The sequence below is a fragment of the Poecilia reticulata genome, chromosome 6, assembly GCF_904066995.2.
Source record: "Poecilia reticulata chromosome 6, P_reticulata-male-v2, whole genome shotgun sequence".
Classification (NCBI taxonomy): Eukaryota; Metazoa; Chordata; class Actinopteri; order Cyprinodontiformes; family Poeciliidae; genus Poecilia; species Poecilia reticulata.
Window position 1 is genome coordinate 11530353 of NC_088835.1, and position 243778 is coordinate 11774130.

Genomic DNA, 243778 nt, shown 5'->3' on the forward strand with positions numbered 1-243778 from the left:
TTTGTGTATATTTTATTCAAATTTTGTGCTTTATCCATAGGACCTGTTTTGTCCCTATTCTCAAGAATCACTGATTTACCGTGTTTGATGTTTGTTGTGAATGACGTGGTATAGACGCAGACTAACGAGGTAATTAGTCCACGTTTGTCGTTTATTGAACGTTCTGAAATTACAGCCGCTGTAATGGTAAAATACTGGCGCAAGGTAAAATAACCCTTTTACCAGGGGTGAAACACACCTGTTGCCATGGCAACCGCCACGAGCTGAGCAGGGATCACATTAAAAATATAACACTCAGTCCGTTACGATATCAGGTTTTCAGGCTTGATATTTATTTTTACGATTATTAATAAGTGCTCCCTGAACACAGCGGTGGTTGATTAGTTATTTTTAAACTTCTGCTCTGCTAGTTATTTTGGTTATGGAACCGAAACGCACAGAATCGCGCAACTCCTTGTTGAAACAATAATTACTGAGACTATTAAGGCGTTTTCGCACTGCCGTGTTTCCATTAGAACTTGCGACCGGTTCCACCCGGCCCCTTGGAATAGCTGGCTCTCACTAAACTGTATTTTATTGTGCTCTTTTCAATATTTTTATTAGAGGTGTGCCGATCGATTGGTCACTGATCATATTCGGGCCGATTTTCGTGAAAAAGTGCACGATCGGTGATCGGCGATCATTGGCTCTTGTTGTTGTTGATACCGATCACCTGCATCTCATTTCGCAGCCTGCCTGTGCAGCTGGTCTCCTCTATCCTTCACACTGCGCAAACGCGCAGCAACAAATCCTAAGCGATGTGGAACTATAACGCACTGAGTGAATGGAGAAGTTTGCATGTTGCGGCGGAAAATTGAAGCACGTCAAAATGCATCAACACAACGAAGCTAATACGACATAAAAACAATGCCATATTTGATGGAGTTTGGCTACATTGAGGCTCACTGCAGCAAAAAAGACATATGGAGGATCAGATAGCAGGTAAAGCAGCGCACAGCTACAAACACTCAGCCGGATTAGCATGACGGTCAGAAAGCTAAACAAATAACCCGCAAAATTATTTAAGTCTTCGAGCTGCGATGTAAGACGCTGGTTCTGCTCTTGCTGTTGAACCGCTGCTACGCGCTACAGGTAGTAATATTTCACAGACGGAGCCATTTCTGCTCCACCTGGTAGTGAACTCCGAACCTCTGTTTAAAGCTGCAGCATCTAACCTAAAAAACTACATTTTACATACGTATTAAAACTTTCGCTGTCCTAACATGAGACAGATAATCTCAGAAAAATAATCGATCTCCTCCCTGCTCTGCATAATTACTCCGCTCAGTCAGAAACAGCCAATCAGAACTAGCAGTAATCAGCTAGCCGCCATGCTGTCAGGAAGTTTTCATTCAGTAACTCAGGATTGTTTATTGTAATGGATCCTGTATTTGCCTTTGAATGTTAAGTTTTATACTTGAATTTTTTTGGAAATGTTGAGAAGTTTTATTTTGGCTCTTTGCATTATTTAGCCTCTTCATATGTTATCAGTCTGTTAAAGATAGTATTACCGATAGCAGTACAATTTGGACAATGCCTGTTTTGTTTAGTTTTCTTCTTGGAAAAAATTGTTTTTGTCTAAATTAAGGTGAATTCATGGTTCCTTTTTCCACATAATGTAACCGGTAGTGTTTATGATTTAAAAAAAAAAAAAAATTATGTGATCGGTATCGGTGATCGGTATCGGTGATCAGCCCTCATGGGTGATCGGTATCAGCAGGAAAAAACCTGATCGGCACATCTCTAATTTTTATTATTAGTTTTAATTAGCAATGGATTCGTCTCAATATAGTGCAATCACCTGGTCTAATGATGAGGTAATTTTTTTCCTCCGCTTACTTGCTGATGAACGAGTACAGAATGAAAGTTTTCCGCCACATCTCTGAGGAAAAGGCTTCGGCCACTACATCGAAACCATAAAGATTTTGTGGTATTCTCGTTTAGTGACGTAATTATATTAGTTGTGCTACCACCCCCACGCCACTAGAGGCAGTGGCAGGCCCGAAAAGATGCGACTAAGAAGCAGATTTAGAAGTACACAGAAAGCTACGGTATTTGTTAAAAGCTGCAGCGAGGTGTACTTGATTTGACCAGCGTCTGTTATCTTCCCTGCGTTCAAGTTTGTGGCGTTTTTAAAATAAATTAAAGTGTGCAATACCGCCACCATCTGGTCTTGAGTGTGAACTGGAGCTAATGCCGTTGATTATAAGGTTTTACATCACATCTGAAAATTGATTGGGTACTTTCTTAAAAATTACATTATGATTATCCTTTTTTTATTGTATGCAATTTTAATAAATAGTAAAAGATTATTAAGGCACTTAAAATGCATACATATTCATTCATATTTTGTTCACTTAAAGTATACTTTTATTTAATATATTAAAAGTGTATTTTGGTACAATTATGTTTAAGTGTGTTTAAAGTACTAATTTTGAAATTGGTACAAGTGTATTTTTAGTATACTCCAGATATACTTATAGGTAGTACACTTAATAATTAGTATACTTAAAGTGTACTTTCACAAATTTAAGTATGTTTGAAGTATACTAAAGTATACTTTTTTTTCACCTGGGCTACTGTTGCGACATTATGAGACATGACTGTAAAGTTAATCAAACCATTAGATTTTTGGCCAATTTGATTTGCTGTGTCCATTTGTGTTGTTTTGTGGCCAAATAAATAAATAACGGAGGAAAAAAAGAAGTGCAGCTCAAGAAATAAAATGGCGGTTCCAAGCTTACCAGCCACGTGTTTAGTGACTCATAAGTGTGTTTCATATGTCCCTTCTTGGTCACATGTCCAATAGAGTGGAAAAAAACCCTCTCTAAATGACTAAAAGTAGATGTATGTGCTATATCTATGATGCTTTGATACATCAAACACACCACTAGCGCAGGTTACTGATTTATCAACTTCTGACTAAGCTCTCTGACTAATATCTGTTTTTTTAACTCTTGCTACTCTGCTGGTCTGCAGTTGAAGAAATGCTAACTTACCCGTCCTGTCATCTCAAATGAGTCACGCTGACAGGGAAGATTATTCACAGCAAACCACAAAATAACCGATCAGAGAGATGATAATCAGCATCAAACAGAATAAGAGATCATCGTTCTGCAGAATAACTGCTTCCAACTTTTGGCTCATTATGATGATGCTGAAACACTGTTTTGGATGAAAGTCACTGTCTTGAATACCGAAAAGCACACACCAGCTGAAATGGTAAATTCACAACGACCAGATAATAAGCCGGGAAACTGAAACTCAGACTGCGGGATCAGAATGAAACCGGTCTGATTTCCTCTAAAATGCCTCACAATGAAATGAGTGGGATGCGTCAAAGGCAGGATTTTAAAATGCCCGCCTCAGTCATTGTTGTGAAACGCTGATTGTCATTTTTGTCAAGCTGCTGAGTTGCTGTTGGTGTTGGTGAATGTGTGAGTTTCAGCGTCACATGATTATAGATAACACTTTGTCCTGCCTCATTTAAGGAAGCAGTGGGTGACTGCATGTTTAGTGAAACATGTTTTGGACCAAAATTCAAGGCTCTTAAGAGTGTTTTCTTATGTCAAACCTTACATTTTAGGATGATTTACCTCTTTAACTTCCAGTTATTTGTAGTTTGTTACAGCTTCTCGTTATTCTCATCAACATTTTTCAGATTACGCAATCACTTCGTACTTATTCGCTCAAACTGAACCTCCCCTCAGCTCTCTACGTGTCTCGTTGCAGAGAAAGAGTTTCTCTCCTCCTCGGGCAATACTCGGATAACAAAAACCAGAAAAGACTAAACCAGAAATGAAGCTGTGGTCTCCGTACCAGAACTGACGTCTGGGTCGGCCACAGAGGAAGCAGCGCTCACCTCATCGCAATCTATTTAGAACTTAATGTTTGTCTGAGCAAAAGGTTTGCTGAATCAGATGACTCGGGAAGGTTTGAAGAAATATTTGTCTGTATCTGTGCTTGTCTTCATGTTGGTCTTCATCTCCTAGAGTTAACTGCACTTTAAACTTCTGCTGTTAAACCTTTAAGTACACTGATGAAATAAAAACACATATTGTTTCCAACGTCCCTCAAAATGTCTGACCGTTTCACTGGAAAAGTATGTACCTGTTCAGGAACGAGATGCCAAATCAACCTGCTTTCTTTATGAAATTTTTAGGAAAAAAGTAGGGTGTTACATGAGCTTTTCACATCTCATTCCAAATTGTCGCTGGATAATATAAAGTGGGGATATTATGTAAAATTGATCATTTTGAGCTCTGTCTTATGTCAAAAATATAAAGGGAGTTGCTTTGATTGTTTTTTGCATGCTTGATAAATTTTTGAATCTCCCGTGGCAACCATTTGGGGTGCCTAAACACTCCCATAAAGTGCTGCTTATTTCCACACTCAGCTCCTAAAGACTAGTGGTAGCAGATTAGCAAACATCTGGTGGAACTGCAAGTCTGCTGAGACTGTTAACTACGTCTCAGTCCAGCACTCCAAAGAACGACTGTAAGCAGCGTAATGGAAAGGTGTTGTTGGAAAGAGTTGGAGTATCAATTTTTAAGAAAATATTATTGTCTGTTTTATTTACAATTTAAGATACAAAATTGTATGTTGAAACTCCTTCATGTTCTTCTCAATTATAATCGGAAAAATACATATATTTTGTCATTACAGCAATCAGAGCTTTCTTCTAATTGCTGATGAGGTTTTTTGCATATTTTCACAGATTCTTCCCAAATGTTTCTTTGGTGGTGAGATTGGAAGGCCTTCTTGCCATCAACCATTTCTAAAATCTCCACAGCAGATTCAAGTTGGGACACTTGAAATAAGTTGGTAAAAGTTAAAGATCACTTTAAACCTCCAGGGTGTGAGGATCAGTAGGTCTGATGTTAAAATTAGTTTGGTGATCTGAAATATTTAGCAAATGGAAGAAGAAATCTGTAGGGGAAAATACTTTTTCACTGAACTGGACAAAGAGCCACAATCTAAACTTGGCAATAAATGAGTCGCAAAGTCACTGAGTTTGTTGTCATGCCAGCCATAGCACCATTTCTGCAATGGTGCCATGGTGACCATTACTAAGGATGGTACTTCAATGAGATTGTTGCATAATGTAGCTGTTTTATGTATATGTGTTTTCCCTTTATGTTTTATTCAGTGTAGCCAATAAAACATAAAGCTGGAATTCCCAGGGCCACTCAGATTTGCTTTTGCTGCCGATCGTCCAGCTCACGTTCATCTCCAAATCTTCCTTCCGTGATATTAATGAAAAACCAACTAATAAACTGAGGGAAAAAGACCTTATTTAAGAAGTGCCTATTGATGTGGATTGTTGTTTAGCATAGAACATATTTTGTTCTATGTTACACCAACAATAAAAGCTGGGCATATGGGTGCAAGAAAGTTTTTTATAGACTGATGGAGAGGTCAGTAAGCAGTTGGCTCTGTATTGTATTAATGGTAATGGTAACATCAATGGTCAACAGACAGCATGTAACACTAGTTTGAATATCAGATGTGCAGGTTGGGGTTGGTTTCTTGCACTTCACTTCCAATAAAAATAACACATAAGATTGACTTTTTGTGCTACATTTACCTTATTTGAAAGTGCAAACATTTGTAATTCTTTCCAGTCTTCTTTTTAGAAAAAAATACATCTAATTTGAGTTTAGACTTTATCTAAACAAAATAGTTGTGGTATTTCTAAAGCAATTTCCCAAGCACCTTCCAGCACTCCCAACACCTGGAATACAACAAAAGAAAATAGCAATCCCTCCTAGGTATCGTTCCATTTTTAATAACCCGTAGTATTTATTAGGCTGGACTCGCCACATATCAGAGAGATCTCGCATAAAATATTTTTTATCAAACAGCTCTCAGCTAACTTCAAACAGAACAAGGTCAATGTTTCCATTCCTTTCATAATAAGCAATGAGGCTTCTCCTAAAGCTATTATGAGCAGCATTTCATCTGAAATAAAAAAATGGCGGAGCTGTTTTTCAGTCTTCTCAGAGCTGACTGAATAGTTAAATGGCTTTTATGTTTTCCATTTATATCACGTTTCAAACATGAAATACATTTGCTGTTCACCAGGCTTATGTATTTAAAAATGTCGCATAAAGACATAATGTCACTTTGTGTCTCCACATGTGAACACTGCCGTCTATTTCACAAATTTATGTGAAATAATAGCATAATGTCACTCGGTCGTTTTCTGAAAAAAATATGTGGCTCAGCTAAAATGAGTCAAACATACATTAAGTAGGATTCTGGCAAAAAATGAAATATCACACTTTTTTTTTTTTTGTACAAATACCCACTTCTCAGAGAAACCACCACCTGGTGCTTATAATTCAGCAGGCGAGGTGTTGGAAGAATTCAGATTACCGATCGTCATAAAACAAATTCCCCTCTGTTGCATTTTCGTTTCAGGCCTAAACATTTTACAGAAAAAGCCACAAAATAATCCTTAGAATGTGTTGAAGGTTTTTGGTAAAGGTTGGCAGCTCTGCGTTCCATGACCAGTACAAAAAAAAGGTTTATACATATATAATCATACATATTGTTTCTGGTTTCTGCTCTGTTATAGTAGTAAATAGTAAATCCAATTTCCTATGTTTATTAGCTGGTGTCCCACATGACTCTATGTTTGGTCTAATTCTGTTTTGTGTGATTATCAATGAATTACCCTCTTTACGTGGATGTAATGAGTTATGGATATGATAGTACTACGCCAAAAACACAGAAGAGTTGCATGCTGGGTAATGGCAAAGATTAACTCGGCAGATATTGTTAAAAACGTCACAAATCAAATTTACTTTGTGGGAGAAAACGACAAGTGTATATCACAATCCTGCATTTTTTTTTTGTTTCATGAGAGTTGCCTCACAATGTAAGAATAAAAAAAATACAGGAATAGTTGCTGATAGATAGGATTCTGCATGAATTTACCATTCCGAAATGTGTGCTGCTCAAACACGTTTGCAGAGAATAGAGGTAATTGAGAGGACAGGAAGGTGTGAACTGGGTATTAGACCAGGTCATTCTTAACTTGGCCACTTAAAACTTGGCTTGCAGATGTCAACAGAACCACATCATCTGCAAAAAGATGATGAACTAAAACCAGACACCTTCCTCTCCATGACTACACCCAGAGATCCACAAAGATGATTGGTGATGGAGGAAGTCAAAAGGCTTATACATACAAGCAAACAAAAATAAATAAATAAATAAACCCTACATCTGCAGTACATTGCTGCACAAGTGTCAAGTGACTGGTCAACCAAACTCTGCTGGCCCTCTTAGCAACTCTGTGAAAGTGAAGGTTTGACTCATTGTTTCACAGTAAGAGGAAAATCCCCACTGTACCTCATCAAGTCGAGGTTCGGCTGGTTGGAACCTCTTTTTTTTTTTTTTTACATCGCTGGAAAGAAGAGTTCCTGTTGATATTCCTGTTGTAATTAACTGCACGCGCTGGATGCCCTCAACTTGAGACGCATGAGCTAAAGATGAAACCGATCCTCTTGACTCAATTTGCAATTATCTTCTTTCTATGTTTAAATGAAACAATTTACCACTAGCTAGTTGACAAGCGGATAAATCAGCACTCTGAAGACGGAGGGCGGCTCTTTGCTTTCTAATACACTGAGAGAAGGAGGCAGGGAGAGGAGCACATGTTGTGTCTGAATGACAAGTGAAGGAATACGTTTGGTCTCTCCTTTCCTCACATCAAATGAGTTAAAATGAGCTGAACCAGATAGAATCCATACATCAAAAGAGAATAGAAACTGGAGTTTCTGTTAGATGCATTGAGGTCTGTTCCATGAAATGAAGCTGGGGAAGAGGAGGGGCTCTGCAAAGCAATCAGGATGAGAAGCTGACATGACTCAGCCTTCTTCCTCTTCAGCGTTGGAGAGATGAAAAGAGGAGTCATCGTTTGGTCAGCCGACTTACCGGATTTCTGGGGGGGGGAAACACGTGGTTTTGATGCCGTGGAAGCGGAGAGCGCGGGGAGGGGGCTTGCGCATGCCTCCTTTACAATTGTACACGACGCCTCTCAGCAGAGAGGTGCAATTATTCAGTTCCCCGTCACTCTGCAGGAATGCAGGCTGGGATTCCTGTGCTGTGACTCGTGACCTTTCACCTGCCATCCCCATATGGATACTATTTCATCCTTCCTTTCTCTCTTGGCCAGGGAATTTCCCAGATTGTGTGGTTTGGCTCTCCTGGAGGAAGTTATACTGCATAGCATTGTTACTTCATGCTGAGTTTAGTTTAATACAAAAAAAAGAAAAGAAAAGAAAATTCCCAGTTTTATTAAAGCTCCTTAAAAAAAAAAAAAGTACTTATCAGAGCACGCAAAGCAATCATGGTCCAAACAAATCATATGTGTGTGGCGTTAACGAAGCAGCTCCCTGTGTGCATTTGCGAGCTCAAAGTTGCCGTGTCATGCTGGGTGTGTGCAACGTGTGTGAGAAACGACGGGCAACGGTAAATCTGGGTGTTTCACTTGTGAGAGAGCGCATTAGCGAAACCTCGCATGTTGACTGTCGACATCTCCCAAACTGACACGGGTACGAACACGGCGCTCGGCGACTCCGTGTGTGTTTACTTCAGCCCACGGTGACTCAGAGTTACGATAATGACTGTGGCAGAGCGGCAGATGAAAGGCTCGCCCTGACTGTGGACGGCAGAGAGAAACAGGAGTGAGGGCTGAGCACCTCAGAACCTCCCCGCTGCTCGTTGGGTCGAAACGCATCCTGGTCTGAGGCACAAGCTGTAAAGTCCATTACAGGATCTTCCGGCGCGTGGAGCAGGACTCGGCTCCAGGTCCGACCGGAAGCATCACGAGGGAGAGAACTGCGCATCGTCTGTCTGGCAGGGGATGGTTCACTTGCAACAGGTTCGTATTTTATAGTCGTTCATCTGTTTCGTTTTTCCCCATGATTCAATTTACGTTCTTTAAATGTCACAGTCTGACCTTAGATCATTTTTGAACAGTCGCTTTGTAACGTAATGAATCAAAAAGCTCTGGATGGTCAGAGAGAATTTTAACTATGTTTAAATGCGTTGAGCCCGACTATGTTTCTGATCCCTACAAGAATTTTGATATTAATAACTCTATCAGTAATTAGTCTAATCTGCTCTAAAGATGGTAGGAAATACATTACAACTGAAATTAGAAGGGTTCCTACTATTATAATATATATATTATAATAGTAGGAATATATATATATATATATATATATATATATATATATAGAATATATAATTTTTTTTAATGATGACTTTTGTGTTTCACTCAACACACCCGGAGGCCGTCCAGTGCCACTGCATGCAGCATGCATAAGTAACTTGAAAAAGTCCATTATGTCATTTAAGCCCATGTTAGATAAAATCTTTCACTTTGCCTCACTGCTGATTTCAGACAAGGTGATAAGGCTCCAGACTATTAAATGACTTACTGGCACTTGAAATCCCCTTTTACTCATAGCATCAAATTAAGTGACATTTCTACTTCCTGGTATAACTAATCCCATTACTTTGTCTCTGTTTGCACAACGACTTGTGATTCTGAGTCATTGTTCAAAAAACAAACAAAAAAACAACTCATTGTCAAGGAATAAGAGCTGTTTTGTTGGTAAATGACACTTGTTCTAATTAACACTGTATCAAGTACATGTCAATGTTTTGTTACTGACGAGGTGTGTAATCCCTGTGGTGCAAAGGTTGACTTGGACCAAAACCAGACATTCCTGACATTTAGGAGCCCTGAGATATTTGTAGACTTGTTAAAATAACCAGGCACCTCGGGTTGGAGCAAAGAGATGTTGAGGCTGCCTTTCAAAAACTGGAATTATTTCTAGACCACACAGCTTCCTCCTGGAGGGTCTTTCAGCTTAATGGGCAGAGAAGTTCTTCAAAGCATCAGGCAACAATGGGTACTGAATACAGTCAGCACTTCTTGTTACTGTACTCCGTCGTGCTTCCAAGTCCCGTCTACATCCTTCACCAGAAACAAGTTGGCCAGATGTTTAACATGGAAAGCTGAATCTCCGTCCTTCAGAGAGACAATGCCTCTGATTAGACCCTCTTGAGCTGATGTGTTGTTTTTTAGAGCCTTGTGCTAGCCGATGCACGCAATCCAACACTGTAGAATCAAAGCCACATTTCTCAGATCGACTTTGGTCAGTTTATAAAGGTTCCGGTCTTGAGGTTAGCTGCCTCTCTCTCTATCTCTCTCTCATCCACACTTTACTCTAATGGAGTGCTGAGTAGAGGCGAACTCCTTTCAGGAAGAACTTCATATTCATCTCCATCTGCATGAGTGTGACCTCTGCTCTTTCTGACTCACTCCTGCCTTCAATTGTCAGGTGTCTGATGACACCAGGGGAAATTTACTGGAGAGAGAAAAGGCAAAGCTGACGTCCATCAGAGCTATGACTTCCATCTGGTCCCATGACTCTCGTTTACGGCTTTTTACTTTTTCTTTTTTTGAGCACTAATTAATTCCTAGGAGGTAAAATTCTATTTCATCCAGATGCTATATGATGTAGCACTCATACCAGTCCTTTCTTTGGATGAAAATGGAGATGATATGTGTGTCTCTGCTTTTTGATTGAATTATTCAGTAAGCAGTGAAAGGAGAGAATCAAAGGATGGTGATGATGGGATGACAAAGAGTTTGTCACAAGAGAAAAAAAACAAACAAAACCCTTCACCCATTTTCAATTCCCATTTAAGAAAAACCTTTCCGGAAATGACTAACTCTGAGTTTGAATTGTACTTTGATGTCTTAATTTCCAAGTTCCACATCTGAAAAATGAACTAACTTTACCCAAAGCTGTAATTCTGGCGGAAGTTCCTCGCCAACCTAATATGTCTTGTGTGTCTAAAACAGCTGCAATAAAGTTTTGATTGTCTTAAACAAACGTCTTCACACGTTTGTTGGGCTGTGACTCATATCAGTTGTAGCACAACTGCACGTGTAATATCTCTATTCCCCTTCACCATAACTGCCACCTCGGGTAGAATGTGCAAAAAGTCAAATAAATGCATTTAAATTGCAGTTTCATCCCCTCACAATAAAAATGTAAGAAAAATACAAATAGCCTCTAGTTTTAGTACATTTACGTTTTAGGAAAAAGAATATAAAAATACTAATAATTTAAATTATTGCTGAAATGATTAATCAAATTAAACTAATTGATTATTGAAATAATGTTCAATGTTCAAAGGCAATTTGCTGAAAGAACAACACAGAGCAGGAACTAAGCCAAAACTGTACAAGATATATATATAATATGCTTTACCCAGAACTCCTCAGCTGACATTTATTTTAAAATAAAATAAAAATCTACAATCAAGCACCTTTTCCCATCTATTTATTAATAAAAAAATCAGCAGATTAGTAGATACTATTATTTTAGCTGTTGATGCAACATTTCCAACAAATGAGCAAATGTTCATTAAAGGAACAGTACGTTACATTTTAGGCAACCAAATTTTAGTTTTCTTACTCAAAAAAGTAATTGATTTATTTGCGTCCAAACCTAAAAGATTCGGACTTCACCACCAAAACTAAATCAGCAGAAAATACCAGTGGGCATATCCAAAAAGCTGCATAAGCTAAGAAGTCCCACTGATGGTAATCAAAGCAAGATTTAAAAATTTTAAAAGTAAAATGAGTGATATGCTCTTTTTTAGGTGTAATTATTTTAAATACTTTCAGTAACAAGACATTACCGTCTTGATCTAAAATGAGAACACATTAACGATTCTAGATATGACTGCAAACATGATGCTGCTTGAGACATAATTTTTTTTTTGTTCATTTTGTGTTTTTGCAGACACGGGTTGATCCAGGGAAGTGGAACATCAGGACACACTTCGGACTTCCACCCAAGCTCTGCTGAGGCCAACAGTCCAACTTCTAATAGTCTTCAGACACTGACGATTGGCTCCGGTTTGATTGCTTGTTAATTTAGCACTCCCCCTGGTGTCCATCCGCAGAATGAGCCACTCGCAGAAAGAACAAGAGCCTTTCAGCTTTGCTGCGCATCTGGATCGACTCCTACAGTGTCAAGAATTTCCTTCTTTCTGTATAATTTTGTATGAAGCTAAAGATTTAAATCTTTTCGTCCAACAATCTGCTCTCAGGAGCTGATTTCATTTGGGAGCATAGATGTTTGTATCCAGTTTCTAGCACCACATGAAATCAGTGTTCTGGGAGGTGGACTGCCAGCATGTTGTACGTCACTATACGTCAGTCAGTTTCATATCAAGATCGTATGTACTCAAATGACTAGTTGTGGAAGAATGTATTGATTTTTACAAACTATTATTAAATAGCTGCAGGTGCATTCAATTAGTACTTCTTAAAATATTTAATATTTAAAATATTTAACATCTCACATTTCTGTAATTTGGTTCTATCTATATAGATTAAAACTGGTTTTGATTTAGTTGATGAACATTTCCATGTTGTTAATACTTGCCTTTTGAGTGTTTTTTTTTTTCATTTTTCTTTTCAACTACTATATGCCAAGTTTTCAACTCTGAAAAATCACCTTATTTGTGCAGAAAATAAATAAAGAAATGTATAATATAGACCCCTTGAGCTTGAGCTTAAGAGTCTAATGGTTCAACAATCGGTAAGGAAAAGCACCCAAAATAATTGTGGGACCTTCAAGAAATATAATATTTATTAGAACTACTTTAAAAGATTACAAGCAGCAAGGTTTGCCCCATAAAAGCGAAAATAAATTAGTAAATGACCAATTTTTGTTAGGACAATGTAATAATGATAACTAGAAAAATACCTCAAAACATCCACTCCATTTAATTGACACATATCAGAAATAATTTCGTGTTATGTAGGACAGACAGTTTCAGACATTTCTTATCGGTTTTTATTCATTATAGTCGTATCTGACTGATTCAATATCATCTCGCAACGTTCAATATTGGCTCCACCCCCTCAGTGGAAGATGGGAGGAGCAAAACTCTGAGCTTTCTCCTGATTGGTCCATTTCCAATAATCCGCCATATTCAAACTTCCGCCGTCCAGTGTGTGTGTTGTCATTGATTCCCTGTTTTCTTTGTATAGATAAAGCAACTTTCTATACACTCGGACTTAGTTTTTTATTATCTACTCATTAAGACACATTGGTATAGGATATTCTACAACTAATTGACTCGCAAAATGGAAGAAAACGAGGAAGTTCACGGAAGGACGGTGGGAAACCAGAAGCAGAAACTACGGAAGATTTCGTCGAGGACGTCTACTACGAGTGTCATCAGCGCTGCAGAGCCGTCGCCCCCGCAAAGACTGCGGAGAAACAACTCGAAGAAGTACGTAGCTGCAAAAACAAAACAAATAAATAAACAGCTCATCATTTGATAGCACTAAGTTGTAAAATGCGTAGGTAAAAATAGGTTTATTCCGAGATAACAGCCCCACTTCGTCGACGGAGACGGGCAGGGCTGGCATTAACTGGCAAATGATGCCTTCAGGTGCGCCTCGTAGATTCCTCTGATGTGCCACTTAATAACAATAAGTGTTTGTAGAAAATACTATTGAATAATAAAGCCTTAAAAATGATAATTCCTCGTTACAACTTAAATAATAAACGTAGAATCAATTTAATTCTCGAATGATTGTTTATTAAGTCATCTTATAAATTCTTAATTATGGGGTTTAGTTACAAGAAGTTGTTTTGGTCAGAAAATATTACAAAATTGCTTATTTTATTTTGAGCAATAGAATTTACTAATATTATTCAACCCAACTGACTATCAAATTGTAAAATATATCAAATCTGTGATTATTGAAGATTCTCCTGGTAATTGACAGGGAAAATAAAATAAAAAAAATCTCATTTATTATCTGCATCAAAACTAAAACCTATGTCATAAATATTTTTTGATGCACTTATTTGAGATGAATGAAATCAGATAAAGGTATGGAACATGCTTTGATGCATAAGTAGAAATAATTTGGTGATTAATCAATTTCTTGTTGAATATAAAATGTTTACCTGGGTTTTATATCTTATAGTCGGTAGGAAATAAAAACAGTTTGAATCAGTGAAAACAAACAGGTCAAAGAAAAATGTAATAAATATCAGCCTTGTTAGTGTGCCTTCAAATAACAGAGTACATTGGATATATTTTTTTAACTCTGATCAACAGTTTGATAATTTCTGCAGCTGAACTATTACACTGTAGTAAGTGATAAACTATGTCAAATTGTCTTTGTATTGCCAACTTTAATAAATGCAAATAGTATAAGGAGTTAGATAAGGAGTTGTCTTCAGCTGGATTACTGCATTCCAACATGTAGCAACTACAAATGTTCAGCAATGTGCCAAATATTATGTCAAGTCATCAAAAAGTGTTTCACAAAGTATGAACTAATTTCAAAATATGAACAACAATAAAATAGTTGGGGGTGGGGGGAATAAATAACTATCTAAAACACACACACACACACACACACACACATATATATATATATATATATATATATATATATATATATATATATATATATATATATATATATATATATATATATATAATAAGATACGAACTTAAAAGTTGCACAATAAAAGCAAACATAGTAGGCTGAACTAGAGAATATCTTTATAAAATGTGGTCATGCGATGAGCACAAGCATAAGACTGGGTCAGTTTGTACAGCTGGCTTTTGATGACTCCCTCTGAGAGTCATGACACTTTGTAGCTTCACTGTTTGGTCAATATAACGGACCGTTTTTTGTTTTTTTTTGTTTGTTTTTTTTAGAGAGAGAGACGGAGCTGAACGACTCCTTGTAAGGCTTTAAATATTAACACCAGTCAGTCACCTGACAGCATCTGTCACATTTCAGGCCAAACTTGACAAATCTCAATGCAAAATGTCCTGAAAGTGAGATCCTCTCTACTGTAGCTGCAGTAAAGCCCAGGAGAGTTCGAAAATAGGGTGTGTCCCTCTGTGTTTTTGAGATAAATTTGACTTGCCAAATTTATAAGACGGTTTACAAGCTTCACAATCGGCTGCGGATGGTGTTCACTTGTTTCCACTGTGAAATGTTTGCAGAACATTTGTGTCTTGTCCTGCAGACCGTCACTGCAGAGAGGCAGCTCGTTCACCTTCCTCACTCCAGGGACACCTTGGGACTTCAGTCTAGTGAGTTCATGTGACAGTTCTGCTGCTTTTATTTACTAATGCCTTATATGATGAGATTACCAGATAAATGTAAATAGTTATCTATCTATTACATCTTTTTTTTGTATCCTTTTAACCCAGAAGTTATTTAGTTGAACTGTTTACACCAACTCTTTCTATTTAGAGATGATGGATATATACTTTTGCAAGACGCCAAAGTTTTACATTAAATTTGTTCTGTTTATCTTTAATCGGGTGTCTGAAAATAAACGGTAACCTTTTGTTTTGCTCCTATAGAAAAGAAAACGCAAAGAAAAGGAGGATGACACCGTCAGTCTCTCCAGCTTTGACCTCAAAGTGAGCGATCGTCCTCTGTAATTGATGCAGATCTTCTACTGAAAGAATCCATATATCACATTATAATCAATCTGCGTGACTCAGATCTCGCATACAATGAGCTCAGACTTAACCTGCTAAAACTGTACATGAAAACCACTCTAAGGAAAATCTAAAGAGAAAACCTTAAACATGCCATTCCTAGTCGGTCTCTAAGGGCTGTTCTGCTCCGATATCGCTGCAATCCATACAGTTATTTAGTCTACACCACAAAAGACATTCATAGATGGACGCGTCTAAATGAGTGGTTAAACTTTTGAAGAGTCTGTATGACATGATGAGTATTGTTCTAACAGGAAAGCACTATCGAGTCTCTTTCCTGTTTTGTGGGGCTGCAGGAACTGCTAGACTTGTCCTGACCTGCATTTTGTTTTCTTTGAGCTGCAAATGGTCTAAAACCACATAAACGAATCTTATTACAAGCACCAAGTCTTTCAAAATCCTGACCCAGAATTTTACATAAAATTATATATATCACACATAATAACTAAACATGTAGATTCAACTGTTAAGTTGAATCTTTTCCTTACATTATGGGCAATAGGCATTTCCGCGCTCACTCGTTCTCAAAAATTTCAAATATCACCTTAATTTAATGATGTGGAATAAAACCTAAAGGTGAAATGAGTGACTGAAATAATTCTATAATTCTGACTGATTTTATATATTCATTCAGTGGAGCTAATGTGAGATGACATTTTCCAGGAGCCCAGTAATAAGCGAGTGCGATCTCTGGCTAAAGTTTCATCTCTCGTCAACCTGATATCTCCGTCGAAAAACGGAGCAGTGCGGCGCTTCGGCCAGTCCATTCAGGTAAGCGTCGACCCGGTCACACGTTTATTGCCAAGAAATAAGTAAGATGTAATTGTCTTTCCTACAAATGTGTAAATTTATTTTTTACCCCATTTTCTCCCCAGTCCATGTCGTTGCGTAACGATGGGAAGTCACCGGGAACGACTCTCAAAGCTGCCAGCAAGACCCCGGCTCCGACTCCCACCAAACGCAGGAACAGCACTCTGTGGTCAGAGACGCTGGACGTCCATCAGAAGAGCGCCTTCTCTGCTAAGGAAATCAAAAGACAAGAGGTAGTGCGAGTCAACATTTTTTTAGACGACACAAGGAAACAGGAAGGTTAATAGATCGTATTTATCCTGCAGGCCATTTATGAGCTTTTCAGGGGCGAGCAGGACCTCATTGAGGATCTGCAACTGGCACGAAAGGTTGGGAAAACTTCCTGAAAATTAAATTAAACATCTCGTATTAAATGTTTTCACAATCCCCTTGTGGCACTTCCCACATTCAGGCCTACCACGACCCCATGCTCAAGCTCTCCATCATGACCCAGGAGGAACTAGCTCACATTTTTGGTGACCTGGACGCATACATCCCCCTCCATGAGTGTGAGCTGCTGCTGACCAGCCTGTCCCTTAAAGCCCCATTAGTTCCTAGTCTATGCTCCTGACTGGGTGATCTTTGCTTTGTTTTTTTCCTGCAGACTTAACGGTGAAGCTCACAGAGGGAACGGGCCCTGATGGAACAGTAGATCAGATCGGCCAGATAGTGATAGATTGGGTAAGCATGCAAGCAGGAAGACATAATGTGACACATTACATTATTTCAGTGCACTAAACAGTAAAACGTCCTTTTAGCTGCCTGGCCTGAACGCTTACAAAAACTACTGTAGCAACCAGCTTGCAGCCAAGGCGCTGCTGGACCAGAAGAAACAGGACAAGCGTGTGCAGGACTTCCTGCAGCGCTGCCTGGAGTCGCCTTTCAGCAGGAAGTTGGATCTGTGGAGCTTCCTGGACATCCCGCGCTCACGTCTGGTGAAGTACCCTCTGCTGCTGAAGGAGATCCTCAGACACACCCCTCCTGACCACCCCGATGTAACCAGTCTGGAGAGGGCGGTAGGTTCAAAGACAGTTACAAAGTTAATCTTCTATTGTCTGAAGAACGTTTTCAGGATTAAAGGACTAATGTTCCTGCAAGATCTAGAGCAAGTCATCCATGCATTTATGTCTAGCCGCATGGATTACTGTAACAGTGTCTTCAATCAAATATCAATCATCCAGCTGCAGCTGATCCAGTACGCTGAAGATGGAGCACATCATGTTAAATTTGAGTTGGTGACACCTGCAGAAACCCTGGGACTGTGCTTAATTCAATTTGGTTCAATTCAACTCAACTCAAATCACATGAGAGACAAATAGACTCAAAAGTGGTAGCTCAGACAATATAACTCATAAAATTCACACATACCTACAGATATATTTAATAAAAAGCACATTTTTATGATTGTGTGCATTGTGAAGTAATTATGTAACCCAAGTGCAGCAGTGTAGCAAGAGTTCATTAAAAAAAGCTATAAGAGTTGTTAAAATTATGCCAGAAGCTTGATGTTGACTACATATAACGTGTAGCTTTTATGCAAGGTCTTGAAAGACATTTCTTCAATTATTGGATGCATGTAAATATCTGAGCCTTTATATCTGTTTTTGACATTGTGAGAATTATGTTCACCCAGTTCCTCTTTTTAGAGCTCATTAGAGTTGTATTATTACTCTACACACCAAAGACAATCCTTCAAATAACTCACTAAAAGCTCCAAATGACTGAAACATTCGTGTATGTAAAAATTTGACTGGAACTGTATTTTACTCGTTTCCGCTGTTCCAAATCGTTCTTCCATTTGTGATCCAGATCACAATAATTCAGGACATTTTGTCTGACATCAACGTGACAAAAGGGGAGTCGGAGTGCCAGTATTACATAGACAAACTGGAGTTCCTGGATGAAAAGCAGTGGGACCCTCTCATCCACGATTGTAAGACCCTGCTGTGTCACGGCGAGCTTCGGACCAAGAGCGGTTCGGTGAGAACGGCGCCACGTCACCTCACCTCTCTCTGAAACTGTAATCTGGACGATGTAATCTTATTTCTCCATTGTAACGGTGTTCCAGAGGCTACACGTGTTCCTGTTCTCCGAGCTGCTGGTTCTGACCCGACCGGTGACGCGTAACGACAGGAGCTGCTTCCAGGTGTACCGGCAGCCCATCCCAGTGAGAGACCTGGTTCTGGAGGACCTCCAGGACGGAGAGGTCCGCTTAGGCGGGTCGTTCAGGGGGGCGTTCACAAATGGAGAGAAAGGTAAGTAGAGCCGTGCTCCGCAGTGACTCTGCAGGGGGTTATGCTGCTTTCCAACTTACTCCTTCAGGTCTGCTGTTCATTCGTCCCACTTTGTACATGACGGTTTCCGCTAGGGGTGAAACGATTAATCGTGATTAATCGATTATTGAAATAATCAACTAATTTAGTAATCGATTTATCATTAATTACTCGAAATAGAACAACATACTCAGAGCAGTAACTAAGATAAAACTTTACCAAAAATATGTACATTTTGCAGTTAAGATATGAAAAAAAAACTTATTTGTCAACAAATACGTTCTATGCAAATCTCCTCATCGTTTTAGCTTCACCCAATTCAAATTCTGGAAGAAAAAAAAACTCCTATTAAACACCTGTTGATATCCAGCTGTTAATCAGTTAATCCAGAAATAATCAGCAGATCAGCCCTACACCGTCTTGATAAAGCAGTAAACTGAGCTTCTTCTCACATGTTGATGTTAGAAGTATCTTTTAGCCGCTGAATCCTTTGCTACTAATAACCAAGCGTTCACTAAAGGAATGTATTGTTATTGAATTTTAGACAATAAAATGTTTTCCTTACTATAGAAGAGATTACATTATTTGTTTATTTGCATCTTTTAATATATTTCTAATATTGCATGAAATAGTTTAAATGAAAAATTTGCAGAATAGGCCAATTATTTTATCCGATTAATCATCAGAATTATCGACAGATTAATCAATAACTAAAATAATCGTTAGTTGCAGGCCTGGTTCTTGTGTTCACATCCGTTCAAGTGTCATGTCAGCAGTTTAACATGAGCCATCTAGTAGAGGTTTAACTTGCATTGAAAGCTAATTAAATAACACTTTCTAGATAAATAAGATTGAACATTTATTTTTGGCCCATTGGAAGTTGAATTTCTTTTTCCGCCCAATTGACCTGAGATGTCGGGTTAATTGGGGAAATTTGTCATAATTTAAGAATATAATCAAAAATAAACCTTTTTTTTTTTTTAAACAAGTAATTGCACAATTTCACAAACCAGTTTGGCCTCCTTGAAACTGTCTGAACACATCTAAGCTGTGAGTGGGAGGAGAGATTAAGAGTCTGGCCTTCAAAAGTAAATTTTGGTTCAGTTTACATTGTCAGTAATAATCCTTGGATTTATTCCTTTTATTGTGTCTCTCTGGTTGCTTTGAATCTCTAAAATAATGATGTACCTTATGGTTTTTAAACACATTTCAGGATAGCACCCACACTGCCATGACCTGGTTAACAGTACTATTTGGATTGCACAATATCATGAAAATATATTTCTGATGAAAACTGTAATGGTATTGATTATGATTAAGCCAGGTTTTCCTGACTCTTTTCATCTTTACCATTACACACTGGAAATTTACTAAAATCACATCAGACAGACTAAAGGTCATCCAGCTGGGGAAATGTATCATCAATACGCAGAGTGTGAATTGCACAATGATAATATATAATAATCTATCAAGCAATACATCCATGCAGTTCTTTGTAATTGCAATACCGAACACACTGACATTGTAGTGACAGCTGCATTTTGATATACTGTACATATTAAAATCTTACCCAAATCCTAATTGATTGTTTTGGATTTGATTTCAATTTGTTCATTTTTGCTCATCCAGTCTCTATTTGAAAACTCACAGCAGGTACTCAGTTGGGTTATGATTTGTGAAAAATGTGTAATATTATATTGCACTTTAATGGGCTGTATCAGGGTTGCTTCGGTTTGGGCATGAGACTGAACTCATTGTAGCTCACAGCTTTTCTTCTCTGCACAGAGGATATCGAAAAAATGATTCATGAGACAAAATCACTTTTACACCAGCGTCTGGTGCCCACTCTTGAACTTCCAGTACGATTCAGTCTGGTCTTGATATTATTCTCGAACAAAAGCAGAAAAAATTGTAAAAATGTTGCTAAAACTCACCTTCACCTCAGGGTTCATGCAGATGCCAGTTCCAAAAAGACGATCCTGCAGACAACACTGAAGTTATTGATGCTCAAGAAGTATATGTTTTTATATAGAGTATGTAAATATTTATTTTTACATTTGGAAATAATGAAAATAAGCAACAAAAAAAATTATGAAAATAATCTAAAATAACATGAAGCTACGTAAACTGATTCTTTTACCTCTGGCCAAGGAATGGTGTGTGTGTTTTTGTTTTGTTTTTCTGACTTTTTCCCTCTCTTTGCTTCCTCTGCAGCTAAGAACGTTTTCCGAGTGAGCTCCACCGACCCGTCCCACGGCCAGTCGCACACGCTGCACGTCAGCGACGTTTACCACAAACAGCAGTGGCTCAACTGTCTGCGCACCGCAATCACCCAACAGCAGGGGGCTCCAGCCAGAGTCCAGCCCGTCCTCCCCTCTCCCGCCTGCGACGAAGAGACAGACGAGAACTGCCCGCCTCCTCCCGGCCCGAAGCTCCGGCGTCAGACGCTGTCCAGAAACAGGCTGGAGCAGAAGTTACAGGGATCACAAAGGAGGAAGGAAACCGGAGTGTAGACAGATCCAATCAGGGCGTCTCTCTCGAACAGACGCTTGCTCAGCATGTGTCCTGTCGGTCAAGTTTGTCTCATTGCTTTTATCATGCTTGTCTTTTTAGCTGCACTGAAACTCCCTTTCCTCTCCCCCCCATCCAAAATGTGTTTTTGTGTTTTTTAAAACATGTATTTAGTTTACAAGAAAAAAAAAAAGGAAAAGACGATCCATTTCACTTGACTGAGTTAAAAGTTTTACACCACTAGTTGCTCTCCGGTTTCATCCTGTGGTCGATGTGTTTAACGTTGAGTTATCTGGTCCGAGATAAAGTGATGAAGAAGCCAAGGTGACATCTGAACTTCACACAGGTCTGAAAGTGTTTGCTGCGAGATAGCAAGGGAGATATTGCTATGTTCAGTAAAAACTGAAAAAGATGTATATAAATGTAATCTGTGAAAACCTGTGAGCTAGATGGCAAAAATAAGTAAAACGTGTTTGCTTGTTACTCTTTGTACTGCGTTTTATTGGCTGGGAGGTGTTTTCACCGCATTCGCTTTTCAGTTACACTTTGACCCCTTTTAGCCACTTCCTGCTACTGATGGGTTTTCTAAAACACAATGTCACTGCATTTCTCTAAAAGATTTTCTTTTATAAAAAGAAACATTTTTACAATTTAGGGGCTCCTGAACTGAAATTTGGGCTTTTTTTTTCTGTTTTGTGTGGTCGACTGGCTAAAAAGAAAAAAGTCTGATGCAGGTTTAGTTCCTTTTTCTATGCTTCTGCAATGGCTGACAGCTTGTTGGCAATTAAATGGAGTCAGGAGTTTTTTTGCTTGAAAGAAGAAATCAGGATTTGCAAGGATAACGTCAACCTGACACACACAAAAAAAAAAAACATTTTCCTATACGTAAATAGTAGCCAAATTGATCAGTCATTAACTTGGCAGTGATCAGTTTTTGAAAATGATGTTATACTCAACCTTATTATTTGCATTAAAACAATAAGATAACCGCTTCTGACCACTGGCAAATATAGCCAACATGAAAGGAAAGCAGTCGACTGCCTAAATGAGAAACGGACAGAAAGTCGACTTCCCCCTTTGCTCCCCTTCACCTAAGAGGAAATGAGATTATTTATACAGATGGATTACTTCATCACTGTGACCAGATAATATCTCTAAACTTCAACAAACGTCTTCAGTAACATTCAGAACCTTCAGAAACCTTGAAGTCCTACATGTGCTGCCTATTTATTTTTTTAACTTTCTCAATAATCCCATTTCCTTCCGAACATTGATAAGACCTTCACTAAGTGACAAACTGCTCAACATGCAGATGGTGGCTTCAGCTATAAATGATCAATAGCAGTCTGACTAAAAACCCTCTTTCTCAAAACTCATTTGGCCGTAAATGGATGTGCTGCTTGCAGGTGACGGTCTGCTCAGTGTGTTTGGATCAACAGAGGAGGTGGTTTGCTCTTGGTTTTCTGTCAGCCTGTTCCTCTCTGCAGTTAAGAGCACCTGACCCTTCACCATCCCCCCATGTCATGAAACTTGGGTTTAAAGTAGCATCAAATGACCGACTGAGACTTCAGGAAGTGAAGTCAGACTTCTGAATAGCTTGACTTTCTGAATCATTTTACAGTCAGTTGAAATGCCCTTGATTATAAATTGGTGTCATTGATTTTTTTCTTTTTCTAATCGTACGTAGATAATGGATCATTGAAAACTGGGTGTAGCTCTTTAAAAGTATTCCCACATTGTGATATTTCTCCTAGTTTGGTTCTTTCTCTGAGATTTCTTCATCTAAATTCAGGATGGGGTTTTTTTTCTCTTTTTTTGCAGTTTGGAAAAGTTTGGAATTTAGCTGTAATCTGGATAAGAGCATTTTTGAATTTACACACTTTCTGTTATCCCACCCTCTACATGTATGCATCTACTGATTCGTCCATCCATTTGTTCTCTAATCAGTTTATTGATCATCCATCCTATCTGTCCATTCCTTAATCATTTTTCTATTTACCCATCCATTTGTCAACCTGTTTAGTTTGTCTATTTTTTCTATCATAAATGTATCAATCAGATTTTTTCCATCTATGTAGTTCCGTACCCGTAAAGCGTTGACCACAGTATAAATGTCGGCTTGAGAGCGTTGGAAATTTGATCTTGGAAAAGTGTGAAATTTTGATATAAAACAGGAACCCTGTTGAATTCATTGCATAACACCTCAACAGCTTTTTTCTGGGGAATGTGGGACATTAATTGACCAGTTCAGGACTGTGGTTAATGATTTATATTTTCAAAGCAGAGTCTGTTAGGGTGCGATTAGCTTCTCCTGTTATTTTTACCCAAACAATGACTCTCCTCGTTCCTAATCTACGTGCAGCCCCACAGTCAGGTAACACTTCCTGACTGTGTTACCTGACAGTCAGGTAACACAGTCAGGTAACCTGTCAGGTAACACTTCCGTAATGAATCCTGTTGAGATTCTTCCGGTCAAATCCTATGAATAAAATATGTGTTCAGGCTGGGTTAAGGGTGTGAGTTCTCTGGCTATTTCATTCACAATCAAGACAACCATTTAAATGTTTGCTACAGTCTGAGCTCAGTAATTGTTTTTCATGTTCAGTCGTGCTGTAGGGCGGCTCAGACAGAATGAATGCATAAATTATGGGAGTGCACCGTGGGCACGTTTTGTGGGGTCTGAAGTTCATTTCTGCCTGACTGCAGTTGCTTTTATCTAATCGTGAGCTTTTTTTTTTTTACTTCTAACAACCTGGACCTATTCATGCTTTTCGAAAAGAGCAGCATGGTTTATTATTGTTTTTCTACCAACAATATCTTCCATTACAGATTTACTTAGTGAGTAAAATAGTAAGCTGAAAATAACATTTAAGCTGGTATTAACGTTTCTTTGTGATTTTTTTTATTGATCTGATGTAATTCTAATCTGAAATTTCATGTTTTCTTCAGGTTTAAGTGGAAAATGATCATATTTAATAAAAATTAAAGGCTTTCAAACTTAGGGCTGCACAGTGGCGCAGTTGGTAGAGCTGTTGCCTTGCAGCAAGAAGGTTGTGGGTTCGATTCCCGGCCCCGGTCTTTCTGCATGGAGTTTGCATGTTCTCCCTGTGCATGCGTACCCGGTTTTCTCCGGGTACTCCGGTTTCCTCCCACAGTCCAAAAACATGACTGTTAGGTTAATTGGCCTTTCCAAATTGCCCCTTGGTGTGAGTGTGTGTGTGCATGGTTGTGTGTCCTGTGTGTCTCTGTGTTGCCCTGCGACAGACTGGCGACCTGTCCAGGGTGTACCCTGCCTCTCACCTGGCATGGCAGCTGGAGATGGGCACCAGCAACCCTCCCAACCCCACTGAGGGACAAGGGTGCAGGAAAATGGATGGATGGCTTTCAAACTTTGAGTTTAACATAGTGAAATAAGTTACTGAATAAATTTACTTTTCACTTTATATTAATTAGTGAGAGGTGGAGTTGAACACCAATTAATTTTCCTTTTAAAGTACATAGTTGATAGTTATTTTCCCTGAGATAATGAGATAATTGGATTAATGATGATGATGATGGATGTTGCATTCTAATGTAGTTTATTTTATTAATTTTTTTTTATAGAATGTACACAGTATTTATATTTCAGTGTTTCTAGCTGGCGTTAACGTTTTTTTTAAAAAAATTCCCACACTATTGTATTTGAATTTGTAGCAACATTCCCTCCCCTTTCTGCCTTGACGCAACATATTTAAAGAAAAATTAAAGACTGATTAGGTTTTGTATAGAATTCATATTTTCAAGATATTTTACATTTTCTCCAACTAAAATATATCGTCCCTTTCAGTTTAAAGATAGCTTGAATGTAAATCAAAGCCGAGCCTCCTGAGACTGACTGAACGAGAATCAAACGTACTTTCAGAGAGGCGCTGCTTCAAAATGATATTCCTCTGGCAAGATAATATTTAAGTAAAAAGTTTATAAATGTTTTGTGTTTACACACTTGTGTAGCGAACAAAAGATGTGAAGCAATTCTTAATATACCGATTTTGTTTTCTTTTTATTTCCATGAACTTCATAGAGGTATAACCATCTGTAATATTTACATATTTACATCAAAAATAAATATAGTTACAGAATATATACAAGTGCACACAATTGTACAGTGCTAATAACGGAACAATACATTTGTTTAGAGTCAGTTTATCATTAAAGACTTTAATAAAATTTCCAGAAATAAATAAATTTAAAAAAAAAAAAAGCTACATATGTATTCCACTGTATTGTCGTCTTTTTGTTGTTTGGGGACTGGAATATATGTTAAACAAAGTGGAATACAAACAATGTTTGCCTCTACATAAGACTCTATAGAGTTTCTTAGAAGTCAGCACAGTGCGCTACGATCCCCAAGATAATATATTTCTGATTTACCAGAGAAGCAGACAGATTTCACCCCACCTAAATGAGTAGCGGTGCTCCAAAGTCCATGCCGCTGTGATTCAAACTAATCGTTTCGGCGGAAAGCAGTTCCAAGAAACATGAAAAACCAGATTCCAGGTGACGGCAACAGCGCTAACACTGGAAGGACGGTGGCCTGTAGTAACAAGCGAACGAACTTCTGTAATTTCATACATATTTCTGAAGAAAAGAGCTGAACTGGCCAACACAATGGAAACCTTTGTTTCATACTGCTTTAATAAGGAGATGTACTTGTTTATTAGACAAGGTAATTGAGTGTTTAGCCTCTAGATTCAACCAGCCTGCCTGTTTTTAAAACATCTGGCTAGTTTCACAGTCCAGATTTTATTTTTTTTTTGCACCCTCAACAGCCTGCCACATTGCATTCTGAGAAAACCCCATCAGAAGCTCACGAAACGCCGCAGATTTATGCTTGAGTCTGTCAAATGTGGTCATATTTCAACGACAAGAGGCTTCATGTGCGAGAGGAAACTTCTGATGCTCTTGGGCAAGAGCAGCTCCGAAATGACTTTGCGCGCTCTTGCGCCGAGAGTCCTCCTCAAAGCCACTCTGCTGAGCTGCTGCAGGCTCAGGGGAGTATCTGGGGAGGGGAAAAAGCAAACACCAGATGTTTGATATTTGCCGAAGCTCTCGCCGTGTGAAAGGAACGGGCAGTTCAAGTGGGAACACGTACTTTCGTAGAACTCCAGGCAGAGGTAGGAGGGAGAGCCCACGCTGGTGTAGTGGATTGGCTTCTTGTTCAGGTTGTCTCGAGCGAAAACGCTCCCACCGAACTCCACAAGCAGCTCTATCAGATCGGTGTTGTTGGTTTTAGCGGCGTGGTGGAGGGCCGTCTCGTGGAGCTTGGAAGCGTTCACGTTTGCTCCTGGGAGAAATCAAATAAATCACATTGTTCCTGGATGTTCCTGTGCTGGTCGTACAGAGCTTAGCAGAAGTGGTCGGACCAGCTTAACTTTTCCACACTTTCTAGTAATTTGATGCATTTTGCTGGGATTTTGTGTGACGCACCAACACAAAGCAGCACAAGACTGTAGAACGGATTATTTCCAAATGTTTTACTGATAAAATTGTGCAAGGTGTGACATACATTTGTGTTTGTATTCGCAGTTAGAAGCTGCAAAAAGGTCAGGTCCCCCTTTTAGCTAGACACCAACTCCGCACATATCGTCAGAGGCGGTGGAGGTGCTACTTTTTATCGGTTGGATCTCGTAATATTCCAATAGTTTACACATTGTGATTGCAATGAAGCAAAATGGTAACCAGCCCGTTTGGAGGGGTCGGCTCAGTTACCTGCAATGAGCAGGACTTTGGCGCAGTCGAAGTGTTGCCTGGCACACGCTACGTGAAGCGGCGTTCCATAGTGACAGTCGTGAGCCTCCATGAAGGCGCCTCGATCGATCATCAGCTGAACGCAGTCTGAGTTACCTGATATGAAAGACAAGGTGACTTTATTAGAGATACAAGGTGTGTGTGTGTGTGTGTATATATATATATATATATATATATATATATATATATCAGTTGCACATGAGAAATATCTAAAACAGAGAATACAACGATGATTTCTTTTTTTTTAACAAAACCTAAAAGAGGAAAGAATTAGCTAAGAACTTTTCAACTTTTCGACAACACATCTGTGTAAATTAAAACACCTTAAAAAAGCTTAAGATGGCTTGTAGCTATCCACTATGAATAATAAAAAAAAACACATTATCCGGACTCAACTAAACGCCTTGAAAGCTCTGAGAGGATTTTCAAAAGAAGCCCCAGGAAATATGGGCATGATAGCCTATCTCGAGATTGTTTATCTTGCTGACTTGCAATGCCATCTGTGTGAGTCAGTTACCTCCCATGCACGCCTCGTGAAGAGGAGAGAAGGTGAAGAGTGGAGGATTGACAGTCGCTCCATACTCCAACAGCAGCTTGACGCAATCCAAGCTCCCGGCTGCGCAGGCATCACACAGCGGGGTGCTTCCATCGATGTTCCGAGCGTCCACCTGCAGAATGGCCCCATAGTCGTATGCAAACACATTAGAAGAGCCACTTTCACGGCTACAGCCACATCTGGATCACCTCACCTGTGCACCGGCGGCCAGCAGCAGCCTGACGCACTGGGTCTGACCCTGTATGCAGGCCTCGTGCAGCGGGGTGATGGAGTCCACTGCAACGATGTTCACGGCAGCGCCCGCCTCAATTAGCTGCTGCAGCTGCAGGGCTCGGCCCTGCGCGGCGGCCTCGTGCACCGCTGACCTGTCCGTCCAGAATCCAAGGCCATGAGCTGCAGACACAAAAAAAAGCAAAACAAGTCTGAGCACTCCTGCTCGTGTCTGAGGCGTGGGGCTGTGATCAGTCTTCAGCTGTCTAGCTTGATCTTTCAGATAGTTGCAAGCGTATGTTTTCCTCTGCGCCTATTTGTTCCTCTTATCGCAAATGTGCAAAAGTATTTAAGATAAATTCACCTTTTTTATGAAGTGCACAGGTATTGCAGAATTTTTATTTAATTAAATTACCACATTTCCATCCAGTCTCACAAGGTTCCCACGGCGTCACAGATCCTCAACTATGCTTAGTAGCAGGGATGGGAATTGATATCACTTATCGTTTTGATTCCTTGTTGATTCTCCTGTCGATTCTCATCGAGCTTTGAAATAAACTTTCTAACTCAAAAAAAACCACCACGTTGTATTTCATTCAAACTAAATTAAAGTCAGCTTAAAAAATAAGAATCCCTCTGTCAAATGAACATTTTAACATGAAATGCACAAGGAACAATCTTTCCAGACTCAGCTGTGGAAAACACCTGTTCAGATGTTATTTATTTTCGCCTCTGTCATTTTAGTCTTCCCTCCATCAATAAAATATGTAGCTAGAAGTGTACAAGAAGAGCTTACATAGGAGCGAGCATCACTCCGGCAGTCCTCGTCAACTACAGTCATATTGAACATATTGGAATATTAGTGACAAGTTCCTGTATTTCAGTAACTCAGCTCACAAGTTGAACACAATACATTGGTTAATTCCACTCAGACGGATGTTTTAAAGTTTTTCTTTCTATTAACAATGATGATTTCTTGCTTACAGCTAATGAAAACATGACATTTAAGATTAGAATATTTTACATCAGACCAATAAGAAAACTTTCTTAATGCAGAAATGTGAGACAAACGAACCTCGTCGCAGCCCATATTCTAATTTACCGAATATGACTGTAAATGTTAATATGAGACGGAGATTATTCATACAGGATGGCGTGAAACAACATTAGTACAATAACGTTACCTGGGACATTCATGGCATGGCTATCTCCCCCCCCCCCCCACCCCCCCACACACACACACACACACACACACACACACTCAAGGGGCACCGCAGTCGCTAAGCAACGTATCAAACACTTTACATTCGTATAAATCAGTATAAATCATGCTGTGTGGTGAACTGTTTCAGGATGATAATGTATTTTAGACTTTTATTGTGATTAAAGCTTCGCACATGTTGCAGCTGGCCGTAATATCTCATTCTTTTGAAATGTAACTACAGTTTGAAGCGATCCTGCCGCGACGCCATTTTGGATATTATCGTCACGCAAGTACGTCACCCGTTATTGGAACCGACGAGCGAAATCGCTTTTAGGCTTAATGCTCCTTTAGGGAGATTTCAGTGTTTTCCTAGTAGATTTCCATTCATATGTAAATACTTTAAAGTTAAATACAAATACGAAAGAACGCACATTGCTGCATTTTCAAAGCTTGTTTTTGATTGATCCTGATTGACAATAATCACATTATGCCTTTAATTACTAGAACATTGTTTATGTCCTTGCTGATGTCAGTTTTTGTGTTTTATTTTGTTTGTAGCTATGGAGTATTTCTAGTGATATGGGAGGAAAAAAAATCGTGGTCACAATGTTGTGGCCACGATTTAGTAACTCGTGGGAACAACTTGTTTACTTCATGGGCCTTGACTTAATGTCTCGTGGCCACAACTTAATTTTTATCATTGTTGATGATAATAATGGATAAATCCGATTTTATTTCAAAGTGGGTTTGCAGTTAGGCAGGAAGTATAGCTTGTAATTATCTTACAATGAAAAAACACAAAGACGACAGAGACTTTCATTCTCTGTCATTGCACCACTTTGCAGCGTCAAGGTCCCATTTTGAGCATTTTGCTTCTTCATCAAACAGTGGTGTCATACAGCAACCATCTTACAACTCCAGTGACAGTCATTTAGCCATGTAATGTTTGCAGGAAAGTTCCTATCAAAATCTATATTTACACTGCAGAGAGACAAGTGTTTGTGGTTTGCTAGATGGAGCACCCAAGACATTCTGATAAAGGTCAAGTAGCAGATAATTATATATATATATATATATATATATATATATATATATATATATATATATATATACTCAGTTTATTCTATATGAGTTGGTATGGTGACCAATAAGTGATGCCCTAATGACTTTCTTAAAAACAAATATTTGTCCCAGGGGCAACTCAATGGGCCTGGACTCACATAACCTAGTCTCAGCTGCAAGCATGAGGCACATACAGGGACACAGCTAAGTACTTTCTGAGGTGATTTTATATAATATAATATAACATAACATAACATAACATAATATAATATAATATTATATTATATTATATTATATTATATTATATTATATTATATTATATTATATTATATTATATTATATGCTCTTCTTGGGGGTTTTCAATACACAAACATCTGTCAGATGTAGAAGAGGCAGACTAGAAATATTTATTCCATCATATTAGGTGCCTGGTGCACCTAAAATGCACCACATATTGTGCACAGTCATGCTTTGTGCCACTGGACACACCCATTGAGTGCAAATGCTTAAAAGCAATAGAAAAATATTCAAGACAAATCTGACAAATAAGTGGTTCCTTTAAACTCTGGTGCCCCATGCTCTTTAATATCTCCCTGGGCGACCGCCCTTATGGACGATTTCAGCCACTTTTCTCCTTCCTAACGAGCTTAAAGCTTGCTGCCGTGCTCTCCATTTATCACTACTTTAAGAAACCACGCTGAGGTTCCCTTGTGGCTACATTTCAAAAGCTCACTCAAGCCAATAAATGAAAGCTAACATAAAACTGCATCTACCAAGCTGACATAACCATTGGCCAAATCTTTTTATAAACTGGTATCTCAGGTTAGTCACACACTGTAAGCTACTTACCGATTTCTCCATACAGCGACGGTCTGGCCCGGGATATCTCCATTTCATGTTCCCGTTCTGCTCCTTCCGCGGCTCTCAGCGTAGTTTCAGCCGAATGTGCACTTCATTTTGAAGTAAAGAATTAAGGACGCATGTAAGCAATGCATTATTACTGAATAACAGCCGGCAGCTGAGCAGTGTCCTGTTCAGAGAGAGCAGCCGGGGTGCAGGCTAAATAAACAATGTCTGGGGATTCTGGGATATGTAGGCGGAGGACCAAAGACGTTACATAAAACAACAGTGTTGTACAAAAATCATTATTTATATTTGTAGCGCTTGAAAATTAGCTCAGAAAATTTGAAATTAATAAATGTGAATTAATAAATGATACAATTTTTCTATGAAATCCATTATTTGTCATACTTTTGAAAAAATATTCTTCAACACAGACCAAACTCCATTTGGTCAAGTTTTGTGACTATATAAATTAGTGGGGAAAAAAAGTTTTTAAAAATGGTCTGGTTAATATGTTCTTGGTTGTAATAATACTTATTGACAATAAGTATTGTGCATCAAAGTCACAAGATTTTTGTTTAATGCCATGGCAATATCAGGAGGGATTAACACAAATTCCTAAACAGGCAGTTTTAACCTTGAAAGTACAGCCATGTTCAATAAATTAGAATGCTTTCCGATGAGGCTGGTTTCTCAGATAAAAAGTACTTTTTGAGACGAGCAAGGTATAAAACATACTTCTCATCAAGCCCATATTTAAAAGTGTTTTTATTGTCTTGTTGTAATATCTAATCTCAAATGTCAGGTTCTCATTAGCTATAATTGGAAAATAATCAGAAATAAAGAAAGGCTTCAGTCTGTGTGTAATTCATCTATACAATGTGTTTCACTTGGAGAATTAATAATAAATTAACCTTCTATTTTCTGATTAATTGAATATAATTGTATATAAATCAGTCTGACATGAATAAGCATTTATTCAATCGTTATGTAAGGTTAATTTCCACTCAGGCGTAGTCATGGTTGAGTTATTGATGGTAAAGGAAACCACAAAGACTTACACAGGAAGCTGAGGTTGGACTGAAGGGAGCCTTTTAAGCAAATCATCTGACATGGCATGAAAAAATTTACAATATGGCAAAGTCTTCATGGTAAGTTCATTAAATTTGCTCAAATTAAATTGAGTTTTAATATAAGCTACTGGAAGACTGAAAATGTCACTTGATACTTGACATTTTTGAATAATTTATGCTCCATGATTGGTAGGGAAGGAAATTTTTATATCAGCTTTGAGAAATTATAATTGAACCAAAAAATGCTTGTTTTTACATTCAGTCTCAGACTAAATATTGAGATAAAATTTTACGTAGAGGTTATGAACACTTTGGATGTTGATAGCAAGATATATTTTTGGTTTAAATGTAATTGTTTGCAAATACCCTTTTATATGATATCTAATATAAAACATCTTATTTCTGAGAAAATTCAATCTAAAACCCCAATTCACATCCACCAATAGGCAAAACTAAATGTCAGTAAGGATATGTCACTTCCTTCTTTAAAACCATCTCGTTGGTTGAAAAGAGGTGAGTGTGTTATGTTGTGGCATGGGAAGTTGGTGTGGCTTTCTTACAATTTGGTATCAAACTTCAGAGAAGGAATAAGGATATGTGACAGGGAAGTGGTGAGACCCAGGGTAATGTGACTGTAGTAGTGGTTTAGGGTTGAGTATAAGAATGCTGAATATCTTCTTGAGATAAAGGGCTAAAAACAAGTTCAGCTCAGAATTGACGTCCAGGTTTCCAAAACTTTGGTCCCTAAAGCATCTTACAAAATACTCTCGTAGCTTTTAAGCTACAACCAACAGATTCTGTCTTTGGAATCAATATGAGATGGAACATGTTTCATTAAAAGCTGATGTAGATAATCAATTCCTTTGCCATTCGGACCTTAGTCCATGAGTGTGAATACTCTAAAACGATTCTAAAGTTTCATGGGAACTTTAGTGTAATATTAATTTGGATTTTGTGAAAAGTCTTGGTGATAAACACTGACTATCCATCCATCCATCCATCCATCCATCCATCCATCCATCCATCCATCCATCCATCCATCCATCCATCCATCCATCCATCCATCCATCCATCCATCCATCCATCCATCCATCCATCCATCCATCCATCCATCCATCCATCCATCCATTTTCTTCCGCTTATCCGGGGTCGGGTTGCGGGGGCAGCAGCTTCAGAAGGGAGGCCCAGACTTCCCTCTCCCTAGCCACTTCTTCCAGCTCCTCTGGGGGAACCCCAAGGCGTTCCCAGGCCAGCCGAGAGACATGGTCCCTCCAGCGTGTCCTGAGTCTTCCCCGAGGCCTCCTCCCGGTGGAATGTGCCCGGAACACCTCACCAGGGAGGCGTCGAGGAGGCATCCTGACCAGATGCCCGAGCCACCTCAACTGGCTCCTCTCGACGTGGAGGAGCAGCGGCTCTACTCTGAGTCCCTCCCGGATGACCGAGCTTCTCACCCTATCTCTAAGGGAGAGCCCAGCCACCCTGCGAAGGAAACCCATTTCGGCCGGTTGTATCCAGGATCTCGTTCTTTCGGTCATGACCCAAAGCTCATGACCATAGATGAGGGTGGGAACGTAGATTGACCGGTAAATCGAGAGCTTCGCTTTTTGACTCAGCTCTCTCTTCACCACGATGGACCGGTACAACGCCCGCTTCACGGCAGACCCTGCCCCAATCCGCCTGTCGATCTCCCGCTCCCTTCTTCCCTCATTCATGAACAAGATCCCCAGATACTTAAACTCCTCCACTTGAGGCAGGACGACCCCCCTGACCCGGAGAAGGCACTCTAAACTTTTCCGGCTCAAGACCATGGCCTCGGATTTGGAGGCACTGAGCCTCATCCCGGCCGCTTCACACTCAGCCGCGAACCGCTCCAGTGAGAGCTGCAGATCACGATCTGATGAAGCCAACAGGACCACATCATCCGCAAAAAGCAGAGATGCGATCCTAAGACCACCAAAACGGATCCCTTCAACACCTCGGCTGCGCCTAGAAATTCTGTCCATGAAGGTAATGAACAGAATCGGCGACAAAGGTCAGCCTTGGCGAAGTCCAACTCCCACCGAAAACGAGCCCGACTTACTGCTGGCAATGCGGACCAGACTCTGACACCGGTCATACAGGGACCTGACAGCCGGTATCAAAGGGTCCGGTACCCCATACTCCCGGAGAACCCCCCAAAGGCCCCCCGAGGGACACGGTCGAACGCCTTCTCCAAGTCCACAAAGCACATATAGACTGGTTGGGCGAACTCCCATGTACCCTCCAGGACCCTGCTGAGAGTGTAGAGCTAGTCCAGTGTTCCACGACCAGGACGAAAACTACACTGCTCTTCCTGAATCCGAGGTTCGACTATCCGATGGACCCTTCTCTCCAGGACCCCTGAATAGACCTTACCAGGGAGGCTTAAGAGTGTGACCCCCCTGTAATTGGAGCACACCCTCCGGTCCCCCTTTTTAAACAGGGGGACCACCACCCCAGTCTGCCAATCCAGGGGAACTGCCCCCGATGTCCATGCAATATTACAGAGTCGCGTGAGCCAACACAACCCTACAACATCCAGAGCCTTAAGGAACTCCGGGCGGATCTCATCCACCCCCGGTGCCCTGCCACTGAGGAGCTTTTTGACTACCTCGGCGACCTTGTCCCCGGAGATTGGAGAGCCCAACCCAGAGTCCCCAGGCTCAGCTTCCTTAACAGAAGGCATGTTGGTGGGATTAAGGAGGTCTTCGAAGTATTCCGCCCACCACACCACAACGTCCCGAGTTGAGGTGAGCAGCACACCATCCCCACTATAAACAGTGTTGGTGCTGCACTGCTTCCCCCTCCTGAGACGCCGGATGGTGGACCAGAATAACCTCGAAGCCGTACGGAGGTCTTTCTCCATGGCCTCTCCAAACTCCTCCCACGCCCGAGTTTTTGCCTCAGCAACCACCCGAGACGCATGCCGCTTCGCCCGCCGGTACCCATCAGCTGCTTCTGGAGTCCCACAGGCCTAAAAGGCCAGATAGGACTCCTTCTTCAGCTTGACAGCATCCCTCACCGAAGGTGTCCACCAACGGGTTCAAGGGTTGCCGCCGCGACAGGTACCAACAACCTTGCGTTCGCAGCTCCGATAAGCCGCCTCGGCAATGGAGGCACAGAACATGGTCCACTCAGACTCAATGTCCCCAACCTCCCCCGGAACGTGTTCGAAGTTCTGCCGGAGATGGGAGTTAAAGCTCCGTCTCACAGGGGACTGCGCCAGATGTTCCCAGCAGACCCTCACTACACGTTTGGGCCTGCCAGGTCTGACCTGCTTCCTGCCCCACCACCGGAGCCAACTCACCACCAGGTAGTGGTCAGTGGACAGCGCCGCACCTCTCTTCACCCGAGTGTCCAAGACATACGGCCGCAGATCAGATGAAACGATGACAAAATCGATCATCGAAATGCGGCCTAGGGTGTCCTGGTGCCAAGTGCACATAAGGACACCCTTATGCTTGAACATGGTGTTTGTGATGGACAATCCGTGATGAGCACAGAAGTCCAACAACAGAACACCACTCGAGTTCAGATCTGGGGGGCCGTTCCTCCTAACCACGCCCCTCCGGGTCTCACTGTCATTGCCCATGTGAGCGTTGAAGTCCCCCAGTAGAACAAGGGAGTCCCCAGGAGGGACACTCTCCAGTACCCCCTCTAAGGACTCCAAAAAGGGTGGGTAATCTGAACTGCTGTTCGGCCTGTAAGCACAAACAGTCAGAACCCGTCCCCCCACTTGTAGGCGCAGGGAGGCTACCCTCTCGTTCACCGGGGTAAACCCCAACGTACAGGCACCGAGATGGGGGGCAACAAGTATGCCCACTCCTGCCCGGTGCCTCTCACCGTGGGCAACTCCAGAGTGGAAGTACGTCCAGCCCCTCTTAAGAAGACTGGTTCCAGAACCAGAGCCATGCGTCGAGGTGAGGCCAACTATTTCTAGCCGGAACCTCTCAGCCTCGCACACTAGCTCCGGTTCCTTCCCCACCAGAGAGGTGACGTTCCTCGTCCCAAAAGCCAGCTTCTGTAGCCGAGGATCAGACCACCAGGGTCCCCTCCCTCGGCTCCCGCCCGTTACACACTGCACCCGACCCCTTTGGCCCCTCCAACAGGTGGTGAGCCCATTGGAATGGGGACCCCCGTCTCCTCTTTGGGCTGAGCCTGGCCGGGCTCCATGGGTAAAAGCCCGGCCACCAGGTGCTCGCCATCGTGCCCCACCTCCAGGCCTGGCTCCAGAGTGGGGCCCCGGTGACAAGCGTCCGAGCGAGGGAACGCTAGATCCAAGGCTGTTGTGTATCATAAGGGGTCTTCGGGCTGCACTTTGTCTGGTTCCTCACCTAGGACCTGTCTGCCTTGGGTGACCCTACCAGGGGCATAAAGCCCCAGACAGCATAGCTGCTAGGATCATTGGGACACTCAAACCCCTCCACCACGATAAGGTGGTAGCCCGAGGAGAGGACTGAATAGCTAGAAGGTCTGAAATTTATAATTTGCCTTCAGTCATACTGGTGAAAAGGGTTTTACAGTAATTTAGACACAAGGATGATGCATGATTAAAAGACAAATTCAGCTGGATGCAATTCAAGTAGTGGTGGAAGGAAATTGCCAAATAAAAAATTATCCACACAGTGTGCCAGCCAATGAAAAAAAAAAAAGTTAGACCTAGAAGTAAACCATAAACACATGTTAATGAGGCAGAGCCAGGCTAGAACTTGCCTGTCCAGATGAAGAATTTCCAGTCCAACAAACGGTGAAAAAACAAGTCTAAGCAACGCTATAAAAAAACAGCCTGTAAAATAACATTTGTGAGAATCAAATGACTCACTGAGATCAAGTGCACAGATAATCAATAAGATAAAACAAGGCTTCAACAACAACATAAATGTCCTGTACTTTAATACGTTTTTAAATAATGTCTGATCACTATTTTTTATAATGTTACAATTACAAAAACTGTGCATCTGCTCCCTTATTTATTTAGGATGTGTTAATGTGTGTGTCAATCTTCTTAAACTCTTTGATTAAAAACAGAAGATGTACTTTTGTCCTGCATTCAATTACTTTGCAGCCAAAACTGGGCGCTTTTAAATCTGGAAATATTATTGTCAGCGTTATATACACAGACAGACTTGGACTCATTTTGTTTCATCATCTTACTTGTAAAACAACTGACATCTGTCAATTTTTAATTACTACTTAATTTTTCACAAAACTGGTCCATTTTTCTCATCCTCTTTTCTTTGGTTCTTTTGATCCCAAAAGCTACAGTTAGCTCTGTCACATTGGTGTTGGTAATGTTATGGTTTCATTGTGTTCTTCGGCAATTCAAGCCTGTAAGAGAAGACAAAAGCAACCACAGTTATATGTTCCTTTATGTACAGTGAAAATTGTCATTTTTTAAAGATGTTTTCTTTCTAACCAACGTGGAGCTTAATCTTTTTTCTGATAGATAAAATCAAACGTCAACAGAATGCCTTGTCAACAGATATTTGATCAAATTCTTACCAGGCAAGACGTTTATTTTCAAAAGCAATGACTACCTTCAGCTACTTTTTACCACAAATATGTTCTACTACTTTCAGTTTCAAATTGGCTTAATCTGATTTGAAACTGCTCCTGTAGGAAAATGCAATTTAAAAGGTGGACCCATCTTATCATTTTGTTTGTCTCAGTTCTGGTATCCTATTCAGCATTTATAAAGAACTTAGTTAAACGAACAGGAAACTGTCTTAGTTTTTATGCTGGTTATAATCTACTGCTCTAAGCAGGTATAACTCAGCTGAAACTTGGATTACAGTTTTGTTTGTTTGTTTTTTTTACTTTAAATATCACTTCCTGTTGGTAACCATGTTATTCCAAAGGCTCATATACTGCCATACCAACCAGTTTCAACGGTATTACTGTTTTTTCTCTTTTCCAAAAGGATGTGCTGCCGAAGTTAAGCCGGTTGCTTACTTAAAGATTGCATATTTTGAAAGTATGAATAAGAGAAATGCACAAACTGTTATAGAACAGATAGCCCACTTACTTCCTCATTCTACTAAGAATAGTTACAATAAGCCACATTAAACCGAGCTCTGTCCTCATACGTTTTCGAGAAAGCTCCAATACCTACGCTTCACATCGCCAGATTGGTTATGTCTTATATTTTACCTAAAGACAAGGCAGGAAAACCAGACGCACGAGACGTGAACCGCAGGCGCAAACTAGCTTCGCCATAGCTCGAGCAGCAGCAGCAGCAGCAGCCTCGGTAGTTTGGTCTACACTTTCAAGATGGACGCTTTAAGCTCGATAGGTTTCTGTTTCTTTTTCGTCGCGTAGAATCCATATTTTGGCTGCCCACACCAGGAACCTCGTGGGGGACCTATGTAGTATCGTAGCTAAGCGACTGTATCATTTGGAAAGCGGAAGAAGTGACTTTAATGTGGATATTTCTAATGTGACCGAGGGGTATTTTGTAACTTCCTGGTTGTCGCATGAACATGTCAGTTGGAAGTGAGGCGACAGCGCAAGGGACTCTGAAAGCTTCGGATATTTCGGGATTAATGGGATTTTATCGGTCGTTTGTGATGTTCAGAAACGGGGACAACTGTTTAAAACGACAAGCAAAGGGAGAAGAACAGATTTCATAAGCAATGGAAAGTCGAAATGGAGGAGCCTCAAGTGAAGGTGACGAGCTTCAGTATTTTTAGGACTTGTCTATTAATGGGTATTAATTGGAAATATCAATTTGTAATATTTTAACCACTTTGAAGCTTATTAAGGGAAATAGACACCTAAATGCTAGGTGTTGGCTCTCAGGTCAGCCTGTCCCAGGATTGTGAAATACCTTCTTTTTTTTTTTTTTTTTCCTCCTGCTCACTGACTGCAGTTTTCTGTAATTTTCCAGCTCTTTGTATATGTTTGGCTCATGGTCATATTTTCTGTTTACACCAGGTTTTTTAATACCTGTGTCGGAATCTTCGGACGTCTTTCAGAGCAATATACTGGCTCCACTTCAAAGTGCTTACTTGTACGAAGAATCAAAGCAGTTTTTCAGATACAAGTCTGCTGTGTTAGTCAAGAATCCTGATATTGAGAACAAGGTCAGCTCAGTCTTTTCCTCCTCACCACACAGCCTCTGTTCAACACTAATCACACCTCAAAGAAGTTCATATTACACTGTATTAACTAATTTAAATAACTTTTCCACTATTTTTCTGAAAAATATAATTACTTAAAGTGTGACTTTAATATTGACTATCTCGAACTAGAACATTCCTTCGTCTGTATGAGCTTTCAAATTGATTTCTAAATGTCCTCTTCATATTAGTACAACGCATTTCGAGCAAGGAAAACAAACGCAGGGTACTCAGAAGATGATCTCAAAGAAACATATGGCTTTTTGTTGTTTGACGACGGCAGCAAGGTATATTTCACCGTGACCTACACAGCTCAGAGAATACATATTTAATCAAATGTTGCTGATAGTCATATTTTTATAAACTATTTTAATGTTTTTAAAGGCTAATGCACTTGGACAAACTGGTGTAATCTCTGGAAACAGCACATGTACAACTTTGGGAGATCCAGCAAAAGGTAAACCTCTTATTTCCTATGTACGACATGCACACACCCTGAAGTCTGATGCAACCAGGCGAATAAGACTAGAACTGCAGTACTTAAGTTATGTGTATAAATATTTAAGATGAACTTACCGTTAAAAATTATTTTTAAAAAGTAAAGTGTCTTTCCCAGTGGAAAGACACTATTGTTTGTCCCGCTGTAGTCCCAATGAAAGTGAAAGCAAGTTTCAGAGCTCTATCAATGTATATAACTGAAAGTGGAAAAAAAAAACAATCCTAAGTTGAAAGTGAAACTGTAAATCACAGCATATGTACACTCTGAACTGTATTTACTTCAGAAGTAGAATCACTGCAGCAGTCTTGATTACTTTTCTTAGATTTTTCTGCATAAATATAAAGTTGAAGTGTTATCTGTTTTGATGTTTTGTTTCTTAGAAATCCTTTTTAGTGAACTGAGGAATAAAAGGCCAATGAAAGAGCACAAACAAATAAAAGCTTTATTGTTTCAGATGTAACTCTATATAGTTGTGCTGTAAGCTTCACTTCTTTGGTTGTTAAAATAATTTTTGATGCAGTTCTTGTGTGATACAGATTGTAAAGGTAGTTGCAGCAGATTGTCCATTTCTCTCTCATTCAGACCAGCTTTTATTTTCAGGACTCTGTTTCTCTAAACTGCTGACAAAACATAATGGAAAAAGAACCCACCTGACCGGTCTTTGCTGCTCATTTTTCCCACTAAAACCAGATTTGCGACTTGCTCTTTTTTGCAACCTACAAAACTTTCAGTGGCTTTAACCCTTTTTCTATTGATATTTTTCATATACCAAATAATATTTTTCAGTATACAGACAAATGGTCATTTTTATTACATTTGTTGTAGCAAAAAAACAAAAACAAATGATAGCTTTGTTGATTTGGGGCAAAGTTATGTCCGCTCTGAATTTCTATTGTTTTCTGCATGTTTTTGCAGCAGAGGTGCGAAGATAAATGTCGGGATTATGGCCACTTGTGAACTCAATGAGATCATTCACATTTTTTCTCCTGCATAAGGCGTGTCTCACACAATAATTGCACAGCCTTTCTGCAGGGTGTGGTTGTTCTGCTGAGGGTGTGTCAGGTTTCTGGGAACCTGTTTCACATTGAACATTAAAGCATTACTTTTGTGAGGTCCTGAAATAGTAAATGCCGCTGTTTTTACTTTGTTCTAAAAACATGTATTAAAGTGAAAGTTTGTTGGGTTTTTTTCTCTTAAAGGTGTTTACATCTCAATGTACTCTGATTGTTTGGATATAAACCGCTGGTATCATGGGAAATCTGGATACATTGCCATCATCAGGCTGACAAAGGTACTGAAAAACAAAACGGAGGAACATCCATTTGGAAGAATTACCGCTGATTATTAATTATTGTTTTGTTTTCTCGGTAAAGGGTAAAGTTAAAAAGGTCACAGAGAACTACACACAGCATTTCACAGAGCCCACTGTGGGCTGTGACTCTCATGTGTCGGACCAGTTGCCTTCTGTTTCTTCCAAAACCAGCTCCTTTCTTGCTTTTGAGAGAACTCAGGTAAAGATTTCAGTCTTTAAAGGCGCTTCTCTTGTCACAACCGTGTCACATACGCTGCTGTAGTTTGCTACAAACACCAGGTACCCACAGTTTATTTTATCTCTTTCAGTTTTACATTTATGAGCTGCTACATGATGGAAGCAGTGAAACATCCCAGTCTCCCAGCGCTGCATGTCCGTTTGCTATTGTGTCATTTTCGTATATGGATACAAAAGCACCACCTGTTACACTAGAGAAAAGGTATTCTTGAATACAGCATGTTTGTTTCAGTTACACATATTTAATATGAGTTTTAAACTCATTTTAATTCTGTCCCAATTTCTCTTTTTAGTGAGGTGCACAAACATGGTGAGTACAATTTAAACAGTAGCAAAAGCTTTTCTTTAAACATACTAATTTCCTGTAATCGCCTTTAGTAGTTTGTGCACATTTGCAAGTACTTCTAACATTATAAAGGAAGAAATAATGTCTGTGAGGAACAAATTAATTTATTTATAAATACTATATCTCCTTTACACTCCCCAATTTCCTTTTATTTCTACATATATGTGGCTTCTGAATGTAGAATCAGTCAACAGAGTGCATTCAGTCCAGTCTCAAATCACAATACCAAAACACACAATTACTAAATGAAAATGCTTCCCTGGGTAGTGCAATGGTTGGCACACCTTATTTGCTTGTTTGCTGTATTTTTTTATATATTTTTTTCAGTTCATAACTACTTATTATGGAGGGGTCAGCTTCAGATACAGAACCAGATTTACCATATTGACCTCAGATCCGCTGCTGTGGCCTTTATTCCTGTACAACTGTAAGTTAAAGCTGCATTTAAACGTCTCATCTGTAGTTTCTTCTTTAATTTTGTAAAATGTGTCCTAACATTTGTTTCGTCCATTCTATTAAAGACCATCAGTGATCAAGGTTGACCAAGCCATTCACATGTCAGTTCTGAGAAGCCTGTTGCCAAGAACTGTTTTTGAAACCAGCTACACAGAGGAAGGTGTGTTTTGATTGTGTTCGTAAAAGAAAGTTCAAGCATTTTTTATTTTATTTTTTTTACACATTCAATTCAGGACTTTTGGATGAGTTAATGCAGCCACACATTTCAGTATTTTTGTTTTCTGGTCTTTCAGTCTTTTTGGATGGCTTTTACTGCAACTTGTGTGAGTTTGTATCCTCTGAAGCAAACGAAGCCAGCTCATTTGGTCTGCTGCTCTCAGAGATCAAGGAGAAAGAATTTGTGAGTCTGCAGAGCCGAGTTACTGTTTTGTATAAAATGACTAACAAAATATGTTATTCATTTAAAGTGATGTAGATCAAATCCAAATCGCAGCACAAACTTTATGCACCAAAGTTGTAAAATAATTATTGGATTGTTGATTTACTTTTTAATATCTGTCTAAAGAATCGTCATAACATGCAATGGGAATTCCTACAATTTTCCATTTTGCATGAGGCACTAGATTGTTTTTGATTTTGTGGTTAAGTTTATTTTTATATCTATACGGTAAAAAAAAACATTGCTTGCATTTGCACAGGCTCTCATCATTCCTCTGATTGATAGAGGATTTCTTATCTTAATGCACTCATCGCACTTCCTCAGATATGATGGTAAGCTATGAAAATGAGATTGTGTACAGCTTGTCATTTGCACCTCTAATTCTATCTATGAGACAGACGGATCACTACACATTTTTGCTCTTCTAGATGCGGAGTCTGCTTCGGCAGGGGTCATGCAAGGCCTCTTTGTGTTTCCTGACTCCCGGTTTGTAAGGAGAGGTGATTAATGCATTTTTTTACATTTTGACATTTATGGGTTACCTGTTGCTTGTGTGACTTAATATGCAATTCTAGTTTTACCTGGATTTCCATTGCAAATGCAAATTAGATTGAACCACCTAAGGTTTTCAAACTTTTTGTCTTACAAATAAAAAAAATCTAAAATGCCTGGCATGCATTATTCAGTTCATTATCCTACGCCGATTCCTACGCTAAATTAAATCCAGTGCAACCAATTTCCCCAATAAATTGGTGAATAGTCAACATGTGAGTTATTTAAACTCAGGCCAGGAATGAAGTTGTGGAGAGGTTCAAATCAAAGTTTTGTTACTTTGGTTTGAAGAAACAAACTTTGATTTGTTGCTTCAACAAAGCATTGAAATGTTAAAACATCTGAATGCTTTAACATCTCAATGAGCACTGTTGAATCCTTCATCTGAAAATGAAGTGTGTGGCAATGCGTTCTGCAAACCGACCAAGAAATTAATATCACCCTATAGTTACCGGACTCATAATGCAAGAAAATCGTGAGTTAGAAAGCTGCTAAGAGGCTCATGGTTACTCTATAGAAGCTGTATGAATATTCAGGTGGGAGGTGAAACTATTGTCAGGACCATTTAACAAAACTGGCCTCTATGGTAGATTGACAAAAAGAAACTTGATGTTCCAGAAAAGCCATAACAATTCAAATCTACAGTTTGCCGCAAGCTATTGCAGACATGAAGAACAACCCGAGCCAAAAGTAGACAATTTTAACATAATGTGAAGTGCTGTGTAGCTGGACACTAATACTCCATATTATCTTCTACACACTATCCTCACCATGGAGCGTTGTGGTGCCAGCTGTGGGTACCATGCTTTTCCTTAGCAGGGAAACCTAGAGATAAATACAGGGGTATCCAATAAAGGAGGATGCAGAAAATTTTAGGCAAGACTGCAGGTTCAGAATCTTTTAGTCATTGTATGGCCTAGCTTGAACATTTCAGTAAAGAGAAATAGGCAAAGACTTTTGTCTCAGGCTCTGCAAACTACTCGACTAATTACAATTGTTTTTCTGTCATAAAAAGTTTACAAAGCTAAACACAAATCTGTGTTGTTGGGTTTTTTTTTCACAGACACAAAATTTCGAGAGAAAAACTGTGCCCTGTCATCTGAAATTCTGCGTATTCTACCAGTGCTAAGTTACGCCGAGGGCGAAGCTGAGAAAACGTCCATGGATCCAAAGAATGAACTTTGTGAAGTCTTGACCGAACACATGCAAAGCTATGCCACTTTAATAAATCCAGGATTTTCTTCTAGTCCTTCAAGACCTCCAAGGGAGCTAGGGATGTTTCCAGATCATTATGACGTGGCTGAAGCGCACAGACATCTCTATTCGTCTCCTGAGTGGAATAACAGAACATGGGAAACCTTTAAGTCGTACCTGAGTAAACCAAACTCCTTCGAACTTCCAGTCGCTAAGGTTTCAGAGATTTTGGCATCAGGACAGGAGGAGCGAAGAGAAGAGCTTGATGATGATGTCTACATCTGTCTGTCATCGCCTGAGGAGGCGCCAAGTAGCCCAGTTTGCATGGAAGCAGAAGACCAGTCATTGTCGGACAAGCAGCCGCTTGGTAATACTGAGGCATCTATGGATATTGGTTTTCCAAGTCCTGAATTTCAAATTGCTGCAATACCCATGTCTCAGAATGTTGTGCCAGACAATTTGCTGAGTGAAATTGTTACCAAAGGCGATCCAATATGCGCTCACCTCACTGAACAACCTAACAAAGCTGATGATCCAGGAGCTCAAGACCCACTAATTCCTCCAACTTCAGAGGATCTTTCTGCAGAGCTCATTGTCAGCATAACCTCAGCAGAGCGAAAAATCCCAGATGAAGTATCAACATCCAAGCACACCGACTTTCATTTTTCTGGTCTTTCAACCATGGCTAAGTTACAAACAGCAGACTTAAATTCTGCCATTGATGAGTCTGACAAAGCAAAAAAGTGTTTGGATTTCCCTAAGGTCGCCAAACACCAAAAGAGTACAAAGAGAAAGAAACGACGAAGAATATATTCTGTGGTGAAAAAGAAGGTTTCTAGAACTTCTGTCAAGACTCATAGTTCAACTGCAGTTAAGGTTGAACATTTAAACCGTGAGACACAGGAGCACAGTGAGGAATTTAATCTTCCTCAGTTGAGAAGTTCTTTAAAACCAAAGTGGAAAAAACTTCACAGACGGAAGTGCAGATTTGATAAACTACCATCAAAAAATAACAAACTTAGATCTGCTGTTGATTCAGCCAAAACTGAAGAGACAAAACCAGATGTTGGACTGGCAAGTTTCCATGGGGATAGTTTCTTAGAGATTTTACCTCTAAGAAAGAAAATGGAGCGCTGGGACCTGAAGCCCGTCGTGAGTGAATGTGGGAGGATATTGCTTCCTTTTGGCTCTGTAGACTTTGCTGATCAGGTTAAGTCTATGCAGTGTACAAAAAAAGATGAGTGCCCTGAAAAGGTCTTGCACAATGTTCCTGTGACACTTCCTGACAAAGTCACAATGGATAAGCAACTTTGTTCAGCTTCAGAGACAGCGGTTGCTGAAGCCACATCCACAAGCACTGTTGATGATAAAAACCATCAGCTTGATCATGAAGACATTTTAACACCGCCAGTTGATGATAGTGGCCGAGTACCATTGACTCCTAACTTTTGCTCTGTTTCTCCAAGAAATGATGACACAAATAGTTTATCAAAAACTATTGAAACCAAACAGCTTGAGATCTTTTCTCCAGTCAAACTTTCACCAAAAGGGGAACTCCTGCTTAACAAACTAAAGTCAGTTCTTTCGAGAAGAAAAAGAACATTAGATCTCCCGACAAAACCACAAAAAAGGGAACATGTTGACCAGGAAAGTGACTTTTGTTTTAAGAAACACAAAGTGAACTCTGACACTGAGACGGCCATGGGTAATAATGCAACTCCTCCAAGTGTCAATGTTTCAAAAATGGTATCGGTTGACCCTCTTTTCGCATATTGCTTAGGCTTGACTCCTAAAGAGAATCTAGAAAATTTTCAAAAAGCGAAAAAGGTGGACACTCTTCCGAGGAAAGACTCAACAGAGAAAGAGAAACATACCCCCTTAGACAAACAGCCACAAATAATTCAAAGGCCTCTGTCAATTTTCCCAAGGAGGAGTAGAATTAAGACTCTGAAAAGGCATCAGGGCATCTCTGCTGAAAACGTTAAAAAGAAATGTAAGTCATGTCTTTCAATTATTTAGAATCTAGATACTCTTGGGCTGTGATGCAAATGTCTGACATTGATACTAGCTTGCCCTTTCATTGGCTCTGTCAACTCTAACTATCCTGAGCATGCTGTTGCTACGCTTTGCTGTCTTTATGCACTTTAAAATGTCGTTTTTCTTTGCTAATGCAGCATTTTTTGCTTGTTATGTCAAAGCATGCCGTGATTGACTAAATAAACCTTACACCTCCCTTGTGAAGCAATGACAATATCTGTTGGTGACAAATTTCTTATTATAAAACAAAGGTGTATTTCATGTGCTTTCAATGTGCTACTTTTTATCTTCATGCATTTTCTCTTTTTCTCTTCTGTTTTGTCTTCACAGGGTGGTTGCATTTTCAAACTCCAGCTTGTTTTACAACTGAAAAAAAATACAATGACTGTACTAGTGATAAAACTGTCAGGAAGACTGTTAAGGAAAAAATGAAAAGTACTTGCACATCTACAGATGCTTTGAACTTACTTGCTGACTTGGCACTCAGTAATGACAAAGTCCCTCCGCAACCAAGTCAGGCACTTGAAAGAGCGCCTAAAGACAATGCAAAGAAATGTGACCTTTCAAAAAGTCTTTCCAGTGCTGATCAAGAGTCAGTTCTCCACGCTCTGCTTAGAAATCCTGCTGCTAGAGCCCTTCAGTCTCTCGAGTCCCCTTCAAAATGCTCCCCTGTGGCAGAAAATAATTTGGTTTCTTTGATATCTGAAGATCATGCTTACTCACTGCCCCCATCTTCTCTACTGTTGGATTTGTCAGGTACAACTTTCCAGGTACCACCTTTAAGTGGTTCAACAAGACTGCTGAACCATCACCAGTCAATGTATGGCGATGGAGCTAAATCTCTACACCCTTCTGTCAGTGCGGGAGTCATAAGTGAACACAGCAGGACTCCAGAAAACCTGCAGAAGCATAGGCGAAAGTTAAAACACTCTCGCACCTTTGTAATGAAGGAGAAATCCATTCAAGTCACAAGAAAATGGGAAGAAAACTACAACTTCAATCTAGACAGCAGGTTTACTAGTGATGCAAAGGACAAAGTCATCATCCGAGCTTTGCACGGGTATGTTTAGTTTCATACTTGGGTAATTAACGAATGATAATTTCGCGTTTTGCTAAACGTTTTCTGGTGATGTATAATATTTGTTACATTTTCAATAGGCCTTGGAATTTCTCCATGCAAGACACTGCTGAAGAAGTGCGACTCATCTTCCACATGTGGATAGGTTTGTTTTACAGCCGGTCAACATCCAGGTTCTTTCAAGTGGATCCAACTCTGATGCAGCAATGTTCAGAGGAGAGTGGATCTGTGGATACGGCTAGTGGAACGTTATCAGGTCGAACTAGGCGTGAGCCTGAGATCTGTTCAGCTGTGGATCTTTCAAGTCTAACAGAGAATCCAGACCTAGAGGCTTCAAAACTATTGGACCTCAGCAAAAAAGACAATGTTGTCTCAGAACCAGAATCTGGAATTTTGGATTTGTCAGTGAAAAACTTTGATGTTAAACAGGTTTCAGTGGAACAACAGCCCAACAAAGAAGTGACTCTTGTATCAAACAAGCCCTTAAAAGCATTGAGTGCTGTAAAGCCAGCACCAGGCCTACAGGAGAAAGAAACATTTCAGGTTTGGCTCTCATTATTATTATTATTATTATTATTATTATTATTTTAAAAATGTATTGAGTTTACCTTTTTGATGTAGACCTAGATGGTCAACTCTTGAGTCTGTTTGCCTGGGGTTGCAAACAATTACACAGTCTCCTAAGGAAAAAAATACTTATTGCTGTCGTTAAAGATGACTATCTTTGGTTTACATAAATTTGAAAACATTCTTATTATTCTGCTTATAAAAATAACATTATTTTAACTGTATTAAGTAGATTATATTTGCTGTTGAATTGAGCAATACAATTTTAAAATAAACTTTATAAACATCACAGGACATCCTAGGTTTAGGGATCTACAACCTGTCATACAGAGCAGCAAACCTGGGTCTGAATAGTCCAACACACACATCAAGCCGGTAAAGAACCACATTTAGAAGACCACACTAATTATTTACTGACTTGCACAAAACCTTTACTTGAATCCCATTGAAACTTGAGCTAAAGATGAAAGTCCGTGCCAAAAGGCCATCGAATCTGAACGAGCTCAAAGACCTGCCTAAAGAGAATGTGAGGGGGTGTAAGGCCTCAGGAGATGTCAGAGAGTCGTTGAACTAGAACGGGCAACTGCAAGTTGTTCAGAAATGCAAACAAATTATTAAAAGCATCTGGGGACTACTTAACAAAAATATACATTCTCAATCATTGGGTAGTTTGCATTCAGATGTTAGGCTGGCGTTTGGTGACATACAAGTAAAAATGAAATAAATGGCCAATATAGCCATTTGTGAAGGTGCAACCTTCAAATCTTGCCTAAGAGACTGTCCGTTTTGGGGTGACCCAATCAGTAAGACAGGATTGATGTTGATTGACCAATGTCATTTCTCTGAACAGTCATTCAGAGAAGCCAGGAGAGGTAACAACAGACATGAGTTAGCAAGAAAGTGTTAAGGATGTGAATTATTGTTAGCTTCAGTGACTATTTTATTACCATCAATCAGAATGACAGCCATTTTAAGTGATGACCTTTTTATTTGATCCACTTAAATAAATGTTCCCATTGTTGCTAATGGGGAACAACAGACTCCTTGACTCCTATGATTGTGATTCTGTCTTGTTAAAACAATAATGTTTCAACCACTTATGAGAGACTCATGTTAGTCCTAAGATTATTTAACAGGACATTTTCACATTAACTCATACATTTTCTTTAATAATGAACTGTACAATACACAGTACAGTAATTATCTAAAATAATTTCTGCGTTTCAACACACAAATTATACCCAGTTGTAATTGTGTTTTTATGAACTGTGTTGGTAATCTGTTGAACATATTATATTGTAAAACATTGGCATTTTTAAATGGTGACTTTTAAAATCAGAGAGGCACTACTAATTTTTAAATGTAATATTTTCTTTCTTTCCCACATTCTTTTACAGTTCAACAAAGAGATGGTGCATTTCAGAGATAGTTCCAATGAGGTCAAAGATGATACAAACATTGAGAGTAAAACAGCTGAAACTGAAAACAAACTATTACATTTTGGTCACAATGAAGCTCCTTCTTCTAAGAGTGACAGGATATTTTGTCAATCAGAGGTGACGAGGAATTTACCCGCTGAGCCTCAATCTGATGGAGCTACACTTGGAACTGAACCTGTGCTTCATGAATGCAGTAAAGACATCAGCTTCAAGAAAGTTGGCATTGAAAATGAAGAGGCTACAGTAAAGAACTTGCCACAGCAAGACGCATTGTGCTCACCCACAATTGTTGTGGATAAGGAGGTAAACAGTGGAGAAGAATGCAATGTGACTCAAACAGGCGTGGGACTACAGGAGAAGGAAATCTGCCAGGGTGGCAGTAGAGGTCCTTCGGATATGACAAACAGAAATGATGAATCTGTGAACAAAGAATCTGATATTGTTTGTAATGGAAATTATGTACATGAGAAGCTGCCAGGTGAGGAAAGTCTTGCCTCACCAGACAAGACTGACAATCAAGAAGGAAATATGGACTGTTGCACAACAGCTACAGTGAAAGATTTTAAAAATGAGGATGTTTGTGTGAAAAAAGAAGGTGATAAAAACAAAAGCTGGACTTCTACTGCTGACATAGATAGAGATTTGAGAAATGAGTCGTTACCCAAACTGTGTGGAGGTCTTGCACAGCAAGGTTACATTTCAGAGAACAGTCAAGTAGATGAACCGCTGCCATTGTCTGCCAGCATGGAAGATTCTTCGCTGTGTGTAAATCCCGATGTGTCTGAACATGAAAGTCCCTCCTTTGAAACTGTTAGCACTCCATCAGAAATTGCACTTGAACTTACAGACACTGCATCACAGGAAAATTTGGATATAAACAGTACAGACCGTCAGGAGCTAGTGTTGCCCATCTCGTGTGAGGATAGCCATGACTCTCCCATAGCTCCATGTTTACTTCAGGAAAAGGACAGTGTTGAATCCCCAAACAAAATGGAAACATCAGACCAAAGTTTGGAATCCAATTCTGAATGTGAAGAGGAAAATCTTGAGCAAACTCTACTAGAAGTACAGGAGTTCCCGTCCAAATGTGAAGCCAATAATGTGTGTGAGGTGGATGAACAGCTTACTGAAAAGACTGATTCAAAAACTGATGAAGCAAGTAGCAAGTTGAGCAAAAGTTTGAATTTGGTTCTAAGTCCAACTCACCCACCCAAAGATGTGGGTGAGGTATATGTTGTACCTCCTGAAGACAGGGTAGAAAATGTTGTTCGAGATCAGAAACCAATACCCTTTATTAGTGACACTACTAACCCTGTAGCTGCACTACCTGACCAAATATCTGTCGCATCAAATATTGGCACTGAGGCTGAACTATCCCCTTGCAAATCATCACTTCTTAATGAAACCTATACACCAGAAAGGTTTAGGGAAGAATTTGATAGCAGGTCCCCAACTCCTACTATAGACGAAAAGCCTCATGATTTAAACTTATGTCCAAGTCCCAGCAGAAGCACTGGAGATCTCACTGATTTTGAAGACGACCAAAATGTGACCGAAAAGTCAACACCTACAGATGATCTGCCTTTTAATAAAAAACTCCAAACTTCTACAGCTAACACTAATCCAAATCCCCCTGGTGGCCTTTGTCCTGATATCAAAATAAGAACGCTACGGGTTTTGCAAAGTTTAAACGAATTCATTGAGAATCCTAACCACCAGGAGACACTAGCAGACCCAGATTTTCCTCCCCACAAATCTTTTGTCTCAGAGGAAGTTTTGCAAAAGGAGGAAAAAACTAATTTAAGTAATGAGTGCTGTCCATATCCTCAGCGTCCAGTCATGGCAGTAAAACCATCTAAAAGCGAGGAAAGTCAGCCACATTGGCAGTCAAAAGACATAGACCCTAAAACTACCTCCCAGTGTAAAGAAGCTAGTGGCAGATACTTATCACAAAACTCCATGCTTTTGAAGGAGACAATGCAGTTTTTTAAAGAAAATTCTGATGGATTTGATAGTAATCACAGTGTCTGTGAGCCTTCTTCCAACACCCTTTGGATGGCAAACATCTCCAGTGAATCTGACACAGAGGAGGACACAGATTCCCTATCATGTTCTCCTCAGAACTACAGAAGAACCATGTCAAAGCTCAACCAAATTTCATCATCGCCTTCATCTTCTGTGCAGTGCCTTAAATCCGAAGAAAGTTTCCCTGAATTGGAGGATCAAGACCCCAGGTTTATGGAATATACTGTAAATGGGACGGCTGAGGATATAATCATACATGTTACTCAGAGAGACCGCTCAGACAAGTTACTAACTTGTCACAAATATGATACTGTAAGTGACGATGATTGCATTGCAGGTCATCAAAGTTCACTCAAGTGCACAGTCTTTAATTCTGGTCAGAAGAGGCCCTACTCTTTTCTGGAGCAGCTCTCTCAAAGGTGCCTTCAGAATGACCTCACCAGGGCATCAATGGAGCAGGAGTGCCTCATCTTTTCAGAACAGATGAAAAATCTTTTGAAAAAGGTTAAAAGGGAACCCCTCTCTCAACCGGATACTCATGACAGCTCAGCATCTTGTCCTCTGACTATCAGCTTTTCCAAACTTGAGGAGCAAGAGGATTCAATGGAGTTTTTGGACACCCCTCTTATTAGACAAAAAATACAGGTGGATATGTCTAACAGGAAGGACCAGACGGCTCTCACAGAGGAACGAAAGGTGATCCGTGCTCTGTCTCAGGAAAACGGCAAACCAATGGAGCATCCTGGGATTTCTGCAATGACTGCAGAATGTGCTAGACTTTACAATGCAAGGATGCATGATGTTTGCTCTGCCAAGAAGGTCCCACCCAGATCTAAAAGCAGAAAAGGTCATCAGAGCGACCCGAGAACTGACAAAAGTAACCATTTTGACTTCTGCGACCAGATGAAGAAAGAGCTAGATGAGACCTTCCGGAGTAACCTGAATGCAGTTGTGAAGAAATCCTGCAAAACAAAGTACAGATTCTTCATAATGGTGACATCTAATGACATCTTCTTCAAAGAAACGAAGGTAAAATGAATTTCAAAAAGCTTGGTTTTAATAATTTGTGTCGTGGCAATGTCTTGGAAAAAAGGTGTTACATTGTACAGATGGTGTATATTCTCAATCAGATAGCCGCCAAGTATCTTCCTGAGACTTAACAGGCTGAGTGGTGGTCCCTCTTTTGATAGGGGGTAACCAGAGCGTGTTTTCTATTCATAGGAGAATAACGTGTCTCTGTTTCACTGGTTAAGTAATCACTATGGCTCTGGAGACAACACTCCAGGTGACAGTCAAGCCTCATATTGAAGAGCAGTGATTTGGCTTTCTATCGGATCAAGGAACCATTGGACCAGCTCTTTCCTCGTACACGGATATATGAGAGTGCAGGATGTTTATCTAATCAATAATAAAGTTGTTGATTTGAAGAATTCTTTCTACATGCGAATAGTAGTAACAGAAGTAATCCTGTTTACTCAGTGACGGAATTATCTTCCACCAAATGAATAATAATGAGGAGTTTATTTATTTTTTCATTTATGTTTTTTGAAACCAAATTAGAAAAAAGACTAAATAAAATAAGACCACTTTTTTTTTTTTTTTTTTTTAGCAAAGCCACATTTTGTTGGTGCACAATTTCTGGCAGAACCTCAGAAATTATGGCCTGAACTTCTGGCACGCTTTGTTTTCACTCCGCATTATAGAAACTACCGAAGTCTGACCATCAACATCTGCAGATTCATTTTTGATATGAGATAGCCATGGAGCTGTTTGGTCACCTTGTATATTAGGCATGCATGCTCAGTTTTGCCGTATAGCAACGTTGGTGCGTAATTTTAGTCACATCATCAACTAACGGTCTTTCTTTTGAAAATGGAAATTATTTATGCAGTGAACTGTAGCACTCATGAGTAGGCTATGAAGGTGCTTTATTTCCACCAAGATGAGTAGATGGTATTTCTGTGTTTATCAGCCGAAAAGTGTATTATTAGAGAAATAAAAACCTTCTCTGTCTGTTCACTTGTCCCTGTCGCATCAGCTACTTTCCTATCTTAATTTCATACCAAGGTGAAGCAAAACCTGGGAGATTTAACACTACAACGGCCACATGGTGTCAATTTGACCGCCACATTTAAACCTTAATCCATTCATCTTATACATGTGCAAAGGGTGGGAAAATATATTTTATATATACAATATTGGGAGATCTTGGTTATCGGATATAGATCTGCCCAAATTTTCAAGTCTGTTCAGGCCTAAAGATGCACACATATCCTTTTAATGTTTATGCCAAACCAGTATAAGATTCACTTATGGCGACAGTTTATTTATAACTTGTCTTTTTTCATTTGTTTCTTACCTTTTTACAGGCTCAGCTGGAAACAGAGGGCCACACTGCTGTGCAGCCTTCTGAATTCTTCCTCGGCGAGGACGGTTCTTCATCGCTACTCATTATCCTCAAAAACGAAGATATTGCCGAGCACATTTGTAAGGTAAAGGAATCGGCGGGTTGAAACAAATCCTACATCTGATAGGAAGAAGTAGGGTCAGGGGTTAATGACAGCTCTCAACTTTTCAGATTCCACATTTGCTCAAGCTCAAGATGAGTCCAGGTGTGCTGTTTGCTGGAGTCGATGAACCAGATGATGTCATCAATCTCACCCACCAAGAGCTCTTCATCCGGGCTGGCTTTGTAATGTTTGACAGAGCAGTGCTGGAGCCCCTCAGCGTTGGTATGTTTACCTAACTGAATCCTTTTCAGTGCTTCTTAAACAACCTCCTTGTCCTGGTTTGACTCACTGTATCAACTTTGTGTGAATTTGCAGCCAACATGAAAAAAATCTCCAAAATCTTGCAAGAGCTCAACGGGATGGGGAAGTGGAAATGGATGCTGCACTACAGAGACAGCCGTCGCCTGAAAGAAAACGCAAGGTTGGTTTCATTTCTTTAAAAAAAAAAAGATCACTTTTGTTTCTCTTGGCACGTCACACTTGTTATACAAGCATTGATTTTTGCTTATTTTATTTAATTATTTTGACAGAAAAGTTTTCGTCAAGTGCAGAAACGTATCAGAAAAATGTAATATCTTGAAAAAGTTCAGTTTCATAAAGTGAAAACTGTATGTCATTTAGATTCATTACAGATAGTGAAATATTTAATCTATTATATCTTGTAATTTGATGACTACGGTTTACAGATCATCTGTCTCCATAATTTTGGAGTATTGTGAAAAAAGTTACATTTTGAAAACTCATGGTGTCACACCACGAACACCTGCTAAGGATCCCTGAGCCTTTAAATGGTTTCTCAATCCGGGTCAACGGGACGCACTGTCCTGGGGCGACTGCTGACCTGACAAATGTTCAGCAGTCATTGACATTCTCCAAAAGTAGGGCAAACCACCAAAGGTCAGTGCTAAAGAAGCTGATTGTTCACCAAGCGCTACATCCAAGCATAATTAGAGAGTTGAGTGGAAGGAAAAAGTGTGAAAAGTTGTATCAGTTACAGCGATAACTTGAGGCTTGAGACAAACAAGAAGCCAAATTCATTCAAGAATTTTGGGGAGCATCTCAAGGAGCAGACTGAGAGTGGAGTCACCTATCGATCCCTATTACCCTATTTGGGTAATCGGTGATAACATGTTAAACCGATCTTGCCAGCTGATAGTTTTTACACTTAATTATCCACGAAGCTGCTGCATTTTTGCACCATTTTCCTTTTGCACCACAAGGAAACTTGAAACTCAGGACACCTTTTTGGTTTTTTACATGTTTTGTCAGTTTGTCCTCATTTGACCTCAAACCTTGTGATTTTGTAAAGGCAAAATACTGTTGAGCACGTTATTTTGGCAAGAGGCTCACAACAGCTTTGCTGCCTAACCTGTTGTGCAAGTTTTGTTTGTTTTTTAAAATGTGAATAGTGAAAGGATAAAGAAACAGGTTTTTTTTTTTTAGTTCTTTTAGTAGCTTTGGACAATTCTCTAAATATTTCATTTACAGTGGTGTGAAAAAGTGTTTTCCCCCTTCCTCATTCCCTGTTTTTTTGCATGTTTGTCACACTTAAGTGTTTCGGAACATCAAACCAATTTAAACAATAGTCAAGAACAACACAAGTAAACACAAAATGCAATTTGTAATTGAAGGTGTTTATTATTATAGGAGAAAAAAAATCCAAACCATCATGGCCCTGTGTGAAAAAGTGATTGCCCCCCTGTTAAAATATACTATAACTGTGGTTTTTAACACCTGAGTTCAATTTCTCTAGCCACACCCAGGCCTGATTATTGCCACACCTATTTTCAATCAAGACATCACTTAAATAGGAGCTGCCTGACACAGTAAAGTCCACCAAAAGATCCTTAAAAGCTACACATCATGCCGAGATCCAAAGAAATTCAGGAACAATTGAGAAAGAAAGTAATTAAGATCTATCAGTCTGGAAAGGGTTATAAAGCCATTTCCAAAGCTTTGGAAATCCAGCGAACCACAGTGAGAGCCATTATCCACAAATGGCGAAGACATGGAACAGTGGTGAACCTTCCCAGGAGTGGCCGGCCGCCCAAAATTACCCCAAGAGCGCAGCGACGACTCATCCAAGAGGTCACAAAAGACCCCACAACAACGTCCAAAGAACTGCAGGCCTCACTTGCCTCAGTTAAGGTCAGCGTTCATGCCTCCACCATCAGAAAAAGACTGGGCAAAAATGGCCTGCATGGCAGAGTTCCAAGAAGAAAACCACTGCTGAGCAAAAAGAACATTAAAGCTCGTCTCAATTTTTCCAAAACACACCTTGATGATCCCCAAGACTTTTGGGAAAACATTCTGTGGACCGATGAGACAAAAGTGGAACTCTTTGGAAGGTGTGTGTCCCATTACATCTGGCGTAAAAGGAACACTGCATTTCAGAAAAAGAACATTATACCAACAGTAAAATATGGTGGTGGTAGTGTGATGGTCTGGGGCTGTTTTGCTGCGTCAGGACCTGGAAGACTTGCTGTGATAAATGGAACTATGAATTCTGCTGTCTACCAAAAGATCCTGAAGGAGAATGTCCGACCATCTGTTCGTGAACTCAAGCTGAAACGAACTTGGGTTCTGCAGCAGGACAATGATCCTAAACACACCAGCAAGTCCACCACTGAATGGCTGAAGAAAAACAAAATGAAGACTTTGGAGTGGCCTAGCCAAAGTCCTGACCTGAATCCTATTGAGATGTTGTGGTATGACCTTAAAAAGGCCGTTCATGCTCAAAAACCCTCTAATGTAACTGAATTAGAACAATTCTGCAAAGATGAGTGGGCCAAAATTCCTCCAGAACGCTGTAAAATACTCATTGCAAGTTATCGCAAACGCTTGGTTGCAGTTGTTGCTGCCAAGGGTGGCCCAACCAGTTATTAGGTTTAGGGGCAATCACTATTTCACACAGGGCTATGATGGTTTAAATTTTTTTTCTCCTTTAATAATAAACACCTTCATTTACAAATTGCATTTTGTGTTTACTTGTGTTGTCCTTGACTATTGTTTAAATTGGTTTTATGTTCTGAAACACTTAAGTGTGACAAACATGCATAAAAAACGGAAATGAGGAAGGGGGCAAAAACTTTTTCACGCCACTGTATATTTCAGAGCACTGCCGCATGAGGAGTTTAAACATGATTGCTCTGTTTCATGGGTAGTGCTCAATGTTTTTCAGTAAAATAAGATTCCTCGTGTTGAGCTAGTCCTGAACCAGAGACAGTTTGGGCTAAAGAGAAAAACAGCTTAATCTTTTCCATCTTTTCACATGAAAGTATGGTTTACTTTTAATTGGGAATTTAAGGTCCCAGAGTCTGAAGGAAGAGTGGAGAGAATCCATGTTGCTTCAGGTCCAGTCTGAAGTTTCCACAGTCAGTGATGGTTTGAGGTGCCTTGTCATCTGCTGGTGCTGGTTCACTGGGTTTTCTGAGGTCTGCAGTCAATGCAGCCGCCCACCAGGAAATTTTGGAGCACTTCGCTTTGCTAAAAGCTAAGTTTATTCGTGTAGGACATTTCAGCAACAAGGCAGTTCAAAGTGCTTCATATGATAAAAAACATTACATTTTGTCAAATGCCGTAATTAAAATGATCAAGAATAAAAATCATCAAATATATAAAGACAACAGGTGGGTTTTTACCCTTGACTTAAAGGAAGTCAGTGTTTCAGCGGCTTTTAAGTTTTCTGGAAGTTATCTTTTTCCAGAATTGTGGCGCAAATAAAGGCTTGAAGTAGATGCTGATTTCATTTTCCAGCAGGACTTGGCACCTGCCCAAACTGCTTAAAAACTGAGCCAAAAACTGGTGCAATGGCCAGGGTGTTCCTGTGCTTAATTGGCCAGCAAACTAAACTGGCCTCCACCTCCCAGAGAATCTAAGGTGTATTGTCAAGAGAAACTTTAAAATGACACAATTCAACTTTGTTTTTCTTTATGTTATGCAACGGTTATCTTTTTAAATGCTGTACAGAATGTCTTACCGATAGTCTTAAAGTTTCACCTTTCTGCACATTTAATCCAGGTTGAGCGAAGAAGCAAACGAGAAGAAGCTGTTGATGTACTGGTGCCAAGACGCCGGTATACTGGATGTCTTGCCTTACCACGAGTGTGACCAGATGACTAGAGAGCAACCAGATTATTTGGCATGTCTGCTCCGACTGCAAGTCCAACATGTATCGTCTCGTTTTCTTGTTTTTATAACTGGTGAGACACTGTGTTTGGACACTTTTTGTTGGTTTTAGATGTCTTGTAATTTAAACGAAGCCTGGGTTTGGCATCAACCCAAGCTAAGCTTTCCCTGTTTTAGGTTAGGTTGGATTGCCAAAGTTATGAGACCCGCACATCTTTTCAGTTTATTTTTATTTTCAATCATACTGAGATTGTAAGAGATGTTAGCTCAAAAATCTTGACTTTGTTGTCCTTAAGACACTTTGAAACCAGTTTTGCAGAATGCTTTGTCATAGTTAATTTGGAAAATCCATTTTTGCCGGAGTCGTAACTCCCATCACATGATGTCGACACTCCTCCACGTCATAGTCTGGAAGGTGTTTGCAGACTTCCAAGCTTTCCTCCAAGTATAAAGATGATTGTTAAAATCAACTCGACGATTTTAGTTTCGCCAGACGACGGGACCTGTCTCCAAAAATTAAACCTCTGGATTAAAATAAATAATTTTGGTCTTGCAAACTGACCTAAAATGATTTAAGGTCTTGAACTTGTTATTGAACCAGGCACTTTAGTGTATCCAGAAAGCAAGAAGCATTGAGAAAGGTTGCGTTAAAAATGGCATACTAAAGCATTTAGGATGCCACAGTCAATTTTACTTAAAACCCAGTAAATTATTAATTTTTTTCTTGAGGCCATGTTCTCTTACTACTCTCTGCAAAAGCTCTAATATGGTTTCCTTCTTTTTCCAGATGCAACAACAGACTGTGCCTTTGAGAAGAACGGGATTTTGACAATGACTCTGAACACTTTTCTGACAAAGTCTTCATCAGAAATATTCAGAATTTGACCGAAGAAGGTTGAACCGGTGATCAGGTTCACTCCCTGAAACATTAAAACAATCAAATGCTCTTTGTATGCGTGAATTAAAAAGCCACCAGTCATGGTTATTTAAAATGCCTGCTACACGAGTAGCTAATCTTTTACTAACTTAAATTTTTGAGTTTCTTTTGTAAGTAACAGTCATCGGTTTATCTTTCAACAGGGTGTTCCGGTCATGTTTCTGTATAGCCTCGGTAATGATTCAGTTATTGGATAGATTGGCTGTATTTGCCAAAACGCTGGCAGCTGTGCTGTTTGAACGCAGTTTGTATTATAACTTAATTCAACATTGTACATTGTAATGTAAATCCACTTACAAATGATTTTTATGTTGTTCATATTTGTCCTGACATACTGACTGTATAGTTTTTCCAACAAAGCAAGAAAGCTACATTTTGTCCTTTTTTTTATTAGCAATACATATTTAAAGCTTACACTTGTACAGTATTTCCTAACTTTATTTAGAACAATAACTAAGCATTACCTGCAAATATCAAAAGTTTTCTGTGTTTAAACCGGTTTAAAATCCTGTTTTTGTATCTAGGAGAATGACTTCTATTTTCTTAATGTTCGATAGCTATTTTTCTTCTAAATATAAATCTTTCTGAAACTTGGAAGAAACCCAATTTTATCAAGCTGACTCATTTAAAGTTCAGTTTTAGAGTTATGTGCCGGTCGCTGCACATGCGGAAAACTTGAAAGGCACCACACCAAAAGAATAATGTGGGGGTTCCTGTACAGTCTGGAAATGTATTTTTCAGCACTGGATAAGTTTATAAAAATATAAAGACGATTTTAAGAAAGAGCTTTCATTTCCAACTCGTGTCACTTTGCTTGATTAAAAATAATTTCTGAAATAAATTGCTCTAGTCGGTACACTTAATTTGTGCTTTATAATGCAACACTTGTGTAGCGCCTTGAGGAAGCATTGAAATACCCCATGTCATTACGACAGTGTTCTTTTTGTGATAGATCATCACTAAGTAGAGCACAATAGTGAAGAAGGAAAATGATAAATGGTTAAATGTTCTTTTACAAATATGAATACCATATAAAAAGCATTAGACAAAGGACAGGACAGGGGGGATGTTTTGAAGAAGCTTTATAACCCAAAAGTTGGCTCAGCAGGGACAGTAACGATTAAGGGAGTTGAGAACGCTACAGGCCTGGAAAAATAAGCCTTAATTTTACCTTTACCGGTCAAAGCTGCAAAAGATTCAAGATTAAAGAGGAACTCACCTTCCAGCAAGACTAAAACCTTAAACCTTCAACTAGAGCTACAGTGGTTTAATCAAAGTATATCTGCTTGTGAGAACTGCCTGGTCAAAATCCAAAACTAAGTCCAAAAGCCAGTCTGTGTCCGTTCTAGATGGCCGTCATTCATTTTGAGTGAGACCTGTTTAGTCAAGGAGAATGAGCAAAGAAAGTTGTCCCTGTGTGGAATACATCTCAAAGAGATGTATTCCAAAGACCTACAGAAATTGCGGCACAAGTTGTATTCAGGAGGGATGAAAACAAATCCACACCGTTGATCTTCATTCATAAAAACAAAAACTTGCATTTTTCTTCCATTTTACATTTATGCACTGCGTGTTGGTTCATCACATAAAATCCTAATAGAATACATTAAGTTTGAGGTTATAATCGGGCTAATTGCGTTAAAGGTTCAAGCGGTACTGAATATTGAAAATAATATTCAGAATATTGAAAATAATATTCAGTGCCGCTTGATGTACTGAAAAAAAGATGTCAGCTTTGCTTGCTTAATTTATCTCTTCAGGCCTTGTGGCTTTCATCTTAGACATGTATGTCTTGGTTTTATGGTGACTGATTGATAAACCGCAGACGCATTAATGCTAGAAACATTAAAAGTACTGGTGGCAACAGGGTTGAGCAATGTCTATCCAACGTTTAAACCCCTTTTCCATGCAAGGTTGCTATCAATCCATATAATGTGGTTTCCCCTTAACTACTTTTATTCTGTATGTATGTAATACTAATGTCACTTCAAATCACTGAGTCCTATTTTTCATAATAATCCAGCACCACCTTGTGTAGAGTATAGAAGGTGCAAAAAAAAAAAAACAAGCACAGACGAGCTGATATCGTTTGCGTTCACCTGAACTTTGAAACACAATGACAAGTCTGAATTTTCCTAGTTTGCTTGAAATGCGACAACCTCAACCGGGGAGGAACACACTGATCTTATTTGCTGCTCATTTGTTACAAGCTAGTAGCTACCAGTGCGCAGGAGATTTGACTCTGCCGTTAAGAGCTGAAACCTTAAAACTAACCCTTGGTATAACTTATATGTTAATATTTTCCAGCTAAAACTACTGCGAGTCTGTCTCGAGAGCTTCCTTTTCGACAATGACGGCGCTCAAACATCGACCATGTTGCCCCCTGACTGTTTCATCCAACGATCTGTTATCGACGGCGGGGCTTCCTGTATGTGCTCAAGCAGTTGGGGTGTGCTGTTCGGGACTGAGCCAAGTTGATTGGCCGGTTCGTGTCCGTGACCGATGACCACATTTTTTTGTACACGTGACATTAATATTTGTCACACACTAATGAAGGATAGTCAGTTGTCAATCTTCCTTAAGCTCGGTGTCTCACTCGCCCATCATACTGAGTTAAAGATCATTACAATAAATAGAGGAAGTGCAGCGTGACACTGTGTGATCATTGCATATTGTGACGGCAGAGGGAGCTATTGAGCAGCTCAAACACAGCCACACAGCCTCTGGTGTGTCAGTGTCAAGTAATGACAGATCAGAATCAGTGATAAAATCAATCAATCTGGGATAAAATATAGAGTAAGTTAGAAAATTACAGAAACCAGGATGAGGATCACCAGGATAAATAAAGGGGAGGGACAGTTTTAAAGACAGCATAGTTGATGGAAGGAGACATGCATTCTGAAGTGTACGGAATCTTTTCATGTATGCAACAGTCTACCTAAGCATTAAAGCTAAAGACTAATTAAATAAAATCAGACCTAATTATAAAATCCGAAAGATTAAGCATTCATCTCGCTTGGCTGAGCTTAGCCAAAATGTTCGAATCTCTTCAAATCTACCCAATTCCCACCACTGACTGACAATCACTTTTGCGCATGTGCAGACTAGACCTCCGGGATGGGTTTTACCGATGGAATCAAGATGGCGACTCTGGCGAAAGCGCCAATATATCTACTAAAGTAAATGTCCAAAACTAGCCGAAATAGTGGGTTTTCCCTGGTCCGTTGGGGGTTCGGTGAAACATGAAGACCGGGGGCATGTCTTTGAAGCGGAATTGAGTGGTATTTTTCACCGTAGCGAAGCCAGCGAGATGTGCGAGAACTATGCCCGCTCGCTGCTGCGTGTCTCGGTGGCGCAGATCTGCCAGGCTCTGGGCTGGGATGCGGTGCAGCTCACAGCCTGCGATCTGCTGTCCGATGTGCTGCACAGGTACATCCAGCAGCTGGCAAGGGTTTGCCATCGCTACTCTGACCTGTGTAAGTTCTCTGTTTCATACTCTGATTACTTTCTTTTGCTCCAATAAACTAGAAGTTGTCGATCACGTTGTTGTTGACTTGTTCCCTTCAGTGGCGCCCCCTAGCAAAGATTGATGTGTCAAAAAGTACAGTAGCTGAATACCTGACCGGCTTCCACACACCTCTGTGGTCGCTTATGCGTGCTTTACAGTTATTTTCACTAAGAACAAGCGTAACGCGCTTTCGTTTTGTGTAATTTACCTGAAGTGCTCGTTTAGTTCACTCTAAAACTTGTTGATCGTCTCCAGCTTCTGCTTTCAGTCAGATTGTCCAACCCTAAACTTACAGGTTCTTGTTTTGATCACGTGTTTGCAGACGGAAGAACAGATCCGGTTCTGGACGACCTCAGCCAGGCCTTCAGACTGATGGGGGTCAACCTGAGCGAACTGGAAGACTACGTCAACAACCTGGAGCCCGTGGCGTTCACCCATCAGACGCCGCTCTTTCCTGTCAACAAGAACAACGTCCTGCAGTTTCCTCAGCCTGGAGTCAGAGATGCAGAGGAGAGAAAGGATTACATCCCAGAGTACATGCCGCCTCTGGTCTCCTTACAAGAAGGTCAGCATGCTTGTCGACTGTGAAAAAGTATTATCCTCCCTTCTGGATTTCTTCTGTTTTAAATGTTTTCTGAACATAGTGCAAGTTTTGACATCGTGCAAGTTTTGACATCAACAATAACTTGACTAACTACAATATTGGTTTTCAAATGAGTTGTTTTCATTTATTAAAGGAAATAATCCGTCCAAACCAAGATGGGCTGTTGTTACAGTATATCCATCACCTAATAACCGGTTGCTTCACCTCTGACGGTGACAGCTGTCATCAAACATTTAAAATGAGCCTTATGCCTGACACAATTAATTATTTAATTAATTAATTGTGTGATAAATTAAAATGAGCTCAATAATTATTTTCAATTCTGCTGATTATTTTTTTGAAGGTGAACTTTGTTTATAGAAGCGTCATAATCCATTTTATGTATGGTTTCCGTTGTAAGTTGTTTTTATTTATTATTTTTGGTTGTCGTGTTTTACTTTGGATATTCAAAGTTCCCGTATTGAGGGTTTTTATCAAATTTGCACGTATTGGTCTTTGAGAGGACAAACTAACATTACTGTGTTATTAATAATATATTATTTGATATATAAAAAAAACAAACCAATATCATTTATTGCAATAATTACTGTGGATAAACTTTGGCTTCACTCTTCTGTAGAGGATTGTTTATTAATTCAAGGATTTTCAAGCATGTCTGTTTACACCACATAATCCTATTCAAACTTAGGACTGGACTTTGACTAGGCCACTCAAGAAAATGTTTTTTGAGTGGCCTATTCAAAGTCCATTCACTGCTTTTTGCCACTCTTCATTGTTGCACTACTCACAGCAAGTCGTCCTGAATGCAGATTGCACACCTTCTGAGTCTTGGGGAAACATCGGATTTTCTTTTTCTTCTGTTTGCTTAGCAGTGGTTTTGGGACTTGGAGCTCTCTCCTGGAGGCCGTGTTTTCCTGTTGAGTCATAGAAGGAGACCTTAACTGAGGCTCGTTGTAGTTTGCTGAAGCCCTTACATCTTCAGCCCGTCACTGTGTTGATTTATTAAATGCACTTTGTAATCTTTTAAGGAGCTGCATCAACCAACAGGGTTGCCAAACAGGTGAGGCTTGTTAAGGTCTGCAAGCACTATGCTCCAACTGCTGATCCATTTCTCCAAATTAAACTTGTGCTGGTATTTGTTTTAGGAATCTGATTTAAAGGGTGAGTCCGTCATTTTTCCTTTGGAGTAAATCTGACTGTCGTTGCTGCCTTCTGTGTTTCAGGGTTTTTATAACCGTGCAGTGAAAAATACTCTTTCACATACTGAAAGCTCATCTCGTACTGCTTTTTCAGGCCTGGTTAGTCTGATGGCGTTGATTCAGAAAATGTATTCTCTTTGCTGCATTTTGCACAACTCAAAGTGACCATAGATTGGGTTTTAAAATGAGTGAATGCGCCGATTACTTTCTTTAATGCTCTCAAAAGCCCTTTAGTCAACTTGTGCACTTTCTCATAAGACGTTCACAAACGTGTACACCAACCTTTTCAGGGTTGGAAATGGGTTTTAAGTTTGCTAGAGTTGCTTTATCTGGTTTGCTTTGTCTTTGCTCAGCAGAAGAGGAGGAGGAAGAGGTTCCTCCTGACATGGGCACCTCTGCTGAGGCCATGCAGGTGGCCCTGGAAGAAGACGAGGAAGAAATGGACGAAGACGAGATGGTCAACGACGAAAACCACCCGCTTAAGAGACACTTGGACAGTCCTGACGCGGCCCTGGGCATGATGCCCACCTCCAAGAGGCCGCGCATGTACCCTGGCCTCAGCCCAGAGTGGGGCGTGGAGCCCAGGGAGCCCCTTACCTCCCTCAACCCTCAGCGCGTCCCGCCTGGCATTTTGCCTTCCCACGACAGCCTCGACCCCCTGTCGCCCGAAACCCCGTCCGGACCCCTGCCTCCTTTCAGGCCTCTGCCGGTCCTACCCAAACTCTCGGACCAGAAGGCACTCGCCATCCCGGTTAGAAAGCCTAAGGTCTCGTCCCCCGGCAGGCAACGAACTAAGTCCCCGAAAGGGGTGCTCCCCGTCGCAGGCAGTCCCATACACTCTCCAAAACCTTTTAAGGAGCGGAAAAAGTCTCCGGGCAGGACCAAGAGTCCGAAAAGCCCGAAGAGCCCGAAGATGGGCTCGCTTAAAGTGCCCCCAGCTCAGATCAAAGTGGAAGCTCTGCACAAGCTGTCCGCTCTGAGCGAGAGGATGGGGAAGGAGATCGTCCACCAGCGCCCGGTCGACGACGACCCGCAGTTCCCCGAAGTCTCGTTCAAGAAGCTGGAGCCCGACAACACGGCCATCGATGACTCCATCGACGCCGTGATAGCCAGAGCGTGTGCCGAGCGCGAGCCCGACCCCTTCGCCTTCTCCTCCGGCTCAGACTCCGACAGCAACGGCTTCTCCAGCCCCAGGAGGCTGACCATCATGGAGCCGTCCACGCCCAAGATTCCCGCCGGCATCGGCGGTTTCATGAAGGACACTTCGACGCCGCTCCACCCACATGCTCACGTAGGCCTCGGGAACTGGACTTTGGACGACTCGATCAACGAAGTTGTCCGCAAAGCCAACCAGGGCGGTCCGTCGGCCCCGCCTCTTCCGCTTCCTCCCCCCATCCCAGCTGAGTACGTGTCGTCGGGATCGGCGTCTCCGCCCACCCCGGAGCCGCTGCTCAAGGTGTTCGAGGAGAAGAGCAAGATCGTGCTGCCGCCGCTGCAGCTGCCGCCGCCACCTGATGTGAAGAAGAAGATGAAGAAGGACCTCAAGACCAAGATGAAGAAGAAGGAGAAAGACAAGCCGAAGGACAAAGACCGAGAAAAGGACAAGAGCAAGGTGAAGGAAAAGAACAAGGAGAAAAACCGGGACAAAAACAAGGAGTTCTCCAAGGAGCTCAAGATGCCGTGGAAGGATGTCAAGGGTGACGACCTCTTCATGCCCCGAGAGTTCACCCTGCCGGAGGTCCCCATTAAAATAAAATCAAGAGACGGAGAGGGCACCAAGAAGGAGAGGGAGAAACATAAAGACAAGAAGAAGGACAAAGAGAAAAGCAAGAAGGACAAAGACAAAAAGGAGAAGAATAAAGACAGGAACAAGGAGGACAAGCAGAAACAGTCGACGCTGTCGACCTTTTCCCTCAGCGACCTCCCGCCGCTGTTCAGCCCCTCGACCTGCCTGCGGGTGCCCTCCATGCTGCCGTCGTTGGCGCCCATCCTGCATGACAAGGAGGTGAAGAGCAAGGAGAAGGAGAAGAAAAAAGACAAGAAAGAGAAGAAGAAGAAGAAAGACAAGGACAAGGAGCGAGAAAAGGCCAAGGAGAAGGAGAGGGAGAAGGAGGAAAAAAGGAAGGAAAAGGAGAGAGAAAAGGAGAAACGGGAGAAGGAGAAAGAGAAGGAGAAGATTCGTTTGGAGAAGGTAACCGTTGGCCTGTGTTTGTTTGTCGTTGTTGTTTGTGGGGCGGTTGCTAACGGTAACGCTGCTGATGCCATCTTAGGTGAAGATGGAGGCTCCAGTCGTCTTGCCGTCTCCAGTCATTCCCCGGCTGACCCTCAGGGTGGGAGCAGGTCAGGACAAAATGTAAGTCTGCCGACATTTCCCACAATCCCCGATTCCACCCAGAAACTCGTATTCTCCTCCACACTCCTGGACATAAACCGTTACAGGTGAATCTCAATAAATCAGAACATCATTGAATAGTTTAACTGAAGTCAGGTCATTCAATTCAAATGTGGAAATGAATTGTCGTGTCGATTCATTTCACAGGCTTACACATAAATTATATTTGCGCAGATACCTGTAGCCTGTGCTCTTTTTTTATTTTATACCACAGTTTTTTCCTCCACTTAACTTTCTATAAATGTAAACAGCATTGTGTGAACAGTTCTTTAGCAGTGACCTTCTGTGGTTTAATCTCTTGGTGGAGGATGTCAGTGAGCGTCTGATGTAGGCCAGAAACTATCACATTTCTGCAATATTTAGTATTATAACTTTAATGATGAAGAGAATTTTGGGTTTTCATGACGCAGATATTAGTGGTTAAAATATAATACTTTGTGTAAAGAATCTGTAAATATGAGCTTCACCTTTGGAATTGAAATACTGAAGTAAATTAACTTTTTAACAGATAAAATCATACAAATAAATTAAAGTTCTCATACCTACAATTTTTACAAACTCTTGTCTGAAATTTAAATATTTTCACCTTTTCTTTTCTTGAATTAAAATAGATTTTAGGATGTGTTTTGATATATTTACCAAAACTCATCTCCGGTAGTAGAGCTCAAGTTTTTAAAATGATCTTTGAGTCAAGAAACACTATAAAAACATAATACAGTAACCAATTATGAAATAGCAACAAACATTACATTTTGTCAAATGCCACCATCAAATGTGAAAAATATGGATCAATCTTCCAGTTTTTATCACGGGGGTTTTTGGCCTGGATTTAAAAGAGCTCAGTGTTTCAGCAGTTTTGCCGTTTTCCAGAAGTTTGTCCCACATCAGCGGAGCATAGAAACCAAATGCTGCTCCTCCACGTTTGGTTCTGGTTCAGCGGATGCAGAGCAGAACCAGAACCGTAACGCAAAGACGTCATGACGTTCACGCTAACCTGTGTTTGTGTCTCCAGCGTTATCAGCAAAGTGGTTCCGAACTCGGAGCCCAAGACTCCAGGAACCAAGGCTCCTGCTGCCAAGTCGGCCCCCGGGAACCGTCCCCGGACGCCGCCTCCTCCTCCGGTTCTCCCCCCGGTGGTTCCCATCCTGCCGCCTGCCTCCCCGCTGCAGCCCACTCCTCCCCCGCCGGCATCTCTGCTGCCTCTGCCCTCCATGCTGCCGTCTGCTGCCTCCGTCAAGCCACCTGTCCGCAGCGTCGTAACCGAGACCGTCAGTACTTACGTGGTAGGTTTCCGCAAGTGGAGCGCGTTGTTTTACTGCAATGTTGTTTGGAGGATTATGAATTATTTTACCTTAAAAATAATTAATCGTCTACGTGAATCTAATAAATCTGCATAATAGCTGTTAAGTTGACGTGGAAGCCCCCCCTTGGGGATCCTCTGTGGTGTCCGTTTGTGTCCCAGATCCGGGATGAGTGGGGAAATCAAATCTGGATTTGTCCTGGGTGTAACAAACCGGACGACGGCAGCCCCATGATTGGATGTGACGATTGTGACGACTGGTACCACTGGTAAGAGACGCGCTAATTAACCTGTTTAGTTTCAGCCGTGTGTATCGACTCAACACAGAACCGAATGTGACTCAACGCTAAATTAGGACTGAAGCGATTAATTGTGATTAGTCAATTATGGAAATAATCGCAATAGTAACCAATTAATCGTGAACTATTAATACAAACTCAAAAAGAGGCCATTTGCTAAACACATCAGCATATTTACAACATTAATTAAGACAAATTTGTAGAAAAAAATATATGGATAAAAACCCAAAACTCCTCAAGTGGCTTTTTTTTTAATACTCACCTGGTTCAAATTCACACACAAAAAAAATGCTATGTTGTTGCATTTTAGGCAATAAAATGTTTTTTTTTCTTATTTTAAAAAGGAAATCCATCATTTGTTTCTTTCTGTCTGTTAATGCATTTCTAATAATTTCATAGAAAAAGCTAATATTGTAGTTTAATTTTTTTTTTAAATCTGCACAATAGGCCAACTTTTCTTATCCAACTAGTTGATTAATCATCAGAATAATCGACAGATTAATAAAATAATTATTTGCAGAACTAACGCTAATGAGCACTAAATTGAACTAATTTCCTCTAGTAATTATATTCAAAATAATATTTTTTGTTTGGTTAGGATACTATGATCAAAGATGAACTTACTTTTACATTTTTGGACCTTTAGGGTCTTTTTACTGGTTCTTTAGGACCGCCAAAACGTTTCCACGTCACATCGACGCTAAAGGCAGACAAATCCTCACTGTGTGAACTCCTGTCTCCTCGTTTCCGCTCAGGCCTTGTGTCGGGATCCTCACGCCGCCCCCGGAGGACCAGCCGTGGTTCTGCGTAAAATGTTCCAGCAAGAAGAAGGACAAAAAACACAAGAAGAAGAAACACAAACCCCACTGAGACTATGCAAAGGAAAAAAAAAAACAAAAAAAAAAACGGACAGATTTGGGACTTTCTCAACTATAAAGCCATTATTGATCGCTGGTGGCACTGCTGTAAAAATAAAACAAAAGAATACCTAAAAATCTGTGGCTGACGATAACGTCTGGGGGTCGTTTCTTTTTTTTTAAAAGAGGTCAGCCGCTATGCATCGTGAGTCGGTGAGTGATTTTGGGGGGGAGAGGAATCGGCTTTAACCAGCACATACTTCAGCCTTATTCCTGCTGCGGGGCTGTTTTTCCTTTATCACCTGCAAAAAAGTTTGCCTGTTATTTTATTTTTTTTGTTTCCTCCCGTCTGTTTTGCTGGCTGTTTCCCGGCGATTTTTGTCCGCGAAGACCACATGAACTTTTAGAAGATTGGAGCTGAACCTCGGAGAGGTCCGCCAGCGTCGGTCTGCCGTGTTTCTGTTTGCTTCCCGTCTTCTGCAGGAAGGCCGGTCCTCACCGCCGGACCCTTCTGCAGCTTCCTGCATTGAAAATGTCATGTATATAAAGATGATTGCGTCAGGCATGTATAAATATGTAAATACCACCTTGGAAGCCAAGTGCGTTTTGTTCTTAGGATCGTCTCGTTTGAACCACTTTCACTCATCGGTTTTTAAAAATCCAACCGTTTCTTCTTGTAATTTCTGTACATTTTTTAAAAATTTGAACTTTGTATTTTTATTTTTATTGTTTTCTTTTTCTTCACATGGATTCTCGGAGTCATATACTGTAGCCGTGCTCGTAATGTAAATCACTTTTGCTGATATTTCAATATTAAAGGTGAACAGTCTGTGCGTCCGCAGACTCAAAAAGAAAGCGTCACGTCTGCATCACTTTTACATCCACGCCTGTTGGCCACCAACATTTTTTTTTTTAAAAGAAGAATTAGTTTGAGCTTACTTTGCAGAAACAAAATTAAAATTAGTAGAACATTGTGTGTGCATTAAATGCATTTTAAAAAATATGTCTCTTCTGCCATTTGTAGTTAAAATGCTCCCGTCTCTTCCACAAATTGACCACACGGTGTCACTCTTGAGGCGCATTACCGGCTTTTCCAGATATGAGGTACAAGACGTTCTTCTGTATTATTGTGAAACTGTTTAAAAAAACACATATGAGCTAAAAAAAATCCAAAACAAAAAACCCCGATTAGATCATTTCTTTATGCCATTATTATTATACTCATCTATTCACTGTTCATTTTGTTCAAAGAGCTGCAGCTGAACTCGCCTTTTGATTTGAGGGAAGATGTGATCAGATGGATTTTTAAAGCTTATAAAAATATTTATTTAATATACATCAGGTTTCAAAATGTCTTTTCAAAATCTCATTTTGTTAAATTAAACATTGGTTTGTTACCCTTATGTCACTATTTTTGCTAAAAACAGAGCAAAACCAAAACATTTAGCATGAAATTATAATGCTGTACTGAGAAATAAATTACATTAAGACTTTTTACTCATCTTCATGATTGAAGCAATGGCAATAACATCTCTTTTATTGTATATAAATAAATGGAGCACACATTTTGCAAAATGCACTGAAACAGAGAACGGAGCTCCAACTTGGAAAAAGTCGAATGAAAGTTTGTCAAACTTACTTTATTAACTTTTGCTTAACTTAACGACTTAATAAAAAAAACTCAGATAAACCTAATTTATCTGAGTGAACATTTAACTCGGTATATTAAATGCAGCGCAGCAGGGGAAGGGGTCAGAGGTCAGTGACGCTGAAGTTAATCAGAGGCCAAAACCAGCGAAAGAGAAATGTCTCCAGAAATGACGGCTCCAGAAACCGTTTGAGCGGCAGAAGAAGAGACGAGGTTCGCTGCTGCACCTGACGGATTCACAGCTCTGCTTCACGTCAGGCCGAGGGGCGGGAAACAAACTCCGTCTCCAAAAGGGAGTGTGGTTGGAACGTCTCTGGGGTCAAAGAGACACCGTTAAAGCGGGACGGCGCTCACACGAACGCACACGCTCTGCAGACTGAAGGCCTTGAAAGATACGTCTGAGGGGAAGACAGTGCTCCTCTTTCAGCAACTTTTGGGAGGCTCTGCTTGATCTATCCCGCCGATTGTGGGAAGGTTAGCGTAAATCACAAAGAATGATGGAAAAAATGTTGCTGTATCTCATTAGACACCTCCTGCTGTTTCTAATGTTTATACCTCTTCGAAACAATGAAAAGTTTTCTCTTTAGAAATGAATGGACAACCATTTTGAAATCCGGATGTTCTCTTTAACGGCTCACTGCTTCCTTTTACTTTCAGCAGGAAACCCCCTTCAGACGTCGTTAAATAAGTCACAAGATACGCGACTATTGCTCAATACACCAGTTGTTGAAAATGTCTTTTTATGAAAACCAAGCTTATGCCAGAAAAAGTGTTCCCTCCCTCATCGACAGATTTTCTCCTCCTTTTGAAATCCTAGTCGAACGTTTTAGATCATCAAACAAATTTTAAAAACAAAAGAGCCCGGATAATCACAAGAAGGAGTTTTCATTTTAGAGAATTTCATTTATTCTCAACACACTTGGGTGAGTGGCAGCAGAACAGCGATCGGAGGCGCACCGGCAGGTCCACCTCTGAACGGCTCAAAGAAAGCCAAATGAAGGTTCTGGAGTGGACCAGTCGATGTCTGCAGTTGAAGTCTTGTGGGTCCGTTCACGTTCTAAAACCCTCCAGCATTGTTCCTCAAGCTTCCTCCAGAGCGACGTGAGAGACTCCCCGCCGGCATCAGACTTGACGACTGATGTCGCTGCCAACCAGCTTGAGGGGTAATTGCTTTTCTCAAACAGGGTCTGGGGTGGTTTTCATTTTGTCATTTGAAAACTGCCTTTTCTTTTTGTTTTGTTTGGTTATCTGTCCCTGATATTGATCTGAAATAAGTAAGCGTGACAAGAGGGCCAACATCACACTGTACGCCTTTCGTCTTCGCCTGAGTGTGTAGTTTTTAGCTCTTTTTTTTCTTTCTTTCTTTCTTCTTTACTGCTTCACTTTCAACTTGACACTGGTCCATGCTAAGGCTGAGGGTTTGCCTTCTGGATGTCTGACGCAGCAGAAAGAACGCATTACATCTGCTTATAATCACACTCTTGCCTACTAGGAGTTTTCTAGTAAAACAAGTAAACATTTGTTTTCTAATATTCCATATTTGGCCTTAAATTCCTATTTTTCCAGCTAATTTGAGCTAATCCCGTCAGACGGCGCAGGGCTGCCGTTCCTTTCTGCAGAAAGCTCTGCACAGGTTTTTCGTGGCCGTGAGAAGATTCCCCCCACCACCACCAGCCAATGATTTTGCACAGAGTGTTGCTGTTTCCTGCACTCTGTGCAAAACAGCTACATATTTTACGATCCTTCGGCAGCCTTTTAACGGCAGGCCTTTAAAGGACAAAACAAAAAGGAAAAAAAGGCACTGTAAAACAGGATTCCCTGAGTTATCAGTCAACATTTAATGATGTGAGGCCTACATGTGTGATCTCACTTTTTCCATTCTTTGAAGCGAAGTGCAGAACTGAATCGCCTGCAGGAGAAAGAGAAGCCAGATCTTTCATGTGCAGCAGGAGCTTTCATTAGTAGTCATCGACTGACTCCTCTTCTACTTCTTCTTCTTCTTCTTCACTTTTCTGCAGCGTGAAACTCTGGAACCAGTCTGCAAATGAATGCTGGCTGAGTGGGGAAGTTTGCATGTTGAAATCGCATCTTAGAGGCAATTAAATATCATAAAATCAAGATAAATATCTTGCGGTCAACACAGCTAAGGTAAATGCGTAGGCTAGTTTTAATAAGGCTAATATTTAGTGCCAAGTTAAGCTCTTAGTACAGAATCACACTCACTTTGGCTGCTGTTTAGCACCAGGTGCTAATGTAACTTAAGCTAAATGTGCCACACCCAATGATCCAAGAAGCTGCTTCGAATTTTTTTTTTCCCAAGCATTCACTTTTAAAGTTTTGCTTAACAAAAAAAAAAAAAAAAACTCTTTTACTTATCCACTTCTCTGTCTCTCTTTGTGCAGATGGCCTCGGTGGAAATCCACTCGGTGTCATCTGATGAAAGAGAATCGAGGAGGAAGTGGAAAAATTGATGTGTGACCAAAAGAAAGAGGAAGTAAAAGGACTCGCCGGCCATGCAAAACATGCTGACATTTTGACGCGGCGCAGCAGCCTCAGTCAGTCAGTCAGTCATCACGGACAAGGGTTTGACACACACACGCAGCCATACACTCAGGAATGAGACGAATAAGCTTTGAAATTATTTGTAGCTATGTCCAGGATGAAACCTTCCTCTCTCTCTCTCTCTCTCTCTCTCTCTCTCTCTCTCTCTCTCTCTCTCTCTCTCTCTCTCTCTCTCTCCCTCACTCAAACTCCCGCTCACGGCTGAAAGTGTCAGCTTTCCCTCCCGGTCACACGACCCGGTGTCAGGTCTCATACAGTCAAAGCTTGTGGCTTACATCTGTTGGATCATAAATTTCACTGTACGTTGCCTAGGAAGATAGAGCTGAAAGACATCTGACAGAAAAGAAAAAAAAAACATCTTTATTTCCTCCTCTCCATCAAGATACATATTAAACACACGACTTTGACGTATATTGTTGTAATTTTTAGGTGGAAAGAGTTTTTTTTTTTTTTTTTTTTTAGTCTGACACTACAAAATCACATCCAACGCAACTATTTACAGAGGTTAGGCAATTAAAAAAATAAAAAATAAAATAAAATATCCCAAACCTTTAGACGTGTGTCACAGAGGACTGTTCAATCAATCAGGCAGAAAATAGAACAAGTACTTAAACTGACAGGCTGAGCAAGGAGAGCATTAATAGCTCAGCTCAGAAACAATGTGCTTACTCTGGAGGGGCTGCAAAGACTCACAGCTCGGGTGGGAGAATCTACCATAAGATTGGATTTTTAAAAAATCTAACTATTTGACCTAAAAATGCCAGAAATCAAACACTACAACCACTCTGAAAACACCATTTTGGGGGTGCATAAACCCAAGTGCTACAGTTTTAGTTTGACCGCCGGTTTGAGTTGTCCTGCAAAGGAAATGGACCAAATCTAATCAATGCAACGTAGATTTCCAGATGAAATCAGTCTGCTGTTTTGTTGTGTTGGTATATCAAGTAAAATCCCGATAAAAAAAAAAAAAGCGTGTCGCTGGAAAGAGCCAAAATTTCACAAAAAAAAAAAACAAACACACACGCACACACACACACACACACACACACACACACACACACACACACACACACACACACACACATACACAAAGTTTCAGAGGCACTTCAAGGCCCTCCTCCTGCAACACAATTGCCATGCCGATGCTGTACGAGATATACACACCCATTACGAACCCTGTGCTAATTAGTTTTAATTCTTTAACGCCGAAGCTCACAAAACCTTATTTGTCTTCTACACGCTCTGCAGAGCAGAATGCTCGCCGAGCTGAGACGGTTTCGGTTATAAACCGCAGCAACACAGACGGTGTTTGTCTGCTCGAACGGTCCCCAGAGGAGCCGAGGAGTGGTAAAAGGGAAAGCTTTCGCTCATCCCGAGGCCACCTGCAGCGCCCTAAACATGTTGTTGCAGTAATTTGACTTGTTACGCTGCAGACTTGAGTGCTTTTTGTTTTTCAGCCGCAGCAGCAGAAGCAGCACACACACACACACACACACACACACGCACACACACGCACACACACACACACACACACACACACGCACACACACACACTGGAGCCCCAACAACACTCCCTTTCACATTCGCAATGAATGCAAGCAGGATGTGGTCGCTTCTCGTGCGCACGCGCACACACACACACGCACACACACACAGATACACGCACGCGCGCACACACACACAAGCGCCTCAGATGCGTTCGGTTTTCACAAGTTTCTTGTGCCTCGGATGCTCTTTTTGTAAAGAAAATAAAAATAACAAAGAAGTAAAAAAATCACCCATTTCTTGTGCTATTATTTCATCTCTGCAGGGTGTTCTTAGCTGAGAAGGATTAGCAGCACACATGACATTAGGAAGGCTCTCATGTGCTGCTAGATCAGAGCCGCGGCAGAGTCTGTCAGTGTTTCTGTGTGCAGAGTGGTTGCCTGTGGGTCTGACAGTAATTCTTAGCAGCATCACATGAAGAAGAAGAAGGAGGGAAAGGAGAAGAAGAAAAAATAATAAAATAAAAGTGGATTTCAGCATCGCCGCCTGAAATATTCATGCTGGCAGAAAGACCAGAGTTAAAACGAAGAGGATTTCTGCGGCACGGCTAAAGAGGAACTAGATCCCCCTTCCTTCAAACTGGTTCTCTCAGTTGTGTGAAACCAAACGCATGCACACACACACACACACACACACACACACACACACACACACACACACACACACACACACACACACACACACACACACACACACACACACACACACACACACACACGCATACACGCATACACACACACACACACACACACACACACACACACACACACACACACACACACGCTGACCCTGTTTCAGATGACTTTACTGCTTAATGTCACATTACAAACAGTAGGGACCCAATACCTGTGGGAGACCGAGACCTACATTCAGCTCCTCTTGGGATTGTGTTTTTTTTTTTTTTTTTGTGATAGTAACGTTGTAATAAACAGCTTCCAGGTTTTTAATCTGAAGGCACACGCCTGCAGAGTCTTCACAGCGTTAGTCATGTGAGGAAAGTGCTTTTTTCTTCTTCTTTTTTTTTTTTTTTTTGCAGCTTCAAAGGCGGCTTTGTCTTCCTCGCACTCCTACCTACACGGCTCAGAACACAGTCAAATGAGCTTTGTCTAATGCAAATTAAGGCGTTGGGCTCTCTCTTTTGAGTCTTTCCAACGTGCTGCTGAATCCTGCCATCAGATAGCTCCAAGCCCCCCACCTCCTCCTGGTTTATATTCAGATGTAATAAAAATTCATCCTGCTGTAGAAATACATGCAGGCATGTGTAGGTCATGCTTTGGGACTAGTGGAGCTGCCTGCGACGGTTGTCTAAGCTATAAATGACCTTTTTTTTTTTTTTCCAACAGCACCAGACCGCATGCAGGCTGTGTGTAGGCCGGAGTGGCGAACATGTCTGCTGGTTTTCATCCTGTTCTGCCTGCAGCCTTTTCTGGGTTTCCAAAAGCTCTACTGTCATCGGTATTTACTGACGTGTGGCTGACAGGAATAGTCGGAAGGCTAAGTGTTCACACCCATTTAAGGTTTCCACAATTTTTCAAATTACACCCACAAATTTAGATGAACTGTAGAGCGATTTCATTTTTTAGTGGAACGACACAAAGTCGCTCACGAAGGTGAATGGAAATGATCGGCGGTTTTTAGAACGTCTCACAAATAAAAATGGGAAATGTGTACTTTGGTCTCCGTCTGTCCATCCATCCATCCAGATAATGAAGCTCATCCCCCCATCTGTGAAATATGCCACACTGTGGAGTAAAGTATATTTCACCTAGCTGCACCAGTGATCCTGTTCTTTCAGTCGTGATCTAAATCTCATAAGTAGTTGTTTTCACCTTCTACCTAATTGGAGTCGAATAGGTCCTCTTCTGTTTCCCGCTCCGCCCTGCAATCATTCCTCGAACAAGACATCAAGATACTTGAACTCTTGACCTCCAAGCTGAAGAGAGAGCAAGTCCACCGGTTTTTTCAGAGGATGTCTCAGTTTTGGTACAAAATGTTCTTTCTTGACTCCGACGCTTCTAAATCAAATCCATTGTAACCAGCTGCCTCCCTGTATGTCGCTGGCCAATCCGAGCAGAAGAAGAAGGCATGTGAGTGAATTTTGAAAGAACAATTATTGGTTCTGCATTTGCCGCGACATGCAGAGCATTTATGAAAGAAAGACGCAACAGAGCCTGCTTAAAGTTTGCTGCCGCGCTCTAGTCAGACGAGACCGCAGTGGGACTTTATGGTCTACATGCAAAATTTAACTCCGTTACAAGAATCGAACCCGCAGTTTTTAAAAACTTGCAACTTTGACTGTGCATGTTCATGGAAACGTGACAACTCTGAAAAATAACACCAAAGACGAGGTGAAGACATGCTTGTTTTCGATATGTTTTTACATACAAATCTTGTCTTGTTTCTTTAGGGGCCTCCTTGATATGACAGCCACACCCAGATTAGGCCCTGAGGAGATTCATCTGTTCTCCATGCTGAGTTCTTTATGTGTGAGGCTAAATAAGAGTCAGTAAGTTGAATTTATGAATTCCATTTATTAATACCAAAATACAGCTGGTCCATTATGACCTGCTACCTCTAAGAGCTGGCAGTCGGTTCCAGAATCCGAAAAATAGCTTAGTGTGATCCGCGTGCGACACAAGATCGACAACGGAGGACATGGAAGCCGTGCTGAACATGCTGGTCACTCTGTGGCTTTTTAAAAATCCAGCGTCGTGATCTTGTGCAAAACTATGCTATCAAATACTTCCAGGCAGTTCTGACACCAAAGAACTGAATGCAATCCCACACTTCTCAGATTTCTGGTCGGTTCATCGCATCACTGTGTGCCACCTTGTCTCCATCTTTTACATAAAATCCCAATGAAAAATACTTTGATATTTTTTGGTTGCAACATGACACAGCATATAAAGGCTGCTTACTGTCAGCTGACTAATGAGAAGCGTTGGACTCGAAGTCTGCTGTTGAATATTGTTGTGAATTGGCACTATGCAGACAAAGTGAGTTACACGTTCAGTCATTACATGCAAAGATCCGTGTTTACAAGCAGAACGATGGAATCGGCTGTAGCAAAAAAAGTTTGCAGGATACAGTTGATCTGCTTTGGGCCACCATTGGAAGCACCGTTTCAAATTCATGCCAGCATCCACAGGAATGTGTCACAGACCCAGGAACGGGCCCAGGATGAGATCTTCTGGCATCTCGGGTGACGTTTCCTCATATCCCCCATCTTCCCTGTTTCTCTCTCTCTCTCCCTCTTTCTCTCTTTCTCTCAGCTGACAGTGGGAATTCATCACCCGTTGTCAATGTTCTGAAGTTTTCCCAAATATGACTTTCTATTAGTACACGAGTGCTGCCATGGACACGGCTCCACAGCCTGCGAGCCGGGCTGCCGCGGGCGGCACAATGCATTAGCACACGATGAGCTGTCAGAGAGGATTATTTCAGCCACCACAGTCAGCGAAGGGGGTGGGAGCTGCTCTGCTGCACTGAAGCAAGGAGAAAGAGTGGGTGGGAGACAAATAAAGGAAAGAGGAATCACACAGATAGAGGATAGAGCGGAAAGAGTCAAACAACAAAAAAAAAAACAAAACAACAACAACAACAAAAAAAAGTGTCCGTTGCATCAGTTGGATTTTCTTTTCCAGAGCACCGATGTTGGAGCACTCCTCTGAGCTGGCTCTGGTGCAGAGTCTGTATGCCAACAGCATGCGCTGCCCCCCCTCTGCGGCCGGGATCTCTGTCAGGAATGAGGACCTGTCTATGAGGTACGTTTCTGGGGCTGGCCCCCTCATTCAGTTTTGGATAAGCTTTTGTGGAGCAGCCTGTATTTGGACTGCCTCTTTGTCTGGACTGGATTTTGTCACAGGATGTATTGTTTCCAGTTGAGCGTTCTCCCATGCTGCGCCTGTAGGCAGGATGGTCTCTCTGTGGTGTTTCCATAAGTGTGTGTGTGTGTGTGTGTGCGTGTGTGTCATCTCTCTGACTGGGTTTAGCTTTGTAAATCAACTAATTATCGCACGGGAGAAAGAGGGAGATGGAGACAAGTCTGTTTTGTTTTAACTTGGATCCCAACCTTAGAGCGTTTGGTTTAAAGTTCTTCAACAGTTTGAAGAAATGTGGATAAAAGAGGAGAGGATGATGGACACAAACTCAGAGATAAGACATCAACAAAAGACACCTCGATGTTCAGAGTCTGTCAAAAACAGCTAAAAATATCAATTGTCATGTAAATAAGAAGAAACCTTTCTGAGAAAATTTGCAGAAGTGAAGTGACGAGGCAGAACCGTGCGCAATCAGTCTTATCTGGACCGGGGCAGATTTCCTTCACACGGCTTGATAAGACCGTAGTTCACCCTCTCCATTTTGAGAACCCTTCAGCTGCTCCTCAAATAATTTTATTGCAAAAAAAATTTAAAAATCCAGAGTTGAGAAATAAAAGTGTGCTCTTAGGAGCTGATCTCATTTGAAGCTGACCTATTTTTACACCCTGCAGTTTGTGATGAAGTGGAGCGAATTTAAATGCACAGGGGATGTTGATGATGTTGATGATGTTGATGATGTTGATGATGATGATGATGATGATGATGATGATGATGATGATAGATGGGATGTGATTTATTTATTTATTTATTTATTTATTTATTTATTTATTTATTTATTTATTTAAGTTGTACTGCATGAGCAGGATGTGTTTGATGTAAACAACAAAAGCATGGCGGCATGGAGAAGATTAAAATGGGATTACAGTAGTAGTAATCTGAGATTAAGAATCAAGTATTAGAAGGTGCTGGCATCTCAACACCGGCGGCCTGTGGTATCAACTCAACACAGACATCTTATAGAAAAAGCAAGTGCATGCCAGAAATAATTTAAATATAAATGCTGAATGCATCCTTCACCTCCAAGAACTCATTAGATCTAAGGTAACGTGTGGACTCTTATTATGGTATTTAGCCTCCATCTTGATGAAACCTGATTCTCCAGAGAGGTTTTGCACAACCTTTTTATAGCAGGCCCCCCTCCCCCCCTTCCTCCTCAAGCTTAATGGTAGCTCACGCAGGATCGTGGGCTTCTCTGAACGTACCGCAGAATAGCTCGCATTATCACGTCACGCACACCACCCCTCTTCATAAACACTATTTATTTAATAGAGCGTGCTGAACGCCGGTGCCAGGTCGCCTTGAAATTGCTATGGATACGAGGATTAAGTCAGCTTTCATAAATGGGCTGTTTCTTAACGCTCGCTATGAATAATATTTCAGGACTGAGCAGCTGCTGGGGCCAATAATGAACGGTTCGATAATTAGGCTAAAAACCCTCCTGTCTCTCTGCCGAGCTGCGAGCTGCACTTGACAACGACCCCGCATCGACCCCCCTCTCCCCGTCGGCCCCACTCTCTTTTCCACTCGCCCCCTCGTGTGCGGAGGGCCTCGCCCTGCAAATCCGGCTCAACAAAGGAGGATAGGCTCCCCCTCCCCCAGAGAAACAACAGCTCAGCACCGGCACAAAGGGGGATATGACCTGTGACACTGGGGGGAACAAGAAAAACCGCATTTCAGCTATTTCACTTTTGGCTTTTCTGCAATGTAAACTATGGAACGAGCTGGAACATCAGGGTGACTAACCTACTGACCTTTTAAAATGAATAGTAAAAAAACAACAAAACAACAACAACAACAGCAGAAAAGATCAATGGAAGAGCAACTGATACAAAATGTAAACACTTTTAGTGCTCTGATAAAAATCTGCAGTACTCTTCTTTTAAGCCGTTTATTAAAAAAAAAAAAAAACCTATTCAAATTCAGTGGAGCTCAGTGCCTTCCACGTTTTGCCTTTCTAGTTTCCTAAATCTTGTTCCAACAAAGAGAAATATTCGGATAGGACATTTCAGGTCAGCACGAGATTCCTGGTCCAGTCTTACCCAGGCAGTAACGGCACTCAGGTTGTTCACACACTCTCGTACATCTTTGACTGAACACCTCCATTTTCAAGCTGTAGACCTGCAGTCACTCATTCCATTACGTCAGCATCTTTCACTCTCTGACCAATCGGAGGCGGCGGTTTCGTACATTTCCAAGTCTTTTTTACCATCTTTTTTTTTTTCAGTAAGAATATTTGAAAGCTATGACTGTAGGTTTTATTCCAAGGTGCCCAGCAAAAGCATCAATGAAGTCTTTTTACATCCTGTCACACAAGCACAAGCTTCCACTGGAATGAAACGACTCAATACTTCATCCGCAACGATAATCTAGAGATCAAAATGTCTTCTTTGCAAAACAGGTCAAGCTTGGTCGGATTGCGTAGAAAGTTCCTGTGAGTGGGAGTTTGCAAGTCTTGCAAGAATTCTCAACTGGAATAAGGTCTGGACTTTGACTGGGCCATTCCAACTCACAAATATGCTTTGGTTTAGACGATTTAATTCTGACAGATTTTCTGTCTTGCTTCCTTAATTCTATCTCGCCATCGACTCTAACCAGCTTCCGTCGCCCTGCTGAAGGAAACCCGACCCACGTGTTGTTGCCGAGATGATTTGAGATGCAGATGGTGCGTTCACTAGGATGCATGGTGTTTCTTCCACACATAGCGTTTTCTATGAATACCTAAACACCTTAGTTTTGGTCTTGTGTAACCAGAGACCCGTCCTCTTTCACATGTTTGCTATGCTCTGTGGATGATGTTTGGCTTTCTTCTTGCAACTCTGCCACGTAAAGGCAAGATTGGTGGTGTGCACCACTAGTAGTTGTCCTGTCGACAGATTTTCCCACCCGAGCTGTAAATCTTTGCAGTTGCCATGGCTTCTTTGGTTGATTCACTAAGTAATGCTTACCCATTTAGGTCTCCTTCAGTTTTTGGATGCTGTATTGAGCAGTGCTCTCTCTGTGAGATATTTAAAGCCTGGGTTATGGTTTTACAACAAACCCTGTTTTAAACTTCTACACAACTTCACTCCTGACCTGCCTGCTGTGTTCCTTGGTCTTCATGATAATGTTTATTCTGACCGTAATGATTTATGTTTCTAACAAACTGCCAGGCCTTTTCAGAACACTTCCTGTACTGTCCTGTACTTAAATAGGACAAAGGTGACTTCGCACTGGATTTTATCTTGGGGTGATTGTGCAAGTGGTGTTGAGTACAAATGAATGCCACACTTTTTAGGTTTTTTGTTTGTTTCATTTGCTTTCCTTCCTTCACGTTTGTGCCGGACTCAATGTCCATCAAATACATCAAAACCTACACGAGGGTTGACAAGACAAGAGGTGGAAATGTTCAAGGGGTATTCAAACTACAAAACGCTATTCGAGGAAAGAAACAAACAAAAAAAATTATCAAAAATAATTTTCCTCCACGTCTGTTATTTCTTTTCAAACTGCTGTTATCTTTCTAAAACCCCCTTCTCAAAAACAGCTTTGCCTCTTATCAGTGACTGTAATATCCGCACGAATATGAATCAAGCATGCCATTTCTAAATGGAACTGCAGAGAAGAGAGAATATTTCAATATAGAAGCACAGCAACCATTCTGCTGCCAGTAATAGATAATAAAGTCTCCACGGAGCACCAAGTGGGGCACAGATTAATTTTCTATGGGGGTCAGAGATGCTGCTGGCGGCGTGGTTTCAGACTTTTCTGGCTCTGGCCACGCCTCTGCTTTGCTGCAGTTCGGTGAGCAGAGACAGAAAGCAGCTTGCCTTGCCTGAGTTTATTTCATTCGGAAGACTAGGGAGAACCAAGGCGGACGCTGGTTGCCCCCCTCCTCTCTCTCTCTCGCTCGCTCCCATGCAGCTTTGAAGAAGAAGACGCCCCCTCCCTGCACCTGCTCCGCTTCGTCTTCTCGTCTCGCAGGAGTTCAGCCTCTCGCTCTGTGCGGGCGTCGCTTCTCTCATTGTTCGACGCTGTTTCTGAGCATGACTTCGACGTACAACCTAGATTTCCTGCCCCTCACCGAAAGTCGGTTAATGACTTCGAGCGACACAATGTAAGTAGCTCGGGAATCAATTTCTGTCGTGTTGCCATTTCGCTTCTTCAGGCTCGGAAAGCCCCGTGAGTGTTTTTTTTTTTTTTTGAGGGGGAGGGAAAAAAACAACACAGTTGAGGCTAGCGCTAGCTTCCTGATATGCTAACGTTGCTAACAGTGGTGACGGGATCCGCTCACCTGGAGTTCAACTTGGTTGTTTAAAGTTTGAAGACTGCAAACAGGGGAGCAGCTGTGTTTTAGTTGGGACAATTAACTCGTCTCGAAGAGAGAGGACGGGCGCTGTTTGGGAGTTAAAAATGTGTTTTGTCGAAGAATAAACGCAGTTAGCTATGCGGGGCGCAGCATAGTCGACTGACATGTGCTTCCGGAGATCACACGTTTCAGTATCAGTTCAGAAAAACAACCCTGGGCAGCTTGTCCAAACACTGTGTTCTTATCTATTTGTGCTTCTGTAACTGAACAAACGCAGCACCACCTTCATGTTTGGAGCCTTACGTTGTACAAGCAAACGGGTTCAGAGCGCTTAAGCAAAACGGAAGGTGTTTAATTTCACTTTAAAGCTAAGGTCCCTCTACCACTTCAACTCGTATTTGCTGAATATTGACAGGCTCCGTTGGCATTTATTTCCCCAGTAGTTACACAAGCGGAGGCTTGTTTGACGCCCCTTGAGTGTTGATAACAGACGCCGTTGTCAACGTCCATGTTGAAATGTGAGTGCTCGACGGCAGAAAACACGTGGTTTGCTACATTATTGAGCCATTAATGGAGGTCTTGTGACAGGGTATGTAAACAAGACAGAGGGCTGGGGGTGCTAACCAGCACTGCTGACCCGCTCGCATAGCGTTACCTAATTTTATTTGGGAAACAAGATGGAAGTTGAGCAACGTAGTGCAAAAAAAAAAAAAAAAAAAAAATGAGCAGGTCAGTGACACGTCAAACTTGGATGTTGTCTTATTCACCCTACGTTTGAATCTCTAAATATGCCTCTCCGGATACGTTAAAAAAAGGATCTAGTTTTAGTAAAAAAAAATAAATAAAAAAATTCAATTATTTTGCATAGCTCAATAATTTTAGGCTTTGGTTGGCTGGGTCCAAACTCCTGATTTAAATTAACAGACTTCTGCAGCACTCGATGTCATGAGGGGGAAATGCTAGTAGGCCTGTCACAATAATCAATAAATCAGTCGATCACATGACAAATTAAAACGGTCTCAATAATTTCCATTGGTATGACTGATCTTTTTTCTCTTTCTGTCAAAAACTGGGTGAGAAAAGTCTTCAACTAGCTCTTATTTAGGACATTTTTGTTTACAAAGACTTCAAAATTCATTTTATTTGTTGTTTTATTTATTTTGGATATTTAAAATGACTTCCAGCTCTAGTGTTAAATGTTCATGAGAATTTAAAGGTTATTGATATTCTAGAATGTGCTCTTGCATTAGTATTTTGCCATTACCATTAAATTCCTGGAAAATGGTCTCAAAACAACATTATTGTTTATCCTAATAACGTCTGGAACAACCAGCACAATTTGTTATCGTGACAGGCCTAAATGCTAGTACTGAATCAGGTGTGATGAAGCAAAGGAACAGCTAAAACATGTAGGACAGTGTACCGTGAGGACCAGGGTTAAAAACACTAACAGAGAACTGAGCCAAGTGACCCGAGTTTATGTAGTTCTTTTAGTCAGCTGGGTGAGGGAAGACGACGGCATTTTTCTCGTGTGCAATAGGGCCGTTTATAAATATTTCTAGTTTTAAGAATCAACCATAAACGTGGAAATTGGAGCAGTAACCTTCACTGGTGTTGAAGAAGCTGTTTTAGAATAGCTATAAATGGCATCTGTGTTGCAGGAAGAAGAAAAAAAGGATAATCTGTGCAATAAGCACAATATTTGCAAACCTTGTACATTTTGTGCTTATGCTTAAATCTATGTATAGGAATTAAATTGGAGATTAATAATTATCCACAGGATTATGACTGTAATAAGTGTGCAGGAGTGGAAATAATTGTTTCCTTTCTGTTTTACTATAAACTGTTTTTACAGAACATTATGAGAATATCATGCTAACCAATGCCAAGTGGGATTTATTGTTCATTCTCGGTTTCATTATAACGTCATAAGATGCTTTTTTTTCCCAGCCAAGAGAAGGTGTAAAACTGGAGAGACTGTTTTTAATTAAGAACCACTGATGGCGGCAACTTTTGGCTGAACTTGCATAACCTTAAAACATTTGCTTCTATTTGGAGCGCTGTGTTGAAATTTAAATAGGCATGGATTGGGATGAGATTAATGCTGTATAATGATGTATAATAATACCGTGGTGTAAAGGGTAATGGTATCTACAACAGCTTTAAAAATATTTTTAATTATGAAAAATATATGCAGAAAAAAATGCAACTGGAAATATTCCAAAGACAATTTTAGTAGCCTTTTGTAAATTTTTCATACTGCTGACTGGAGGAGCACAGCAACAAGTGGCAGAGGGACACAGAGGAAAACTGTGGTTACAGACTTTTGCAAAGGCGTTGGTGGGCTGATAACATGGGTCACGAGGGAGCCAGACTGAAGCTGACCATCAGAGCAGGAACCCGTAGGAACCTGCAGGAACTAACTCTTCTGCTGTGGTTGATCGCCAGCGAAGATATTATGAAAAAGGACCAGAAGGAGACAAACCGTACAGAGCTACTGGTGAATAAATTTTCATGGACAGGATTCGTACAATGTAAAAATGTTTTGTATGCACCAGAGCCAGTGTTTTAGCAACACTGTTTCAGTCTAGAATGATCCTGTATCGGTTCCTCTGTGTTATAATAATAATAATAATAATAATTTTTGTATTAAGACATTGATGGGCAAAAGGAAGCAATTATAGCAAAAATAAATAATTGCATAAGTTCAGTTAAAATATATTGGTAGACAACATGGTGTAGTATAATCGATTTCTTTTTCTTTCTTTTTTTTTTTGCAGGTTTGAACATTTAATCATGAAAATGTTCATATCCCTGGAATTTATTGCTATGTTAGTTTATCAGTTTTCCAAACTACTACAAATAACTTCATGCATTCTTCTTCTTCTTGTTCTCATTCTTCGTGTTCTTCTTCAGCTGAATATTGTTCATATTGCTGTACTAAACTTTAGCCTGTGTCAATCCCTCCCAATCAACTGTGACCCGTCAGTCTGTTCTTAGTCTGCCGAGAATGGAGTAAACTTTCTGGATTTTGTTTCAAGGTGTCTTCTATGAAACGGCTTCAAATATAATGCCTTCCTGGGCTTTTTCAGGTCTTGTAGCACCTTGGAAACGATCTGGTCAGGCTCACAGTCAGCTGCTTCGCTTTGAGGGATTCTTTACTTCTCTACAAAACCACAGGTTACATCTTTCTCCTGCAATAGCAGGACTCTCCCAGATGACTCGTGGGAAAATCTATACTATCCCTTTGAGAATGTAGCTTTTTTTCCTACAAAAACATCTTGTAAGTAAGCGTATAACGGCCATCATTGTGTTTTACAGGTTAAATCATCTGACATTGTTTTTAAGTCAGGTGTTTAGTGTTTGCAGCTAGTCAAAGTACGAGTTCCTTTTAATACAAATGTTATTCCACTACATAATGTTTGGTTCACGCTTTCGTTCCAGAGTGTCTTATTTACGGGACTTGTGGTGGCGATTACAAGTTGATGAAGTTGCATTTGATTGATTTATCTGCCTGGTTGTTGACAGTATGGGTGGATATCAGGGCTTAGATGTGATCCCTTGGCAGCTAGCAGAGTCATAATGCTATGCCAGTGAGCTAAGTGACACTGTAATCCTTTTTCTTGTGGTTGGTGAGCTGTTGATCAGTTTGAAGCGGGAGATCTTTGGCTCGGCAACAGGGAGCCGCTCGGGCTAGCTGATCCTTTTTCTTCTCCGTTTTGGGACTCTTATGGACAGCTGTTATCAAAGCGGACACGGAGAGTCGGAAAATAAGTAGTGCTCAGATCTGGCTCGTCACCTGTTTTTCTGCTTCTTCTGCTTCTGTTTTGAAGTTGTAATTACAAGACCGGAGCCACACGAACAGCTTTGAAACGCTCATAATCACGTCTGCCGTGTTCAGCAGGGGGGCATTTTGATCAAAGGTTGACCAAATTCTTCCGCAAGCAAAAAATATCGAGGAAAATGCTCTATTTTCACCGTTGCATAAACATCTAGATCAGAGGTTTTTTAAGGAAGCGTGTATTTGAAGTTTGTGTAAAACAAATAGCTGCAACTTATTAAAAGTTATGAAAAGGGTGGTGTGGCTGCGATTGAGAGGTGAGTATCTGTTGCTCGCATCAAGTTGGGCCAGCTGTCGAGGTTTTAAAGAGCGTCTTGAGTGAACAAGTCAAGTGGAGGCCCGACTGACTGGATATGGAGCATGTGACAAGAAGGGAAAAACGGCTCTCCCATTCATTTGTGGGGCAAAATCTTTGCTTTTGTTGAATTTGAATTGAATAATCATCACTGCATTCTTTGCATTGGTTTTTCCACAGATTGGAAAATGATGGTATTTGATTCTTGTGATTTTCTGCGCCCAGATTGATATGAAAAAATGTAAACTTGAGTTTTATACTAGGGTTAAAATTGCAAGAAATAAACTTAAGGCTGTACATGAACCAAGCAAAACAGTCTAATTTCTGCAGAAAAGCAATATGTAAAACGCCTAACAGTCAATACCCTGCATTTTTTTTGTATTGATCAAGTTTTTCTAGACAGAATGACTCAGTCTTGCTTTGTTTGATCAAGTTTAATAATTGGCCTCAGCCAAATGTACTTTTTTTTTTTTTTTTTTTTTTTTTTGTCAGTCACTTGATGTTTCTGGTTTTATTACTATTAAGGCAAAACGACACACAGTATAAATACAGTTGCACCTTATATTACATTTAAGATTATTAAACTTGTATTTTTAAAAAAAAAGTAATGCAAAGGAAAAAAATTGCACCCTAACATTTGAGACATAAAGGTGTGCAGTTGCATCACCTGCCTGAGCTGGCAAACCAAATTTAGGCCATTCCTGAGGTGTGATGGATGGCCTTGGAGAATAGTTCTGGGGGCCGCAAATGGCAGCACATTGGACACCCCAGATCTAAACAAACCATTGATGCGGCCATTTCTTTTCAGTATCTTGTGACATTGAGGCATATCTGCTCAAAACCAGATTATTTTGAAAAATGTGTTCAATTTCTAATCTAGATTTTCTAAGATTTTTCTATTTGAATTGACCTAAATTTACCCAGATGTCAAAGTGAAGCAGCCCCTTGCTACTCTCCCAGAAATTAGTCCAGAAAAATGTCAGAATTTGGAAATGGAAATCCTGTCATTGGGTTAACATATTTTAAATTGTTAAAGTTTTACAACTTACAAATATCTGTTAAAAGGTAGCTTTACTTTCAGGAGAAACTGGAGAATAAAGTAGGTTTGTCATGGACTAAAACCATCTTCAAATCAAATGCGGTTGCGTTTGTCTCCTTAGAGCTGCATTGCTGAAGTTCAGTTCCATCTGAAGACTTAAATAAATTTCTTGTCGTTCGTCTGCTTGACTATTGGCTAACAAAAGCTTTTTATTGGCCAACGTCATCGATAACCGCCAGGGACACTTAGTGCGATTATGTAGCTAATGGGCCTGGCCTTGTCATCAGATGCTGGCCGTCTGTTAACATGCAGTCTGTTCAGGGGCTGATTGAACACGTCTGTCTTCATCAGGGGAAATGCAACAATGGAATTGGGCCGTTTCGAGCTGAATTGGAGTTGATGCTGGAAGGGAAAACGTCTTAATTTCTCATCGGAACCACAAAGTGCTGATTAGCTCAAGCACTTGGTATGGAAATCAAATGACATTATCCCTCCTTTTGCTTTAGCGCCTGCAGCGACATCCATTCTTGTTGGTTTGTTTTGCAAAACATATGTCAGAGCAACTCTGCATCAAGGGATTTTCAAGTGCTTTGTAAATCCTGCCCCTGTTTTCCTATTGAGAAGTTGCATCTTCAAGTCTGTGGGAGTGATTATTTTTAATCACTCCATGACTATAAAACAAAATGTTGTCAAAGATCCTTTAACAATCTTCTCGTGTGACACAGAAAATTTGGACGGCTTTCAAGTAAAACCTGTTTTTTGTGCTATTGAATTAACTGATATGGACAATATTCTCTGAGAAAACAGTTTTTAAGATGTTGAGCTATTGGATTTTTAAAAATGTTTCCTGTCATGCTTGACTACTAAAACAACCACAGGCAAATAGGCTCCCTCAGCTTCAGTTTTTCTAAACAACAACAGCAAATGTTTGATCAATAATAATTAAAGCAGCACTATCAAATACTGTCACAGTTATAGATCCATAGTAATACTAGGTTAACAGTCTTGTAGTCTGAGATTTGAGTTGTACTTTCTTGGTAAGTCAGTGACACAAATATATCTTGGTGTATTAAAATAAAGTTTCCAAACTTTATTCCCTCTTTCCTTATCTAGAAGATGTCGTTATTTCCAGAGATGTGTTGGAAACTCGGTAATGAATAAAAAGTCAAACAACCTTTTCAGTACTTCTGTAGCCTTTTCCTGTTTAAGTCCTGCACAGATATAAAAAATCACAAACATAAATTTTATTCGTGTTGGACAACAAACTAGTAGAAACGGGCGATTGAAGGTTTAGATGCCAAGAAGTAGCAAATAAGGTTTTAACCTACTGACAAATTTGAATTAAACAATTATTATTTTGTGGTTTGTGTGACACAAAGATGAGACCCTACTACTAGACGAACATTTTCTTTTCGGGGGTTTACAGTCATAAAAAATGGTCAAAAATCAATACTTATGTTTAGAAATGGGAAATTTTCCCTGTTGCTGTCCAGAAATATTGCAACTTTTCTAAACTAGAACAGGAAGCTGTGAGATTGCTTTCCATCATTATCTGTGGAAACACCCCTGGTATTGTGACATTGTTCTTTACCCCTGATGGTTTAGCTATGAGTAATGTCCAAACACATGTGCTGAGCTTTTAAAATAATGTGCCGAATCAGGCAAAATGGCTCTTTGTGTGATGGACGCAGCAGAGGTGTCCATGGCATCAAAGCTCACATTCCCCAATACACACACACGGTCCAGATAAATCACCTGCAACAGTAGACATCCGGTGGTCCGGACTCTGGCTTTGGGTGACGGTTCAGCTGCCGTTGGCCGTCTCTGAGCTTGTCGAACTGTCGCTTGACAAGATTGTTGAAGGACGAGCCGCACAACGTCTCCATCGCTCTGTGACAGTTGAAGTTGAGCCATCTATATTTAAGTAAACCGTCTCGCTATGACCCCAGAATATTTTAGATTTTTTTTTACCTTCCTGAGTATTGGGTTGAATGAAGGATAAACTTTTATTAAGAAATCATTTTTGTAATAATAATCAGCTACACTTTTAATGATTAATAATGATTGCAGTTCAGGCTGCTGCAGCCTGAACTGCAAATAAGCAATCAGATGGTGAGTAGTATAAAAATTATTGAACGACATTCTTTGCCTGGAGCTGATTTATTGGTGAGTGAATAACTTAGTTGCGTGGCAAGGCAATTTCTTAATGACTTTACCAAAATCTATTAACACACTTTTGAAACATTTTCTATTACTTAAAACAACAAGCATACATTCTGGCCGTACAACGTATGACTGCTCTTTATTGATGTAATTAACTTTTTTTCCCTGTCCAATCAGTTCTTGCGCGCACACAGTTGACGATAAATTTGCAATATAGTCATACTTGCAGTTTGTAGATGTTCATCTAAAACCTACAGTTGGTTTTTTTACAGACAGGCTGACTCGGTTCTGGTGTAAATAAGCGGTTACCACATCACTGGTTTGAAACTATTTCTTCTGGATTTCATGTCTGGTTCATTTTTCTACGTCCAGCTGCAGAAAATGGCTTGCAGTGCTGACCTGTAGGCGAGAGGCAGCACCGATCCGAGTGAGTCATGAGTTTGAAGCTCAGGACTGACGCAACGCTGAATTTCGGTGGTTTGGAAACGTTACCTTTAAGACGGTGTTGTATCACAAAACTGCGAACCGACCTGTTGCTAAACGCTACAGAACAGAAAGTAGATTCTTCACACATAAATGCATAACAACATTTCTGTGTGAAATCTCTGGTTTCATTTTACACATTTTGTTCCCTTTAAGTTTAAAGGCTTTGAATTACTGTACTCTCTTGGACAACTTGCTCTTAACACACCATTGATGTGTTTCTCAAAAACAACTTTGAAGAGAATCTATATATATATGTGTGTACCATTGTCATTCCATTTCCTAGCAAAGCACTCCAGCTCATGGATTTTCTTCTATAGCTATTAGTTTTTTTTTTGCTTTAATCTTTTTTTTTTTTTTTTTTTTTTTTTTTTTTTTTTGCTGTGTTGGGAGGATTTACAGCAGATATAAATCACTTAGTTCAAAATGGTTTCAACATGTCAGAAAAACCTGTTTTGCAATACAAAGGCTGTCATTTTAATGATTAGTCTGGTGATTATGATCATATCTCGCTGTGGTAAAGCAGTAGTTGAATATTTACAGTTCAAATCAGTCTCAATGTGGTAACTGCTATCAGTAGCATAATGAGATTAAATCGTGTGGCTTTAAACATATTTTATAGACATCAAGTGAAGTTTTAGGACATTACTGGGCATTAAAGCCACTCTGTAGCAGAGGCAGTATTAATGCTTTAATACAGATGCAGTGTGAGATGTTTGCTCTCTGTACACGTAGGGTTTGATCAAAAGCCCCTCAGTAAAATGGTGTGAAAGACCTTTTTGCAACGCTGAATAGTGTTACACACCAGGGCTGCGGCCTGCACAGACGAAACCCTCGACGTGTTGCAAAGCATCCCTCTGACTCGGCCCATTGTGCTGCAGAGGAACGGCGAATAGTGTTCTCCAGCATGGGGTAACAATCACATATTGTTCGCCTGCTGTGGCGAAGAAGCTGTAGGTTACTCTGTACCATCGCCAGAGCGCCTGAAGAGAAGATGCACTGCAAAATCTCTGCTTGCTAACCAGCGATTTGTTGAGGTTCAGACCTCTGCAGTGCTGTTTTCTTGTAGCCGTTACTAGCTGCTGGAAGGAGGGGGGGGCGCTCACCCTTTTCTTCTTTTTTTTTTGGAGGAGAGTGGCTTTTGTTTCATCACAGCTTTGCTCTGTCATGATTTGAAAATATCGACAGGCTCCTGGAGAAAAAGAAGTCTTCGGAGGCAGGGATTGGGATTTGCAAACGGACAGGAACCAAACCGCGATTTGTTAGCATGTCGTTGAGGTCCCTCAAGGAGTTTGGCGTTTCAGCAGAGCGGCTGGGCTCGATTTATAAAAGATGGATGGCTCGCGTCCAGAGGTCTGTGTGTACCTGTGTTCTGGTTAAACATTTTTTTAAACCCTGTAGTAATTGATGTTGGGAGTTTCATGTCCTGGTTACCATTGTTTTTGAATGAACTCTTGTATCTCGTTTTCCTCAGAGGAGTTTTTACCTAATACCGATATTACTTGATATTTGTTTCTTTTTGGATAGTCGTTCACATTCAGATTATTTTGGCAAATGCGTTTAACACAATGGTGCTACAGGTTTTCTGATGGTGGAAATCCAGTAGAAAATGAAGAAATTACAACAGTGCCCATAACTGTTCCTCTCTTTTAAACGAGTCTGTAAAAGATTGATGCATGTGTTGTGCGAAAATGGTGGCATTTCATGGTCTTGACACTTTCATGAATAAGGATGAAATATTTTCCATCATAATAAAATGTCAAGGTTATTGTGTAAGTTAACTGCTTCTTGCAGCAGCGAAACAAACAAATGCAAAGATATTGTTTCCATTTAAATACAAATGTGATTAAGTAAAGGAACTTTTTTCCTAGTTTTTTATTCTGAACTGCTTCTAAACCTGTAAATGTTTCATATTTGTTTCAGATTTTTTTGGTGCAGTGTACCAGTTTGTTGAAAGTGGTCGTATTGTGCATCATCACTGGGACCATTACCATTGAAAAAGATGGACTAAAGTAACACTTTGAAGCAGATAATAGTCCTTGGGCTTCCTGAGAGGCAGGAAACTTTATGCTGGGAGGAAATGGATGCTCTTACGCAAACCCGAGATGAAGCTGTTGTCTGTGGCAACCCTTCCATGAAGTCACTGGAAATGCGTCGCGTTTCAGTTTCTACGTAGTAGTTGCCATCCAAAGCTGGACAGCAAAACAGTTTTGTGGCAACTAAAAATAGCAACTGAAACTTTGCGAGTTTTGCATGAAGCCCAGTCTGATATCGACACTTCTGTTTTTGTCATTCCTAGCAACGGCAACGGGAGCAAGATGAATGGGTCACTGGAGCACATGGACCAGCCCGACCCCGACGCAATCAAAATGTTTGTGGGACAGATTCCCCGGTCCTGGACGGAAACAGAACTAAAAGAACTTTTTGAGCCCTTTGGACCCGTGTACCAGATCAACATTCTGCGTGACCGGACTCAGAATCCTCCTCAGAGTAAAGGTATGACCACAAGCGTGTGTGTTTTGGGTTTTTTTATGCAAGAAGAAAAACATAGTTGTATAGTTAGCCAGTCACAGTAAGACGGTACAGTAAAATCTTGATAAATTAACTTGTAACATTAGGGCTTTTTTTTTTCTATATTCATCCAACTGACGGAGACCAATACCTAGAGCATCTAGGGATGTTCTTCAGGTTTTAAGCACCAAAGGAGGTTGCAGTATTTAAATGTGTGGTCTTCTAATACCGTCCTTTGTCAGTGTCTAATGTCTTCCTGCAAACGGTTGACCTTTGATCAAAAGATTACAACCAGTGGTGTCTGCCTGGAATCATTTGTTCAGCTTCATTTGAGGTTTTCGTTCCGCGTCTTTCTAAGCCATGACCTGCTGTCTAAAAGCTAAAGTCTAGAATCATTTTTTTCCCCCCCTTGTAACTTTTGATTATCCAGCTTAACTAATTATTGTCGGTGGACTTTGAGCTATAAAATGACACCAAATGTTGCAGGTGTAGCTCCAGAGGAACACGATCGTTTCTGCTGCGGTCGGATGTTTCCAAACTTCTCAAACCTCCAAACCTAATTTGCTTACACACATAATTTTCTACAAGTACGCAAACCTGAATAACCAATGCAAATTCCTTCAAAGGAACTTTCTTTTTTCTCAATTTTAAATCTTCATTTTATTTGTATTTTGTTTAAGTACTAATAAACAGTGTCCATATTTATCATACCTATAAGAAAACATAAATTTTTTTTGGTCATGCTTTCATTCTAGGTTTTTTTTGTGATTTCACTACAGTGACTCAATGGAACGATTCGTAGTGGTTGGTGCACTTTACACACAACCTTGGTGGAAAAAATGCAACAAATGGCCTTCAGCCGAAACCTGGTCACATAGACAGTAGTTGTCATTGCATCAGTTGTTCTGTACAAGTTTAACATCCCTTTATGGACCGTAATGATTTTTTATCTTTGATTTTAATTTTTTTACCAGCAGTCAGCAATGACTTTATTTTATATTACAATAAATAGAAATGCTCGTGGTCACCTGAATTCGATTGGTCGGCCAGTTGCTATGGATGAAGGCAAAAATGTATCATTTTAGTTTAAAGGGAGGGACGCTTGAGATTCGAGATTAACATTTCTGATTATGAACTACAATGTCCTGCAATTTCCTCCTTCTTAGATGACTAAGGTTTTTTTTATTTTATTTTTTTATACATATTGCATATCTTCCATGTCACTGCGGTTCATTTGCATGATCCAAATTTTTTACACCTTTCCAAATTTACTGGCGGTGCCTCTCCCCGAAAACCAGTGAAACCCCACGGAGCTCGTTTTTCTCCTTGAACGTGAAAACATAGACTCCTCAGTGCTGTTTGTCGGGAGAGTTCAAAGACCTCCTTTTAAAATCGGCCCCTCCCTTCCTCTGTCAGCTGTGATGGTCTATTGACATGATAATGACATGTAAATTTATTCTGATAGATAATCTGGCCTGATTATAGCTGCCTTTGGCTCACCAAAACTGTGAGATAAATTTCCTCCAGTGATAAAACTGAACACAAACACTCCTTGTACTCTTGTGTAAAGCCATAACAATTTGAACCAAATAATAATGGCTTAGTGTCATCTGCCATTATGTACGAAAAGCTTTAAACTCAACCACTCATTTTTCTACCTTGTCATATTTTTTTCTTATTAGGAAATTGATTGTGCCTTCACTAAAGTACTGCCCCTCGGACATTTTCTTGTCACGTTTAAACTACAAATTTTAGTGAATTTTATTCAAACCAGAGACCATCTAATGGAGCTGGAAACCCTTGGTTTAGATCAAATCATATCATATTAGATTAGCCTCATCAATGCCCCATTCTACATCCATTTGAGGAATCTGTGTCAATTTGTCTCTACAAAAAAACCTTCAAATTCATTACTTATCATTGGTCTATCACTTAAAATCCCAGTAAAACACCTTAGTTTGTTGCAGTGTGACTAAATCCGAACGGATCCTGCAGATGAACTACTTTAGCAGCCAGCGTAGATTCTGTTTGTTTACTGATCTATCGAGGGCCTTCATGTTGCCAATGGCTTTTAGGTCACATTGTGCACAGGTCATGAAAAATCATCTGACTCTCATGCCTTTCTGGGAGGTTTATTTGGCTCTGACAAATTGGAGTCCAGGCTAAGCAGAAGAGAAAGAGAGCTCTCAGCTGGTTGTGAAAGAGTGCAGCTTGATGCATATTAGAGTTCAACAGCCCTCCCCACAGCCTGGGAGCTCCAGTAACAGAATAATACACACTATGTAGGTCAGAGACGCTGCAGTGCTCCACTTCCCCAACCCAGTGAAACTGACGGGCTGGAACGCCACTGGCGGTCTACTGGGATGGAAGGATGAGAGGCTTTTTTTTCTTTTCTTATTTCTCACCCCGCTCTTCTTTTTTTATGCCCCTCCCCCATCATCTATCTTCTTACTTGTTCTCTTTTTGGGTTCTTTGTGCTCTTTTCATGCCTTGTGCACACTTCTTCTTGGATTTGATTCTTGCATAACGCTGAAATGCTCGGGACAAACGCGTTGGTTGTTCTGCTCCGGCTCGCCGGCGCTGTTTGGACCCACCAATTGTGAATCGGTGTCTCCTGACAGCTTTTCACCACTGGTCATCTCTCTGGACATGTCAGTCCTATCCAACTTGTTTTGCACGGTGTCACTGTTGTTGCCTACAACATCGCATCACATTATAAGCATGGGAGCCGTACCACCGATGGCATTTCCTGTTATTCCCGTTCTTGATTATATTTCAACCCACAACACTGAAGGCATTCATTTTGATTTGTGAGCCCTCGATCTCAATAATGAAGTTGATTATTTCCCCAACAACTGGCTGTATCCAATCCTGTTTTTGTTTACCCTCTGGTGGAGAATCCAGGTACTACAGATGACTCATTTCCAAGATGGCTGCAATACCTGCTAAGACATGGACCAAGTTATTTTGAATGAATAAATGAGGGGGAATTGCAAAACGTTTCCTTTAATAGTCACAAAATTTTAAAATAAGTCATTAAATGTTTTATTGGGAAAAACGGGTGAAAATGTATTGTTATAAAACTTCTGCCTACTTTTGCAGCCATATTTATTGGCTTAGTGGAGAAGTTAAGAGGAATAATTCATTTAATTTATGTCTGTCTTCTTTAGACCTGATCAAACTTGACAAAATCTAATTGAAAAGTTTGTGAAATCTGAGATTTCCAAAAGGCTATGTACTTCCACTCCCATATCCAATACTCAAAAATATAAAACTGTAACGTTACCTTCCTGTTGTCTGCTAAACGTTTTACTCTCACAGCCTAAATGAATCACTGACATGTCATGTAAACCTTAGTTTCTTTTCAAACAGCTTTTTAAATCTGTTTTCTTTTATTTTTATTTTTACATCTCACTGATTGTACATGGCTAACTCTGAGTTGTTCCACCACTCTGGTGATCTTACTGTAGCCTGCTTATGTTTGGGCGTGGTACCTTCACTGTTATGAGAAGATTTTTGAGTCCCAGCTATCCCACCCCAGGTCGGGGCTGATCTGAATGTTTGCTGATTTCTGTCACCATCCTTTTCTGCGTGCGTTATATTTTGCAGCATGCTTTGTTTCATTTAATATATTGTTTTTTTCCCCCTTGCGTTTTAATGTTGTTTCTATCTCCTTCTCCACTCCCATTGTTTGCCCCTCTTGTTTTTTTCCACTCTGCAGGATGCTGTTTTGTAACTTTTTATACAAGAAAAGCTGCACTGGAGGCCCAGAATGCACTGCACAACATAAAGACCTTAAGTGGGGTGAGTAAGCACAGCATGGGATGCTTTTAGCTGCTCCAGCCCCCACCCCACCCCCCATATCCCTGGTGCAGGCTGGGAGCTGCACACTGGCCAGTAATGAGCTCTCGGTTCACTGAAGGCCTGTCTGGCCCTGGAAAAATATCAAGCCCCTCTATCAGTAACATTGAAACGAGGACTGTCCTGAACTTCAATACACTTGAACCGATGAGTTAAACACAGACGCATTCAGGTGGGATTCAAAGAGCCTTTGGCTCAGCCAGAATCAAGCAAGTTCATGGTGTCTGGGCATCTTTTACAAAGTCTTAAATTCAATAAAATAATGTAAGTTGACCTTAAACACGTTAGGTTTTAATTTTTGTTGTGGCAGGATTATTCAACCTTATACGTGTATTTATATAAAATCTTTTGTCGGGTAAAATTTTTTTTGTTGTGCGCCGATATCTTCATTGCGTTCTGTGTTTTGAAGTTAGCTAATGCTAACCAGCAGCTATTATACCCTTGCTTGCTAACTAGCTATTTCTTTGTGTCAGTCGGTGGGTGATGGGCTTGATGCAGGGGGAATGATGGGGACAAGCAAAAGTCATGGCCACTCGGATTATGTCGCGTCACAAACTTGCGTGTGCACGTCTATGTGTAAGGGCTCAAAATTTCACAAGACATTAATGGAGAGGGAGTGATGTCGCCTCCTGTGTGTCGAGTCCTTTTTAAGTGCAAATGTATTTTTGTTTTCGCTGCTGGCTCACTTCTGCTGCCAACCCATATGAAGCTAGGTGCATTCTGTGCAAAATGTTTTTTGTTTTTTTTCTCTTAAATTTCATTCACGGTGCCATTGAAAATGTCTTTATAAAAGTCTTAAATTTGACTTGCGGAACCCTGCAGATACGCTGAAGTTATTAAAGGCTTGACTTTATGAATCATTGATGTCTGTGTACATTTTTAACTCCAAGTTGAAGCCTTAAAAGTATAAAGCAGCTAGGCTGAGTGGTGCCATATTTCATCCGATTTGTCCGGCGAGATTGCAGCGCGCTCAACTGGAGTAAGGGCTTGTTAAAGCTACAAATCTGTCACGGCTGCTGGTCGCTCTAAATGACGCCTTCCAGTCAATTAAATCCATACCAGACAAGTCCAGGTGTCAATTAAAACCGTAGCTCACCGAAAAGTGAGGGGAGCCACTTTTCAGCGAGCTCATAGCTGCGTATTGAACCGGGGTGATGAATGAGTGTCGAGGCCGAGTGTATAGCAGTGGCTCTCTTCGCTGGAAGACCATCCATCAGCTCGACATTTCAAATGGTGCGCTTCAAATGCCAATCCCTGGTCCTACTGTTACTGGCATTTCTGCAGGTGTGACTGAGTTAGCTTTGTGTTGCGGTGGAAAGGCTCGTATCAGCTTCTCTATTATCTCTCCCCTCCGCTGCTGCTCTCTGCTTGGTCGTCGGCGCTAGCTGGTCCCCACACTGAGCGGGCCATCTGTCGCGTTCCTCGTCAAAAACAGACCCGCTATTTCTCAAGTACGACGTGCTCGGGCGTCTCAAGCTTCTTTCATGATTTGTGGTTTGTAGACAATCTTGCTGGGTTAATGTACCCTGCCTCCGCTTCTTTTTATAACAAGATTGAGAAAGAGCGGCGTGTGCAGAGATGTCGTTCTGGCTAAAATTAGGTTGCTCACATCCAGGATTTGCCACTCCTTGTTCGACAGGATCAGATGGTGTGAAGGAAGTATTTTAAGATCTAAAAGTTCTTAAATGCATGCTAAAGTTAGCCAGGTTGTCAACGTCTCCAAATTGTTCTGAAGAAGAAGGAGGAAGAATCAATATATTCAGCCTGAACTGAAATTGCATACTGGAGATTTGATATCCACCAGCAGCTTTGACACCTGCCCAGCATCTCAAACTGGTATATTATGGTCTTAAAGTGACAGATGCTGGATTGAAGGTGTGTGAAGTTAAGAGACTGATGTGAATAGATGGCAACATGGTTTATGTTGACTGGCTGAGTCTTAATCATTTCTTTTTGTTTCCCACAGATGCATCATCCTATCCAGATGAAACCTGCTGACAGTGAGAAAACAAGTGGTAGGTGGCTGCTTTTGAAACAAAACCCAAAGGATTTGACAAAGGGGTATATTTTGACTTCAAAAAAAAAAGAGGAAAGGACTCATGGTTCAGTGGTTGGAGCGGGTGCAGCGTGTCAGTGTGCAGTGCCAGCTGTCCTGGGTGTGAATCGCTTCCCCCTCCTCGTTCCTGTCTGGAAACTGTAAAGTGAAACCCATTAGTGCCTACAGAATTAGAGGAAAAGATGCCACATTTTAAAGAAGGGGGGGGAAAAAAAAGCGAGAAATTTGACATTTTCAGTTTCAAAATGAACTCTGTGGCCACCTTATGGATATGTATTTTATGAAAGGAAAAATCACTTCATTCTACATTTAGTTTCTTCTAATTATGCCCACTACTGTTGTCAACACAGACACATAATGGAGGGGAAAAGGGACATCCAGTCATGCCTTGAATTTTGTCCCTTTAATATTATTTTTTAATTCATTTTCATTCATTTTTTTTTTATTTACTAGTTGCTGTGAATGAAAAAAAATTGTAAACTAAAAGCTAAAATTGAATTGTAAAATTGAAACTAAAAGCTGTTTTACAGAAAGCTGCAAATCAGATTAGAATGACTTCAGTCTGAGGTTGGGCTGTTTATGCATTGTGGTTGTGATTCTCATGTCAATCGTTGCCAACAAAGCGTTTAAACTGCCTGTTTGTTTTTCACACATGCAATAAAGCAAAGGTCTGCAACTCTAGTCCTCAATTTCCACAAAAAAAAAAAAAGTAGATGGTGGTTCTCGGGTGACGCCTCTCTGGAAACCAAAGAAGTGCTTTGATAAGACGAAAAAAAAAATCCTGATTTTTCAACAATTAAATCTTCAAAACCAGAAAATCCGATGAATTTATAAAATCAATTCATCGTCCAGCGCTATGTTGAAGATTTACCGCTCGACTTTCTAAAGAATGTTGATAAATTCAGACTGTACTTGGGTACCGGTCCAGGAGATATGATGTAGCTTTAGCTACTGGCTGCCACTGCACCCAAGTGATGACCTGTGTATAATTTCAAAGCAGTCTGAGCAAAATAAATGCAAACATCAGAAAGGTGATCCTGTCATAAAGCAATTTATTCAGTTTAAGAAGGGTGGATATCACCAGCTTTATGATGAACAAGCCATGTTTGTTTTTAAAATAGCTGCAGTGGCTTAAAGGCTTTGTGTAAATTATCCGTTTGCACTGAACCAAACGTCCCTGTGTCAAAAGCTTTGCCAAAAAAAATTTACTGTCACCTTATGATGCTGTTATTAATGGCATATTACTACCGAGTGCTGGTGGCGCTTATTATCAAAGCTCATTGATTCCTGTAACTGAATTAGTTAACTTTAGTCTTTGCTGAAAACATCCATATTTGGACAATGTGCATTTTCTGTTTGTTGCGAGGAAGAGCTTTGAAAAAGGATAAGTATAGATAATTGGCTTAAAACTCAAATAGAGGGAAAACAGAGCTGTGAAGTTGGCGCTTTGAGTGAAACGCTGAACGTGCTAGAAATGACTGCGAGTGGAGCTTCAGGCGGAGCGGCGTGACATTGACCGTTTCTCTTCACTGCTCCTTGGTTGTCCGGGAATAACCGCCTCTCCTTTATCCCATCCGCAGCAGTGGAAGACAGAAAACTGTTTGTGGGAATGGTTTCGAAGAAATACGGCGAGAACGAGGTCAGAATGATGTTCTCGTCTTTCGGACAGATCGAAGAATGCCGAATCCTCCGGGGACCGGACGGTCAGAGCAGAGGTAAGTGCGCTTTTAGCGTGCAGGCACTCAGCTCTGAGCATTACAGTCGCCACCCCTCTGAACAGCCAAGAAGATATCCTCATTAAGAATGCATGGCGCTCCTTCCGTATTTAATTTAAACCCCCACAATCAACGAATCGAGAGCTTTTTTGTTTAATATATATATATACCGTCAGTAGAGTCCTTCCTGTCCTCCCCGTCGCTGTGACTCCGAGCCTCCACATGTCACGGTGAAGGGCTGCTGCACTCTCCGCCCGGCACAATGGCCCGTCTCCTTGGCAACTGCTGGCGGCTGGTGTTCATTGGCTCAGCTGGCAGACACCTCAGCTCAGCTGCTCCTTTGCCACCTCCTTAATCATACACTGCAAGGGCTGGAATTACCTCGTATCTTCTGCATAGCTTTTCTGTTGCATAAGGACTCGGATTGCAGTGAAATCTAGGCTATATAAATATAAATAGGCCTCTATATAATGCAGTTAGCTTCAACTTCCAGCTTTTTCTAGCTATATATGCAGTGTAGATGGTTATAAATGAGCTTTATTAGTTGTTTTTTTTATTTTCTTTTTGTTTCCAGGCCTGAATTATTTCAGCCAATCACTGTGTGTATGTGTTCATTTGTTTTGATACAATCACGTCGACCGTCTTCCCCTTGACACCACATAGTCGAGCCTCTTGGTGGCAACTTAATCTGTCGATCATTGTGCTCATGTGACCAGTGTTTACTGTTCTCCTCGTTGTGTTCTTTCTCCGTGTGCTAACCAGTGAGGGTGGTTCTGTGTGCTTGGGAGTTGCCATTTTCTGTACTGTAATGTCTGTTTTTTGGGGTTCATAACGAGTTGTCCAAACCTTTTTTTGTCTTGTTTTTGTTTCTTCTTGTCCCTCCCTCCCCCCCCCTTCCTATTGTTATCCCCCCTACAGGCTGTGCGTTTGTCACATTTGCTACCAGGGCAATGGCACAGAATGCAATCAAAACCATGCATCACTCTCAAACTATGGAGGTACTGTACCCCTTAGCACCTATTTCTCATTTCCCCCCTTTTTTACCCCTCGTACATTTTTGCTGCCCCCTTGTGTTGGAAATATGAAGAGCTTGTTCTATCAGAAATGAATTCAGTAGGGCATGAGGTGCATCTAAAGCAGCTGCTTCTTACAGAATAATTTAATAAAAGTAAAAATATTATTAGTTATAGTTCATAAAAATGCCTGTCCTCTTCTATTTAGAGCTGAAATAAACACACCTCTGTTCTGATAGACATCTAATGGTGGTTTTTATTTTTGTCTTTTTTTTTCCCGTCACGGTGAAAATAACCCACTCCCTTCAAATTTAGGTGAAAATAGAGTTAGCCCACCCTTTCCCACATCTTGGAAAAACTGGGGCTGTGTTGTCGTATTAGCCGGTGGAGTCTTTGTGGAAGTAGAGCAGCAGTAATTTGACAGCTAGGTCAGAGGCTCCCCAGTGAAGTGTTGGACCCGGTCTAATTAGGAGCTAAACCAAACAGAACGCTCCTCCTACTAGATTAAATTTAAGCCCCATTGGGGGTCACCACTTCCTACCCTTCTCTCCCTTCCTCCCGATATCATTTCCTCCCCGATTTTCTTAGCTGCCATGGGAGGTGCTGCTGGTGCAGAAGCCATTTTCCCTATCCAGCCTGGTCCCTGTCTGGCTCTCAACTCTGGGGGAAAAAAGCAACAACTTTTGCACCGCATGCCTTGTCCATGCGTCTGTCTGAACAATATGTGACTGTATGTTTGCGAGGTTCTGTGTAATATAATGCATTTTTTCCGTTATGTCCGCTGACATCCATGTTTGAGTGTTTTTTTTTCTTTCTTCTTCTTCTTTTTTTGTTTTAAACGTTGTGTCCATATGTTGTGTGATATCTGGACTGAGTTTAGCTCTGCAGAGTGCTAAAATTATTCACTGTCTGCATCATCGTCCCATGCCCCCTTTTTTGGAATGTAGCCTGGCTCAGCAATGCATGGCAGATGTCCTCTCTGTTAGCTTTGATATGCATGTGTGCAATGCATATCGAGGCTAATTCCTTTGCCACCATGTGACTGTGCAATGGTAAATAAAAGGTTAATGTCTTTGTGTGTGTGTGTGTGTGTGTGTGTGTGCTCTTTGGAACCAGTTTGACATATCTTACCTTTTTTACTGCTTCAGGGTTGTTCTTCACCTTTGGTTGTAAAGTTTGCTGACACCCAGAGGGACAAGGAGCAGCGGCGCCTGCAGCAGCAGCTCGTGCAGCAAATTCAGCAGCTTAACAACGCCTCCACCTGGGGAAACCTGGCAGGGCTGGGAACCCTGACACCGCAGTATCTCGCGGTAAGCATCGACGAACAAACTGTCTACACCTCTACGGCAGAGTTATAACTTCCAGTAGTAGCTACACACCTTTAAGTTTTTCATGCTGCAATCGCAAATGGTTGCAACCATGTAGTTAACAAAACCTAAAAGGTGTGGCAGGCATTTGGGTTCAAATAAAATCTAATGCAACCTGATGGATTCGTAATTTAGAGTTATAGAGTAATATTTAAGCCACATGTCAAACCCAAGGCCCACTATTTATGTTTCCCTCTAGACTCTAGAACAGCAGTGTCGCATCCACTTTCATTTTGAGCCATATTAGGATGATTAATGTCCCAAAAGGGTCGGTTGTGGCATAACATGTTAATTAAAACCCATTAAAGAATTGCTACAGCATATTAATAAATGGCTGACTTCTCAAAATTAAATACTGAACATATTTCCACATTATAATTTGGCACTATAAAAATTGAATCTGCTTTTATTTGATAAAATATTTAAGTGCACAACTGTTACCATAAATTTTAGAGTGTAGTGGGCCACATATAAAGCTATGGCGGACCAGTTTTGGCCCTCTGGCCTCGATTTTGACACACATGCTCCGAAGGGACACATAGATAAAACTTCAAAATCACATCTTATCAGTCGATTCAAATCAGTTTTTATTTGTACAGTGACAGTTGAAAGGATGTTAAGTATTTAATTTTAATTGAATAATTTTTATTGAATCTAGAGAAAACTACAGTATTTTTTAAGCTTAATAGATATTTTTCTCAACACATTCAGCCAAAACCGAGCCTTTGAGAAAATGTAGGATCTTCATGTGACCAGAAATGTAAATAATTTTGACGACTTGGCCTTAAAACGTGCGTAACTACAGTTGATGCACCCAAAACTAACTTTCATGCAAGAACAAATGGTAAATAATTTTAGTTTGTAGATGTGCAGAGCCAAAATACATAGACATTCTTGACTTTGTGGTGTTTTTAAAAATATTAAATATGGTTCAATTTTTCTTCTTCTACACAATTACGCTCCATCATATATGATCCCAATAGAATCTGTGTTTGTGGTTTTAAAAAGAGAAAAGTGGTCAATTGCTTCATTTGATGAAACAAATGAAGCAGAAAGTGAAAAGGGCAACATCTCTGCTCCGATGCATTGTCTGCTGTGCTCACGGTTTGTTCTGCTGAGCCTCATAGATGCAGAAACTTGAAATTGTGCGACGATCAAGTCTGATCCGTCCGCCCATTTTCTTGGCTCAGACTAGAAAACATCTTCACTCCCAGTTTGTGTCCTGGCTAACGAGGAAAGACACGTGACTCGCATGAGTGTTCTGCAACTCTGAGCCAAACACCATGTGACTCGAACATGAACAGACGAGCCGTTTGGCTTCTGCCAAGAAAACGAGGACAAAAACCTGGCAGGCTGCTATTTCGTCAATCTGAAATATACATTTTAAATAGAACGGCGAAAATCCTCAGTAAATATTTTAAAACATGCAAAATTCATGCTGAAATGTGTCCACTGGTTTCTATTTATATAGATTTTAAATAATTTAGAGATTAAGAGAGTGCTCTGTTTGATCTGCGTCTGGTTTTTTATTTTTTTTTTTCTGCTTTCAGTTGCTGCAGCAGGCGACATCAACCAGTAATCAAAGCAGTTTCAACGGCATTCAGAGGCTAGGAGGTGAGTTTTACCATCAGATGTTAAAATCCGCTTATCTCATTATCCGGACTGTTAAAGGGAAGTTTCTATGTCACCAATCCGACCATGTGGTTCAAGTATAATAAATCACATTGCTGCTTTACATCAGGGGGATATTGCACATGGCCTGGAGCTACTGTAACACTGCAAGGCCTTTGTATTGACAGCACTTTTCCATTAGTCGAGTTAATATAGTGCAGCTGTTGGTATTAAAAAAGCGATTCGAAATCCAGTGTTATATCTAAGGCTGTGGGGATTTTTTTTCTGCTGGAGCAGTAATTTATCAATTAAAAATGTGCATTTGTGTGACGGTACATTTAACTGCTTAAAAGAATGTTTTCTTCTAATGATAAAATGGAAATGTGTTGAAGTAAAAGCTGTGTGGGTGATTCTGCGGTTTCTGTCCGTCAGAGTACTTGGAACCTTTTTTCTTTTAGTTAGAACATTGTTTGGAACGTGGAAAGAAATTGTCATATTCATAACGATGAAAACTGGCAGGTTCTGGTGGACGGGGGGGGGAAATCAGATTTTATTGTGGATCAGTAGCTCTCTGGGTTGTCCTGCTGCTTTTTCAATTTGGGTTTTACACCTTTAACTGTAGGCTATGACAATTTGGTTATCATGATTAGAGAAAGTTATAATCCTTAGATTTCATCTACATTTTAAGAATAGAACATCTTAAATGTGCCTCAATTTTCCTACATGAATATTGAATGTTCTTCTATTGGCTTTTTTTTCTAGTTATTTTTGTTGTATTGGAAGAATTATATTACTCTAAATCTTGTGTTTCATGCTTGTTGCCTGACCTCTTAACGTGTTCAAAAACTTTTAAAACTAGTTTGTTGTCGTTCATTGAAACAAAAAATGGCTGCCTTATTTGCCGCCTGCTCCTTCAGGATATCAAAGTTTTACCAGGTGTGAGCTACATGACAAACAAGGACTCCAGTAGTTGTCTAAAACCCTTCATGTATAACATGTGACGGTTCTCTACAGGTCACTCAGTGGGGAAAAAAACCCCTAAAAATCCAAAAATAAGTTGAGTTATTTAAGAACCCTCTGTGAAACTAAATTGACAGGTTGCACTACTGCACAAGTAAATTACAGAAATATTTGGTGCAAATACAAATTTTTATTTTTTTTATTTCCGCTAAAGTTCTACATCCATGTTGTCTGTATGTGCTGTCAGATTCCTTGTTTGCACATATTCTTGACTAATGGAGCTTGTTTGATGCTGAAGGTTCTAAGTAATTCATCAAGTTAGTTTTTCAGAACCCACGTAGCTCTTAAGTTTACAACCAAAAGGTCAACAAGTCGTGAATTTAACATACTGAAGCTCTCTGTCTGCAGACTGCTAAAACGACGTAGCTTAATGTTGGATTCATCAAAGGCAGCAGAGAGAATATATTGTTTTATGCTTGCATTCTGGGCAGAAAATTGCGCTGCAAGAGAATTTGAAAAGGCTCACGCCTGCAGGAACAGGAGCTTAAACATGGCCGTCATCCGTAATTACCTCTGCTGCTTTGTATTTTCAGCAGGTGTGAATCCTCTTCAGCTGCAAAACCTGGCCACGTTGGCTGCGGCCGCAGCTGCAGCCCAGAGCTCTGCCAGCCCGACTTCAACCAGCGCTCTGTCAACCAGCAGCGCAGCCCTGGGGGCTCTCGCCAGTCCTGGTGAGTTGAAGTCAAACATAAGCTCAGATCAGTCGCTTTTTAAAAAAATTTCATCTATCAATATGAGTTTACGGCAGTGAAGACGCAGTTCCAAGCCTTATTTGCAGGATTCAGATCAAAGTTAGGTGGTTTTACTTGACCAACCTGCGTATTTGTGGTTTTCAGTTTATATTGGTGGATTTGGTGAATTTATTCTCTCAACATCATTTCCCCTCAAATGTATTAATGTTTTCTGTTTAAGATTTCCAAAGCCAGTCCTGTGGAAGCTGCGTTTCCATTGTGCAAAGTGGAATTACAAAAAAAAACCTCCAGTTTTTTGATAAAGTATTTGCACAAGGATGAGTTTTTTTAGTTTTTTTTTTTAGCTGTAATTGAAGTATTTCACAGAACTGCAATGGAAAACAGACATGTGACCAACAGCCTGATGTTGCTGTCGAAAAGACGACATTGTAGCAGCCTGTTTTCTAAATGACACATGAACAAACTTATCCACGTGTGATTTTAATTGAGTTTATTTAATGAAAACATCGCAATGGTGAAATTGGTTTTCAACATTAGAGGAATACCGACAGTTTTCCCCATATTTCTAATTGAAACTCAGCTACTGTCTTTCAACTGTACTTAAATAATTGACCACTTTCCTCATGAAACTAATTATCTGTGTATATATTTTAAATCTGCCTACAGGCTCAACAGCAGGGTCCAGTGCTGGTGCTGCCATGAACACCCTGGCCTCTCTGGGTACACTGCAGGGTCTTACTGGCACCTCTGTGGGCCTCAACAACCTTAATGCTCTCACTAGCGGTGTCAGTGGTGAGTCTCCTATTCGAGCGCCTCAGAAAATGCTACCCGTTAAATAGGAAAGGTTTTTTTCGTGCGCAGCTCATCAGTTTGCTTTGCTGTTCCAGGTATGGGGGCCATGAACGGAGCCCTGGGAGCCTCCATGGCCAACGGCTCGGCTGCAAGTTCCATGGATGCACTGACACAGGCCTACTCAGGGATGCAGCAGTACACGGCCTCAGCCCTGCCCTCCCTCTACAGCCAGTCTCTGCTGCAGCAGAGCGTGGCTGGCAGTCAGAAGGAAGGTGAATACATCCTCAACGAACACACGACACTTTCCCACACTCGCAGCGCATGGACAATTTGCCGAACTAGACGTAAATGATTACTGTTGAACACTTCCAAGGTCGTATGTAACTTTAGTTCCTGGTTTCTTACAAAATGGAGTAGGGCCAGAGGGCGCCAACCTGTTCATCTACCACCTGCCGCAAGAGTTCGGGGACCAGGATCTTCTGCAGATGTTCATGCCTTTCGGAAACGTGGTCTCTGCCAAAGTCTTTATTGACAAACAGACCAATCTGAGCAAATGCTTTGGTAAGTGAATATAGATTTGTTGTGTAATTGGTGAATAGGTGTCAGGATCTGACTGAGGCACCTTATAAAGTGGTTGGTTTTGAAAGAATATTAATTATTTTGGTGTAAAGATCAAAGTTTTATTACTCTTGGTAGCTTATTAAATACTTTGAAATCATATTTTATATTCAAAAGGTTCCATTTCCTAAAGATGAGGGACTCGATATTGGTGCAGTTTTAGGTTAACTTCTAGATTTTGCACTTTAGCAGCTTGACTTAGATGTGATTCATTCATTAGGAACTTGAGTCGAACCCTGAGTAAATCAAATCGATGCAACCCTAAATAAAAACGGGATGTGATTTACTCAGTGGTAGTCGACCAAGAGGCAGACCCCTTCATGTTTTCATCATGTTGTTGATTCAACAGCTGGGAGTTTCTCCTCAGCGTGTTCAGGTTCTGCAGGAACCTATAAATTATCTATTAATTAGTTCTCGAGTGCTACAACTGGCCACCCGGGATCTATAACATTTTATTACATATTTATACCCGTGTGCATTTTAGTTTAAGTAAGATGCTTATTGTGCAGCATTTTAAAACAACAATTTTGTGAAATGCCGTTAAAGAACGACACACGTGAAACAAGTTATCAGTGGGTTAATTAGTTGTCGATTGCCACCCTATCAACAACTTAATTGTTATTTCATATTTCTTAGTCAGTTTACACCACACAAGCTAATCTTTTGTTAGTTTATGTGGTGTCATTTTTATATTTCCCCCCAAATATATGGACATTGTTGAGCTGGATTTCAGAAAGTATCCCAGGAAAGTAAAATCTTAAACTGAATCCAGGATGCATGTGAATTTTGATGAATTTGAAAATATTTTTTTAAGAATCACTTTCAGCCCAAATGTCCATCCTCTTTAAACTAATGCAGAAACTCTATCAATGCAGGAAAGTTCCGCAGTACCTTGTCATTTAACTGGCAAGACTGCCCCCCACTGGTGACTAAATGTTACAACAATTAAGTCTATAGTCTAAAGCAGTGGTGCCCAAAGTGGGTCCTCGAGGGCTGGCATCCTGCATGTTTTATTCTCTCCCTGGTGCTAGTAACAGCCTTCTCAGCATGTCAATGTTCTTCTTAGGCCTTCTAATGAGCCATTATTTGATCCAGGTGCGTTAAACCAGGGAGAGAACTAAACCCTGCAGCATGCCGGCCCTCTAGGACCCACTTTGGGCACCACTGGTCTAAAGTCTGCGTGCCGACTTGAGTAAATGGATCCAAGCATCCAGACTGTCTGATTTAAACAAGCAGAGTGTTTTGGGCTTTGCTGTAAAGCACAGAGGGTCCTTCATGCCGTTTGTGGTATTAGTGCATTACTCAAACAATTTTTAAGACTGGATGACAATAAGCTTGTGTTTTGACCCCTCACCTCCACTCTATTAATGCTTAAAAGCTGCATCTAAGGCCGGAAACCAGCCAGTTTAATCCTGCTCAGAATAATGTTATGGTTAACCACAGTACAGATGTAACTATCAATGCCAAACAGCACCGTGTTCAGTGATCACATGAGATTTTAACGCGCGTTTGTTGTCATTTGTTTTGTTTTTTTAGGGTTCGTCAGCTATGACAATCCTGTCTCCGCGCAGGCTGCCATTCAGGCCATGAACGGTTTCCAGATCGGCATGAAGAGGCTGAAGGTTCAGCTGAAGCGCTCCAAGAACGACAGCAAACCCTACTGATCCTTGCCTGGGGCCTCCCCCCCAGCCCCCTCCCCAGCTCAGTTCTAGCACTGCTAGGGTAAGTTCACCCTCCTGCCAAGGTCACCACAGCAGAGACTCAGGGGGGGGTCAAAGGGGACAGGAGCCCACCACGGGAGGAAGACTCACCCTTTTCCTTAAACAGAAAAACGAGAAAAAAAAGGTTGCTAAGATCTCTCCACGTTTTTGCTGTATTTCATTCCTGCGGTTTTTATTATGTACTTTTGAGTCTGAAATATTTTAATGTATATGATTATTTATGACTATCACTGGAGTCAGTGTTTGCTGGAGGTATTTTCTGTCACTGTATTTAGTGGAGAGCATCAGATGTTTCCATGCCACTTCATTGCCTTCAGGTCAAGTGAGCCAGGTTGACTAAGGATCAGTTGTTGTTGTTGAAGGGCTGAAGCGAGGCCACACAGACCCTGAGCCAGAGCTTCAACCTGCTTTTCACTTCTCATCTGTAGTCTGTCTCATGTCGTGTCGTCGTGAATATCTAGCAGTCTTTTCCGTTTCCCCTCTTCTGTTTTTTTTTGTCTGTTTACATTCATTGTCTAAGCCATTTTAAGCTAGGCTACCTCTATTTTTTCCCCCCCTCTATTAACAACCTCCTCCAGTCTTTCCATCCATCCTCCAAGTCTCCCACAAGGGACTGGGCTCTAGATGGATCTCTTTCGGTGCCAAGTATAAAAGTATGTGCATGTCAGAGTCTGCCATAAGTCCTAGTGGTGTCACTTCTGTAAATCGGTGTGTTGTGTTTTTGTGTGTCGGGAGAGAGGGTGGGGGACGTGTTTACCCTGCTGTCCTTGCTGTTATGTGGTGACTTGCATTATTTTTTTTGTTTATTGTGCCTCATGGCTTAAAAAAAAATTCTTGTGCTGTGCCCCTAACTTTCTCTTCTCTCCTCTTTGTCCTGTCTCTCCTCTCTCTCTCTCCCCCTCTCTCTTCGTGTTTTTGTTCCTTTTTTAGAACAAATCTCCATGCCTGTTTGCTCATCATTAGCCTAGCATGTCTTCATGATGTTGAAAGCCAAGCCAAACCCCCTCTCCCTGGCCTCATCATCCCACCATTGTCTGTGATGTCTCTCTAAGCTCGCCTGACCAATACCCGGCCACCCACTGACCCTGACCTTAGCTCAACCTGATTTTTCTGCATGTATGATCATGTTTTTTGTTTTGTTTTTTTTGTTTTTTTTCTGCTTTTTTTCTATAAGAAAATGTGATGGGCAGGAGAGAGGTCAAGCATATTAATGTGAAAACTTAGCTGCAATGATTTCATTGAAGAGATGTTTTTCTTTTTTCCTGTTAATATTTTAAAAACCTGTGGGATTTCTAAGTTTTAATTTAGCTATGTATTTTCTTTTTACCTCTCTCAGTAATAGTTCACTTGAAAGTTGAATACAGGGATTGGCACACATATGTGCTATTTGGTGCCATTAGCAATATTTTGGCTTCTTAAAGGAAAAAAAAAAACAAAACAAAAAAAAAAAGATCCTACAGACCACTTTTCCAACATTTTTTCAAAGTCTGACCAGTAAAAGTCGCTCTCGGCGATCCCGTTTCGATCTCTACATTATGTGGGCAGTGTGACGATTTACATCAAGGCTATTTAAAATATTTTCTTTTTTTTTTCCATTTACAAAAAAATGAGTGTATTTACCTTTTTATTAAACTATCAATGGCACAATAAAAGGTACATTTGCTCTGCTGAGAGAAATGACTACCTACATGAGTCAACTTTTTTAGAACTGATTCACAAATAGACAATCTGTGGTTTAAATGCACACTTAGATTACCTATATTTTGTACCATTGAATCTATAGAGGTTTAACTAACAACCCAGGCACAACTTTGGGTTTTTTTTGTAGATTTTTGTTGTATTGTCATCTATGTTGGGGAGTGGGAGGGGGGGGGGTATTTTCAGTTTATTAGTCTTTTTTTTTTTTTTTTTTCTTTAAAAAAAAAAAAAGGACTAAAATTTGAGTTTGGTGACCATTTGCGGGTCATTTGTAGTAAATTTAGTAAAATTCGGGTTTAATTAAAAATGACATCTGGTTTAAGAATTTTAAGGGTCAAATTTTGAGGCTAATTTTATTTTAATTTTTCTTTTCCTGTTATATAAAGTGTTCGACTTCAAAGGTACGTCTTGTTGACTCTGTGAATTTTTTTCTTTTCATTACTAACTTAATCAATGGATGTTTCACTTTGGTTTAGTTTGGATTGCCTCATGTTTGAAAAACGATTTACAATGTCTGTTAATCATCCATGGACAATGTTTTCATATTTCTTCTTCCTTTTTTTTTTGATTGTTGAAGTGCCCATGTGTCAAACTCTTTGTTTTTGAATACACAACTTTTTTGGGGGTTTATTTGCTGTAATATCTAGTTTTTCTTTACACACACACACACACACACACACACACGCAACACTTAATGTGGTTGCATCAGTGGGAGCCCCTGAAGAGGAGATCACTTGGACAAAAACAACCTGTGGGTCTCTGCACATTTTAGACACATTTTGCTTTTTATCTAACCTGTTTGCTGTTTTCTGATTTTTGTTTTTGTTTTTTTTGTTTTTCGCATGGCACATTTGAAAAGCTCCACCACTTTAGTGTTGGGATACAAATACATTCCATTATTCTGCACCAAGTTTACACTTTTTATCAGGGTGAAATTTTCTCTCTTGTGCTACACATTGTTAAAACAACCCTGCTAAAAAAAAAAACCAATAAAAAATAACCACTTCACCCACCCTCCACCCCTTAAAAACAAAAAAAGTAAAAAAAATAAAAATAAAAAAAATAAAAAGGGTTCCTAAACAAACTGCTTACCTGGTGGCGCTAAAGAGTTGTCAACTCAGGGGTTTTTATGTGTTTAAAACTTCAACACGCAGGATTATGACACAAAATGCACACTTTTCTCACCATTTTTTTGAATCTTTTTAAGTTGGGATTTTTTTTCTCCTTTTTTTTGGTTTTCCTTTTATTATAACCCAAAAATATATATATTAAAAAAAATAAAAAATACCAAATTTGCAACAGCGCTCAAGAAAAGTGTTCTAGTTTTGTAAGGAAATGTGAAGCACAATTGTGGGAGCTAAACACTTTGACAGAATGTGGTGAGTGTGTGTGATTTTGATCCAAAATTTTCAAGGTACCACTGATTTCTCTTTTAATATGGGCATGTGCTTTTTACAGTGTTTTTTCTATCCAAATGCAATACAATATTCAAAGTGCCATATATAAATATATGTCTAGAAACTGCCTACACATTGTTATTAGGCCTTGGTTTAGAGGTTGCTGCAGTTTGCCTTTTTTCCATTTAATTTGTTTTTTTGTTTTTTTTCTGGTCTGTTAATGCCAGTGTCATAAAGCCCTTTGTTACCTGCTAATGTCCCCACTTCCCCCACTTTCCCTCTCTCTCCCTCTCTCTCCCTCTTTCTCTGTGCTGCGTTATTGGTAAATGTGTTTTGTGATGTACTCGATTTGAACAGTTGGTTTTTAAAAAAAGATGTAGATAAACAATAAACTTCCCAATACATTTGAAGGTTAAGCGTCTCAGTGCGTATTGAAACACTTCGTGATGCCAACTCTGTTGTGATCATCTGTTTTTGTTTTTATTTTTTTCCCAGAGGGGGAGGTTAAAGTTGAAAAGCGAGCTGGGGGGTCACATGTTAAGACAATTAGATCGCAGGTGTTTTCCAAAGTAGTTCATGGTGTATTACATTTTTTAAAAATCTATAAAAACAATTAAAAAAAAAAAAAAAAAAAGCACAATGTCTAGTCAGAGCAGTCCCAACAGGAACTGGACTCACTTCAGGGGCTTCCATCTCAAATCTCCATCAGCTCTAACAATCACTTTGACTCTTGTCGTTTCTCATTTTGAAGTGCTTTTCTTTTTTTTCTTTTTGTGTGGGTAGCTTTGCATCTCTGTAGATGTGTTGATCTGGGGGGAAAAACAAGTTAAAGACAAAAAAAAAGCTTATTTTCTTGTCTACTAATCAGTAGGACTTTATTCATGTTCCACCAATAATTTAATCGATGTTTCGTCTCGTCTCGAGGAAAGCCAAAGTGAGTGCATCTTGATGTGAGCTGTATTATACACACAGTAGAGTTTATTTCTGTCCAAACTTTTGGAAAGAGGGTGGGATTAAAAAAAAAGACGTATACAGGCTGTCCCGATTTCTACAACTGGTTGTTCATATGTATTTTGTACCAGTGAAGCTTTTTATATTGGAAATTAAAGGAAAAGGAAAAAAAAACCACCTATATTGAAAAGAATAAAAAAACAAACATGTCTGGCCTCTCAATCTGGCCTTGCCTTGACCAGGTCTTGAGTTTGACCTTTGGCGATGTCTAGCTTTGATTTTTATTTTATTTTGTCCCGCTTTAGCCTCTAAAAAGATGCCTGAGTTTGATTATTACTCGGATCTCTACATGGTCCTCACTTCGTTAATCAGTTTCGGGGGAGGGTTGGGATCCTCTAAATCGTGGTAAGTTTGATGTTGGTGATTGTGCTTTCCACATAATTTAATGGTCAGGATTTTTTGACACCTTGTGTGGATAATTGTCTTAGTTTAAAAAAAAAAAGTTGCGTGTTTAGTTTAAAGCTTTGCTTTTTACTTGTGTAGTTTTTTTTGTTTTCCTTCCCACCATAGCGGAGTGTGTGGTTGGAAGATTGTTTTAATTTTTCTTTTTTGTTTTGATCAGTGTTCGTTTGTGTGGTGTGTTTCTTTGCCTCTGTCTCGAAATTAAACCATTTCCCCTAATATGGACTGTGTGTCTTTGTCTGTTTTGTGCTCGTCCGGTGTTGTACAGACATTTTATGGACCACCCTCCCCTCTCCCAGTGTGTCGTGTCTCTCTTGTGCTTCTCTTTGCTGTAGCCTTTTTCAAGTGAATCGAGCTTTTGCAGATCTGATGTCAAGGTTGTTGAGCTCCTTTGGAGCCAATAAAAATAAATGTCCACTCCCAATATGCGCTAGACATGAAATTAGAGCAGAAATCCATAAAAAAAAATTTTTTTCGGTTCTTCTTAATTTACTTTGGTCTTGACCTTAAACACACTTAAACCAGATTGACCAGAAATGGAGACGATGTTTCAACAGGATCACTTAGTTACACGTTTCATTTTCAATCTGGCCTTTGAAAGTGGAAGAAAGTTCACTACAACCCACTTAGAAGATATAAAAATCCACTGCTTGCTTCTGAGAAGTATCGTACTTCCTGAGCAAATTATTCAGCATTTTTGGGGATAACTGCATAACATGTAAGGAGATAAACGCTGGTTCTGTGGCATCACTGTCCCAAATGACAACCTAAGATGCCGAAGAGCCCCAATATTGATTACCGTTTCTTAATCCATGTGAGAATTGGCTGTTAAAAAGGTTTTGTAGGTATCCAGGTCTGCTGGGTGTTTAGAAAAGCAATATTCTGTTTTCAAACTGGGATCATGGGTTTTTAAATTTTTTTTATTTTATTAGACTGCTGTATTCTCCAGGTAAGGACACATGAACATTTTTACGTAGGAGTGTAGTATGAAAAGTGGGTCACTGATAGGTTTTCTCTTGGTTGCACAACACAAATAGGTTGTTCTTGGTGAACAACCCATTTGAGAAACGATGACCTGGATTGGTTGTATGTAGCGAAACCCACTCTGGTCCCATGGTAGCTCATTAAAATCAGGCCCATTTAGTTCCCATCCAACCTGAGCAAAACCTTGAGGCCTATATGCTGTTGAGTATTTTCTTATACCACTAACAATATTTAATTTGGATTTTAAATTGCCAACAAAAAGCAGTGCGCAATGTTTTTTTAGCTTAAAAGAAAAATAACATGAATTTTCAGTATCTTCTAAGATTAAATCTAAAAAGTTTGTACTGTATTCAGACTCCCTGGTCATTACAGATCTGCGTAAACTTATCTTGGCTCTGCAAAAGTAGGGCTTATGTTTTGGGGTTACAATAGTGATTCGTGGTTGTATGAGAAAACATGAATCCAGATTGGACTGACCAGGACAACGTGGCCTGCAAAGTAGTTTGTCTTTAAGAAATTTAAATATACAACCAAGAGCGGAACATAACATCTGACAAACTGAAAGTGGGGAGGGGAAAGAGAGCAGTACTAAAATTTCCAGGAGCACCTGAACGCATCAGATGCGACCACTTATTACGGTGGTCGCGTCAAATATATGCGTCTTTTAATAAGCAGAAACACGACAATGTAAGGTTGGTTTTTATATATAATCATATTTGACCTGATTAATAAAATTAAAAAAATATGGATTTAGAGACATGTTCAGTTGTGAAACGTGTCCGTGCCTTTTGGCCAATCGGTAGCCGGTGCGGCATCTCCTCCCAGTACGACGGCAGTATGGCCGCCGTCTTGTAGCCCTGCGGCTTGAGGAGAGCTTCTGTCACGCTGGGGGATTAAAGACTTACGACTCGAAACATGTCGGCCGTGTTTTTTCTGAAAAAGTCTCTGAGCAGACTCCCACCAAGTGCTGCTAGGCAGCTCTTCGCCTGCCGCTATCACACCGAGAGAGGAGTGTATGGATACCGACCAAAACGGCTCGCCGGAGAGCACAACCAGTCACAGAGGGACCGCATCGCTGCACTGAACCAAGGTCGGTACGGGTTAAATTTCAACACGGAGAGCTGATAAGGATGTGGAGGGGATACATGGAGGCTGCAGTGGTGAAATGTACGCTAATTATTTGTCTTTGTGTGATGTATTAATCTGAGCATCACCCACTTTTGCTAGCTCTTCATGTGCAGCTAGCTGAAGTGCACCTGTGTATCAGGAAGAGTCGAGTTTCTTCTTCAGAGCAGAGGCGACGCCAAGGGGGATTTAGAGGGGGCGACGACCATCTTCACTAGACGGAAGAGTTATTTAATTTTTATGCTCCAGAAATTCTGTTCAAATATAAAACCTGTATGGGTTCATTACACACAGACGGATGGGTGAAGAAAAAGAGGAATATTTATTTAGTAACGTGGTGAAAAAATGTGAGGTGGGCTTCTTTTCACATGGATTAATGATCCGTCTGTGGTTTTGCTCAGGTGTTAACACTTTGCACCTTCTTAAGCCTTCATCTAATCTTCCTCTGATGTTTATCATCTTCCTCTTTGCAATGCCTCAGATTGCTTATGGAGATTGTCGGTACAGTTTGCTCACCAGTCAGACACAGTGACATCGGCCATTAAACCAAGTATGAGCATAACATAAACACTTCTATTAAGATAGATTTTAGTGCAATCAGACTTTCAGGGAAAATTAATTTTGATTAATTCATGAATTCAAGCTTCATTGTGGCTGTCAAATTTAGGAGAAATAAATGCTTTAAATATTGTAGCTTTTTGAACTGAGTGACTGAAAAACTTTCTGAGAAGCATGCGTATGCGTATTTTTCTGCAATTAATGTAAGAGAGCAAATTACATTTATTTTATTCATGCTAGATTCAGTATTTGTTTTTTATTAATACAATTGACGTTCAGCGATAGCAACATACTTTATAAACATATTTACATTCTGGTATATCCTCCACCCTGTCCAAACCTTTCTGGCTTCACCCGTGCTTACTGGCAGCATGTTTTTTGTTCTCTGCTCAGATCACGGTCTCGCCCGCCTGGTGGAGGCGTACAGAACACATGGACACAAGGCCGCTAAAATTAACCCCCTACTGCCTCAGCAGCCCGTTGTGGACCGTGTCCCGGAGATAGATATGCTGGCCGGTGTCGTCACGGGAACGCTCAACACCTCAGGTAAGTTTCATAGAGGCCTACAGAAATCAGAGTCGTGTCGTACACACATTCAGGAATATGTTATTTCAGACTCCATAGCTGTTTGTGTCTTGCTTCACTTCTGAAAATCAAACGCTGGACTTTATGTAAATATTGAGGTAGGACCAGCTGTTGAATGACAGCGTTTGTCTTCACCGCCTGCATGAATGACAATCTTACTGTATTTACTCTCAGCCAGGAGTTTCAGGCAGGATTTGATGTCCTGTTGTCTGTTTTCCCTCTTTTTCTGTCTACTTTGTAGATTGAGGAAGTTTCAGTGTTATCTAAGTGCTTGTGTTGAAAAGGACGGGCAAACAAACACAAAAAGATTGAATCCCTGCACCTTAGGAAAGGATTAACTCAACAACCCGTTCCAGAAAGTACCAGCCCGGACTTGCTTCACTTTTTTTTTTATCTGCCACTTGTAGACAACAATTTCAGAAACGTTTAAAAAAAATACATTCTGAATTTTGTGTTAAGTTGATCAACTTAATACAAAAGTCTTAATTTATTTTCAAATAAAGGCTTTGAAATATCTATTGTTCTATTTAGGTACTATGTTTGACAAGGTCTTAGGTTCCTCTCTGACGTATTTGTTTAATCTTCAAGGCCTTCTTCGCTGCAATTTTACGTTGCACAATAACGCCACAAGAAAACCCAGCCATTAAGACTTTTTATTTTTTCCATCCCATCCCTTTGGGAGACGTATGTCTGGGTTGGGTGTGGTGGAGTTTTGTTGCTACAGATAAAAAAAATATATTTGAAACTTCTTTCCCAAAGAGCCTATATCTATGCTTTAAATTAAAGCATCAAACACAGAAAAAAAATCAAAATTTCCGTCTTAAACTCTTAGCTCTGACTTAAGTTACAACCAAATAAAAAAAAAATGCAATAAAAAATTTAGAAGACATTATTTTAGCATTGTAATTTATTTGTCATGTACAATGAGATTAAATGAGAAGCATGTGCATATGCAGTTATTTCAATATTTATCTATCATATTCAGCATATTGTGAAGTTATGATTAAATTCAGTGAGCAGAACAAACATCGCAGTATGACTTGGGGTGACTGTGGCTTAGTGGGTAGAGCAGTTGTCTTGTAATCGGAAGGTCGCTGGTTCAATTTAGCTTCCTGTCAACATGCCCTGGGGCACATCAACCCAAGCTGCCAACCCACGTTTATATCTGTATAAATCAATCTGTATAAATGATTGAATGTGGTCAAAATGGCTGGAAAACCATCTTGTAAATTTAGTCCATTTATAGAAACACACACTTGTGTGGTTGTAGTAAAGTATTTCAGGAACTAGTTGTTGGTTTCTAAGTGTAACCAAATAACTTGTGTAAACTTGTTGCAGAGCGAAGTGATTTAGAGTTAGGCTTAATTAACAAAGTTCTCAATAATAGTTTGAAATACCTGTTTATTCAAGTAATATTAGATTTTTTTTGTATATAGTCAAGTAAAAAAAAACAAGTAAATGAAATTAATATTTCCTGAAACTGAATTGATCTTGAAATAAATATGATTATATAATATGAACAGGTTGCTCTAGCTGTCTCTTGAATTGCATTTAGTTTTGAGAGAAATGTCTTAATTTTTAAACATTAAGTTAAAAAACAATTTCTTTCCTGAAACATTTTGCACCGCTAAGCCCAAAGTTCCATCTTACTAAAACCAATTGAAACGCTGTTTTAAGCTTTTCAATACTTAAGATTTTGTTTACCTGTTCTCTGTCTGTGCGCAGACCTAGCCTCCAGGTAAACGATGTGTGTTCTTCCTTGCTCAGGCCTGCGTCACTTTGGGAAGGCTCAGGCCTCGGCGGAGGAGGTCCAGACCTACCTGGAGCGGGTCTACTGCGGCCACCTGTCCGTGGAGACCGGCCAGCTGAGCAGTCTGGAGGAGAGGGAGTGGTTTGCCGACCGCTTCGAGGAGCTCAAGAGGGAAGGCTTCTCTCCAGAGGAGAAGAAGCACCTGGCTAAGCTAATGCTGGAGTCTCAGGTAGGTCTGAGAGGACGGGAGCAGGTATCACCCGCATCCAGTCTGGTGGGAAAATAAGGAAATGTTTGGGTTCCCGCCCCCCCCTCTCCCTCTGTGTGCAGGAGTTTGACCACTTCCTGGCCACTAAATTTGCTACTGTGAAGCGCTACGGAGGAGAGGGAGCAGAGAGCATGATGGGATTTTTCTATGAGCTCTTCCACCAGTCAGCCCACAGCGGCGTGACGGACGTCGTCATCGGGATGCCCCACAGAGGCCGCCTCAACCTCCTGACAGGCCTGCTGAAGTTCCCACCAGAGGTCAGAGAGTCGTGATTAAAGAAAATGTTGCTACCATGACAACGCTCAGATTGCTCAACTACAACAAAGTCGCAGTTTGCTTCCAAACTGGAAGCCGTCGTTGCGCTAACGCAGGTTGTTCTCGTTGCTGCCCCCCTGCAGCTCATGTTCCGTAAAATGCGTGGACTCAGCGAGTTCCCCGACAGCTCCCCCGCTATCGGCGACGTCCTCTCTCATCTCACCTCCTCTGTGGAGCTGGACATGGGAGCAGGGCGCCCTCTTCACGTCACGATGCTGCCCAACCCGTCTCACCTGGAGGCCATCAACCCGGTGGCCCAGGGCAAAACGAGAGCGAGGCAGCAACTGAGGAAAGAGGGAGACTATTCACCTGAGGAGGGCGCCTACCCTGGAGACCAGGTCATCTGTCTGCAGGTGCTTACAGTGTGCATTTAAGCACAGACAGCTGAATATCTGCTGCTGATTAGTCCGATCCAAGTAGGAAAGTTAAAAATTCGTAGCTGGTAAAATCCTACATCAAGATTTTAAGATGTTATTACAATTTGAAGAGGGTAACTTCTGTACTGTCTGGGAAAATTATTCTTCAGCTTGGTAAAAATCTTCAAAACATTTCAGAGCTCTTGAGAGAAATAAAAAAAACTTTTTTCAATACTTTGGTAAAGAGAATTTGAGTTTATTTTAAGACTTTTTGCATATCTTCACTATGGTGTTGTATGCTAAAATGACTAAAGTATTTAGTCACTTTAGCATCCAGAAAGTTACAAAGACGTCCTCTTTGTAACTTTCTGTACCGTTCAATCTTCCTGGGAGTTTTTTAAAAATATTTGTTCTATCTCCAGGTTCACGGCGACGGGTCATTCACTGGCCAGGGAATCGTTCCAGAAACGCTGACCCTTTCAAACCTGCCTCACTACCGAGTGGGCGGCAGCATTCACCTCATAGTGAACAACCAAGTGGGTTACACCACTCCGTCAGACAGAGGGAGATCCTCTCTGTACTGCAGCGACGTTGGTGAGTGAAACTCTCACAGAGCAATTAGATGGTTCAAAATTAGGCCTGCAGCTAACAGTTTGTTTTAGTTATTGATTATTCTGATGATTAGTTGAATAAAAAATAGCATTTTTTGTTTTTGTTTTTGAGACTTTAAAAAAAAAAAGAAAATATTACATTAATATATGCAAATAAATAAGTAATTTTAGTTATGTTTTCCATCCATCCTTTTTGAATAAGAAAATAAAAATGTCTTGCCTAGGATGCGATAACAGCATTCCTTCATTGAACGCTTGATCATCGAAGAGAAGGACGCTTCAGGTGGTAGAAAACTAGCTCAGCTCTTTCTGCTTGATTTAACGTCAATACAGTGCAGGGCGGCTCTGTTGGTTCTTTGGATTAATGGATTAATACCTTTTTTACTCTTTTTTTTTTTTTTTTACAAAATAGGTGAAGATAAAACCTCCACTGGAAGAGTTCTGGGTAGACAGATTTACAAAGTGTTTTTTTATTATCTTAAATTCAAAATGCTTATATTTTTTTGTAAAATTTTTCTTCTTGTAATCTTAATTACTGCTCTGAGCATGTGGGTTTTTTATTGAGTGTCTACTCAGTTAATGATTAATTGATTACTAAATTAGTTGATGATTATTTCCATAATAGTTTCGGCCTTAATCAAAATAAAGCACAAAAAATCCAGGTGTTTTTCTATTCCGAAGGTAAGATGGTGAACTGTGCCGTGATTCATGTGAACGGCGACGATGCAGAGGACGTTCTGCGAGCCGCCAGGCTGGCGGTGGACTACCAGCGGCAGTTCAGGCGGGACGTCATCCTGGACCTGATCTGCTACCGTCAGTGGGGCCACAACGAGCTGGACGAGCCGTTCTTCACCAACCCGGCCATGTACAAGATCATCAGGTTGGTCCATCTTTACCTCCTGGGTCAAAGGTTGAGTACGTCTGTCTGCCTCAATAAGACATAAATGAGTAATTTTTATTTTTCGACAATTTCCAGTTGGACCATCAGAGACGCTCTCTTTATTTATTATTATTTTTGTTGAAAAGCCACAACAAACAAAATGGTTTCCACTCAAGTTTTTATTTTTTAAACTATATCTGTCATTTTGCCTGTTTCCTCTTTCCAGGCTGAATGGTTAATATTTTCTGACACATTTAGACTTTATAACACATTATAATTACTGCTGTTTCAGTCGTTTTGTTTGTCTATTTTGGACATTTAACATGTTTTCCAGCCCCAACATTAAATATTCTTTAGAAATGAAAATGTTTTTTATCTTTGAAAGGGTGCACTTTTATTAACTCACCATTAATATTATTATATTAGTTGAAAGTGGCCTCGAAATTAAACGCAATACTTTCTGGGACGCTTTATCGTCCATTGAAACCTGACAGACCTACGACTGAGATGAGTTCTCTGTCTGGTAATCTCTTCGTCTTCTTCTTGTGTCTCTTTTCCTCCTCTCAGGTCGCGTCAGAGCGTCCCCGACTCCTACTCGGACCAGCTGATATCCGAGGGTCTGATGACGGAGGCAGAGCGAGCGGAGATCAAGTCCAGCTACTACGGCGCGTTCAACGACAAGCTGTCCGGCATGACCATGTACAGCCCCCCGCCCACCAACCTGCAGGGCCGCTGGGGGGACCTGGTGGAGCCCCAGCCCAGAGTCACCACCTGGGACACAGGCGTCCCCGCCCAGCTGCTGCAGTTCGTCGGAGCGAAGTCCGTCGACATCCCCGAACAGATCTGCTTGCACAACCACCTCCTAAAGACCCACGTACAGGTAGAGCAGTGGTCTCGGACGGAGGCTCTCGTTCCGCCATCGCAGGCTGAGCGCTGTCGTCTTGTTTCCTTTCTGGACTCAGGCTCGGCTGCAGAAGCTGGAGGAGGGCGCCAGGCTGGACTGGTCGACGGCTGAGGCCCTAGCGTTTGGCTCTCTGCTCTGCCAGGGTGTGTGTGCCTTTACAGCGTTTCCCTTCGAGTGTTTGTGTTTTGCTTACACTGCAAAAATCTAAATCTTACCAATTATTTTTGTCTAATTCCCATTAATTCTCAGTACAGGGGTCTGTGACCTGCAGCTCTGGAGCCACAAGTGACTCTGTGGACCTTCTGCAGTGGCTCTTAATACCTATGACTGAAAATGATGTACAGTGAATCCTCACTATGACGCGGTTATAAGCGAGGTTTTGTTTGTGCAGGTTGTTTTCACAGTGCATTGTGTTCTGCGTCCTGATTGGCTAAACAGTCTCTGAGCTTCTTCTCAACCTGAGTGGCAATAACCTTGCTGTATTTAAATATACGTAATCCACCTTGGCCATTCAGGAGATGGAAACTGAAACTTTGAACGCCTGCTGGAAATAACTGTGGCCAGAGGCAGCAAAACCCGACTGGAGGCTGGCTTGACGAGATCCATCACCGTAGATGCAGCTGTGAATCTCGCAAAGCAGCTCGGAGGAGACGCTGTAATGCCAAGACTCCGGATCACATTAAGGCCCAATTGATGCACACGCAGAACCGCTGACCTGAAAACAGGTTTTGTTCTTTGGTTTCAGTGTAAAGTATTTACAATAATTTATAATAATTGTAAAAAAATAGAGGTAACTACTTCACGGATTTCGGAACACAACCCCCACGAAAAACGAGAGTTCATACACACATATATGTGTTCATACATATATGTGTGTATGTGTAAGAACAAATTTTACTGTTTACTGAGTGAAATCCTCCAACCACTAAAATCTCCTTTTTTGTTTACATTTTGTGAAGAAGGAAGTTTACTCATTTTACTGTTTTTTCTTTTAATAATTAAATTTAATTTCCACAACAGAATGATGCTAAAATTATCAACAACATTTTTACATCTAATTTTATTGTCATTAGGTTGAAAACGATGTGCTTTTTAATTTTTTTACCAATATTACCATCGGTATCTCTTTTTGCAAAAAAATGTTTTTTTGTTTTTTTAGTATATTAAAACCAAAAAATAGAAATAAAATGGAGGTTCTTAAAAAATAACACATTTGCTAAAATAGATATGTATCAAAGATTAAAAATTGGTCTTTTATCAACTGTTCATGTAACACTTGTGGCTCTAGGTGAGTTTTATGCAGCTGGATTTGGGGCGAAAGTGGCTTTTTGAATGGTGAAGGTTGCAGACCCCTGCATTAGTACGATTGAAATAAGAGAAAACTAACTTTACAGCAACTTCTCACTTACAGGTCAATAATTCTTGAATGTAAATTTAAAAAGGTTTTTTTTCTCTCATACCAAGACATTTTTCTTGTTTTAATTGGAAAAACTCTGCCAGTGGAAATATTACTTTCTGTATCTATATTCAAGAATCATCAACTTAAAACACACTTACATATCTTGCTGAAAAGTTACATTTAAGTTACTTTTGCCTTAATTTAAGTGTGCTGATATATTTGAAGTAGGAACTAGACAAAACTACTATCTAATATTTTCTCTTCGGTGTAAAATATTGATTTGTAAATGCTGCAGGCTTTCACATCCGAATAAGCGGCCAGGACGTCGGACGAGGCACGTTCAGTCAGCGACACGCCATGCTGGTGTGTCAGGATACCAACGACACCTACGTTCCTCTGAACCACATCAGCCCGCAGCAGACAGGATTCCTCGAGGTAGAAAAAGGAATTATCTGCAGTTTGGAGGCGAGTCAGGACATGTCGGTGCTGTAGGAAAACGATCCTGTTTTCGTTCAGGTGTGCAACAGCCCGCTGTCGGAGGAGGCGGTGCTCGGGTTCGAGTACGGCATGAGCATCGCGCAGCCCAGACTGCTGCCCATCTGGGAGGCGCAGTTTGGGGATTTCTTCAACGGGGCTCAGATCATCTTCGATACTTTCATCTCAGCAGGTCGGTCTCGGTTAGATTCCTCCCGCTAAGGCAGAGCGAAGCTGGGCTGATGCAGCTGTTTGGTTTGCAGGTGAAGCCAAGTGGCTGCTCCAGTGCGGGATGGTGATCCTGCTGCCTCACGGCTACGACGGAGCCGGACCCGAACACTCGTCCTGCCGCATGGAGCGCTTCCTCCAGGTGCAGCTCCCCGTTTCCGTCATGCTTTTAAGCGCAGACATTTAAACCCACATTTTACAGATTTGTAGTTGGATTTTACGAAATTTGTGCTGAATTGAAATAATCAGAATCATAGAAGTGAATTGGTGCTACTATTAAGCGATAGATCAATGAATCGCATGATAAATTAAAATGAGCTCAATAATTTCAATTTCCAGTTATTTCTCTCTTTTCTCTCTTTCTTCATAAACTGGATGACTAAAGTTTTCAGTCTGGTGCTTTGGTCTCAACTGTCCCTTATTTTGAAGGACAGTTTTGCTTCATTAGACTTCATTATTAATTTTATTTGTGGTTTCTTTTGTTGATTTATTTTGGATAGAATTAGAATGTAATGTTACCATATGACTTGAAAATGGTCTGAAAACAACAATGTAATTTTTTATCGCCTTCCACTGTGTGCTAACTGCAGCTGCGTTTATAGCTTAGCATTAAATAAAAACAGATCATCGATGGTCCGCAGTTCTAACGGTAAATAAATTCAACAGCTTTGGACCAGCTGCAGCAAATGAACAGTCACCCCCCACTGTTTTTGGTAAATTGCAAAAAAATCTAAATAATGACAGCCATTCTTATGATCAATGTATTCAAATGTATCAGGGTAAAAGAGATGCAGCCAAGATATTTCGCTCGTCAGGGTTAATGTAAAAGATATCCTCCAGAGATTAGGTTGTGGTAGCTCAGATGTGGTTTCAGGTCGAAGATGAGTCTGTTTCCGCTTTACTCTGCGCCAGATTTTTAGAAATTCTGACTTAAAACATTTAAGCATCAGTGGCTTTTTCATTTCCTGTCAACTTTTGGAAGGAAATCAGGTTTGGCTCGTTTGCTTCCCTCCGTCAGATGTGTGACAGTAAAGAAGAGGGTGTGGACGGCGACACCGTCAACATGGCGGTGGTCAACCCCACCACTCCGGCCCAGTACTTCCACCTCCTCAGGAGGCAGATGATCCGTAACTTCCGCAAACCTCTCATTGTGGTCGGGCCCAAAACACTGCTGAGGTTTTCTGTAAGAGAAAGCTTTTCTTTTTTGAGTTGCTTCTTTTTTCCTTCAGTATTTCCATGAGAAGTAATCAAGCATGTTTGTGTATTCCAGGGAGCGGTGTCCAGTCTGAGCGAACTGGCACCGGGAACGTCCTTCAGGCCGGTGCTGGGGGATGCTTCTGTCTCCGTAGATAGGTGCACACCACCTGACCTTTATCTGAGATAACCAAGTATTTCATTTTGTGGCTAAGTTTGGATCTTAACTTTTAGGTTTTGTCAAGACTTAAGTCTCCTTAGATGCTTATCTCGGCTCTGAAATTTCTAAAAGATTGTCAACATCTCCAAATTCAGAGTATCAGATGACAGACGGATGTTGAAATCTCAAAAAGATGATGTAGAGAAACCTTCCAGTGTTCCTCTGAATGTCAGCGGCAAGTTTATTTATGTAGCACTTTGAAAACCAGATTGAAACGGCAACAAACTGCTGTGGAAAAATATAAAATCAGAATAGAATAAAATGATGAAAAGAAAAGAAAACTTTCATCAGAACTGCGAATGAGTCTCGCTGAAGTCTTGCTCTCTCTCGCTTTGTCACAGCCGGAATAATTCAGAAGAAACAAGCGTTTCATTAAAAAGCATCTTACATCTCTGTGCTTCCTCTGATTAAATTTTTCTCACTTCGGTGAAGCTGACATTGTGCCTCTTCCAGATGTAGGGAGAGTTTTTCGAACTAGCACTTATTGGTGATGCATTCACTGATGGAGAGAAATCCGATTTTTCAGTCATCAGTCAGAACAGAACAAGCTGAACTCTGATATCTGTATTTGTCAAGCATCTGGAAATTTTATCATATTTCCAGATGCTTTTAGTATATCGGAGATCGTAAACTGCCTTTTAAAGTTTAAAAAAAAAGTCTAAAAATTGCAAGTTGAGAATGAAATAATTTGAAATAATGAAATAATTTCCTTGTCTATCTGTGTAGAACAAAAAATGTTTTTATATTTCCCTTTTTCAAGAAACATACATACTTTTAATGTACCCAAGTTTGTCTACCGCAACTTAGACCAGCTGTAAAGTTGTTCATGCCTGATTCTGATTGTGGTTTTAAGGAATAAGTAACAGAAATATCAATATTGCATTGAAGAAATGTTGAAACTTAAAACATGAACTGTTTTTCCCAAGAGCTCTGTCTTTTCTGTCCTCTTTTGTTGCACTGAAAAATATCTGATTTATTCTCATTAGCGTCCAGAAGGTGGTGCTGTGCTCCGGAAAGCATTACTACGCCCTGCTGAAGCAGAGAGAGTCGTTAGCAGCCGGCCAGAACACAGCGCTGATCCGTGTGGAGGAGCTGTGTCCGTTTCCTGTCGAGCCCCTGCAGCAGGAGCTCAGAAAGTATCCAAACGCTAAAGGTAGCGAGAGCCACCGCATACACACACACACACACACACACACACTTGACTCGTAACAAGATGCAGTCACACCTGAGGTTTTTCTTTATCTTCACATGAGTGCGAGTCAAATTGGACCTTATTTTTTATTTACTGAGCAACTAAACACTGAACATTCACAAGTTCTTTTTTCCAAATCTCAGTCATATGGAGTAGTTTCCACTACTCTCTTCAGTTTTGTTTAGCATTTTTGATTCATTGTTTTGAAGCATTGTGTCGCGTATTTAACGGTACATTTTGTGAGTGTAGTTCTGCCTTGGAGAGCTTCCTGTTCAGCATCAGCTTACCTTTTTTTTTATTTTCCCCGAAGTCTCTTTGTGTTCGGAGTTCCTCTTTTGAAAAAGCACACCTGTCCCGTGTTTTGCATGCGCCGTTTTTATTTTTCTAGGAATTCCCCTTTGCAGCAGCAGAAAGTGCTACCCTGTCCACGACTACACAAGGGAGACTCGCTCTGTCAAGCGAAATAAATGAAAAGTCATTAACATTTTTAATCAAGGTAATAAAAAGCGTGTTTAATTTTCTATTTGCCGTGGAGCCTTTTCCAAACGAGAGCTTTTTAATTGACAGCGTGAGTGGAGTTGAGTACTCTACGAGAGACGACTTCCTCTTTAAGGAGGTGGCTGTGAGCGGTTTTGGGGAAGTGGAAAACAGAAATCAAAATCAGCCAATGCTTTTTCTAAACACTCTAATCAGAGTGATGATGTCTCGTTTTTGCTCCAGACCAGGCTGTTGGTGCAGGACACAGTTGGACTCATTTTCCTCTTAACTGGAGGATCACTGGGTGGCTTTTTCACACAGGTCTCAAAGTGTTTTGTAATATTCCTGAATTACACAAAGCCCTAATTTTACACCCTGTAGTCTGATGAGAAACATTTTCATGGCATGAAAGAGGAAATTTGAGCAACTCTTAACATGACAGGTCAGAGCATAATTTAAGAAAATTTTTCTTAAAACAGCATAAAGAAATAAAATTGACAATTGTTTAATGTCCTAAAATCTGATCCAGGTCAAAAAATAACATTTTTATTGGACAATCTTTTTTTTAAAATCTGAAACTCATCCATTTTTGATGTGGAAGAGCAGGTAAAGAACATAAAATGATCACTTGACCGTCAAGTTTATTCGTTCAGCTAAGCAGATAATTATAAAACGAGCAGTAAATGTGACACTTTATCAAATGCCGTCATCAAGGAGGAATATACATCAAATGTAATAATAAACTCTGACATGTAACACAGATATCAACTGTATCTATTAGCTGGGTGCATTATTTAGGAGTTTAAATGTTTGAGATGATAAAATCACATTTGACGTAACTAAACCAGGCAGGTGCACATTTGGTCTGGTCGGCTGCATAAACTCTGCACATTAACACGCGCAAGCAGAGCGTTAATCAATCAAGCGTGGGCCCAGGCTTTGACTTTTCTATCGTCTCATTAGCAGCATCCGATGCTCGAGCATCGCTCTGCGCTTCTGTGTCCGACCAGTAAATCTCCAAAGCGTTTGCTTATCGTCTCCTGGTGTGAAATACGGACAGAACTTGGACTCTCTCTGTGTCTTTAAAGGAGTTTTATCGTCCAGGTGAAACGGTTTTTGCTTCATGAATGTTTAAAGCGCAACACACACACACGCACACACACACACCAAGGAACACTCAGAGTGGAGGATTGAAAAACAATGGTGTCTTTGTTAAAAGCGTTAAAAAGTCAAAAAGACTAAATAATAAGAGAAAATGTTTATTGCTGTCTGCATTATTAAATATGATTAGAGTTCAGTTTACTTTTAAGAAAGTTTCAACATTTGTTTCTGATTAGTGCCTTTGAAGCTGGATGTCATTTTATGGCCACATGCTTAAAAAGAAAAAAAAACCCAATATATATATTTTTTTTGGAAAATTTTTTTCTGGTAAAATTAACACAGTTAAATAATTACTGTGCAGAAAGTGTTTCTCCAAGTTGAAGTTTTGCGAAGCATATAATAAAAAAAATACTCAGATTTGTCACTGAATCTGAACATGATTGAAATTATGTCAGAAACCGATTTAATATTGAGGAGTTGAGGAATTAATTTCAATTTGAAAAAAAATCCCAAAGACTGTAATTTCAAGGTAATCTGCCTCAAAACGGGCCGGGCCAGTTTCAATCGCAGTTCGAGAGTATTTTTCAAGCACCGTATTTCATCAATTAAGTCCAATAAGATCCCGTGAAAATTCAGTGAATTCACATGCAGATCCGGTTTGAACAGCATTACATGCTCTTACATCAGCAGAAGGAAGCGTTCCTGTTTCTCGTCTCACTCAAATTCACACTGTTGTCGGCTGTCGAGCTGCTGCTCTGACTCAAGACTCTGCAGTCGGGTTGTTGGATCTTCTGCTGCACACACACCACATCTGCGGCGCACCGTCACACCCGCCACGACAGCAAAGCAAAACTAGAACCTCTTCCTTCTCTCTGCGGCTGAACAGGTGCTTTAACTGGAAGCTCAGTAAGTTATGAGCAGCAGCCTTGACATTTCAAGGTAAAGTGTCCTCCAGTTTATCTCAGTCGGACTACGTTGCTGTAATTCATATCTCAGTAGTTTGGAATCGTGGTGTTAAACGGCACCAACCTGCTGAGAATGCTGCAGTTTTACTACGAAAACATCCGACGCTACAAATTACAGTTCAGTGTAACCCGCTGCCTTCAGAAGTCAGCATGTGGAAGAGTTAAGAGTTGGGGATTTTTTTTGTTTTTGCATATTCTGCTGCTTCTTTATGTGAAGACAGATAAAAAAAATTCTTGTAAAAAACACAGCAGTAAATACACATTTATACTTTGGAAAAAATAAATGCATTTCACATGTGTGTATTTCTAAAAAATAAATGTCCTAATATTTTCCAGTATGTCGCCATAAACATGAGGAAAATTTGATAAACCTTCTCAAGGGTGTCTGCATCCTTAACAAGTCTTAAAAAGTCTTAAATTGGAATATATGCCTTAAAACGTCTAATATTAACTTAATTTAATTTGACCTTATGTGCATTAATCACAGGTCTGTTGTGTTTAATCTTGTATCTGTAGTTTTTTTTATTTATTTATTTTTTTAATCGTATAACTTTTCTGTAAGGCAAACGTTTGAGTCGCACGCAGAGGTCTTTATCGCATTCTGTGATTAAGAACTCGATAAAGGCGATTGAGGCTATTGCTAACTAGCTGCTAAAGCGCCCTTGCTAGCTAGCTAGCTAGCTAGCTTTTTTTGACACTATCATGGCAAAATTATCACCAGTTGGCTGGAGAACATTTGTCTTTGCCACTGGCTCACTTCTGTTGCCAAAAAAAAAAAAAACTAAAGTATTTTTCAGTGTTAAATTTAAATTTAATCCAAGGCAGCATTAAAAAGGTCTTACATTTGACTCGCTGAAACCTGCAGACACCCTGTTTCAGCGCTGCATTCAGAGCTCTTCTTCTTTCTGCTGTCAAAGTGATTGTGAGCAAACATTTTCTTTTGAAACCAAACCTTGAAACTCCTGGTTTTGCTTCAGCTCTCTGAGGCATTGTTCCCAGAAAACGCCAAAGTCATGCAGCGTTATTTCAAAAAGAGAAAAGAGAAGCGGCAGCAGAAATTCACCGTGAGAAACTGAAATTGTTTCCTCTTCTCCTCCTCCTCCTCCCAGAGTTTATTTGGAGCCAGGAGGAACCTCAAAACATGGGCCCCTGGTCTTTCGTGGCGCCCCGCTTCGAGAAGCAGCTGGCCTGCAAGGTAAACTAGCGCAAAGCAGCTTTTAATGCCAACATCTCGCCGTTTTTCACAAACGACTCATTCTCGTCATCTCGGACTCTCTGCACATCAGCTCCGGTTGGCGAGTCGCCCCTCTCTTCCCGCCCCTGCCGTCGGCATCGGGACCCTTCATCACCAGCAGCAGGAGGCCATCCTCACAGCCACGTTTTCCTGAAGCGAAGCTCGAAACCAAACTAAGCAGAACCCGGGCAGCAGTTCTACACTACAGGGTCAGCGGTAATAACACAATCAACGAATGTCTTTAATAGAACAACGTTTAAAATTTGAGTTGTTGCCGTGTAGAGTGTTAATTTTAATGTTTTGAAAGCATTGTCTTAAATGTTCTCACATTTTACGCCAGTTTTTTTTTTTTGTGTCTGTTTGAAGTTAGATTTGTCTGAATCAAGGCCTTAGAGATCATGTTTACATGATGATTGTAGTCCACCTCACTCTTCTGTTTTTTATTTACAATTGGAGGGATGCATTTGCATAAATAAAACCTCTACAGGTTCCCTTCTTCAGGAATCCAAACCCCTCTGGTCATGTCACACACAAGCGCCTGCAGGAGGCGTCCATGTTTGTGCTGCTGAATGCAGAAAACATCAGTTTAAAGTTGTTAGATATACAGCATTAATCTTGAAGTGTGGCGTTGTGCAAAACGGACGTAGCTCAGAAAGAGATTAAGCATTTTCTGGTTAAATAATGAAAACTGTTGCAGTTGTAATTCTGTACGTAGAAGATGCTCAGAGATGATTTTATCCTTGTTTACATGAAGGCTGTAACTGAAAGAAAATACTGACATCATGAACAGCTAATGTAAATACAGCAAAACTTTTTAAATAAATCTATTTTCATGTTGTTTTTTTGGTCGTGTTTCTTTAAATTCAACTGACAGTCAAGAGTGAAAATGAGAGTTCACTTTGAATTTGTTTTCCCTTCGCAATAAAATACCTTGGAGATATATTCACACACACGCAGCATAACTCTGCCACCTCCATGTCTCACCATTGGCAAAGGAAATGTCAGTTTTCTACCGCTAATGTAGTTTTTTGCACATACTGCAAAGCCCAAAATTACTCATACTCCTTGCAAATTTCGATTTATATTTAATTCCTGTCTGATAGGATAAGAGTTGATCATTTTTACAAAGACAATAAAATGAAGCAGAAAGGAACATTTTACATTTTCTCAAAAAAATCTGCTTGTTGGCTATTGTTCCTATCCTTTCTCAATAATTCAGAAATCCTTTATTATTCCACCTGGTTGATGAGCTCCAGGTCTTTAATTCCCTCCACAGGATTCTCCTTTCAGATTCAATTCAGGACTCTGGCCACGATATTTTAGTAAGACAAAACATCTTGGTTGATAAAATTAGAAATATTACTTTAAATGTAATTCTGCCAGGAGCATGAATAATTTCAAGCTTACCTGTATATAAATATGTTTAATTTTGTCCAGAGCGCCTCCCGTCACATGTTTGTCCCTACATGGCTGCTCTGGTGTCTTGGTAGGTTTCTATTTTCAGAGGATGACCAACTCTCTACGACATGTCCAAAGCTTGGCTTATTGTTTTGTAGCTAATCTCTGTTTTAAACTTCCCCTTGTCTGTGTTTCTTGCTCTTCAGGACTCTGTTCTTGTTTTTCTCACTAATGCTCTTGAACTTTAATTCATATTAAAATAGGTGTCTTGGACTGCTTTCTTTAACTTCGGCAATTTTGCTAAAAATAAATATTTCCATCTGGACGTCCACCAAGTAGTAGAGAGCCGTGAATTTTGATTTAAAAAATAGTGAAAGGATTATACTTCCCCTATTTTAGCTTCTCTTTATTGGTTCCCTATTAGACACAGAACATAACTTAAAAGGGCATTATTATTTGATTTCCAGGCGCAATCGAGTAATTATGCTACCATCAGTTGTTATGAAATGCTTGTTTCTGACTTAAAATAAATTTGATGTTGTAATTGAACTATATTTTTATACATTATATTATTATTTATATTATTTTAAGAAATGAAAATCACATTTTCTTTTTGTTTTGCAATGATGCTCTGCTTTGTGTTGCTATTTAACACAGCAAAAACTAACCTTTTCAGGTTGTAAGGTGAAAAAGTTCAAAGTTGATTAATATTCTGTGTATGAACTGGAAATCTGTATGTGTCATTTTTGAAGAAACAATAAATCCACGGCTGCAGTGACATCGTTCAAACTCCTCTAGCTGCTCCTACTCATGCAGGATATTCTTAGTGTCGGTTTCAGACTTTGAGTGTTGATTTTTTCCGTTTCTTCTGGTGCTTGAAGAAATGAATCAGGTGAGTTCAGCACTACTTTGCTTTTTTAAATTCTTTTTGTATTTCCCTGATTGTCCAGACTGGTGTTTTATTTTTTTTATGCACAGGAAATAAAACGATGTTTGGTGGGGAACAAGCAAGTAGTGAAGGAGTGAGAATTAGGTTGTCAGAAAATATGTTACGTCTGATATTGATAAGCTGGGATCATAATGTCCCTCGTCCAGATTTTCAGGAAAATAAATGAAATTTGATTCCGTTTAGTCAAATATACTGTATGGAGCATGAATGTAACCCACTTCAAAATATTATAGTCTGCCCTTGAAAATGAACATTTTTATGTATTTCTGTAACAAACTGACATTGCTGCGGTTTTTAATAGTGGGAATATTCATATTTACGTCTTTAGTTGGTGCTGCTGCTCTTTCAATGCGCCAGCTTTACCTCATTGTTCACTATTTGCCTTGCATAACTTCAAAGTGGGCAATAATTCGTAATAACTAGAGATGATTTCCAGTCTCGTGATTTTTGTAAAGCTTTGATCTTATTCTAATTTGTCTTAAGGAACTTTTAACAATAATTCATTGATTATTTTTTCCAGCCCTCCTGCTGTGAGCTGCCATTATTTACATCGACTAAGAGCGAAGGTGATGTCAGAACGGTAAAAATAAAGACCCATTCATTAAAATACAACATTAGTATTTCAGTGGAACACATTGTACAGGCTAATCACACACAAATGGATGTTTGAAAGTCTTTATTTCTGTTGTCGAATTTACTCCGATACCTCCGACGCATCATATTTGTTTAGTCAAAAGTGACTTCTTACCGACTGGCATTTAATGACACAAAGACCATATTTGAATTGACGTCAGCATATGTTATAGAACCTGTTTGTGCTTTTAATGACCTGAAAATGTGTTGGAAAAGGATTGTTGCAGTGCCGGTGGTTTCTACCTGTACGGACACTGTGCCTTTCTGCCAACATCGGTTCAGTGCAGGAGGAAAATCGACCTCTGTCTGATATGCAAATGGCTCTGCCATAAACTAATCCCTCAGACAAACGGTGACCCAAACGCGTCCGTGTCCCTAAAACTTTTCTTGTGTCGTCGTCCTAAAACCAGCGTGTTTTACATCGACACGAAACAGGACGTAATATGCAGTGAAAGGTAAATTTAAATAATTTGGCATCAGTGTAAATCAAGCTGCTCTGCATCAGAGGTTTGTTGGAGATTATCATCAGTCAACAGGACAAATAGCGGCTGGCTGCATTTCCATTGACTGTATAAATACGCAATTTGATATTTTGAAAAGAAATTCACTTAGTGGAAACACATCAACTCCTAAAAAGCTCATGTTTTTCGATAAATATGCGTTTTTGCACCCATTTGTAATAGAAACACAGCTAGTAACTCCTTGCACAATGTGTGTAAATACTATCCGAGTACTCAGAGCTGGACCCTCGGCATTGTAATCCATAACTAGATGAATGTAATTACGATGTCACACACCTGAGCCGCACTGCAGCTTCACCCTGTCACAAGCGAGTCACTAAAAGGCTGTAAATGTGATTGTTGAGGCACCAAAGGTCAATAAAATGACAGAAATTCATAACGGGTGTCTGAGGGGGGTTTGGGGGGGTGCGCAATGGTGAATTGCTGCCCCCGGACCTCAGTATCTCCTTGTTACACCCCTGCTACTGAATCTGAAACTAAATTCAAATGAGGAGGAGCGTTTATTTTTGAGCATGGAGACAGCTCCTGAAACGCAGGGTGGACTTTCCACCTTGCTCGGCGGGGTTTGGTGCAATGCGAACCGTGTCGGATAGCAGATAGTTCGGCGGGAACCTCCCTCTCCTCCTATCGCGACTCGACGGCACAGCAGCGGCTCCAGCGCCGGCCGGCCGGGCTGCCGACCTCCCGCTCCCAGCATCGCCGCTCCGCACTGACTGGTCCCCGCCCCGGCAGCGGCAGAAAGAGGCGGAGGAGGAGGAGGGGGGGGAGAGCCTGCATGTGTTTCCCCGTTCGGTGATGTGATCAGCGGGGAGGCTCTGGCTCAGGATCCGCTACGTCAGACAGATTAGTCAAATAACCTCTCGGGGTAGGACATACCTCTTCCTTCTCCTCCCCCCCTAACCCACCCACCTCGGGCTTGCCTCGCTTGCTTGCTTGCATGCGTGAGACAGACAGCGCTGACGGATAGCCAGAAAGCTGGGAAAAATAACAAAAAGTGCACCACTTTTATTTTTCTTTCTTTCTTTTTTTTTTTTTGCTGGTTGAGACGAGTGCGGTTGATCCTCCGCCGGCAGCGTCTCCTCATCTCTCTCGTCTCCACCATCCTCCCTCCTCCTCTGATCCTCTGCTCTCCTCTCCTCTCCCACCAAGCCCGGTGCGAAATGGCGAAAGAAAACGGCGAGTCCAGCGACGGGTCTTGGAAAAAGCACGTAGATGACATCAAGAACATCTTTGACTTCAAGGAAGTCCTCGGAACGTGAGTACAGGCGACGATCACAAAAGTTTGCAGACAGGAGAAGAAGAAGAAGAAAAAAAAAACCTGCCACATTGTGGCGTTTGAACGGAAACGAGAGAGCAGAGTCGCTGCGCTGACTGACAGCACAGCTCAGCTGTTGAATATCGCCTTTTAAACTTCTCCTTGCTCTCGTACAGATCGTCTCCAAACGCCTCATCGGCTCGTTTCTCATTCATAAGACGTGCTGGGTTACGATGGGAAGGCGCCGCTTCATTGTGTCTTTTCATTCAGGAAAAATAATAATAATTATAATCAAACAAACAAACAAACTGCAGCAGCTTGTTGTTGGGGATCATCCACCCAAGACTGAATCCAGGGGCTTTTGTAGCTGGCAGCCATTTATTTAACTGTGCTCGCTTTTGCAGAGCGGTGCCTATTTGCATACACAAAGTAGCAAATGATAGCGACATGCATGCAGTCATCTGCAGGGACTTTAGTGCTCTGTCACTTTCTCTCCTCTTCAGGAAGGAGGGGTCGGTGGAGGGTGCAGGTCTGAGTTGAGAAGCGTTCATGTTTGGCTCCATGGTTTCCTGACCTTCTGACTGGCTCAGGGCCGTCAACTTTTCCTTATGTTGTCACATTCCTATCACGGACTAAAAAAAGCATTTTATTGGGAATATATGTGCATAGAGCAAAATATGTAAGTACAGCTCTGGAAAAAAAAAATATTAGTGAATCTGCAGTGAATCCCATTGAAAACCTCGTGGTTATTCCACCAAATGTTGATTTCTGAACTCTTCCTGAGTTAAAACAGTAGTGTTGTTGTTTCTAAATGATTGTGAGCTTATTTGAGGTCTGAAAGTGCTGCATCTTTTTCCTCATTTTGACCATTTCTCATTTTCTGCAGATAAATACTACATTTTTGCTTGGGATTTCAGAGACATGTTGTCAGCAGTTCATAGAATAAAAAAAACAATGTTCATTTTACTCAAACATGCACCGATAAAGAGTAAAATCAGAGAAACAGATAATGTTACGTGGTCTCTTAATTTTTTCTAAAGCTGTATATTCAGGTTTTTTTTACTTGAATACCCCTAAATAAATTTAAAAAAATGCAACCCCTCAGAGGTTCCCTAGTTAGCAGTAAGGCGTCCACCGGTATCCACTGGCTTCAAGAAGATCAAACGTGCAACTTTATACTTTCTGAGATTATAAAGTCTCACCAACAGCCTCATATGATGTATGCAGACACATGATAGAGGCGCCTCTGTTATAGATAACTTACAACATCATTTACACATGCACAAAGAGCCGTAAAATATAGAAAATGCTGACAAGATGTCATTGCACATTAACTACTCCTAATGGAGAAAGCCGGTGGTGGCGGTATCATCCTGAGGGGATGCTTTTCATTATCGGAAACAGAAAGCAGTGCAGAGCTGATGGAGCTACAGTGAAGCCAGAAATCATCCAACTTCCTGGTAGATTTGACCTTAAAGGAATCTCTTAATTTTTTTATTCTTCTGGCTAAAAGTGATATCAAGATTCCCGGTGGGAGTCCTGACTTTAATCTGTTGGATAATGTGTGACGGATGTAACGATGAAGGTGACGGCAAACAGGTCTTCCAACCTTAAAGACTTTGAGCTCATCACTAAAGTCAAATAGTGAAAGTAGCAGGGAACAAAGGAAAAAGCTATTCAGCAATTATAGGAACGGTTTGATTGTTGGAATGTCAGTATTTACAGTGATTATTGAGAAGAACATTTTTAAAATTCTGCTCTTATGTTGGTCTGTCACATTAACATTAAAATGAAATTCACTAAAGTCTGTGGTTGTGGTGTGACCAAAAGGGAACAAGTTCAATGGGTGTGAGTACTTTTCTGAGCAAGACACTGTACAGCTGTAAACAGTTATGAGAACCGAGGGCCCCTTCAGATCAAGTTTTTTTTTTCTTTTTCCTTTTTTTTTTGTCTCTCGAAGCACAGAGCAGTCAAATTCCAGAGTTTATTTTTGTCTGCAGCGAGCACAGCCTGGTTTTATCTTTTTAAAATCAGTAACGTAACACAGACCCTTCCAGAGTTCCTCTGAAGCCCAACTCAGACCGGCGATGGTTTAAGGTGCTAACACACATTTTATGTCGTATTTCTGTGACCCATTTTGTCCCTGAAGACACATCCGTCCAGCTCATGGCTCATGTCTGAGATTTATTGCAGAGGAAGAGAGCTCCCTATGGGAATTGGCCTGTTTTTTTTTTTTAAAGCATCACAGAAATGCCCTGCGTGCTTACAGCTGAACCGCTGTTAAGAAACGAGAAAATACACTCGTCCCTCTTAGTTTTCTGCCTCCTTTTGGCTTTTCTAAGCAACAGCACCGAGCATGTGCTGCAGTTTTTTTGTTTTTTTTTGTTTTTTAGGGAGCAACAGCAGCCGCATCGCAAAATCCTCATCCAGATGGCTGATTCACAAAGTCAGACTCCACACTCCAGCTGTCGAACGGAGCGGTCAGTCGCTCCTACCTACAGGGCGGCTCTGATTTCCCCCGGGCTTTCACCTAATGTGTGTGAGGAGTGTGTGACTAACGCAAGCCGAATCGCAGGCCAGGTGGAAAGAAACGCCCACGGAACACCCAGGTCACGTCTTCTCGTTTGTTTGGCGCCTGGCTCGCGCTGCGGCCCAGTTGTTCCCGGGTCTTAACCAGAGAGAGGCTTGTCGCCTCACAGCGGGGCTCACAACAGGACACCTGGGTTAGAAAAGCCCAGCAGGCCTGCAGCTTTGCCCGAGGATTAAAAACGGAAAAGAGGAAGGCCTGCTGGCCAAAAGGGGGGACAGATTATCTTCTTCCTCTGCTTGCTCCACTTAAGTTGGGGTAAATATGTAGGGCAAAGCGTGGTTAACGTTGTGCTCTTCGCTAAAGCCTGTGATGTAATTTAATTTAAAACATTTTTTTTTACATGAAATTAAGATGATGGTCAAACCTGACAATCATCTTCATGAGTCTGTCATAGTTTCCATTAAACTCTGCTAGAATTGCACAAATTGAAATTATGAGAATAAATTTGCTTAATGGAAACACTCGGATAAAAAAAAAAAGTAATATTTTTGGATTAAAAAAAGTTGTGCTGGGATAAAGTGTTACAGCCGGATGTTACTACTGGCGAAAACCACGAAGAAAGACAAGAGGAAGTAGTTTTCTTCCTGGTTCGTAGATCCACAATGGCTCTCTTAGCATCACACTCTTCATCAAAAGTTGTGTGTCATTTGAAAGTGTTGAGTCCATTGATCTTCTGTAAAATCCCAGATTACAATTTCCCCAAAACGCTGCATATAGAGCAGCCTTTGTCGCTCCAACGCCTGAACAGGGCACCTCCTCTGACGGCTGATAGATAATCAGCGCTAGCGCCACGAGTGTAAGTGTTTACATCAGATGCCGCCATATTTATTAGTGACTTATTGCGTGTAAGCACTTCTTCACATGTGATTTTAATTAATTTAATCTTATTATTTCATGGAAACACTGCAATTTACAAATTGTATTTTTTCAACATCAGTAGACTACACAGAAAGATTTGTGTGTATTTATTGGAAAACCGTGTCTTCAGTCGGAAGCCTCTTCAAATGCGTTGTAATACGGACCGCTACAGGAGATCTTTCAGCCGTTTACCGTCTCCAACAATTCTTTAAGTAAATGAGCTACATTTAATTTCCCTTTGGGATCAATAAAGTATTTTTGAGTTTGGAGGACTGCAAAATGAGCTGCTCGTTTCGCAAAAGGGGAGCTCGATCCCGATCAGCAGCTGGAGGCCGGGTGCTGATGCTGCATGTGCGTGTTTGAGCACCGATTAGATATTGATGGCGGTCGAACAGGAAGCCAGGGGGGGCCGTGCCATGAATGCTTTGGCTGCTCTTCACCCACGTGTGTCTTGCTGTAGCGTTAATGAGATCTCCGTCACTGAATCTAGGCCCTGTCTTGCCTTGGAGCTAATTCCAGCCCCTTAAGCTGCTGATGCTCTGAGGAGGCAAGTTAAGTAAACCAACCGCGAGTACGTTCACAGATCCCCAGTGGGCAAAGTGTTGTGAAGCCGAAGCTGCAGCCACGGTTGCCTCTGCAGGCTGGAGATCTTAAGAGCATCGCTCCAGGTATCGATTGGAATCTGGAGTCTTTGTCTTCTGCGATTAGCTCCCCTGAGTAAGAAAGAGTCAGGAAATAACAGAGTAAATACTTTATTGATTGGAAAAAAAATAAAAATAAACCTGTCCAGCATTGAAAATGAAACTCTTCTTGCAGGTGTATCATTTTTTTGTCAGCCACAAAGCATTTTTTTTATTTTTATTTTTTTATTAGTCGTTTTCTTTCTTTTTTTTTAACAGTTAAAATCTGAAAATTGTGTCAAATCCTCAATTTTTTCAAACCGAGTCTGAAGCGTCCCTGGGGGTTACGAGTGGATGCACAGTCATTATGACACCTTTTGTCGGAAATGACTCTATTTCAGGTGCAAAATGAGCAAAACAGCAGAGGATGAACGTGTAGAATAACGAGCACAACCTGCTGCAAATACTACAGTAAAGTAAAACCTTGATTATGTAATCTGAAATCATTCTGCCCTTTCAAGTGAAACATTTGCTGTGTTGTTTGTGGTTTACCCCACACCATGCTTCACTGTGGAGGAAACCCCTTTTTTTCATGTAAATCTCCACATTTTATTCCCACAACCCTGGAAAAAAGACATATTTTGGACTTTGTCTTAATCTTTTCACATTCTTTCAGCGCATAGCCAAAGTTGTCTAGACTTCAGAGCGAGTTGGTACTGATCCAAGAGTGAAGCGTTCTGCTCTTCTTGGGAGCTGAACACCGATGTCGTCATCTTGGGACGCCGTACCTGCAAAGAATACACAAATCCAGTCAATAGATTTTCATAAGTAGGATTTTATAGTCCTCGTTGTATTTTCTGCTAACCTTACACTGCAGTTTTTAGGCGTCTAATGTCGTGGAACCTGTTTACGCACAAGTACATCCAGTAAACAGGTACACTCCCGCGGTATTTTTGTTTTTTTAACATCGGACGACCTTTTAGGTTAAATACCTGGAGCTCTTTTTGTGTTGTTTGTATCTTTACAAGCCTGAACTGTTTCTGCGATCTCCTTGTTTTTTGCTTGCTCTGTCATTTGGTGCAGCCCCATAAGCGGACTGATTTAAACACTATAAACTTGTCGAAGTGTCTATCAGATCTCGGCAGCTGAACAGCTAACCACCACTTTAGAGTCTCATAATCTCATTTGTTGTGAAGCTGTTTATCTCGCCTTTCCGTCAATGCATTGAGCGGTTCTCTCTCTCTCTCTCTCTGGACGCCTATTTGCTCTTCTGCACACAGAAATCTGGCCTCTTCCCTCTCCGCTGCCGTTTCCTGATCAAAATGAGGAACTGGAAAAACTCCTCTTGAGAAAACCCGATTTGTTGTTTGTTTGTTTTTTTCTACCCGCTCTTCCTTTGTCTGCGCCAGTTATTCAGATTTTCATATTGCTTGGCAACTGCTTACAGTGGCTCAGGATTTCTGGTTGATTGGTGAAGGTTGTACACACCAGAGCTGTGAAATCTAGGTTCGCTGGAAGACAATGAAAAAAAACAAAAATGCTTGACGTTAAATCTATTGGTCCTGAAGCTTTGTTTTCTGAAACTTGGAGCTGTAATGCACAGACACGTGCATGTCACTGCAGCTGATTTGAGTGAAGTAGCTCATCTTGATCTATTTCCATCCAGTGAACTCAACATTTAAACCCAGCCAGCTGAGTTACAGAACACAGTGCTGTCTAACGCCTCCTACTGAATGTTAATCCCATCTGCAGTTCCCTTTTTTGTTTGTTTTTATTTTCAACAAAAGTTCATATTTATAAAAGGGAGCTAAATTGACTTTTTTTAAAAACTTATATTATCCTATAATGTCATGCATTTTATAGGATAGCTCCTGCAGACTAGCGGCAGCAGCAACTTGTATACACCTAGTGGAATTTCGCATCTGCTGAGCTTTTCATGCAAACTACAAACAGTTGCAAACAGCTTTGTTTTGATGACTGGTGACGAGTGAGCGTCAGAAAGCGTAGGAATTTCTTAAAGAGATAGAGGCCAGTTTAAAGGTGTCTGATACGGCCATGACGGGATTTTTTTTTTTTTAAAGAAAAAGATAAGATAAAGGTGACGAGCGAGGAAAGAAGAAGCTGAGATAATCCACCAGGCCAGTTCAGAATAGTACAATGTTTTGCTCTTAGTCATTCCTGGGTGTTTTTAGTTGTGTGTTTTGAGTCATTATCTTGCTGGAAGACCCATGACCTGCAACTGAGAGTAAGCTTTCCGACTCTAGGCAGCTCATTTCTCTCCAGAATACCTCGATCGTCCTGAGATTTCAGAGAGGTGCCGACAGTTTTGTCCACACGTGTAATTCAGGCTAGAAAAGTTAGTTACTTAAAAAGGTATGTATAAATTATTTTAAGATAAGCAAATGTCTCTATAGATTGGGTCCAGATCAGCCTTACTTAAACAGGCAGATCAGTAATGAACAACTTTAAACTAATTTAACTGTGTCTGATCAGAAAGTGGTTAATCCAGCCACCACATGGGAAAGATGGTGATGGTGGGTGAACAGAATCTTTTTAAAAAAGGAATTATTTTTACACTTTTTAAAATATATCAATATCTAGATAATCTTAAGAAATACAGGCTTTGTGTGTTTCATGAGACCTGAGCTGTATTTGCCTGGAAATGTGCTTTCTGCCTGCGCTGAACAAGCCATAAACATATTAAAATCAGTGATAATCGCCTCAAGGCAACTCGCTATACAGAGAAAAATTAAGATGTTTTTCTGCCTGAAAAAGCTCTGCGTGTGCCACGTGGAATTGCAGTCGAGACCTTGAACACGCTGAATACAGCAGCTAGGCAACAAAGATGTTCCTAGACCTCTGGAAGACCACATATCGTCCGTCACCGTCCTGAGGCTACACTGGCTGTCGAAGGACACAGAGGGGTTTTTTTCTGGATCTTCTTGTGTTTATTATGGTCTTTTGTCCACAATGGAGGTGAAGCTCAAGTTGTTGAAAACCTCTTGGCTGAAATAATTGACCCAGTGGAATCTAGTGACCCGTTTCTGCGGCTGCAGAAAAACCGTAAAGCGTCTTTTGTTCCTGATGTTTCAGTCCAATAAGAACTTTATAGTACGTATCAGATTTTTGCTGATTGTACTCTAAGTAATCGTCATTGCGACGCTCACCACCCTTACTGCATAGATCCCCTGTTCGCCTGACATCATGTTCCTGTTTTCTCTATCAGATTTTTGCTGAGCTAAAAAAAAAGGCAAAACATTTTATATGTTAATGTATTTGTAGAGCCAAATAAAAGCAGGAGTTTCTCATTAAAATTGTCAGGTTGTTCAGTATTTCCCCTCCTAATCACATTTAGAAATGCGTGGTGGCACAGTTTAGTTTTCATAAAACGAAACATTTCCAAATATTTGAATTTTTATTTTACTTTTTGTTTTGTGTCTTTAGGCAGCTGACTGGCAAAGCACAGCAATATGTGGGGAAGAGGAATCGGATTAAGAGAAAAGTCTGATGATATCAGTATTTTTCCTAGCTTAGCTTTGGTAAACCTTCACATTTAAAAAAAATAAATAAAGCACAAGTTTTTACTCTGACACTTCCACCTCCTCCTGACCATAGCTGCTGTAACCGATAACTTTGACATTCTTTAAATGTTGTTAAATGTCACCTGGAGGCCGCACCGCCTCGCTTACATCCACTTCTTCATAGCTGAAGTTAGAAGCTATTGATTAATTCACTGGCTCCTACAGTTTACTGTTGCCGGACGCCGTGGCACCTGTTGCCGTGACGCAGCGCTCTGCGGTTCTGGAGGGTAATCAAACGGCACCCAGAGAGTTCTGGTGCTGCTCGGGAGCACAACCGCAGACAGGAAGCCTGCAGTGACTGTAGAGAGATAACAAAGCTGCTTACAGCCCAGGTTAGCAGCAGCATTCTAAGCTAGCTTCAGTGTTTAATGAATAGCAGCAGAATGCCCAAACGATTCAGCATTCGTTGTTTGACACGTTCGACGGTTCGTTGATCCAGTTTGTTAAAATAAAAGTCTGTCATGAGGTAAAAGTCAATCACTCTTTTAAATGCTTTAAAGACCTCACGTCCATAATCAGCAAAAGGTCAACGCTTCTGCTGCTGATATAATGACATTATTTTCTTTAGGTGAATAAATGTAACAGTTTATGTTCTTGTTAGACAGATTTATTAACTATATTGGTTGTTTTTGTGTGTGACGAATCTGGAGTAAGTAATCTGTGACTGTTAACTGCTTTGTGGGGTAGATGGTTTTATTTAAAAAGAAAAAAAACCCCAGCACAACTAATTGATCTTTTTCATTAATTTACATATCTAAAACATACTATAGAGCAACTTAGTTGCTTATTTTTTTTCTGGTATTGCTGAAGTTTGTTCCCTGACATCCTGTAGCTGACGGCTCCTTTTAAGTGCCCAACTTTTTTTCGGTAACCCAAAACTGGATAAGTACAGACTAGTCAAGGAAATGACCAGCACTCACTGAATCTGTTGTGGGTGTGTTTATAAATATGACTTTTTAAAAATTATTTATTTATTTATTTATTTATTTTTACAATGTTTGTGCTTTCAACCATATTTAAGGACCTCGCTGATACTTAAAACATCTACACTGAATCTTCTCACAGTGACAACTTCCACATCGAAGAGTGTTGTTGTCAGCGGCTCACTGACCTACTTTTACCATGTGGGTGATAAGCATTTGTTAAGGTGAGAATAATTGGCTTTTCACATTTCTGACTGATTGTTTACCAGCGTGGGCTGGTTAAGCTGAAAATCAGATGATTCTGGTCACCCGACCAGAATCATCTGGTCGGGTGACCAGATGTGAAGATGTGGCACATCTTCACTATCAGATTTTGCTAAATGACACATTTCTCATATTAGATGGTCTCTTGATAATGACTGTAGCTCAGCACTGGTTGGATTTGTGGCTCTGATGCTTATGCCACTACTTTGACTTAACCACCCCAGCAAGACAAGACAGAAACATGTATAAGGTGAGATCAAATGGGGAAATTTACCATATTTGATGGTGGCACCTACTGAATGGCAGCCTCGCTTTTGCCAGTCTGTTCCAGGGCAGCCATGGCTACAATGTAGCACACAGTATCAGTGAGTGAATGTGTGTACGAACGGGTGAATGACTGATTGTACTGTAACGAACGCCAGAGTCTCCAGAGTTGATAAAAGTGCTGCTCATTGTTGCCACAGATGGATGTTAAACTGATCTGGCAGCCTGATAAACAGACTTGGACATAACAGATCAACTACAATCCTAATCCACTGTAATCCTAATCCAATTAGAAGATACCTGAAAGAAAAGTGGCAAATGTTGAATAATTAATTACTCCATACGTCCTTCTGGATAAAAAGCAACATAGTGTTTAAATATGATCCGGGTGAATTCATTTCACATTGGTAACCAGGATCGGTGTGCGGTTTATTGCTATTTGGCTGAACTCACAGCAAAATGCATAAAATCAGGACACTACAGATGGTACCTTTGAATCCAACAGTGCAGAGCTAAAAAAAACAAGCTGCTTCAACCTCACTCAGAGGACATTCGCTAAATGTGGTCAGAATGACCATGAGCAGGTTTTATGGACGGTTTTATCGGCTTTGGCCAATTATTTCACTGATATTTATTTTCCAACAATCTTAAGCCTGTATCATGTTTTACAATGACGTTCAGTGACAGAGCGACGAAAGTAGGAAGTGACAGCAGGAAAATGGAGAAGTACTAAAAACGTAGCACTAGCCTGCCACCATTTTGTTATTATTATTAGCTTTATTAGCAGGAGAAACAAAACAAAAAACACTGTATGTTTTTGAAACTGAAGCAGTGAGGAATGTGGAAAAATTACAAGAGATTTGTGTTTGATTAATGGAATAAATGGATGATATAAAGTAAAATCAGTAAATGCTGGTTTTTAAAGCATCCAACATTTTAAAAATATTATATTGTGTAAGATTAATTAACATTTGAAGTATGGGAGAGTTTGAATTTATCTGTAACTAATTTGATGCATTACTGAACTTATGGTCACATCAAGCTGAGAGCTTAGCTAAAGCGCCACATTTTTAAGACCAGAGTAAAATTGAGTTAAAAGTAAACACAATTGGAAAGGTGACATTACCACCACACTTAAACTTCTGAAAGATCTTCTTAGTGAGATAAAATCTGTGCAACATTTTAAGCATCCATCCCCCACCACCCCAACACATTTTACAGGGGAGTGACTTCATTTTCAAGTAAAATAGCTGTTTTATGTTGCACAGGCTTTTGCCCAAACATCCGTCAATGTTTCATTTTAGGAGAGAAACCCGGGCCGCCACCTTTCCGTGACTCTCATTTGGGCCTGTCCCAATTGGAAGAGAACCCGGAGTAGACCCAGATTACCCTGGAGGGGATTAAATGATTATATGTACATTATATGTACCAGGCTGATGGTCTCATATTCTTATGACATTGTTCACAATCGAGCTACCAACAGGCCACGAAACAATCCCATTTGGTCTGTTTTACCGCTGGCTCACCGCCACTAATGTTATACTCATTTCTTGTCACCATAACAAAGATCTTATAGTTATCTTTAAAACAAAAATACTGAGAATTTCTTGGGTACCAGTAAAAGTCAATAACCCTGATAAAGATGTGACTGCGGCAATTTTATCACAGTATGACCAACATCCTTTCAACTAGGTGTGATCACAAGTTGTTTTTTTTTTTTTACGTCTGTGGTCTCAACTTAAATAAACTTTTGAGTTTCAGCGAGAACATAGTCGTCATTTATCTGATGAAGTATTTTTAAACCTCAGACGACGAAGCCGGTCAAAACAAGGCTCATAAAATGTCACCGGTTTAAATTATCAAAATAAAAACACGGCTTCTCGTAAAAGGTGTTAATGTACGTAACGTGGACTTTTGTTAAGAATGCAGCAGCTTATGGAAGAAGATGAGAGCAAAGTTGAACTTTGCCGTCACCATAGCAACACCAAGGCGGTGGCAACTAAGAACCTGTGAGAGGCTGCAAAAGACTGCAGACGGATTTGGAGACTTTTACTATGTTTGTTTATGACTAAAAAAAGAAAAAATATGATGTGCATAACTTCATAGTTATGGACTAGTTTGTGTTGGTCTAAATTACTGTAAACGCTGGGATTTGTAGCTGTAAACAGGCAATATTTTAAAAAAGTTCAAGTGGTATGAGTACTTCTGCAAGGTATTCTTGATCAGGGTAGCATGAATTCTGCAACTTAATACAGAAATAAATTTGTCAATTGAAGTGGTGAAAGGATCCTCCATTTTGGGTCAGGCTGTAGGCGTTGCTGCAAGGTGACTCTGACTGGGCGGCTCCCTGGCCGGCAGCTTCACCTTCATCATCAGCTCTCGACTTTTCCATCATGTTGCATAACCGCCTGCCGTGATGCATCTTACACAAGATGATTCAGTGCGATTACTCAGCAGCAGCAGCAGCACAATACTCGCACCAGCCTCCAGCATCCAGGAGCAAAGCCTCTGTTGTTCAACCTCCGAGCTCCTGCTCCACCGTCAGCTCCTCCCCGCGTTTTTACTGCAGTCGGCCCCCCAGCAGGCAGGCGGGCAGGGCGGTGAAAAGTTTTCTAGGCTGGGCTCGCTCTGCATCTGCAGCGACAGCCGCCGGTTTCACACAGAGACGGCAGCCCACTTTCGCATTAGTCAGCCGGTTTTTGGCCTGGCTGTCTGCACATTGTGTGACTGCAGACTGTCACACTCTGCTCATAGGGACATCCAGAGCTGTGAGCACAGAGCGCTGCAAAGGAAGCCTGAATTCATTTGTAATGCAGAACAGGTCGAGATAAGATTGAAATCGAATGGAGGTTTCTCTGATGTCTGGTGCTGAACTCGTTAAGATGCACCGCAGCCACACGCATAAGTACATTAGAGTGATTTAATCACCCACAAACAAAAACACTGTTAGGAATTTATCATCATTAATTAAATTAATAATCGTCAACTAATTTGGAAATCGATTAATCGTTAACTGGAGCATACAGACCAAGAAAAAAAAGGCAAAATGCTGAAAGAGCAACATATTCAGAGCAGCAATTAAGCCAAAACTTCAGAAAATATATAGTTTGCATTTAATATATATATATATATATATATATATATATATATATATATATATATATATATATATATATATATATATATATATCTCATTCGCTGTCATTCACAGGAAGTGATATATATATATATATATATCAGGAAAAAGGAGCATGACAAATTGGAGAAATACCAGGGCCTCAGGGAGGAACTCGAAAAGACCTGGAAGGTGAAGACCACAGTGGTGCCTGTGGTCATCGGAGCCCTCGGGGCAGTCACCCCCAAACTGGAGCAGTGGCTCAAACAGATCCCAGGAACAACATCAGACATCTCAGTCCAGAAATGTGCAGTTCTAGGCACAGCCAAGATACTGCGCAGAACCCTCAAGCTCCCAGGCCTCTGGTAGAGGACCCGAGCTCAGAGGATGAAACAGACCACCCGCGGAGGGTGAGAAGGGAATATTTTATATATATATATATATATATATATATATATATATATATGTATAATTTGTTTTCTCCCATTAATCACCTTCTGCTATCCATTTGTTGATCAGGTAATCTTAAAACAATCAACATATCTGCCCTGCGCTATGTTGATGTCAAGCAGAAAGAGCTGAGCTTTTCACATGTTGATGTCAGAAGTATTTTTTAGCTGCAGATGCATCATCTGCTGCTAATGATCAGTCGTTCATTATAGGAAAGCCATGTTGTTACATTTAAGGGAATAAAATATTTTGATTCTTACTTAAAAAATTTCATTATTTGTTTACATGCATCTTTTAATGGCTAAAAACAAAAAAAAAAATCTGCAGAATGTACCAATTTTGTTATCCAATTAATCGACTAGCTAAAATAATCGTTTCTTTGTAACCCTACAGAGCAGCTAACTGGATGAAATGTCTGAAAACTGTTGACTACGGTGGAGATTCAGCAGCGTGTCACTGTCACACGCTGAAGAAGCTCTTTTTCTGTGAATTGTGGCTTCATAGAGTAAATGCTTTTGCAGCCTAGTTTGTCAGGGTTCATGCTCTGACAAATCAGGGGAAGTAGCGGCCTTGTGTCAAGCTGTCATTCACAGGAAGTGATGTATTTGCTTGTCAGTGTGGTGAACCGGGTGGGGGTACAAAATGTAGCTCAGCACACTTTCCCATTGAGATCACAGGTTTCCTGTGGTTTTCATCAGCGTGTCTCTTCTCCTGCAGAGAGAGAGAGAGAGAGAGAGAGAGAGAGAGAGAGAGAGAGAGAGAGAGAGCGAGAGAGCGAGGAGCTCTGAAAAGAAAGAAAAAAAACCCCGCTTGCTCGCGCTCTTCTCAGCACGCAGATGGTCGAGGAAAGGCGCGCTTTTCCCGACGTCCACACCAGCTGTGGAAGTCCGTGGTGTGTGCTGCTGAATGGGAATGATGCTGATTGTCCTCACGGCCGGAGCTGCTGTGGGAAGACAGCGCTCCAGTACGCCGACAAGTAGTTCTTCGCCGACACCTCAGCCTTTACATTTTCTCCCGCGTCGTGTGTCAGAATGAGGTCACGTCAGAAGGGCCCACGCGCCGCCGAGCTCGCTCTGTTTTGTTTGCGGTGATTGCGTTCCACCTCACCGCACCGCACCTGAAGCCAGGTGCTGTGTTGGTGCGCAGCTTGTTCGTGTGCTGCGGCGCAGGCCGACCCTTTCCCTCCGTGTGGGATGGAGGTTTAAGGGATTAGTGGCCGTGGTGCGACTCGCAGCACCTGACCGTGGCACCGAGTTCAGAGGCTTTGGGGAGGAAATTATTACACGCCTGGCACGCCATCGATGCTCTAAAGAAAACGGTTCATTAAAAATATATATTTATATATTTGTGTGATTTTCTACGTTTTGTGAAAAGTGTGGTGCATTTGTTCTTACCCTCCTCCATCACTCTTTTGAACCTCAATAAGATAAACAGTTATATTCAGAAGTCACCTGATTATATCCAGTATAAATGGCTGGATCCCCACTTACCTATTTAGATAAAATACCTCAAAGGTTTCTTAAAGAACATAGGTGTGCATTCACACCAGTCCTGTTTGGTCCCTTTTAATCAAACTCTAGTTCATTTGCCTAGAAAGTGCGGTTCATTTGGGGAGATGTGAATGCAAGATTGAACTCTGATGTGGACCAAAAAAACAAACTCTAGTTCACCTAAAACCCTAGGTCTGGTTAAGTTGAAATGAACTCTGGTGCAGTTCACATGTGAACGCCAAGCAGACCAGAGACTGTTCAAAAAGTAGGAAGTGAACACTAGCGCAAGGCATTCTGGGTAAATACAACCTAAACAAACACTGGAGTCTAGCGCAAGCGTGAGAAATGGCTTGTGGTCTTTTACCAACGACAAGACAAATACTGATTGTTTACATTTCATGAAGGAGGAAGTTGCTCAGTATCTTCTTCAGAGGTTTTGTGTCGTTTTCTGCTGTGGTTCTTGATGCAGCGCCATTTGACAGTGCAGGGCAGTGGGAAAGCGAACCGCACCAGCTGAAAATGTGACAGATTTGGGGCAAATCAGCTGGACAGGGAGTAACAATCTGTCTGTGGTTAGCTCAGAGAGCTTTCTTTTCCAAGTTAAAGGAAGTTTGAGGCTGAACATCAAAGTCAATACCTTCTGATAGTGCGCCATCTTTCCTCGGGTAAATGCAGATATGATGTCAAGGAAAAAGCATGAGTCATCACTTCAGGTCACCTTCTGCTGCTCTGTCGTCCTGCTGTGATGCTCGCTTTCCCTCCAGGGCTGCTTTTAGCAGCGAACAGGGGTCTGTGTCACCACTATTTGAATATGGAAAAATACGAAAAGTAATCAGTTGCGCATAATTATGTTGCGCAAGATTGGAATCGTGATTATTTGATACATTTATCCATTAAGTTTTTTCATTTGTAGCATCAGAGGAACCAAATAAGCACATACCAAAGGAAATTTTTCATAATTATTGTAATCCAAATTAGAATAAATGTAAAGTAATTGTCGCAATGCTCATTATTCATACTAGTCTTTGCCATTTTTAAGGGATTTTCGCCACCAGTTCTGTTTTTTTTTCTTTCTTTAAGCTCAATAAGTTTCTCTCGGTCAGACCTGGTCCTCTGTCTGTCTCTTACAGTCCTTAGCAGAGAAAAGCAAAAGTCAGTTGTCAGTGATGTAAATGCAGTTGCTGATGAAACTGATTTGCTTTTGCGTTTAAAGCAACTCAGAGATCCAAAATGATGTTTAAAGGACTCGATTCAAACTTTTTTTTGACTCGCCTTGATCGTCCAATCTTTGCTATAGACTTGTTTCATGTCGTTTTGTAAGTAAAATGATGAATTATCAGGACAAAACCAAAAGTTATGTCATGATAATGGAATATTTTTCGCTCTATTTTGAGGTGAGTAAATTTGCAGTATCAGCGTGTTTCAGAATAGCTCACCTGTTTGTGCCTCTAAAAAGCTTTCTGTGTCTGAAAATCTAGATGGATTATGATGATGCATTTAAATGCACTATGTAAACAACATAACCTATACCAAAGTGGTTGTACAAGGATCCTCTCACTTTGTTTTAAAAAAAACAAAGTATATATATATATATATATATATATATATATATATATATATATATATATATATATATATATATATATATATATATATATATATATATATATATAAAAAAACAGGCTCCAGTTAATTGAAGGTAACTGCAGGATTTTAGGTCATGTCAGCTTCAGTCCTGGTGAGTTGCAGCTTTTCAGCTCTGTCCAGGATGCTGACATGAAGCCAATCTCAACATATGCGGAGGGAAAAGAGCGTGTGTGACAAGGAGGGAAAAAGTAACCACCGTGTCTGCTTTGCAAGACTTATTATCTCTGTGGTATCATAGCAACAGATAGATTGCTTCAGCAAATATTCCCTTAATTCTGTATTTGCTTTGTTTTTAAACACGCTCGTGTGTGGAGGCAGATGGTAGAAGAAGACGAGCTATCTGCCCTGCTAAATGGCTGATTTTTTTTTTTTTTTTTTTTTTTTTTTTTAGGAAAGGTGGGGGTTAAAAGTGTTTGCCATGCGTTTGGCCGTGCGGCGGGTGGTTGACCATGGTCACGGATTTTCCCGAGTCTCAGTAAATATTCACAATATGCTGTTTGTGTACTCTGGCCCGTCTGCCTCTGAGTGCCCGCTCTCTGCTCACTGACGATGTGTCAATATTGTCTGAGCTCGTATATGGCTGAACTGACGTCCCCCTCCCCGCCCCCCCTTCTCTCTCTTTTTTTGTCTGTGTCCTGCAGCGGTGCGTTTTCTGAGGTGGTGATGGCTCGCGAGAAAGCCACGGGAAAGATGGTGGCCATCAAGTGCATCCCCAAGAAGGCGCTCAAGGGGAAGGAGACGAGCATCGAGAACGAGATCGCCGTGCTTAGGAAGTACGCCCCGCCGTGTGACCGAGCGGTTTTCTGGGGTAGAGCTCTAGGAAAGGGTCGCCCACCTGGCTTTATCCTCGGGGCAAGCTGTTGTCCTCTTGCTCTCTTTTCTATGGCTGCTTCTTTAGTCTCTGTTTATTTAGCCGTCAGTGACTAGCTTAAGTGGCTGCTCTGTCTAGTCCTAGCTATTGAGACACACACACACACACACACACACACACACACACGCACGCACGCGCGCGCGCGCGCACACACACACACACACACACACACACACACACACACACACACACACACACACACACACACACACCTGCCCAGGTGGCTTTGATAAGATTGCACTGACACCAGGTGACACATCCTCCTCCAGGGGCTGATATATCAATACTCAGAGCAGCTCAGTTATCAGTCATTTTAAAAGTGAGCATTGCATTGCTTGGCTGTAGTTGCTTGGTTACAGCTGCATTTTCCTCTCTCTCTTTCTCTCTCTGTCTTTCTCTTGGTTTGTGATCTGTTTTTCTTCTACCACTCTTTACCCTCTCTTCTCCTCTCTGACAGTCCTCAAACTGCAACCTCATTTTCATTCCAGACTAGGAAAGCAGAGAAGTTGTGAAGGTTGTTTGGTCCTTTGAGGCTTTCACCACCTCCTCCTCCTCCTCCTCCAGCTCCACCTCACTCTTTTTAAACGCTCACCCCTTTTGAAGACCTTTTGTCGTTTACACTGCCTGTACTTTTTTTCTCGCCTGCCCAGCCACATGCACTCGGTGCTTTTATTTTCCGTTTATCCTGAGGTTTTATAGCTTAACATGTAGGCAGTCATTCATTCACCTTGGGGGTTTACACAAATTTTTTGCCATGATTTTATGTGATAGACCAACACAAAGTCGTGCATAAGTGTGAAGTGGAAGAAGGAAATGATTAATTTCTTTCAAAAGGTGCCGTATATTTCAGTTTAGCTCCCTTTATTCTTACACCTTGAAAAAAAAATCCAGCGTAACTTCCTTTGGATTTCACATAGGCTGCGGTGCATCTGGTCCGCAGCCTATGTAGCCTATAGTATCTGACTATTTTTCTGCAATCTGAACGGCCCAATCGGGATCTATTCCCAAATCTGATTTGAGCCACTTTCATATGTAAAGCAATACAAAATCGATTGTTTTCAAGGCGCCCGCAATCTGAACGGTCATGTTGCATTTAATAGGCGTTTTAAATCATTCAGATGAGACATGCATCATAATTCTGCACCAGAAGAAGCCAAATCGGACGCAAATGCAGGGTGATTTAAAAAAAAAAAAAAAAAAAAATCACGATTATGAAATTATAAAAGACATCATGCACTTCTGGCTCCGACTGCACATCCAAACAGGCTTCTCTACAGACGTTGCAGCCAGTGTGCTACAACATGCAATTTCTATTAGATGTTCTTTCTTTTGATTAGCTTCCTTTATCTTGTCAGGATTTAGTAGCAATCCTATCAGCTCCCATTGCTGAATAGTTTAAAACAGACAGCGGCATCCACCATTACTACGTCAGTAAACAACGCGCTACATGATGTTGGTGTTCTTATTCTGTCAATGCCGGTTGGTAAACCCAGAGCGAAAGTGAGTGTTTTATTTTTTCTAAATCACAGACAAAGAAGCTAGAAAGGAAAAAAATATGGAAAAACTGTAACTCTTGGAAACAGCTCCAAACATGCACCCAGAATTGCAATAGAAGGGATTAAATATAAGTATTTATGTGCTAGAATGGTCCAGTCAAAGTTCAGACCAAAGACTTAATCGAAAAGTCTTGAAAGTTGCCGTCTATTGACGTCTCCATTGACTGAGCCAGAGCTATTTTGCACATGAGAATATGGCATTTCAGTCTGCAGGTGTGCAAAGCTGCAGGAGGCAAACGTTACTCCTGAAGGTCTTAAAGTCTAATTGAAACAGAACGTGGTTTTATAAGGTCTATTTCTGGCAGGCTGAATTAAATTACACTACTTTATTTTATCCTGTTTGAAATAAAAATGTAAATGAATGTATAATTTTCCTTCTGCTTCACCTTACGCACGACTACATGTTGACATTTCACATAAGATCCCAACAAAACACGTAACAAAACTCGCGGTGTGACAGAATGCAGATAAGCTCAACCCTTTTTGCAGCGCACCATATTTGACAAGCGCACATTTATTCTAACAAAGAAGCGTAACAGAAACAAAAGACAGATCTGCTTTCTGTCGGCCGGGTGTCATTTTAAGAAAAGACTGAAGGAGGTTTCATCTGTTGCTAAGCGAATTTTCTCCCCCCCTCCCCCCTCCAGGATAAAACATGAGAATATCGTGGCTCTGGAGGACATCTACGAAAGCTCCAATCACCTGTACCTCATAATGCAGCTGTAAGTACATCAGCCCACCACGCTGTTAGTTTAGGTCAGCTCTCGGCCTCCCGTTTGGCCCGTCATTTCGATAATGTGCTGCATGCTGAGCCTGAGTGAGCGTCTGCAGTGCCCTTGAGGCATCTTTGCTTAAGTGAATGCAGCAATGTGTAAAAAAAAAAAAAAAAGAGTGCAAGTTCTTACTTCAGCTATGATTCTTGATAAAAAAAAAAAAGTAGGTTCTCTTGGTTGGATTCAGGTGACAATATTGATGCTTCTGTTTTTTTTCTGAGTAAATGTGAAACTGAATCAGGAGTCATTCTGTCTTCATATCTGAACAAACTGCAGTTATTTTACAGCTAAAGCAACAAATGTTGATGGAAAACTTAATGTCATTTTCATGATTCCACCTTTACTGTCATTAACAGAGACTTGGAGATGCTCAGTTCAAAACAATCTCCATAAAACTAAAACTTATCTTCACTTTTTGTCTTTTTTAGATTTACATACGTAAGCTGAATTAAGTTTAAGCTTCAAGAATCGTTAATTTAGTCGGTCTGTCACATAGATGTGAAGCAATTCTCTTAACTTCTTTAAAACATTGCTTCAGCTCCTTGAGGTTAGTTCATTTACGTTCCCATCACACCCTTGAGGTCGAGGTCTGAACTTTGACTGGGCCATTACATCACCATAGTTCTCATTCCCCCCAGTCGTTCTGTCGTCGATGCGCTGCTGGTGTCGACATCAATGTCCTGTTGAAGACACGGTTTTGGCAAAGCCTCAGCTGTCTGATAGATAACCTGATATTTTATTCTAGAACATTTTCACATACAGATGGCGACTTACTGACAGGAAATTACTCACAACCTGAGTCTGAAAAATAAGCCCAAATCATCCCCTCCACCTCCTCCACCGCCGTGGTGGACAGCTGCCGTGAGGTGTTTGTGCAAATGGCCTGAGTTTGAAATATTTCCAGTTTGGTCTGATCCATTCGACAGACACGGTTCATCTGGGTAATTTCAGCTCTGACTTCAGACAGTTCACACTTAGTTAGCAAGTTGTGCTGCTGTTTGCTTTTTTTTCTGGTGACTTTTCCAAATAAACCATACTTGTTTAGCTGATAGTTAATGCTTGACCTTTGACATTTAACATGCTAACTGAGACCTGAGATTAACCTTTTGGGTATTTTGAAATTTCTCTAAGCTTTGATTGATCTGATCTGGTGGGAACTCTTAGGAAATTTGGCAAATGTCTCAAATATTATTAAATTATGATCGACCTGTAACTTTTAGCTTGAAAGTGAAAACTTAAGTCAGGTTTTATTAACACAACTTTGGGTCTTCTCTAATTTTGTTAGGACTTAGAATATTGATAATGTTATTGTAGTTAAAAATGATCACAATTAAATATTGTCCTGAAACTGTGCAGCCCAATAAGGATCTGAAAGTTATATTCATGTTTTTATTTCTTTACAAAATGGTAACTAACCAGGTTTCATTTTAGTGTTAAATTTTAAACCGCAGATTATTTAGTTCTTGTTACTGTAATATTACATTATTGGTCACTTTTACAGCACAGATTTTGCCAAATATATTGTAAACTGTAACTCGTCTCCCAGAGGTGAGTGAAACTCTCACCATTAGTTTCTTTTACTGTGTAAAATGCTCATCTTCATGATTTTAAAACCCCTTCTCGCACATTTTTTACTTTTGTTTTACAGCGTTTGTGACTAAACCATCTGTAATTTAACCCATGACTCGCTGCCGTCCCTTTGTCTCTGAAAGCTGCTCGATGTTGCCTTTCCCTCATTCTTCACTAAACACTGATTGCCAGTCCTCTGTGAAAGCGGAGACGTACTCACACTTGGTGCTAAACTTAATGAGTCACTTGTTATGCCTTTGCCTCGTCTAATTGCAGATTGAAGGAGTTCAGGATGGCTGCCTCATCAAGCCCGAACGCTGCAGACGCATAATGTTATTGTGTATTATAATGTTGGTGTGTCGATACTATTGGGAACGTTTATATGAATAATATAATTGGGTAATCATTTTTGTCCTTTCAAAAAACACTTAAAATAGTTTGCAGTCGTTTTTTTTTCTCTCTCTCTGACGTTACGTCATTCACCCCAATATCTGGCTTTAATTTTCTCCCATTCCTCCTGTCAGGTGTAATGTAACTATGTTGGCTTCTATAAAATGTATCTATAAAAAGTTTGATTTCCTTTGGTAACTAATTTAGCAGTTTGATATTTTGAGACGTCGCCTCAGCGTTTCTACATAAAGTTATTTCTTTACGGTTTTGTCCGTTTTGTGAACTCCAGCTGTCTCTCCTGCACCACGCTACTCACACATGATGCGGCCGCCACCGTACTTCACATTTGGGATGCTGTTCCCCCCGTTTCCTCCAAATGTAATGATGGTCAAACACTTTAGTTTTAGCTTCACTAGACCACAAGACTAATCCCCAACAATTAAGGTTAATCTTCCTGAGTGCGTTTGAAAACTACAAGCTGCCGTGAGGTTGCATTTGGAGCTCGGCTTCTTCCTCTCTTTCAGTTCATGTTGCTACTCGGATCACTTCATCATCATTTCGCCCGTTTCTGTCAGCGTCTTTACATGGCCTTCTCCTTCTGGAAGTACTTTTGAGTCGTCGCCTTAAAATTTATTCACAGATGTGCCTCTAATCGTCTCGACTTTTGTGAGTTACTCAAAGGCTTCTCAAAGCTTGGCGCCATCGTCTTGGCTTTCCCAAATTCTTGGAAGTAAGTAATAATAATAAAAAATCCGTAATCTGATATTTAGCTAATAGAAATAATTTTGGTGATCCTAACTGACCTAAACATGAAAGGTTTGATTTAATGTCACACAGTGACGGGGAAAACGGTCTGCAGGTGGGTTAAGTCCTGGACATCCATCTGCTGTATTGATCTATATATATTTCAGTATCCCTCATCTGTTTCTTTATTAAGGTGATTTTTGCATAAATATTTTCAGGATGCTTAACATAAAACCATTCTGTGGACTATCCTGTAGTGGTGATTTCTAGAAAAATACAAACAAAACAAAAATTATAATGGTACAGGTTAATTGCATTAAAACACAAAAACTTGAGATTTAACTTTAGACAAATTACAATGCGGTCTGGGATACTTTTAGAAGCTCTCGCTGTCTCTGTGTGTTCACAGTCATAAGGGAATTTTAAATGGCACATTAATGCAAACACTTTTCTTCCCTGGTGCTGTTGTCACATGAGGCAGCATCAAAAACAAACCTCAGCTCATCTGTGACCAATAAAAGTAATTATAACGAGTAAAAAGACAACCTAGTCCAAGTTTCACAATCTGTCTGTGCATACCAAGAAAACTGTCTAAAAAAGACTTTGAGTAAAATTTCCACTCTAGATAGCAGAAAGGAACAGAACTTAGCAGAACACAGAGTTACAGTATTTTAGTATTAACGACAATATAAGATCTGATCTTCATTTCCTGCATCTGGCTGGCCAGATAACGCAAGTTAGAAACCCCAAAGGATATTAATGGGACAGGTGTCCAACAAGCTTATGACGTCCATAATTCTTTATGAAAATGAGAGAAGAAAAAAACAAACATCATGCAAAATATTTCTGCCATAATTTTACCTGAACGTTGCTCAACGACTCTAATAATCGCTATAAAACAAGAGAATCTGCAGTGAGTGGTGGTCTCTGTTTGTACAAATATATGTTTAAATATGGAGGAGTTTTGTACATGTATATCATGTCATTTATATGAATACGTTGATTTTTCAATTAGGTGGATTGATGGTACAAATGTCCAATTTGAATACATTTTAAAAACAAGAAATTGATCCACCTGTTTGAATTCATTGTAGGTTTTCTCAAAACATATAAACACAACACCACATAGCAGGTAGTGTTGCCATCAACAAGGTTTTTTTTCTGCTGGGATATTTGATCACTTTTTATTGCAGAAATGGTGCAGTTGATTAAAACCAGCCGGTTTCCAGAGACATATTCAGGTTTTATTAATTATGGTGAAGCCAGAAATATTCAACAAGCGAAAAGCCAGCTTTCTTTATCTATTACAAAACCAGCTTTGTTGTTTCTGTTGTCATATTGGACCTGTTTTAGAGGTCCGGTTAGCTCAGGTGAAAGAACATTGGTCACGATGTTTAGCAATAACTCGGAAACACTGACGCCTATTATCAGTCCCTCCAGGATGTTGCGACGTTTCTGTTTTTTGTTTGTTTGTTTTGTGATTGTTGTGGCCTTAAAATTACTGATTTCGCTGCAGCTTTTCCAAAAAGAAGTTCTTAAGATTTATTTTTGCCATAACATTGTTTCACAAAAAGTTGAAATTGCTGCACCTTTCCCTTTTTCTCATCAAGTTGTAATCACTCCTTACCTGACCTCTGGCCTAATGTCTCCTCTCTCACTCTTTGCTCTTTCTTTTAAATATGTGGAAAGCAACAGTGAGCACAACTTTTGTACGGAAACAAAGGAAAATCGGGTTTACCTAACAAGCAAGGGATGTAAAATATACTGCTCAAAAAAATAAAGGGAACACTTCAGTGTTCACTTAAACGTTAAAGTGTTCCCTTTATTTTTTGAGCAGTGTATTTAACAACATTAGTATTCTGGTTTACAACATTAATGTGATATGCCAGCATGAATTAACTGATCATTTAAAGCCCACTAGATCTTTTTCATGCTATTTGTTCTTTTTGTTTCTGTGTCATTTCTTGTATTGCTTTTTGCGCCAACAGGGTTTCTGGTGGTGAGTTGTTCGACCGTATCGTAGAAAAAGGCTTCTACACAGAGATGGACGCCAGTCGGCTAATTCGTCAGGTTCTGGATGCCGTTAACTATCTCCACTCCATGGGCATAGTGCACAGGGACCTGAAGGTATGGCAGTACTTCACATTTGGAGTGTAGGCGTATTATTTTTTTTTGCCTGCGAGGGGGAGTCCCTGGCATTGAAACCTGCGTGGGTTTCTGTTACACGTTGCAGTGATCACCCGTTGAGGTTAAATGTCAGGGGATTTTCCTTCTCGGTAAACTGTAGGAAGGGTCTTAACTGAGCTGTGAAAGCTCTTTTAACTGCAAATCCATCCAACTTCTTAGCCTGGATGGTTTGAGACGAGGGAAAGCAACAGGCTGACCCAGTGGCTGCTTCCTGTTTGTGTTTTCAGCCGGAGAACCTGCTCTACTTTAGTCCTCATGACGATTCAAAGATCATGATCAGTGACTTTGGCCTGTCCAAGATGGAGGGCACAGGTGGCGTCATGGCCACGGCCTGCGGGACGCCTGGATATGTCGGTAAGGTTACCCTCCCAGCTGTGGCTTCAGGAGAAAGTGCAAGCTGTTTTTTGTAAATACTCATACCTCGTTTTATGTTTTTTATACTGCAGTTGTATACCTCAGTTTATTTCATTTGGAGTTTATGTGATAGAAAAAATTTATTTCCAAATGAGGAAAGTGAAAAGTTTAGTATGCAGATGTAGTTGGCCCCCATTTCCCTTAAATATTCTTAAATAAAATCCAGATTAATCAGATCCATTCAGAAACCCCAACATTTTTCTCCAGCTGCTTGGTTCCTCTGCACAGATGAAAGTATTTCTGACCAATAAAACATTTCATTGTTTCAGCTCCCGAGGTTCTGGCGCAGAAGCCGTACAGTAAAGCGGTGGACTGCTGGTCCATCGGGGTCATCGCTTATATACTGTGAGTACTTGACGTTGTCTAACAGTTAACATTTTTTTAGTTCGCTTTATGAATTAACATTTGCTCAGAACAGAAACCAGCAGGGAGCTTAAACATCATTTAACTCTGCATGAAAACTATGTAAAATAAAAATGACAATTCAAGAATCAGAAAACGTCCTAATCTTGATCACAGCTTTGCGACGTCTTCAAAATCACAAACATTCAGCCAGGATTGTCACTGACAGAGATTGTTGCTTAACCCTCAGTTAATTGTTAAAATGCAGGCTGAAGCTCATTCATTAGTAACCTACCTAAGCGGTGGGCAGCCAGAGGGATCCCTGCAGCTCCAGTGACTCGGAGGTTTTCAGTAGAAAGTGTTGCACACAGTCTTTTTAAGCGAAAGAGTTTCACTTATTAGCAAGCAACAAAAAAAATCCCTGATGCTGTAATCTATTGATTAAACAATAAGAGTTTGAAGTTTTTCTTTTTTCCACATCTGTTTGTAGAAAATAGAGTTTTATTTTCAGATGAAAAACATAAATGCCTATTTTTCTCTATATATTAACACTGGATTCCTATTGTCCCGTTTTTTTCTTTTGGATTTTTTTATGTTCTTGAAAATCCCTCTGTGCCGTCTTCTTCTGTTGCATTATATAGAGAATCCAACTGCCAGTAAATGGGATTAGGTCACTGTAAATCTTTTTAGATTTGGGTTGAAGACTCTAACATCAGCAGCATAATAACCTTCACACCCACCGTTGTGTAATCTTTTGAACTTGATTTTCCTCCCAGGCTTTGCGGCTACCCTCCGTTCTATGACGAGAACGACTCGAAGCTTTTCGAGCAGATTCTGAAGGCAGATTATGAGTTTGACGCACCGTATTGGGACGACATCTCAGACTCTGGTAAGCTGAAGTTTGTGCGTCCGTGTGTGTGTGTGTGCCTGCGTGTGTGTGTTCTCCCACTGCGTTTGAAATAAAGGGTAAGTCAAGGCCCCCAGAGATTCTGCCGTTACATAACTCTGCCGGAGCTAACAACCTTGTGTTTAAAGCCGCATAACAAGGCAAAAAGTAAAGTAATGAGGGGACACAGTTCAGCAGCTGCCATGGCAACTTAATCCTGCAATATGTCTATATCCCACGTTTGGTGTCAAAACATAACAAGCAAGCTATTTTGAAGTGGACACGAATCAGTAGCTCCATTTGGCTCAGCTTAGGGGGCGCCGGCCTAACAGTTTGTCAACTTTCAGCGTTTTTAGACGTGTATGCCACCTGCGTCTGGAAAGCAGGCGTCGATATCCCACGGCAACAAACGTGGGACTCCTGTTTTACCTAAAATAGCGTCATATTTAAATCTTCTTTTGGCTCAGTGGAAAACAAAGAACCACAGCCAGAAAAGTGACAGCAGATCCTCTGAGTGGAGTCAGAAATTTCATAGACAAAGTGTAAATCATTGACTTTCACAGCCGTGCGTCAAAGAGAAATAACTTCTTTGCACAGGCCTTTTATCTTTTAGCCGTGTAATGGAGCACACTGCCAAGACTACATGTTATTGCTTGCTAGCACCAGCTAAAATTGAAATTGAGATGTCATTACAGTGTTATTTTTATTTCTTTTACATTTTTATTACATGCCAAATTGGCCAGGATTATAACTACACGTTAGAAACATTTTAAATTCTTCCTATTTCATAACCATTTGGTTTTTTTCTTTAAACTTTCATTTCAAATTCTTGTCCAACTATGTTCTCGGACTTCAGAAGACGAATGCTGAAGTCTGAGGTATATTTAATTTACTTTTATGTTTCATTTTAATTTTTACCCAAGTTCCAGTTAGCTTGGTTCCGACCTCCATTTTGTTTAGTTGAGTCGTTACAATTAAGAGCAAACCAAAACAGCTAAACGGACACAGTTTACAGTCATATGATAGGATGTCACTTTGTGTCTTTGGTTGTCAAACAAATTGATCCTTTCTTGATACAAAATGACCAGAAAAAGTTATGAAAGAAACAATCAGCCTTGGATCAAACAGATTGATTATTATTCCTCTGAGTCTAGTTTGTTATTTTGCCACTTCTTCCATCAAATTACACAAAATCTTGTTCTGTCAAAGTTAGAGGGTTTGTCTTTACTAATGTTTGGTTTGCTACCAATGCTTCCAGATCAGATTTAATCTCTTTATTTCAAATGGCCCTTATTTTTTTGTTAAAAACAACAACAACAAAAAATACAGTCTGGAGACTTTAGTCATCATATTTAGTCACCACATCCTGAAATTACATCAATTGTGAAAATGTGGCTGGTGATTTAGATGAAGCATAAAAGTCTAATGCTCAGATGAGCACACGCACATGTACTTTATTCAAAAGATTCAGGAAATCGCCAATCACCAGCAGACATTAAGAGAGGGAAGAAAAAAATAACAGACAAAAGTAGTTTCCTGCTTATTTTAGCTTAACCGCAGACTCGTTTTAAACGTCAGCATTTTATGAATTGGGCTTTTGTCACACACTGAAATCATTTATGGGATGTAAATTTTTTCCTTGCGGTACTTCCTGCATCCTCTGCAGATTCATCTGATCCTGGGAGTGAAGGAGTCATATTAACCATTTCCTGTAGTGACTCATAGCTGGAGCCGTTCTCCGGCTGGAATCAGCTAAATGGATTGAGATTAAGCATTCGAGGAAACAAACTTTGCAACATGTTCACGTTTGACCTTAAAACGTGAACGTTGTTTGCAGACATTTATGTCTAAAGCGCTGGTCATTTTTAGTGTTTTCAGTCAATTATCAGTTTAAAAAAACATACACATAAACCTTACCAACACACTCAACAGATAGCATGTTTAGCAACTTTATTATAACAAAGAAAATGGTAATGCATCAGTAAGGCTTTTACAAGCAAATGCATAATTTTTTGTTCTCATTTGTTTATTTGTAAGCTCTGTTTTATGTCCTGCCAATATATAATGTAAAAAAAAAAAAAAGAAAAAAAGATTAGAGCACATTCAAATCACGAGTGTAAAGTGAAAATATAGGAAATTGCACAGCAGGTTTCTTAATAGAGGTTGTCGATTTCAGATGATGATGTGTTAATGCACAGTTCCTTACTTTCTTCTAACTCTTAACTAAACTCAGATCAAGGCGTGTCAAAGAAAAAGTTGATCCATTGATCCATTTAAAAAAAAAAGTGTGAGTTTAAAGTTTCAAGGCATTTAATTAATAGAAGGAAAAAAATTTGCTTAGTTAAAACCAATCAAGAGAGACCGGCTTGTTTCATTCATCATAAAACCCTTCTAGTTTTTCTACCAATCTGCTTTGTTCTTGTCAGTAACTGAATTGTGACGCTTAAATGTGAGACATCAGATGAAAACATAAAACCTCGAGTGCCAGAAAGTGAAGAACTCATCCTCAGCTGGATGCGCCCTTGACTTTTCTTCTTCTCCTCTTCACAGCCAAAGACTTCATCAGCTGCTTAATGGAGAAGGACCCCGAGAAGAGATTCACATGTGACCAGGCTCTTGAGCACCCCTGGTGAGGAACCACACACACACACACACACACACACACACACACACGCACACACACACGCACACACACACACACACACACACACACACACACACACACACACACACACACACACCTCGTTTCATAGCGGTGTGACGCAGATTGCCAGGCTTACGCATGTGTCATGGAGAGCTTGTCCTCCCACAGTCATCTGTCAGCACGGCTCTGAGCGGCGGGCCCACCTCTGCCGGGCAGCGCCAGCATCTCGGGGAAGAAATCTTCTGAATAAATCCCCGCCAATTAGTGGCTTGTATCCTCAAGGATCCTTGAAGTCTTAATGAACAACTGGGATGTATTCCCAGGTCTGAGTCAGTCCTAACGAGGCCGAGACGGCATGGGCTGACGCATCCCGCCGAGGGGGCCAGCAAATCTGTTAGGGAGTAAGTGGGCATTTTTGTGGGTCGTGGGCAGGTGGTTGTTCCGATGCGACCGGCGGGAACAGATGCCATAATGGAGAGAAACGGCTTTCGTTTTACAGGGTCTCGTAAAGAGATGCGATGATGATGAATGCGAGAGGGAATCCTGCAGAAACAGCAGCCCATCACTCAAAAAGTGCTGCAGCTGAATGGAAAGAAACGCAGGGATTGAATATGAAAACAGCACGGGGATCATTCTACTGGCAGGACGGTGTGTGTGTGTGTGTGTGTGTGCGTGTGTGTGTGTGTGTGTGTGTGTGTGTGTGTGTGTGTGTGTGTGTGTGTGTGTGTGTGTGTGTGTGCGTGCTTGCTTGCTTGCGTGTGTGCGTGTGTGTGTGTGTGTGTGAATGCTTCCACTGATTGTGTGTGTGTGTATTTTCTTTTCTTTCTCTACAGGATTGCTGGAGACACTGCTCTGTGCAAGAACATACATGCTTCTGTCAGTCGACAAATGCGCAAAAACTTCGCCAAAAGCAAATGGAGGGTATGTGAAACTTTAAATCTTATTTACCAAAAATAGCAAATAATAATAATAAAAAAAGCAATGTTTTTGTTTCTTCTTGCTGGGGGAAAAAAATAAATAAATAAAGTGATTTCTGTTTTGCACCTTCTCCGCTTAGCAAGCGTTCAACGCGACAGCTGTGATCCGCCACATGAGGCGTCTGCAGCTCGGCACCAGCTTCGGAAGCAGCATCCAAAACGCCAAGCCTGCGACGGGTCCTCAGAGCCGAGCGCCGGCCAAGAGCCAGTCTGTGGACTGCGCCCCGCTCTCCCTGAAGGACTGTGAGTGACTCTGCGGATCCCAGCTGTGATCAAAACAGACGCGTTTAACTTCCAGCTTGGAGTTTAGCCAAACTTTCATTCTGCTGCCCGCTCCGTTAAGACGATCAACGCTTCTGCTGCCTTTGTGTTTAATACATCATCTTTTTAAAAAAACAAAAAAGAAGCCTTTTTGCAGCGCTGTTGATATGAGACATACAATATCTTCCAAAAGTATTTACATCCCGTAAACGTTTTACACATTGCAACAAACAAACCTAAATGTATTTTGATAGGATTTTGTGTGCTAGAGGAACAAAGTAGCACGTACATTGTGAAGTTGGGTTTCCACTTCGCAAAATCTTAGCAATAAGAAATTGGAAAAGCGTGGCGCAGCTGAATTAGATCCAGTATGACCAAAGGAAAATATTACCTCACTGCCTCTGATTTAATGTCAGTGTGAGTAAAGCTGTTTACACAAGGTTTGTTAAAGTGAGAAACAGGATTGCTTTGCAAAAAGACTAAATCTTATCAAGTGTTTGTGATGTAGTTTCTAGTGCATATGTCTTAGTATGCTTGGAATAAGAAAACTAACAAGTAACTTTTTGGCAAGAAATCCAAGCTCGTTGTAAGCCAATAATTCTTTTAATATTGATGAAAAAGTTCTAGTTCCATTCGTCAATATTAAGGAATTATTGACTTGAAGTAAGCTCCGATATCTTGCTGAAAAGTTTGAAACACATCATGGAACTAAACTAACCAGCAACTCATTATTACATAAAACAGTGCAGCATATTTCTGTTTCTAATCCGTGCCATGTCTCCCGCAGGTCCTCCTATCGCTCCTCTTCCATCCGTCGTCAAAGTGCACAACCAGGACTCTGACCTTCCCGTGTCCCTGGAGGAGCCCCAGGTGGTGGCCGAACCCGCCCGGCCGCGCCCCTCCACCGTCACGGTCATCCACACTGGGACTAAATGACGCCAGGTTCCGCGGGAGGTGAGCTGGGAGACCACCGAGCTTTGAGACCCCGGTTGAGGGGGTCTCACGTTGCGACATGGTTGCCCAGTTTTTCCATCCCGCTGCCTCCCGTCTGCTAACGCCAAACCCCGAGGGAGGAAATTTGAGGAGCCCTGGCTCGGCCTCGTTTCGCACGGCGCTGCTTCCCCTTTACGTCTTCACACAGACATGGAAGTTCAGATGAAGGAGGGGGGAAAGGGAAGACTCACCTGAAAGCTGCTGCTGCTGTGGAGACGACGGCTTGTCTGGCAGGCGAACAAACAAGCGACTGCTGACGGAGCAACGGGACTAAAGGGAACTCTCTGCTGGAGCTTGACTGTAAAAAGTCGTTCCGCTGTATGCCTTGTTTAAATATCCTGCCTGGAACCGTTCTGTAGAGTCATGTCATGCAGGTGAAACATATAAAGCTTCAAGCTGTGGTTAATACTTGTGCCATCATCTGCACTCTAAACCTGCTGTTGTTCAGGCGGCTCCCGTCCAATCCGCTGTGGTGTTTTTGCTGTGACGACTCACGGCGTCATGACTTCCATCAGTATGGCTGTCAGTGTTGTGTCTTTGCTTTATTTTATTTTATTATTTTTAAGTTAACAATCCAAGCAGGACAATCCGCATCGGTCATGCCTGTGATTCCAGAGAGAGAGAGTGCAAACGATTGCTTATCTATTGGGAATATTTATTTTCCTAGATTACATATAATGACTTTTTGTAAGAATATAATTTGCTGAGACGTGTAAATGTTTATTAAAACTGGACTTGCAGTTATTGCCACATAAATACAGTATCTACTAGATGTGACTTTGTAATTGCTGTTTTATTTAATGAGTTTCGATGTGACTGTAATGTCCTCCTTCATCCACAGGAGGGCGCTCTATGAGTTCTCAGGGATCTGCAGGGATGTGTGCTTGAATCTAACCAAACGCCTCTGTGTGATCAATCACAACTGACTCATCCGACTTACTGAAAGAAATTAAAAAAAAGAAAGAAAAACAGCTTTTTATCCCCTTGTGCCACTGGGATATACGTTTACTTCCTGACACTATGTTTCTTCTCGGTAAACCTCGAACATGACGGGTTGTGGAGAACGACCAGTGATGTGACGGTATTTCTGCTTCATTTTGCTCCCATCGCAGTGGTGCAGTTGAGGTATCGTGCTCTGCTTCCGCTCCTGAAGTGGCTGTTCTGAGAAAAACAGCTCCACTCTGTGTTTAATCACTGTGCTTTTCATACCAGCCTGTTGAATTTAGCTGAAAGACTCCGTCCTCATCCCCTCCCCTCCTGCTCTGTCGCTCTGTAAAAACTGCCTCTGACAGAGAAGAGAAAGGAGTCCGTCTTTGTATTTTCTTTGTGCTTTCTCTACTTAACTTTAATTACTCAACATGAATGTGGAATTTAAAAAAAGAAAAAAAGCAGTCCAGAAAAGTAACAAGTGCATGGCCAGTGTATAAGATTTTGCCACCTTTTAATAACAAAAGATGTGGTGAATATCAAAGATTTTGGAAGTATACTTGCTGTAAATACAAGAACTCTACAACATTCACCAGTCTTGCGTGTTTTATTTTATGTCATTAGAAGAAAAGTAGGGGTGCACTGATTCATCAATGCCGATAACTGTAATTCTGGGAGATTGGTTATCGGCCGATCTTATCCACCGATCTTAACTACCTTGGTAAAGGTCTAAAAATCAGCCACTGTCTTCTTCTGCTCTGTCGTCAGAAAGGTTTGACTGATAGACCGGACCACCAGGTCATGTCTGCACGTTTATTGTTAACAATAGCCACTATTCAGTTCAATTCAGCGACTTTCTTGCTATATTATTGAGCAACATTTCAGACAAAATAAATTGGCATCTGCCAAAACCGGAATTGGAAAGCAGGTCAGGCTTTTAAAAGATCGGTAATCAGCCAGAAATCTGCAATTGGTGCAATCCTAAAGAAAAGGTGAAGCAATAAAAGATTTTACAAAAGTTTACATAAAACACCATACTGCCGAGATGTGCCTATAGTTGTCTAAACTCCTCTTCCTCCCCACCTCCGCTGCATCTGCTCTACGTGTGACACGTACCGTCGTTGTCCTCCTCGGCATAGCTCTCAAATTCATTCCTCTTCTCCTCGTGAAATTCCCTCTTTCGCTCATCAGCAGCCAAAACCTGCCTCTGCTCCGCTGCAAACACAGAAGAAATCAGATAAGTAGGTAATGACCCAGATTTTAGATTCAAAAGGGTTCTCTGCTTTTTCTTCTATTTTGTGGCTATTGCTTCAAGAGGCAGTGTTATGTAAAATCAACTTTTTTGAGCTATACATTGTAATGTTATTCCCTCATCAACAAATCTCCTCCTCAGAGCTGCATTTTCCAAGCTTTCAACCTTCCGACTCTCAGAGCAACCTTTCCTTTTGACTCCCCCACTCAGCTCCTTCAGACTAGCCAGCAGCAATTAGCAAACACCTGGTGGAACTGCGCATCTGCTATGCTATATTGTTATGCAAGCTATTTCTCAGTAAATTGTTGCTGAAGAGCCAATAAAAGAGCGATGTTGTGATGACTTCCTGAAGAGTGTCAGAAAAAGCAGGAGTTTCTTAAATAACTTGACAGTGCTGTGATTATCTGGCTGGGAAACATAATCAGACTAAAACACACAAGGTGCATTAACAGTACCGTATTTTCTGCACTATAAGGCGCACTGTCGGCTTTTGAGGAAATTGACGGTTTTTAGGTGCGCCTGATAGTGCATAAAATACGGTATTTACAGAACGTCAAGAGCACATTGAAAAGAAGCAGACCCGCGGTACCGCAGAGTCGCTGAGCTGAAATGTTTAAATGGAAAAAACAACAAAAAAACAGGAAACCTGTTAAGGTTCATAGTTTTTGTTCACATGGTTATATTTCTGAAAGCCTTTCTTTTTTATCAGTCAGATTGTCAGCGAAACTCACACCGTCTGCATTAACGGTGGAGACATCGGCTCTGATTGGAAAAGAGATTGCGGTGCCGACCTTTCCAAACAAAGGCCACGACCCCTGACCTTTTCTCAGACTTGGCTGCTCAGGTTTGTGCTTTCGCTGTAAAGAGCAGAACATCCTGAGACTAAAAAAGACTGACAGACTGAGGTTGACTGTAATGTTATTTTATTATTATTATTATTATTATTATTATTATTATTATTATTAATACTATCATTTAAGTCTGTGGAATCCAGGAAGAAGCATTCAAAATGTGCGGCCTGATTGTCTTTGCTTGTCTTTTATTTTGTCTGGCCAAATTCCTCATTGAACTCCCAGCCTCTCTCCCACCTACTCACTCCTCCATCCTGCTCCCAGCTTTACTCTCTCGCTCTTTTTCACCTTGTTAGCATGTTACACAACATCGCGCCTTAACGCTCTTGAGACTGTCAGCCGTCACACAGAAAGCGGCTGTGCTCAGAGACGTGGTCCGGTGTGGGTGTTGGAGCTCCATGCTGGCCTGTGACTCCTGCTGCTGGGAGGGGAGCAGCAGGTCTACGGTCGGGCCAAGTTCAGAAACCAAAACAGGCCCGACGGTCACCAGCTTTACAGCAGCGTGTTTGTAATGTAACTAAAGACTGAGGTGATCAGTTGACGAGGGTAAATCTGCTAAAGATCAACTAAAGCACCACAGCAGCCCGTCCAGGTTTCACAAAAAAATCAAAATTGATAAAAAGATCATTTTATCTGTCTTAGAATGAAAACACAGTAAAAGTCTGATTTTCTTAATGATGCTAAGTGCTGTCAATGAGATCTCTTACATTCTGACATGTTTTCCATTTGCATTGTTTTATTCTGTGCTTTTTCATTTACTTTTCAGGTTGGTTCAGACATGGCAGCAATCAGGATTTATGCGCTCTTTTTTTTTTTAGTTATTTGGCAGCTTGTTGAATACATCTACCAGCTCTGCATCAGATGTGCAAAGCATTCCAATATATAGGCGATAGTGTTCAGCATAATCTCTGTACGTTTTAACGGCTTAAGGATTGCAAACATGCTAATGTATATTCCATGTTTAGGACACTACTACTAATAAAGATAATTAATGTGTATAATTACATTCATTTTGTTCTGATCTGCATTTCATTTCTAAATGAATTCAACAGAACAAACTGGATGCTTTATTTTTCAGCATTGAAGGAAAAAACGAGAGGTCACACGGTTGTCAAATGCAGCTCCACACCTGCTGGACTTTTTGCATTTCTCGTGCTTCTATCCACAGCTGCAGATTCAGCTGTCTCTGGAGACAGATGTGACTAAAAATAAATTTAGAAAAAGCACATCTCAGTAAAACAGATTGTCATAAGGTGGGGTTGTTGCGGTGAGGAGAGACGCTGAGACCCAGGTATGTTGATAATAATGATGGTTTTAATGATGACAATAAGGCACAAAACAGTCCAGGACAGGCAGCACGGGAGAGAACTATAGCACACTATAGCACACGGCTAGTTACCGGTAGCACTGCCACGTAGTCTGAACACTGAGCTTAGTTAACCAGGACTTAACAGTTCTGGAAAACTATACAAACAGACTCAAGTAAGACGACGTTAGACAATTGACAGGGATCCGACGAGGAACACAGACAACAGGTGAGACTAAATACACTGGGAGGGTAATCACAGGAACGAGACACAGCTGGGATCAATCAACGGGGAAGACAGGACAGAGACTCACAGGGAAACAGGACTAAACACAGAAAATCTCAAAATAAACACACAGAAACACGGATCATGACAGTACCCCCTCCTCAAGGGGCGGCTACCAGACGCCCAACAGAAAAGTCAAAAAACAAAACAACCCAACAGGGTGTGCGGAGGGGCGACGGCAGGAGGGCTAAAGTCCAGAAAACAAAACTAAATCCAAACAGGAACTCCAACACAGAAAAACCTTCCGGGGGCCGACCACGGCACAGGAGGTGTACCTCTCGTGGGAGAGCCGGTGGGCGGCGACGCAGGAGGCAGAGCCTGAGCGCGGAGGGCCGGGCGGAGCGCCGGCTGCTTCGGGCTCTGGAGGGCCGGGCGGAGCGCCGGCTGTAATCACAGGAACGAGACACAGCTGGGATCAATCAACGGGGAAGACAGGACAGAGACTCACAGGGAAACAGGACTAAACACAGAAAATCTCAAAATAAACACACAGACACACGGATCATGACACAGATATCAGTCCCCATAAGATTTTGTAAGCTTTAAACTCTTAATCCACTATTTTCACATGTCGTAAGATTTAACTGTATTTAAACACTAAGTATATTTATTTTCCTCAACAGTAGGAAATATCGATGTGTTTACTGTTAATATGTGTATCTACGCAACATTTAACAGCCAAATACAGGACGATTCCGTATTTTACGGAATTGAGGTGGCAACCCTTACTTTTATTTCTGAAAGATGGCAACCCTAGTAGTGGCAACCCTATGATGAGCCAGTCGACAACCCCCGATTATGTAGGACAGGGTTGTGTGGGTTTCGCTAAATGTTGTAAAGCCGTTTTAATAAACTCGCTACAGATAGAACTAAAATGGGAATAAATAAAGATGAAGGGTTGGAAACGTGACCAAAATTACTGGCGTACTGTGCAATGAGATAAGTGAGAGTGAAACGAGGAAGCAAGAGGACAGTCTCCGCCTACCGGTTCACCGCTGCTGATCCCGTTCCCTTCACGACAGTCCAGCGCTACCACTTCTGGACTTTGATAACAGTACGTTAATTAATGAATTAGTTATGCTAGTATGTCTCTGTAAGTTAGAATAACATTCCAATTTGAATATCATTGAGATAAATAAATATACTATGTAAACCTATTGAAGCTTTTGCTGATTATGTTAATGTTGGTAGCGATGGCGTACGTTTATTAAAAACGCTAGAATGTTGCAAAACAAAACAAATAAAAAAAACATAAAAAACATATTTAGACAAAAAATGTCATCATATACAGTACATACTTGGTTCGGGCCAACCATTAATTTGCTTCCAAACCAATTGCAGTAAAAGCACAAGGCATTTATTCAGCTGTAGCTTCAGGTTGCTGTCTTTTTGCTTCAATATTTCATAGTATTATTTCCTCAAGTACACTATCTATCTATCTATCTATCTATCTATCTATCTATCTATCTATCTATCTATCTATCTATCTATCTATCTATCTATCTATCTATCTATCTATCTATCTATCTATCTATCTATCTATCTATCTATCGCAGATTTCTTTGGAGTGACGCAAACAACGTGGGCGGGTAGAGAGCTGACTGCGTCATCGTGTTGCTAGGATATTTTCTTTTATGACATAATACAGGTTCAACCTTGGACTATGACGTCTATTTTCAGCCATGGTAAGACAGTTCACTTTTCCCGATTTTGGAAGAAGAACAGAACTTTTAAACAGCTAATTGTTTTGCAAAGTAAACCTAGAAGAATTATTCATTTGTTGAACAACTTTTCTTGTCTGCCAGGATTTACCCAGACGTTGCAATGTATTTTGAAGAGACTGACTACGACAGGCGGAGACTCTCTATGATTTTGGAGGAAGAATATGAAGTCTCTGACACTACAGAAAGTGAGCAAGAACTGATTTCTGATTTGGAAGTTGAACTTGCTGAGCAAAGGCATGATATTCAACAAAGCCAGGGATCTGAAATGCTGTGTGTTCCAGAAGAAGTTCTTATCAAACCACTTTTGAAGAAACAGAAAGCTTATCATCTTGAGGGAGAGTTATCAAATGAAAGGGAGGAAAAGGACCATCACAAAAAACTGTACAATGAATCACAAGATATGGACTTGCAGTTGCGTGCAGCGAAGGAAAAATGCAATCTGCAGTATAAAGACAAGTCAACAGAACATGAAAGTTCAAGTTTATCTATAAATGATGATGATGACGACGATGATTATTATGACGACGACGATGATGAAAATGTAGAAGAAAGAATAGAAGGTGTGTGGAAATCTGTCGATAAACTTAACTTACAAGTTCAAACGATCAAACAGTCAGTTGAAAAATTTAGGAGCTTACCAGATTCAAAAGAAGTTCTTAGCATGAAGGACAGTTCTTTACAGACTGACCTTAGAGACACAATTGATGCTCCACAACCTGCACAAGTGGAGACAACAGCTCCTGAAAGTGACCAAGAACTGATGACCAAGTTAGTTTCTCTTAAACAGAGATTTTGTGATCTTGAGACAGAGTTATCTGAAGCAAAGGAGCAAAGAAATCTTTACAACAAACTCTACAAGGAGTTGGAAGCTGAGCTCCTGCAAGTGCACAAAACACTGGATAAAATTAATCCCAAAGATAGGACAGCTGGATCTGACACTGCAAGTTCATTTGGAAGTTATGGCAGTTATGAGGATAAAAATGTCGAACCTGCGCATAAATCTGAATGTACTGAAAGCAATAAGAAATTAGCTAAACCAAACGAAACTAATATGAAGGACAAGTTTCCTTTAGAGTCTGATCAGAGTGTTCACAGCTCTACATTTCTGGATGCTAATGGAGGGGAACTTGGTTTGCCTAACCTGCAGCACCCTAGTGACACCATGGAAATCACGGTTCTTGAATCCATGCCAGAGGACACGAGTTTTGCAACACAGAAAGAACTTGAGGATACTAACGCTGACGACTTTACTTTGTCTGAGGACCATCATGTGTGTACAACAAAAGCAGAAATAACTCAGCTACTTTCCCTTCAACAAAGAAATGATTATCTTGAGGAGGAATTGCTTAAGGAAAAGGACAATTACAAAAAACTGTATGTTGAAGCACTACCTGAGCTGTTGGAGTTGCGTGCAATGAGGGACAAATTCCTTTTGAAATCTGAAGAGACGGCAAAAACAGTCGATACATGCATGATTGTAGCAGAGCCCAAAGAAACAATTTCAAATGAAACAATTTCTGAGCACAAAGAGAAGATATCTTACATAATTGTAGATCCTGACAACAAGGAGCTGGTTGTGCCTACTTTACAGGATTGTGGTGTGTTAGTGGAAACTCCTGTTCCACAACCTGCACAACTGGAGACCTCTGCTGCTACAACTGAGGGATCTAGAGACACACGTTACATAAGCTTGGATACTAATTCTCAGGACTCTGGCACATCTTTGGGCATCACATCTCTTGAATGTGATCAAGAACAGATATCCACTTTGGGCGGTGGCCCTCTGAAAGGAACACAAGATACAGAACGAAGCAAAGAATCTCAAATTTTGTGTCAACTAGAAGAAGAGAAAAACAAGGTACTTTCCCTCCATCAGAGAGTTTCTGCTCTTGAGACAGAGTTATCTGAAGAAAAGGACCAGAAGCATTACTACAGCAATCTATCGAATGAATTCCATGATGAGCTCCTGAAACTGCGTGCAATACTAGAGAACAATAATCAGACATCTAAACACAAGACAGCTGTACCTCATATTTCAAGTTCATCTGAAAGTGATGGCAAAGTTTATGAAGATGAAAATATCAAAGAAGCACGGAGATCTGCAGATGAACTTGAATGTGAGGTTAAAAGCCTTTCAGAACTCACTGAAAAAATTAAGAAATTAACAGAACCATGTCAAGCAAATCCGAAGGGCACATTTTCTCTAGAGACGGACCAAAATGTGAAGATCTCCACAGTATTGGATGCTGAGCATGAGAAACAGGATGTGTGTACAACAGAAGTAGAAATAACTGAGTTACTTTCCATTAAACAAATAAATTATGATCTTGAGGAGGAATTGCTTAAGGAAAAGGATGAAAAGGACTATTACAAAAAACTATATGATGAAGAACATCATGAGCTGTTGGAGTTGCGTGCAATGTGGGACAACTTCCTTTTGAAATCTGAAGAGATGGTAAAAACAGCCAATACATGGATGATTGTAGCAGAGCCCAAAGAAACAATTTCAAATGAAACAATTTCTTCCGACGCTGAGCATAAAGAAAACACATCTTACACAGCTTTAGTCACTGAAAATGATGATGTATATGCACCTACTTTACAGGAATCTAGTGTTACAGTGGAAACTCATGCCCCACAACCTGCACAACTGGAGACCTTTGCTGCTACGACTGAGGAGCCTAGAGACACACGTTACATAAGCTTGGATTCTAATTTTCAGAACTTTAGCACATCTTTGGACATCACAGCTCCTGAATGTAATCAAGAACAGATATCCACTTTGGGCGGTGGCCCTCTGAAAGGAACACAAGATACAGAACAAAGCAAAGAATCTCAAAGATTGTGTCGACCACAAGCTGAAGTAAGCACGGCATTTGCCCTTCACCAGATAATTTCCGAACTTGATACACAGGTATCTAGAGAAAGGGAACAAAAGGACTACTACCACCAACTATACAAGGAATCGCAAGATGAGCTCCTGAAATTGCGTGCAATACTAGACAAGACAGCTGTGTCTGACACTTCAAGTTCATGTGGAAATTATGACAGTGGTTATGAAGATGAAAATATCAAAGCTGCGCGGAGATCTGCAGATGAACTTGAATGTGAGGTTCAAAGCCTTTTAGAACTCACTGAAAAAATTAAGAAATTAACAGAACCATGTCAAGCAAATCCGAAGGGCACATTTTCTTCAGAGACAGACCAGAGTGCACACAGCTCTACATTTTTGGATCCTGAACACGATGACGATGATGTACCTAATCAACAGCACCCTAGAGTCCATAGAGTACCTAGAGTCACTAGGGTGGCTCTATGGAAAGACAGACCCAGGATCAACAGACTGGTTCCTGAGTCTGTGCCAAACACCTCTGAGTCTGTGTCAGACACCTCTGAGTCTGTGTCAGACACCTCTGAGTCTGTGTCAGACACCTCTTTTGCAACACCAAAGAAATTTGAGGATACTAAATCTGAGGAGTTTACTATGTCTGAAGAAGAGAAATCTATGATATCTTCAGATGTTGAAGCTCCAGCATCTGACCAAGAACAGATTTCTACTTCAGAGGTTGATGTCATCCAGCAAAGACAAGACATGGAGAAAAGAAAACTATACAATGAATCGCAAGATGAGCTCCTGAAATTGAGTGCAATACTAGACAAGACATCTGGAAATTATGACAGTGATTATGTAGATGAAAATATCAAAGCTGCGCGGAGATCTGCAGATGAACTTGAATGTGAGGTTCAAAGCCTTTCAGAACTCACTGAAAAAATTAAGAAATTAACAGAACCATGTCAAGCAAATCCGAAGGGCACATTTTCTTCAGAGACAGACCAGAGTGCACACAGCTCTACATTTTTGGATCCTGAACACGACGATGATGTACCTAATCAACAGCACCCTAGAGTCCATAGAGTCCATAGAGTCACTAGGGTGGCTCTATGGAAAGACAGACCCAGGATCAACAGACTGGTTCCTGAGTCTGTGCCAAACACCTCTGAGTCTGTGACAGACACCCCTGAGTCTGTGTCAGACACCTCTGAGTCTGTGTCAGACACCTCTTTTGCAACACCAAAGAAATTTGAGGATACTAAATCTGAGGAGTTTACTATGTCTGAAGAAGAGAAATCTATAATATCTTCAAATATTGAAGCTCCAGCATCTGACCAAGAACAGATTTCTACTTCAGAGGTTGATGTCATCCAGCAAAGACAAGACATGGAGAAAAGAAAACTATACAATGAATCGCAAGATGAGCTCCTGAAATTGAGTGCAATACTAGACAAGACAGCTGTGTCTGACACTTCAAGTTCATCTGGAAATTATGACAGTGATTATGTAGATGAAAATATCAAAGCTGCGCGGAGATCTGCAGATGAACTTGAATGTGAGGTTCAAAGCCTTTCAGAACTCACTGAAAAAATTAAGAAATTAACAGAACCATGTCAAGCAAATCCGAAGGGCACATTTTCTTCAGAGACAGACCAGAGTGAACACACCTCTACGTTTTTGGATGCTGAACACGATGATGATGATGATGATGTACCTAATCAACAGCACCCTAGAGTCCATAGAGTCCATAGAGTAACTAGGCTGGCTCTATGGAAAGACAGACCCAAGATCCACAGACTGGTTAGTGAGTCTGTGTCAGACACCTCTGAGTCTGTGTCAGACACCTCTGAGTCTGTGTCAGACACATCTTTTGCAACACTAAAGAAAATTGAGGAGAAGTCTGTCTTTCCATGGAAAGAAAGACTCAGGATCCACAGACTGGTTAGTGAGTCTGTGTCAGACACCTCTGAGTCTGTGTCAGACATCTCTGAGTCTGTGTCAGACACATCTTTTGCAACCCCAAAGAAAATTGAGGATACTAAATCTGAGGAGTTTACTATGTCCGAAGAAGAGAAATCTATAATATCTTCAGATGCTGAAGCTCCAGAATCTGACCAAGAACATATTTCTACTTCAGAGATTGATGTCATCCAGCAAAGACAAGATATGGAGGAAAGAAATGAAGAAGAAATCACCCAGCTGTCTTCAGAGCAACAGAGTGAGTGTGATCTTGAGGTGGATGTACTCGCAGATGCAAGCTCAACTGGTAGTGACAATATAGAGTTTCTACATTCACCATCAGATGTACTTCAGCTTCAGATTGATTTGTCTCAACAATCTGACACAATACCAAATCAAGTAATGCCAACAGAAGTAATTCCTAGTGCTACACTGGTAATAAGCACTCAAGACTTTGCAGATTCTGACTTGAGTACAGCAGATAAAAATCAAACTAAGCCTCTGGAGAAGAAAATCTCATTTGAAGTGACAACTCCAGAATGCGAGCAGGTTGAAGTCTTTACTCCTGTCAGGGAGCAACACGATCAAAATCAAGACACAATTTTTACAAAAGACAGAGATGCTGTTGTGGAAACAATAATTCTAGAAGAAGAGACAACTGTCATTGAGGCTGAGAATCATGATATAATAGAGCCTTCGACCTCGTCTGCACAACCTGAGAACTGGGCTGAAACTGGTGATTTAACAGAGAGTTTATGGTTGGAAATCTCATTCTCAGAAATTGAGGACGAACTGTTTAGCCGATTTGACCCACACCATCACACCTCTTCTCACTCTGATTGTTCGAATTCAGAGTGTGAGAGAGCAGGTTCTTCAGCTGAATTAGGACAAGATGATGAAGTTCAGGAGAACCTGCAGGTCAGGCAGCAGAACACACCTGCACGTATTGGAGGTCACCAAGCTGGAGGGACTGACCTTGATCCTGATGAGGGTCTCGTTCCAAATTCTTGGAGTTTTTCAACCTATTTCCTAAAATGTATTTTACTGACCCTACTTTTCTCCTTTTTGGGTGCATATATATTCAGTCAATATATATGCGTGAGACCCATCTTTGATGTGAGCGACGATGTCTTCTCAATATTGGAACCCTTCTGTACCTTTGAAAATGTATTACCAGCTCCATTCTAATTTAGCCTACAAGAAAGCCAATGCATTTTATTTGGATAAACTTACAAAAGACCCCAAAGAAACAGATTTTAGACAAGTACTATTGAAAAAAAAAGAAAGCCCTGATATGTCTGATATGTCCCTCAGCCTTACAGCCTGAGGGACATATCAGAAGGTCTTGGAGATCACCTAGCTGGAGAGACCCACCAGGAGCACCTGGAGGTCAGCCTTACAGTCAGACGGACCCACCAGGAGGTCTTGGAGGTCACCTAGCTGGAGACACCCACCAGGAGGAGCTGGAGGTCAGCCGGATGGACAGACCCACCAGGAGGAATGGGAGCTCACCCAGCTGGAGAGACCCACCAGGAGGACCTCGGGGTCACTCAGCTGGACAAACCCACCAGGAGGACTGGGAGGTCAGCCTTACAGTCAGACGGACACACCAGGAGGTCTTGGAGGTCACCTAGCTGGAGACACCCACCAGGAGGAGCTGGAGGTCAGCCGGATGGACAGACCCACCAGGAGGAATGGGAGCTCACCCAGCTGGAGAGACACACCAGGAGGACCTGGAGGTCAGCCTTACAGTCAGACAGACCCACCAGGAGGTCTTGGAGGTCACCCAGCTTGAGAGACCCACCAGGAGGACCAGGGGGTCACTCAGCTGGACAAACCCACCAGGAGGACAGGGAGGTCAGCCTTACAGTCTGACGGACACGCCAGGAGGTCTTGGAGGTCACCTAGCTGGAGACACCCCCATGAGGACCAGGAGGTCACCCAGCTGGAGGACCTGGAGATCACCCAACTGATGAGACTCACAAGGAGGACAGGAGGTAACCTAGCTGGACCTGTTCGGCAGTAAGGCTGACCTCCAGATCCTCCTGTTGGTTTTTTTCCATTAGGTAAAGTTAATTCGTCATGTCAAATGTGCATATCTGTCACAAAATGAGACAGATATGCCCTTAAGTCTTTCATCAAAAGGACTAATGTCCTGTACTGACATAGCACCTCTTAAAGGTGTCTGGTTCTGGACAGGACTTTTACTTATTTAATTTGCAAGAACTGGTTTTTCTCCAGGCGCTCTGGTTTTTTCCCAAAAATCGTTCACTTTGGTTAAGTTATCTGGCCAATGTAAAATTTCTGTTCCTGCCATAGTGGCTTTTCTTTAGATCAGTTTTTCTTTAGCTGCTGCTTATTTAATTGTATTTAATTCTCTAAACTTTCTTATTTTTTATTTATTTTATTCAGATTCATTCTGTCTGTTCTTAGTTTTTATCCTCCTCATGTTATTTTACTTTCTAAGTAAGTAAAGTTTTTCACAGACACAATCACAAAACACTGTACAATAAAAAAATCAACTTTAAAACTACACAAAGCAAAAACAAACACAAGAAACACAACAAAATCATGATGTAAAAAAACCTGAGAAAATTAAAAAGCTTTTAGTTGCTTTTGAAAAACCTCTAAAGTGTCAACTCCAGACAAGATGACACAAAAGCATGAACAATTTTCTCTAGGTCAACTCTGGAGACCATATATGTTATTTTAGCAATGTTTCTTAGGTAACCCTTTATTTGAAAGGGTGTGCATAAGCAACTTTTTTTGTCAAAAGAGTCATTATTTACAGACAACATTCATAAACATTCATTAAGACTTCTCCATGTTCATAAAAATTGCTATGTCATATTTATGACAGCGTCATGTCAGTCTTATGCACACCCCTTACTGTTTCTTAAATGAAAGAGACAAAAGAAACACCAGGAGGACAGGAGGTCACCTAGCTGGATGGACCGCCCAGGAGGACCTGGAGGTCACCCAGCAGTAAGGCTGACCTCCTGATCCTCCTGGTGGTTTTTCTCCATTAGATAAAGTTAATTCGTCATGTCAAATGTGCATATCTGTCACAAAATGAGACAGTTATGCCCTTAAGTCTTTCATCAAAAGGACTAATGTCCTCTACTGACTAGAACATAGCACCTCTTGAAGGTGTCTAGTTCTGGACAGGACCTTTACTTATTTAATCTGCAGGAACCGGTTTTCCTCCAGGCGCTCTGGTTTTTCCCAAAAATCGTTCACTTTGGTCAAGTTATCTGGCCAATGTAAAATTTCTGTTCCTGCCATAGTGGCTTTTCTTTAGATCAGTTTTTGTTTAGCTGCTGCTTATTTAATTGTATTTAAATCTTTAAAATTTCTTATTTTATTATTCACTTTATTCAGATTCATTCTGTCTGCTTTGTCATATTTATGACTGTGTCATGTCAGTCTTATGCACACCCCTTACTGTTTCTTAAATAAAAGAAACAAGAACAGGAAACAGTCTTAATGTGTGACTCAAAACCAAATGGTGAGTCAAATGTGACACCCAGATTTTTTTTTCGCCTTTGATTTAGCTAGCGACCAGAAGGATGCAATTATCTGGCTGATATTTTGGTGCAAGTGACTCGGAGCAATAATCGTAGTTACTGTCTTGTTGGTATTCAGAACCACAGAGTTACTGGAAGAACAATTTTCCTTTAATTTTTCCCAACTTCCTGTCATCCACATTACCTCTTATTGTTATTTTGCCTTGTGCCTTTTTGTAAGTTGTATCCTTTTATTTAAGATACCATTATGTAGCGTCCTGGTTGAAAAGATGGTCTCTTTAACTGATGGTTCACGTTTCTTTATTCAACTGCCTTTATACATGCACACACCGTAAGAGCTACAAACATACAAACAAAATACCATTAGCAACTCTTAGTTGCTAATGATAATATATATGGTATGTATGTATGTATGTATGTATGTATGTATGTATGTATGTATGTATGTATGTATGTATGTATGTATGTATGTATGTATGTATGTATGTATGTATGTATGTATGTATGTATGTATGTACGTACGTACGTACGTACGTACGTACGTACGTACGTACGTACGTATGTATGTAGGAGGACTGGGAGGTCAGCCTTACAGTCAGACGGACACGCCAGGAGGTCTTGGAGGTCACCAAGCTGGAGACACCCACCAGGAGGAGCTGGAGGACAGCCGGATGGACAGACCCACCAGGAGGAATGGGAGCTCACCCAGCTGGAGAGACCCACCAGGAGGACCTCGGGGTCACTCAGCTGGACAAACCCACCAGGAGGACCTGGAGGTCAGCCTTACAGTGAGACGGACCCACCAGGAGGTCTTGGAGGTCACCCAGCTTGAGAGATCCACCAGGAGGACCTGGGGGTCACTCACCTGGACAAACCCACCAGGAGGACTGGGAGGTCAGCCTTACAGTCAGACGGACACGCCAGGAGGTCTTGGAGGTCACCTAGCTGGAGACACCCACCAGGAGGAGCTGGAGGTCAGCCGGATGGACAGACCCACCAGGAGGAATGGGAGCTCACCCAGCTGGAGAGACCCACCAGGAGGACCTGGAGGTCAGCCTTACAGTGAGACGGACCCACCAGGAGGTCTTGGAGGTCACCCAGCTTGAGAGACCCACCAGGAGGACCTGGGGGTCACTCAGTTGGACAAACCCACCAGCAGGACTGGGAGGTCAGCCTTACAGTCAGACGGACACGCCAGGAGGTCTTGGAGGTCACCTAGCTGGAGACACCCCCATGAGGACCAGGAGGTCACCCAGCTGGAGGACCTGGAGATCACCCAACTGATGAGACTCACAAGGAGGACAGGAGGTAACCTAGCTGGAGAGACCCACAAGGACAGGAGGTAACCTAGCTGGAGAGACCCACTAGGAGGACCTGGACTTCAGCCTTACTGCAAAACAGACCATCAGGAGGTTTTTGAGATCACACAGCTGGTGAGACCCACAAGGAGGACAGGAGGTAACCTTGCTGGATGGACCCCCCAGGAGGACGTGGAGGTCACCCAGCTGGACCTGTTCGGCAGTAAGGCTGATCTTCAGATCCTCCTGGTGGTTTTTCTTCATTAGGTAAAGTTAATTCGTCATGTAAAATGTGCATATCTGTCACAAAATGAGACAGATATGCCGTTAAGTCTTTCATCAAAAGGACTAATGTCCTGTACTGACTAGAACATAGCACCTCTTGAAGGTGTCTAGTTCTGGACAGGACTTTTACTTATTCAATTTGCAGGAACCGGTTTTTCTCCAGGCGCTCTGGTTTTTCCCAAAAATCGTTCACTTTGGTTAAGTTATCTGGCCAATGTAAAATTTCTGTTCCTGCCATAGTGGCTTTTCTTTAGATCAGTTTTTCTTTAGCTGCTGCTTATTTAATTGTATTTAAATCTCTAAACTTTCTTGTATTTTATTTATTTTATTCAGATTCATTCTGTCTGTTCTTAGTTTTTATCCTCCTCATGTGATTTTACTTTCTAAGTAAAGTTTTTCACAGACACAATCACAAATCACTGTACAATAAAAAATCAACCTTAAAACTTCACAAAGCAAAAACAAACACAAGAAACACAATAAAATCATGATGTAAAAAAACTTGAGAAAATTAAAAAGCTTTTAGTTGCTTTTGAAAAACCTCTACAGTCAACTCCAGACGAGATGACACATAAGCATGAACAATTTTCTCTAGGTCAACTCTGGAGACCATATATGTTATTTTAGCAATGTTTCTTAGTTAACCCTTTATTTGAAAGGGTGTGCATAAGCAACCTTTTGTCAAAAGAGTCATTATTTACAGACAACATTCATAAACATTCATTAAGACTTCTCCATGTTCATAACAAGTGCTATGTCATATTTATGACAGCGTCATGTCAGTCTTATGCACACCCCTTACTGTTTCTTAAATGAAAGAGACAAAAGAAACACCAGGAGGACCTGGAGGTCACCCAGCTGGACCTGTTCAGCAGTAAGGCTGACCTCTAGATCCTCCTGGTGGTTTTTCTCCATTAGATAAAGTTAATTCGTCATGTCAAATGTGCATATCTGTCACAAAATGAGACAGATATGCCCTTAAGTCTTTCATCAAAAGGACTAATGTCCTGTACTAACTAGAACATAGCACCTCTTGAAGGTGTCTAGTTCTGGACAGGACCTTTACTTATTTAATCTGCAGGAACCGGTTTTTCTCCAGGCGCTCTGGTTTTTCCCAAAAATCGTTCACTTTGGTGAAGTTATCTGGCCAATGTAAAATTTCTGTTCCTGCCATAGTGGCTTTTCTTTAGATCAGTTTTTCTTTAGCTGCTGCTTATTTAATTGTATTTAAATCACTAAAATTTCTTATTTTATTATTCACTTTATTCAGATTCATTCTGTCTGCTTTGTCATATTTATGACTGTGTCATGTCAGTCTTATGCACACCCCTTACTGTTTCTTAAATAAAAGAAACAAGAACAGGAAACAGTCTTAATGTGAGACTCAAAACCAAATGGTGAGTCAAATGTGACACCCAGATTTTTTTTTCGCCTTTGATTTAGCTAGCGACCAGAAGGATGCAATTATCTGGCTGATATTTTGGTGCAAGTGACTCGGAGCAATAATCGTAGTTACTGTCTTGCTGGTATTCAGAACCACAGAGTTACTGTAAAAACAATTTTCCTTTAATTTTCCCCAACTTCCTGTCATCCACATTACCTCTTATTGTTATTTTGCCTTGTGCCTTTTTGTAAGTTGAATCCTTTTATTTAAGATACCATTATGTAGCGTCCTGGTTGAAAAGATGGTCTCTTTAACTGATGGTTCACGTTTCTTTATTCAACTGCCTTTATACATGAACACACCGTAAGAGCTACAAACATACAAACAAAATACCATTAGCAACTCTTACTGGTTCCAACCTTTCACTTCAACCTATAAACCTCACTTTTTATAATATCATTAAATTTACAATACATGCATTTAATTAACTGTAACATTTCTGTATGACAAATGAATTAAAACGTATTCTAACTGTTTCAACTGTTTGACAGTTAATCAAATATTAACAACATTTCATGTTGAAACATTTAAATCACGCTCAATAAATACAATTCAGTCATCAAAACACCCACCTTGTTCCCTCATCAACCAAGCGCTAGTTAATTGATTGTCTGGACCTTAATTGGACTATTCCCTAGTTATCTCCTCTCAACCGTAACTCGTATCCTCGCTCACTCGTTGCACTATGTCCAAAACAGCCAACCATCAGTTACTGTCAGAAGTTTGTGTAGTTCGCCTAGCAACCTTGTCTCTCCAAAAAACCCTCTTTAAATCAAAACATCGGTCAAATGGCAACAAACAACTCCCGGCCAAATGAGGAAACAACATCATAAAAAAAAGACAATAAAACAAACAAACAAAAAAAAAAAAATATATATATATATATACATATATATATGCGTGTATGCATCAATTAAGTCATTTACACTCCCACCAAATCATTAGAACTTAACGAGTGGAGTGATAATGATTTCTTATAGTTAAACAGTCTCTAATAGTAGAACCAGTTTCTGCACTGGACGTTCCAACATAGAAGCCTAGCTGGAACATTGTCCTTTCTCCATCTTTCGTTCTCCAAAACAAATCTTCACTTTTCTTACAAGTCCGTCCTTATCAGTTACTGTGCTCATCACAAGTGCTAATCTCCATTCATTACGAGGGAAGTCATCCATCTTCTCCATGACAACATCTCCGACCTTCAAGTTTCTTCTTGGAGTGTGCCATTTCTGCCTTGTTGCGATGTTGGATAGATACTCCCTTTTCCAACGTGACCAAAACTGCTCTGCTAGATATTGCACCTGCCGTCACCTTTTCCGTGCATAAATGTCTTCTTTGACGAATTTACCTGGAGGAGGCAGAACTACCTTTGACTTCATAGTGAACAGGTGATTTGGAGTCAATGGATCAGGACTGTTTGGGTCAGGCCTGTGCAGAGACCACAAAAGGGGCAGGTGCTCTAAAAAAAAAAGGGCACATCCAACCTCATTCTAGGACAGAATATTAACAAAGCCACTCAACTTTCAGAGTTTAATAAACAATGATAAATTACAAAAATGTGAGATATACAATCAAAGCTAATGAACATCTCCATATAGAGCACAACACTATGCATATGTAAGATATTTTATTAGCAATTTCTTTCTGCAGGTCTATTTCGTTATAGGAAAGTATTGCAATATTCAAACCCGCAATTTAGCAAGATATGTAAATCAGAGCTGGACCACCAGACATATTTTGTCTTTACAGAATTACACTATTAAAAATATAAAAAAGGGCACAATGCAACCTTTTAGTGGACTGTAATCTATAAAACAAAGAGCTGCCTGTTTGCTACAGTGGAGATGAAGATGGTCCATTCAGGAAAGCAGAGCTGCATCAAACTTTAACATGGAACTGCAGAAAAAAGAAAAAAACAAAATCAAAAATTGAATTGTTAATGCATGTCATCATGAGAAATGCCTACTGAGTTTTGCTTAAAAAACTTTTTTAAACATTTAAATCACATTCGTCTCATGAAGTGCATTTTTTTTGCAAAACAAACTTATTTTGCATGTCAGAAATCTTTTAATATTCTAAGTTTTTGTTGGAGTCAAAGTTTTGCTTGTGATTCTCATATGACGTGTTGAGCAGGGCCTAAAATCGCAACAAAAGATTTCTGATGTGTGCAAATAAAAGTTTATGTTTGGCAAATAACTTTAAGTTCACAAGACAAAAATTAGTTATTTAATTTAAAAAGGTTTTTTAAACAAAACAATTAGTTTTTTAAAAAATAAATCATTACAATTCATATATTTATATATAAAGTCATTTACACATTATTCTTTAATTTTGCCTGTGACATTCTGCATATTTGCTCCTTCTGCAAACATTACACCCTGGGAGGGTCATCAATTCATCATAAGGCAACACAGACACACAGGACAAAGAAAAATGCACACACTTGAACACAGTTTGGCGAGACCAATTAACCTGTCTAGAAACCCACACATGCACAAAGAGAACAATGAAACTTAATTCAGAAAGACCCAAGGCTAGGACTCAAACACAGTAACTTTTTACTGCAAGACAACAGTGCCACCAAGCGCGCCACTGCCCAGAATTTGTTTCCACTTCAACCACTTCTTCTTTCCAACTGCTAGAGGGGAACCATGGACTTTGACATGTCAAAGTGTTTCTCTTTCAATAATATTGATAAACTATTTTGTTTGCCAAACCTAAACTATGATAGCAAATACAGAATAGAAAAAATAATCTCCTGTAAAAAGAAGAGGTTATCCAAAATCAGTCATTTTAGATCATTTGATTTATAATTTAAATTTAAAGATACTTATGATAAGGTGTGTTTGTATAAAACCTTGAACATTAAATTTTAAAAGGCAGATGGAAAATATCAAAGACTATTTTCTCATCTTTACTGTACTTCTCCTAATTTCTGTCTGAAATATCAGATCCTGGACCTGGAGGGAGTGACTTAATTTCAGCAAAAAGAGACACAGTGGAGGCAAAAACATAGCAATTTGGATAAATAAATAGAATATTGTAGAAATATATTTTATTGTCCCAGAATATGAAAAAAAAATCTGTGCACCAGCAGCAAAGTAACAGGCAATAACAGCAAATAGACTCACACAAAGATAGAATATACAACATATATAACAGAATAAAGAATATAATACTGTACACAAAGGGCAAAATTTCAATGTAACCCAAGTGAAATGTTGAGTTCCATTTTCTGGTTCGCTACTATTGCCCTCCAAAATCTCGCGATAGTTTGATTATATAACTGCAATTCTCGCGAGATTTACTAAGCAGCCAATCATTGCTGAGCGTCTGAGTCACATGTACCACCGCAGCTAATTTGCTGGGTATATTAGCTGGAGTGAAAAGCATGGAGGATTAGAACAAGTTTGGGAGAGCAGAGCTGCAGGTCGGTTGAGTGTAACATTCTGTTTTTCTTTAATCTTGTATGATGCTGATAAAATTGTACCAACTTTAGGAGTCTCTGGTTGTGAGCTGAGGGAAACAAAACCGATTGTATGCCGTATGAACTGCGGAATTGGTGAGTCATTTTATGAAGACTTGGCGTTCTTGATCCAGATGCTATATTGCGACTCTGAACAAACAAATTGGAGAACAATGAGATGCCTTAAATATTTATTAAAGTATTTGCCTAGCTTGATGTTTTTTTTATATTGTTTTTGTATGGAGCATAATTATTGACTTTTTATGAATAAGATGTATTTGGAAATGCATTGATTAGTAAACGATCATTAGGATTATTCATATTGCAATGAGTGCCGATCGTATTTTTTATTTGTGTGCACACTGGAAGGTTTTGATTATATTTGAGACTGGTCCTGCTTTATTGTACAGGCCAGGTACGCATCACGACCTTCAGGATCTTTGCCAGCCATGTCCTTCCCAGATATCAACCCACCTGGAGTGCAGAGGTATGTGGTTGAGCACATCATGAAAAGCGACGATAATGCAATGCACATGTCCTCTTTAAAACTTAGATCATTTTCTGGTCGAACTCCAAGGCCACAGCATGAAATAGACTATGAAACTTGGCGATCTGGTGTTGACCTTCTGTTAAAGGATCCTGCTTTGTCAGACCTGCAACGCTCTAGAAAGATTTTTAACAGTCTATTACCACCAGCTGCAGATATGGTTAAACATCTTCAACCGGATGCACCTCCCTTGAGTTATCTCAAAATCCTTGACTCTGCCTATGGAACAGTCCAAGATGGTGATGAACTGTATGCAAAATTCATGGAGCAGTTCCAAGATGCAGGTGAAAAACCATCAGTTTATTTACAACGCCTGCAAGTGACTTTGAACCATGCTGTAAGGAGGGGTGGTGTATTAGCTGCTGATTTTGAAAAACATCTCCTGAATCAATTCTGTCGTGGTTGTTGGGATGACACCTTAATCTCTGAGCTCCAACTTAAGCAGCGCAAGTCAAAGCCACCATCTTTTGCAGAACTGTTACTATTGTTGAGAACAGAAGAGGACAGGGAAGCTGCTAAAGCTCAGCGCATGAAACAGCATCTTGGCTCTAGTAAAACCAGAGCTAGTGTGCATTCGCATCATGCTTATGCATCAGTTGAAGAAAAGGGTGCTTATGATAACTTGACTACCATCACCCAACAACTTGCTAAGCAGTTAGCTGATGTACAGAAGCAATTGGCTGCTCTTGCAGCTGCTCAGCCTGGTCAGAAACAGGCTGTCTTGCCAAAATCTATGAATGTTGCAAAGTTCAAGCAGCCTCCACAGATTAGTAAAAGTTCACCTCAATCTTCTCACAAAAATGCAGCTTCCCCACCCAAGCCAGGTTACTGCTATAATTGTGGAGAAGATGGGCATGTAAGACCAAAATGTGACAATCCTCCTAATCCTTCACTTGTTGCTGCTAAAAAGAAGCAGTTTGTGGAAAAACAGAAAAAATGGCAGAAAATGAACTCTCATAGTGCTCTGTCGTTAAACTGAACCTGGTTCTTGTTGAGGGACAAACGGGAACTGCAGAGGACCAGAAAAGTCCCACCAAGCAGACGTTTATAGGATGCACAAATCTGTCTCATAACTTCTGAGGCTACAGAGTTGCCACGAGGGTTGATTGGCTCAAAATGTACTGGTGAAGTAACAATAGCTGGTCAACGAGTTCAATGCCTGTTAGATACTGGATCACAAGTGACCACAATACCAGTTTCATTCTACAATCAGCATTTTTCTCATCAACCGGTGAAACCATTAAATGAGTTGTTACAAGTAGAAGGAGCTGCAGGCCAAGCTGTCCCATACTTGGGTTACATAGAAATGTCAGTCATTTTTCCTAAAGAGTTTGTTGGCACAGATTTGGATGTTTGTACTTTGGCGCTCGTGGTTCCAGATGTTAAAAGTGGAACTCAGTCCCAAGTTCTGATTGGAATGAACACCCTTGATTCATTATATGACAAACATCTGAAAGATGAAAATGTTAGCTTTAGCCCAGCTAAGTATGGCTACAGAGTAGTTCTTCAGTTGCGTCACCAGCAAACCCAAGAGCCCAGTGTAAGTGATGTAGAACTAGACAGTGAGTCACCTGTTGTTTTTCCAGCAGGCCATACCATCGTTCTAGAAGGCTATGCTTGTACCAGCTTGCTGCCAGTTAGCAGTTGGGCATTAGTTGAGCAGCCTTCTACCCCCTTGCCAGGGGGATTGTGTGTGAAAAGTTGTCTGGTGTCATTGCCCAAACATACACTTTTCAAGATTCCAGTGGTTATCACAAATGAGTCAAACCACAGCATAACGTTGTCACCACCTGCTTCTATTGCAGAAATCACAGTATCACCACAGCTTCTATCTGAGGTTTCCTGCTGTAAAGCACAGCTCAAGAACACTGACAAAGTTGATCTCCAATTTGAATTTGGAAATTCTCCAATTCCCTCTGATTGGAAAGAACGAGTTATTGCTAAACTCAGAGAAATTCCAGAAGTGTTTTCCCATCATGACCTTGACTTTGGATGTACTGATCGGGTGAAGCATCACATCCATCTTCATGATGAGACTCCATTTAAACATCGTGCTCGCCCTATCCATCCAAATGATATTGAGGCTGTTCGCAATCATTTGCGAGATCTTCTGGAGGCAGGAGTAATAGGAGAATCAGAGTCACCATTCTCTTCACCGATTGTAGTCGTTCGGAAGAAGAATGGGGATGTTCGGCTTTGTATAGATTATAGAAAGTTGAACCTCCAAACGGTAAAGGATGCTTATGTATTACCAAATTTGGAAGAGTCATTTTCAGCTCTCACTGGTTCACGATGGTTCAGTGTTCTCGACTTGAAGTCAGGATATTATCAGATAGAAATGGAAGAAAGTGATAAGCCTAAAACAGCATTTGTGACGCCACTTGGGTTCTGGGAATTCAACAGAATGCCCCAGGGTGTGACTAACGCACCGAGTACATTCCAGCGCCTTATGGAGAAGTGCATGGGTGATTTGCATTTAAAAGAAGTTCTGGTTTTCTTGGATGATTTGATCATCTTTTCTGACACCCTAGAAGAACATGAGAGAAGGTTGATAAGAGTGTTACATCGGCTCAGAAATTATGGTCTTAAATTATCACCACAAAAATGTAAGTTTTTCCAAACATCTGTGCGTTATTTGGGTCATATAGTTTCTGAACACGGGGTTGAAACAGATCCAGAAAAGATTAGTGCCTTAAAATCCTGGCCAGTTCCGCAAACTTTAAAAGAACTACGATCGTTTCTTGGTTTTGCGGGCTATTACCGCAGGTTCATTAATGGCTATGCTGCTATTGCTAAACCTTTAAATGACCTGACAAAAGGGTACTCCTCTACCCGCAAATGGGGCCGTAAAGCAAACATCTTAAATAACAGCCATGATGTTAAACAACCTTTTAATGAAAGGTGGACTACACGGTGTCAATCTGCTTTTGACACATTGATTGACAGATTGACAACAGCCCCAGTACTCGGATTTGCCAACCCAGGTCAACCCTATATCTTGCATACAGATGCTAGCACCATTGGGCTTGGAGCCGCTCTTTATCAAGATCAAGAACAAGAAGGAAAGCTACGAGTTATAGCATATGCTAGCCGTGGGTTGTCTGCCAGTGAAGCTAGATATCCAGCTCATAAATTGGAATTTTTGGCTTTAAAATGGAGCGTAACTGAAAAATTCCATGATTATCTTTATGGCTCCAGTTTCACTGTCATTACAGATAACAATCCATTAACATATGTTTTGACCTCTGCTAAACTTGACGCTGCTAGTCATCGATGGCTTGCTGCACTGTCTACATATAATTTTAAATTGCAGTACTGTGCAGGCAGCCAAAACAGAGATGCTGATGCCCTCTCCAGGAGACCACACCCCCAGACATCTAATCTACAGAGAGAATGGGCTATGGTGCAACAGTTCATCTCAGCACATATGGATGAAACGGAGGATGCTGCAGAACTCACCCCTGATGTGGTCGGAGCCATTTGCCACAGCTGTCTGCTGAGAGGCCAAAGTCCCGATGGTCCTCTGGAAAGAAACATTACTCTGGTGGAAATGATGAGTATGACCCCTACAGCTCTTCCTGATTTGTATGTTGATGTTTCAAGGGTTTTCAGTCCTTCCATCACTGTCCCTTCATGACATCAGGGAGAAACGGAGAGCTGATCCTGTTTTGAGAGAAGTTATTCATCAGCTTGAAACAGGAGAAAAGATCCCTCCAACTGCTAGAGCTGAGCTTCCTGACCTCTCTCTGGTGATGAGAGAATGGAATCGCCTTGAACTAAAAGATGACCTTCTATACAGAAGAAGGCAGGATGGTGAGGTCTTAATGTTTCAGCTTGTGTTGCCAGAAGAATGTCGTCCTGTTGTCCTTTCAAGTCTCCATGAAGATATGGGCCATATGGGGATTGAAAGAACACTTGATCTGGTAAGATCTCAATTTTTCTGGCCACGCATGTCTGTAGATATTGAAAACAAGATTAAAACCTGCAATCGCTGCATTCGCCGGAAGGCTTTGCCAGAACGAGCTGCACCATTAGTGAGTATCCAGACCAGCCGGCCACTTGAGCTCCTGTGCATGGATTTTCTATCAGTTGAACCTGATAAAAGCAACACTAAAAACATTCTTGTCGTCACAGACCATTTTACTAAGTATGCTATGGCTTTTCCAACAACCAATCAAAAAGCAAAGACTGTTGCGAAATGTCTATGGGAGAATTTTGCTGTGCATTATGGGTTTCCTGAACGCCTGCACACAGACCAAGGGCCTGATTTTGAGTCTCGCCTCATTAAAGAACTCTGCAACATTGCTGGCATAAAAAAAATCACACCACGTCGTACCATCCTCGTGGGAACCCTGTTGAAAGGTTCAATAGAACTTTGCTCAGCATGTTGGGTACATTGGAGCCAGAGAAGAAAACTAAGTGGAAAGAGTATGTCAAACCACTTGTTCATGCATATAATTGCACCCGAAATGAGGTCACAGGCTTTACTCCATACGAGTTGATGTTTGGTCGCTGTCCAAGACTTCCTGTCGACATAGCCTTCAACTTACCTGTCAGAAGTCCATCATCTCAATCACATTCTCTATATGTGCAGAACCTGCGTTCCCGGCTAAAGGAGAGCTTTCAACTAGCTTCCAAAAATGCAGAGAAGATGGCAAGAAAAAACAAGATTCGTTTTGATCAAAGAGTGAAACCAGCCAGTCTTGAAGAAGGTGATCGAGTATTGGTCAGAAATGTGAGACTTGGAGGAAAGCATAAACTGGAGGATAAGTGGGAGACAAATATCTATGTGGTGGTTGGTCGTATGGGTGACCTTCCTGTGTATATTGTAAGACCAGAAGCAGATCCCTCTGGAGGGACCCGAACTCTGCACCGCGACCTTCTTCTCCCTTGTGGATTTCTTCCCCAGATTGAAGAAGTTGATCAGCCAATTTCTACACCTGCTCGTAGACCTCATACCCGCAGTCTCCAGGAACCAATAGAGGACCTAGAGGAGAACCTGGATGAGGAAGATGAGGAATGGAGTGTGCTTCGGTTCTCAGTTTTGTCGCCTGTGAAGGTCGGTGTTGAGGGAACAATCCCTACCCAGTCCATGAGCAGGGTTCCAGAAGCTGACACAGAAAGGCAGATTCCCTCATCTGATGTTGACAAATTGTCTCTACTGCCTGACACCGGGGACCCACTTCCAGCCCTGGAGAAAATTCCTTCAGAAGATCAGCTGGACTCAGGAAGTTCACGTAAGCCCGAACAGGTTCCTGAGCTGAGTTCATCTGAAGTGTTGGAGTCCCATGGCCCAGTAGAGACATTACCAAAGCCAACCATGTTATCACCACATTCCCCTGAATCGCCTATAGCTATTCCTGAAACTCGAAATGGGTTAGAAGCTGAACGGCCAATTCGTCGGACTAGTCGACAACCAAAACCAATTAAGCGCTTTCAGTATGCCACTTTGGGCAATCCATTAATTTCAGTAGTGCAAACCCTTTTGCATAGCTTAGCTACTGCTTACGGGGAGACCTTTGCTGAACCCGTCTCTGATGCTCCTGTACGTTCAGATGATTTAACATGCATCGGCGTTGCATGGATTTAAGGGGGGAGGGTGTAACCCAAGTGAAATGTTGAGTTCCATTTTCTGGTTCGCTACTATTGCCCTCCAAAATCTTGCGATAGTTTGATTATATAACTGCAATTCTCGCGAGATTTACTAAGCAGCCAATCATTGCTGAGCGTCTGAGTCACATGTACCACCGCAGCTAATTTGCTGGGTATATTAGCTGGAGTGAAAAGCATGGAGGATTAGAACAAGTTTGGGAGAGCAGAGCTGCAGGTCGGTTGAGTGTAACATTCTGTTTTTCTTTAATCTTGTATGATGCTGATAAAATTGTACCAACTTTAGGAGTCTCTGGTTGTGAGCTGAGGGAAACAAAACCGATTGTATGCCGTATGAACTGCGGAATTGGTGAGTCATTTTATGAAGACTTGGCGTTCTTGATCCAGATGCTATATTGCGACTGAACAAACAAATTGGAGAACAATGAGATGCCTTAAATATTTATTAAAGTATTTGCCTAGCTTGATGTTTTTTTTTTTTATATTGTTTGTTTTTGTATGGAGCATAATTATTGACTTTTTATGAATAAGATGTATTTGGAAATGCATTGATTGGTAAACGATCATTAGGATTATTCATATTGCAATGAGTGCCGATCGTATTTATTTGTGTGCACACTGGAATGTTTTGATTATATTTGAGACTGGTCCTGCTTTATTGTACAGGCCAGGTTCGATGGCGAGCTGAAGAATCGGGTTCAAGAACCTAAAAGGATTTCACCTGTGGTGTGTTGAGATTTGGTTTCCCCACCAGGCTGGTGGGAGACTTCCTGCAGCCCATGAACAAAACTGTTCCCACTCTGATCTGACTTTTGTCAGTATATGAACTGCAGCAAGCCGTCTAAACAACTCACCTGATCCTGTTGAACCGCCCCAGTTCAGGGGGGGGGGGGTTGTATGAACTGAATAGTGTGGCTTGTTGCTGGAACTGTGGAGCTGATTTGTTTTCTTTTGATTTAATTTAATATTTCATTCTTTGTATTATTTCCTTTTATTTTAATATGGCCATTTGAATGTTTCTTTTCCTTATTGTAATGTAAATAATTAATCACTGTGAATACAAGGCACTCACATCTGCAACTTCTAGTCTGTCTACTCCTTCCCGAGTCGTATCTAGACTTCTGAGAACTAGTCCATTGACCTTGTTGGTCATAATCCATTTTTTATTTAGAAATATAGTATACTGTTTGCACAGATGCTACATCAACATATAACATAATCACATGACTTGGAGTCGAGTCATTAAAATCACGACTTGACTTGAAAAAATGCTGAACGACTTGGACTTGACTTTGACTTGCTCACTATTCCCTTGGGACTTGACTTGACTTGAAGCTGTTTACTAGAAAAGACTTGATATTTTACTCAAGTCAAAAATTTAAAACATGTTACAAAGGGGCCCCATTAATTCATTTCACTCAATACGTATGTTACGGCCACTTGTGGTGCAATAAAACAACCAATATAAAAAGGACAATATTTATTATTACAAAATAAGAGAATGTATATTTGCAAAACAATAGGTAAACAAAATAAATGAAAAACAATGGAAAAAGGAAATCAAAAAGAACAGCAGGGTGCAGCAACAACTGCAAAAAACAAAGAAACAAAAATTACCAAAACGCCTATTAAATCTTTGAAATATAACCATGCAATTCAATTAAAAATTAAACAAAGTCTACCTGCAGCGTCGATCAACCACACGCCCAGGTAAAGCACTTGTCAAATTACGACATGTCGTGTGGCCCTATATAAAGAACACCAAACACTGACTTAATATAAATCAAATTAAAAGAATTTTGTCTTTACAATAAAAAACACACACAAACCTGATGACAAACAGTGGAAGGCGTGGGCCAACACACCTGGTCCAACACAGAGGAGATTGACAATCTGCCACCAGTCTGACAGCTTCCCTTTTATGGGCACTCGAGATGTGGAGGCAGCGACCCCTGGTGGTTCCACCTGTTACATTCCCCCCATCATTATGCATCGGCGACCCGACGATGTACATAAAAAACTATTGCCCAATAACTGAATCATTTCTTTAGCACAGGACAGGGCAGCCTGGAAGGGTTGGAAGGCTGTCCGGCAGTTTTCCGAGCTGACCTCCTCGGCTCAGGGATGATGGCGGTGTCAATCTCCTGTGTGGGTTTTTTGCCAGAAAGAGGCTGATCATCAGAATTTACATCTACAGGAATAACATCATTCTCAGCCTCCGATTGAATCCCAGATTCAGGCAAATCCACCACTGGTTCATCACCCACTTCATCACCCACCTCAATATCTGTCTGCACATCTTCCAAACCATTTCCCTGATGCCCTTCCCCCCCACTATTTTCAGGGACACTTCTAAGCTCGACCCTATGGACCTGACAGAGGGGCCCCTCCTGACCCACAGGTACTATAGAGTACGCTACCCCTCGCTCAGAAGGTGGACGAACCACTTGATAGGGAGTTGAATCATAAAAATCCTGAATTTTGCTGTGACCCCTCACTGAATGGTTTCTCGCATACACCAAGTCTCCTTCCAGAAAATCTGGCGCAACATCCTCATCCTGATGTCTCTGAGCCCTTCTACTCTCTACTTTTTGGTGCACCATTTCATAGGCAGCATGGAGTGATTTTTGGTGCTCTTCAACCCACTCTTCCAAGGGCAGGTCAGGTCCTCCATCACTTTCACCCAAACCCACAAAAAAATCCACAGGCAACTGTGGTTTTCTACCAAACATCAAAAAGTAAGGCGTCATACAAGTGGATTGATGGACAGTTGTATTATATGCAAAGTTAACTTGGGGAATATGCCGGGGCCACCTGCGTTTCTGTTCAGGTGAAAGAGTTCTTAGCAAATCATGTAAAGTGCGATTAAAACGCTCACACTGCCCATTCCCCTCAGGATGATAAGGAGTCGTGCGGCTTTTCTCAATTTTATAAACTTTGCAGAGCTGATGAACCAACTTGCTCTCAAAATTTCTCCCCTGATCAGAATGAATCCGGACAGGGGGCCCAAAATGGTGAAACCAGTGCTTCACCAGTGCCTCTGCAACAGTACCGGCACGCTGATCTTTTGTGGGGACAGTCTGTGTAAACTTTGAGAAAACATCAGTCATTACAAGGACATTTTCTCTGCCGTCTGTAGCAGGTTCTAAAACTGTAAAATCTATTGCCAGAATCTCATTAGGTCTAGATGCTTTAATTGTTCCTATATAGGTTTTAACTTTGGGCAACACAGCCTTTGACACCACACATCTTTCACAGTTTTTACACCACTGCTCTACATCCGAGTGCATATTGGGCCAATAAAAACGTGACTGAATTAGCTGCAAAGTCCGCTCCACCCCCTGATGGCCATGATCATCATGAAGCGAACGGAGGACACCTTCTTGCAAACACTGAGGTAACACCACCTGTTCAACCTCAGTCTGCCCATCAGAGGCCTGAACACAGCGATAAAGGATTGATTCTCGCTCCCTAAACCGATTCCACTGCCGAACCAATTTCCGGGTAACCTTATCAAGTTCATTCCTCTCTTTAGCATCAGGCATCCTACCCCTCGTCCAAACTTGCATAAAAGAACCGATGTTAGGATCCTTATGCTGCAATGTACACAGGTCAGCACCTGACAAACCAGGTAAGACACTGATCTCTTCCTGTACTCCAGCAAACCCCTCACATATACCAGAGCCAGCCCCTGCTATGTGTGGTATGCTGACGGGACAATGCATCTGCATTGGCGTTTTGAGAACCAGGACGATATTTCAAAGTCAAATCGAACGCTGCCAGTTCCGAAACCCACCTCTGCTCTGTTGCTCCGAGCTTTGCTGTAGCCAGATGACTTAATGGATTGTTATCTGTAAAAACTGTGCATTTATTACCCAGCAAATACTCTCTGAACTTTTCTGTAACAGCCCACTTAAGCGCAACAAGCTCTAACTTCATGGAGCTGTAGTTATTCATATTCTGCTCGGTGGGCTTCAGACTGCGACTAGCGAACGCTATAGGGCGCAATCTACCCCCATGATCTTGAGAAAGTACTGCTCCTAACCCCGCATGGCTGGCATCCACTTTCAAAACGAATGGCTTCTGGAAGTCTGCATAGGCAAGAACAGGAGTTGTTATTAATGCAGCTTTGAGCTTGTGAAAACTCTGCTCACACTCCTCATCCCAGAAGCCACCCAAGGGCTTCTTGGGGGTTTTGCCCTTTTTTCCAGGAGGGAGCAGTCTAGCAACAAGACGGTTTAAAGGGGAAGCCATGTTCAAAAAACCACAAATAAACCTCCGATAGTAACTGGCAAATCCCAAAAATGAACGAAGTTCTGCTAAAGTAGCAGGTTGCCCCCAGTCACGTACTGCCGCTACCTTGTCTGGGTCAGTAGAGACACCCCCTCTTCTGACACCACATGACCCAAATATTTAACCCTCTTCTGAAAAAAATGACATTTTGACAACTTAACCTTTAGCCCCTGGGTTTCTAGTCTGGAAAATACCTGATTTAATCTTCCCAAATGTTGTTCAACTGATGATGAAAAGACAATTACATCATCTAAGTACAGTAGTAAGGACTGGTACCGGCAATCTCCAAACAAGCGCTCCATAAGACACTGAAAAGTACTGGGTGCGTTACACAATCCAAAAGGCATGCGATTAAACTCAAATAGTCCAAATGGAGTGCAAAAAGCTGTTTTTTCCTTGTTTTTCTCAGCCATCTCTACCTGACTATACCCACTTGCCAAATCTAATGCTGTGTACCACTGTGCCCCAGCCAGAGTATCCAAGGATTCATCAATTCTGGGTAAAGGAAATGCATCCTTTCTGGTTTTAGAGTTTAGTTGTCTATAGTCCACACACATGCGCAATGTTCCATCCTTCTTCTGAACTAAAACTATTGGTGAAGCATATGGACTGCTGCTTTCCCTAATAACATGACTTTGTAGTAGCTGTTGAATATGATTGCGAACTAAATCATACTGAGAAGGGACAATGCGTCGATAAGGTTGTCGCACTGGTGTTTCATCCAGCAGGGGGATCTCATGGGTTATTAAGTTTCCACTACCCACATCCAGATCACTTCTGGCAAATACTTTGTTATATTTTAACAACAATTCCTTCGCCTGTTGTTTCTCTTTACCCTGCAGGTTTTCAAACTCAGGCAAATTCAAGTCTGTGTTAGACACAGTAGTTTCATGACTAGCAATTAATGCCATACAACTGTGAGAGTCAACAGAAACCTGAATCTTAGAATCATCTGTCACCAGAGTAGCAGTTTGAACAGTGGCCACAACTCTACGAGGTGTTAACCACACATCAGATTTTCCTACATTAGTAATGGGAATGAAGGCACCACCCTTTGCCGCCTTCACTAAAGAAGGTGAAACCAACAATCCCTCCGGGAGGCTACCCCCTTCAGGACCCAGAGGTTCAACAAACAAATCGATTGGTTGGTGTAACGGCATCTGTGGGCATGTCACTGGCACATGACAGAGGCTACCAGCTGGAACACAGGTTTCTTACCCTGCACTCTGACCTGATGAGGGTCAGGGGAGCTGACCATCACTTCCATCATTTGACAGTATCTCAGCATTCTTCTCCATCCCCGAGGTGCTGACTTGAGTACAGGTGCTTCCCAAAGGTCAGAGCCATACAGCCTATACAGCTCGAGGTAAAGAGGTTCAAACACATTCATCCCCAAAACACCAGGTACATTCAGTTTCTTTTGTCTCATGTAGCTGTCTGTTGGATCCTCAACTATTAATAAACCTCGACAAGGAAGCAACACCCCCAACACAACAACATCAAGCTCCACATAGCCATGGTAAGGAATTTTTAACCCATTTTCTGCCTTTAAACCCAACCAACCACAGTCCTTTAGTTCTTTATCAAACAAATGAGAAAAATTGTTTTTGAAAAAACTTTCTGTTACAGTGGTCACCATAGAGCTGCTGTCCAACAAACAATTTATCCTCACCCCAGCAAAATCCACCTCCCCCTGTGGACATTCACCAACTAAATTACATGGACTTGATTCATTGTCAATAGAGCCATGAAAACTGCCCACCAATGTTTGGCTCTGCACACTGGCGGGTTCTAGTTTTCCGTTTGCTTAGGAGGAATAGCTTGTTTAGGCTCAGTGTTAACAAAAGCAGTACAATTTCTGGCAATATGCCCACTTTGTTCGCATCTGAAACAAATTGGTTTTCCATCAGCAGTGCGTCTAGGACAAAAATTGCGAGTTCTAGGGGGAGGTAAAGTTTGAAGAGCCAAAGCCTTCATGACCAGTTCTAACTGGGCCTGCTGAGCTTTTAACAAAGTCAACAATTCCCCATATTCAGAAGTGCGAGAGACTGAGCTTTCACAGGAGACAATCCTTTCGTCAAGAATTGGATTATTAGATTTGTGTTTTCATATTGTGCCATCCACCTAGTGGCCTCTCTAACATCACGAATCGTCCATTCCGGATTAACATGAACCAGATCTCTTAGCCTCATTCTAAGAGCCTGTTCTCTCACACCATCACAGAACTGGTCACATAGATCTTTAGAGGAGTTTAAGGCTGCTTGTGCATAATTTTTTATTATCTGATCCATAAGGTCCATAAGAACATGAGAATAATCAATCAATGATTCTCCTTCAAATTGTTTACGGTTAAAGAATCTACGCTGTAGTGAAATTCTTGAATGCATACAACCATAAACATCTCTAAGAACATCAAAAATACATTTCACATTCTCCCTTTGAGTTGCTGGTAGGAATTTAATTTCAGTCCGAGCAGCGCCCTCTAGATGTTCATAGATAATCTGCGCACGTTCTTTTTCTGTGTTTCCTCTTGTTTGCACATAGTCTCTCATCAATTCAATCCATTTGTCCAAAGTCAGCGACTCTGCACTATCCAGTTTCCCAAAAAATAGTGGCAGTTTCTTATCCTGCTGCACATAAATAACAGGATTGTGCCTGTAGCTCCTGAAGACGTTGACGGTCTTTCCGAGTCCATTGCTGCCAACGTCGCCAGCTGGCGTTCCAGATCCTTTATTCGCTGCGACATGGCCTGCTTATCGTGCTCATCCCCGGCTTCAGTGCCACTCGATACGTCCATGTTGATGCTGTATGTCACCAGCGAGAACTTCACCCCGCTGCCCCCTGCTGTCCTTTATAACTTAAATCATACAATTACAAAGAAAAAATAACTTCCCGCATTCGTTTGGCATGCGGGAAAAAAACCTGATGACAAACAGTGGAAGGCGTGGGCCAACACACCTGGTCCAACACAGAGGAGATTGACAATCTGCCACCAGTCTGACAGCTTCCCTTTTATGGGCGCTCGAGATGTGGAGGCAGCGACCCCTGGTGGTTCCACCTGTTACATGTATTAACAGGCGAAGTCCTTCTCTTCTCACAGTTTCTGAATTCGCAGTCGATTTCAGAATTAAAGCAGCAGCTTCGGGCTGGAACCCATCCACACTCAAAAGTGCATACTTCCACGCCCTAAACGAGCAAATAAAAGATGAACTGGCTACATTAGATGAGCTAGCTACCCTGGATGAATTCATAAATCTTACCATACGCTTAGATAACTGAATTCGTGCCAGAGAGAGGCGGAGAAGAGATCCACCGATAAGAACTTTTTCTTCTGTTCGCCTCACAAACCCCCCTTCTACTCCAACTCCGCAGAATAACTTACCGGAACCCGAACCCATGCAGGTCGGGCATGCCCGATTAACACCAGAGGAGAGGCAAACGAGGCTTAAGTCTAGACTCTGTCTTTATTGTGGCGAATCAGGGCATTTCATCTCAAACTGTGGGCTGCGTTTAAATGCTCAGGTCAGTCAGTCGATGCTGGCATACTGGCGGACCATCTCAGAAAGAATGAAACCCTTCGTCTTCTCCTCCCAGCCATTCTATTCAATAAAGATCAGTCAATTTCTATCTCAGCCATGATAGATTCTGGTTGTGAACAAAGCCTAATTGACTCCCAGTTTGTTCAACAGATGGAAATTGAGACTACTCTGCTCCCAACCCCATTAAGGGCCTCTGCTCTTAATGGTCGATCTTTGTCTCAGATCACACACAAGACCAAACCAGTTGAAATAATTTTATCTGGGAACCATTGTGAAGTCATTTCATTTTTTGTTTTTCCTGCCGCTAACTCCCCCATTGTTTTGGGATTCTCCTGGTTGCAGCTTCACAATCCACACATTAACTGGTCAAAAATGCATGTTAAATCCTGGTCAGTTTCATGTCACTCTACCTGTCTCCGTTCCGCAGTCCCTTCAGGTCCTTCCCCAGCAAAGCAGCAGGATGTAGACCTTGTCGACTTGTCCTTAATCCCAGCAGAGTATCACGACCTAGCTCCAGTCCAGTGTTCAGTAAGTCGCACGCTATTTCTCTACCTCCACACCGTCCGTATGATTGCTCCATAGACCTCCTTCCTGGTGCCCCACTTCCTAACAGCTGTCTGTTCAATATCTTGCTTCCCCAAAGGGAAACCGTGGAAACAGTTTAGCGCCGCTCTTGGAGTTAAGGTGCCTCTCACCTCTGGTCGTCATCCTAAATCCGATGGTCAGTCTGAAAGGATGAATCAAGAACTCGAGAACACCCTCAGATGCGTAACCTCCTCCAATCCTGTCACGTGGTCCCAGTTTCTGCCCTGGGTGGAGTACTCGCATAACTCATGTTTCTGCATCCACTGGGTTCTCTCCTTTCGAAGTGTCTCTAGGTTATCAACCACTGTTACTATCCACTGAACAGCAAATTGCAGTCACTTCAGTTCAGCAGGGTAGAGGGTTTCAGTATCTCATTGACTGGGAGGATTATGGCCCAGAGGACCGCTCTTGGGTGCCTGGTTCCTACCTTTTAGATTCTATGATCTCTGATTTCAATGCTTCCGTCCTTCCTTCAGTTGGACCACCTGGTGGCGATCATTAAGGGGAGGGTACTGTTGGGTTCCTGGGTGTTTCCTTTTGTTGTTGTGGTTGCTGTTCTCTGTTCATCCTTCAGGGGGCGCCTGGCGGTTATTCCTGGAGGGCGTGGACCAGCTGATATGAATCACCTGCACTGCATGATCTCATCTGGATGAGTATAAGAAGAGGAGGCAGCCTACACACCAATGCCAGAGTGTTTTGCCAGTTTTGGTATAACAGGCCACCCAAATGTTTCCAGCGATCGCTCGTTGTGAACTCCTAGTGACGTTGTTTTGTTTTTTTTGTTGTGCCTCCACAGGAACTCTCTCTGTAGAAGCTGTGAAACCCTTTGTGGAGTTCCAGCACAGAACCTCTCCTCCTATAACCTTTCCTCTCCTTGTGACGCCAGTGGATTACACCCACCGGATGCCCAAGTCCCTGTACCCCACCACTGTGACCAGATCTCCACGCAGGCTGCCCTCCTCTCTCCTGCCATTAAGAAACTCGACCTCACCTCGTCCGCCCTCCAGTGCTGCCGCCTTTAAGTTTAGCAGCTACACCCGACTTCAGGATATCCACCCAGGAACCATCAGATTCCCCCCTCGATCCAGATAATCTCAGCTAAAAGTAAGAACGTTCAGTTTTTTTTCCCTGCAGTTTGCTATTTCCCCCAGTCATTGAACTCACCATACACTCTCACCCTCCAGTTCACACCCAGAAGCACCGACTCCACTCCGGACCAGTTTTTCCCCCCTTTCTGACTGAATTTTTCCCTGTAATAAACATCATTTTACTGATTCCCCTTGTACCGTGGGTGTTCTTGCATGTGAGTCAGACGATTAAAACATGACATAGCCTGGTGTAACATAATTTAATTGTTTTCCCAATCAGACAATTAAATGTTGCTAACATTAAAGGTTGAACTTTTTTAGGCCATGATGACAAAATTATATATAGGTTCAGGGCCGTGCAGAGACCACTAAAGGGGCATTTGCTCAACAACAAAAAAGGACACATCTTGCCGCATTCTAGGACAGAATATTAAAGCCACACCGCTTTCAGAGTTTAAACAATGATAAATTACAAAATTGTGAGATATACAATAAAAGCTAAGGTGAATCTCTATATAGAGCATACAACTATGCATATGTAAGATATTTTATTAATTTCTTTCTGCAGGTCTATTTTGTTATAGGAAAGTATTGCAATATTTGGCAAGATATGTAAATCAGAGTTAGACCAGCAGACATATTTTGTCTTTACAGAATTACACTATTAAAAATATAAACAAGTGTACAATGCCACCATTTAGTGTACTGCAATCTATAAAAAAGAGCTGCCTGTTTGCTACGCTTGCAGTGGAGATGAAGATGGTCCATTCAGGAAAGCAGAGCTGCATCAAACTTTAACGTGGAACTGCAGAAAAAAAACAAAAGCAAAAATTGAATTGTTAATGCATGTCACCATGAGAAAAGCCTACTGAGTTTTGCTTAAAAAAAAAAACTTTTTAAAAATTAAAATCACATTTTTGACTCATGAAGTTAACTTTTTTTTTTTTTTGCAAAACTTATTTGCGCTCGTCAAATATTTTCTTGCTATTCTAAGTTTTTGTTTGTGACTCAAAGTTTTGCTTGTGATTCTCACATGACGTCGTGGGCAGGGCCCAAAATCACAGATTTCTGTGTGCAAATGTTTGTTTGGTAAAAATGAGTTGTTTAATTTAAAAAAAGTATTTTAAAGAAAACTTTTTTTTTAAATCATTACAATACGAAAAGTTTTGATTTTACTTAATGTTATTTTACTTAACTGAGATTAGTTTTTTTTTTTCATTGAATAATTGGGAAACAAATTTAACTTAATACTCTGCGAACCAGACCCTAAACTTAGTCTGGATTGAGTTTTTCCCCCTACATTAATGACACTTTTATTACATTCATTATATCTATCATGGTAATTCAGGGTGAGTCATTTTTAATTCTAAATGAACATCCTTGTTGGACTATTAAGTGTTATTCTCCTTCAAGATATATTTACCTAACGGTGGACTAAATGAAATGTACATTATGCAGCAAAGGGAATTAGAAGATCAGACATATATTCATTATGGAGATGATCGGTTTAGGACGGGCGATGTGCCTCGTACACAGGGAAGAAGCTCTTTAGTTATCTAGCTTTGCTAGCAAAGTCGTTAGCTAGCAGCTAGCTAATAGCACAACAACAGCCTCATGTCTGTATGATAAAAATACTGAATCGATAGATAAGAACAGTTTTTCCTCACCTGGCTGTCTCCTCCCACTCAGTAGTTCTTCAGAGAAGGCAGACGCAGAGGCCTGACAGTGTCTGTTATATTTCATTACCTCTCTGCTTAAACTGCGACTCTGTGCTGAAGCAGAAACGATACTTCAACGTTTTCCGTCATCTGACAAGTAGCAAGTCTACGCCACTTTATTCACCACAAACTTTTTTTTTTTAAATTCACCAAAAACTGTTCTATAATCTGGAACGTTCGCTACGTTGAGCTCCACAGTTAGCCGCCTTATCTCACTGCGCGAGAGACCTCTTGCGTCATGGACAAAAGGTCAAAGGTAACAAGATGACCGGCTTATTATGTTATACAAAAAAGCAACTAATTTTAGTAAGTTATTATGTGTCAGAAGAGGGCTTAGGAAATCAGGGTTTCCCCCAGAAAACTTGCTAAGCCCGGTGGTTGGGCGCCGAGGCAGTCCACCGTGTTTTTGTATTAAAAGATGTTAAGTAGACAATAAAAGTAAAAATATTACTGGGTAATCGTCAGTGAACTGCTATACAAGCCCACAACCAGTCTTGAAAACAACTAATCAAAAAATACAATTAAAATGAATATCAATTATGTCCACTTCTGTTAAATCCAAATTAAGTCAGCGGCTCCATCAGGCCCCCCAGAGCTTCAGGGGCCCCATAAATGCTAATATTTTAACATAGACCACAGATATATAAATGTAGCATTTGTTTATTGAGATTATCAATGCAGGACACACAACCATGCACACACACTCTCACACCTAGGGACAATTTAGAGAGGCCAAATAACCTGACAGTCATATTTTTGGACTGTGGGAGGAAACCGGAGTACCCGGAGAAAACCCACGCATGCACAGGGAGAATATGCAAACTCCATGCAGAAAGACCCCAGGCCGGGAATTGAACCCAGAACCTTCTTGCTGCAAGGCAACAGCTCTACCAACTGCGCCACTGTGCAGCCTGGTTTCAGCACATATAAATTAAAAGACTTTAAATTATTTACCATTTATATGTAAGATTTTAAGGAGCTGGCAAGTTTACTTTGTAGAAGTTCAAAGAACAATATTCATAGTCAGATTGGTTTGTTACCATAGCAACCATCTGATGCTGTATCTTTGAGTTTCAGCTCCGTTTGTTCACAAATACAAATTAGTAAACTGCAGTTATAATTTATTGCTTTTTAGGTTTTCCAGTTAAACTACTCCCCCTGTCCTAGATTTCACTAAATCTATCACAGAAGCCGTTAAGAGGTGCTGATGTTTTTAACAACAAAAGGTGCCCCTAAGTCATATTCTGCTCCAGGCCTCATACACCCTTGGACCGGCCCTGCATGATGTGGTAATTTGCTGCACTATGCAGAGATGCACAACAAATGGGAGATTTAATTCAATGCTGCTAATGTGGCTTTAGTGGCTCTTCCATTTCGTGTCTGTTGAGTTTTTAACAAGGGGACCGTTGAGGAAAAATGACTATTTTTAGTGTTTAACACAGTTTAAACTTTTTAGAACAAATTTCTTAATTTTGAACAGGTTTCTGTTAGTGATTTGAAACTAAAACTATTGGTGGGTAAGTATTGAATAGAGATCTGCAGGAGAGCTTCTGCTCAGACTCCTGGGGTCTTATCATTAAAGACAGGAGGTCATAAATTAACATATGCAGGAGGGTGGAGGACAGTGTCACTTGAATTACTGTGAGAAAGGGAACTTTGGTCGGTTCACGTAACCAGGATGAGAAGTCTTCCAAAACTAACATCTGACATGGTGCAAAAACTGAATATAACATAAAATGTTTTAAATCACTAACATTTAATTAGTAAGACATTTTTCTTAGTTATTAATAACATGTTTTGACTAAAAATTTTATTATCTTGGTTTAGAATTAATTTAGTCAATGATGAATGTATTTGAAATTGTATTATTTCTGACTATATTAGAATCAAATGAAAATGTTTTGTTTAGTATTAGAAAAATACTTAGGTTTATGGTGAATGAATGTCTTAATTCTTATTTGAATATTATATTAGGTTAGAAACAGGAATTGTACTCCATTATTTTCTGTTGATATTATCTACTGCTTTTGTTTGATATCAGGACTAAACTTTGGAGATGCTGAGTGCAGAAGAACAAATTGGGTTTTTGGAGAACTTTTCATTGAATTAAAAGTACAGTATTAAAGGTTTGTACCTGGCAGAACGGGAGAGAAACCAGAATTTCACAGCTACCTGTGATGTTCCTTCATCTGTTTCTCTTTGCCCAAATGGCTGTAGAGCCGCAGGAGGCCAGATAGTGTTAAGAAAAATACATTTAAAATAAGTTAGTTTTAAAATTTATCATGACTTGATTGATATACCCTAATTATAGTTTTAAAATTTATAACATATTCTGACCTATTGATCTTTATTTTACCTGTAGTTAAAGCAGATGGTTTGTCAAGATCTCTGATCTGCTCTTTGTCTGGAAACAATCAGTAGGAAGTTCTAGCTTTTCACACTGATCTGTGAAAGCCATAAGCCGCCATGAATTCGGAGAGTCTGCTTCTACCTTATTTAACAAAAGGTGTTTGATCTTGTGAACAAATTGCGGGACTTTTTCTAAATTTAAAGGGGCCAGAGATGCCTTCCAGTTGGTCAAGTAGAGATATGCCTTATTTGAATACATTAAAGAGGAAAACACACCTACTGGTGTAAAAGTTTGTGCACAAGGGAAATAATTTAGAAAAAGCTGATTTTAGTTTACTTCTGCACCAGCTCTTTCTCGAAGGACGTCCTTGATATTTCTCTTCTTCTTGTCTCAGGTAACAATGTTTGTATCTGTGTTTCTCCAGTTTCCTATTTTATCTTATACTTTCTTTTGATTGGATTAAATTCTGTAATTCTGTGACGTCAACACGCATTGTTGTGTTTCTGTCCCCACACGTGGCCACGCGAGAGAACCCGGGATCAACAGGAAGAATCAGAGCCAGATTTTTTTGCTAAATTTAATTGTAGAAAAATTCTTCCTTAACAGGACACAGAAACTATTTTGGTTGGTCGAGTTTCTGGACGAGTTTTTCAGATGTGTGGTGGCCGCGTACATCAACTCTGTCTGACTCAGTGGACAAAACATTTGATACGGTTTGGTGCTTAATGTAACCGGAAAAATAATACTAGTAATAACTAGAAAATTCCTGCAGAAATTTTAAAGGGGCATGCAAAGTGTGCCCGTCGGCTTTGACCCAGCGTTATGATGCTAAAAATTAGCATTAATGCTAAAGAAAGCAGCAATGTATTCAATAACCTATGGAGAGGTAGAAGCATGTTGACTAAGCTGTAGTTATGAATTTTAACCATTCATAATGTTAAAATTAATTCATGAGCTAAAATTAGCCAATATGCTAATGTTAGCCTAAATGCTGGCAACAGGAGCAACAGGACCATGTTGTTTTAATTTTATTTGCTCCATTCATGTTTATTTGCTCCAAACATGTCTAATTAATGAGAAAATTAGCTAATACCTAACTTTAGGTAAAAGTGCTAGTGCACTAGTCAAAGGCAGTGAAATGCTAATGTTTGTGCTAATGTTAATGGCGGAGAAATAAAATATCCTGAGAAATAAATAACATAAAAAAGGCTAATATTATTCCGCCACCTATGGCGGTGCACTAACCTGAGAGGAATATGTAGACTTTTATTTTGAAACTTTCAGTAAGCTTCATTACTATTACACATTGGATTAATGACCACATTAATCCATCAGTCCAGCTATGTAGGTAGTTCTAAATGCCAGCTCAGCCCTAATGTGTGCTATTTGAGAGTTCCGCCATGTTGTAGTTCTGCTATAGTAATGAATCCTCAGCTAACTGCTGGGGGGCAGTGAAGTGCTACACATTGTGCTAATTTAATGAGAAAAAAAAGGTAAGAAAAGCTACATATTATTGCACCGCCTACGGCAGTGCACTGACGTGAGAGGAATATGCAGGCTTTTATTTTGAAAGTTTTAGTAAGCTTCATTTTAATGACCACGCTAATTCAATGTGCAACTGTGGTTTGTTTAAACCAGTCACATAAAGCCCAAAAGAGCAATTACTTGATGTGAAAAATGTCAAGGCTTTTATTTTGAAATTTTTAGTAAGCTTCATTTTAAATACCCACATTAATCCAACGTGTAACAGTCCAACTATATAATGCCCAAAATAGCATGTAGTTCTAAATGCCAACTCAGCCCTAATGTGTGGTATCTGAGAGTTCCGCCATGTTGTAGTTCTGACCTTCAGTCATTGTAGTTCTAAAGAGCAGCTCAACTATCATGTGAGTGAGACACACAGGGAGAGATTGAATTCTAACTGTTTGAAGCAGTTAGTTTTTCTGAACAAATCAGTCCAAACAGCTCCTTCCTGTTCAGGATCTGCAAGACTGATCAGAAAACCGTTTGAAGCATATAAGAGGGCAATTTCTTGTCTCCTATAGTACTGCAATTTATGTCTGTAGCTCTCTCTGCATGAGCTAAAAACATAATAAAGGCCTGAGAGCTACTTTATACAGGCTTTTATTTTGAAATTTTCAGTAAGCTTAATTTAAATTTTATTTTCCTAAACAAAACAAAAAGACAAGAAAGGCTTAGCCTGGCGGTGGCGCTAGTAAAGCATGGCGGGCCGCCAGGCCTATAATACACTGGGAGAAACCCTGGAAATAATACAAAAAAAACAAAAAAAAAACATTGAAATAAGGGGCACTTGGGGGCAAGGAGCAAAAGGGGCAGGTGCTCACGCACCCCTTGCCCCCCCCACTCGGCATGTGCCTGTATAGGTTTGTTTTGATCAACTCTACCTATTTTACTGTAAATTGTGGGAAATATGTTGTTTTGCTTAAAACTTGAACAAATTTGAAATTAATGTACTTGTGTGAATTCAATTTTGTGTCGAATTTGCTCTTTTAAATCAGTGCTGGCATTAATAAACCAACTGCTTAATGACAGACAAATGAAATAATGAGAAACAATGAGCGCAATCTAAATTACGGATCCTTTCAAAAAGTATGAAACATTTTAACCAATGTTTACAGGATTAGGTTTAAGCTATGTAGAAAAAAACTAGAACAAAAATTAGAGAACATTTCTCCTGAAAACTAATGAAACTTATGTTTTTATAAGAGCAAAGCGTATGCGGCGGTCTCAGGCGGTGTGACGGTTGTACTCGTGGGACGGATTCATCCCGTCGTAGTGGAACTCCCTCCACTGCTCGGTGCTCTCTCTGGTCCTCTCGGTTTGCTCTGAAGAAATTAGGGAGACAAACCTGAGCTTCAAAGTTGTCTAAACTCCTCTTCCTCCTCACCTCTGCTGCATCTGCTCTACGTGTTACACGTACCGTCGTTGTCCTCCTCGGCATAGCTCTCAAATTCATTCCTCTTCTCCTCGTGAAACTCCCTCTTTCGCTCGTCAGCAGCCAAAACCTGCCTCTGCTCCGCTGCAAACACAGAAGAAATCAGATAAGTAGGTAATGACCCAGATTTTAGATTCAAAAGGGTTCTCTGCTTTTTCTTCTATTTTGTGGCTATTGCTTCAAGAGGCAGTGTTATGTAAAATCAACTTTTTTGAGCTATACATTGTAATGTTATTCCCTCATCAACAAATCTCCTCCTCAGAGCTGCATTTTCCAAGCTTTCAACCTTCCGACTCTCAGAGCAACCCTTCTTTTTGACTCCCCCACTCAGCTCCTTCAGACTAGCCAGCAGCAATTAGCAAACACCTGGTGGAACTGCGCATCTGCTATGCTGTACCGTTATGCAAGCTATTTCTCAGTAAATTGTTGCTGAAGAGCCAATAAAAGAGCGATGTTGTGATGACTTCCTGAAGAGTGTCAGAAAAAGCAGGAGTTTCTTAGACCCGCGGTACCGCAGAGTTGCTGAGCTGAAATGTTTAAATGGAAAATACAACAACAAAAAAACAGGAAACCTGTAAGGGTTCATAGTTTTTGTTCACATGGTTATATTTCTGAAAGCCTTTCTTTTTTATCAGTCAGATTGTCAGCGAAACTCACACCGTCTGCATTAACGGTGGAGACATCGGCTCTGATCGGAAAAGAGATTGCGGTGCCGACCTTTCCAAAAAAAGGCCACGACCCCTGACCTTTTCTCAGACTTGGCTGCTCAAGTTTGTGCTTCCGTTGTTAAGAGCAGAACATCCTGAGAGTAAAAAAGACTGACAGACTGAGGTTGACTGTAATGTTATTTTGTATGACTGTAATTTTCTTTTATTATTATTATTATTATTATTATTATTACTATCATTTATGTCTGTGGAATCCAGGAAGGAGCATTCAAAATGTGTGGCCTGTTTGACCTTCTTGCCTGTATTTTATTTTGTCTGGTCAAATTCCTCATTGAACTCCCAGCCGCTTTCCCACCTACTCACTCCTCCATCCCGCTCCCAGCTTTTTTCTTTCTCTCTCTCTCTCTTGCTCTTTTTCACCTTGTTGGCAGACATATGCGCGGCATGTTACACAACATCGCGCCTTAACACACTTGAGACTGTCAGCCAGGGCCGGCCCAAGCCTTCATGGGGCCCTAAGCGAAATTTGGTTCTCGGCCCTCTAGTTTTGCTAATATTGTGGACTGGCTGCAATCAACAGTCAGACTGTTAGATCATTCAAAAACCTGCTGAGCTTATTGCATATTTACAGTGATGTTTACATTGTATCCAATATGCATGTATAATATAGGATACATGTGTTGGCCCATTTATCGGCGCCGATTTCCTTAACTTTGAGGGATGGGTGATCGGCCAATGCTTACATTTGAAGTTGATCTTATCCACCTCAGCAAAGGTTTAAAAATCCGTCTCTGTCCTCTTCTGCTCTGCAGTGAGAAGTTTTACTAACAGACCGGCCCACCAGGTCAGGTCTGCATATTTCCAGTTAACAATATTCACCCCACTGTTACCAACTCAGTGACTTTATTGCTACATTTAGCAACATTTCAGACAAAAAGAAAGTGGTATCGAGACAAATCAAAATTGACAGGTAAAGCTTTTTAAAGATCGGTAATCCGCTATCGGCAAGAAAACTGAAATTGGTGCAGCCATGACATTCTATGATTAAATTAATTTCTGTTAGGTGTAATTATAATAATTTATACCAGGAGAGTCTTTCTCACCTGAGAATGTGGACTTGTACTGAGGTCATTCAGAGCCTTCAAACAATTTTAATTGGAGAAGTTTCACATAACTTATAAATTGATGTAAAAATACTGTTTTAGACATAAATTATTATGCTCAGCAACAAACTAATATATATTGCCAACTACAGCTTAGAGTAGCTCATTGATATATTAATGTAGCAGCCATGTAGCCTGATGTAAAAACATTTTGCTAGATAATGTCAAACATTGAGAAGTTTTAATTATCAAACGTTATCAAACACGGCGTTTTGAAGCCAAAAATACCTCAGAAATATACAGAGCCAACCATTAGAATCAACTCATTTAAAGTTTAAACTGAGTTTCACACAAAAACAAACATTGTAGCATAAATGTGTGGCTGTTGAACTGGACCGTTCCAGGTCGCTAAGTTTCTATTAGTAGCTCCACAAATATTTCTGATAAACATTACATTACCAAGAAAAATCTTTAACTTTTTTAAAAGGCCACGACCCCTGACCTTTTCTCAGACTTGGCTGCTCAAGTTTGTGCTTCAGCTGTTAAGAGCAGAACATCCTGAGACTAAAAAAGACTGACAGACTGAGGTTGACTGTAATGTTATTTTATTATTATCATTATTATTATCATTATTATTATTATTATTAATACTATCATTTAAGTCTGTGGAATCCAGGAAGAAGCATTCAAAATGTGCGGCCTGTTTGTCTTTGCTTGTCTTTTATTTTGTCTGGCCAAATTCCTCATTGAACTCCCAGCCGCTCTCCCACCTACTCACTCCTCCATCCTGCTCCCAGCTTTACTCTCTCGCTCTTTTTCACCTTGTTGGCATGTTACACAACATCGCGCCTTAACGCTCTTGAGACTGTCAGCCGTCACACAGAAAGTGGCTGCGCTCAGAGACGTGGGTGTTGGAGCTCCATGCTGGCTTGTGACTCCTGCTGCTGGAAGGGGAGCAGCAGGTCTACGGTCGGGCCAAGTTCAGAAACCAAAACAGGCCAGACGGTCACCAGCTTTACAGCAGCGTGTTTGTAATGTAACTAAAGACTGAGGTGATCAGTTGACGAGGGTAAATCTGCTAAAGATCAACTAAAGCACCACAGCAGCCCGTCCAGGTTTCACAAAAAAATCAAAATTGATAAAAAGATCAATTTATCTGTCTTAGAATGAAAACACAGTAAAAGTCACAGATTTTCTTTCAGCTAAGTGCTGTCAAGTGCTAAGTGCTCTTACATTCTGACATGTTTTCCATTTGCATTATGTTTTATGCTGTGCTTTTTCATTTACTTTTCAGGTTGGTTCAGACATGGCAGCAATCAGGATTTATGCACCCTTTTTTTTTTAGTTATTTGGCAGCTTGTTGAATACATAAACATGCTAATGTATATTAGGACACTACTACTAATAAAGATAATTAATGTGTATAATTACATTCATTTTGTTCTGATCTGCATTTCATTTCTAAATGAATTCAACAGAACAAACTGGATGCTTTATTTTTCAGCATTGAAGGAAAAAACGAGAGGTCACACGGTTGTCAAATGCAGCTCAACACCTGCTGGACTTTTTGCATTTCTCGTGCTTCTATCCACAGCTGCAGATTCAGCTGTCTCTGGAGACACAGCGTTTGGAGACAGATGTGACTAAAAATAAATTTAGAAAAAGCACATCTCAGTAAAACAGATTGTCATAAGGTGGGGTTGTTGCGGTGAGGAGAGACGCTGAGACCCAGGTATGTTGATAATAATGATGGTTTTAATGATGACAATAAGGCACAAAACAGTCCAGGACAGGCAGCACGGGAGAGAACTATAGCACACTATAGCACACGGCTAGTTACCGGTAGCACTGCCACGTCTGAACACTGAGCTTAGTTAACCAGGACTTAACAGTTCTGGAAAACTATACAAACAGACGCAAGTAAGATGACGTTAGACAATTGACAGGGATCCGACGAGGAACACAGACAACAGGTGAGACTAAATACACTGGGAGGGTAATCACAGGAACGAGACACAGCTGGGATCAATCAACGGGGAAGACAGGACAGAGACTCACAGGGAAACAGGACTAAACACAGAAAATCCAAAAATAAACACACAGAAACACGGATCATGACAGTACCCCCTCCTCAAGGGGCGGCTACCAGACGCCCAACAGAAAAGTCAAAAAACAAAACAACCCAACAGGGTGTGCGGAGGGGCGACGGCAGGAGGGCTAAAGTCCAGAAAACAAAACTAAATCCAAACAGGAACTCCAACACAGAAAAACCTTCCGGGGGCCGACCACGGCACAGGAGGTGTACCTCTCGTGGGAGAGCCGGTGGGCGGCGACGCAGGAGGCAGAGCCTGAGCGCGGAGGGCCGGGCGGAGCGCCGGCTGCTTCGGGCTCTGGAGGGCCGGGCGGAGCGCCGGCTGCTTCGGGCTCTGGAGGGCCGGGCGGAGCGCCGGCTGTAATCACAGGAACGAGACACAGCTGGGATCAATCAACGGGGAAGACAGGACAGAGACTCACAGGGAAACAGGACTAAACACAGAAAATCTCAAAATAAACACACAGACACACGGATCATGACAAAGATATCAGTCCCCATAAGATTTTGTAAGCTTTAAACTCTTAATCCACTATTTTCACATGTCGTAATATTTAACTGTATTTAAACACTAAGTATAATTATTTTCCTCAACAGTAGGAAATTTGTTTACTGTTAATATGTGTATCTAGGCAACATTTAACAGCCAAATACAGGACGATTCCGTATTTTACGGAATTGAGGTGGCAACCCTTACTTTTATTTCTGAAAGATGGCAACCCTAGTAGTGGCAACCCTATGAACCCATTTTACTGAATCCAGTCGATTCAGTAAAATGTCATGGTCAACAGCGTCGAAAGCTGCACTGAGGTATTTATTAATATAATCACATTAAAATCATAACTAAAAAAATCATAACTAAAAAAAAAATCCGTTTCACTGATGGGGCCCACTAGCGGCCCTGGGGCCCTAAGCAGCCTCTTAGTTCGCTTGTGACTTGGGCCGGCCCTGCTGTCAGCCGTCACACAGAAAGCGGTGGCAACCCTTACTTTTATTTCTGAAAGATGGCAACCCTAGTAGTGGCAACCCTATGATGAGCCAGTCGACAACCCCCGATTATGTAGGACAGGGTTGTGTGGGTTTCGCTAAATGTTGTAAAGCCGTTTTAATAAACTCGCTACAGATAGAACTAAAATGGGAATAAATAAAGATGAAGGGTTGGAAACGTGACCAAAATTACTGGCGTACTGTGCAATGAGATAAGTGAGAGTGAAACGAGGAAGCAAGAGGACAGTCTCCGCCTACCGGTTCACCGCTGCTGATCCCGTTCCCTTCACGACAGTCCAGCGCTACCACTTCTGGACTTTGATAACAGTACGTTAATTAATGAATTATTTATGCTAGTATGTCTCTGTAAGTTGGAATAACGTTCCAATTTGAATATCATTGAGATAAATAAATATACTATGTAAACCTATTGCAGCTTTTGCTCATTATGTTAATGTTGGTAGCGATGGCGTACGTTTATTAAAAACGCTAGAATGTTGTAAAACAAAACAAACAAAAAAAACCCCATTAAAAACATATTTAGACAAAAAATGTCATCATATACAGTACATACTTGGTTCGGGCCAACCATTAATTTGCTTCCAAACCAATTGCAGTAAAAGCACAAGGCATTTATTCAGCTGTAGCTTCAGGTTGCTGTCTTTTTGCTTCAATATTTCATAGTATTATTTCCTCAAGTACACTATCTATCTATCTATCTATCTATCTATCTATCTATCTATCTATCTATCTATCTATCTATCTATCTATCTATCTATCTATCTATCTATCTATCTATCTATCTATCTATCTATCTATCTATCTATCTATCTATCTATCTATCTATCTATCGCAGATTTCTCTGGCGTGACGCAAACAACGTGGGCGGGTAGAGAACTGACTGCGTCATCGTGTTGCTAGGATATTTTCTTTTATGACATAATACAGGTTCAACCTTGGACTATGACGTCTATTTTCAGCCATGGTAAGACAGTTCACTTTTCCCGATTTTGGAAGAAGAACAGAACTTTTAAACAGCTAATTGTTTTGCAAAGTAAACCTAGAAGAATTATTCATTTGTTGAACAACTTTTCTTGTCTGCCAGGATTTACCCAGACATTGCAATGTATTTTGAAGAGACTGACTACGACAGGGGGAGACTCTCTATGATTTTGGAGGAAGAATATGAAGTCTCTGACACTACAGAAAGTGAGCAAGAACTGATTTCTGATTTGGAAGTTGAACTTGCTGAGCAAAGGCATGATATTCAACAAAGCCAGGGATCTGAAATGCTGTGTGTTCCAGAAGAAGTTCTTATCAAACCACTTTTGAAGAAACAGAAAGCTTATCATCTTGAGGGAGAGTTGTCAAATGAAAGGGAGGAAAAGGACCATCACAAAAAACTGTACAATGAATCACAAGATATGGACTTGCAGTTGCGTGCAGCGAAGGAAAAATGCAATCTGCAGTATAAAGACAAGTCAACAGAACCTGAAAGTTCAAGTTTATCTAGAAATGATGATGATGACGACGATGATTATTATGACGACGACGATGATGAAAATGTAGAAGAGAGCATAAAAGGTGTGTGGAAATCTGTAGATAAACTTAACTTTCAAGTTCAAACGATCAAAGAGTTAGTTGAAAAATTTAGGAGCTTACCAGATTCAAAAGAAGTTCTTAGCATGAAGGACAGTTCTTTACAGACTGACCTTAGAGACACAATTGATGCTCCACAACCTGCACAAGTGGAGACAACAGCTCCTGAAAGTGACCAAGAACTGATGACCAAGTTAGTTTCTCTTAAACAGAGATTTTGTGATCTTGAGACAGAGTTATCTGAAGCAAAGGAGAAAAGAAATCTTTACAACAAACTCTACAAGGAGTTGGAAGCTGAGCTCCTGCAAGTGCACAAAACACTGGATAAAATTAATCCCAAAGATAGGACAGCTGGATCTGACACTGCAAGTTCATTTGGAAGTTATGGCAGTTATGAGGATAAAAATGTTGAACCTGCGCAGAAATCTGAATGTATTGAAAGCAATAAGAAATTAGCTAAACCAAACGAAACTAATATGAAGGACAAGTTTCCTTTAGAGTCTGATCAGAGTGTTCACAGCTCTACATTTCTGGATGCTAATGGAGGGGAACTTAGTTTGCCTAACCTGCAGCACCCTAGTGACACCATGGAAATCATGGTTCTTGAATCCATGCCAGAGGACACAAGTTTTGCAACACAGAAAGAACTTGAGGATACTAACGCTGACGACTTTACTTTGTCTGAGGACCATCATGTGTGTACAACAAAAGCAGAAATAACTCAGCTACTTTCCCTTCAACAAAGAAATGATTATCTTGAGGAGGAATTGCTTAAGGAAAAGGACAATTACAAAAAACTGTATGTTGAAGCACTACCTGAGCTGTTGGAGTTGCGTGCAATGAGGGACAAATTCCTTTTGAAATCTGAAGAGACGGCAAAAACAGTCGATACATGCATGATTGTAGCAGAGCCCAAAGAAACAATTTCAAATGAAACAATTCCTGAGCACAAAGAGAACATATCTTACATAATTGTAGATCCTGACAAGGAGCTGGTTGTGCCTACTTTACAGGATTGTGGTGTGTTAGTGGAAACTCCTGCTCCACAACCTGCACAACTGGAGACCTCTGCTGCTACAACTGAGGGATCTAGAGACACACGTTACATAAGCTTGGATACTAATTCTCAGGACTTTGGCACATCTTTGGGCATCACATCTCTTGAATGTGATCAAGAACAGATATCCACTTTGGGCGGTGGCCCTCTGAAAGGAACACAAGATACAGAACGAAGCAAAGAATCTCAAATTTTGTGTCAACTAGAAGCAGAGAAAAACAAGGTACTTTCCCTCCATCAGAGAGTTTCTGCTCTTGAGACAGAGTTATCTGAAGAAAAGGACCAAAAGCATTACTACAGCAATCTATCGAATGAATTCCATGATGAGCTCCTGAAACTGCGTGCAATACTAGAGAACAATAATCAGACATCTAAACACAAGACAGCTGTACCTCAGACTTCAAGTTCATCTGAAAGTGATGGCAAAGTTTATGAAGATGAAAATATCAGAGAAGCACGGAGATCTGCAGATGAACTTGAATGTGAGGTTAAAAGCCTTTCAGAACTCACTGAAAAAATTAAGAAATTAACAGAACCATGTCAAGCAAATCCGAAGGGCACATTTTCTTTGGAGACGGACCAAAATGTGCAGATCTCCACAGTATTGGATGCTGAGCATGAGAACCAGGATGTGTGTACAACTGAAGTAGAAATAACTAAGTTACTTTCCATTAAACAAATAAATCATGATCTTGAGGAGGAATTGCTTAAGGAAAAGGATGAAAAGGACTATTACAAAAAACTATATTATGAAGAACATCATGAGCTGTTGGAGTTGCGTGCAATGTGGGACAACTTCCTTTTGAAATCTGAAGAGACGGCAAAAACAGCCAATACATGCATGATTGTAGCAGAGCCAGAAGAAACGATTTCAAATGAAACAATTTCTTCCGACATGGAGCACAAAGAAAACACATCTTACACAGTTTTAGTCACTGAAAATGATGATGTGTATGCACCTACTTTACAGGATTCTAGTGTTACAGTGGAAACTCATGCCCCACAACCTGCACAACTGGAGACCTTTGCTGCTACGACTGAGGAGCCTAGAGACACACGTTACATAAGCTTGGATTCTACTTTTCAGAACTTTAGCACATCTTTGGACATCACAGCTCCTGAATGTGATCAAGAACTGATATCCACTTTGGGCGGTGGCCCTCTGAAAGGAACACAAGATACAGAACAAAGCAAAGAATCTCAAAATTTGTGTCGACTACAAGCTGAAGTAAGCACGGCATTTTCCCTTCACCAGATAATTTCCGAACTTGATACACAGGTATCTAGAGAAAGGGAACAAAAGGACTACTACCACCAACTATACAAGGAATCGCAAGATGAGCTCCTGAAATTGCGTGCAATACTAGACAAGACAGCTGTGTCTGACACTTCAAGTTCATGTGGAAATTATGACAGTGGTTATGAAGATGAAAATATCAAAGCTGTGCGGAGATCTGCAGATGAACTTGAATGTGAGGTTAAAAGCCTTTCAGAACTCACTGAAAAAATTAAGAAATTAACAGAACCATGTCAAGCAAATCCGAAGGGCACATTTTCTTCAGAGACAGACCAGAGTGCACACAGCTCTACATTTTTGGATCCTGAACACGATGACGATGATGTACCTAATCAACAGCACCCTAGAGTCCATAGAGTACCTAGAGTCACTAGGGTGGCTCTATGGAAAGACAGACCCAGGATCAACAGACTGGTTTCTGAGTCTGTGCCAAACACCTCTGAGTCTGTGTCAGACACCTCTGAGTCTGTGTCAGACACCTCTGAGTCTGTGTCAGACACCTCTTTTGCAACACCAAAGAAATTTGAGGATACTAAATCTGAGGAGTTTACTATGTCTGAAGAAGAGAAATCTATAATATCTTCAGATGTTGAAGCTCCAGCATCTGACCAAGAACAGATTTCTACTTCAGAGGTTGATGTCATCCAGCAAAGACAAGACATGGAGAAAAGAAAACTATACAATGAATCGCAAGATGAGCTCCTGAAATTGAGTGCAATACTAGACAAGACATCTGGAAATTATGACAGTGATTATGTAGATGAAAATATCAAAGCTGCGCGGAGATCTGCAGATGAACTTGAATGTGAGGTTCAAAGCCTTTCAGAACTCACTGAAAAAATTAAGAAATTAACAGAACCATGTCAAGCAAATCCAAAGGGCACATTTTCTTCAGAGACAGACCAGAGTGAACACACCTCTACGTTTTTGGATGCTGAACACGATGATGATGTACCTAATCAACAGCACCCTAGAGTCCATAGAGTACCTAGAGTCACTAGGCTGGCTCTATGGAAAGACAGACCCAGGATCCACAGACTGGTTAGTGAGTCTGTGTCAGACACTGAGTCTGTGTCAGACATCTCTGAGTCTGTGTCAGACACATCTTTTGCAACACCAAAGAAAATTGAGGATACTAAATCTGAGGAGTTTACTATGTCAGAAGAAGAGAAATCTATAATATCTTTGGATGTTGAAGCTCCAGAATCTGACCAAGAACAGATTTCTACTTCAGAGGTTGATGTCATCCAGCAAAGACAAGATATGGAGAAAAGAAATGAAGAAGAAATCACCCAGCTGTCTTCAGAGCAACAGAGTGAGTGTGATCTTGAGGTGGATGTACTCGCAGATGCAAGTTCAACTGGTAGTGACAATGCAGAGTTTCTACATTCACCATCAGATGTACTTCAGCTTCAGATTGATTTGTCTGAACAATCTGACACAATACCAAATCGAGTAATGCCAACAGAAGTAATTCCTAGTGCTACACTGGTAATAAGCACTCAAGACTTTGCAGATTCTGACTTGAGTACAGCAGATAAAAATCAAACTAAGCTTCTGGAAAAGAAAATCTCATTTGAAGTGACAACTCCAGAATGCGAGCAGGTTGAAGTCTTTACTCCTGTCAGGGAGCAACACGAGCAAAATCAAGACACAATTTTTACAAAAGACAGAGATGCTGTTGTGGAAACAACAATTCTAGAGGACGAGACAACTGTCATTGAGGCTGAGAATCATGATATAATAGAGCCTTTGACCTCGTCTGCACAACCTGAGAACTGGGCTGAAACTGGTGGTTTAACAGAGAGTTTATGGTTGGAAATCTCATTCTCAGAAATTGAGGACGAACTGTTTAGCCGATTTGACCCACACCATCACACCTCTTCTCACTCTGATTGTTCGAATTCAGAGTGTGAGAGAGCAGGTTCTTCAGCCGAATTAGGACAAGATGATGAAGTTCAGGAGAACCTGCAGGTCAGGCAGCAGAACACACCTGCACGTATTGGAGGTCACCAAGCTGGAGGGACTGACCTTGATCCTGATGAGGGTCACGTTCCAAATTCTTGGAGTTTTTCAACCTATTTCCTAAAATGTATTTTACTGACCCTACTTTTCTCCTTTTTGGGTGCATATATATTCAGTCAATATATATGCGTGAGACCCAAGTTTGATGTGAGCGACGATGTCTTCTCAATATTGGAACCCTTCTGTACCTTTGAAAATGTATTACCAGCTCCATTCTAATTTAGCCTACAAGAAAGCCAATGCATTTTATTTGGATAAACTTACAAAAGACCCCAAAGAAACAGATTTTAGACAAGTACTATTGAAAAAAAAAGAAAGCCCTGATATGTCTGATATGTCCCTCAGCCTTGCAGCCTGAGGGACATATCAGAAGGTCTTGGAGATCACCTAGCTGGAGAGACCCACCAGGAGGAGCTGGAGGTCAGCCGGATGGACAGACCTACCAGGAGGAATGGGAGCTCACCCAGCTGGAGAGACCCACCAGGAGCACCTGGAGGTCAGCCTTACAGTCAGATGGACCCACCAGGAGGTCTTGGAGGTCATCCAGCTTGAGAGACCCACCAGGAGGACCTGGGGGTCACTCAGCTGGACAAACCCACCAGGAGGACTGGGAGGTCAGCCTTACAGTCAGACGGACACGCCAGGAGGTCTTGGAGGTCACCTAGCTGGAGACACCCACCAGGAGGAGCTGGAGGTCAGCCGGATGGACAGACCCACCAGGAGGAATGGGAGCTCACCCAGCTGGAGAGACCCACCAGGAGGACCTGGAGGTCAGCCTTACAGTGAGACGTACCCACCAGGAGGTTTTGGAGGTCACCCAGCTTGAGAGACCCACCAGGAGGACCTGGGGGTCACTCAGTTGGACAAACCCACCAGCAGGACTGGGAGGTCAGCCTTACAGTCAGACGGACACGCCAGGAGGTCTTGGAGGTCACCTAGCTGGAGACACCCCCATGAGGACCAGGAGGTCACCCAGCTGGAGGACCTGGAGATCACCCAACTGATGAGACTCACAAGGAGGACAGGAGGTAACCTAGCTGGATGGACCCCCCAGGAGGACCTGGAGGTCACCCAGCTGGACCTGTTCAGCAGTAAGGCTGACCTCCAGATCCTCCTGGTGCTTTTTCTCCATTAGGTAAAGTTAATTCGTCATGTAAAATGTGCATATCTGTCACAAAATGAGACAGATATGCCCTTAAGTCTTTCATCAAAAGGACTAATGTCCTGTACTGACTAGAACATTCCACCTCTTGAAGGTGTCTGGTTCTGGACAGGACTTTTACTTATTCAATTTGCAGGAACCGGTTTTTCTCCAGGCGCTCTGGTTTTTCCCCAAAATCGTTCACTTTGGTTAAGTTATCTGGCCAATGTAAAATTTCTGTTCCTGCCATAGTGGCTTTTCTTTAGATCAGTTTTTCTTTAGCTGCTGCTTATTTAATTGTATTTAAATCTCTAAACTTTCTTGTATTTTATTTATTTTATTCAGATTCATTCTGTCTGTTCTTAGTTTTTATCCTCCTCATGTGATTTTACTTTCTAAGTAAAGTTTTTCACAGACACAATCACAAATCACTGTACAATAAAAAAATCAACCTTAAAACTTCACAAAGCAAAAACAAACACAAGAAACACAATAAAATCATGATGTAAAAAAACTTGAGAAAATTAAAAAGCTTTTAGTTGCTTTTGAAAAACCTCTACAGTCAACTCCAGACGAGATGACACATAAGCATGAACAATTTTCTCTAGGTCAACTCTGGAGACCATATATGTTATTTTAGCAATGTTTTTTAAGTAACCCTTTATTTGAAATGGTGTGCATAAGCAACCTTTTGTCAAAAGAGTCATTATTTACAGACAACATTCATAAACATTCATAAAGACTTCTCCATGTTCATAAAAATTGCTATGTCATATTTATGACAGCGTCATGTCAGTCTTATGCACACCCCTTACTGTTTCTTAAATGAAAGAGACAAAAGAAACACCAGGAGGACCTGGAGGTCACCCAGCTGGACCTGTTCAGCAGTAAGGCTGACCTCCTGATCCTCCTGGTGCTTTTTCTCCATTAGGTAAATTTAATTCGTCATGTCAAATGTGCATATCTGTCACAAAATGAGACAGATATGCCCTTAAGTCTTTCATCAAAAGGACTAATGTCCTGTACTAACTAGAACATAGCACCTCTTGAAGGTGTCTAGTTCTGGACAGGACCTTTACTTATTTAATCTGCAGGAACCGGTTTTTCTCCAGGCGCTCTGGTTTTTCCCAAAAATCGTTCACTTTGGTGAAGTTATCTGGCCAATGTAAAATTTCTGTTCCTGCCATAGTGGCTTTTCTTTAGATCAGTTTTTCTTTAGCTGCTGCTTATTTAATTGTATTTAAATCACTAAAATTTCTTAATTTATTATTCACTTTATTCAGATTCATTCTGTCTGCTTTGTCATATTTATGACTGTGTCATGTCAGTCTTATGCACACCCCTTACTGTTTCTTAAATAAAAGAAACAAGAACAGGAAACAGTCTTAATGTGAGACTCAAAACCAAATGGTGAGTCAAATGTGACACCCAGATTTTTTTTTCGCCTTTGATTTAGCTAGCGACCAGAAGGATGCAATTATCTGGCTGATATTTTGGTGCAAGTGACTCGGAGCAATAATCGTAGTTACTGTCTTGCTGGTATTCAGAACCACAGAGTTACTGTAAAAACAATTTTCCTTTAATTTTCCCCAACTTCCTGTCATCCACATTACCTCTTATTGTTATTTTGCCTTGTGCCTTATTGTAAGTTGTATCCTTTTATTTAAGATACCATTATGTAGCGTCCTGGTTGAAAAGATGGTCTCTTTAACTGATGGTTCACGTTTCTTTATTCAACTGCCTTTATACATGCACACACCGTAAGAGCTACAAACATACAAACAAAATACCATTAGCAACTCTTACTGGTTCCAACCTTTCACTTCAACCTATAAACCTCACTTTATATAATATCATTAAATTTACAATACATGCATTTAATTAACTGTAACATTTCTGTATGACAAATGAATTAAAACGTATTCTAACTGTTTCAACTGTTTGACAGTTAATCAAATATTAACAACATTTCATGTCGAAACATTTAAATCACGCTCAATAAATACAATTCAGTCATCAAAACACCCACCTTGTTCCCTCATCAACCAAGCGCTAGTTAATTGATTGTCTGGACCTTAATTGGACTATTCCCTAGTTATCTCCACTCAACCGTAACTCGTATCCTCGCTCACTCGTTGCACTATGTCCAAAACAGCCAACCGTCAGTTACTGTCAGAAGTTTGTGTAGTTCGCCTAGCAACCTTGTCTCTCCAAAAAACCCTCTTTAAATCAAAACATCGGTCAAATGGCAACAAACAACTCCCGGCCAAATGAGGAAACAACATCATAAAAAAAAGACAATAAAACAAACAAACAAAAAAAAAATATATATATATATACATATATATATATGCGTGTATGCATCAATTAAGTCATTTACACTCCCACCAAATCATTAGAACTTAACGAGTGGAGTGATAATGATTTCTTATAGTTAAACAGTCTCTAATAGTAGAACCAGTTTCTGCACTGGACGTTCCAATATAGAAGCCTAGCTGGAACATTGTCCTTTCTCCATCTTTCGTTCTCCAAAACGAATCTTCACTTTTCTTACAAGTCCGTCCTTATCAGTTACTGTGCTTATCACACGTGCTAATCTCCATTCATTACGAGGTAAGTCATCCATCTTCTCCATGACAACATCTCCGACCTTCAAGTTTCTTCTTGGAGTGTGCCATTTCTGCCTTGTTGCGATGTTGGATAGATACTCCCTTTTCCAACGTGACCAAAACTGCTCTGCTACATATTGCACCTGCCGCCACCTTTTCCGTGCATAAATGTCTTCTTTGACGAATTTACCTGGAGGAGGCAGAGCTACCTTTGACTTCATAGAGAGCAGGTGATTTGGAGTCAATGGATTGGGCTGCACAGTGGCGCAGTTGGTAGAGCTGTTGCCTTGCAGCAAGAAGGTTCTGGGTTCGATTCCCGGCCTGGGGTCTTTCTGCATGGAGTTTGCATGTTCTCCCTGTGCATGCGTGGGTTTTCTCCGGGTACTCCGGTTTCCTCCCACAGTCCAAAAACATGACTGTCAGGTTAATTGGCCTCTCCAAATTGCCCCTAGGTGTGAGTGTGTGTGTGCATGGTTGTGTGTCCTGTGTATCTCTGTGTTGCCCTGCGACAGACTGGCGACCTGTCCAGGGTGTACCCCGCCTCTCGCCCGAAACGTTGGCTGGAGATGGGCACCAGCACCCCTCCCGACCCCACTGAGGGAAAAAGGGTGCAAGAAAATGGATGGATGGATGGATGGATCGGGACTGTTTGGGTCACTGAGGTTATCCACTGTTAGAGGTCTGCTGTTCACAATCAACATTGCTTCATAAAAGAATGTCCTTAAAGATCCATCGTCCATCCTGCCTGATGAAAGTGAAGCTGTTGAGCGTAGAATATTTCGAACAGTTCTGATTTGTCTTTCCCATACGCCTCCAGTGTGGCTTGAATGAGGAGTGTGCATTTTGAAGTCACACTGCTTTTCGGCTAGAAATGTGGTAATGCGGCTAGAGTCCAGTTGTTTTAATGCTTTCTGCAGTATATTTTTAGCTCCAATGAAGTTGCTTCCTTGATTACACCTTATCTCGCTGACTGTTCCTCTTATGTCTATAAAACAATGGAGCGTGTTGATAAACGCATCTGTAGTCAAGTCGTCTAGCATTTCTATATGTATTGCTCTGCAACATAGACAAGTAAGAAGTAGTCCATAATGTTTATGCACCTTTCGAGCTTGTTTGGTTATAAAAGGACCAAAACAATCCATTCCACAGAATGTAAACGGTGGCGATGGCTCTAAACGTGTAGTTGGTAGATCAGACATTTTATGTTGTTCTATTCTATTCCTCTTCTGAGTCTACGACACTTTACACATTGTTGTGTAAACTTTACTACGGCTTTGTTGATGCCTGGAATCCAAATTCCATTTGATCTGATCTCATTAATTGTCAGTCCTTTCCCTTGATGTTGCACTTTATCGTGGAAATGAGCAATTAGCAGTTGAGTGACATGGTGACCTTTTGGAACTGTTATTGGATGTTTCATTGAGGTAGAGAAAGAAGCATCCTTTAACCTTCATCCCACCTTAAGGAGTCCATTACTATCAAGAAAAGTGTCAATTTGAAACAGTTTGTTTTTATGAGGAAGAGCTTTTCCATATTTCAGCATCCTTATTTCCTTTGCGTATTCTTTTTCTTGTACGTCTTTTAGAATAACACTTTGAGTGTTTTGCCTTTTTTGTACTGTGCTATGACTTGTTGTTTTATCTACTTTGGCACAACGAATCAGTCTAGCAATGGCTTGGGTGGCTTTGTACCAAGGAGAAAACTTTGTTAACTTGTCTGTCAAATCCTTTTTTTCTGTTTTGAAGGTGCTCAGTGCTTGTGCCTTTTTAACTTCTGTATCTCCAAGTGGCAAGTTTACCTCCATCTTTGCAGATGGAGGAATTTCTTTGTCCCACAGAAATTGTGGCCCTTTGAACCAGTCAGATGAAATGAGCTCACTTGCACTTGAGCCTTGGGAGGCAATATCTGCTGGGTTTTGTTCAGAAGAGACATATCTCCACTGCTGGGGTGTGCTGTTGAGGCTTATCCTTTGAACACGATTTGAAACAAAGGTATGAAAACGGCATGCCTCATTATTGATGTGGCCTAAAACTACTTTAGAGTCTGTCCAGAAATATTCATCAATCTGTGTCAATCCAAGCTCATCCTTTAATACGTTGCTGGCAGTAATGGAGATCACAATGGCTGTCAGTACGGGTCTGGGTATTGTTGTTACTTTAATAGGAGCAACTCTGGTCTTTGCTGTAACCAAAACACAATGAACCTTAGCATCTTCGTTTGTATATCTTAAATACGAACATTGACCATAACCATATGAACTGGCATCAGAAAAGTGATGCAGCTCTGTTTTTACTATTTGGCCAAAGTCTTTAGGAACATAACAGCGTGGTATTGTTGTTTTCTCCAAGTTCCTTAAGTCATCCTTCCATTTATTCCACATAGGCTTTAGTTCACTGGGAAGGGGATCGTCCCAGCTTGTACCTTGTTTGCATATCTCTTGAAGGACTCTTTTACCTGTGAGCACAAAGATGAAAGTTAGATTCATCTAACGGGTCTAACGACCCGTTATATGAATCCTAACGGGTCGTACAAAGATGCAACTATAGATAGAATGTCAAGCCTTGTATCAGGTTGGTTGTTGGGGCGAAAGCGAAACCGTAAAGTGTCTGAGTCAATGTGCCAGTGAATACCTAGTGCTCTTTCAAGTTTAGAGTCATTAAACGCTAGGTCACATGCTTGCTGTGGAGAAGCAAGTTCAGATAGTGGAATGCTTTCTAACACTGTTTTGTCATTACTTACAAACTTGTGGTGTCTGAGGCCACCTGAAGCACAAAGTGTCTGAGTTACCTGGATGAGCTCAATAGCATCCTTGATGCTTATAGTACTTGTTGCACCATCATCCACATAGAAATCTTTCATTATGAACTGAGGTGCAAGGGGAAACTGGGTCTTGTTTTCATTTGCAAGATGTTTTAGTCCATAATTTGCACATCCTGGTGAAGATGTGGCTCCAAAGAGATGTACCTTCATTCGAAACTCTTGGGGTTCAGTGTCTAAGTTGCCATTTTTCCACCATAAAAATCTTAAATAGTCTCCATCTGCTTCATGGACATGAAATTGATGGAACATTTTTTCAATGTCGCATAGTAATGCCACTTGATATCGTCGGAATCTCATTAGTACACCAATTAGATTATTCAGCAAATCTGGGCCTGACATCAAAAGATCATTGAGACTGTTACCTTTGTATTTTGATGAGGAGTCAAAGACTACTCTGAGTTTGTCTGGTTTTTGAGGATGATATATTCTGTGATGAGGAATATACCACTTTTCTCCTTCTTTTGCTTCATTGTGAATTTCCTCTGCCTGACCCTTCTTTATGACTTCGTCCATAAACTTTACACATTGTATCCTTGGTTTTTTGACAGTTTGTTTTTGAGGCTTTGAAGTCGTACAGTGGCCATTTTTTATTGTCTGGTAACAGAGGTCTTTCCTTAAATGGAAGTGGCATTTCATAATGTCCTTCATAGTTTTTATAAATGCCTTGCTCTAGTATATTCAGAAAGAGAATGTCATCTTGAGACACTGATTTGTTATCCTTGTTATCATCCTTAAAATCAGACTCGAGAACCTTGAGTGCATCAGCAGGAGTCATTAAAGGAAGCTCTTTGATTGTGACTCTGTGGCACATAGCACATATGGTAAAAGAGTCACTGTGAGATGATGTGGGGCCTACAATACTCCAGCCCAATGCTGTGCGGACAGCATAGGGTTAATCTGCATCACCTAATATGACCTGCCTTGGAGCTAATGCCTTGGAACGGTTGTAGCCAATTAACAGCCCAACTTCACATTCTAGCTGTGGGAGGATCTCATTCACTATTACCTTGAGATGATCCCATTGCCTTGCCGTTTCACAGGAAGGAATGTGAGAGTGGTTAACCGGTATACAGTCTTTAGTGTAAGCAGGAGGGAGTTCAATTATGTCTGAAGAGTTGTATCCTCTCACCTTGAGACCTGGGACATGCTCGCTTGGCACAACTGCATCCTTAACAAGCATTGTAGTAAGTTTTAACCTTATTGGGGTTGCCTTAGCTTTGAGATTGTTAGACACATCACGGTCAATAAACCGTGATGTGTCCAAGAGTGCATAAACAAGCCTTTATTCACCTGGTTGTTGCTCTGAAGAAACCCATACTGGTACAATCATAGAGATGCTTATACATTGTTCATTGGTTCTTGCATTGAGAAACAGGGTTGTTGCGGTCTGTTCCATGCTCATTTGAAATTGGCTTGTCTTTGATTTGTCGTCATAGTTAAAGTCATGCAGACAGGTAGGGTGTTTTTTCTTGCATATTTCACATACATGTCTGTAACGACAGTCCTTTGCTGGTTATTTTGGTGAAGTCTGTTAAGTGAAGAGCCTGAAATCACATAATTGGATTGCACACAATCTCAGCTTCAGTGGACATGAACTCAGTAAAGTGCCTTAAACTTAGAAACTTTCCATTTTCTTTCATGTACTGAGTAGCCTGACGATTCCACCTTGCAGCTGCCCAGTTCGGTAATTTTTGAACAAGTTTTTGATTTTCTTCACAATCGTTGAGAATGCTTAAACCCTCTATGTGTGGCATAGCTTCATGACATGTTTGAATGAAATCAGCAAATGCTCAATCCTATTGAGTCATTTGTTTGTATCTTTGGCCATTTTGCTAGTCTTTCACTGTACGCTTTCTGTACAATAAATGGATGTCCATACTTTGGTTGAGGCATTCCCACGCATCCTGATAGGCATCACTGTCGTTTCTGTAGAAGATGCCATCAAGCGTTTGTCGAGCTGAACCCCCTACATATTTCCTTAAGTGGTGTACCTTGTCTGCAGGTGATATGTTCTTTTTATCAATGAGTGCAGCAAATGAAGCTTTCCACTCAATGAACTCTATTGGATCGCCTGTGAACGTGGAGGGCTCGGGCACTGGCAGTCTGTTCATGGCAACACTGTCCTGTAATGCATGGGCTAAATAAAGGACATCTGCTTGTAGAGGTGAGGTGGACATAATGTTGGGGTTAGGGACCTGAATGGGAGCAGAAACTATAGAAGCCTTTTGAGTTGCTCTAGTACAATCAACATGAACACTGCTCTCGCTCCTTATCTCCTGGTCATAGGTTATTAATCTAGCTGGTGCTGCCTTTAACTACCTTTCAGCCTTTAATCTCTCTAACTCACGTTTTTGAGATTCTAACTCCTTTCTCTGTCTTTCTTCCAAAAGTTGAATCCTTTCTCTTTGTTTTTCTTCTTATAATAACACTTCATACTCTGCCTCCTTGGCTGCTAACTCTGCTGCAGCCTCTGCTCTCTTTACAGCTACTACTGACCTTGTAGAGTTTGAATTACTGGCAGCTGAGAGTTTACTTGAGTGTGGGATGGAAGAACTGTAAATGGATTGAGCATAGTCTGGATCAAGAAGTTCACATAGACGTGCCTTCACTTTCCCACTGTCATAGTCATCTATGTCTGAGTCTTTCATATGCAACTCTGATAATGTCATTGGTGACTGCTTCGCATGCATCTATAAGTCGCCTTGTGTCACTACAGGGAGAAATGATTTCCCTTATTTCTGTGTATAACTTTATGACATTATCTCTTTCCCTTTCTAAGATGTCCATGAGTGAAGCAATTTGACTGTTTGTTATGTCTCCTTTCAATTGTTCTCTTATTGTACGTACTTGCCTTTTCCATTGATCATAAACTTTGAGAAGACGTTTTTCCTTTTTGTGGGCTTCCTCCTCCTGATACGCTCACACTTTTTCTGTAGGCCTCCTTTGACGAACAGAGCTTTGAGCCTCCTCTTCTTCGTCGACCTGTAGGTCCTTGGTGTACTTTATTTCCTGTTCAGATGCTTCCATGCTTGATGCTGAGAGTGGGTTGAACGTCTTCTTAGCTCAGGGTGAAGCTCTTCTCAGCTTGGGTCAAGCTCTTACTGTCCGGAGGTACAAGCTCTTACTGTAGCGCCCCGGTTGAAAAGATGGTCTCTTTAACTGATGGTTCACGGTTCTTTATTCAACTGCCTTTATACATGAACACACCGTAAGAGCTACAAACATACAAACAAAATACCATTAGCAACTCTTAGTGGTTCCAACCTTTCACTTCAACCTATAAACCTCACTTTATATAATATCAATAAATTTATAATACATGCATTTAATTAACTGTTAAATGTCTGTATTACAAATGAATTAAAACGTATTCTAACCGTTTCAACTGTTTGACAGTTAATCAAATATTAACATTTCATGTCGAAACATTTAAATCACGCTCAATAAATACAATTCAGTCATCAAAACACCCACCTTGTTCCCTCATCAACCAAGCGCTAGTTAATTGATTGTCTGGACCTTAATTGGACTATTCCCTAGTTATCTCCACTCAACCGTAACTCATATCCTCGCTCACTCGTTGCACTATGTCCAAAACAGCCAACCGTCAGTTACTGTCTGTCATAATGGGTGTTGGTTGAGGTGAGGAGAAACGCTGAGACCCAGTTAAGATGATGAAATTATGAATTTAATGTCGCGTGTCGAGGTACAGAACAATGGGGAGCACAAGGAACACTGGGAAACAGACTGGTACACACGACGTTAGACGAGGATCCGACGAGGAACACAGACAACAGGTGGGACTAAATACACACAGGGGTAATCAAGGGAACGAGACACACCTGGGAAACAATCAAGGGGAAGACGCAGAGACATGACTCACAGGGAACAGGATCACACTGAAAAAAAACTCAAAAATAAACACACAGAAACACGGATCATGACACTGTCAGAAGTTTGTGTAGATCGCCTAGCAACCTTGTCTCTCCAAAAAACCCTCTTTAAATCAAAACATCGCTCAAAAGGCAACAAACAACTCCCAGCCAAATGAGGAAACATCATTAAAAAAAGACAATAAAGCAAAAAAAATAATAATAATATAAAAAATATATATATATATATATATATATATATATATGAAGTCAATAGTCATTTACACATTATTCTTTAATTTTGCCTGTGACATCCCAGATAGCACATGATGTTAAATCAACGTTGAAAAATAGTTAGAATCGTTGATTTTTGGTTGAAGTCGACAAATGATGGTGGATCAACCGTCAAACAACCATCCAATCAAACCGTTGAAACTGTGTCATTGAATCAACGTTGTTTTGTGGTTGAAATCTGATGACTGAAATGCCGAGGGCTGATTAATGGTTGATTTTTGGTTGAAGTCGACAAATGACGGTGGATCAACCCTCAAACAATCATCCACCTCTAGCTAAGTTACTAACGTTGAAACTGTCATTGAATCAATGTTGTTTTGTCGTTGAAATCTAATGACTGAAATGCATTTATCTGATCAACATTTCATGAATGTCAGCTGTTTTGCCGCACCCCTTCCCTTCTCCTCCTCCTCCTCGAGCTCTGGGTCAGAGCATTTTATTACTGAGCGGGGTTATCATGTTTTAAATGTTTTAAAGCACTGTAGAGGATAGTCGGTGCTGATTCCTTTCTGTACATTTTCTTACTTGTTCATAACAATTCTCACTGACTGTTTGCGTGGGATATATTGACACAAAAACATCTATCTACAACTTACTACAAGGAGTGGAGCGGTACACCCCCACCATTTACATGAGTGGGATGGCCCAACCACACAGCTGCTTCGCTGTTGGCTTGTTGGCAAAAGATGTTAATTCAATGTTGAATTATTATCACAAAGGTTGCATGTATGGTTGAGGTCAACAACTGACGGATCAACTATAAAACACTCTAAAAAGAAAATAGTTGAACCAACTTAATTGAATTGCTTCTGTAGGTAACAAGCAATTCAATTAAGTTTATCCAACTGAATTTATTAAATTTATCCAACTTAATTTATTAAGTTTAACCAATTCAATATATTATAATCATCCAACTCAATTTGTTAATTTATTTTTAACAAATTTATTAAGTATGTTTAAGAAAACAGATTTAGTTTACTTCAAAAATGGTAAATAAACTTACATAGCACTTTTACAGTCATTTTGACCACTGAAAGCACTTTACACTAGAGTCACATTCACACAATTATTTAATGCACATTTTGTAATGTATTTAATCAACTTATTTGGAAATATTTGTAGTTGATTGAAGATTAAACCAGCTATTTGATGGAAGTTTATTCTGTATAAATTATAATTTTTCCAACTACAGTATAAATCACCTTTTGCTCTATTGATCTGTCTCTGGTGTGTTAAATAAACCCTGATCCTCCCTGAGTTTTATCTTTAGGTTTTCTGATAAACAGCCTTTATTTTAAATATTGATTCCCTAATTTTAACATGAGTGCAGCATCATAAATCCTACACTAGACTGCAGCTTGATAAGTAAATGTAGTTGTATACATAAACATTACATTTTAATTTAACAGTGAGTGTACATGGAAAACTATATGGTTGTATTTGTTCTCAGACCTATAACCAGTATACTCTTTAATCTTTCAATGTCTTTCAGAACTTTTCAAATGTTTATCATATTTCTAACTGGCACCTTCCTCACTTTTATTTTTGTGTTTTTTAGCCATTGCTCTGCAGTTTGACCAAAAGCTGACTCTTGAGGACTGCAGTAAAACTGTCAAAAAGTGGCTTCATTACACGCCAGAATGAGAGGAAGACATCACAAGGAATCAAAGTGACGCCAACCAGAGTGAAACTGGGGTTACCACAACTTGTACTGTTTCCCTGGTTCATACAGTACAAAGCTTAACGTCATGGACTCTGTTCTTCTGTGGACAATAGACTGTTAATTCTGACAGTCAAATATTAGTCAAATATGTTTAAAGATCTGTCCCCCTTTTCTTAAATAAAATGTTGTCAAACATATGTTGTCTTTTTTAAACTTTTGTACACAGTTTACCCATTATCTGCCAATAATGTAGTGTTTAACACCAGTGAAGAAGCTTTTAGTGGTATGGTATGTAGACCTATCAATAAATATAAATGTACATAAATCCTTAGCTTTCATTCAATATGAAATCAACCTAAATCTGCATGTAAATCCACATTGAGATGAAGGTTGAATCAACATTGATAACTAACTGATTCAATGTAGAATAAACACAAATATGCATGCAGATTCACGTTCAGATGAAGGTTGAATCAACATTGACTCATAACTGACTCAATGTAAAAATCAACAGAAATATGTGTCCAGATCCACGTTCAGATGATGGTTGAATCAATGTTGATATGTCAGTTAAGGTTGAAACCCTAACGTTGATTCAACATACAAGTCACCGACCACTTTCAATGTTGTTTCAATGTCAGCGTTCAACGTTGATTCAATGTTTCTGGCTGACATTGATTCAATGTTGTTTCAATCATTCTGTGCTATCTGGGATTCTGCATATTTGCTCCCTCTGCAAACATTACACCCTGGGAGGGTCACCAATTCATCATAAGGCAACACAGACACAAAAGACAAAGAAAAATGCACACACTTGAACACAGTTTAGCGAGACCAATTAACCTGTCTAGAAACCCACACATGCACAAAGAGAACATTAAAACTTAATTCAGAAAGACCCAATGCTAGGACTCAAACACAGTAACTTTTTACTGCAAGACAACAGTGCTACCAAGCGCGCCACTGCCCAGAATTTGTTTCCACTTCAACCGCTTCTTTCCAATCGCTAGAGGGGAGACATGGATATTGTGATGGCCAAATCCATGGCCACACTCTGAAGTTGGTAACTCTTTTATGCACAATTTGTTTTTCATTCAAACACAACACTTTAGTTTCAGTAAAACATTTATTAGTTGATTTGGATACATTTGTTCTTTATGTTGGCGCGCACATTTAGTTAGCATGTGTATTTATATCAACTTAAGTTTAATTTGTTTGCTTGAGACTGACCTTTTGTTTGTGTTTTGCCGGTACTTACCTGCCTTGGAGTGGCCAGACAAAAGATGGGGGCCAGGGCTCAGCAGGCTTAAATGCTGATTGGACTACACCACTAGTTCCTGCTGGCAGGGGAAATTTGTAGTTTCTTTGTTTAGATAAGTTTTGTATTTAAGTAAATATTAGTATTTAAACTTTAATATTTTTGATTTTCATTTTGAGAGTCTTTAGTTTAGCCAAACTTAGCTGTACTGTTATTTGTTTTTGTGTTTGTAATTGTATTCTGTTTAGTTACCCCTATTGTGTCTTAATTGGTCTGATCAGCCAGTATATAAACCCCTGTGTGTCATTTCTTTGTTAGGTCAGTTATGTTTGTTTGTGCAGCCAGTTTGTTTACATTTTTTGCCTGAGTTCAGTTTTGTTTCTTTGACCTCTTTTATGAGCTCAGTTCATCTTTTTGTCATTTTATAATCTTTGGGTTAAAATAAAAAAAACCTATTTTTCTAATTAATATCCTGTGACTCCTCCTGTTTTAACTCGGTCCATCACATGTGGTGTCAGAAGTGAGGATTTTGAGTTGAGGAGCCAGGATTTTTTTTTTTTCTTTTTTCTGCTTTTTGTGAGCAATTTTTTTTATTCCCCACTCCAACAAATTTTTTGAGCCATGCAGAATGGTATGCGCACAAGAAAAGGAAACAAGGTTGAGACCAAAGAGGCTTCCCAGCAATCAGAGAGGGAGGAAATGGAAGAAGGAGCTTCAGCAGCAGCTGAAGCCACTGATGATGAGACCAGAGAGCCAACTCTGCATGATATTGCTGGGATTCTTCAGGCGTTCATGGGACAACAGGAAGTTCGGGAGAAAAAGCAGAGAGAGGTTTCTGCACAACAAGAACAGCGCTTTAAGTGTTTGCAACACCAGTTTCGGCTTTTGCAGATGGAAATGCATGCCAGGACAACCCCGCCCCCTGAGCCCACATCAACTGATCCACAGCCTGTTGAAACTCACACTGATCAGATTCAAGCAACATCTCAACCTGAGGACTCAGATTTCAGCACAGGTCAGTCTGTGCACGTTCATCATCCTAAATTGGAAAAATTAACTGCTGAAGATGATATTGAACACTTTCTGACCACTTTTGAGAGAATTGCAGCTGCTTATCGTTGGCCAAAGTCAGACTGGATTTTCCATCTTATTCCTCTTCTGACGGGTAAGGCTCGTTGTGCCTATGTTAATATGGATGTGGATGATTCCCTGGAATATGGAAATGTAAAAGCTGCCATTTTACAAAAATATGATATAAATCCAGAAACTTACCGACAAAGATTTCGCTGCCTTGATGTTCTTGATGAGAGTCCAAAGGAATTATATTCAAGGCTGAAAGAACTTTATGAGAAGTGGATTCAGCCTAAAGATAAAACTGTGAAACAAGTTGGTGAACTGATTATTCTGGAACAATTTTTGAGAATGTTGTGTCCTGAGCTTCAGGTCTGGATCAAGGAGCACAATCCGAAGTCTGCTGCAGAAGCTGCTACTCTGGCTGACGTGTTTGTAGCTGCCAGAAGTAGGAGTCAGCCATGGAGCAACAGTGCATGGAGAGCTGCCAAAGATTCACGTCGGTTACAACCTCCTCAGCCTCATCAAAAGTTAGCAATGGGTGTGGGTAAGCCTTTCTTAAGAGAAAACCAGCCCTCTAAGGCAGGAAAAAGGCCTCCAGTGTGTTACCTCTGTGGACAAGAAGGTCACACCAAACCCATGTGCCCCAAGAATCAAAGTAAGCTAACTCAAATGTGTTTTGTGCCTCATCAGAATGTGAATATTAAACCTGAAATAAAACAGTCAAGTAAAATTATTGCAGTGAAGATTGCTGGACATGAAATGAATGCTTTAATAGATACTGGCAGCACACAGACTCTAGTGCACAAGAACCATGTACCAACTAGTTGTATATGCCCTTCTGAAACTATATCAGTTTGCTGTGTACATGGTGATGAGAAATCATACCCCACTGCTGATATGTTTGTTGAGGTGCAGGGGGCTCCCTATCTGTTGAAGGTTGGGGTAGCTGATAACCTACCCTATCCTGTAGTTTTGGGGGAGGATCTGCCAGTCATCTATGACCTGTTGAGGGATGTGCAGAGCTGTAATGTGGCTGTAACCAGGGCCCAAGCTAAAAATCAAGATGAGCATTTTGCAACACTTAGTGCTTTACCTTTTTTCGAGGCTGAGTTGCAGACAGAACCTGGAAAGTCTCGGAAGCCACGCAGTCAAAGAAGGCGTGAGAAATTTCAACATGCACTGGGTGAAACTTCAGCTGAAGTGGCTCCAGATATGCCACTGGGTTTTTCAATACCCACAAACATCAGACAAATGCAGCAGAATGATCCGACTTTGTCTGCCTTGTTGCTGAAGGCTAGGAGGGAGGCCTCTGTAGGATCTGACACAAATAAAGAGCAGTATATACTGCAAGATGGCATTTTATATCATCAACATGGCCAGTTTAAGCAGTTAGTTGTCCCTAAGGAGGCTCGTGAGACAGTGCTTACTTTGGGACACTCTATTCCCTGGGCTGGCCACCTTGGGAAGTATAAGACCACTGCTCGCATTAGCGGCATTTTTTCTGGCCTGGTTTAAGATCAGATGTTGCCCTGTTTTGCAGAAGCTGCCCTGAGTGTCAGAAAACCTCAATTAGAGTTCCTACCAAAGCACCACTTCAACCCCTTCCCATTATTGGCACACCTTTTCTGCGTCTTGGGATGGATGTAGTTGGCCCGGTGGAAAAAAGTAAATCTGGAAATCGCTTCATGCTAGTCATCACAGACTATGCGACAAGATATCCTGAAGTTTTTCCACTAAAGACTGTTAAAGCAAAACATGTGGCTTCCTCACTGATTCAGCTTTTCTCAAGGGTTGGATTTCCACAGGAGATTTTAACCGATCAGGGCACTAACTTTATGTCCACACTGTTGAAACAGGTCTATAAGCTGTTGGGCATCAGGAGCATGAGGAACACCATACCACCCACAGACAGATGGCCTGACGGAGCGTTTTAACCAAACCCTCAAACAAATGCTTCGTAAGTTTGTTAATGATACAGGGTCTGATTGGGATCAGTGGTTGCCATACCTCCTTTTTGCCTACAGGGAGGTACCTCAGGCTTCCACTGGTTTCTCCCCATTTGAGCTCCTTTATGGCCATGATGTGAGGGGCCCTCTGACCCTGCTGAGAGATGCATGGGAGGGAGATCAAAGTAAAGAGGAACCTGTCAATGTTATGTCATTTGTCCTCCATATGAGGGATAAACTGCAGCAGATGAGTGAGTTGGCCCAGAGTCACATGGCAACTGCTCAGAAACGCCAAAAGGTTTGGTTTGACAAGAAAGCTCGCCACAGAAGTTTTGCTCCTGGTCAGAAGGTTCTGGTAATGTTGCCAACTTCTGACAGCAAGTTGCTTGCAAAGTGGCAGGGACCCTTTGAAGTACTGAGGAAAACTGGACCTACTACCTATCAAGTCTCTACACCAGGTCTCCAGCGAGGGAGCCGAGTGCTCCATGTTAACCTTCTCAAGGAGTGGGTTCAACGGAAGGAGAATGAAACTGAGGTGTTGCTTATTCAGAGTGGAGGAGGAGGAAGAAGTTAATGACTATTTACCTTCAGTAGCATCCTCTGTGCTGGACCTAAGCCATCTCACCAGCGAGCAACAGTCTCAGGTAACACCTCTTATTACTTCTGACATATTTCAAGAGTGCCCAGGTTGCACCACTCTGGTGGAGCACAGCATTGCTCTAAAACCAGACGCTGTTATAAAGCGCATGAGTTACAGGATACCCGAACGCTTCCGGGAGGAGATGGACCTCATGCTGTCTCTAGGAATCATCCAAGCTTCAACAAGTGAGTGGTGCAACCCTGTTGTTTTGGTTCCAAAAAAGGATAGCAAAATAAGATTTTGCATCGACTTCAGGTACCTCAACTCCATATCAAAATTTGACTCTTACCCAATGCCACGTATAGATGACCTCATTGAGCACCTGGGGGAAGCAAGATATTTAACAACTATTGATCTGTCTAAGGGCTACTGGCAGGTGCCTCTCGCCAAACAGTCCCAGGAGCTGACAGCATTTCGCACCCCCTGGGGATTGTTCGAGTTCACAGTCCTGCCATTTGGTCTGCATGGGGCCCCAGCAACATTTCAAAGACTAATGGATCAGGTACTCTGTGGGCTCTCAGCATTCACCTGTGCATACCTTGATGATGTTGTGGTTTTCAGTGGAAGTTGGGAAGAGCATGTTGACCATCTAAAGGAGGTCCTAGATCGGCTGCGTTCAGCAGGCCTTACCATCAATCCAGCAAAGTGTGCTCTTGCTAGGACAGAAATACAGTACTTGGGGTACACCATTGGAGGTGGTACTCTGAAACCTCAAGTTGATAAAATTAATGCGATAGCATCTTGTCCGCTCCCACAAACCAGGAAACAGCTGCGGTCTTTTCTTGGCATGGCTGCATTCTACCATAGATTCATCCCCGATTTCTCAGCTAGAGCAGCATCCTTAACAGACATGACAGGCTCCAGAAGTCCCACTAAAATTCAGTGGACAGCAGATGCCATTGCAGCATTTAAGGACATTAGCCAATCTCTGAGTAAGAATCCAGTTTTGCATTCACCGGATTTTGCAAAAGACTTTTTGTTGCAGACTGATGCTTCTGAAAGAGGCCTTGGGGCAGTGCTTCTGCAGGGACCACCAGAGGACCAACATCCAGTTGCCTACATCAGTCGCAAGCTGCTGCCAAGAGAGAGGCGATATGCAACTGTGGAGAAGGAAGCCTTGGCTATTAAATGGGCCCTTGACTCATTTAAATATTATTTGCTAGGAAGAGAATTCACACTTCAGACTGATCACAGAGCCCTCCAGTGGCTAGAAAGAATGAAGGACACGAATGGGAGAATCACCAGATGGTATCTTGCTATGCAGCCATTTCGTTTTAAGGTTCACTACATCCCCGGTAAAGACAACACCACTGCTGATTACCTTTCTCGGTGCCAGAGGGAAGATCAGGAAGTGGGGGAGTGTGTGATGGCCAAATCCATGGCCACACTCTGAAGTTGGTAACTCTTTTATGCACAATTTGTTTTTCATTCAAACACAACACTTTAGTTTCAGTAAAACATTTATTAGTTGATTTGTATACATTTGTTCTTTATGTTGGCGCGCACATTTAGTTAGCATGTGTATTTATATCAACTTAAGTTTAATTTGTTTGCTTGAGACTGACCTTTTGTTTGTGTTTTGCCGGTACTTACCTGCCTTGGAGTGGCCAGACAAAAGATGGGGGCCAGGGCTCAGCAGGCTTAAATGCTGATTGGACTACACCACTAGTTCCTGCTGGCAGGGGAAATTTGTAGTTTCTTTGTTTAGATAAGTTTTGTATTTAAGTAAATATTAGTATTTAAACTTTAATATTTTTGATTTTCATTTTGAGAGTCTTTAGTTTAGCCAAACTTAGCTGTACTGTTATTTGTTTTTGTGTTTGTAATTGTATTCTGCTTAGTTACCCCTATTGTGTCTTAATTGGTCTGATCAGCCAGTATATAAACCCCTGTGTGTCATTTCTTTGTTAGGTCAGTTATGTTTGTTTACATTTTTTGCCTGAGTTCAGTTTTGTTTCTTTGACCTCTTTTATGAGCTCAGTTCATCTTTTTGTCATTTTATAATCTTTTGGTTAAAATAAAAAACCCTATTTTTCTAATTAATATCCTGTGACTCCTCCTGTTTTAACTCGGTCCATCACAGACATGGACCCATTAATTCATTTCACTCATTACGTATTAACTGTCAGGTCGGATTCTATTTTTCTAACCCACATGCAGAACACAACTGAGAACACCGGTGTTTATTGTGAGTGGTTTATTGTAAAGAAACAAATCAGGAAGGTGACTGGTAATTCTGGGGTCCTGGATCTCTTCGCACGGCTCACGCCAGATATCTGAGCACAGGAGAACAGGTATGGTTGGTTCAGGCTCAGTTGGGATCTTCAGTAAACGGAGTAGACGGAGCTTACGTGGTTTGGAGCGGGTTCGAGCCGGGAGGGGGAAAAGGGCATCTGGGGAGTCCAGGGCTTGAAGGAAGAAAGTGGACGGCTGGAGAGGCGGCGTCGGAGGGCGGACAGGTAAGTGGGGAATTCCACTGCTAGGCGCACAGGCAATCTCGGAACGCTGAGGGAGAGACACACAAAGGTTCACAGAGAATTTCTAAACAAGGTCTGAACAGAGACGAAGACTCTGGGGCCTGAAGTACCAAACATAGGTGACACTCTGGCAGTGAAGTGATGGCGACTCCCTCCTAATATAGGAGCTAACGAGATTGGCATCAGGTGCATTGGAACCCGAGCTGTAGGCCAACCTTCCAGGCAAAAGCCTCAGGACGCCCTCTGGTGGACAAAAGGTGAGACAGCAACCCCACCATCCCAAAACTGTGGATCCCAACAGTACCCCCCCCATCCCCCTCAACGACCGCCAGCCGGTGGTCCAACAGAACCCGAAGGGAGGGAAGCGCAATAATCAGTGATGAGGGAAGAGTCTACAATAAATGAGCCAGGGACCCATTGACAATCCTCTGGGCCGTAACCCTCCCAATCCACCAGATATTGCCAACCTCTACCCCGTTTACGGGAGTCAACGATCTGGCGAACAGAATAAACAGGGCCCCCATCAAATTCACGGGTGGGAGGTGGGGGTTCAGGTGGCAGGCACAAGGAACTAGTGAACACGGGCTTAATCTGAGACACATGAAAGGTGGGGTGGACTCGGAGAGAGGGAGGGAAGCGAAGACTGACAGTGGAAGGACTGATGACCGACTCGATCTTGTAGGGACCAATGAAACGGGGGGACAACTTCTTAGACATAGATTTTAGTGGAATGTCCTTAGTTGAAAGCCATACCTGTTGTGTGTAGGTGTGTAGTGGGGAGCTGGCCGTCTTTTACGGTCAGCAAACCGGCGGTTTTGTTCCACAGTTCGATTCAGGGCTGCAACCGTGTTACCCCAAATGGTTTCACAGTGGCGGATGTGGTGCTGTACAGAAGTAACAGATATCTCCTTCTCATCCGAGGGGAAGAGTGGGGGTTCATAACCTAAAGAGATTTCGAAAGGAGACAGACCAGTAGCAGATGAAGTGAGAGAATTGTGAGCGTACTCGACCCAGGGGAGAAATTGGCTCCAGTCAGACAGGTTGGTCGAGGTGAGGCATCTGAGGGTTGACTCCAGCTCCTGGTTCATGCGTTCCGTCTGTCCATTTGACTGAGGGTGACAACCAGATGTTAAATAAACTTTGGCCTCAAGGGCCGCACAAAAGTGTTTCCACACCTGGGCTGTAAACTGAGGTCCACGATCAGACAATATTTTCTGAGGGATCCCATGTAGTCTGAAAACATGTTTAACCAGGAGCTGGGCTGTTTGAAAAGCTGACGGAAGTTTTCTTAGTGGGACCAAATGACAGGCTTTGGAGAATCAGTCGACAATAGTTAGAATAGTGGTCATGCCCTTAAATACTGGGAGTCCGGTAACAAAGTCTATCGCAATGTGCGACCATGGACGTTTGGGTGTGGGAAGCGGTTGTAGCAGGCCATAAGGAGGTTGGTGAGATGGTTTGTTATGGGCGCAAACTGGGCAGGCCAAGACATACTCCTTAATATCTTTGTAACTGGAAGGCCACCAGAACCAGCGTGAAATGAGAGCAATGGTTCTACTAACACCAGGATGGGCTGAGAATTTAGTGGAGTGCATCCAATTTAGCAATCGAGGTCTGATGGATGTAGGAACATACGTCTTGTTAGGGGGACCAGTGCCTGGGTCTGGTTCGGATGACTGAGCCTGCTTAATAAGATCCTCTATCTCCCGAGTAACCGTGGCAACGGAGCAACTAGGGGGCAAGATCGTGGCTGGAACCTTATCTGAATCATCAGCTGAATATAATCGGGACAGAGCATCAAGTTTAATGTTTCTTGAACCTGGTCGGTATGAGATGAATAAGTTAAACCGGCAGAAAAACGATGACCAACGAGATTGACGTGGATTGAGTCTTTTAGCCGTTTTCAGGTCTGAGAGGTTCTTATGATCCGACCAGACTAGTACCGGGTGTTGAGCGCCCTCTAGCCAGTGCCGCCATTCCTCCAGGGCCAGTTTTATCGCGAGGAGTTTGTGATCTCCCACATCATAGTTCCTCTCAGCTGGGGACAACCTACGAGAGAAAAACGCACATGGGAGAGTTTTATGGTCTGAATCTGAGAACTGTGACAGGACTGCTCCAACCCCAGAATCCGATGCATCAACTTCCAAGATGAACTGTTTAGAGGGGTCTGGCTGAATGAGGACCGGCGCATTAGCGAAGGGCATCTTAAGTCGAGTGAACGCTGCGTCAGCTTGAGGTGTCCATGTAAAGGTGGTTTTGACAGAGGTTAGAGCGGGGAGAGGCTGGGGAGTCTGGCTATAGTTTTTAATAAAACGGCGGTAGAAGTTTGCGAACCCTATGGAGGAATTCAAAGGTGCTAAACTCATGAATTAAGAGACGATACACAAAACTCCATTCTCTCCGGCTCACTGACAACCAGGAAGACATTTAATGCACATCTGCGGAATCACATATTACATTTTCATCATCTCATTTCATCGTCTCAGAATCCAAAATGTCTTGTCTTCTGCTTCTGGCTTCGAGCATTTATACCGCTTTCAGTCTGCTGTTGTGTATTGGAAACCATCTGACCAATGGCGTTCTGAATCTTGCTTCTGGCTCTGTTTTATATTGAGTGTGTGTTGTAAGTTCCGAGAATTCTGGGCCGACCTCGTGGAAGTTAAATCTGCTCCCTCAGAGGACCATTAGTCAGACTGTTAGTTCTTATCTGTCCAAACAGAGACTCTGGTTGAGTCCCTTGCCTGCCAGGAATGTCTTGTACAACACCTTATTTGGTGTTGAACCAGCACAACGTAACACATTCCTTTTCAGTAAAACATATCTTAATGTGAATTAACACAACCTTTAACTATTAACATAATTATATTCCTCAACAACCCGAGGAATCTCTGGAGTTGTTTTCTGGTCTCGGGCACCGGCCACTCTAAGACTGCTTTGATCTTTTCGTCAGTGGGCCTAATCTGTCCGCCCTCTAGAATAAACCCCAGAAAGCTTACTGAGGATTGGTGAAATTCACACTTTTCTGCCTTGACAAAAAGTTTATTTTCT

The 243778-nt window shown here is 40.8% G+C and overlaps 10 protein-coding genes and 3 long non-coding RNA genes across 27 annotated transcripts; 8 read left to right on the plus strand and 5 right to left on the minus strand.

Annotated features, from left to right (window-relative positions):
* Positions 1–8438: 8438 nt before the first annotated feature.
* LOC103465802 (neuroepithelial cell-transforming gene 1 protein-like) lies at positions 8439–21752 on the plus strand. The gene is made up of 13 exons (XM_008410971.3): positions 8439–8932; positions 11880–13383; positions 15153–15219; positions 15496–15555; positions 16300–16407; positions 16512–16679; positions 16752–16814; positions 16898–16994; positions 17090–17166; positions 17244–17501; positions 18295–18465; positions 18554–18740; positions 20973–21752. The coding sequence occupies exons 2-13, from the start codon at positions 13235–13237 to the stop codon at positions 21269–21271; spliced, it is 1704 nt and encodes a 567-aa protein (XP_008409193.2). The 5' UTR covers positions 8439–8932; positions 11880–13234; the 3' UTR covers positions 21272–21752.
* LOC103465801 (uncharacterized) lies at positions 16551–21011 on the minus strand. The gene is made up of 4 exons (XR_533850.2): positions 20899–21011; positions 20693–20737; positions 18800–18849; positions 16551–16656 (listed from the first exon to the last, which is right to left on the minus strand). It is a non-coding gene; the product is annotated as an uncharacterized LOC103465801 (long non-coding RNA).
* A 3537-nt stretch (positions 21753–25289) lies between the features above and the next one.
* Positions 25290–31141, minus strand: asb13b (ankyrin repeat and SOCS box containing 13b). 2 transcript variants are annotated; one of them, XM_081607900.1, is made up of 6 exons: positions 30938–31141; positions 27806–28005; positions 27574–27724; positions 27018–27152; positions 26401–26592; positions 25290–26307 (listed from the first exon to the last, which is right to left on the minus strand). In XM_081607900.1, exons 1-6 carry the CDS (start codon positions 30978–30980, stop codon positions 26159–26161), a joined length of 870 nt encoding a protein of 289 aa, XP_081464026.1. In that variant the 5' UTR covers positions 30981–31141; the 3' UTR covers positions 25290–26158. The 2 variants fall into 2 exon arrangements, with proteins under 2 accessions (XP_081464026.1, XP_081464027.1); XM_081607901.1 differs by lacking the exon at positions 30938–31141 and adding an exon at positions 29007–29041.
* Positions 31142–31358: 217 nt separating this feature from the next.
* LOC103465798 (protein CFDP2-like) lies at positions 31359–39799 on the minus strand. Of its 2 annotated transcripts, none has more exons than XM_081607899.1 (2): positions 39717–39799; positions 31359–37350 (listed from the first exon to the last, which is right to left on the minus strand). In XM_081607899.1, exon 2 carries the CDS (start codon positions 36317–36319, stop codon positions 35066–35068), a length of 1254 nt encoding a protein of 417 aa, XP_081464025.1. In that variant the 5' UTR covers positions 36320–37350; positions 39717–39799; the 3' UTR covers positions 31359–35065. The 2 variants fall into 2 exon arrangements, with proteins under 2 accessions (XP_081464025.1, XP_081464024.1); XM_081607898.1 differs by lacking the exon at positions 39717–39799 and adding an exon at positions 38173–38306.
* Positions 38290–59490, plus strand: tasor2 (transcription activation suppressor family member 2). Of its 2 annotated transcripts, none has more exons than XM_008410969.3 (22): positions 38290–38688; positions 38956–39104; positions 39332–39427; positions 39525–39597; positions 40839–40930; positions 41013–41150; positions 41260–41390; positions 41482–41498; positions 41862–41961; positions 42056–42150; positions 42284–42390; positions 42689–42761; positions 42858–42929; positions 44045–46168; positions 46543–47272; positions 47371–47833; positions 49255–52350; positions 53691–53813; positions 53900–54053; positions 54147–54252; positions 57852–58033; positions 58747–59490. In XM_008410969.3, exons 1-22 carry the CDS (start codon positions 38655–38657, stop codon positions 58842–58844), a joined length of 8253 nt encoding a protein of 2750 aa, XP_008409191.3. In that variant the 5' UTR covers positions 38290–38654; the 3' UTR covers positions 58845–59490. The 2 variants fall into 2 exon arrangements, with proteins under 2 accessions (XP_008409191.3, XP_008409192.3); XM_008410970.3 differs by having other exon boundaries at positions 46969–47272.
* A 2498-nt stretch (positions 59491–61988) lies between these two features.
* taf3 (TAF3 RNA polymerase II, TATA box binding protein (TBP)-associated facto) lies at positions 61989–69256 on the plus strand. 2 transcript variants are annotated; one of them, XM_008410966.3, is made up of 7 exons: positions 61989–62372; positions 62727–62969; positions 64561–66398; positions 66478–66560; positions 67612–67882; positions 68062–68168; positions 68954–69256. In XM_008410966.3, exons 1-7 carry the CDS (start codon positions 62207–62209, stop codon positions 69066–69068), a joined length of 2823 nt encoding a protein of 940 aa, XP_008409188.2. In that variant the 5' UTR covers positions 61989–62206; the 3' UTR covers positions 69069–69256. The 2 variants fall into 2 exon arrangements, with proteins under 2 accessions (XP_008409188.2, XP_008409189.2); XM_008410967.3 differs by having other exon boundaries at positions 64564–66398.
* An 8494-nt stretch (positions 69257–77750) lies between these two features.
* On the plus strand, positions 77751–114507 carry LOC103465795 (CUGBP Elav-like family member 2). 7 transcript variants are annotated; one of them, XR_001776688.2, is made up of 14 exons: positions 77767–78574; positions 93097–93293; positions 97030–97112; positions 99136–99184; positions 100806–100940; positions 101859–101938; positions 103102–103263; positions 104871–104934; positions 106485–106622; positions 107310–107435; positions 107531–107707; positions 107850–107996; positions 109590–109775; positions 110705–114507. XR_001776688.2 is itself a non-coding variant. In XM_008410964.3 (13 exons), exons 1-13 carry the CDS (start codon positions 78462–78464, stop codon positions 109715–109717), a joined length of 1593 nt encoding a protein of 530 aa, XP_008409186.1. In that variant the 5' UTR covers positions 77751–78461; the 3' UTR covers positions 109718–114507. The 7 variants fall into 7 exon arrangements, 6 of the variants coding, with proteins under 6 accessions (XP_008409186.1, XP_008409185.1, XP_008409184.1 ...); XM_008410964.3 differs by having other exon boundaries at positions 77751–78574; positions 106488–106622; positions 107853–107996; positions 109590–114507; XM_008410963.3 differs by having other exon boundaries at positions 77755–78574; positions 106488–106622; positions 109590–114507.
* Positions 114508–115693: 1186 nt separating this feature from the next.
* dhtkd1 (dehydrogenase E1 and transketolase domain containing 1) lies at positions 115694–131940 on the plus strand. The gene is made up of 17 exons (XM_081607902.1): positions 115694–116356; positions 117343–117495; positions 119302–119513; positions 119615–119809; positions 119951–120220; positions 120646–120817; positions 121516–121714; positions 122282–122594; positions 122677–122761; positions 124313–124452; positions 124534–124684; positions 124755–124861; positions 125738–125902; positions 125990–126072; positions 127120–127286; positions 130978–131063; positions 131155–131940. Exons 1-17 carry the CDS (start codon positions 116182–116184, stop codon positions 131254–131256), a joined length of 2775 nt encoding a protein of 924 aa, XP_081464028.1. The 5' UTR covers positions 115694–116181; the 3' UTR covers positions 131257–131940.
* A 3131-nt stretch (positions 131941–135071) lies between these two features.
* camk1db (calcium/calmodulin-dependent protein kinase 1Db) lies at positions 135072–167786 on the plus strand. Of its 3 annotated transcripts, none has more exons than XM_081607904.1 (12): positions 135072–135468; positions 135649–135858; positions 152302–152433; positions 154735–154809; positions 159552–159690; positions 159978–160104; positions 160434–160509; positions 161283–161395; positions 163943–164021; positions 164870–164957; positions 165094–165256; positions 166062–167786. In XM_081607904.1, exons 2-12 carry the CDS (start codon positions 135764–135766, stop codon positions 166208–166210), a joined length of 1236 nt encoding a protein of 411 aa, XP_081464030.1. In that variant the 5' UTR covers positions 135072–135468; positions 135649–135763; the 3' UTR covers positions 166211–167786. The 3 variants fall into 3 exon arrangements, with proteins under 3 accessions (XP_081464030.1, XP_081464031.1, XP_081464032.1); XM_081607905.1 differs by having other exon boundaries at positions 135753–135858; XM_081607906.1 differs by lacking the exon at positions 135072–135468 and adding an exon at positions 152052–152135 and having other exon boundaries at positions 135771–135858.
* A 13551-nt stretch (positions 167787–181337) lies between these two features.
* Positions 181338–203271, plus strand: LOC103465794 (uncharacterized). Of its 3 annotated transcripts, none has more exons than XM_081607909.1 (7): positions 181338–182240; positions 187456–187518; positions 187833–187909; positions 201839–201939; positions 202055–202704; positions 202793–203100; positions 203181–203271. In XM_081607909.1, the coding sequence occupies exons 2-5, from the start codon at positions 187496–187498 to the stop codon at positions 202148–202150; spliced, it is 297 nt and encodes a 98-aa protein (XP_081464035.1). In that variant the 5' UTR covers positions 181338–182240; positions 187456–187495; the 3' UTR covers positions 202151–202704; positions 202793–203100; positions 203181–203271. The 3 variants fall into 3 exon arrangements, with proteins under 3 accessions (XP_081464035.1, XP_081464034.1, XP_081464033.1); XM_081607908.1 differs by lacking the exon at positions 181338–182240 and adding an exon at positions 186631–187386; XM_081607907.1 differs by lacking the exon at positions 181338–182240 and adding an exon at positions 199306–199391 and having other exon boundaries at positions 186633–187518.
* On the minus strand, positions 182161–185761 carry LOC145551946 (uncharacterized). The gene is made up of 3 exons (XR_014087837.1): positions 184532–185761; positions 184116–184269; positions 182161–182249 (listed from the first exon to the last, which is right to left on the minus strand). It is a non-coding gene; the product is annotated as an uncharacterized LOC145551946 (long non-coding RNA).
* Positions 203272–208544: 5273 nt separating the features above from the next.
* LOC145552068 (putative cartilage matrix-associated protein) lies at positions 208545–214335 on the minus strand (the record flags this gene model as incomplete). The annotated part of the gene is made up of 3 exons (XM_081608491.1): positions 208545–209998; positions 210094–210192; positions 214185–214335. Coding segments are annotated over 3 exons (348 nt in total), but the record flags the coding sequence as incomplete, so codon positions are not given.
* Positions 214336–221109: 6774 nt separating this feature from the next.
* LOC145551947 (uncharacterized) lies at positions 221110–233532 on the plus strand. The gene is made up of 2 exons (XR_014087838.1): positions 221110–221964; positions 233231–233532. It is a non-coding gene; the product is annotated as an uncharacterized LOC145551947 (long non-coding RNA).
* Positions 233533–243778: the final 10246 nt, after the last annotated feature.

Bases quoted from the DNA above. Each gene is read 5' to 3' on its own strand.
- LOC103465798 (XM_081607899.1), bottom strand. From the start codon at position 36,319: ATGATACACAACAGCCTTGGATCTAGCGTTCCCTCGCTCGGACGCTTG.
- LOC103465795 (XM_008410960.3), top strand. From the start codon at position 78,462: ATGTTGGAGCACTCCTCTGAGCTGGCTCTGGTGCAGAGTCTGTATGCC. The intron at 103,264-104,870 runs GTAAGCATCGAC...TTCTGCTTTCAG, and splicing joins TGACACCGCAGTATCTCGCG to TTGCTGCAGCAGGCGACATC. The intron at 107,708-107,849 runs GTGAATACATCC...TACAAAATGGAG, and splicing joins GGCTGGCAGTCAGAAGGAAG to TAGGGCCAGAGGGCGCCAAC.
- asb13b (XM_081607900.1), bottom strand. From the start codon at position 30,980: ATGGAGATATCCCGGGCCAGACCGTCGCTGTATGGAGAAATCG. The intron at 28,006-30,937 runs GTAAGTAGCTTA...TTGTGTCTGCAG, and splicing joins GTCGCTGTATGGAGAAATCG to CTCATGGCCTTGGATTCTGG. The intron at 27,725-27,805 runs GTGAGGTGATCC...GCCATTCTGCAG, and splicing joins TGCTGGCCGCCGGTGCACAG to GTGGACGCTCGGAACATCGA.
- LOC103465794 (XM_081607907.1), top strand. From the start codon at position 187,872: ATGTCCTTCCCAGATATCAACCCACCTGGAGTGCAGAG. The intron at 187,910-199,305 runs GTATGTGGTTGA...TGTCTCATGTAG, and splicing joins AACCCACCTGGAGTGCAGAG to CTGTCTGTTGGATCCTCAAC. The intron at 201,940-202,054 runs GTAAGTCGCACG...GCTTCCCCAAAG, and splicing joins TAGCTCCAGTCCAGTGTTCA to GGAAACCGTGGAAACAGTTT.
- dhtkd1 (XM_081607902.1), top strand. From the start codon at position 116,182: ATGTCGGCCGTGTTTTTTCTGAAAAAGTCTCTGAGCAGACTCCCACCA. The intron at 122,595-122,676 runs GTAGAGCAGTGG...TTCTGGACTCAG, and splicing joins TCCTAAAGACCCACGTACAG to GCTCGGCTGCAGAAGCTGGA. The intron at 126,073-127,119 runs GTGCACACCACC...TATTCTCATTAG, and splicing joins GCTTCTGTCTCCGTAGATAG to CGTCCAGAAGGTGGTGCTGT.
- taf3 (XM_008410966.3), top strand. From the start codon at position 62,207: ATGTGCGAGAACTATGCCCGCTCGCTGCTGCGTGTCTCGGTGGCGCAG. The intron at 62,373-62,726 runs GTAAGTTCTCTG...ACGTGTTTGCAG, and splicing joins CCATCGCTACTCTGACCTGT to ACGGAAGAACAGATCCGGTT. The intron at 66,399-66,477 runs GTAACCGTTGGC...ATGCCATCTTAG, and splicing joins AGAAGATTCGTTTGGAGAAG to GTGAAGATGGAGGCTCCAGT.
- camk1db (XM_081607904.1), top strand. From the start codon at position 135,764: ATGGCGAAAGAAAACGGCGAGTCCAGCGACGGGTCTTGGAAAAAGCAC. The intron at 160,510-161,282 runs GTGAGTACTTGA...TTTTCCTCCCAG, and splicing joins GGGGTCATCGCTTATATACT to GCTTTGCGGCTACCCTCCGT. The intron at 164,022-164,869 runs GTGAGGAACCAC...CTTTCTCTACAG, and splicing joins CAGGCTCTTGAGCACCCCTG to GATTGCTGGAGACACTGCTC.
- tasor2 (XM_008410969.3), top strand. From the start codon at position 38,655: ATGGAAAGTCGAAATGGAGGAGCCTCAAGTGAAG. The intron at 38,689-38,955 runs GTGACGAGCTTC...TGTTTACACCAG, and splicing joins TGGAGGAGCCTCAAGTGAAG to GTTTTTTAATACCTGTGTCG. The intron at 41,962-42,055 runs GTAAGTTAAAGC...ATTCTATTAAAG, and splicing joins GCCTTTATTCCTGTACAACT to ACCATCAGTGATCAAGGTTG.
- LOC103465802 (XM_008410971.3), top strand. From the start codon at position 13,235: ATGGAAGAAAACGAGGAAGTTCACGGAAGGACGGTGGGAAACCAGAAG. The intron at 13,384-15,152 runs GTACGTAGCTGC...CTTGTCCTGCAG, and splicing joins CGGAGAAACAACTCGAAGAA to ACCGTCACTGCAGAGAGGCA. The intron at 15,556-16,299 runs GTGAGCGATCGT...GACATTTTCCAG, and splicing joins TCTCCAGCTTTGACCTCAAA to GAGCCCAGTAATAAGCGAGT.